At 39.9% G+C, this 288,358-nt stretch overlaps 2 protein-coding genes across 2 annotated transcripts; one reads left to right on the top strand and one right to left on the bottom strand.

The window, feature by feature from the left end:
• Positions 1-67,306: 67,306 nt before the first annotated feature.
• LOC126176082 (craniofacial development protein 2-like) lies at positions 67,307-67,840 on the bottom strand. The gene has a single exon (XM_049923218.1). It carries the CDS (start codon positions 67,838-67,840, stop codon positions 67,307-67,309), a length of 534 nt encoding a protein of 177 aa, XP_049779175.1.
• Positions 67,841-148,694: 80,854 nt separating this feature from the next.
• LOC126176081 (uncharacterized) lies at positions 148,695-275,120 on the top strand. Its single transcript, XM_049923217.1, has 4 exons — positions 148,695-148,945; positions 259,608-259,853; positions 270,662-270,790; positions 274,290-275,120. The coding sequence occupies exons 2-4, from the start codon at positions 259,772-259,774 to the stop codon at positions 274,550-274,552; spliced, it is 474 nt and encodes a 157-aa protein (XP_049779174.1). The 5' UTR covers positions 148,695-148,945; positions 259,608-259,771; the 3' UTR covers positions 274,553-275,120.
• The last annotated feature ends 13,238 nt before the right edge of the window (positions 275,121-288,358 follow it).

The raw sequence follows: 288,358 nt of genomic DNA, 5'->3' as shown, positions 1-288,358 counted from the left end.
CACTCTCTTCCCCCCCCCCCTTCCCCCCACCCCTCCCAATCTTTCTGTTAAACACATACACATTCATTTTATTACATATTTGGGAAATCTTCTATAGAGTATAAGGAGTTATTATGCAGATATTAGTTCAGTTTGTGTTTCAATCTAATTTTATTATCCATTAAATTCCATACATCACTAGGTAAATGGTCAAAGTTTTTTATGACTGGGTTCTTCACTATTTTCTGTGTCACACTAAGGTTGATTGATGGATGGTGTAAATCATTTCTGCTTTTAGTATAATTTTTGTGAATGTGGCCCTTGTTTTCAAACTTTCACTGACTGATGACCACAAAAGTCATATTGGAGTAAATGTACTACGAAGTTGTTGTCAGCAAGACTATCTGTTTAAAAAGCTACCTGCAAGAGGATCTGGTGTGGACATTATTGTACTACATTTCCCTTAAACCTCCTCCCTCCATATTGGTAATAAAGAGACACAGAAAGAACATGTGTTATGTCTGACATGATGCTTTTTACATTACAAACATGTAAATTCCCAGATGTGGGCAATAAACAGAAATGAACGCAGGTAACCAATCCACTAGACACTTCACTAGCTTTCATATGAGCTGAATGTTGAGATTGCATGCATGTGCATACCGACACATGCACTCTCTCTCTCTCTCTCTCTCTCTCTCTCTCTCTCTCACACACACACACACACACACACACATATAAACACATGGGGGAAGGGGTACGTTTGAGTCTATGTATTTATCTGTGCTTGCTGGAAGGTTGTGTAATTACCAATAATGTGATGTGTGTATACATTAGAGTTTTCATCTAGCCCAATTTTTAAAAAAACTCTCCTGTTGTTTCCAAAGATACGTTGGAAACAGTGAAATGTTCCAGATCTTCATCTTATAGAGAATACCTCCCCTTCTTTTCCATACTGAACCTGTAGCATAATTTCTTTCAATAAAATGGGTAAATTTTCCTGGTTTTATTTCAGTTATTCTTTGAGTTCAAGAAACGTTAGCATTACACTTCATTCAGTCTCAAAATTAAGCTGTAACTTGAGGGTGCAGTGGTCCCATCAACAATGGGATGTGTTTGGATTTCAGTATCCAATTGCAGCACTATCATTCTTTGTGTATATTATGCGATATGTTACAGTTTGATACATAGGTGGATCAAGTACTTACAGCTGAACTTTTTATAAATGGCAACAAATGAGAATCTTGATAGTACAGTTTCTGAACAGAACTTAGCTTTTGACATTGAGGATGGACCAACATTGGACCAACATTATAGCCCTTTTGAAACAAAACAGACATGAAGTTGCTGTTCATAATAAACTGTCAAGGCTTAAAATGGACAGCTACATATTGGTGACAACAGTCTCTTTTCATCGGTTTAGTACCTTTACATCTGTACAGCAACAGTTGAAACTGTTATTCTATATTAAAAAATGATGTCTGTGTACAGGTAGTGCTGAATTGTTTACTTGGTCTGGTAGATCACAGGCTGCTCTAGTTGACAAGAAGATGAGGACAAATAACTTGCAACACAAGAGATAAATCTCCTTTTCAGTTAGATTCTTTAATTGTTATTTATACTGATAAAAGCATCACAGATCTTGTCACAAATCTACTCCATCAAATACAGTTCAAACATAATGTCTTACCACATCAAACCTGTGTGTGAAGGAAGTGTTATTAAAGTTTAACATATAAAGAATGAAGAAAATAAGACTGTGAATAATATTGTCAGATTTCCACTTAACTGTGACTTAAGTATATGTAATATTAACATAAAAATATTTTTGACAGTATAGTACTTGCTAACTTAAGTCTCTTTATCTCTGTACAGCAACAGTTGAAACTGTTATTCTGTATTAACAAATGATGTCTGTGTACAGGTAGTGCTGAATGGTTTACATGGCCTGGTGGATCACAGGCTGCTCCAGTTGACAAGAAAGGGCCATTCACATGTCCAGTTTGTCTTCGAATTTACCGTCGCTCACGTTCTCTATGGCGCCATCAACGTTATGAGTGTAACATGCCAGCTCAGTTCCTATGTCCATTATGTCCATACAGAGCCAAACATAAGTGTAGTCTAAAGCTTCATCTTAACAAGAAACATCACATGCCTTCAGAAAATACCACTGATGTGAACTACTTGCAGAAGTAATCTGATAGCTATAAATTTTGAAAATTCTGTGCATTCTTTTTCCTGAGAGACATTTCTGAAATATGTTGTGGAGTTGTTATTTGAATTAAAATAATGCATTTTAACATAAATTTCATGAAGGCAGTAGTCCTGTAGTGGATAGGGTTTTATATGTGTATTTTTTTGCTGTTGTAGTAATATTAAATGGGCTTAAAATGATCATAAATAGATAATAACAAAATTATAAGTGCCAGTGGTGTCTTTACTTACCAGATGCTGGATAGAAATGATTGCAGCAGTGTGCACCGACCACCAGCATAAAACAAAATATACAAAGAGTTTTATTGAACGCCTGATTTTTTGAAATTTTAAATAATTCTTTTTCCCGAAGAAAAGAGAATCACATTAACAGGAAAACTAAGTATGGCATACATTAAAGGTCACCCCAAACTCTTCATTGTGTAATACAGCGTCCATTTAAAATCTGCTACTGTATAAAGGCCTCCTCTAGACTTTTCTGTGCTTTACGGTCTTCAGTGACATAAATCTGTGCTCTTACATGTATTCTAAATTTATGAATTTATAAAAATGTAACCCTGATGATACAGCTGATTGATGAATTGTACTTAGGATATTTTTGTGCAACAAGGGAATATATTGTTCTTGTTTTGATAGTGTGTGTTTCCTCTTATGCTTGTTGCCAGTAAGCTGAGAGACCTGCCTGCGCCAGTGTTGGTGATATATTGATTGGCAAAATATGCATTTAAACAGACCCTTTTATCATTAATCCAAAGGTTGTAAGAATGAGAATGATTAATGCTGAAGGCATTAAAATTGACAAAATAAAGGAATTCTGCTGTGAAATTCATGTAATCTCTCTCTAAATCTCATGCCCTTTTCCTTGATGTTGGTTATCACCAATTAATGTAAAGTCCATTAGTAATCAGAAAGAGGTTCACTTTAATTGTTGTCATGCTTTACTCATTACATATTCTATTTTGTACACTGGACTCTCACTAATCTGGCCCTCAGTAGGCCAGCCTCTCAGTAATCCGGCACACATACAAAAACACGTGCACAAGAATTATCAGCTTTCTTTACAGTTTCAGAAACATGTCTTATAAAAGGAAACATGTTACACTGCACCTCAAGCAGAAACTCGAAATTTTAGGTAAGTTAAATCGAGGTTCTTCACAGAAAGCCATTGCTGATGAGTTCAATGTTGGACAAGCAATTATTTATGGCATCAAAAAAGAAAGAAGATGTTATTCGACACTACTGAGCACAAATGGATAGTGAGTTGGGAAAATGGAAGTTTATGCAAAAGAGTGAGATTGATGAACTCAACATAGCTCTTTATAGATGGTTCATACAACAACGCAGTAAAGGAATTTCAGTCAGTGGCCAAATTATAAAGGAAAAAGCAGCTGCATCTATCAGACAACTTGGTAACAGTAACTTGTTTGCAGTGAGCAAAGTTTGGCTATCAAACTGGAAAAACAACATGGCATTTGGCAGCTGACAATCACCATGGAAAGTGGCTCAGCTAATAAGGATGCTGATGATTTTGTAAGCAAGACAGAAGATAAAAGAGGAAGAAGATTTACCTGCTGATGACTTGTATAATGCTGATGAAACAGGACTCTTTTGCAAGATACTTCCTTCAAAAACATTAGCTGCCAAGAACGAGAAGGAAGCTTGCAAGCAACAGAAACAGCGCGTAATATTAATGACGTATTGTAGTGCAAATGGGAGTCATAAACTACCGCTTATGGTGACTGGAAAGTCCCAAAATCCACATTGTTTTTAACACACAAACATAAATACTCTACCAGTGCAGTATTGCGATCAGAAGAAAGCGTGGTTGGACAGACAAATATTTTCTCGGTGGTTCCATGGAACATTTGTACCAGCTGTAAGAAAAGAGCTAAAGGAGAAAAAGTTTCCACTGAAAGCTATTGATATAATTGACAATGCTGGCAGTCATCCTTCAGATGTTTCTCTAAAGTCCGATGGTATACAAGCACTCTTTCTCCCATGCAATGTGACAGCCCTAATTCAGCCCATGGACCAGGGAATTTTGGAATCAATTAAACCTCATTATTGACATTCACCTCCTGTCTCCTTGCTGAACAAAAGTGAAAACGACTATCGAGACTATGCTGAAGACATGGAAAGCAATTAACATATGTGATGTTGTTTTTCAAGTAACTGAAGCATAGGATAAAGTGGAGAGTGCTACCATAATGAAGAGCTGGAGGAAATTGTGGCCATCCATTGATGCCGAGTTGGATCCAATAGTGAGTGACAATGATGAGCCAGTCAATTTGGAATTATCAATTACTTTTCTACACTGACATGTTCCATATCCTTCCAGGAGGAGAAGAAATTAATGATGAAGCTGTTACTAAGTTGCTGGATGAGGAAAATATAATATGGACCAAACTTTTAACAGATGAATAAATAATCAAAAGCATGCAAGAAAGTAATGATGAAAGTAATGAAGAAGAGGACACAGGAGGAAAGAGCATGAAGATTTCTCACACTTCTGGTGCTGAAGCTGCCGAGGTATTCATGGAGTACATTATGCAACAACCAGATACATGCAGTACCGATGTAATGTTTGTAAAGTGGTTGTGTGATAAAGTATGACATTGTCGTGTGTCACCACTGCGACAGTTAAAAATTAGGGACATGTTTCATAGTGAGTGACATGACTGTATAATTATGTACAGTATCTACTCAAAGATGAAGTTTTCTTTGAAAATTAGTTTATTTTTTGACTTAATAAAGTATAGCCTCTGCGTTTTAAAATTGAGTCCTTCTGTTTAATAAAGTATAGTACACTATATCCCCTACGTTTTCAAAATTAAAAAATATAAAACAAAATAAATGAATAAAAAAAATTTCAGACACTCAATAATCAAGCACTTCCACTAATCTGGCACACATATTAACCAGGAATGGCCAGATTAGAGAGAGTCTAGTGTACTCCCAGGACATGAGAAACTGGCTATCCTTTCTATTAGCACATGATCACATGATGATAAGCCGCCCTTCCCCCCCCCCCCCCCCCTCCCCCCTCCATGGGAAGCTAGTCGTCCTTCCTACTAGCAGAAGGGGAAAAGACAAATTTGCCAGAACTATAAATATTTTTGTTTGGGAAATGTGATCCTCTGCCAATATTTTTTTTAAAATTCCAGATTCCAAAAGCTACAGATTCAATTATGATTTCAAATTTCTCTATCTGTCAACCATGTTCCAGTTGTATGTTTGGATGCCTGGTGACTATAAACACCAATCAAGATGAGCAATTCTAATTGGCCTTGTTCAGTGAACTATGCAGTCTTTGCAGTACTCATCAGTACTGAATGTCTGCCTACCACCCACAGAGCAATGGCATCCTTGAAAACAGTATTCATACTTTGAAAACAGTATATACTTTGAAAACAGTATTCATGTGCTACGGAGGCCAATAGACTGAAGCCGTGAAGCCCTGCCATGGTTGTGGTTGCTGTCAGGTGTCTGCCTGGCATGCAACTGTGATTTAGGGGCTTCTCTGGCAGTGAACCTATATCACATAACACTCTTCTTACCAGCTGATTTTGTGCTTCTATAACTATCTGTCACAGCCACAGTTCTATCCAACCACATCACATGTGTGAAATGCCACATGTTAAAAAGTCATTTCTGAAAGTATGTATTTGGAATGTGGATGATCAACGTAACAGACAAGAAGAGAATGAAAATTATTGAAATGTGATCTTACAGCAGAGTGCTAAAGATTAGATGGCTAGATTGGGTATCCAGTGAAGAGGTAATGAATTGAGTTAGAAAGAAAATATCTTTATGATATAACTTGAGTAACAGATGGCATAGGTTGACAGTACACATCCTAAGGCATCAAGAAATATATGTTTGGTAATAGAAAGAGGTATGAGGGCAAACATTGCTGAGAGGACCAAGGCATAATGACAGTAAGCAAGTTTAAATGGATGCAGTTGCAATGGTTAAGCAGACATCAAAAGACTTGCATAGGATAGACTACTGCAGAGAGCTGCATCAAACCAGTCTTTAGACTGAAGACCACAACACCATCAACAACAAACTTTTTCTGTTTTGGTAGAATTAAAGGGATTTGTAAAATGAGTGATGGTTATTTGCCTATTGTGTGGATCATGACTGCGAACCCTTATCACAATATGGAATGATTCTGTTTTACAATTGTAGTACATCTTCTCAGCAAGTGGCAACATGCTGATCATTTTCATTACCTCATACGCTTATTTTTCTTTTTTTATGATTTATACTGAACTATGTTCAGTTTCTCTCTCTCTCTCTCTCTCTCTCTCTCTCTCTCTCTCTCTCTCTCTCTCTCTCTGTCCCTCTCCCTCTTCACACCTCTGCCCTCCCCCCCCCCCCCCCCCCCCTCTACCCCCTATCTTTCTGTTAAACGCATTCACACCCACACACACACATTCATTTTATCATGTATTTAGGAATTCTTCTATAGAGTATAAGGAGTTACTATGCAGATACTAGTACAGTTTGTGTTTCAAGTTCATATTATTTCCATTAAATTCCATACTTCACTAGGTACATGGTCCAAGTTTTTTTATGGCTGAATACTTCACTCTTTTCTGTGTCACGCTAAAGTTGACAGATGGATGGTGTAAATCATTTCTCCTTTTAGTATCATTTTTGTGAAAGTGTCCCTTGTTTTCAATCTGTGATTTACTGATGACCACAAAGGTCATGTTGGAGTAAATGTACTATGAAGTTGTCAGCATGCCTATCTGTTTAAAGAGCTACCTGCAAGAGGATCTGGTATGGACATCACTATACCAGTATTCTCTCAAACCACCTCCCTCCATATTGGTAATTTAAAGAGACACACAAAGAACAAGCGTTATGTCTGACATGATGCTATTTTTATATTACAAACATGTAAATTCTCAGATGTGGGCAATAAACATAAATAAACACAGGCAACCAATCACTAGACATTTCACTAGCTTTCATATGAGCTGCATGTTGAGTGGGCATGCATGTGCAAGCCAGCACGCGCACTCACTCTCACACACACACACACACACACACACACACACACACACACACACACATACACACACACACATTTGGAAAGGGTATGTTTGAGTCCATGTATGTATCTGTGCTTTCTGGAAGGTTGTGTAACTTCCAATAATGTAATAATGTAATGTGTGTATACATTAGGGTTGTCATATATCCCAATTTTTTCGAAACAGTCCTGTTGTTTCCAATCATATTTAGAAAACAGTGGAATGTTCCAGATCTTCATCTTATAGGGTACACCTCCCCTTTTTTCCATCCTGATCCTGTAGCATAATTTATTTCAGAAAACTGGGTGAATTTTCCTTGGTTCATTTCAGTTATTCCATGAGTTTAAGAAGCGTTAGCATTACTCTTAAGATGGAATGAAAATTAAGCTGTAACTTGAGGGTGCAGTGGTCCCATCAACAATGGGACGTGTTTGGATTTTAGTACCCAGTTGCAGCACTATCATTGTTTGTGTATATTATGTGACATGTTACAGTTTAATACACAGAGGGATCCAGTACTTGCAGCTATGCTTTTTATAAATGGTAATGAATTGTTTTGTATGTAAGAGCAATGTGAACAGTAAATTATTGCAAGATTTTTCATTTGTAAAGTATAGGGTGAGAATCTTGATAGTACAGTTTCTGGGCAATACTTAGCATTTGACATTCTGGAAGGACCAACGTTATAACCATTTTGAAACCAAACACACAGGAAGTTGCTGTTCAAAATAAACTATCAAGACTTAAAATGGACAGCTAAATATCAGTGAAAACAGTCCCTTTTCGCCTGTGCAGTCCCTTTACATCTTTACAGCAATTGTTATTCTATATTAAAAATGATATATGTGTACAGGTAGTGCTGAATGATTTACTTGGCCTGGTAGATCACAGGCTGCTGAAGTTAACAAGAAGATGAGGACAAACTACTTGCAACACAAGAGATACATCTGCATTTCAATTAGGTTCTTTAATTGTTATTTATACTGATAAAAGTATCACAGATCTAGTCACAATGCTACTCCATCAAATACAGTTCAAAACATAAAGTCTTGCCACATCAAACCTGTGTGTGAAGGATGTGTTATTAAAACTTCACATATAAAGATAAAGAATGAAGAAAATAAGACTTTTACAAATATTGTCATGTTTCCACTTAACAGGGACTTAAAAATATATGTAATATTAACATAAAAATATTTTTCACAGTATAATACATGCTAACTTAAGTCTCCTTATGTCTGTACAGCAACAGTTGAAACTGTTACTCTATATTAAAAAATGAAGTCTGTGTACAGGTAGTGCTGAATGGTTTACATGGCCTGGTAGATCACAGGCTGCTCCAGTTGACAGTCAAAGGGCCATTCACATGTCCAGTTTGTATTCAAATTTACCGTTGCTCATGATCTCTATGGCGCCATCAACGATATGAGTTTAATATGCCAGCTCATTTCCAATGTCCATTATGTTCATACAGAGCCAAACATAAGTGTAGTCTAAAGCTTCATCTTAACAAGAAACATCGCATGCCTTCAGAAAATACCATTGATGTGAACTACTTGCAGAAGTAATCTGATATCTATAATATTTTGAAAATTCTGTACTTTCTTTTTCCTGAGAGACTTTTCTGAAATACGTTGTGCAGTTGTTATTGGAATTAAAATAACGAATTTTACATAAATTTCATAAAGGCAGCAGTCATGCAGTGGATAGGTTTTTATATATGTACAGCAGGGTCCCGCTACTCCGAAGCCTGGTAATCCGATCGTTCAGTTAATTTAAACATGAAAAATGTTAGTCTAAGTGTGAAAAAGTGTGCAGTAAACTGCTGTAGATACACACTATTTTAATTTACACAGTACAGTAAACATGTATTAGAAAAATTGACAAGAAAACATTAGGTTTATACAAGGCATAACAATGAAATAAAAGCTGTCAAACTTACTAAAATAGGTAAGGTTCTCCACACATGCCCCCATCTGCTGCCATCCACTCATCTATGTTTCCTTCACTAACTTCTTCACATCCAGGGACTGTCTGTATCATTTGTAGCAGATTTACCTCTTCATTTTCAACTAAGTTTTCCTGAAATTCGACAGTTTTCTACACGATTTTCACAGAGTATTTTCTGAAATATTCTGCTATGCCTCAGCGGCCCAATAAACAACATCCTTCACATTGGTCATTTTTATTTTGTCCACAAAAGGAATGCTATTATCTTGGATCAGAATTCTTAGAAATTGTTTTCTGTAAATCAGTTTTAGTGTTTCCATGATGCCCTGGTCCACTGGCTGTAGAAGTGGTGTAACATTCGGTGACAAAAACTTTGCCGCAATTTCTCCATCACATAATTCCTCAGTGGTGGGGTGAGATGGTGCATTATCAATCAAAAAGATTGCACAGGGAAACAAATGATTTTCCTTAGAAAACCATGGAACAGAGGGAACAAACTGGCCATGAAACCATTCTTTGCTTTTTTCTGGTTGCGATAATATATGGGCAGGGACTTCATGTTGCAGCTTTTAAAAGCTCTGGGCCTAGCAGATTTGCTGATCAGCATTAGAGGCAGCTTGTGATTACCAGCAGCATTGCTGCACGCTAATGAAGTCACACAATCTTTGCACATTTTAAAACCATGGGCATGCTCTTCTGCTTTTGATGCCAGGGTTTTTGTTGGCAATGCCCTAAAATTAAAGCCAGTCTCATCAGTGTTATAAATTTGTTGGGGAGAATACTTCCCCTCTCTTATGATTTTTTCAAACTCACCCAAGTATTCCTTTGCTGCATCATGATCAGAAGAAAACTTCTCTTCAGTAACTGTTAGCTCATGGATTCCATGATGTTTTTTGAATCTGTCCAACCAACCCATACTCGCATTAAAAGACTCATCACCATTCATTAACTTGTTCAGATAAACAGCCTACTCCTGAGCCAGTGCTCCAATCAAGGGAGTTCCCCTTTCTCCTTCCTGCATAAACCAGAGGCAAAGAGCTTCATCCACTTTATCGTACTGGGACTGTTGCAAAGTCTGCTAAATTTCAATTGTTTTTTCCAAAGACATTGCCCAGGACTGTTCAAGTTTTACTCAGTTCTTCTTCCAATCACAAATGGTTGCTTTACCAAGACTCAGTTCCATTGCCCATTTAGATACATTCTCACCATTGTCTATCTGCTGTGAAGCATTCAGTTTTTCTTTGAGAGTTAATGTTAAATGTTTCCATTTCCTCGTGATGAAGATACATACACCACTACACCTGAACAAATACAATACAACTCTTACACTTGCCAGTGATCGATAACTAACATAACCAAGCACTTTGCAAGCCAACTGGTAGTGCACTGACCTCAGACACTTTAAAGGTCTCAACAATGCACAACAACAAGGAGTGAGAATGAGTCATTGTTCCCACACTTGTTCCCATTTGTTACCATGCTGTACCTACTTATCTACTTGGTATACATCATTCTAGAAACTCGTCACCATAATTCCAGCTAATTTGAACAAATCGGTAATCTGAACAAGGTTCGGTCCCAATTAGTTTGGATTAAGAGTATACTGTTTTTTTTTCTGTTGTAGTAATATTAAATGGACTTAAAATGAAAGTCATAAATGGATAATAACAAAATTAGAAGTACCAGAGGAGTCTTTACTTACCAGATGCAGGACAGAAATGATTGCAGCAGTGTGCAGCAACCACCAGTGTAAAACAAAATTTAAAACAGAATTTTATTGAATGTCTGATTTTTGGAATTTTTAAATAATTCCTTTGCCTGAAGAGAGGAAAATTACATTAACAGGAAAACAAAGTATGGCATACATTAAATGTCACTCCAAACACTTCATTATGTAATACAGCATCCATTTGAAATCTGCTGCTGTATAAAGGCCTCCTCTAGACTTTTCTGTGCTTTAAGGTCTTCAGTGACATAAATCTGTGCTCTTACATGTATTCTCAATTTATGAATTTATAAAAACATAGCCCTGACAATACAGCGGATTGATGAATTGCATATAGGATATTTTTGTGCAACAAGGGAATATTTTGTTCTTGTTTTGATAGTGTGTGTTTCCTCTTATGCTTGTTGCCAGTAACCTGAGAGTCCTGCCTGCTGCCAGTGTTGGTGGTATATTGATTGGCAAAATATGCATTTAAACAGATATTTTTATCATTAATCCTAAGGATGTAAGAATGAGAATGATTAATGCTGAAGGCATTACAGTTGACAAAATAAAGGAATTCTGCTCTGAAATTAATGTAACCTCTCTCTAAATCACATGCGCTTTCCCTTGATGTTGATTATCACCAATAATGTAAAGTCCATTAGTGATCAGAAAGGGGTTCACTTTAATTGCTCTCATGCTTTGCACATAATATATTCTTTTTTATACTACCAGGACATGAGCAACTGGTTATCCTTTCTGTTAGCACATGATGATATGCCATTTTTTAATGTGAGAAGCTAGTTGTCTTTCCTATAGACAATGAGGAAAAGACAACTTTGTTTAAACAAGTTTGCCAGAACTATAAATATTTGTGTTTGGGAAGTATGATCGTCCGCCAATAATTTTTCAATAATTTCAGATTCCAAAAGCTAGGGATTCAATTATGGTATCAAATTTCTGTATCTGTCAGCCATGTTCCAGTTGTATGTGTTACAGCAACAGATATGTAAACTCTCCTCTCCTGTATCTAATACTCTGAATATAAAATTGTGTATACTTGGTTATGATATTATATAAAGGAGCCATTGAACAGGACAAAGTCCTTCATCAGACGAAGAACCACAACACACACACATACTCAAACATGCACAACTTGTACACACAGAAATGTGTTGTCCCCACAGTTCTGTCTCTGTACCACCTGCTGATTGCCACTGTCAATGTTACCCCACCTATACAACATACTCAAGTCTATGGTCTTGCCACCACTGAACACATCTTTCTCAATGCGAGACTCACTCCAAACCCACAATCTGCTTCCTGACCACTATGACCAACTACTTCTTTATGTACAATTACTTCTCATTTGAAGGCATGACCTACAAACAAAGTCACTGTTCATGGGCACCTGAACAGCATCTTCTTATTCTTGAGCCACATAGGGAAATCCTTTCCAGCCACCCAGAAACCTAAACCCCTTACTTGGTTCAGATTCATTGATGACATCTTCATGATTCATACCAGGAGTGAGAACACACTATCCACACTCCTACAGAACGTCAATACCTTCTCCGCCAATCCATTTCAACTATCCTCCTCAGTCCAGCAACCCACCTCCCTTGATGTTGACTTCCACCTCGTAGATGGTTCCATCAGTACATCTGTCCACATCAAACCAACCAGCCCCCAACTATATCTCTGTTTTGACAGCTGACAGCATTTGCACATGAAGAAGCCTCTTCCATTCTGCATAGCCTCCCATGGTTGTAGCATTTACAGTGATGACCAGTCCCCTTCTAAATATGCTGATGACTCCACTGAGGCCTTTGCAGACCAAAATTATCCTCCCCATGTCTTGTCTCCACAGTCTCCTACCACCCTCACGTAGACACTGACGAGCTACAAAGAAGCATCCTCCTCATGACTCAGTATCAGACAGAACTGGTGCAGCTAATTCACATTCAGCTACCTGTGTTTGTGCCCTTAGTGAGAGATATCCTCCCCACCCCTCCCATAGTGGTATTCCACCAGCCACCCAATCTACACAATATCCTTGTCCATCCCTATTCTGCCCATGCTCCTAACTCCTTGCCTCATGGCGCATACCTCTGTAAAAGACCTAGTTGCAAGACATGCACCATATGTCCCACAACTACCGTCTACTCCATTCCTCTCAAAAGCATTTCCTACACTTTCTGAGTTAGGGCTACCTGTGAAAGCAGCCATGTAGTCTACTGACTTAGCGGCAACAACTGTGCAAAATTCGAAGAGGGCATGACCAGTAACTAGCTGTTTGTCCACATGAATGGCCACTTCCAAACTTCAGTCAAGAGACTGCTAGACCATCAAGTTCTGAGCATGTTGCATAATGGGTTATACTTGACTTCATTGGCTGTTTCATAGTCCATGCAATCTGGATCTTCCCTGCAACACCAGCTTTTCTGAACTGCACAAGTGGAAACTCTCCCTATAACATATTCTTTATTCTCATAGTACCCCTGGCCTCAACATATGCTAATTCGTGTCCTCGAACTGCCTGTACCTCCTTCCCTACTTCAACTCTAATCTCACATGTACCTTCTACCCTCTGACTCGTATGTGTATGTGTAGTCCTTACCTCTTTGCCCTTCTCACTTTCACCCTAAACACAGCTCTCCCGATGCTGTTACTAGCATTCCACCATCCTGTCCCTGCCTTGCCCCTACAAGTTCCCAGAGGCAGTGCCACAGCTTCTTCCCTCACCCCTACCCTGCTCCCTCCCCTTCCACAACTCACATCTCTGTATATCACTACTATCCATCATAGACAAGATTGCTACTTGCCCCAGTGATGGGTGCCACATCAACTGGAGATGACAATGCGTGTGAGTTGATTGTGTATAATTATGTATCTTTGTTTATCTGTCTGATGAAGGACTTTATCTGATAGCTAAACTCTAACAGTCTACTATTGAATATGCTTGTGTACTGTTCAACAGCTTCTCTGTATGGTAACAATCAATCCTAATATTCATATTGTTTGTTTATTTATTTTATTTATTTATTTATTTATTGTTCCATGAGACCAAATTAAGGAGAAGTCTCCATGGTCATGGAACGAGTCAATACATGAAATTATAACACGATATTAGAAACAGATAAAATGAAATATAAAAAAAAACATATTCAGGTGACAAGTCGTAAGTTTAAATGAAGGCAATCAACAATGTAACACTGGAATTTGCTTAATTTTTTAGCTCTTCCAGGAGCTCCTCGACAGAATAGAAGGAGTGAGCCATGAGGAAACTCTTCAGTTTAGACTTAAAAGAGTTTGGGCTACTGCTAAGATTTTTGAGTTCTTGTGGTAGCTTATTGAAAATGGATGCAGCAGAATACTGCACTCCTTTCTGCACAAGAGTCAAGGAAGTGAATTCTACATGCAGATTTGATTTCTGCCTAGTATTAACTGAGTGAAAGCTGCTAACTCTTGGGAATAGGCTAATATTGCTAACAACAAACGACATTAAAGAAAATATATACTGTGAGGGCAATGTCAGAATTCCCAGATTTTTGAATAGGGGTCATCAAGAGGTTCTCGAACTTACACCACATATAGCTCGAACAGTCCGTTTTTGAGCCAAAAATACCCTTTTCGAATCAGAAGAATTACCCCAAAAAATAATACCATACGACATAAGCGTATGAAAATATGCGAAGTAGACTACTTTTCGTGTTGAAGTGTCACTTATTTCAGATACTGTTCTAATGGTAAATAAAGCAGCATTTAGCTTCTGAACAAGATTCTGGACATGGGCTCTCCACAACAGCTTACTATCTATCCAAACACCTAGGAATTTGAACTGTTCCGTTTCGCTTATAATATGCCCATTCTGTCTGATCAAAATATCGGTTCTTGTTGAATTGTGAGTTAGAAACTGTAAAAACTGAGTCTTACTGTGATTTAGCATCAAATTATTTTCCACAAGCCACGAATTTATTTCATGAACTACATTATTTGTTACTGTTTCAATATTACACACAAGATCCTTCACTATCAAGCTGGTGTCATCAGCAAACAGATATATTTTTGAATCACCTGTAATACTAGAAGGCATATCATTTATATAAATAAGAAACAGCAGTGGCCCCAGCACTGACCATTGGGGAACGCCCCACTTAACAGTGCCCCATTGGGACTGAACATCACTACCACTCTCAATATTGCGGAGAATTACCCTCTGCTTTCTGTTCTTAAAGTAAGAGGCGAACCAATTGTAAGCTACTCCCCTTACTCCATAATGGTCCAACTTCTGCAGTAATATTTTGTGGCCAACACAGTCAAAAGCCTTCGTTAAATCAAAGAAAACACCTAACGTTCGCAACCTTTTATTTAATCCATCCAAAACCTCACAGAGAAAAGAGAACATAGCATTTTCAGTTGTTAAACCATTTCTAAAACCAAACTGAACATTTGACAGCAAATTATGTGAATTTAAATGCTCCAGTAACCTTGTATATACAACCTTCTCGATAACTTTAGCAAACACCGATGGCATAGAAATAGGTCTAAAATTGTCAACATTATCAATGTCTCCCTTTTTATAAAGTGGCTTCACTACCGAGTACTTTAACCGGTCAGGAAACCGACCACTCCTAAAGGAAAAGTTACAGATATGGCTGAGAACTGGGCTAACATACATAGAACAATACTTCAGTATTCTGCTATATACCCAATCATATCCATGAGAGTTCTTGGTCTTTAGTGATTTAATTATTAACTCAATCTCCCTTTTGTCAGTATCATGGAGGAGCATTTCAGGTAACAGTCTCGGAGCACTTTTTTCTAAGAGCGCTATATGATTCCCTGTTGGGACTAGGTTTCTATTTAGTTCACCTGCTATATTCAGAAAGTGATTATTAAATACTGTACATATATGCGACTTATCAGTAACACGGACATTCCCACTACGCACTGATTCTATATCCTCAACCTGTCTCTGCAGACCAGCAACTTCCTTTACGACTGACCATATGGCTTTAATTTTATCCTGAGACTTAGCTATTCTATCTGCATACCACATACTTTTTGCCTTCCTAATAACATTTTTAAGCACCTTACAATACTGTTTGTAATGGGCTGCTGCATTTAGATTTTGACTGTTTCTAACGTTTTGATATAATTGCCACTTTGTTCTACAAGATATTCTTATCCCTCTAGTCAGCCACCCAGGCTGCCTGTTGGTGCTAGTACCCTGTTTTAAACATTCTAACGGAAAGCAACTTTCAAAGAGCACGAGAAAAGTCTTGAGAAAAACATTATATTTATCGTCTACTGTATCAGCGCTATAAACATCTTGCCACTCTTGTTCCTTTATAAGGTTTACAAAGGTCTCTACAGCAACTGGATCAGCTTTCCTGAACAGCTGATGACTATATTTAACACGTGTTGCAGCATAAAAATCTTTTAAAGTTAAAATTTGCGCATCATGATCTGAAAGGCCATTCACCTTTTTGCTAACAGAATGCCCTTCTAGTAATGAGGAATGAACAAAAATGTTGTCTATGGTTGTTCTACTGTTCCCTTGCACTCTCGTTGGAAAGAATACGGTTTGCATAAGATTATATGAATGAAAGAGGTCTACCAGCATCCTCTTCCTTGCACAATCACTTATACAATTAATATTGAAGTCACCACATATAACTAACTTTTTGTATTTCCTATAAAGTGAACCAAGAACCTCCTCTAGCTTTAGCAAAAATGTTGTGAAATCGGAGTCTGAGGATCTATAAATAACAACAGTTACAAGTTTAGCTCCGTTAAATTTAACCACACCTGCACAACATTCAAACACCTTTTCAGTGCAGTACTTTGAAACATCAATTGACTCAAATGCGATGCCGTTTTTCACATACATGGCTACTCCCCCACACCGCAAAGAGCTCCTCGAAAAGCAGCCAGCCAACCTGTATCCTGGTAAAGGAAGCCTCTGAATTATCTCCTTATTTAAGAAGTGTTCAGATATACCAATAATTTCAGAGTCAACATCTATAAGCAGTTCACTAACTTTATCTCTAATACCTTGTATATTTTGATGAAATATACTAATTCCCTCATTACTCGGATACCTAAGCTTTGTCAAAAGTGATTCCCCTGTTAGAGAGACTTCCCTTAAGCAGAAATACCTATCAGCTGACTTCAATCTAAAAAAGGTGCAGCTCTAACACCCACTACTGCAGGAATTTTCCCATGAGTGATCCCACCAACCCCACCTATGCTGTCACCTATAAGCTTTGCCAACCTCCCCTTCCCATACCTGTTGAGGTGCAGGCCGTGTCTAATGAAACCCGTCCTGTTGATAGACTCCACCGACACCACTGAAATGTGACCCATGCTTTCTGTCATCAGTGCACCCCCAAGTCTCATGTTATTACGCCTGACGGCTGTATTAAGATGAGGCCGATCGTGACGCTGAAACAGTTCCACGAAATGCACATCCGTGTTGCCAGTCCGAGTGGCTATCTTTTCCAGGTCACCATCTATGTTATACTCCCCATCCCTATCAATACTATTACCAGCCCCACCCACAATCACTACCTGATCCTCTTTAGTAAAATCCCTACATAACCCCCCTATGTTAACAGTCACCTGAGTCAACCCTGCATTAGGCTTCACAATGCTGGTGACCTGGTACTCACTCCCCAGCACTTCCTGCAACTGCTGGCCTACACCTCTGCCATGAGAACTACCTAACAGCAGAACCTTCTTCTTCCTCTTTGACTTTGCAACTGTTCTAGGCACAGTAACTACTGAGGTCTGCTGCATACTTCCTACATCTACAGCTACTAGAGATTCCTCTCCACTAGACTCTGACAGTTGGTCATATCTATTGTAAACACCAATAGTAAAACTATCTGAAAATCTTCTTCTCCTAGCAGATCTCTTGCCAACAGCCAGCTCCCATTCCCCAACCCCCTTCTCCCTCCTCATCCTATATAGCTCCTCCTGTGCGTTTTTCAACTGCACCTGAAGGGCACAGATCTTACGCTCCTGCTCCTTTATCAATTTACTCTTGCTACATAACCTGCAGTTCCAGGAGAGAATCTCACCAGAATGCCCACTGGCTTCCCCACTGCATTCTCCCCAGTGAAAATACTTCGAACAAGTCTCACACCGAAATCCCCTACTCACGAACCTACGGCAAAGCCCACACTTCTCACTCATGGTAAAATTTTACTTTTTCTAAGTTCCGCTACTACAATAAGAAAATGTTAAAAACCTGACTACAATAATCACAAACTTACTCTACAAGGGAAGTAACTACAATTATTAACAGTATTAATAAACAACAAATGTGAATATAACAAAAGACTAATACAGAAAGAGAATCAAACGTCTAATGACACAGTAATGAAGCTGTAAATAGTTCCCAAAAGGTTCTTCTGAAATTGTTTCACCAGAAAACACCAAGAACACCGGTTGAAGACTACTAAAGTTCCTAAATAAACCACTATACACAAACAATTAATTAGTACTTAGCTTTCGATGCGCCGCTACAGCTGCAACTCTACACATTACATTGATTGACTGATTACATTGATTGACTGTGCCATCAGTTCTTGGTAAACTATTTTATACATTGTGAATGTAAACACTCACAGCACTTTAATGTAATTTTCTACAGTATTTTTTACCTCCTTTTTCAAAAAGGTTTTTGGTTGCCAGGGCCTCAAAAGCTATGAAGATAAATATGTGTAACTGTGAAGTTTTTGTTGGATCAAAGCTTTTAAATCAGTGCATCTACGGGATATCTCATTTCATCTGTTGGAATTGTGTGAACAATATATTTTGAGTGCATCATGTGGAATATAACAGACCTCTCTGGTGCTATTGTACACTTTGTGTTTTATGTGAGTAATATAATATTCTTTGGTTGTTGTGTTCAATGTATTTTACCTGGAAGTGCAAATATAGTTACTGGCACAAAATGTCTTTTACTCACTATTATTTATTCAACTGTCTCGACTCTAATAGTTTATGGGCCCAGTGATGTATATGGAATAAGTATATACGTAATACACTCCTGGAAATGGAAAAAAGAACACATTGACACCGGTGTGTCAGACCCACCATACTTGCTCCGGACACTGCGAGAGGGCTGTACAAGCAATGATCACATGCACGGCACAGCGGACACACCAGGAACCGCGGTGTTGGCCGTCGAATGGCGCTAGCTGCGCAGCATTTGTGCACCACCGCCGTCAGTGTCAGCCAGTTTGCCGTGGCATACAGAGCTCCATCGCAGTCTTTAACACTGGTAGCATGCCGCGACAGCGTGGACGTGAACCGTATGTGCAGTTGACGGACTTTGAGCGAGGGCGTATAGTGGGCATGCGGGAGGCCGGGTGGACGTACCGCCGAATTGCTCAACACGTGGGGCATGAGGTCTCCACAGTACATCGATGTCGCCTGTGGTCAGCGGAAGGTGCACGTGCCCGTCGACCTGGGACCGGACCGCAGCGATGCACGGATGCACGCCAAGACCGTAGGATCCTACGCAGTGCCGTAGGGGACCGCACCACCACTTCCCAGCAAATTACGGACACTGTTGCTCCTGGGGTATCGGCAAGGACCATTCGCAACCGTCTCCATGAAGCTGGGCTACGGTCCCACACACCGTTAGGCCGTCTTCCGCTCACGCTCCAACATCGTGCAGCCCGCCTCCAGTGGTGTCGCGACAGGCGTGAATGGAGGGACGAATGGAGACGTGTCGTCTTCAGCGATGAGAGTCGCTTCTGCCTTGGTGCCAATGATGGTCGTATGCGTGTTTGGCGCCGTGCAGGTGAGCGCCACAATCAGGACTGCATACGACCGAGGCACACAGGGCCAACACGCGGCATCATGGTGTGGGGAGCGATCTCCTACACTGGCCGTACACCACTGGTGATCGTTGAGGGGACACTGAATAGTGCACGGTACATCCAAACCGTCATCGAACCCATCGTTCTACCATTCCTAGACCAGCAAGGGAACTTGCTGTTCCAACAGGACAATGCACGTCCGCATGTATCCCGTGCCACCCAACGTGCTCTAGAAGGTGTAAGTCAACTACCCTGGCCAGCAAGATCTCTGGATCTGTCCCCCATTGAGCATGTTTGGGACTGGATGAAGCGTCGTCTCACGCGGTCTGCACGTCCAGCACGAACGCTGGTCCAACTGAGGCGCCAGGTGGAAATGGCATGGCAAGCCGTTCCACAGGACTACATCCAGCATCTCTACGATCGTCTCCATGGGAGAATAGCAGCCTGCATTGCTGCGAAAGGTGGATATACACTGTACTAGTGCCGACATTGTGCATGCTCTGTTGCCTGTGTCTATGTGCCTGTGGTTCTGTCAGTGTGATCATGTGATGTATCTGACCCCAGGAATGTGTCAATAAAGTTTCCCCTTCCTGGGACAATGAATTCATGGTGTTCTTATTTCAATTTCCAGGAGTGTATAATAGTGAGAAAATATTGGGAAAGTTCCAATTAGTGCACTTGCTTGAAGTATGAGTTATCCAAACAAGATGAACACAACTCTTTCGTATAATTTTTGGTATTATTCTTTACATCAAGAAAGATCAATGTTACTGTTAAAATGAGCACGATACAAATTTTGCGGATTTAAAGACTTACGGGTCGTGAAAATTATGCAACGTGGAAATTTGCAATAGAAGCATATTTACATTTGCACAATCTATAGGATGTGGTGCATGGGACAATAAAATCCACAGATCATAATTATTCAAGTAAGGATAGGAAAGCAAAATCAACATTTATATTACTTGTTGACCCAGTGAAATATGTTCACGTTGAAAAAGCAGCGAGAACAAAAGAAATCTGGAACAAATTACGAAGTGCATTTGAGGATGGAGTTCTTACGAGGAAAGTAGGATTATTATGTGAGTTAATTACCACTCAGCTGGATAAATGCAATAGTGTAGACAAATACATCAACAAAATAGTAGCCACGTTAAACCGACTGAGAAACATTGGAAATGAGATCACTGATGAATGGATAGGGACACTACTGTTGGCAGGACTGCCTGAAAGGTATGCACCTATGATTATGGGGAGAGAAAGCTCAGGTATACCAATCACAGGTGACAGTGCTTAAGTGAAAATCCTACAGGATGTAAAGTGTTCTTCAAGCTATCATGTACTGGAGAAGGAAACTGCATCTGCTTTTTATTCAAAAGACAAAAGCATGAGATCAGTGAGGTGCTATAGATGTCAGAAGAAGGGGCATATTGCATCTCAGTGCAGAGACAAAGTAAATCCAAAGTCAGACACGCAGCAAAAGAGGTATGTTGCTGATAGCCCAGAGAGAGGGACCAATAATAAAGGCAAGGTACTCTCATGTTTCTATTCTAATTGGAGACGTGGGGAATCGCCAACTGGAATGGATTTCAGACTCAGATGCATCAATGCATATTGTTAAAGACAAATCTCTTCCTTGTGATGTTAAAGATAAGACATGTGGAAACATCTACTGTTGATGGCAGCAAGCTCCAGTGTCATTTCACTGGGAAACTAGCCCTACATGGAAGTGTAAATGGTGAACCCGATATGGTTACAGCAAACGATGTTCATTATGTGAAAAATGTTGTGACTAACCTACTGTCTGTAGGGGAAATTGTCAAGAAGGGAAATACAGTCATTTTTGACATTCAAGGAGCAAGAGTAATCAACGAAAATTGTGAAGTTAAAACTACAGCAAGTAACGAAAGGGGTATATTTAAGTTGGATACCACAGGCAGTAAATGTAGAAATGTTAGTCATTCAGTATACTCAGTGGAACGTTTTTTATGGCACCACAGACTTGGACACTGAAATACAAAGAGTATGTCTCTAATAAGGGATATGGTAAAGGGAAATCAGAATTATAGTGTATCCAAGGACCGTTGTGAGATATGCACAAAAGGAAAACAAGCGAGGCTATCTTTTACAGCCAGTAAAAGTAAATCTGCAGAGTTCTTACAGTTGATCCATAAAGATGTATGTGGCCTGATGGAGAGTGAATCCATGGTTATGAGTTATTACTTTCTTTCCAAAGACCAAGTGAGTGACATTTTTGAGGAATATTGTAATATTGTCGAAAGGTGGATGGGAAAGAATATCATCAGGTCTGTTAACAGGAGAGAATATATTAACCAGAAACTGAAGACACCTCTAGCAAAAATGGGAATCAGCCATCAAACTACCATCTCACACTGGGGTTGCTGAGAGGGCTGATAGGACCATTGTCGAAATAGCAAGGAGCGTGATAACTGATGCTGGATTACCAAAAGATTTTTTGGCAGAGGCAGTATCAATGGCCATGTATACAAAGGACTCTGAAGAGGGCAAGACTACTAAGTTAACTGCACCTAGTTCCGAGAGTGAAACCTTATGTGAAGAAAGATAAAGTAAAGAACAGGAAGAGGATAGTCAAAGGCAAATGAAAATATTTATGATGACATTGAGATTGAGGATGAACAAAATGAAGAGAAATATGTAAAGCATTCTTCTCGTGTACCAAAACTGAAAGAATATCCAGATTTTGAGATGTATGGAGCCCAGTCTTTGAAAGATGAGTCAGCAACAGCACAAGAAGGAATGAGCAGCCCAAACTCTCAAGAATGGAAAGAAGCTGTGGAGAGTGAATTGGAATATTTATCTCAGAATGAAATCTTTTTCAATTCAATTCAATTCAATTTTTATTATCAAGTAACATGCCTTATACAATCAAAGATTGTGACATAGGTGACTTGTCAGTTTTACACTATATATAACAATACTAAAAATAGACAATAAACTAATAATATATATGGTGTAACATCTTCAAAGAGGTATTTTAATTACAATTATAATGCATTGTTGCCATTCATGAAATCTTCTACACTATAGTAACATTTATCTTTCAGATATTTTTCCAGGTCTCTTTTGGTACCTTTTACATTTGGGTCAACCATATCTTTCCACATTTTATTTACAAATTTCATACCCATATAGTATGGGGTTTTTTCATATGATTTTAAATGGTGGGTGGGTAACATGTAGCTCGTTCTATGTCTAGTATCATATTGATGCAAGAAGAAGTTGCCCTCAAAAAGTTGTGGGTTTCTTTTCATGAAAGTGAGAGTTTCATAGATGTATATGCTTGGAATGCTCATTAGACCCAGTTTTACAAATAAAGGTTTGCAGTGTTGCTTTCGTTTTGTTCCCACCATTGCTCAGTTGATTCTTTTTTGTAGTCTAAAAGCTCTAGGTAAATTTGTTTTTTCAGACCCCCAGAAAATTATACTATACTTAATGACTGAAACAAAATATGCATTATATACAGTTTTTCTTACAGCTAAATCAGTAATACTATACAAGATATTCATAATATATCTTTGAACGGCCAGCAGGTAAGAAACCATCACAGGCAAGATGGGTATTCACTTTGAAGAGCACTGAAAATTCATCACCAAGATATAAAGCACAACTTGTAATAAGAGGATATTCACAAAAAGAAGGGGTAGATTACAAAGAAACTTTTTCACCTGTAGTCAAATATGGCTGATTGAGATACCTTTTAGCCTTGGCAGCAAAACAAAATTCAACAGTTCTTCTTATGGATGTAAAAACAGCGTATTTTAATGGGAAATTGGAGGACGAGATATATGTCATTCCACCAAGAGAAGCCATGAAAACCAGATCAGAAAAGGAAAAATTTGCTGTTTGCGAAAAAGTATCTATGGACTTAAACAGAATGGACATTGCTGAAATTGATTTCTACATAAAACTCTAGTAAAGAAGAAGTTAAACATTATTTAGGTATGCAGATCACTAAGGATGAGGACAGACAAGAATTGAGAATAAATCAGTCATCATACACAGAAAAAATCTTTAAGAAATTTGGCATGAGTGACTCTAAACCCCTAACTACTCCAATGGAAGTAGGAATAAAGTTAAATATAAATGAGACATATGTGGAACGTGATAAGAATGTTTCATATTTAGAAGCAGTAGGGAGTCTGTTATATTTGTCTCAAACGTCATGACCCGACATTGCATTTGCCACCAATGCAGTGAGCAGAAATTGCAGAGATCCAAAGAAAAAGCACTGGAAAGCTGTGAAAAGGATATTCCAATATCTAAGAGGAACTTCAAACCATGAATTAAGATACCATAGAGAAGGTAATGCAAAACTAGAAGGCTACAGTTATGCGGACGGGGAGAGTGAATTGGGAGATAGGCACTCCACTACTGGCTGCTGCTTTAAATTAATGGGGGACTTCATTTCATGGTCATGTCAAAAGCAAAAACCTGTTGCATTGAGTACCATAGAGGCTGAGTATATGGCGAAATCTTACACCACACAGGAAGCACTGTGGCTAAGAACATTAATATGCGAAATAGAAACCAATTTAATGGTGGGACCTATTATGATCTTCTGTGACAATAAAGGAGCTTTTAACCTAGCTAATAATGATGTCACTATTGCTAGGACAAAATGTATTAATATAAGGCACCATTTTATTCGAGACCACATAGAGCGACAAAACATTGCGGTGGATTACCTCCGCACAGAAGACATGTTGGCTGACCTTCTGGCAAAACCGTAGGACAAAGAGAAGCACGGAAAGAATCTTCAGTGTGTAAGCAATAAGAGCATGGATCTTAAAATATGTTACCTTAACGTTCAAGGACTGAAAGATAAAGAACTTATCATAAATGAGTTTGGTCTTGATAACCAGTTTGATATTTTTTGTCTGAGTGAACACTGGGCTAATGAGAATGAACTTGCAGTTGCCAAATTTGACAATTTTAGTATAGTAAATAGCTACTGTAGGAAAGAGCACATTAGAGGTGGTGTGGCAATTTATTCCAAGCAGTCACTCAATTGTACAATAACCAAACTAGACCTAAATTCCTTGTGTGATGAACAGCACTTTGAAGTTATGGGTATAATCATTAATAGTCATAAGCTAATAGTAGTATCCATGTACAGATCACCAAAGGGAAGCATTAACATATTTTTAGAAAAAATGGACATGCTATTGAGTGAATTAAGTAATATTAAATGGCTACACTATGATATTGCAATAGGAGGTGATTTGAATGCTGATTTTGATGTTACTAAATGTAAGGGTAGTGTTGCAGATCAGGAAGACTTACTAAGACAATACAATTTACATCATGTTAATAACAAGCCCACAACAAACAAAGCATGTTTAGATAACATCTTTGTAAACTTCAAGACCACTGAAAACACATGCGAAATTGTAGTGTTCCCATTCTGTGACCATGACTCTGTATCTCTAAATTATGCAAGTAAAATTCTCCTCAATAGGAGCAATGCAAACAGACATGTCAAAACAATTGTGATTACCAGACCCGGAACTGAGGATAAAATTAACACATTTTGTAATTCCCTTGCTGACAGAGACTGGTTTGGCCATTGTAGTGTCGATGGACATTACACATCAAGTAATGACCTGCCAGCCAAAATAATATTTGATAGATTTTTAATGCATTCTTGACCCTATTTAACCATGTTGTTGTTGTTGTGGTCTTCAGTCCTGAGACTGGTTTGATGCAGCTCTCCATGCTACTCTATCCTGTGCAAGCTTCTTCGTCTCCCAGTACCTATTGCAACCTACATCCTTCTGAATCTGCTTAGTGTATTCATCTCTTGGTCTCCCCCTACGATTTTTACCCTCCACACTGCCCTCCAATATTAAATTGGTGATCCCTTGATGCCTCAGAACATGTCCTACCAACCAATCCCTTCTTCTGGTCAAGTTGTGCCACAAACTTCTCTTCTCCCCAATCCTATTCAATACTTCCTCATTAGTTATGTGATCTACCCATCTAATCTTCAGCATTCTTCTGTAGCACCACATTTTGAAAGCTTCTATTCTCTTCTTGTCCAAACTATTTACCATCCATGTTTCACTTCCATACATGGCTACACTCCATACAAATACTTTCAGAAATGACTTCCTGACACTTAAATCTATACTCGATGTTAACAAATTTCTCTTCTTCAGAAACGCTTTCCTTGCCATTGCCAGTCTACATTTTATATCCTCTCTACTTCGACCATCATCAGTTATTTTGCTCCCCAAATAGCAAAACTCCTTTACTACTTTAAGTGTCTCATTTCCTAATCTTATTCCCTCAGCATCACCCGACTTAATTTGACTACATTCCATTATCCTCGTTTTGCTTTTGTTGATGTTCATCTTATATCCTCCTTTCAAGACACTGTCCATTCCGTTCAACTGCTCTTCCAGGTCCTTTGCTGTCTCTGACAGAATTACAATATCATCGGCAAACCTCAAGGTTTTTATTTCTTCTCCATGGATTTTAATACCTACTCCGAATTTTCCCTTTTGTTTCCTTTACTGCTTGCTCAATATACAGATTGAATAACATCGGGGAGAGGCTACAACCCTGTCTCACTCCCTTCCCAACCATTGCTTCCCTTTCATGTCCCTCGACTCTTATAACTGCCATCTGGTTTCTGTACAAATTGTAAATAGCCTTTCGCTCCCTGTATTTTACCCCTGCCACCTTTAGAATTTGAAAGAGAGTATTCCAGTCAACATTGTCAAAAGCTTTCTCTAAGTCTACAAATGCTAGAAACGTAGGTTTGCCTTTCCTTAATCTTTCTTCTAAGATAAGTCGTAAGGTCAGTATTGCCTCACGTGTTCCAGTATTTCTACGGATTCCAAACTGATCTTCCCCAAGGTCGGCTTCTACTAGTTTTTCCATTCGTCTGTAAAGAATTCGTGTTAGTATTTTGCAGCTGTGGCTTATTAAACTGATTGTTCGGTAATTTTCACATCTGTCAACACCTGCTTTCTTTGGGATTGGAATTATTATATTCTTCTTGAAGTCTGAGGGTATTTCGCCTGTTTCATACATCTTGCTCACCAGATGGTAGAATTTTGTCAGGACTGGCTCTCCCAAGGCCATCAGAAGTTCCAATGGAATGTTGTCTACTCCGGGGGCCTTGTTTCGACTCAGGTCTTTCAGTGCTCTGTCAAACTCTTCACGCAGTATCGTATCTCCCATTTCATCTTCATCTACATCCTCTTCCATTTCCATAATATTGTCCTCAAGTACATCGCCCTTGTATAGACCCTCTATATACTCCTTCCATCTTTCTGCTTTCCCTTCTTTGCTTAGAACTGGGTTTCCATCTGAGCTCTTGATGCTCATACAAGTGGTTCTCTTATCTCCAAAGGTCTCTTTAATTTTCCTGTAGGCAGTATCTATCTTACCCCTAGTGAGGTAAGCCTCTACATCCTTACATTTGCCCTCTATTGTTTGTATTCCTTTTTGCCTGCTTCATTTATTGCATTTTTATGCTTTCTCCTTTCATCAATTAAATTCAGTATTTCTTCTGTCACCCAAGGATTTCTACTAGCCCTTGTCTTTTTACCTACTTGATCCTCTGCTGCCTTCACCACTTCATCCCTCAAAGCTATCCATTCTTCTTCTACTGTATTCCTTTCCCCCATTATTGTCAATTGTTCCTTTATACTCTTCCTGAAACTCTCTACAACCTCTGGTTCTTTCAGTTTATCCAGGTCCCATCTCCTCAAATTCCCACCTTTTTGCAGTTTCTTCAATTTTAATCTACAGTTCGTAACCAATAGATTGTGGTCAGAGTCCACATCTGCCCCTGGAAATGTCTTACAATTTAAAACCTGGTTCCTAAATCTCTGTCCTACCATTATATAATCTATCTGATATCTTCTAGTATCTCCAGGGTTCTTCCATGTATATAACCTTCTTTTATGATTCTTGAACCAAGTGTTAGCTATCATTAAGTTATGCTCTGTGCAAAATTCTACCAGGCGGCATCCTCTTTCATTTCTTAGCCCCAATCCATATTCACCTACTATGTTTCCTTCTCTCCATTTTCCTACTCTCGAATTCCAATCACCCATGACTATTAAATTTTCTTCTCCCTTCACTATCTGAATAATTTCTTTTATCTCGTCATACATTTCATCAATTTCTTCGTCATCTGATGAAGCAAAACAAGGATAATGGAATGTAGTCGAATTAAGTTGGACGATGCTGAGGGAATTAGATTAGGAAATGAGACACTTAAAGTAGTAAATGAGTTTTGCTATTTGGGGAGCAAAGTAACTGATGATGGTCGAAGTAGAGAGGATATAAAATGTAGACTGGCAACGGCAAGGAAAGCGTTTCTGAAGAAGAGAAATTTGTTAACATCGAGTATAGATTTAAATGTCAGGAAGTCTTTTCTGAAAGTATTTGTATGGAGTGTAGCCATGTATGGAAGTGAAACATGGACGATAAATAGTTTGGACAAGAAGAGAATAGAAGCCTTTGAAATGTGGTGCTACAGAAGAATGCTGAAGATTAGATGGGTAGACCATGTAACTAATGAGGAAGTATTGAATAGGATTGGGGAGAAGAGGAGTTTGTGGCACAACTTGACAAGAAGAAGGGATCGGTTGGTAGGACATGTTCTGAGGCATCAAGGGATCACCAATTTAGTATTGGAGGGCAGCATGGAGGGTAAAAATCATAGAGGGAGACCAAGAGATGAGTACACTAAACAGATTCAGAAGGATGTAGGCTGCAGTACATATTGGGAGATGAAGAAGCTTGCACAGGATAGAGTAGCATGGAGAGCTGCATCAAACCAGTCTCAGGACTGAAGACCACAACAACAACATATACAATGTCTTAATCTTTACGAAGAAGAACCTACAAGATGTGAAACGTAGAGAAAATGTACATTGTTACAACGCAAGAAGCATCAAACACATATACACGCCTTACCACAGACTATCAAAATAAATAAATAGCTATGAAGTTACAGGGCACAACCTATTTAATAAGCTGCTATATGCTATACAGGATCTTCCTGAACATACATTCAAAGAAAGACTGCATGAATGGTTTATTGCCCATCCGTTCTATGATATTCTCCAACTGTAAAATGCAGTAATCCAACAGATGACCCACTGTACATTTATTGTAATATAAGCTAAAATATTTCAGTACTCAATACCTTATCATACTGTATTATAAATTGTAACTTCATTTGATGTTGTCAATTGCTGTAATGGCCTAAAGACAATAAAATCTTTATTATTATTATTTATTATTTATTATTATTATTATTTCTCTTGTGAAGGCAAATGTCAATATATATGTTCAAAGATGGGTGTTGGAATTGTGTGAACAATATATTTCATGTGAGATGGTGCAAAGTGCATCATGTGGAATATATTAGATCTCTCTGGTGTTACACTCTGAGTTTTATCTGTGTAATATAATGTCCCTTGATTGTTGTGTTCAATTTATTTAACCTGGAAATGCAAATATAGTTACTGTCACTAAATGTCTTTTACTCACTGTTATTTATTCAACTGTGTCGACTCTAATAATTTCAAAAGATGGCAGTTGTTAATGTTTGATTATGGACTAACAATACAAATTACATCAGTGGAAAAGCCATGAGAAACTATTGAACTTAGATAAAATATGTGACGCATTAAGTAATGAACTATATAACAAGTTACAGTGATTGTTCTGAGAAGAAAATAAATTGGACTATAAACTTTGGTAACATGTTCTAAGTGAGTGGTTGAACAAAATAATTTTGTCTTTTAACAGGTCTAGTATTACAAGCAGGTGAGATACATAAGTGACATTAAGCAGGTAAGTGAAGCAGTTGTGATTATATTACACAAAAAGGTTTAGCATGGCAAGTGAAGCTACATGAGCTGAAATATAGGAAAAATGGAGCATTTCAATAGGAGGAGTTATTTACAACATAGTCTGGCTGGGATTATCAATAGTATCTGCAGCTAGAATGTCTTAGAAGTGGCGAATAAGGACTATTAATTTCCATTATTTCAAGATACTTCATCTTTCTCCCTTTATTAATGTGATGTAGTACTTCATGTTATATCTTGTAACTGTAGCCTTCCTTAAGTAGGCAGTCTGCAAAACTAGAGTCTCCTTTTCTAAGTTCCCAACTTCTATGGTGTTACTTCAATTAATGTGAATATTGCTCTACCAGACTGACCTATACAGAATTTGCCACAACTACAAGTAATCTTGTGTGTTTCACTCTTTTCCGAAGCTGAAATGCTGTCTTTACAATTGGACAAAAAGTGACCAATAGTATTGAGCACATAAAATGGTGTTTTAAAGTTTCCATATTGAAGCTTTCTGGCCACATCCATGGAGACTTTTCCTAAAAATGGAATCATGTGCCATTTATTGAGATCTTGAGATAGTAGGTTGAGAAGAGAGTGAAGAATAGAAGGCCAATTATTTCTGTTTTTTATGCATTACAGAGTCCACCTTGACATGAGTGTAGCCATAGTTTGATGCTGTTTGTCTAGTTGTATTTAATTCAATTTGTAAGTTGTCACCACTCATGGGGATAGATATTATGCAATGTATCATGGAATGAAAGGCAGGATGTTTATTGGTCACTGGGTGTTGAGAATTGGTAGATATTACATCTGTGATGGTAGGTTTCCTATAAATCTTGAAATTATGAGAATGATCACTGGTATCTATGATTCGATTTCAATAATTTATCGGGTTACCCCTAAACTTCATTGTCAATTTGATACTATTGTATTTAGAATTTACCTGATTGAGAAATGTTTGAAGTTTTCTGGTAGTACCCACCCACACATCAACATACCTAAACCAGTATCCAACCTAGGAAGAGAGTAGGCTATTTTCTAAGAACTGTGTTTTACAGTTGCACATGAAGAACTCAGCAAGGGCTGAACTGAGAGAGGATACCATAGGTAGATCATCCAACTGTTTAATGTCTTGCCATTGAAAGGGAAATAATTTTGTGTTAGGTAGCTAACTGTGTGTCATCTATGACAACTGGTTTGTCTAGTCTGTTAGAATGTTTAGGACTGCACCTGTGTGAAAGAACATCATAAAAGTTGTAAAATTAGAAAAGGAGACTCTCCTTTTGGAGACCACTGTGTAACCTTTTGGAGACCACTGTGTAAAGAAGCCCATAGTTATAAGGTACAACATTTTCTGCTGTTTATCTGTGCTTACTCTTGTCCGCCTTTTTTGTCTTTCTCTCTAAAGTCACTGTGTACTTATCATGTTTCATGTGTGTAAAAATTATTTTATTATGGACTTTTGCATAAGATTCAGCAAGGATATTATTTTATTTTACCTACATGCAGAGCTGTGTAAAATTTTTTCACGTATATGTTTCATTTCAATTCTTTTTAGTTTTCGTCAAATAACCTAATCTTGAAGGCTATGTTCAAAGTTGGCAAGTATTAGTTGTAAGATTTTCTTGGTCAGTCATGAGCATAACTTGAATAGTTGAATGACCCATCTTAAATATGAGTGAAACTAAATAAAGCTACAAGTAGTTCTTAGCTATGGCTAAATATATATTCTGATGTTTGATTGAAAAAGTAAACAATTTTGGTGAGAACACAATAAGTGAGATCACTATGTCACTTTTTGCTAAGTTTGTTGCATGTGCAGCACCACAATCTCACTAACTTATTCTATTTGCATTTAGATGCTCAAGCAAAATTTTGGTGCAAGATTTCATGGAAAAATCCATTTCTGTACACAATATCAGATCTGATAGCATCATTGAAACCAGTTTGGCTGTCACCTTTTCACTGTTGTTACATAAAACTATAATCAACAGAAGAAAGTGGAAGCATGTTTCTTTTCTGTGACCCTTGAATAGGTATAGATGGAGGAATGGAAATTGATTAATAATTGTTTCAATAATTGGAAAAATTGATTGGAAATTGAAGCTAAATTATGAATCTGTACACAATCCTGGGTGAACTTTAACTGATACTAATATCAACAGACTTTCAATATCAATAAATTCAAGGTCAATATTCATAATTTGCATTATGTATGGCTTCACATTATTTCCATTGTGTTTAGTCTTGATTGTGACAGTGTCGATACTGGATTACTTCTCCGGATATCACGTAAATTCTTGTCTGCTCCAAACCTCTTGATGCAGGATCTCAGCGGCGCGGCAAATAATGAACAGATAGTAGTGGACGTCTTAAATAAATATGTGAATAAATTTTGCTTTTCTTATAACTTTTTATAACACTTTCAATGTATGGTTGAAATACACGTTTTTAACAATGCTGGTATGAAGGACCCTAGCATACGTCTGTACACTACCTCTTATCAAAACAAAAGGGTGAAGATACAGGAATTAATAAATTGAAGAGTGTAATTCTTATCTTGCTTCATACAGATATTTAATGATGTATCAAAAAATTATCCTTGTCACAAAACAACTCGTTAATTTATCTTTGTTGGTGTCTATAACCCATTCAGTTTACATACAGCTTATTAGAAAAGAAAAGAAGGAAATAATAATGTGATTCAGTACACCCTTTAGATTTTCTAGGTGAAATAGATGTATACAAACTGCAAACTTAAACATTGAAATAAATGTGTGGAAAATATTTATTTTGTTCTACATATGATATGATTATCAATGAATCAGTAGGTGTATTTGTTGCTTGTGCTGTATGAAATTTTGTGGTTCATTGTTAATTTTGCTAAAAAGAGAAGAAACTACTCCACAACTTTGGATAAATACAAAGACTTGGCCAATTAAATGTGGCCAGTGTGTTATATTTGTTAATATCAGAAGCTGCAGCAAAGAAAATTTCTTTTTCTCTATGAATATATCAGATCACACAATTTATTTACAATAAGAAATGCAGCACTTTTAATTTGTTTAGATTTCAAGCATATCAATATCACAAATTCCTAAAATCAAAAACGTATCCAACAAAGCAAACTTAGAGAGGGCTGGTAATTGGTATTGGTGTAAACATAATGATATCTACATGTTTCAAAACATAAAATACGCATACATAAAACACACACACACACACACACACACAGAGAGAGAGAGAGAGAGAGAGAGAGAGAGAGAGAGAGAGAGAGATTTTTTGGGGAGGGAGAAAGAGAACAGGTATTTGATGATTAGATGTATGAATGGTTAACGAATGTGTCCATAGCTATACCCACTGAGGCACTACAAGACATAGATACTCATATAAACAGGTACATTAATGGAACATAGGTGTCTATCAGTAAGAAATTTAGTTGTATACAAATTCCACTGGTTCATACAGTAGTAGAATTGCTGGAATACAGAATGAGGCAAGTTTTCAAAAAATGAAATTATATTAAAACCCATTAAATAAACATATTTATAGTTAAAACAGTTGGTTTGTATGAATTCACTATTATGAATCATTACTTGCAATGTCACCCTAAATAAAAACTGCATTACTCACAGATACAATGTCATTCCTGTCAGATATTGAGCTGAGTGATTTGTTCAAATCTAGGGTATGACAGGACTAATTTAAATGGTTCGCAATATGATGCCCAAGAAGTTAGATGTCTACTTATTGGACATGCCTTGTTAATAATTAAGAGAAATCAGTGTGTAGTTGTGTGGTTTGATATCTCTATTAATGAAGCAGCAGGCTAATAGTCCAAATGCCCAAAGATAATTCCTTAATTATTCCGAGTTTTCTGATCCTTGATTACTATTTGTACAAAATTTAATATTTGTGAAAAATAACAAAACAGTTCTATGTTGATTTATAATAATTCCCATAATGTGTTCAATATGGCTTAGTGGGTCACTGTTAAACTTCAAACAGAATGGTTCAGAATTTGATTCCTGGTTATTCATAGATCTTTTTTCCTGTCATTTACACATACTTTCACCTCTGAAAGTGCTTTACATATGTGTAAATAAAAAAAAAGTGCCAAACTGCATTACAGTTCAGATTCCATATCCATGCCACAAAGAAGTTGGCTGTGTAGGACAGGTTATAGGAAATGGAGAAGCAACAGTTTTCTGCTGAAAATAAGTTCATTCATGGTGAAGCAATGTTGTGCTTAAATCAGCATTCAAGTTTCTTTTGTGTTCATTCAATTTACCTGTTCTTACAACTGTATAATTTTAGAATTTATTAATCCATGTTTAACTGAAATTGTGCACAGCACCAGGATTCTGTACTGAATTTGCAGCAGAGTTAATCCTTCTTTTAACTTTAATGTACCAAAAATCCATCAAACAAAAAACTGCGCCCAATGCTTGGAGGAAAACACAAATTACACCATTCCACAAGGACAGCAGAACTGATCTACAAAATTACTGTCCAGTATCCTTGATATTCATTTGTTGTAGAATCCTAGAACATATTCTGAGTTGAAATGTAATGAGTTATGTCAAGCAGAAGGACCTCCTCCAAACCAATCAGCACACTTCCAAAAACATTGATTGTGTGAACCCAACTTGCACTTTTCCACATGACATCCTGAAAACCAGGGTTCAAAGTAGTCAGGTAGCTACAGTGTTTCTTGACTTCTAAAAGAAATTTGACTCTGTGTGACACATATGTTTATTATTGAAAGGGCAATAAAGATTCGTGGCTGGATTGAGGACTTCTTCGTGTGGAAGATACAGCATGTTTTCTTGGATGGAGAGTAATTGACAGATGTAAAAATAATATTAAGTGTGCACCAGGGAAGTGTATTGGGATGCTAGCTATTCATGTTGTATGGTAATGGCCAAGCAGATGATATTAAAAGTAAACTCGTATGTTTTGTAGATGATGCAATTACCTATAATGAAGTACTGCAATTACCTATAATGAAGTACTGTCTGGAAAAAACTGCACAAATATTCAGTCACATTATGATAATATTTAAAAGTGGTGCAAAGATTGGCAGCTTGCTTTAAATCTTGAGAAATATGCATATTTGTAAGTCAGAAAATGAAAAAAAACATAATATCCTATTATTACAATGTCAATGAGACACAGTTGAATCAGTCAACTTATGCATATATCTGGGGGTAATAATTTGTAGGGATGTGAAGTGGAATAACCACATAGGCTCAGTCATAGCTAAAGCAGGTGGAAGACAATGGTTCGGTGGTAGGATACTAGGGAAATGCCATCAGCCTACAAAGGAGATTGCATACAAAACATTTGTGCAGCCTTTCCTAAAATGTTGCTCAAGTGTGTGTGATCTGTACCAATGGGACTAATAGGGGAAATTAATGTAAACAAAAAAAAAGGTAGCACAAATGACTACATGTTTGTTTGATCATGGGAGAGTGTCACAGAGATGCTGAAAGAACTGCACTCGCATACCTGTGAAGACAGACATAAATCATCCTGCAAATAGTTAGTGCTTTAGGTGATTAGTCTAAGAATATACTACATCCCCCTGAATATTACTCACACGGGGACTGTGAAGACAAAATTAGACTAATTATAGTGTACCCAGAGGTATTTAAGCAATCATTCCATTCTTCCTGCACTGCATACGAGAATGGAACTGGGGAAAAGCCTTAATAATTGGTACAATGGAAAGATCCCTCTGCCATACACTTCATAGTGGTTTGCAGAGTAGACATAGATTTTGGAATAATAAATCTTATCCTCTGGCACAGTTTGGGAGGCCACAAATGTGCGTAACTCATAAGACCACAATAACCACAGGCTTGTTTCTGTGGCAGAATATGTCCCAAGTCATTGATTGATAACATGGATACCATAAGGACAGTCCTACCCATTGAACATAATATTTTACTGTTCTACAAGGAATACCATCACAGCCATCATAATTATTCCTTTTTATTGCCCTGATCAATTTTGTAGTATCTTAAAACTTTCAAAATTGTTTTCTATCTTCAGAAGTTTCTATCTAATGCATCTGTATTAAATTTTTTATTAGTGGTGACAGTGGGAAGTTATCACTGAATTTGTTACCTAAAAGTTTCAATGTGGCACAATTTTTGACAGAATTATTTTTCTGGGGGCTCAGTGTAATTTAGATCACTGTTTTCATTTGTTTAATAATGTTCTGGATTCATTTTGTCTTATTCTTGGGGTATTTATTTTAAAAGCAGAGTCCACCTGTTTCTCTTTTGTAATAAAAAGACTCAGTATTTTATAATACTGATGGTGATGGAGTTTCTGTTGTTGACTGTAGCTTACCTTGTGCGTTAGATAGATCTCTCTTCCTAACACAAGATACTGAAATACCAGGAGTTATCCATTCCTTACTCCTGCTTCTGTTCAATTTTCTCCTGCTTTGTTTTAGGGGAAAACAAGACTCAAAGTGCTGTAGAAATATGTTAAAGAAAGAGTTGAATAGATATAACAAATGTCAACTGAGCTTAATGCAGAATGAATTATTTGATACAAACCAGAAAATTAATTGAATTATCTTCTCCTTCATCTTACAGTCTTCCACAATATGCAATTAATTATCATTCATCATCCCTCCAGGACCACTCCTTGCTACATTCTGTTTTCTTTGTTCTATATAGCTATTAAAGAATAAATATGTACTTTCAAAACCTATTAGTTCTACGTATATCCAGTGGCTGTTCTATGAATGGCAATAGCTTCTCTTTTGTATTATAATAACTATCTGGTTTAAAGAACCTATTATATACATCTAACCTATTATATACATCAATCACATTTACATTTTTTTATAGTGACAAACCTTCAGTTGCAACAGTCTTACCTCTATAAACAAATGGTAATGACACATTTCCAGCTGTGGTTGCAGTTTACTTTTGTCCTCAATTTAAGAAGTTATCCCTGTTGATGAACAATGTCTGCACACAGGTAGTACTGAATGGCGTTCTTGGCCTGGGGCATCACTGTCTTCAGAACTTGACAAGGATGGACCATTCCCATGCCCAGCATGCCAAAGAATTTACCGCCGACGGAGGTCACTGTGGCGTCATCAACGTTATGAGTGTAACAAGCCAGCCCAGTTTCATTGCCCTTTCTGTTCTTATAGTGCTAAACAGAAATGTAGTGTAAAACTTCATGTTAGTAAGAAGCACAGCATACCTGATGAAAATGCTTTCCGTATAAATTACAAACAAGACTCTTTGGATGATATGTAATATTATAAAATAATTCTATTTTGTAACTTAAAAATCAAATCTTTAGAATATTCTATCTCATAATTGTAAAAATGCTACTAACTATGAATTTGTGTAAGAAAATTTGTTGGCCATGAGTTATTACTTTGAAATAAGGCGATGAAAAATTGTGTAACATCTTTTTGTATGCTACTAAATTTTCATATTTGTTTCATGAAGGTAAATATGTTTTTCTTCTTCCAGTGAAAGATGTTTATAGCTCTTAAAGATAAAACTGTTTGAAATAAACTGCTTGGTAGAGAAATAAAATACTTCATCATATTGTTCTTTTTTTTTAGCTTTATAATGTCGTTTAATAAAAATATTGTTCTACTACAACATAACTACCCATAACTAATATAATTATAGATGAGACAAAAATTAAATATTCCCACATTATTTCCTTAACTGGGTGATGAAAATAATTTTTTTCACATACTGTTGTATCATTCAATTATAACAATTCATATGGGACAAAATAGTTCACAGGTGAGCAGCACCTCTGCTGTTGCTCCACCTATCCCCAAAGTCAGTTCATTGTAGGATATCTTTTTCTTCTTCTTAAGTGACTAATTACAGTTTCCAGTCCTCACTAAGGATGTAGCTATTATCATAAATGCTCCGTGGTTCCCTTACTGGAATCTTGATAAAGTCTTTAATGACACGGTTCCAGAAGTTAGATGTCTGTTGAGATTAGAATAAGGGAACCACTGATCAGTTGTGTTACTGGCTACATCCTTAGTAAGGTATGGGAGCCTGCAATTAGTCTGATTACAAAGAGCAAGGAGATATACCACTGCTAACTGACTTTGGGGGCAGATGGATGAACAGGGAGATGCCACCAGCACACAACCTTTGTACCAACCTGGGCCGGAGCAGTGTGTCAGCGGAAGGAGTGGAGGAGAAGATGCTGGGCGCAGACAGTGGCTAGAGTGTCAGATTGGGAGAGGGGGGGGAAATAAAAGCACCACATCAGCCTCTAAATTGTCAGTTCATCAACGCTTCTGATGGTGGTAACGTGTTGCTTGCCGAATTATTGTGTCTGTTGGACACTGACATCCAGCCATTCACCCATTAACTATTTTGCAATGAAGTACACCAGAAAAAGCTAAATAATCACAGTGTATGAAGCAATGCAAAGCAAGTGAATGCGAAGAAAGCAAATGTGAGGCAAGCTGGCAGAACGTGTACACTCTGGACACAGCTTATGTCAATATGGATGTAACTAATCACAACTTTTGGTGTGGCAGCTCCTAATGGTGGTTGTATTAGCAAAATGTGAGCTTTTGTGAATGTAGAAGTTAATTTCTAAAGTAGAATAATTTGCTCACTCACAGTGAAAGACACAAATGTACTACCAGTCTAGTGTTCACGGTGGAATTATGTACTCTGCTGCAAAGGTATTCGACATGCTCCCATCAGACATAAAGCAAAAAATGTGGAATTCTGATCAATTCAAAGGAAAATTAAACTATACCTTGTTAGTTGCTTATTCTACAAATGAATAGGTATACTGAGAAACCCTACATGTCCATTTCTTGACAAAATTGAGTTATATATGGTTTTGCACTTTAAACATGTGGGCCGATTGTGACATAGAGAAACCCCAAACATTCTGGCATTTTCTCTGTTGTTATGCAGCCATTTTATAACATATACAAAAGATATGGGCTTCCTCAAAAATTATAAGTTGTCAGCATTGTTTTAAACTGCAGGAATAATTAATATTGCCTCTTACTCTTTGATTTAATCGATTTCTATTGTTATTTGTGGAAAAATGTCAGACAGTGCTGATGCTGGTGACAAATGTCAGGAAGTAATGAGAAAAGGAAGAAAGCAGTGGAGTTTCCAAAACATACAGCCATAAAATGAGCAAGAGTGAGAAATGAAGCATATATAAATTGGAAAGAGATTTCAACCAAAGCAACATGGTTATGACTGCAGGTGAGCTCTAACCTGAAACTTCATATTGCTTCAAAACTAAGGTTTAATTATCACACTAAATGTAATAATGTAGAATATTCAATTCAATTGACTATGTAATTATATTTCAAGTTGCCAGATGAAATGAATGATAACTAAGATAATGGAGGGCCACAAGATAGAATTATACACTAAATCTATTGGCTTCCAGACAAAAAATGAGATAATTTCCAAGAATGATTGCCTCTCGAATGTACGGACCACTAATGATATATATTGAATCATGCAACTCGATATTGGTCACACAATTCTGGTGGCATGAGCTACATGTACTGTTTACATCATTCACTAGAGCAATGACAAAAGATGAAATTTTACTAAGTTGCAATTAATTACAAAGGAAAGTACACTGAAGTGCCAAAGAAACTGGTATAGGCATGCATATTCAAATACAAAGATATGTAAACAGACAGAATACGGCGTTGTGGTTGGCAATGTCATTATAAGACAACAAGAGTCTGCACAGTCATTAGATTGGTTACTGCTGCGACAATAGCAAGTTACCAAGATTTAAGTCAGTTTGAACATGGTGTTATAGTCAGGGAAGGAGCAATGGGACACAGCATCTCCGAGGTTGCGACGACCATTTTGTGAGTATACTGTGAATAGCAGGAATCCAGTAAAACATCAAATCTCTAACATCGCTGCAGCCAGGAAAAGATCCTGCCAGAACGGAACCAACGATGACTGAAGAAACTCGTTCAGCATGACAGAACTGCAACCCTTCTGCAAATTGCTGCAGATTTCAATGCTGGGCCACCAACATGTGTCAGTGTGTGATAATTCATCAGGACAATGTGACACCCCACACATCTAGAATTGCTACAGAGTGGCTCCATGGACACTCTTATGAGTTTACACACTTCTGCTGGCCACCAAACTCCCCATATATGAACATTATTGAGCATATCTGGGATGCCTTGTAACGTGCTGGTCAGGAAAGATCTCCACCCTCTCATACTCTTATGGCTTTATGGACAGCCCTGCTGGATTCATGGTGTCAACTCTTTCCAGTACTGCTTCAAACATTAGTCGAGTCCATGCCATGTCATGTTGTGGCACTTATGCATGCTCACGGAGGCCCTACAAGATATTAGGCAGGTGCACCAGTTTATTTGGCTCTTCAGTGTAATAACTTTACTTGTCAACCATGTCTTCTTCATGCACTATTCCTCATTTTATATAAGCTGCCAGCAACAATCTTTTTTCCAATAACTCTGTTATGCTCTTGTTGTGCCAGTCAGAAATGTCAGAAGAGTATCAGGATAGACACTTTTTCCATGTACCAGTATGAGAACGGGATACGATTATCAATTGAATGCAATAACTGTCCCCATTAAATTTCACATAGAGATATATTTTGCAGTAAGTCATATATATGTACACAGCTTTTGACACAGAACAGAACTAAAAACTAACATGGAGAATTAGCAGAACAATAAGAGCCCAAAGATGGTGTTAATCATGGTCGATATGACCTATCAATGCCACACAACCACCCCATCCACCCCACCCCCCTCGCACAACCTACCCCCACCCTCCCCCCTCCCTCGCAGTATGGAGTACCACCTGTGAGGCTTTTAGTGGAGGTCATGTGGGCGTCGGCATCAGTAGTAGTCGTGTGAGGCGGCAGGCGCACGACCAGGCTTTCCATCTCAGTCGAGGCGGAGTGCAGAGGTGGAGTGATTGGCGGCAGGTCCACCTTGTAGTCAGTCAACCAGCGGTGACAGACAATGCATCAGCCGGCCCGAGAGCAGGCGCGTGGAATAGCCTATGTTGTGATGCAGGCATGTCCACCGCAGATCGAACCATCCAACGAGATGAACGCGCAGATTTCTGACAGGTTGCACTTGCGGGGGAGGGACGGGTTATGCACCACACTGACATTTAACTGCCCGTCGGATGGCGAGCCCGTGGTGTCTGTTAGGAGCACAAGCACACGATCATCGAAGGTGACGATCGACGTGTCGTCCACACGGTGTCGTGGCACGTTGCAGCACAGGTCGAATGTGGCAGAGCGAGTCTCCACAGACAGTGAAGTGGCGGTGGAACCCACTCGTGGGGTGGATGGCGATGTGCCTGGAAAGCCTGCAAATGGCAATGACGAATCGTGTGTTAGAGAAAACAGTGCCATGGGATAAGACAAAGCATTTTCAGGCTCCATGGTGGAAAAGTCGTCAGGAGGGCCCGATTGAGATGGCAGAGGCGTGTCAGAGTCCACAAAAGCAGGTTTGAGCCTGTGCAATGAAACAGTTTGAGGTGATGATTGCAGGGGTTGTCTAACGGAATCATCCCTGGGCATAACATGGGAGCAAGTGTTGAGTGCGGTTGGCATGTAAGTGTCCGGCAGGGAATGGCTGATAGACGGTTTCCCTGTAAATCAGGTTTAAAGGTCGAACGGAGACCCAGTAACACCGATGGAAATGCCTCAGATCAGAGGCAGTTGTGGCACCTGAGGGCAGTTTTGAGGGTGCGGTGCCACCATTCAACTAACCTGTTGCTTCGCAGGTGGTAGGCTGTTGTATGAATTTTTTTAATACTGCAGATGTTATATAAATGGTGAACAGGGCAGACTCAAACTGCCGAGCTTGGTCAGTGGTGATAGTGGTCGGGCAACTGAACCTGGCAATCCATGAGGAGACGAAACAGTTTGCCATGGTTTCAGCAGTGATGTTGGGTAAAGGAAAAGCTTCCACCCAGCGAGACATGCAGTCGAATGTAGAGAGAATATATCTGTGGCCCTCCGACGGTGGTAATGGAACAATAAGGTCGATATGTATATGACAAAGTCGTGTTTGTGGAATGTCAAACTTGCCTAGTCAAGGGGTGGTGTGGTGGCCAATTTTGTTGCGTTGACAGGGGATGCAGCTGCGTGCCTAGGTCTGACAGTCCCGTTTAATATTTTTCCAAATGAAACGCTCGTATATGAACCGTATAGTGGTGCATACGCCAGGGTGAGTGAGGTTACGCAAGGCATCGAAGGCTTGCCGGTCCAATGTGGGCAGGAGCAAGGGCCACAGGGTGCCGGTAGAAGAATCACACCACACATCATCCAAAATGCCGGGGAACTTGGCTTTGGTAAACACAAGAGATGTTTGAAGACCCATGAGGAGAGCTTGAGATTCCTCGTCGGAGGCCTGGAGAGTGGCCAGGTTGGATAAGTCGATGATGCGTGAGACAGTATTGATCCGTGAGAAAAAATCAGCAGGGATGTTTTCTGTGCCTTTGATGTAGCGAACGTCTGTCGTGAATTGAGAGACTAAACCAAAGTGGCAGAAACGCTGAGGGGGTGGGTCCTCAGGAGGGTTGCATAAAGCATCTGCTAGTAGTTTGTGATTGGTGAGGATGAAGAAAGAGTGGCCCTTGACATCGTGGTGAATGTGTTTGACGGCTTCATAGACCGCTAGAAGTTCCATATCAAAAGTGGAATATTTCTTCTGAGCTGTAGACAGTGTTTTAGAGAAGAAATGAAGGGGAGAAATCATGTTGACCTTACGTTGCTGTAGTACTGCCCCCACCGCGATGTCACTGGTGTCCATAGTGATGAACAACTCAGCCGATGGGTTGGGATGGGCGAGTGTCACGGCATGAGTTAAGGAAATTCTCAGAGCCTTGAAAGCCTTCAGCATAGGTTCAGTCCAACAAACTTGTTTAAGGCCTGAAGTCTGTTTGTGCAACAGTGAGTCAGTCAGTGGGGCCTGCACGGCAGCAGCAGAAGGCAGATGCTGACACTAGTAATTTATTGTACCCAAGAAACGTCGGAGTTCTTTGTAAGTAGCCAGAAGTGGCAGTGATGTGATGGCCTGCAAGCGGAATTTGGGAGGCTGTATTCCATATGTGGAGACGGTGTAACCCAATAATGTGACAGAGGACTGGCGCAATTGGTATATGTCCTTGTTCACCTTGACACTGTTGGAGTTCAAGGTATGGAGGACCTTGTATAATGATTTTTGTGTTCCCCAGCCGAGTTGCTGAAAATGAGTATGTCATTCAGATATGCAAAGCAAAACTCAAACTGTCACAAGATTGAGTCAATGAAACGTTGCCATGTGTGTGTCTCGTTTTTCAGGATGAACGACATGAAGTTGTATTGGAACAAACTGAGCAGTGTGATAATAGCTGTCTTTGGAATGTATTCCTGCGCTACGGGAATCTGGTGACAGGCACATTTACAGTCAATCACACTGTAGATTGTGGCACCTGATAAGATATGAGTGAAATCATTTATGTTCAGCATGGGGTAATTGTCCATGCCGGTATGAGCATTTAAGCATCTGTAATCATCACACATTCGAGAAGAATTATCATGTTTGGGGACGAGGTCAATTGGTGAAGACCAATTGCTGTCCGATGGTTGTCGAATACCTGCCTCCAAAAGTTTGTTAATTTGCTGCCTGACTGCGTGCAACTTAATGGGGTTGAAGCATCTAACCCTGGGCCTAATAGGAGAGCCAGCAGTGGTAATTATCTTGTGTGTCATTCCGTGAGTGACTGAAAAAACTGAGAACTACACATGAGACTGAGTAATGTCCTGACGTGAAGTTTCTGGATGAGTTGGGCACGATGAGGGGTAACCGTTGTGTGGGTGGGAAAAGGCAGCATGAAAGTCACATGCCTATTACATGAGCAAGGCGTGCGCTTGGTTGGAGAGGTCGGCTGTGCACACAGCATGGAGCGGGTCGGGACGCGTAGCGACTGTCTGTTGTCAGCCTTGCCTTGGGTATCCGGGCGGGCGAGAGAGGTGTTGGTATCACAAGGGGAACAGCGATGGCCGCTGAGTCACATGGTTGGCCCACGAGAGAGGGGTAATGTTCATCAACATGTGGGGCAGCTGCCTGCATGGTGGGTGTGGTCGTATCACATGTGCAACTGTCATTAGAAGCACTGTTTGAAGCATATGGCACTGAACATGGCGAGCGTGTCAGAGGTGTGGTGTCTACCGGATGCGAATCGTCACACGCAATTAATGTTTTTGGACTAACCTGTTGAGTCTGAGATGGTGCCTGCTGGAGTAACAAGGTTACGTGGCAGCACTGTGGACTGCAGTTTCAGCAGCGAGGTACAAGCCGCGATGAGCTCGTTGTTAAGTGTGTGCTATTCATTTTCCCTGAAGAGTTGTTCCATTGAGTCGTATTCTGACAGTAGGTCAGTGACATAGGTCACAATGTCACCTGTGAGGGCAGAGCACTCACGTACTAACTCACATTTTGTGAGAGAAATATAATGTGGAACATAAGTGCGGGAACACAGTATCAGAGTGTTAATGGGATGGTGTAGCACCGAGAGCTGAACCACATTCGGAGAGAGTTTGTAATGGGACAACAGATCTATACTGAGAATTGGTTCATCTGTGTCGGCAATGCAGAAAGTCCACAGAAAACACAGAGAAGGAGATAGGTGCACCATAACTTTGATGGAACCTGAGGTTTGTAACGTTCATGCGTTGACAGCTTGCAGAAGTGACTTTGTCAGTGAAAAGACATTGAGAGCCATCAATGTAGGTATGATAGATATGTCAGCACCAGTGTCGAATAGCAAAACGAGTCATGACGAAATGTCAGTCACGTATAAGCAACCGGTCAGCAGATGCTTGGACGGAGTGCATGTATGGGGATGCCTGTGATGTTCCCTGCAGGACTTGGCATCTTTTAGGTCCTGCTGTCAGCTTTGGTGTTGGCAAGGCAACTGACACTTCTTAGCATTATCGCCAAAAACCTTGTGGTACCAGCAGTACAGATGAGCCAGATGTGGTGCTGGTGGTGACTGCAGCAGCGGAGGAGGCTTGTCCTTGTTGATTTGTTCTGGCGTGTATACCGGCACATATGGTGCTCGGGTGATCCTGGAATGTTCGTACGGTGGACAGAATGAGTGGATACTGTGAGGCGGTGTAGGAAGCGCCGATGTGGAGCGAGCTCTGCCGCTGCCAGCAGACAGCCGGTAAACAGGAGCAGTTGTGCCGACCAGCGGTGAGTGGTGAGCTAGTTGGTGTTGTCTTAGCAATGCATACAGTTGGTCTGCAATGTGGAGATGAGAGCTGATTGATTGAAAGAGTGTGGTAGCAGGTGAATCTGTAGTTTGGTAGGCAATTTGGTGGACCATATCGCCCACAGAGTGACGTCCAGCATTGTATGCTCACTCACAAGCAACCATAGGCGGTGCCAGAGTTGTGATGGAGTTCAGTCCCCCAAGTGTTCCTTGTACAAGATCTTGGTGATTAATTCTTGTGGTGAGCAGGCGAGTTGGTCCATGATCGTATTCTTCACGAATTCGTTCTTCAGTGGAGGCTGTGGCGAGAGGAGTAGGTCACAAATTAAGTCTGAGTGATCATGAAGGTGCATGATGAAACACAGGATTTTAGGGTTGTCTTTGGACACATGATTCAACTCGAAAAGATGCTCAAGAAGCGCACACCATGATACAGAGTTGTCCTCATATAAAGGAGGCTGCTTTGGCAGCCAACTAGGGGGAGGGGATGAAGGCAGCTTCAGTGTCCCTTGGAAAACCAGCTGGTCCGTGGTAGCAGAGGCCGTACAGCAGACCGGCACAGTAAGCATAGGTGTGTTACTGGCAAGCACGTCCGTAGCAATGGCAGGTTGCATTGTCCTTGACATGTCCCGAAAACATGACGCGTGACGCAGCTGGCACGGTCGGTACCGGGGGAACGAGTGGTTGCGCAATACGTGCGGGGCTCCCGTAAACTGGACCAGGGATTGCAGGTGCTGAATTGAATTGACCCACCATGGACATAACGTGAAAAGCCGGCACAGCAGACACAGGCGGTGCGGGGGGAGGGGTCGGTAACTCGTATGACCAAAGTTTAAGTTCTTCTTGAGTGATCATGGAGAATTGTGCCCACTAAAAAGTTCTTGATTGGTTTGCCAATGAGGCAAAACTGGAACAGGTCACGGTTGATAGTGGCTGCGTGCATTTTGCAATAATGGCAGTGCTGCACACAGCACAACACTAACTGTTGTTGCGGTCCGTTCAAAGTCAAAGTATGTGTGCGAATGTAGATCACTTTGATCATTATATGATTGATCAGTAGGTACACAGTTCTTAATATTATTCACTTCACACTTCATATGTTGCTGACATGAAACCTGAGTCCTTTGTTTGTGTTAGCGGCATAGCACTCAACCTTTGCAGAGTGACAAAGCTTGAAGTTAATGTGGCTGGAGATCATGAATCACTGTGAATTAATGTAGAACCAGTCATTGGCGAAGGAATGAAGATGTCCAGCGATCGTTGTGCTTCCAAATCTTTGAACAAAACGTTGGATGAGGTAGCCATGGCATCGTGCACATAACCTGTTGATTTACAACACCCAGCATCGAAGTCGTGGAAGACGTAGAAACTTCAGAGTCCCCAGTATGAGAACAGGACATTATTGGTTGAACGCAATAAGTATCCTGATTAAATTCCACACAGAGATATGTTATGCAGTAAGTCATATATGTGAACACAGCTTGCGATACAGAACTAAAAACTAACATGGAGGCTCGGCAGAGCAATAAGAGTCCAAAGATGGTGTTAATCGTGGTCGATAAGACCTATCGATGCCACACATGCAACCTCAAGATGTGGAAATACAGATACTGGAGGAGGTAGAGTTTGTCCCTGTCTCCTAGATGCCCCCCTATTTCCTGGATGTCCCCCAATCTCCTGGATGCCACTCTCTTTTCATTGACAGTTTTATAGATTTTCACAAGTGATTGACGCTCTGTTTGTGGACAGATGGATCATCCAATGACATAAGTTCATGCTGATATTCTTCTCTCTTTAAGGTGTTATATGACAAAGCTGTCTGTTATCACTTTTGCGCCTGGCAATATGAACTGCTTTATCAGAGAGACTAAAGTTTTCTTCCCACTTGAATAAACTCAAACTATAAAGCACTTGTAGGATTTTCCTTCAATGTTGCCAAATAACCTAATATGTTCAACTTCATTTTTCAACAGTCATCCTCCCTGGTATTTTCTTGTAGCTATACGTGATACGTCTATTTTGACAACCTTGTTTTGTCTGTCAATGGGAACACTCTCATTCATGAACATGATGTAACAGACTTCTCAGCAGAAATCATAGTAGCTGCACATGCTGGTTATGGACAACTTTGTTTCAGAAAGTACCATTTGTAGATATAGTCTTTTATCAACCAAGAAACTTCTTTCTCACAGATGTTCTCTTGTGGCATAAGCATAGTACATTTGCAAACGAAAAATCAGATTCCACAACTTTCTTGTGAAGTTTAATCCATGACAATCTACAAAATTCCTGCTATCCTCATTTGGAAGCAATCGAAAGTTTCAACAAAATTTCATACAAAATTCCAGACTACATAAACAAGGAATTATATTTTGCCATATAAGACTATTGGCACTCAAAAGTGCAATGCTTCCCCTTATTGTTATTTACAACCAAAATCAATAAACTATGTTCCTCTGGTAAGGCACTAAACATTTACCTTAGTTCACATCACCAGAGCCAAGTGGCTAACAATGAGTTGCACATTTTATATATTTCATTATTCAATAGGCAATCATTCTTGGAAATTACCAGAAATGAACAGGAGGGATTCCCTCAAAGCCTCATAGAAGTAAAATAAGAGGCAAGAAAGGAGCCTAGTAATGATACTGAGGTTGGGATGAAGAAAAAGGACAGTCATATGCTTATTTCTTATCAGGGTCTGAATGTAAGATTCATATTTATAAAACTGCTTTCCAAAATGTTTATGGTGCCAGCAGTGATTGAATAAGGCACCGGTGCAGTTTGTTGAGAGAAGGTAAATCTCCATAAGATAAGAGGGGAAAAAGTCCAATTTGAAATGCAAAACCAAAGTTAATTGAAATAAAATTCAGTTCATTTCCAGTCAAGAAATCACATTATACCAGTGGTGATTATGTGGCTGTACTTCAAAAAATTAAACTGAACATTTGAGTTAACTATCAATTTAATTTGAAAAATTTCCATGAACATTTTAATTTAAAATTTGGGCAACCACAAGGGGACACATGTTGTACATGTGAGGAGCTCAGTGAAAAATAAAAAAATCTATCTCTGGATGATGATGATGCTAAAAGAGCAGCAACAGCTGAGTTAGTAGTGCACAAGCTAATAAATTCTTCAAGAAATTATATGCAGTTAAAGAGAAAGCTGAGACAGATTTTCCCATTACAGACCTCAAATTTGACTTTGGAAAAATCCAGTTGCTTCTGGTACCAATCTAAGAATGTTTTACTTTTGTCAGCTTCCAGTAAATGTTATTAATGTGCTTGGCTTATGGAGTGAAAGTGCCAGGTTTCACCTCTGTCATTGAGGAAAAGCACAAAAAAGCCCCAATTATGTCTGTTCATTTCCTTTTGATCACATAAATGAAATTGTTGGACATCATATTAAACACCTACACTTATTCTCTGACTATTGTGGAGGACAAAATAAAAACCATCTAATGGTGAGATTCCATTTAATGCTTGCGGCACATGGAAGATTTCAGTTTATCATCCATTACTTTCCCATAAGAGGCCACTGTTACCTTCCTTTAGACAGAGATTTTAGTATGGTAAAAGGAAAATTAGAAATGGGTATAGGATATATTTGCTGAAAGAATATTCAACATTAATAAAGTGAAAATACCAATAGCAGAAATCCCAAATTTTAAGAAGTTGTGGCCAAACGTCTGCTGAAAGAATCTTATTTTCATTGAAACTCAAGGAAGGGCTATACAAAGAAACAACAAACAGCACTTTCATGTAACACAATTCATGCAGTTCTGCTATTTCACATGGAAATCTCAGTGTTGCTAAAATGAGGCCATTCATGATGGATCAGATGAACACATATTCCAGCTGACTGACCCATCAGTAATTTCATAAAGCCCTGTAAGTCAGGCTTGTCATTATCATGTGCCTATAAATGAGAAAAAAATGCATGGCCTAAGGCAGTTTCTATCAATCCTACCAAAAGATGAAATCATCCAGAATTTCTATTCTGACATATACCATTGGCCAACATGTGTCAAAGAATGAACCACGTGTGGAGCATAATTCCAAAGAGAATGAAAAGCAGGCATAATTTGTTTCATTTTTAACCTATTAGCAATAAGGTATGAGTTAAGTAAAAATTTAACAATGGAAAATCCAGGATGGAATTAATAATATTATGAAAAGCAAAGTTGCTACTCACCATATAGTGGAGACACACACACACACACACACACACACACACACACACAAAATCACACAAATGCAACTCACACACACAACTGCAGTCTTAGGCCACTGAAACCACACTGTGAGCGGCAACACCAGTGCATGATGGGAGTTGGGACTGGGTGGGTGTAAGGAGGAGGCTGGGGTGGGGAGAGGCAGCGATAGTATGGTGGGTGTGGTGGGCAATGAAGTGCTGCAGGTTAGGTGGCGGACAAGGAAGAGAGGCAGGGGTAGGGGGGGGGAGGGGGGGAGTGAGTGGAAAAGGAGAGAAATAAAAAGACTGAGTGTGATGGTGGAATGACAGCTGTGTAGTGCTGGAATGGGAACAGGGAAGAGGCTGGATGCTCCTATGTGGCTGGATAGTGGGACTTTGCGAATTTGTGAGATTCTGGAGGAATATGGATAGGGTGTTCTCACCCTTGATCCATCAATGAATCTAAACCAGTTGAGGGGTTTAGGATTCTGGGTTTTTAGTAATGATTCCTCTAGATGGCCCATGAATAGACTGGCATATGATGGTGCCATCTAGAGTTTCCTTACCAAAAACCCAGAATCCTGAACCCATCAACTGGTTCAGATTAATTCATGACATATTTGTGATCTGGATTGAGGGTGAGAACACCCTATCCACCTGCAGTCGTCACATCTGCAGTGACGAGTGGTCTGTCTTGAAATATGCCGAGGGTCTCACTGAAGCCTTCACAGACTGTAATTATCCTCCTAAACTCATACAAAAACACATCTCCCATGCCATATCTTTCCAGTCTCCCACCACTTTCAAAAGCCTCACTGTCCATCCACAGAGGAACATTTCCCTTGTAACTCAGTGCTACCCAGGACTGGAGCAACTGCATTACATTCTCTAACAGGGTTTCAACTACCTCACTTTGTGCCCTGAAATGAGAAATGTCCTGCCCACTGTCCTTGCCTTCCCTGTTGGTCAACACACTGCCAAACATGACATCCTTCACTTCAATGACTGCTTCACAGCCTGCGCCATATCGATCGTTCTCACCAACACCATCTTTTCTGAACTGCACAGGAGGGGACTTTCCCTTCAATTCATCCTACATACCCACAAACCTCCTGGCCTCAACCTCTGTTAGTCACTGTCCTCACCCATCCGGCCCCTTCCCTGTTCTCATTCCAGCACTACACAGCTGTCATTTCACCATCACCCCGTCATTTTACTTCTCTCCTTTTCCACTACTTCCCCCCTCCCCCACCTCCCCATCTCTCCCCTGTGCACCATCAACCCACAGCACTTCACTGTCTGCCACCCCCACCATACTGTCTCTCCCCTCCCTGCTCCCGCCTCCCCTTTACACCCACCCAGTTACCACTCCAATCATGCACTGACGCTGCTGCTCGCAGTGTAGTTTCAGTTGCCTGAGACTGCAGTCGTGCATGTGAGTTGCCTTTACGTGAGTATGTGTGTGTGTGTGTGTGTGTGTGTGTCTTATGTATTGTTGACAAAGACCTTAATGGCCAAAATCTTTATTTGTGACAGTCTGTTTGTTGTGTCTATCAGCAGCTCAGCATCTCCACTTTTTGGTGAGTAGCAACTTTCCTTTTCATAATATTGTTAAGTAATAATTTATGTTTATTCATTACAAAATATTTAGAAAGCCCATAATACACTAAATAAAATTTAACTTAATGTAAACAACTCTATCAAGATTTTGTACAAGGCATTGGCATTCTTCCTTCTACATTCATTTTAAAGGAAAATGAAAATAAAACAGAATTTCAGCATAATTTTATGACCTTGAATGATTTTTGTATCTCCTGAAAAGTTTAGTTTATTTCTACATGTGGGGTTTCTTAATATTCCCATTCAAATTATCTGATTATGTGGATTCAAAGATTGAAAAGTTCTGTTAACTACTCAAGAAGAAGCAGTATTCACTGTAAAGCTATGTCACAAGGGGCAGTCTATTGTAAATGAGACTTTGTATTTACTGCTGTAAATAATTATTTTCTATTAGGGTTATTTCATATATAGGGTTATTGAAAATTTTGATGCTAACCATATCTTTAGATTAGCTTACTATGCCTACTTTCATTCAATGCTTTCATATGGCATTTATTTAGGGGTAATTCATCATTAACAGAAAAAGTATTCACTGCGAAAAAGCATGTAATCAGAATAATAGCCGGAGCCCACCAAAGATCACCTTGCAGACATTTATTAAAGGAACTCGGGATATTCACAGTACCTTCACAATACATATATTCACTTATGAAATTTGTTAGTAATAATCCATCTCAATTCAAAAATAACAGGGAAGTGCACAGCCACAACACTAGAAGAAAGGATGATCTTCACTATTCTGGGCTAAATCTGACTTTGGCACAGAAATGAGCGAATTATGCTGCCACAAAAATTCTTTGGTCATTTGCCAAACTTATAAACTTGAAGTCAATTCATGAGGCAGATAGCATTAGTGGTATCACACTGCTTGTGAAAGAATCTCAATCTTTCATAAATCCCATCATAAAGTTTAATCCTTAGGAATGTGGTGTGAGTCAAATTATACATTCTTTGGCAGAAACAGTCACTGCAGGCTACTTGTGCAAAATAACTACTAGCTAATGACAGCTAATGCTAAACATACTGCTAATGCTAAACATACTAACATTGTTAATTATGGCATTTACTTCCAAAGTACATTAGTAGCAACACTGAAAAAAGTCACTGCTCTTCCTTTTCTGCTACTCAGCTATTATGTTTATTTAATAATTTAAACTGAGGATTTATGCACATGGAACATTTCCATCTGTCTATATATTGGTAAAGTTGAAGTTGGTTTCATGTGCATGATAGTGTTAACTGGAATTTACATCCGTGAGCTCAAAAATTCTGATTAGTTATAGAACAAATGGTTAACTACTCCTTTACTCTAATTTTGAATATCTGGAGACTTCCGATTTCCTGCTCAGTGTCTGCCAGCAACCTGTTAAAGACTTTTGCAACAGATTACAAAACTCTGTTCTGAGCCCTAGATAGAGATATGTAGCCTAAATGGAAATTATTTTTACTTCTAGCATTGCACAAATTACCACAAATTCACTGTTGTTATTAACCACAAATGTGCATGTAAAAATTCCAGGATCCCTGAGGAGACTTCTTTAATATGTTTGCTTATTAGCTTTAGATAATAATCTCACTGCACACTTTTGCAAAATAAATACTTTTTTGATCTTATGTGCATTATTCCAGAATGCTATGCCACAGGACAGTACTGGGTGAAAACTTGTAAAATATAATAACAATTCCATCCACAAGTCAACAATGTGAGTTTTCAAAATACAAAGCACGCAAAACCAACTTATCCATGTACTGGTGTTAACTCAGATATGTTATGCATCTGGGTGCCTAGAAATTTAGTGTGTGCCCATTGCTCTCTGTAACTGGTGCCTGTCAGTTGTTTTAATTTGTTTGGAATTACATTATATAAGTTTAGCAGAGTGAGGTCTGGGAATAAGGGGCCTCGTTAAATGATCTTGTGGTCCTGAAAAGTCTGCATCAGATGCTCATGCAAACTGTTGGAAAAAAGTGCTGTTACACCATCAGGCCTGATTATATAAGTTTTTGTAAGACTGAGTTTTATACTGCTTACTGTGAACCAGTTATAAATCTCATGAACTTAGTGTGATCATTAAGAGCTGGTACTGACTGTACAGTATTCAACAGTGGAGATGGACATAATATGTTTACTATTAACAGTAGCTCCCACAAAAGGCAACCACTCATCTACAGATTACTGATGCATTGTATATAGACATCTGTAGCAAATCATCAAAGTGCTCCAGCTTTTGAGCTTTCACTCATTCAACGGTTATCTACACACCGACTTATACATTTTAAGAGGGAGTAGTATTCATCAAAATAAATCCAATAAACATAGCTCTAGAAACACATACTTTCTGAGATCTGAATATTTGTTCATAGGAGGAGCTCAGCATGATATCTGTTCATTACACTTATTCATAAGAGGTGCTCAACATGGCAATGCATACCTCTGCCCCTCAGCTTAAGGAAATACCTCTGCCCCTCAGCTTAAGGAAATACCTCTGCCCCTCAGCTTAAGGGATTGCATACTCCTTGAAGTGGACCCAGTAGTTTTTGTACACGCAGGCCTGCTCTGAAAACATGATCATGTACTTTGTGCACAGTACTGAATGGAGAGGCCTAGACCATTTCTTTCAAGTGTCATAATCAAAAGTCTGGTGGTGTGAGGGCTGGGAATAAGGGCCTCATTGTTTCATCTTGTGGTCCTGAAAAGCTTGCATCAGACATTCATGCAAACTGTTGCAAAAATGTGCTGGTGCACCATCTGGCATGATTTAATATCTTCACCAATAGCTGATAGCTTAAGCATTTTTGACTTGGTGTCCCATTGCAGATTGTTAATAAAGGTACAAGCATATGGAATAAGTTCAAAGAAATATGAGTGCCTCAAAGACTTCTTAAATAATAGAATCCAGTATGTTGTCCTTAATGGCAAATGTTCTTTAGAGTCAAGGGGATCATCAGGAGTGTCCCAGGAAACTGTGATAGGGCCACTATTGTTCTCTGTACATGCAAATGATTTGGCAGCGATATGTGGTTGTTTGCTGATGATGCCATAGTGTACAGTAAGGCATCGAAGTTGATTGACCATAGGAATATACAAGATGATATAGACAAAATTTCCAGTTGGTTTGATGAATGGCAGCTAGCCCTAAATGTGGAAAAATATATGTTAATGTGGATGAGTAAGAAGATAAAACCTGTAATGTTTGGATACAGTATTACTAGTGTACTGCTTGACACAGTCAACTCATTTAAATATCTGGGCATAACATTGCAAAGTGTTATGAAGTGGAATGAACATGTGAAAACTGTGGTAGGGAATACAAAAGGTTGACTTCAGTTTGTTGAGAGAATTTTAAGAAAGAGTGGTTCATCCGTAAAGGAGGCCACATATAGGACACTGGTGTGACATATTCTTGAGTACTGTTTGAGTGTTGCATTTGAAGCTGACTGCCAAATGATTTTACTGCTGCCAACATACATTGTGTGTAAGGACTATGAAGATAAGATTCGAGAAATTAGGGGTCATTTGGAGGCATACAGATAGTCATTTTCCCGTCACTGTGTTTGTGAGGGGAACAGGAGGGGAAATGACAAGTAGTCAGTACAGGGTACCTCTGCCACTCACAGTATGGTGGCCTGCAGAATATCTATGTAGATGTAGATATCGATAGCAGTTCTGAGGCACTAAAGCTCAAAGTTGATGATCATGGAAATGGATGTGTGCAGCATGTCATGTGGGCCAAACGGATCATAGCAACACGGCCAGGCAGGTAGCTACGATTCAGTCTAGTATATTCCATCGCACCATTTTGATTATTGGATTTTGACCGTTCATCATTCTTGGACTTTCTTATTCTCTGCTATCAAGAAACTTGGTTTTGGTTATGGATTGCGCATTTGTATCAGGAGCTGACAAGAAACGTGAACCACATATATAGTGTTGGTAGACATGGCACATCCTCCAGCAAAGTAGGCAACATGTTAATGAGATTGTCCTGATTAAAGTCCTGATTTAATCTTTGTGGTAGCACACATGGCCCTATTAATGTACTGCCAAGAACTCCTGCCATACACTGATTCAGAAATTGTTCTTCTGAAATTTAAAGGGCATTTTCATGAATCCACACATGCTGATTATGCAAATTCACAACACCATCTCTTGTCAAAAATCTTTGCTGCTAACAGCAGATCTGCACAAAACTTTTGCAAGAGCCATTGACAAACTGCAGTCTGTCATGGTGATCTTGTGGTGTTTGGGCCTGGACACACTGAAGAGGATTTGGATATGTAGTAGTTCATGAAGTGTCACCCAGACAAGACAATCACTTATACTTTCTGTTGCTGCTAATTGTTTCATACTGCTTCCAGGATGTTCTTCTCTTTCTAAGGTGTATGCACTGAGCAAAGTCTTTCATTGTTAATATTTTGGGAAGCATCCCCATAACAGCTGCACAGTTTATCAGATGCTACTCTGTGATGATATTTTTAGTGTACAGGTCACAGGGTCATAGATTATTTCCATTTGCTAAACCATAAAAAAATCTTATCCTTCACCCCACTTGTGGAGCTCCCATTGCTAGCAAATAGTGTGAAAGAGAAAAGAAAATGTTCTGATCCATACATACATATAAATAGCACAATAATAGTAAACACAGAAATGATGTCATTTGCATAAGTAACTAAGGCACCACAGTATATACTTAGAGTTGTGAGTAATTTACTGGACAATAACACACAGTAACATGACCGAAACCAAATTAAAACATGCAAAAATAATGCAGACCATCTAATCTTCAGACTAATGCTTACCCAGGGTACTGTGAAGCAGAAAGAAATCAAAACACTCTCTGAGTTCAATGGCTGGTCTCTTTTCAACAACTTAACATCTTTTAGCCCCTCCTCTGAATGAGTATTCAGATTTCAGATAGTAGGTACTTCTTGCTCCATGTTCACTGGACTGGTTTCATTGTGTACAACACACTATATAGAGCCTAGAGAAAGGGTGAAACTTCACAAGCTAGCACAGTTTTCTGATGTGTAAGCAAACCCATTTACTGATTTTGCTTTTCAACAAAACAGTGAAGAATATGTGTATGCCAGAAGTGTGAGAAGGTATGTTAGGTAGTCAGCACTATATTGTTCTACAGTGAAAAACAACTCATTAATATTAATATGGACCCCATTTTATACGCTGTGCTCATGAAAACAAATTTGCTTCTTTAATTTTTGAAAAGATATCATTTATCTGGGAAGACATCGGTCCTGCTTTGTTTTCACACCATTTATGAAAAGGAGTTCATATTTACTGTACACTGCAATATAAATTGGCCAGAGAGAAACTTTTTGTTGTTACTATTTTACAAACACTGTCTGTCACATCTTAATTTTTTTTAAAACAAAAAAAAAAACATAATTTGTTTGAAAAAGATGAAGGCATTTATTTTATTTTTATTTAGACTAAAAACTTTTACAAACAATTTCCAAATGTAGTTTTTCTTTCAACAGTACGGCAAACAAATTCTCTCATGGCATCCATAAGATTAGTTTTTCCAGCCCTGTCTTGATGAACATGGAGGAGGAGTAGATGGGTGAGTCTCAACTGAGTCATTGTTGACCTGAGACAAGTTTTAAGTCATCTCAAGGTGCTGAATGACCTCTCAGAGGATTCTGATGATACCAGTACTGTCAGAATCAGACTGATGAGGTGAATAACTTCCTGAAATAGTTCTTTAACCCTATCAGGTTCAGCAGTAAGTTTTCTTTCAAGAGAGGATACATTATGTGGTTGTATCAATATTATGAAAAGGAAAGTTGGCATTCACCATATAGCGGAGATACTGAGTCACAGATAAGCACAACAAAAAGACACACACAATTGAAGCTTTCAGCCATTAAGGCCTTCATCAACAAAAGATGACAGACACACATACACACCCACATGCACATTCACACAAATGCAACTCACACATATAACCAAATGTGTGAGTTGCATTTGCGTGAGTGCATGTGGGTGTGTATGTGTGTGTGTCATCTTTTGTTGAGGAAGTCCTTAATGGCCGAAAGCTTTTTGTGAGAGTCTTTTTGTTGTGCCTATCTGTGACTCACCATCTCTGTTATATGGCAACTTTCCTTCTCATAAAATTGTTATGTGGCTACATACCAGTCATAATGGTACACAGCATTTCAAGCTGTGCATGAAACCTGTCCAGGTTAAAGTCTGTTGTATGTACTCCAAGCAATTCTTCCAAATATAGTGTAGATGGAGGATGTCTTTGGGAGGATGTAATAAGTATCTCTTCAAGATGGGGTAGTCAATTTAGACCCTCTTGGTCAAACCTTTGATCAATCTTATTCAGAAGGAGATCAAGAATTTCAAACAAATCTTTCCTAAATTTTCCTTCTTGAGAAAATTCTTTGGGAACAGACAGTATTTCTGTGCATTGCAATTTCACTGGTATTTTTCTTGGCTGTGAGATGTTTGGGTCTACTTACCACTGATATGGATAGCCAGGTGAGTTCTGAATGTTCCAGTGTAGATCCAGGAACCGTTTTGTCACTCTTGCATTGAGATTTGGTGCCCCCTTTAACTCAAAAGCATTTCTACTGTATCAGAAATAACTCACATCTTTCTGCAAATACTTTTGGGTATGCTGTAGCTCCCCCCGCCCCCTTTCCCATAAAAGAGAAGTGAGAAATATAATTACATTTACGTCTTCAATCAACTACTGAGAACAATCAGTACTGAGGTAGGAGATAAATGACATAAAATAATTATGTACCTTTCACCATAAAGGTTCACTCATTTCACTTCAAAAATGCAAATCAAATGTGTTTGTCTTTACCTCTTTATAGAAAACTGTGGAGAAATCACTAGCTACATGGTACATGTTTCATATTTGTTACCAGAGCAACAATGGATAGTGATGTAGCTACCGCATGAAGGCATAGTGGTCATGAAAGGAGGAAAAAGGAGGGGGGGGGGGTGTTAGAATACTGTCTTTCCTCAGATTTAGGTTATCACATTGTTTTTATTTTCTTAAATGTTGGATTGTTGATAGAGTCTGGTGGGCATTGTTGTAGTGGTGAGCCAGGTCAGGTGTACCGACTGCTGTTTGGGCACTGTTGGCCTGTGTTTGTCATTTTCAATAGGACCACATGTGGCTTGTGCCTGCATGACCACAAGACTAAACTGATCAAAAAAACTTTGTACCACCTGCATATCTCTGAACATGTGTGGACTTAGATTCAAGGGGAATTGAACGTTAAGTAATGTGGTTGGTGGCAGTACTTGTTTTGAACAGTTTGTTATTACACAGATGCAGAGGATAAGTGTTAAAAATGTAAAAGGAGAGCAAAACCAAATTTTTCCAGTCAAGATTTCTGCCGTAAGTCTGGCACTCCTCCCCAGCTTCAGTGCACTGGCCACTCTGTAGTTGCCTGAATGACATAGCAAGTCCTGAGGGCCCAATCAGTCTCAACTAATGTTCAAAAGTGCTATGCAGAATTTGTTAAATATGCATGCAGAGACTGTCCCCCATTTGGTGTCACAGACTGTAAAGTGGAATGAAGGAAGAGGACAGAATATAGTAGGTGTTAGAAGATATTTTAGTTAGAAGCAAAAATCGCTGCCAGCAAAAATACTGATCCCATATTCCTTCACAGCAGCATAGTTTATTCACTGGCTCTGCCTATATATCAAATAAAAGTCCAAGTGAATTTGGGGAGGGGGGAGGGGGGGAGAAGGAGGACAGAAACCATATCTTGACTCCCCCCTCCATTGATACACCTTTGCTACTTGATCTTTGTTGGTTGTTTCCATCCAGAAATTGCCATTACTGTGAAGTTAATGATAGCTCAATTAATAGAAGAGACAGGGGAAATTCAAAGAGGGACAATGAAAAGTGTGATGAATTTATTCATTTAGGAAAAGAAAATCACATGATCAACAATCCCTGGAAGGGGTATTGCAGGAAATACACATTGTGTAGAGGGTTAACAACTTCAAGAGCATTCTCTTCAAGTTGGTTGGAGTGTCCCCCCTTAAAGTATTTACTAACAACCTAGCCAGTATATCCTTCCCTATTCTATTGAGATGCAGGCCATGAGAAGTAAAGCCCCACCTACCAATAGTGTCAACAGGAACCAAACCAATCCCTGACCCAGCACCAGCCCGAAGCAGTCGATCCAACTCCATACTGACCGTCTTCGCAGAGCTGTTCAACTGGGGTCGAAGAGACACTCTGAGCAACGCTCTTAGACTGTTTTCAGATGATGCTCCCATTTACCATCTAGTAAGATATTTGTATGGTGAAAAAGTTGCAAGTGACTCTAAATGAAGAAATGAGATTACCCACATTAGTCAAAAGAAATCCATTAAATTTCAAGTACATGGTAAATCACACAAATCTAAAAGATGTCAATGCAACTAAATACTTAGGGATTACAGTTATGAATAACTTAAATTGAAATGATCATGTAGATAATGTTGTGGGCAAGGTGAACCAAGACTGCCATTTATTGGCAGAATGCTTTGAAGATGTAACAAGTCTACTGAAGAAACACCCTACACTACATTTTTCCGGAGTACTGCTGTGAGGCATAGGATATGTATCAGACAGGTTTGACCAGAGGACATTGAAAAAGTTCAGGAAAAATGCAGTTCATTCTGTATTATCGAAAAATAGGGTGAGAGTGTCATGCGTATGGCACACAAGTTGGGCTGGCAATCATTAGAACAAAGACATTGCTCACTGCAGCTAGCTCTTTGCCTGAAATTTTGATTACCAACTTTCTCCTCCAAATACAAAATTATTTTGTTGGTTCCCACCAATACAAGGAGAAATGATCATTGTAATAAAATAAGAGAAACCACACAGAAAGATTTAACTGTTTGCTTTTCCCACATGGTGTTTGAGAGGGGAACAGCGCAGAAACAGTCCGAAAAATGAACCCTCTGCCAGCCACTTAAATGTGAACTCCAGACTAGTCACATAAATGCAGATGTAGAAACAGTCATGTCACAGATACCAGATCTTATTGACTAGTTGGTGTGGTAGCTCTTTGAATAATGTGTGGAAATAGTGGTCATGAAAAAACCTCATGTAGTTTTCAGGACACCATAAGCAAATGTTTTAAGTGTCATCAGATAATTAGGGAGCATTAATGACATTACATACAAGTAACTGGAGAGGTAGTGTTTGAAGCGACATTGTGACTTTTTGTCAGATGGTACCCATTGACCTACCAGTGTAGCTAAACTCACAAATATATATTTGTATGATAAAATGTTGTATCCAAAGTATTTGGCCAGTAAGTGGAGGAGATCTGGTGACAGAACACAATCAAGAGAATCAGTACCAATATCCAAAATGAAGCCAAAACCGACACCACAATGTATTTAGAAGAAAAACAATTGACACTGCTGATGATGACCCATGGTTTGGCTGTAGATGAAAAGCTCATTCATATAGCATGAATCATTTCAATCACCTTTTGCAGACTTCAGGTGAAGAATCACAATTATCTTTTGCTAATTTTCAGTAATAGTGTGTAATGTTTCACACTGTAATTATTATTAATTTCATTTTTCATGATAGAGATTTTCATAAATAATAAAGCTAATGATCAATAATCTTTGCCTTTATTGGCATTTATTCATTAACATGCATAATGGTAGATTATTATCCAAAACCTAATGCTCTAAAATAGTTATAGTTCATATAAAAATATTAATTTGCTGCTGCAAAGTTCTTTCACAGAATTCTAGCTGGAAACATCGTGCAGGCTTTCACTAAGCACTAACAAATTTCTCTTCACTGAATGGCTAGTTCTGTTCAGTCTAAAATTCTTAACATCTGTTGTGTACCAAGACTTACTTACTATGAACAAAAATACTGTATCACTACCTCATTCCCCTAATCAAGAATTTTTCAACTCTGTCTATGGCCCTACTCCCTCCATATGTCCTGGTTGTGCATGTATTCTATATTAGAGTGTAATTGTATCAATACACCAAAAATTATATACACAGCTTTATTTTGTATACAGGTGAACATTAGTAAAACTGACAAACTGCAGTGATGGATTCCTGACTCGATATGGAGATCAAAATGTCGTATGAACATGTATCAAGAAATTGACATTCTGCTTGCAATGACAACAAATTGTCCCAGAACATAGTACAGAGGTGCAGCACATTCACATCACAACAGATTTTCAAAGTGGCCTCCATGGGATTGTAGGTGATATATACAATCATGCTTTGGCTTACACCTTGTTGGTGAGCCAGGGCTTGGAGCTTGTACTAGGGTTCATCTCAGTAACCTGTGAAACCTGGTCCTCCAATTCTGGTGTACACACAGTCCACTGCCTGCCTGCATGTTTGTTAGTCTGACAGGACCCACAATCACAAAAATGGCCAAAAAGGGCTTGAAATGTTGTGTGATGTGGTTGGTGTCTGTGAGGGTTCTTGTTTTGGTATGGCCCTGCAACACTTGACAGTTTCCACCTGCTTGGTCATACACAAACACCATCTTGGCTTGTTCTCTACATAAATACCAGACCATTCTGATGATTACATTACACTGCATCATCACACAGCATGCAACACAAAAGGAACACACAGCACATGCTCAGAAGAACTGTCATTTGTCAGTACAATCTATCATGGCAACAATGCATTTCCAGACACATGTTCATAGGACCTTTCTTCCTCCATTTCCAGTGAGGAAACCATCCCTACAGTCTGTCAGTTTTATTAATGTTCACACTGTTGTTTATGCTAACATAATTTTAGTTAATAACATGGCTTAATTAACCCACTTTTGCTTGTGCCTCTTAGTAAAAAATATTTTTTAATTATTAAGTAACGAGGTACTACTTTGTGGAGCAGAGTGCAATGAGTATTAAAAATTACACTTTATATAAAGACAGAAATTTGTAGTTAAAAGTGACTTCCAAATTATTCTCCAAACAGGAATCATGGAACTGTAAACCAGTATAGGTCAATATCCAAGCAAAAGAGGACACGTAAGGCCAACATTTTTAGAATTTAAATGTCAAGCTCTTCTATAAAATAAAAATTCCTTGACAAAACTAAGAGTACCATAGGAATCAAAAGTAAATTGCCAAAAAGAAATGTGTATTTATTTATTCTAGAAGTGATACCAAAGCTAGTGGAGATGCTTCACTTTGCTATGTTTCAAGTTATTAGTAATAAAGTATTACTAGTATTAGTATTTTCATTTGTAAACTATTTTGTATAACAGTATTCAGTATGTTATTATGTTGATTTTGAACAGTGTTGCTGGATGTATTGAGACTCTGCCTTTCTTTATAGTACAAACTGTGATTATGTCTCATTTTGGACTTAATAAAAAAATACAAAATACTAATGTAAATCTAATTTTTCCTGTTAAACACTGCACTGCAAACATGTGGGCAGTTCTGCTAAACAGAAAATATATTGTAGCAAAGTGCAATGCATAATAATGACATTAACAAAAGAGGAAGTCAAATTCTTGATAAAATTTCAAACATTGTTAATAAATGTACCACTTTCATTGAAGTCAGGCACTTTGCATTTCTTAGTAAGTAATGGAGGAGTGGCTATCTACCTGAGAACAAATAACCTAGTAGAATCTTATGAAAATATCACTTCGGTGAAAGAGTATTCCATTGATTTGTACTGTAGCAATTAAGTTAAAATTCTTGTCTGTTGTATACTTATCTTAGCATTGTATAGATCACCAAATGGAAATTTTGAATTGTTTCTTAATTCCCTTGATACAGTATTATGTAAATTAATGTCCAAGCAAGAGCATATACATGTTATATTATTAGGGGATATTAATGTCAACACATTACAAGATTCCCAAGAAAGCAAACGCTTCAAAGACTGTATCTACTCTTATGGTGCAAAAGATCTGTTGGGAGACATACCCACTAGAATCACGCCATCTAGTATAAGCTCTACAGACCATGTGATAACTAATTGTGAAAATATTGCCGCAGCTGCTGTTGTAAATGGTCACATCTCTGACCATCTAGGCCAGTTATAAAGGGAGATCCTTGTATAAAACCAAAGAAAATTTATGAATACAAAAGGAATCTCTCTGTTATCAACATTGCCAAACTGAGAGAGAGCCTTGGTCATGAATCGTGGCATCTAGTTTTCCAAGCCGAAGGAGTGGGATGCCTTTCTAGATACATTATCCTACCATCTAAATAATACTATTCCCATCAGAAAGATAAATATTAACAAGAATAAATGTATATGATACAAAGAGAGACCAAAAACAATGAGCACAGGGATAAATACAAACAATACAAGTACCAGTTTCGCAAGCAAGTCAAAAGATTGAAGGCTGAAAAGATAAAGTCGAAAATACAAAATTCAGATTGTATCTCCAAGGCCTGCTGGTCAATAGTGAATGAAATTAGAGACAGTAAAACAAAACTAAAAGGTAATATCAACATACAGATACCTAATAACAATATTGATGTCACCAATCCTCAAGAGATCAGTAACATTTTAATAACTATTTCATAGATATCATATAATCTGACATTTGTACCACAGATAAAGTACCTGTTGGAAGTCTTGCTGAGGATAATTCTGAAGCTAATCGACTCCATGAACTTGAAATCAAGGATATTTTGCAGCTCATCAGAGAATGTAAAAACAAAAAATCCGCTGGATGGGATGAAATTTCTCCATTTTTAATTAAACAGTGCGAAAACAATCTAGCATATCCCATGGTGCATCTAATAAATAGTGTCTTAAAAGGAGGAGTGTTCCCTGACATTGTTAAACCTCTCTACTAGGTGATAAACAACTAGAAGAAAATTACAGACCACTCGCCTTAACTTCCGTTTTTAGCAAGTTAATTGAAAAAATAATTCTGAAATATATGTTAGAGCATTATAACAAGCACAACATCCTGGTAGATTTTCAGCATGGTTTCACAAGTGGTCGTAGCACCATGACTGCAACACTTCAATTTATGCTGAAAGCTCTTGACAAAATTGATGAAGGCATGCAAGTAGCTGGAGTTTTCCTAGACGTATCAAAGGCTTTTGATAGGGTTGATCATAAGGTACTTCCGTCAAAACTGGCCAGAGATGGCATAAGTGGAAAATTATTGCACCTCATCACATCATATTTAAAAAACAGAAGACAGTGTACCTCTATCTCACACAATAGTGGAGAAACTTTAAAAAGTTATACATCAAGGGTCAGGAGTATTAAATATGGTGTGCCTCAGGGATCGATAATTGGTCCCTTCCTCTTTATATGTTACGTCAATGACTTCCCAAAGATAGTAAAAAATGATACCTTCATTACAATGTATGCAGATGACACTTCAGGTCTTTGTTGGGGAAATGATATTCTTAATCTCAGCATAGAGGCAAAAAAATTTATAGATATTGCAAAGGAAAAGTTTGAAAATGACAATCTAAAAGTCAACTAACAAAAAACAAATATAATCCCCTGCAATGTTGGTGATCTGCAAACTTGTATTGATTCTCAAGATAGCAATATCATAGGGAAAATCTGCAGTGAGTGTAAATTCCTAGGTATATGCATAGATAGAAAACTACTATGGACACAACAAATTGACAACGTATGTGCAAGGCTATCATCTAGCATGTATGTTTTATGAAGAATAGCTCCATATGTCAATACCCAAACAATGAGGATGATGTATTTCTAGCATATGGTCTTGCACTGTGGAGTGGGGCTTCCAAAACTCATGTAGACCGAGTATTTAAACTCCAGAAAAGAGCTTTGAGAATATCAGGTAAAAAAGATGCTTGAACATCATGTAAGGAATTGTTTATAGAATTTAAAAATCTGACTATCTATTATTAATTAATTAAGTCCTCCTCGCCGTGTCCGGCGACAGCGACTCCATCAGTCTTCTCTGTCGTTGTTGTGGTAGGCTCGGATGTGGCTCGTGAATCCGAATTTCGCTTTGAATATCCTGTTGCATGAAGCACAGTGAAGTTGACCAGCAGAGTTGTAAGTATACGTGTAGACAGGCTTGAGCTGAGATTTTCGGAGCTCTCTTTTAGCATCCAGGTTCATTAGACGCTTTTGCTCGAATTGTTCGATGCTCTTATGTACAGTTGATCGCCACTCCGATTGGCGCAATGCTAGCTCCTCACAACGGTTGCTTGGAATGCCACAGGCTGCAAGGTGGCGTTTAATGGTGTCTTTATATCGCAGGTGTTGACCACCTTTCCTCCTCTTCCCGCACGAGAGCTGCGAGTAGAACACCGCTTTAGGTAGCCTACTGTCATCCATGCGTACTATGTGACCACTCCATCTCAGTTGATGTTTCATTATTAAAGCTTCAATACCAGCCAGTTTCATGCAGCGCAAAATCTCCGTGTTTGGGACACGGTCTTCCCATTTGATGCACAGAATTGATCTCAGACATCGAAGATGAAATTTATCTAGCTTCTTAATGTCAGCTTTGTAACAGCACCAGGTTTCCGAGGCATAGAGTAAGGTGGATAATACTACTGCTTAGTAGACTGCAATTTTTGTTTGTAGTTTGAGATCATGTGATTTCCATACTCGTTCATTAAGCTTACCGAAGGCTGAGGCTGCGCTGGCTATACGCGCTGCGATTTCCGTTGTCAGGCTGTTGTCACTTCTAATTTGGCTTCCCAGGTATTTGAAATTTGACACATTTTGCAAGGGTTTGTTATTTATCTCAATACTGGAGTCATCTGCATTAAGACCTCTAAGTGGCTGTTTGAGAACTTGCGTCTTAGTGATGCTAATGGCTAAGCCAAATCTTCTGCAGGAGGCATTTAGCAGATTTATGTAAGTCTGAAGAGTTTCGCAAGAATTAGCCATCATGCATACATCATCCGCGTAGAGAATCTCTAAGATGGATAGTTTGGTTACGCGACTTTTTGTTCTGAGGCGAGAGATGTTGAAGACACTTTTGTCTGTCCTTGTGTCGAGACTAATTTGATTACTACAGGCTTTGGTCACGTCTCTCATAACAACTGCGAAGTAAAGTGAGAAGAGTGTGGGAGCCAGAACACAGCCTTGTTTTACACCACATGTCACGGGAAACTGTTCTGAGAGCTTGTCCTCATGGCGGATTTTTGCCATCATGTTTTCATGAAACTGCCGAATCAAACTGACAATTTTGTCAGGGCACCCAGTTTTCTTTAGTATGATCCAGAGAGCTTCCCGTGGGACAAGATCAAAAGCTTTTTCCAGGTCTACAAAGCACATGAACAAAGACCGATGTTGCTCTAAGCTTTTCTCTTGCATTTGTTTGACAACAAATATGGCATCCACTGTGCCTCTGTTTGGGCGAAAGCCACACTGGGTCTCTGGTAGCAGTTTTTCTGCAAAGTGTGTTAACCGGGTGTTAATTATGTGGGCAAGGACTTTTCCCACTGCTGAGAGAAGAAAAATGCCCCTGTGGGAGCTGCAGTCTGATATGTCACCCTTGCCTTTATAGATCTTGGAAATACAAACATCTTTCCAGTCTTGTGGAATCATTTCATACTCCCAAATCCTTAAGATCAGAGCAAACAATGGTTTCTTGATGTTTGGCCCCCCATATTTATATAGCTCTTATGGCAAGTTATCTAATCCTGCTGTTTTGTCATGTTTCAGCTTAGCCAGTGCTGAAATGAATTCATCATAGGAAGGGGCATCCGCAAGTTGTTCCTCAACTGGCAGGTCTTCAAGTGCTTCTATGTATGGAATATCGGTTGTCTGATGGTCGGGATTAAGAATGTCACTAAAATGTTCCGCCCACCGAGACAGGATGTCACTCTGTTGCGTCAGCCGACAACTTTTATCTTTGTTATAGACTGGTGCTATCTTCCCAACTCTTGGACCAAAGATAGTTTTCAGGGACTCAAAGAATCTGCCCGTTTGGTGTGTGTCGGCATATAACTGTATTTCATTTGCTTTATTTGCCCACCAACTGTCTTTGAGAGCACACACCTTCACTTTCAGATTGTAATGTGCTGCTCTACGCTTGTTATGGTTCTGAAATCATTAATTAGCTTTCTGATCTCTGGATCTGAGTCGTCAAACCAGTCCTGGTGCTTCTTCTGAGGCTTTCCCAAGACTTCTGAAGCACAGCCACGCAGTCTGCTAGCGTATGCACTCCACTGTTCATCCACAGGGGCAGATTCAGATATCAAAAGGCCATCAACACCAAATTTTTCATCCAGTTTTGCTCTCATAGTCTGATTGTTGGCCAAGATTTTGCAGGACAATTTTGTTGGTATTTTGTGTGAAGTTCGGTGTGGTGCCTTCAAAGTTGTCTTTAATTTGGACCTCACGAGTCAATGGTCTGTCCATCCCTGAGCACCTCTCATTGCACGTGTGACCAGTACGTCACCAAGATCTTTTTTCCGTACTATCACATAATCCAGAAGGTGCCAGTGTTTAGATCGCGGATACATCCATGTCGTTTTATATTTTTCAGGCAGACGAAAATATGTATTTGTCAGACAGAGTTCAAACTCGGCACATAGAGTTAGAAGATCCAAACCATTCGAGTTGCATTTTCCAATCCCATGGCGACCGAGGACTCCATTCCAAGCACTGAAATCATTCCCAACACGAGCATTAAAATCACCAAGTAACAAGTTTATCTGCAGAAGGAATATCCCTAAGGACATGTCGGAGGTCTTGGTAGAACTTGTTCTTCTCTTCATCCGGAGATGGCAATGTAGGTGCGTATACATTGATCAAGTGAAGATATTTCTTGGATGCCAGGTGAAGTCTGAGTATTATTATTCTGTCACTGATACCTTTTGGGAGTTCTGTTAGTGAGCATGCCAATTTATTGCGTATGGCAAAGCCTACCCCACTTTCTGCCCTTTCAGTGGATGATCTTCCACTCCAGTAGTAGGTATAACCTCTGAGTGGTTCACATAACTGTCCAGAGTCACTAAGATGTGTTTCACTTATGGCGGTAATATTGATGTTATATCTAGCCAATTCCCTTGCGATAAGTCCTGTCTTTCTCTCTGGGCACTGATTATGGTCGTTATCCTGTAAAGTACGGACATTCCAGACTCCAATCATTAGATATTTAAGGTAACTGTTTATTTTATTATTTTTTTGACTGCATATGTTAGTGAACAAGTGACCGCAGTTTGCCATTTGTGCTGGGTTGAGACGGGCTATGTTTAGGCCACCTTTTGTAGGCCCAACCCTGGATTAGGGAAAGCTGAGCGATCCTAAATAGGGCTGCTTTGTCGTCTGACGAGCTGCCGAACCAGTCCTCCCGTCTCTCACGAGTACCAGAACGACCATCACCGTCTGACCGCCTAACGTGCAGAGCACCAACTAAGGTTCAGGTACACCAAACCCTTGCCTCACCATCAGTACTCCATCGCCGCAGGACTTTCAAAGCTCACAGTCCATTGAAACTTTGCCGGAGTCATCTGCGCGTGAAGGTATTTAAAGTGGACAAGCAGTTGCGCACATGCAGATCCACTCTCTCGTCCTCTGCCTCTGGTTGGCAGTGGATCGTAGGGCCGATACGACTGGCAAGAGGCAGGGGATGCAGTGAATGGCCATATGCCACTGGAAGTATCCTGACATACGCCCTTAAGGCACATCACAGGTGCCTTGCTTCGTCGGTACAGAAGCCGTATAATGTATACAATGTATATGTTTGAAACAATAGTATTGAAATATGTCTGCTTGTGTCTGTATATGTGTGGATGGATATGTGTGTGTGTGCGAGTGTATACCCGTCCTTTTTTCCCCTAAGGTAAGTCTTTCCGCTCCCGGGACTGGAATGACTCCTTACCCTCTCCCTTAAAACCCACATCCTTTCGTCTTTCCCTCTCTTTCCCTCTTTCCTGATGAGGCAACAGTTTGTTGCGAAAGCTTGAATTTTGTGTGTATGTTTGTGTTCGTTTGTGTGTCTGTCGACCTGCCAGCACTTTCATTTGGTAAGTCACATCATCTTTGTTTTTAGGTAAACAATAGTATTAACTGTAGAAGATAAGAAATATACCTTTCTTAATGCAGAAATTCATGATCACAATACTAGACGAGTACAAAATTACCATATGATACACAGAAGACTGAAATAACTGCAAACAGTCCATATATTAATGGAGCAAAATACTTCAATGCACTGCCAAATGAACTGAAGGTAATAACTGGAGAGACATTCAAAAAACATCTAAAATCGTGGCTCATTGAGAAGTGCTTCTATAGCCTACTGTAGAAACTAAAATCTAAAGTATTATTATGCAAATAATTTGGACTACATTCTTAAGTTCCTGTTATAAAGTAAAATTAGATTGTATACTGTTGTATTGTACTACCAATTGCTATGCATGTAATTACATGTTTCACGCAAATAAATTGCAAATTACAAATTACAAATTTGTTGGCCAATAACCTGTTCTTCTTTTGACTAAAGTAAATATAATGAAGAGCAATAGTAGGCAGTTTTCATTTTTGTGTAGTAGTTATGGATATTACTAATAATTTTATCAGCACTGTATCATCTACAAAAAATTTGTTTAGATGAGTTGTTAAAATGCCTAACTCTGTTATGTGCCATCAACAAAGGAGATCCATTTGTAAAGAGCATGTGCCCTTGTTAGCAGGTATGTTGAGGGTTTCAATGTAAAAAATTGTCACTAACTGGAAAAATCACTGAAACTGAATGAATGGGGTCAGTGGGGCTGAAATCAACAAAGGTACAATGACTTGAAATAATATAAATGAAAAACATTCAGAAATGCAATGTAATGAAAACAACCATGTTTTGAATCCATATATCATACTTGTTGTTAGCAGTTGACAGACTGAGAATTATCCCAAAACCATCAATGTCACTCTCACTTGCCATGACACATTCATGACACTGGTGATTGAGCATTTTTGAGTAGGATTTTAGTTGGCATGTTTGTCTTCTTTTGGAAAACAACCGGCAACAATTCTGTATGTCCGGGATCCAAAAAGTCCATGCTATGTTTCCAGAGACACAAGACATCAGATGCCTATGCACAGGAATTGCATTTCCCATAAAGTGCTTGCCAGGGGTATGTGGAAGCAGAGCGGGCACCTGATGACATCTCAGATGTGTTCCATGGGATTCAGTCAAGGTGAATCTGATGATGCAGATATCAAAATAAGTTCACTACCATGCTCCTCAAACCACTGCAGCAAGATCCCAGCTTTGTGACGTGGGCAGTTATCCTGCTGAAAGATGCTATCACTGCTCGGAAAAACATCAAGCATGAAGGGAAATTTGTAGTTGGGTACCTTTCAAAAGGTCATTACTAACAGCAGAACATGGAGCTCCACACCTACAAAGGGCCAAGCCACACAGAAACTTCACAGTAACTGTATGGAGGCATGTAGTGTGGTCCAGTGAGTTACAATTCTGCCACTTTTGAAATGTTGCAACGCATTGAGTGCATAAGCACCCAAATGAGGCATTTAACCTACTACCACAAGTCCTATGGAAGCTCAGATAAATGACCTACACAGCATAATACTGCCCCCACTAACCAACATTTGTGGCATGGTGCACATTTTGAACTGGCATTTCCCCAATGACAGCGTATCTTGACATGCCAATCAACCTGACATAACGAGAACATTGTTTATTGAACCAGAATATTTACAACAATTCACTGTCCAATGTTGGTAATTACAAGCTCCCTGCAGTTGTAAGTGATGATGTCATTGGGTCAGCATGGCAAAACATAGGGGTAATCTGCTATGGAGCCCCATTTTCAACAATGTGCACTGAACAGTGTGCTCCAAAACATTGGCGCATGTACCAACATGGTGCTCTTGTCATCAGTCTGCCACAGATCACCACCTATCTTGCTGTACAAAGTTGACAAGTCTCCAAAGTCCATGTTCTGGGATGAGGCACGGATGTTCAATACCTTCTTGCCTTCTCATGGTGTCAAAATGTTTAAGCCCTTTCCATAGATGGTCATAACAGTTGCACATTAACAGCTGAACCAGCTTCACTATTCCCTTTGTTAAAGTCATGTTTGTCACTGGATTTCTCCATTTGTATTCCATATCATCACTAGAATGATTTGCCATTTGTCTCTATTCCACTTGTATACTTTCCTTATTGCTTCACATGTCACCAACACCACCAGGGGCATTCAGTCTCGCAGTCGGCAGCGACTGTAGTCTTTAGCTCATCAGTGTATACTATAACAGACACAAAAAAAAAAAAAAAAAAAAAAAAAAAAAAAAAAAAAAAAAAAAAAAAAAAAAAAAAAAAAAACAGACATAAACTTCCATACTTCCGTCTTCAGAGACCTACTCAAACCTGCAAAACTTTGTGTGTGTTTCCTAGTTGTCTGAAGAAGCACTTTGTCTAAAATCATTGCTGCAACTGACTCTAAATGCTATTCAACATTTTTTGTATTTAACGAGTAGTAATCTGCTCTCATAAACTCATTTATATTCTTTTCTGCATTATGTAGCAGAAGCAATGCTTGGTGGAATAAAAGAGCTTATTAGCTCGAGTGCCAACCAGGAGGGAATACTGTTGTAAATCATTTGTAATGTTACACTTGGTTTTTTTTTTGACTGACGTAACACAAACTGACACAAATGTGTAAGCTCCTCAGCAAAAATTATGTCACCCCAGGGGACATAACAATAATACCATGCATCACCACCTCTAGCCATGATGACGGCCTCACTCTGTCTAGGAACAAAGTCCACACATTTCTTCGAATATTCCTTATTCAGTTAAAGTAACTCATTGATGATTAGGTCCTGTAGAGCTGTCAGACTACAGGGATGTTGGCTGCTATATTTCACTTGCTATTCCACTTATTCCCAAAGCTTTTGTTAGGATTAGGATTGAGTGATGTAGCAACCAGACAAGGTGCAAGAGGGTACCTGAGTGCCAAATCAGGACAGTATGTGTGCAATTGTGTGAAAACAGCTTCTGTCATCTCAGAAGACAAGAGTGTCCACGTACATCATGAAGATGTAGAAGAAAAGGCAACATTTGGTCATCAAGAATTTTGAAATCAGTGTCTGTGTTCATGTAATGTAATGAATAGGTCTACGTCATGGATGAAACATCACAAAACTACAGCCTTCACACACTGTAGGTGAAATGCCTTGTTGAACCATTGGCACATACAATGCATTGCTTCATTTAAAAAGAGCCAAAAATTGTAGCTCATCAGACCACACTACATGCCTCCACACAGCTAATGTGCATTTTCTGTGTTTTTTAGCCTATTGGAAATGTGCAGCTTCATGAACACTGGCCTTTTGTGAGGTAGCCGACTCTCAATGTCTATTGCATGTAGTACACTTGGCAACGTTCATTCAGAAAATGGTTGAAATGGGCCTGCATTCACTAGCAACAGCAATTCCTGTCAGGTTTTTAAACCAAAATTGACGAGTTGTGATATTCATGTCTGGTCCCCGTCAGTTAGAATATTTTTCTGTGAAACATAGCTACAAATGGTACATCATTTCTCACAGACAAATTGGACAGTCTGTTTTTATACATCAACAAATTGCAAACTTCATTTATGTTATGGTCATGGGTGCATCTAAATGCAGTATCTTCTTGTCAATCTGTTGTGTTTCCCCATTGACCTATCTCACTGCACTGTCTCCATACAACAGACTGGCACATACACAAGATTTGACTGCTACAGCTCATGTCAGCAGTGGAGTGTCACATGACCATGTGACACCAGTTCCGCTCTCCAAAGTGATCAGTGACCTCTTCTAAGGGGGAGGGTAATATTTTATCCGAAGAGATTTTCTTCTAAACTCTAAACCATGTTTCTCTATTGATCAGTTCACAGTAGCTGGATATTTTCCATTGAACATTCATAGATTCTGCTGTCAGGTACAGACGGAAGAAGTGACAGTTGTTATTTAAAGAAATCAAATATTGTGATGTTACCTACCAAATAAATTTACGATCAGGGACTGTTCATATTCATTACTGGTGTATCCTCCTATTACCCACTCTCACATTCTGTCTGATTATTAAAGAGTGACTGTGTGACATCAAAAACTTGTTTATTTCCATGCATGTTTGTGGCCACATTCCTCACCTCCCCCTTCCAGTGATTTCAGCTCCAATGTGCATTACTGGCAATGGTCGTATTGTAGGTTGTATACTATTGCCTTTCTCTAAACTGACTTACACAGGTAGTTATAGGGGACCTACAGTTTAGCAGATACTCTTTACTACAGTAAAACTAGGCATTTTTCACACAAACCAACACTGCCAGAAGTAAAGGAAATAACAAATGGCAGTTTAAAGTTCTGTGACAGTCCAGGGATTGAACCCAACACTTTTGGATATGTAGTGTGACACATAACCAATGAGTTATGTACCTGATATTAAAATCCCCATTTCATTGAATTACCATATTTGGATTTTTTGGAGAAATGCAAGATTTGAGTTGCAACAATTTTATCTTTCAGTAACAAATTTGATTGAAAACATACTTTCCCACTGTATTAATATCTGTAGTATGGAATTAGTTGTATTTTCAGTTAAAGATATTAAACTTGTTGATGAAAAATGTCTGCACACAGGTAATACTGACTGGCGCACTTGGCCTGATGAATCACTATCCTCTGAACTTGACAAGGAAGGACCATTCACTTGCCCAGCATGTCAACGAACATACCAACTGAGGAGGTCCCTGTGGCGACATCAGCGTTATGAGTGTAATAAGCCAGCCCAGTTCCATTGCCCTTTCTGTAGATACAGTGCTAAGCAAAAAAGTACAGTTAAAATTCACATAGCCAAAAAGCACCATTCAGGTGATGAATACTTGACAGGAATATTTTCCAGCATATAAAGATAAAACTTTTGAAAACAAACTGCTACATTATAATTACCCAAATTAATCAGTATATATTTTATTTACATATTTGGAAGTGAATGTAATAGTTTGTACTGCAACAACATAGTTATTTGTAAGCACTCAAATTCAGGATGAGACCAAAAATGGTATACTTCATCATAATTTTCTTAATCAACTCACATACATGTTATTATTATTATGGTTTATTGCTACATTTTTTAATGGTAACATAGATGAATTTCAAAAAATTCATAAATCATGAGAAGTTATTTGAGTATGCTACAATTCCTGTTCAAATCATCATGAAATGTTTCAGGAAGGTAGTGCATAACAGACTGATTTCTTTTGTTTGTTTTATTTAGTTTATTTTTTTATTTTATTCACTTTAATTTTGACACTTCCTGGCAGATTAAAACTATGTGCTGGACCAAGGCTCGAACTCAGGCGCATAGTTTTAATTTGCCAGGAAGTTTCACTCAGCACATACTCCGCTTCAGAGTAAAAATCTCCTTCTAGTTTAATTTTGCCTTTTATTTTATTATGCTTCCACATTCCTGGACATCCTTGGCAGAATCTGCAGATCATGATTCATTTAAATGCAGTTCAGCTCTTTATTCACCATTGACTACCTGCAGCAGAATAGGTTCAGATAAATATACAATTAATAGCAATATTTTAGAAATGTTCTTAAAAACTAATGTCAATAATATTTATTTAATACCTTGTAAAATGAGACTTTTCATAATCAATCATAAATGTTGTAGAGCATGGACCAAGGAGATACTGGAAGTTTATTAAAAAAATTTTAAGGATGTTATTTTATGTGAGTTTGTAGTCTTTGTTGGTCTACATTCTGATATATTGAAGTGCAATTTCCTTCGAATGTTATGAAGGTGTAGATTCTCTCTGGTATCAAACTCATTTAAGTTGCTTTTTAACATAAAGCAATGCTTTACAGATGTATATTTCTGCAATAGTCAGTATCTTGAGATTTATAAAGAGGAGTGGGCAGTATTACTTAGATTTCACTCTGTTTGTTATACTGATTACTTCTTTTTTAATTTTCAGAATTTCACTAACATAACAGCATGGCACAGGAAATATGTGACTGAAACAGACCCAGTATGCCACCTTCAGATACTCATTAGTAATTGCATCTGTCTGTTTCCACATGAGATCGTACACTATTGCTGTTCCCTTACAGACTTGGTTTATATGTTCCTCCCAGTTTGATTCGGAATCATTGTGAAAGCTTAACAATTTTTCTAATTACTTTTGCAACCTTATATAACCTCAGAATTATTTCCTAATCCTAATATTGCTCTGTTGTGTGATGCAATTCTGGGCTGCCATGGTGTGTACTGACAGTGTCATGACTTCTGCATAATACACTAATGAATTAACTCTTACATGGTAAGCAAATCATTAATTGCAATTGCTATGGAAATGCACCAAGAAACAAGCCCCAGTAGCACTTCAGTCTGAACCTCTGTCAGTGAAGAACACCTGTTCTGTAAGAACTGTCAGTTGTTGCTTAAATAGGGCTTGATTACAGCTAAAAATGGGTTGTTTTGCTAGTGGAGTGTTAAAGGGTATACATTCAAAAGGTCTGCTGGCATCACAAGGTACAACAGACACCAGATCCTTATTTTCAAACACAGTTACCATCTTTGTATATCCATAATTGAAACGGACGACTTGAGGTGTCAGCTAATATAATATATGTTAAAAAAAACTATGAAATTCCTCCAGCTGTATTAAGGTGTTGGTTTTATTGGAAACTAGTTTCGATGTTGTTACAGCATCATCTTCAGGCCCTAAACACAACATACCATACATAAACAACCTATGCAACAACAGTAATTTATGAGTTATTATGCAAAACAATTCTATTATAACCATATTACATAATGGATAATTTTAATGAAACTAATTATGTTTTTGGTCATTTCCATTAAAATGCCATCACTCTGGACATTAGCCGTTTATGTGGTATCGCTAAATACAAATGAAGCTGTATATGCACAATCATTTTATTATAGGTTAATATCAGGTATTAAAAAATGGGAGTATATGAAAGCTTAAGTGACAAGTCGTTATTCTAATGGATAATAATATAGGTGTGGAACATTGTAATTTTTTTTTAAATAATGAACTATAAAAAGGAGAACATACACATTGCCAATCAGACATACGTTAGGTAAAGAACATTGTTTGCTAGTAGTGAACGGTGGGCAAGGTAGACTAGAATTACGTTTGAAAAATTCTGTACTGTCACCATACTAAAGTAACAGTGGCATAATTTACTTAGACAACTTCGAGTAACTTGCCCTCCTTAGACAGATTTTATACTTGGTACATTATCAACTTCCGTTATTAGAGTCAGTTTATCTTAATTAGTAAATTGGTCTTATAGTCAAAATGATTGTGCTTCCAACTTTCATGCTCATTTCTCGTAAAGCAGTGGGAAGCCGATATACTTTAAATACCAATTCTATACAACAACTGAATTATAAAGATAAGTAAAATGAATGAGTCCCCATGTTGTAGTAGTGATTGGTCCAGTAGACTATTTGCCCATAGTAAATAGAGATTAAGCACATCATTGATCATAATTAACTCGAATTGACACTTGACAAGATCACATACTTAATACAAGAGTTACACATCATGTATTTTACTGAGTGGCTGTGTTTGTGTGTATTTATTAGAGGAATAACAAATAGATTACATATGTGACCGTTTATTTCAACTGGCATTACCTAGACTGCTTCTATTTAGAGAATTGCCATGTACCTGATTGTACTTTTGACCATGTAAACTTACTGGAATTGATTATTTTAGACCCTGGTCATAGCCTTCAATGAGACATCAACATAGAAATTATTTCAACAACGTGTTAACTTATACTTTTATTGGAATGAATAGTTTTTAAATTGATTAGCATGTATTTTACACTATTGACTGCCTTGTATCAACTGGGTTTCACACTATTTTTTTGGTCTCTTACCATTTCTTTCATGATTTTAGGAATGAAGTTGTCTAAGTAAATTACACCACTGTTACTTTAGTATGACGGCAGTACAGCATTTTGCATATGTAATTCTAGTCTACCTAACATATGTCTGATTGTCAATGCGTATGTTCTCCTTTTTATAGTTCATTATTTTAAAAAAAAATTACAATGTTCCATGCCTGTATTATTATCTACTAGAATAACAGCTTGTTGCTTAAGCTTTTATATACTCCCATTTTTTAATACCTGATATTAACCTATAATAAAATGATTGTGCATATACAGCTTCATTTGTTTTTGTGATACCACATAAATGGCTAATGTCCAGAGTGATGGAATTTTAACAGAAATGACTAAAACTATAATTAGTTTCATAAAATTATCCATTATGTAATATGGTTATAATAGAATTGTTTTGCATAATAACTCATAAATTACTGTTGTTGCATTGGTTGTTTATGTATGGTATGTTGTATTTAGGGCCTGAAGATGATGTTGTAACAACATCGAAACTAGTTGCCAATAAAACCCATACTTTAATATAGCTGGAGGCATTTCATCATTTTTTAACAGTTAGCATTTGGTTAACAGTTTCATTGACAGCAGTAGTAATATTTTTACAATATTGGGATCCAACCTGTCTGATTCATATGAGTTCATGGTTTTCAAAATGCACCGGTGTGCAAAACTCAAGGATGAAAGTAACTTTTGCTTGATATGTCACTGTCAAGTAACATACCTCGGTGAGACCTGGACCATGTATAGAAAGAACTGCTACAGTATAGTACAGAAGGTAGCCGAGAGAAATACACAATAATAATGACACTTTCATTCAATGACAATAATTATGCTGAAGGCATCATGATTTGTGGTGATTCCCTTCACATTACAAAAGGCAGGAAATTGTCATTAACAGAGTGTGTGATCACCACAGACAGCAATGCATACTCTATTATGTGGTCCTATGCTGTGTTGGCCCCAAGGTCAGTTCTTGTGGTAGGACATTCCATTATTCCTCCAGCACTGTTGACAGCTGTTGGATGGTCATTGGTGCAGGTGAGTGTGCTGCAATAGGTCTCCCCAATGCATCCCGTGTGTACTCAGAGGGATTTAAGTTGTAGGCCATCCATTCACCAAATATCCTTTCATTCCAAGAGCTGCTCCATGTATGCAGTTTGATGTGGTCCCATTTTGTCATCCATAAAAATGAAGTCAGGGCCCAATGTATCCCTGAAAAGATGCACATTTAGAAGGAGCACAGTGTCACAATAGTGTTGCCACTGAGTGTAGCATGTTCAGAGATCTGTGGATCAGTAAGCCGATGCAACATTATGCCTCCAAACACCGTAATACCTGGACCACTAAACCATTACATTTGACAATGTTCCTGGGTGCTTTATGCACTTTCATTTGGTGAGAAGTGTCAACATCTAATACACCCACAACCATTGGCATACATGATCTTTTTGATGGTCCAGATGCAATAGTGTGGGGAAGCACAATGTTGCATTGGCATACTAACCTCCAGATCTCTGAACATGGTATATTCACTGATCAGTCTTACTGTGACACTGTAATCTTTCTCCATGTGTGTCTTTTCAAGGGTGCATTCAGCCCTGATGTCAATTTTATGGATGACAATATGTGATTGCATTGAACTGAGCAGGTGGAGGAGCTATCAGAACGAAGGGTATTAGGTGAATGGACTGACCTGCCCATTCCCTGGATTTAAATCTCATCAAGCACATGTGGAATGCTTTGGGGAGACATATTGCAGCATATCCACATGCACAAATGACCATCTAGCAGTTGTCAACTGTGTTGGTGGAGAAATGGGATGCTCTACCACAAGAACTCCTTACCAACTGTGTAGTCAGCATTGGAACGCATTGGAAGGCAAGCATTGTCTCTAGGGGACCATCATGAATCATGGTGACTTCAGTGTAGTTACTGTCTTTTAATAAAGGTGCAATTTCTATTCATGTTATTGTGTACTTCTTTCAGTTACCTTCTGAACTATACTGCAGCAGTTACTTCTACATGTGATCCTCGTTTCTTCAAGATATGTTATTTGACAGTGATACATAATGAGAAAGTTACTTTTATCCTTATGTTTTTTGTATGCCAGTGTAGTTATTATAGATTCAAAAACTTTGGATAAAATTGGTACAATTGAAATTGTTCAGTAGTTTTGGGGAGGGGGGTGGGATCTCCATTTTTAATGATTGAGATCACTTTAGCAGTTTTGAGTGCACCAGGAAAAGTTACACTGTGTTGCATTCTATGTACGCATGACAACCAATAAGCTGTCTCTCCACATGAATGGCCACCAACAAACCGTGGCCAAGAAACAAGTGGACCACCCTGTTGTTGAGCACGCTGCCAAACATGGTATCCTTCATTTCAGTGACTGCTTCACAGCCTCTGCCTTATGGATCCTTCCCATCAGCACCAGCTTTTCTGAATTACACAGGTGGGAACTTTCCCTGCAAAACATCCTACATACCCATAATCCTCCTGGCCTCAACCTCTGTTAGTCACTGTCCTCACCCATCCAGCCCCTTCCCTGTTCCCATTCCAGCACTACATAGCCGTCATTCCACCATCACACCCAGTCTTTTTATTTCTCTCCTTTCCTACTACAACCCTCCAACCCCCCTGTGCACCTCTCCCTTGCCCTGCATCTAACCTGCAGCACTTCACTGTCTGCCACCCCCACCATACTGTCCCTCCCCTCCCTGCTCCAGCCTCTCCTTTACACCCACCCAGTTACCACTCCCATCATGCACTGGTGCTGCTGCTCAAGTGTGATTTCAGTTGCCTGAGACTACAGTCATGTGTGCGAGTTGCGTTTTCGTGAGTGTGTGTGTGTGTGTGTGTGTGTGTGTGTGTGTGTGTGTGTGTGTGTGTGTTGTCTATTGTTGATGAAAGCCTTAATGGCTGAAAGCTTTAATTATGAGAATCTTTTTGTTATGCCTAACTGTGACTCAGCATATCTGCTACATAGTGAGTAGCCACTTTCGTTTTCATACTTTTGTATGAAAATGAAATTGTCACATACCTGTCGAGAGGTGTCATCCAGGGCAAATGGGACACATCTCTTTGGAGAGGAAAGGTCTATGAGGGGAAGCGGAAAAGTGGCTAAGGGGTGAGGAAGGGGAACCTTTGCCATCAGGGCTCAGACTCAGGCAGGCTGGAGTTGGAGCTGGTGCCAAACAGCCATCACATGATGAGACATCTGTGTCGATGGAGACCTCATGCGGTAGTGTAGGCAGGTCAACAGAAGCAGGCTCATCCACAACATTGTCTGCATTGGTCCACGCTGGCTTTGGTCAGCGAACTGAAATGGTGGGGGGTCACTCATGTAGGAGGATGTCAAATGTGTTCGTTGCATGCGCTAACACTTTATGAGGGCTGGAAAGTGGGCATTGTAAAGGTGTGTGCACTGACTCATTGTGTAACATCACACAATTGCATTTGTTTAGTTCCATGTGGATAAACGTGGCCGGAGGGGAGTGAGAACGAGGAGGTGGCACATGCTGTCAAGAAATATGGGAGTGCACCTGCTCTACTATGGGAGGGAGTTCATTGTCTGTAAGCAGAGGCAAATCATCAATGAACCGGGCCAGAAGGACCTGTAGTTCGCCATACAATATTTCGGTCAGGGAGGCCTTGAGGTCCTCCTTGAAGGATTGTGGATACCCAGGAGAACCCAGGGTAATGCATCAGCCCATGAGGAGATGTGGCACTTGAGAGTGGCTTTTAAGGTCCAAGGCCACCGTTCCATGAAGCCGTTACTTTGGGAGTGGTAGGCAGTAGTATAGAATCATGCCATCCTGCCGAGTTCACATAATTTTAAAAAAAGAATAGATTCGAACTGTCAGCCTCAACCTGTTGTAACATAGGATGGATAGCCGAAGTGAGAAATCTAGGTGACTAAGAAACGATGAGCAACAGAATCTGAAACATCCACCATAGAGGTAGCATCCACCCAACAGGTCGCCCTATCGATAATTGGCAGGATGTATCTATAGGTTTGTGAGGAGGGCAGTGGACCAACGAATTCGAGGTGTACATGTCTGAAGCAACATGGGGGTACATGATGGGATACCAGTTCAATTTTACACAGAGTACGTGAAGGAACTTGCCCCCTTCTTGCAGCGGTGTACCGTAGGTCTCTAGAAGAGCGTAGCGTTCCAAAGGATTGGAAAAGGGCACAGGTCATCCCCGTTTTCAAGAAGGGACGTCGAACAGATGTGCAGAACTATAGACCTATATCTCTAACGTCGATCAGTTGTAGAATTTTGGAACACATATTGTGTTCGAGTATAATGACTTTTCTGGAGACTAGAAATCTACTCTGTAGGAATCAGCATGGGTTTCGAAAAAGACGGTCATGTGAAACCCACCTCGCGCTATTCGTCCACGAGACTCAGAGGGCCATAGACACGGGTTCACAGGTAGATGCCGTGTTTCTTGACTTCCGCAAGGCGTTCGATACAGTTCCCCACAGTCGTTTAATGAACAAAGTAAGAGCATATGGACTATCAGACCAATTGCGTGATTGGATTGAGGAGTTCCTAGATAACAGGACGCAGCATGTTATTCTCAATGGAGAGAAGTCTTCCGAAGTAAAAGTAATTTCAGGTGTGCCGCAGGGGAGTGTCATAGGACCGTTGCTATTCACAATATACATAAATGACCTGGTGGATGACATCGGAAGTTCACTGAGGCTTTTTGCAGATGATGCTGTGGTGTATCGAGAGGTTGTAACAATGGAAAATTGTACTGAAATGCAGGAGGATCTGCAGCGAATTGACGCATGGTGCAGGGAATGGCAACTGAATCTCAATGTAGACAAGTGTAATTTGCTGCGAATACACAGAAAGATAGATCCTTTATCATTTAGCTACAAAATAGCAGGTCAGCAACTGGAAGCAGTTAATACCATAAATTATCTGTGAGTACGCATTAGGAGTGATTTAAAATGGAATGATCATATAATGTTTATTGTCGGTAAAGCAGATGCCACACTGAGATTCGTTGGAAGAATCCTAAGGAAATGCAATCCGAAAACAAAGGAAGTAGGTTACAGTACGCTTGTTCGCCCACTGCTTGAATACTGCTCAGCAGTGTGGGATCCGTACCAGATAGGGTTGATACAAGACATAGAGAAGATCCAACGGAGAGCAGCGCGCTTCGTTACAGGATCATTTAGTAATCGCGAAAGCGTTACGGAGATGATAGAAAAACTCCAGTGGAAGACTCTGCAGGAGAGACGCTCAGTAGCTCGGTACGGGCTTTTGTCAAAGTTTCGAGAACATACCTTCACCGAAGAGTCAAGCAGTATATTGCTCCCTCCTACGTATATCTCGCGAAGAGACCATGAGGATAAAATCAGAGAGATTAGAGCCCACACAGAGGCATACCAACAATCCTTCTTTCCACGAACAATACGAGACTGGAATAGAAGGGAGAACCGATAGAGGTACTGAAGGTACCCTCCGCCACACACCGTCAGGTGGCTTGCGGAGTATGGATGTAGATGTAGATGTAGATACATCAAATCTGCCAGTCCAGGGTTGCACGTGCCTGCCAACCTTGAGCATTGGCATGCAATACATGATTGTGTCCAGTTGTGGCATTGAGCTTTAATTCCAGGCCACATGAAGTGTTCAGTGGTAAGCCTGGTCATAGCCTTGATGCCTGGGTAGGTAAGGTTGTGTATGGCACTGGAAATCTACCATCTCGCTGATGATGGGTTGAGTGGACGGGGTGAACCAGTTGAGACATAACACTGGACTGGTATGCTTGACCCATGGAGCATGTGAGGCTCAATCATAAGAGCCATGGAATTGTCCATTAGTAATCTTGTGATTTTTGCATCATGATGTTGCGCTCAAGCGAGTGCGTCATTATTCAATGACACTATCTATGGCAGAGACATGGTAGAGATAAGTCAATCGGTCATGACATTGTCTGCTCCCCGTATGTAGCACAAGTTGTTTGTTTATTGGGCAATAAGGTCCATGTGGTGATACTGGCAGGGATGGGGGTCTGGGGTTGTGTAAATCATGTGTGAGGAGGTAGCAATTAGTGAAGACCATAACATCTATATCCTCAATGTCTTCACAGAAATAACATCTAGCCTTGTACACAGTAAGTAGCTTCTGACAGGGCAATAACTTTTTTGAGAAGAAACAAAAGGGTTCTACTTCATCTCCAACATGCTGTTGCAGGATGGCCCCAATCGAAGAATCGCTGACATCCATGGTGATGGAGATTTTGGCATCCGTGACTGGATGAGCTAAAGTGACAGCTTACATGAGGGCCTGTTCCAGATGTGCAAATGCATGCTCCATTTTCTCAGTCCATGTTACTTTGTTGTGTCTGTTGTATGTGTGCCTGACAGAGAATCTGTCAATGGTGTTTGTAGTGATGCAGCCTTAGGGATGTGGTGACAGAAGAAGTTAATCATCCCCAAAACTTGTAGCAAGTAATAGTATGTTTCAGGTGAGGGTAGCTGACTAACTGGTGCTATTCTGTCTGAGGTGGGTCTAATACTCGCAGCTGACCAAAGTGCATCAGAGTTGCATTTTGTCTTTGTTGATTACCACACCATTATCAGATAGGATATGAAACACTGCTTTGAGATGATTTTTGTGTACTTCTGCGGATGATGAAAAAATTATAATACTGTTGAGATATGCATAGCAAAATTGAAGTGCAAGAAGGAGAGAGTCTAAGAAGCATTGCCATGTCTGCACTGGAGTCTTTAAACCATATGGCATGTAGTGATAATGGAAAAGGTCATAGGGCATGATGATAGCAGTTTTATGTATGTCATCAGGATGCACTGGGATTTGATGATATGCTTTCTTGCAACCTACCATGATGAAGATCTTAGAACTACTCAGTTGTTGTGCAAAGTCCTGTATATGGCAAACTTGGTAACTGTCCAAAATGGTTCTATCGTTTAATCTACGGTAATTCATTTAGTCTATGGTAATCTCCACAGAGCCTTAATGAACCATCTTTGTTTTGGAGCAAGTCGAATTGGTGATGACCAATCAATGGATGAGGGGTGAGCAATCGCTGCAGTTAAAAGTTCCTCAATGACAGACTTAGTGGTCTTTAGTTTATGAGGGGTCAATCTCTGAGCTTTATGTCTAACAGGGGGGCCTTTGATAGTGTTCAGTTTATGACGCGCACCATTGGTGACAGCCAAACACTTCACAAGTGTGGGTGGGAATCACACTGTACACTAGCTGAGGCAGGAACACTGACCTTAATATCATCCATTGCATGGTGGTCGGTGTCAGCAGCAGGTGGTGAGGCTGAACGGGTGGCGCCTCGAAGGCTGGAGATCTCGCATCTGGTGAGGTTGAGGGTGTGAGTAGTATCCTCGATGAGTCATTGTGATATGGTTTGAACTACAATGTCAAAAGTTGCACTCGTGAGTTTAGCTGTAAGCAGAACATGCTCGGCTCTCAAAGAGCTAAGAGAACCATTATGAGGAGGCAGGGGTTGCAATCGGGAGGCAGCTACAAGAGGAATAATCATATCAGTAGATATATGTTGCATGTATTGTCTGATGTATTGATAGAAAACGAGTTGTGGCATAGGAAATCAATGCCTCTCTGTGGGTAACTAACTTATGCTACTTGAAACGTCCATGTAAACTGCAGAGAGGTGGATAATTTTGATGTAAGTGGAGCTGTACAGAGCATGTTGTTGTTTGAATCATTTGCAGTCTGTAGTAATGTAGGCAAGGGTCACAGATTTGGAGGTGCAAGTGATGGAGAAATGACACTTGTGTCAGCCCCACTGTCATTCAAAAACCTTCGATTAGTGGTTGCATCATGAACATAGAGGCATCCGCCATTGGGTCGAGCGATGTGTGCTGACTGCTCATGAATGTGGCATCATGTATGTTTCGTGCGAGATGAGGTGCCTGATGCATCTCACGTTACATCTTTTCCACAGTTCATGGTAGGCAACAGTGGTGGGTGGCATCGCCAAATGTGGCATGAAACTAGCATAAGGGATAATGTGGATGCAGTTGAGTGGCTGTAATCGTGCCAGAGGTTGCTGCTACACTGCACTGCATATTATACTCACCCTCTTCTTGCTAAAAATCTGATTAACTGAGCTGCTAATTTTATAGCAGGAAATGGAATCACCACTCTCCCAGTAGACATGTACAGCAAACTACCAAATACCTGTGTTTATATTTTTCAACTCGCAGCTTATTTATAATTAAGTGAGTCTTTTTAAATATGAAGGAGAAGACCAAAAGCATCTGTGAGTGATTAAATGGTGTTGCCTATGAACTGTGATTTCAGCAGCTAAGTGATGTGGATATAGTCAACAAAGTGTTGAGGTGGAAGAAGAGTCTGAAGACAAGCCGACCAAGAAACCATTGTTACATATAGTGGAGGATTGAAATACATTGATCTCTTCTTAGAATATGCAGGACAAAATTCATTGCTCGCACTGATGTTTTGATTCTCCAGAAAATGAAAACCATCACCAGGAAAAAAATTTTAAAAATTGAATGATTATTTTTCTGAAAATGGACTGAAAGTAAGTGACACAAAATTCAGTGTCCACAAAGAGTAATTTTTTAAATAAGTCATCAGTTTTCAGCAAATGTCATGCACTGGACTTTCAAATGTGGCAAGTAGCATGTTTTGAAAGTACAGTAAATAACAGTTTCTGGTAATATACATCTGTCCTTTGAATTATTCACATTTTTCAGTTATCCATGCTGTATCAGGTCCATATTAACCCTGATAATAGGGATCACACTGTATATAATTTTGAAGCATTGTTCTAGGGATAGTACACTGTTCAGCAGATTTTCCAATGGACATTCTATTCATGTGAACCAGTGATACCCCTTCTTTTAAATTTTCTTCAGTAACTGTGGTTTTTTTAACCACGTCTTACTTTTTGGCATCTAAAATAAAATGAAAATATTATTGCAGACTTTTAATTTGGACATTTTAATGTGTTTTGGTTCAAAGAAATTGAATCAGAAAGCATAAAAACCATATCGTTGTCAATCATACCAATGTATAATGGATACTGATGTCCGATAGTACCAAAATATGTCACCAAAGACAGTATTCTAACAATGTAGCCAACTACACTCCATTACCAAACACAAAATTCCCTAATTACCAAACACAAAATTCCCTATAGTTAGTTATAACAATGAAAATAACCATTTATTGATAATATAATACAAAATGTTAGATAAAAAATCTACTCACCAAACAGTGGCAGGGGAACATACACACAAAAGGATTTAACTCTTACAAGCTTTCAGAGCAATTCCCAACAATCAGTCTTTCCTTCTTATCCCGTCCAGTAATTCTTCCCTGACCCAAGGTGCTGGGTGACATTTCTGAACTGTACCCTTTTACCTAAATCTCTCCAGTCTTTTTCTTTCACCCCTCTTCCTTCCCCTTGAACTCTTCTGCCAGAAAAAGAGGAGCCACTGGCTCCAAAAGCTTGTAAAAGTTAAATCTTTTTGTGTGTGTGTGTACCCCTGCCGTCTATAGTTAGTTATTTAGTTAATTTCATATTCCTTGGATCATTTGCATGATAAACCATAATAATTTTATTTTGAAACTCTTTCATTAGTCTTTGTTTGTATATAAAAACAACAACATTGGATTGTGGGTATGCCTTGATGCAAACACTTTTATTATTTATCTATTCCCCAAACTAGTTTCATTAACAAATATCACCATCATCAGTTGGTTTTATAATTGTTTTACAATATTTTAAAGGTATGCTATTTCTGCATGTTTTAGAATCAAAGAATCCATTGATGATGGCAATATTTGTCTATGAAATTGGTTTGCGGAATGAATAAATAAATAAATAGCAAATGTGTTTTGAATCAATGCAGACCCATAATCCCATGTTCTTGTTTTTATAAATCATAATGATCTTGAATGAATCATTTTATATTCATATAACAAATTTCTTATAAATCTATCTACAGGCTAATAGTTGACAATTTTTGACAATGAAAAAGAAGATATTCAGATGTGAATACCCACCACCTATTACACATTACAATAATAGAAACACTTTTATGGTATAGAAGGAGTTGTCAAGGGGAAACTTTTTGACTTTATTTTCAAATTTTACTTTGTTGTCTGTTAGCATTTTATATCACCGGACAAGTGCCCAAAAATTTTGATTACAGCAATGTGCACTTCATTTTCTGCTAAAGACAACCTTAAAGTGGTGTAATGAATGTCATTTTGCTACTGGATTTGTAATTATACCCATCATGTTCCTTTTGAGCAGTAGTGGATTATTCACAACTAACTTCGTGAGGGTATAAATATAATGTGAATCAGTAGTCAAAATGCATAACTCCTTAAACAGATGTCTGCAAGATAATAGTTGGTGAGCATCATACATTATTCTTACAGCATGGTTGTGAAATGAAGGCTGTCTTTCTTAAAGATGAATTACACTAGAACATTGTTCCATATGACATTACTGAATGAAAATATGCAAAATATTTCAATTTGCTGATTTGAATCTCCCCAAGATTTGCAATGGTTCTATGTGAAAATGTGGCTGAACTAAGTTGTTATTATTTCCTCAAACACGTTATACTTATCATTAATGTAGTACCCCTAAATGTGCAAACCCTAGATATGCAGAACCAGATATGGTGTGTCTTTTTAAAAATGAGGGTAAAGCTATTAACAGAAAATCAGTCAGTGAAAACTTTTAAAACAACTGTTTACCATTTCTTCAGTTGCTGTATGTATTCTTGGACTGATTACAATATTAGTGTCATCTACAAAAAGAACTAATTCTGCTCATTGTAGTTACATGGACGTCCATTTCCTTATCAGTTGCTGTATGTATGCTTGGACTGATTACAATATTAGTGTCATCTACAAAAAGAACTAATTCTGCTTATTGTATGTTGCTACATGGAAGTTCATTTCCATGTATGAGGAACAACTGCAGTGGTCCAAAGACTGAGCTTTGGGGAACCCAGTACATGACTTCTCCCCAGTCAGAATAATGTACCCAGACTATATTGGTTGAATTACTAACCATAAATGACTGCATCCTTTTAGTTAGATATGACATTATCCATTGGGTGGCTGTACCATTACTCCCATAAAACCTCAGTTTATTCAGAGGAATATTGTGACTGACACAGTCAGATGCCTTAGTCAAGTTACAAAAAATATCAGCCAGCACTGTTTTGTTACTTAGTGCTTGTAAAATTTGATGAGTGAATGTGTAAATGGCATTCTCGGTTGAGCAAATCTTCTCCCAAATTGCGATTTACTGAGGACATTATTGTTTCTCAGGTGAGATACTATTCTAGAAAGCCCCATGTTCTCAAAAATATTGGAAAGTGATGTCAAAGATTTAATAATTTTACTTTTTTCACGAGAGGTTGTTAGGTGAAATTTAATCTGACTAAATTTTTTCAAAACAGACTCTTCCATGTACTGCCTGGCTTTTTCTTTTGAACTGTTCTCACCAATTTTTTCCGCTACACTTAAGAAATGGTTGTTAAATACATTTGATACTTGTGTACTGTTGGTTAGGATGGTCTCATTCTCTTTAATAGTAATACTATTTACCCCAGTGGTTACTTTTCCTGTCTCCCTTCTAACAACATTCCATATTGATTTAATTTTATTGCCAGAGTTGTTAATTTCTCCTCTAACATACGTATTTCTTGATTTCCTTACAACTTTTCTCAGTATGTTCCAATAATTTTTATAGTGTAAAACAACTTCTGGATCTTTTCTAGTTCTTGCTGCCTCATACAGTTTTCTTTTTCCTTCTGAAGACACTTTAATATCTGTAGCAATTCAAGGTTTCTTTGAAAAGTGTGTGGTGTTACATTTAGTAATTTTCTTTGGAAAACAATGTTAAAAAGGGATATAAATTTATCAAGAAATATGTTGCATTTATCATTAGCATTTGGCTCATTATATACATCTCCCCAATTAACACGGCCATCCTGATTTAGGTTTTCCGTGATTTCCCTAAATCGAGCCAGGCAAATGCCGGGATGGTTCCTCTGAAAGGGCACGGCCGGATTCCTTCTCCATCCTTCCCTGATCCGACAAGACCGATGACCTCGAAGTTTGGTCTCTTCCCCTCAAACAACCCATCCCAACCCCAACTAACATTTCTTAAGCTTTCTCTGAAGTGCTCTACAGATACCGGGTTGAGTGACCTCACACTTTTATTTAATGGTTTCCAAACTGTACACCCTGTTAGCTTTTGTAAGTTAATCAGTTGTGCATCATGGTCTGACAATCCATTTATCAAAGGGAAAGAATGTGTTTGTTTTACATCCTCTTTCTCTACAAATACATTATCTATCCTGGAAACTGAAATAAGAACACCGTGAATTCATTGTCCCAGGAAAGGGGAAACTTTATTGACACATTCCTGGGGTCAGATACATCACATGATCACACTGACAGAACCACAGGCACATAGACACAGGCAACAGAGCATGCACAATGTCGGCACTAGTACAGTGTATATCCACCTTTCGCAGCAATGCAGGCTGCTATTCTCCCATGGAGACGATCGTAGAGATGCTGGATGTAGTCCTGTGGAACGGCTTGCCATGCCATTTCCACCTGGCGCCTCAGTTGGACCAGCGTTCGTGCTGGACGTGCAGACCGCGTGAGATGACGCTTCATCCAGTCCCAAACATGCTCAATGGGGGACAGATCCGGAGATCTTGCTGGCCAGGGTAGTTGACTTACACCTTCTAGAGCACGTTGAGTGGCACGGGATACATGCGGATGTGCATTGTCCTGTTGGAACAACAAGTTCCCTTGCCGGTCTAGGAATGGTAGAACGATGGGTTCGATGACGGTTTAGATGTACCGTGCACTATTCAGTGTCCCCTCGACGATCACCAGTGGTGTACGGCCAGTGTAGGAGATCGCTCCCCACACCATGATGCCGGGTGTTGGCCCTGTGTGCCTCGGTCGTATGCAGTCCTGATTGTGGCGCTCACCTGCACGGCGCCAAACACGCATACGACCATCATTGGCACCAAGGCAGAAGCGACTCTCATCGCTGAAGACGACACGTCTCCATTTGTCCCTCCATTCACGCCTGTCGCGACACCACTGGAGGCGGGCTGCACGATGTTGGGGCGTGAGCGGAAGACGGCCTAACGGTGTGCGGGACCGTAGCCCAGCTTCATGGATATGGTTGCGAATGGTCCTCGCCGATACCCCAGGAGCAACAGTGTCCCTAATTTGCTGGGAAGTGGCGGTACAGTCCCCTACGGCACTGCGTAGGATCCTACGGTCTTGGCGTGCATCCGTGCGTCGCTGCGGTCCGGTCCCAGGTCGACGGGCACGTGCATCTTCCGCCGACCACTGGCGACAACATCAATGTACTGTGGAGACCTCACACCCCACGTGTTGAGCAATTCGGCGGTACGTCCACCCGGCCTCCCGCATGCCCACTATACGCCCTCGCTCAAAGTCCGTCAACTGCACATACGGTTCACGTCCACGCTATCGCGGCATGCTACCAGTGTTAAAGACTACGATGGAGCTCCGTATGCCACGGCAAACTGGCTGACACTGACGGCGGTGGTGCACAAATGCTGCGCAGCTAGCGCCATTCGACGGCCAACACCGCGGTTCCTGGTGTGTCCGCTGTGCCGTGCGTGTGATTATTGCTTGTACAGCCCTCTCACAGTGTCCGGAGCAAGTATGGTGGGTCTGACACACCGGTGTCAATGTGTTCTTTTTTTCCATTTCCAGGAGTGTATTAGTGTGCTACTGTCTTGAGCTATATGTGTAGGAAAATTGATCACTGATTCTAAGTTATATGTTATTAATAACACTTCTAGTTCACTTTTCCTATCAGAATTACTTAGAATGTTTACATTGAAATCACCACAGATTAATAACTTCTTCTTTTTGTCTGACAGACAGCCTAATAGGGATTCAAACTTTTTTATGAACAGCTCCCAGTCTCCTAATGGGGACCTGTACACTGTTGCTAATATCAATACTACATTATCTAGCTGAAGTTCACATGCACAAACCTCAAAGTGCTGATCAACACAAAATTTGCTTACTTCTACAGATTTGCATATATACCCTTGTTTTATGAAAATGGCAACTCCTCCTTTATCCATCCTAGATCTACAAGTGTAAGATGCTAAATTATACCCATTTGTACTACACTTTCCATACCCACAGTTACATGGTATTCAGACAGACAGAGTATATCAATCTGATTCTTATTTTTGAGATCATCTAAACACACTAATACCTCATCTTCTTTATTTTTTATTCTCCTGATATTTTGATGAAGTAAGTTGATACTGCCCTTAGCTTTACCCCTATTTACTGTACATGAAGTTTCTCTTATTCTATTTGTCTTGATTGTCATCTGCCCGTACTTTGGATTTAACCTAAAAAAAAAAACCTGTCTGCCTGGACTCATTAACCACAAGGATCACCCCTTGTGTGACTGTGGACCCCCTTACAATTTCTGCTAATTGAGAAGCTAACTTATTTTTCCCCATCCAGTTCAGGTGCAGGCCATGTGTAGTGTATCCCCACCTACCAACAGCATTTACTGGAACAACACTTATGTAAGATTTTGCCAGTGTCTGGAGCATCCTGTTCAGCTCAGTGTTAACACTTCTTACAGCAATGTTTACCTAGGCTGATCATGGCACTGAAAGACCTCCACAAACCCCACATTTGTGTGCTCAGTTTCTGCTCCTATTTTCACTCCTAATACTGTATCTTGGATTCATAGCCAGGCTGTTTCCTGCTCCCCAAACTATAATTACCTGATCTTCCTCCTCAAAGTCCCTGCATAACTAACCTAAGTTTTCTGTCACCTGGATAAGGCTAGCACTTAGTTTCATAAAACTTGTCACCTGGAACCCTGCACCTAATTTCTCCTGAAGCTGCTGGCCTACACTCCTCCCATGACTGCTGCTTATAAGCAGAATTCTTCTTTTCCTATTCTGGTTTGATCCCAGCTTGTCTTTTTTCTTTAAGCTAATATTCTGCTTCAACCTACTTTCAACTAAATCTGGATGAAGCCCTTCCTCCACTTCAGATAGCAACATCATGTCATATTTCTATTAGAGATACAAACAATTTTTAGCTTGAAAACATATAAGTAGCTGTCTCTTGTTGACTAGAAATATCAGAATTTTAACTGTTATTTTCTCCATAATTACAATAGCAAATTTATTCCTACCATGTGCCTATAGTTTGTATTGTGTACAAATTGTGATGGTACATTAACATTTAATCCAACATGTTTCCTTCATTCTGCATACTGGTGAGGCCTAATGTAAACAATGTCAAAACAATAGCTTAAATTAGTGCAAATTACTAATTTGTTGCAAAAAAAGAAAGAAGCTTCAGTGTATTCAAATCCAGACAACCAGAAAAGACAAAATCAAAGCATCAGTTTAAATTGGTGTAAATTACTGATTTTACACATATGCCCATTTCTGGAGAGTAGGGATGAGACTGGAAGAGGATACAGGATCCCAAAAAGGGTTGTGGTATTGCATTACTGACATCTCTCCTATCACCTTTCTTAAATAGCTGTTTAACAACAGCATATTTCTGCCCCTCTGGAAAAATGCCTTGAGTCAGTGATGCATTACCTATTTCAGGTAAGGTAGTGCTGATTGTGTGGGAACATATCTTTAGTACTCTATGTGATACACCATCAAATCGAGATGAGTTTTGTTTTTGAGAGGATACATAATTTTCTTAATTTCAGAATGAGAAGTTGGTAATACAAAGGCTATCCACAAAGTACATTACATTTTGGATTTAAAAATAAATAAAGTATTGGAAATTTTTTTTATTATATACAGATGAAAGCCACACTTAAATACTACTTTTCTACACAGTTGCCATTTAAATTAAGGCACTTATCGTAGCGATGGATGAGCTTGGAAATTCCTATGACGTAACATTCGGCCGCCTGCGCCTTCAACCACGTGGTTACCTCTTCTTGAAGCTGTGCGTCATCATCAAAATGCTGCATAGCCAACCACTTCTTTATTGCTGGGAATAAGTGGAAGTCGCTTGGTGCCAGGTCGGGACTGTACGGCGGATGAGGAAACAACTCCCATTTAAAAGATTCGAGAACTTCACGAGTGGCATTTGCCGTGTGGGCTCGGGCATTGTTGTGAATCAGCAAGATCTTTGAGCCCAACTTTCCCCTGTGCTTGTTTTGTATTGCTCTTCTGAGGTTGTGCAGAGTTTGGCAATACCTTTGAGAGTTTATTGTAGTGCCTCTTTCCAGGAAATCCACAAAAATCGTGTTTCTACCGGGTTACTGATTAACCACGTGGTTGAAGGCGCAGGCGACCGAATTTTACGATGAAGGAATTTCCAAGCTCGTCCATCGCTACGATAAGTGCCTTAATTTAAATGGCAACTATGTAGAAAAGTAGTATTTAAGTGTGGCTTTCATCTGTATATAATTAAAAAAATCCAATACTTTATTTATTTTTAATTCCAAAACATAATGTACTTTGTGGATAGCCCTCGTACAATCATATGACTGAATTTTATGAAAGTTACATTTTCAACATACTACTGTGAGTTTGCTCTTGAACTGTTTGACACTATAGTTTCTACTATATTTAAAAAAAATGATTATTAAATGCAATTGCTGCCTGTGACTCATAATTTATAGCTCTTCCACTCATTTCAGTGGCGATGTTGTCTTGTTCTGTGGCTGGTTGTCCTGTCTCTTATGTCGCTACATTCCATACAAACCTTAAGCCTGTTGTCAGAATGACTGATTGCTGACATTATGTGCATGTTCCTTGACTTTTTAATAACCTTTTGTAATAATTTTGAGTAGTTTTTGTAGTGTGCAACTACTGAAGTATCTCTACTTGTTCTTTCCAAAAGATACATCTCTCTCTTCCTTTTACAAGATAATTTAATCCCTATAGTGATCAGTGGTTTGTTACATTGATTTTTAACACGGCTGTTTAACATCCTTTCTGATTAGCTTACATGGAAAGCTGTTTCCAATTAATTATATGAATTAATCATGGAATAGATTAAATTTTATGTTAGCATTTGGTTCATTATAAATTTCATCCCAGGTCATCTCTAGTAAACTACTTTTAAAAACATTTACTCTGGAGTTGTTCATTATTCTTATGATTTCTACTTAGAAGTATCAGTATCATAAGGCACTATCTTATTTATTATAGCTGTCTATGCATCATGTCAGAATGAGCATTTTTAGCAGCTATCCATTTATTTGACTGCTTTGAGGTATATCAAAGAAAACATTATTAATTAGGGTCTTATTGCCTTTATCCAGCTGTGTATGGATTCCATGTTAAACAATAGGTCCTTTTCCCAGTAGCATTACTAGGACAGGTAAAGACATGCTAATCTCTGTAGTAGTATCCAATCGAAAGACTTACAGGAGGCCATTGAGCACACAGCATTATTGTTACAATTATTATTATTATTATTATTATGGTACACAAGCTCAGTGCAAATGAAATAATTCAACATACAAATTGACAAACACATTAATACCACAAATATTTTCATCCACAGCAGCTTTATTGGATAAGAGCCTTTTAATCTTCTGTTTTCAATTCTTGCCTCATAAAAGAACTTTTAGTTGAAGCCACCTTATGTGGTGTTTCTGAATGCATTCAGTGACACACTCTTTCCTTGTGTTTATTTATTTCTTTAATAGTTAAATTTATCTGTAATAGAATAGCACTGAGTGCTAGAGATATTTAATAGGTCAAGTACATTGAAATTGTAGACTGCTTTTTACATGTAATTCCTTAAAGTGCTACGGGAATTAAACATCCATTATAATTCTATCTACTACTAGCATTTAGCTTATAAATTTAAAATAAAAATACATGAGCAGAAAACTGAACACATTACAGTATTTTTCAGTTCCACTGACTAAGTAAAAGCAACAGCACAGTGAACATGACTGTAAGAATTTCGAGAAGAGCTTTGTTCCTTGATGGTTTTTATGTTCTCAGAGTGTTTGCTAAAAAGCTTCAAACCCCTGTGAAATTTATTGGTCTGAGTTATGTGGAGGGATTTGTTGTGTCTTTAGTTTTTTTTAATGAGTATTACAGTTTTTTTAAAGTCTTCATGCCTTTGTAAGTCAAATGGGCTTTAAAGAATAGGAGTGCTTCTTGATATACAGAGTGATCCAGCGAAATGTTACAAGCTTTCAAAGAAGATGGAGAAGGATGAATGTATCAGTTTCAGTTAAAGGACCCTTGTTCGAAAATTACCAAGTCAAAAGTTGTAATTGTAGTATCTGCACTAGCAGAACAGAATTGTGGAAAACCCAAATCCGAAAACAATATATTGGACTCACCAAAATGAAACAATAATACAATCTCCAAAAGAACAACTGACTCAATCCTAACTGCGGATTGTCATGTGATGTTGTTGTGGTCTTCAGTCCAGCGACTGGTTTGATGCAGCTCTCCATGCTACTCTATCCTGTGCAAGCTTCTTCATCTTCCAGTACCTACTGCAACCTACATCCTTCTGAATCTGTTTAGTGTATTCATCTCTTGGTCTCCCTCTATGATTTTTACCCTCCACGATGCCCTCCAATACTAAATTGGTGATCCATTGATGCCTCAGAATATGCCCTGCCAACCAATCCCTTCTTCTAGTCAAGTTGTGCCACAAATTTCTCTTCTCTCCAATTCTCTTCAGTACCTCCTCATCAGTTATGTGATCTACCTATCTAATCTTCAGCATTCTTCTGTAGCACCACATTTCGAAAGCTTCTATTCTCTTCTTGTCTAAACTATTTATTGTCCACCTTTCACTTCCATACATGGCTACACTCCACACAAATACTTTCAGAAACGACTTGCTGACACTTAAATCTATACTTGATGTTAACAAATTTCTCTTCTTTAGAAATGCTTTCCTTGCCATTGCCAGTCTACATTTTATGTCCTCTCTACTTCAACCATCATCAGTTATTTTGCTCCCCAAATAGCAAAACTCCTTTACTACTTTAAGTGTCTCATTTCCTAATCTAATTCCCACAGCATCACCTGATTTAATTTGACTACATTCCATTATACGCATTTTACTTTTGTTGATGTTCATCTCATATCCTCCTTTCAAGACACTGTCCATTCTGTTCAGCTGCTCTTCCAGGTCCTTTGCTATCTCTGACAGAATTTCAGTGTCATAGGCAAACCTCAAAGTTTTTATTTCTTCTCCATGGATTTTAATTCCAGCTCCAAATTTTTATTTTGTTTCCTTTACTGCTTGCTCAATATACAGTTTGAATAACATCTTATAACTGCCATCTGGTTTCTGTACAAATTGTAAATAACTTTTCGCTCCCTGTATTTTACCCCTGCCACCTTCAGAATTTGAAAGAGAGTTCAACATTGTCAAAAGCGTTCTCTAAGTCTACAAATGTTAGAAATGTAGGTTTGCCTTTCCTTAATCTATTTTCTAAGATAAGTCGTAGGGTCAGTATTGCCTCATGTGTTCAAACATTTCTACGGAATCCAAACTGATCTTCCCTGAGGTCAGCTTCTACCAGTTTTTCCATTCATCTGTGAAGAATTCATGTTAGTATTTTGCAGCTGTGGCTTATTAAACTGTTAGTTCAGTAATTTTCACGTCTATCAACACCTGCTTTTTTGGGATTGGAATTTTTATATTCTTCTTCAAGTCTGAGGGTATTTTGCCTGACTCATACATCTTGCTCACTAGATGGTAGAGTTCTGTTAGGCCTGACTCGCCAAAGGCTGTCAGTAGTTCTAATGGAATGTTGTCTACTCCCGGGGCCTTGTTTTGACTTAGATCTTTCAGTGCTCTGTCAAACTCTTCATGCAGTATCATATCTCCTATTTCATCTTCATCAACGTTCTCTTCCATTTCTATAATATTGTCCTCAAGAACATTGCCCTTGTATAGACCTCTATGTACTCCTTTCACCTTTCTGCTTTCCCTTCTTTGCTTAGAACTGGGTATCCATCTGAGCTCTTGATATTCATACAAGTGGTTCTCTTCTCTCTGAAGGTATCTTTAATTTTCCTGTAGGCAGTATCTATCTTACCCCTAGTGATACATGCCTCTACATGCTTACATTTGTCCTCTAGCCATCCCTGCTTAGCCATTTTGCACTTCTTGTCAATCTCATTTTTGAGACGTTTGTGTTCCTTTTTGCCTGCCTCATTTACTGCATTTTTATTTTTACTGCTTTCATCAATTAAATTCAATATCTCTTCTGTTACCCAAGGATTTCTATTAGCCCTCATCTTTTTACCTACTTGATCCTCTGCTACCTTCATTATTTCATCTCTCAAAGCTACCCATTCTTCTTCTACTGTATTTCTTTCCCCCATTCTTGTCAATCATTCCCTAATGCTCTCCCTGAAGCTCCCTACAACCTCTGGTTCTTTCAGTTTATCCAGGTCCCATCTCCTAAAATTCCCACCTTTTTGCAGTTTCTTCAGTTTTGATCTAGAGTTCATAACCAATAGATTGTGGTCAGAGTCCACATCTGCCCCTGGAAATGTCTTACAATTTAAAACCTGGTTCCTGAATCTCTGTCTTACCATTATATAATCTATCTGAGACCTTCCAGTATCTCCAGGCTTCTTCCATGTATACAACCTCCTTTTATGATTCTTGAACCAAGTGTTAACTATGATTAAGTTATGCTCTGTGCAAAATTTTACTAGGCGGCTTCCTCTTTCATTCCTTAATCCCATTCCATATTCACCTACTACATTTCCTTCTCTTCTTTTTCCTACTATTTAGTTCCAGTCACCCATGACAATTAAATTTTCGTCTCTCTTCACTATCTGAATAATTTCTTTTGTCTCTTCGTACATTTCATCAATCTCTTCGTCATCTGCGGAGCTAGGCGGCATATAAACTTGTACCACTGTGGTAGGCATGGGTTTCGTATCTATCTTCGCCACAATAATGCATTCACTATGCTGTTTGTAGTAGCTTACCCGCATTCATATTTTCCTATTCATTATTAAACCTACTCCTTCATTACCGCTGTTTGATTTTGTGTTTATAACCCTGTATTCACCTGACCAGAAGTCTCGTTCTTCCAGTCACCGAACTTCACTAATTCCCACTATATCCAACTTTAACCTATCCATTTCCCTTTTTAAATTTTCTAACCTACCTGACCGATTAAGGGATCTGACATTCCACACTCCGACCCATAAAACGCCAGTTTTCTTTCTCCTGATAACAACGTCCTCCTTAGTAGTCCCCACCCGAAATCTGAATGGGGGACTATTTTACCTCCAGAATATTTTACCCAAGAGGACGCCATCATCATTTAACCATACAGTAAAGCTGCATGCCCTCGGGAAAAATTACGGCTGTAGTTTCCCCTTGCTTTCAGCCGTTCGCAGTACCAGCACAGCAAGGCCGTTTTGGTTAGTGTTACAAGGCCAGATCAGTCAATCGTCCAGGCTGTTTCCCCTGCAACTACTGAAAAGGCTGCTGCCCGTCTTCAGGAACCACACATTTGTCTGGCCTCTAAACATATATCCCTCTGTTGTGGTTGCACCTACAGTAGGGCTGTCTGTATCGCCGAGGCATGCTAGCCTCCCCACCAATGCCAAGGTCCATGGTTCATGGAGGGGGTCACCTATATATATAATAACAAATAGTAATGAAACAATTCTAGAATGTCAAGATGTTTATTGACTATACCATGTCCACCTGCAAGAGATCAGTCAGCTAGAAGAGGTGTCTGGTCATGGCTGTCCGGGTGGCAGCTCTGTGTACTTCCAAGCAGTGCATCGAACTGCCCTTTGCCAGCAGTGTGGCACACTATAAAGCCCATTTGGCAGCTGTATCCAGCAGAACTATTTGCAATCATATGCCTGGCATATCAAAGTAGTTCCTGGGCTAGTTGTGACCTCTAGTGAAGCTATTCTGCAGGGTCTGGAAATGGATAGTGGTCCCTGGTGGCCGTTGGTGGAGACCTGGTGTTGTGTTGTGTTGAGGCCACTGGGAAATATTTGTGTTGTCAACACTGACAACATAGGTTTTCCTGGTGAATGTACATACTTTGCTGCATGAAGTGGGCAGTCACAGCAGACCTCCACCACTCCCACACCCCCAGGGCTGAGAGGAGGGTTCATCTCGATATCAGTTCTTGGGGCCATCAAAGGTGCAGGATCCACCTCCATGGGCATAGGGACCTCTGCTGGAGGATCAGCCTGGGGTGTGACCAGTGGCAATTGTGGAGGTGGTGGTTGGGCAGGGAGAGGAGCACCATCATCCCCAAGGGCTGACAGCCATGGAGACAGCAGAGGAGCCAGCTCCAGACCGCACTGGGACAAAGCTCGTTGGTGTGCTTCTGGCCCACTGTGCCATTGTTGAAGGTGACTGCTGCCATAGCACAGCCGATGAGTGTTGAGACCCTGACAGTGACACACCAGGGATGATTCCGGGTGAACACCATTACCCAGACTGGATCCTGCAGAGAAAAACAAGAACGAGGCTGTGCTGAATGCAGAGGATCTGGGCTCGGAGAAGACAGAAACAGGAGAGACAAGGGGGACTTATGAGGGCAGCTGTGAAGATTTTCAGCTGGGAATGACCCATCCTGAATACTGGACTGGCAGGAGGAAAGAAAGATGATAAGGGCATCGTCCATAGAGTGTTGGGGACGCAATTTTGACATCTGGACTTTGAATGTGTGGACAAACTGTTCAGCTAACCCATTAGATGCAGAATGAAAGGGAGTATTAAGAATCAACTGGATGTCCAGGATGGTGCAGAAGGAGGTAAATTCAGCAGATGTAAATTGATGAACATTGTTGGTCACCAATGTCTCCTGAAGACCGTCAATGGAAAAGTTGTGGGAAAGATCTTGGATGGTATGGGTGGATGTCATGGAGAACATGCAGGAGACATAAGGAAACCCACTGATGCCATCCACAAGAATAAGCCAGGAGGATCTGGGGAATGGCCCCCGTAATCCAAGTGCAAATGGGACCAAGGATAGGGAGCAGGAGACCACAGTAACCAGCATGAAGGGGGTGCCAACTGGTGCCATTGACAATAGGAACAAGAGGCCACCATGCAGGTGATGGTACCGTCCATACCCCTCCAGTAGAAATGCTGGTGGGCCAGCCGTTTTGTCAGAACAATCCCCCAATAACCAATGAGCAGGAGCTCCAAGGCCCGCTGCTGGAGGGAGGACAGCAGCACAACCTGCCAATGATCATTAAATCGAAAGATGAGGAGGATCCCATCTCTGACAGACAGGTTCTGGTGGTGGTGCCAGTAGACCTGGACATCCAGCTGCAGCCGCTGATGACGGTCTGATGGCCACCCATGCTGAATGCGGTGCATCATTGACTGGAGGGTCGGGTTATCTGCTGTGCGACTAGCTTGGCATCCAGCAGCAATTCAGCTACTGCCTTGGCAGCTGCGTCATCTAGGCGGAAACATTCAACCGGTCAGCATCAAACTCAGTGTCAGCACCCACCGGGAGATGAGAGAGAAGATCCGTGTTGGCATGGAGAGCTGTGGCCTGAAAATGGATGTCGTAGGAATATTTTCCGAGGAACAATGCCCAGCACTGGAGGCAGCAAGCACTCCTCATGGGGATGTTGGACGTACCGCTGAACAATGAGATCAGAGGCTTGAGACTGGTGTATAAGGTGAAGCAATGGCCTTAGATGAAATCGTAGAATTTCTTAAATCCAAAGATGAGGCCCTTCTCAATTTGGCTGAAGTTACACTGTGCCGGATATAGCATTTTGGAGATAAAGGCCATCGGGTGCTTCACTCCATTGATGATGTGAGACAAGAGAGCCCCCACACTGTGATCTGACACATCAGCAGCCAAGGTGAGAGGCTTGGTGGGGTCATAAGGGACAAGGCAAACCAGTGTCAGGAGAGAAGACTTCAAACAGCAGAACACCAGAGCCGCAACATGTGCAATGAAAAAGTGCCAGTAATTGAGTTGGCCCAGGACTGACTTGAGTTGGGAGATGTCCTTTTGGGGGCAGCATCTGCTGAATAGCCTCGACATACTGGGGCATTGGTTGAATGCCATTAGTGCTCAAAACATGGCCAAGGTAGGTCACCTGAGGAACAAAAAAAAAGACATTTCTCCTTGTTGCAATGTAAGCTGGCATCCTGAAGAACATGGGAGAGGTGCTGGAGGTTCCTGGTCAAGTCCGTCCTGGAGACACCAGTGACTAAGATGTCATCAAGGTAGTTAGCCATCCCAGGAATGTCTCTAGTGAATGTTTCCAAATAGCACTGAAAGATGGCCAGAGCACTGGCGACCCCAAATGGGAGGTGATTGTAACAGAAGAGCCCACAAGGAGTATTGATTACCAAAATATTTTTAAATGACTTGTCCAAAGGCAACTGGAGGTAGGCATCCTGCAGGTCAATTTTGGTAAACACCTTGCTGCCAGCCAACCTGGACAGAATGTCATCAACCTTGGGTATGGGATAGGAGTCAATAACAGACTGAGCATTCACAGTGGCCTTAAAATCCCCACAAATGCAAAGAGATCCGTATGGCTTCTCAAGGACCAAGGTGGGTGTAGCACAAGGACTATGGGGAACCAGGGTCAGGATGCCCTCAATCTCTAGGCAATGAAGCTCCTGCTGTAGTCTGTCATGGAGTGCGAACATCATGAGTGAGATACTGGACCTAAGCCAAGAACTACCCCTGTTGTTGATGATGTCATTGCTATAGCTCCTCAGGGAAATATGGAATGGACAAAGTGGCGGTGGACCCAACTGACAGTGGGAATCCCCATCGATAATGGTGGTGCAGTCCCCATATCTACTTGAAAATGGAGAGGAGTGCTGTCCAACTGCACAGTCAGAGTGACTGCTGCTGTCATGGGCAGAAAAACCAACTGCATGAAGGAAATTGGCGGGAGTGGGTCCATCTCATCCACCACAGAGTCAGAGGTGTCCACAGTAGTGCAGTCCAAAGCCATAAACAATGACAACCAACAGACCTCGGTCACCATCTGGAAGTGGCAATCTTGCCCCTGATGGGTGACAAAGTGTTGATTACAGGAGGACAAGAGTTGTCGCTGTTGGCCCTGGAGGGTGGGCCCATGTATTGTAATAAAAAATAAATAAATAAATATTACTAAATATGCATATGAAAACATTCTTTAAACTGATACAACACAATTGTGCTAATAGAAATGTTCCGCATGACATCAGATTTCACTTCTTACTTTTAATTGTAGCTGCAGGCAGCGGACTCTGAGAACACTGGCACTTTCCGTAATCAAGAAAATCTTCTTCCTTATATGTTCCTTCACTTACTTCAATAAGTAAAAAATACTTGATACTTGTTTTCCATATAATATTATCCATGCACAAAAGTGATACATAGAGTTCGCAATACTTCATATCTAAAATTGCACATCTTCATCATCCTTCTCCAAGAGAGTGTAAGAGTAATCATGTACCCACCGCACCACCAACTCTTACATTCAATTGGTTTTGCACTTTCTTTTTTTTTTTAATAAAAACTAACTTCATGATATCCTGGGGGCTTTCATTATGGTTTTTTTTTTTTTTTTTTTTTTTTTTATTTTTTTTTTTTTTTTTTTTTTGCCGATGGGGGCAGTGCACTTTATGGTTGACTTCCTTTTTTATTTAATGGAATGGATATTCCAGCTTATGCTATTTATGTTGGAATTCTGCAAGAAATTAAAAGATACATAATATGACAGCCCATTATATATTTGAAATTCAGCGTGCTAACGATAATGTTCAGTTCACTTCATTCTCACTGGCAGCTTTTGTGCAGGCTCACTGGCCAATTTAGCAGCTAAGAGCTAGGCGCTGACAGTCGCATGCTAGATGCTACTGTCACAAATGTGTGCACTCACTTTCTTAGTGTTGATTTCACACTAAGTGTCACACTTTTACCTGAGTGTCACATATTGAAGAATTTCCAGGGCATTTGTCTTCATTCTGGGTGCTGTGGGTGTACGCTTATTGTTCAAAATCTGATGCTGTGGCAGAAGATCTCCATTTTTATAGCCTGAGCATCATTATTACCTGTCGTACTCTCATTTTCAGGGGAGAGAACCCTGACCAACAGCACCCATCAATGAGGTGAGTATTGGCTCAAACAACTATAGTTCACTTATTAATGTATCAAATGTTGTGAGCCACGATACTCAGATATTATTTTGTTGCACACACATGTTAATGTCACCACACTTGACTATCCACTCGTTGAAAGACACATATAACCACCCAAAACATTGTATAAAGTGCTTGTCTTTAAAGTTCATTTCTTCACCTGAAGTTTGGTTTCCAATGCAAATTCATACAAGTATTGAGTTACAACAATGTACAGTACATGTAGAGGCTTTTCACACTAGGGGTAAGATAGATACTACCTACAGGAAAATTAAAGAAACCTTTGGAGAAAAGAGAACCACTTGTATGAATATCAAGAGCTCAGATGGATACCCAGTTCTAAGCAAAGAAGGGAAAGCAAAAAGATGGAAGGAGTATATAGAGGGTCTATACAAGGGTGATGTACTTGAGGACAATATTATGGAAACGGAAGAGGATGTAGATGAAGATGAAATGAGGGATATGTTACTGCATGAAGAGTTTGACAGAGCACTGAAAGACCTGAGTCGAAACAAGGCCCCAGGAGTAGACAACATTCCATTAGAACTACTGACAGCCTTGGGAGAGCCAGTCCTGACAAAACTCTACCATCTGGTGAGCAAGATGTATGAGACAGGCGAAATTCCCTCCGACTTCAAGAAGAATATAAAAATTCCAATCCCAAAGAAAGCAGGTGTTGGCAGATGTGAAAATTGCTGAACTACCAGTTTAATAAGTCACAGCTGCAAAATACTAACTCAAATTCTTTACAGACAAATGGAAAAACTGGTAGAAGCTGACCTTGGGGAAGATCAGTTTGAATTCCATAGAAATGTTGGAACATGTGAGGCAATACTGACCCTACAACTTATCTTAGAAGAAAGATTAAGGAAAGGTAAACCTACGTTTCCAGCATTTGTAGACTTAGAGAAAGCATTTGACAATGTTGACTGGAATACTCTCTTTCAAATTCTAAAAGTGGCAGGGGTCAAATACAGGGAGCGAAAGGCTATTTACAATTTGTACAGAAAGCAGATGGCAGTTATAAGAGTTGAGGGACATGAAAGGTAAGCAGTTGTTGAGAAGGGAGTGAGACAGGGTTGTAGCCTCTCCCCAATGCTATTCAATTTGTATATTGAGCAAGCAGTAAAGGAAACAAAAGAAAAGTTCGGAGTAGGTATTAAAATCCATGGAGAAGAAATAAAAACTTTGAGGTTTGGCAATGACATTGTAATTCTGTCAGAGACAGCAAAGGACTTGGAAGAGCAGTCGAACAGAATGGACAGTGTCTTGAAAAAAGGGTATAAGATGAACATCAACAAAAGCAAAATGAGGATAATGTAATGTAGTTGAATTAAGTCAGGTGATGCTGAGGGAATTAGATTAGGAAATGAGACATTTAAAGTAGTAAAGGAGTTTTGCTATTTGCGGAGCAAAATAACTTATGATGTTCAAAGTAGAGAGGATATAAAATGGCGACTGGCAATGGCAAGGAAAGCATTTCTGAAGAAGAGAAATTTGTTAACATCGAGTATAGATTTAAGTGTCAGGAAGTCGTTTCTGAAAGTATTTGTATGGAGTGTAGCCATGTATGGAAATGAAACATGGATGATAAATAGTTTAGACAAGAAGAGAATAGAAGCTTTCGAAATGTGGTGCTACAGAAGAATGCTGAAGATTAGATGGGTAGAGCACATAACTAATGAGGAGGTATTGAATAGAATTAGGGAGAAGAGGAGTTTGTGACACAACTTGACTAGAAGAAGGGATCTGTTGGTAGGACATGTTCTGAGACATCAAGGGATCACCAATTTAGTATTGGAGGGCAGCGTGGAGGCTAAAAATCGTAGAGGGAGACCAAGAGATGAATACACTAAGCAGATTCATAAGGATGTAGGCTGCAGTAGGTACTGGGAGATGAAGTAGCTTGCACAGGATAGAGTAGCATGGAGAGCTGCAACTAACCAGTCTCAGGACTGAAGACCACAACACTACAACAACAACAACATAACATGATAGATTATACCTATGGCTTACATTCCTCCATTGCTTATACTATGAAAATAAATTTCTTAAGTTTCAAAGTCATAAAACTTTCATTAACTGGGTTCTGTTACTACAGTTGGTTTATTAGTTTCAACATCTCTTCATTCCCACCACATGTACAAGTAATTTACATATCACATTATTATGACACAGTACAAGCATATGATACATTTATGTTTCATTTTATAGATGAGCTTTTATCACTTATGTGGAGCCCATTTCCTCCTTAAGTAGAAGAGAGAGAAAAACATTGGAAATAGGACTAAAACATTACACATTGCTTGGCACCACCTCTTTTGTTTGGGAGGGAAAATGGGAAACACTCATCTACTGGTTCATCGATTTATGAGGAAATGTTACGCATACAATGATGCACTAGTTACCAAGGAATTTTTGCTTCATTGAAATAATGTGTACCCGTTTCTTCATGTTTTAGTGCTGTCTACTTCAATCCACATGTAGATAAGTGTGAAACCTGATGTTTTAACCATCACAGACTTATCTTTCTCAAATACCTGGAAATGTCATTATTCAAGCTTTCATGTGACACAATGAAAATTAACTGGTTTTTGTAAAATCTCATGCTTAAATGTTTATGTGTACTCTGCAGTGAATAGGTACTGATAATTGTCATGGAGACACACTGCGACGATACACATTTCATTTTTCATTTGCCTTGTGATCCTTGTATAAATATCCTTATAACTAAATTGTTTACTTGAGGTGTTGCCTGTTTCATCATTAGGTACCTACTCTCAACATAATATTCTTATTCTGCACCATGATGATGCACTGGTTGTTGAAATAAAAAAACTTAAAACCAACTTAAAACTAATTGCATTTCATAGCCTGGTGGCCTCTGATACGTACATTTGGTCGTTGCATATGTCCGCAGATATTTCCATACTTTGTGTGAATTCATAGACATTCATTTGTTCTGTTACCAATTATGATCATTTACTCTGCAAAGAAAACTATCTGACATCTCACACAGTATTTTGTCATTAGTCCTTAGCTTACACGTCTCGGATAGTTTTTCATAATGCTTCCTTTTGGTTGTAAATATGTTGTATATAGCTTAGTATTTAATTATATCTAAAAAGAAAGATGATGAGACTTACCAAACAAAAACGCTGGCAGGTCGATAGACACACAAACAAACACAAACATACACACAAAATTCAAGCTTTCGCAACAAACGGTTGCTTCGTCAGGAAAGAGGGAAGGAGAGGGAAAGACGAAAGAATGTGGGTTTTAAGAGAGAGGGTAAGGAGTCATTCCAATCCCAGGAATGGAAAGACTTATCTTAGGGGGAAAAAAGGACAGGTATACACTCGCACACACACACATATCCATCCGCATATACACAGACACAAGCAGACATTTGTAAAGGCCTTTAATTAAGCCTATTTAATTAAATCTCTGTGTACATATATCAATAGGTTCCCTAGTTCCTAGATGTATTTGCATAGTATTTCTGTTTACATTGTATTTCAGTTAGGTACATATTGCATTCCTATTTTGGTTTTCCCTTCTTACAGTCTGCTACGCATGCACACAGATCAGTGTCTCCTCTGCTCCTACTGATGTCAGTGTGTATTGTTGAGCATGCAACAGCTGAGCCATAAGCTAATTTTGTTTATTCTTTCGCTTCATATGAAGTGGTGTGTTATTTCTCATTGTTGTTAATATTTATGCCTATGTGTACAAATAAAAAGAATTAATTATGTCTATACACATAACTTTATCTTAAAATACACTCCAGTAGAAAAATTACACTTAGAATTATGTACACTATGTACAATTATCTAGTGGAAAAAAAAATGTTATCACCCTTCGTCATTCTAGAAAGACTTTTGTATCTTTGTGGTGGTGGAGACGATTGTCTCTTCCTATTTTCTGATAAACTAACCTGTACATCCCAGGATATGGTACTTTTGAGGTTACATATGATCCTGAATAGAGTAATTGCATTTTCTTATTCAGTTTGCCAAATTTTGTCGATATAGGGTGCGTCCGTAAGAGGTCTCATTGCCCTTCAAAAAATTATGTAACATATGTCAGTTTCTTGTTATAAATTTTCCTTTCATACTCAGTCCTGTTTTCTAGTGTAACTATGGCTTGTTTGATTTAGGCTTGTAGTGTCATTTCTTTAGTGGGTAACTTTGGTATGGGTGATTCCCACTCATTTATTTTTTTGTCCAGAACATCAATTCATTAGCTGTGAAACCTATTGAAGAATGTGGAAGGTTATTGACCACTTGCATGAAAAGAGTCTCATATTCTACCCATCGGGTGTGTTTGAGAGCTGTGTATGTCTAACAAACCAGTTAAATTCTTTAAGGACTCATCCTACTGGGCTTGCTGCTGGGTGAAAAAGGCTTACTAATATGTGCTTTATGCCCTGTGAAGTCATAAATTGTTTCCACTGTTTTTACTTTTTAAAATATGAAGCATTGCCGATTAGTAGTGCCTCTGGTTTACCTACTCTTATCAGACAGTCTCCCTCATTTCTCTTTCTGTTATTTGTGGCTGTTGCATTTTTAATGGCATACATTTAGTGTTGGTTGTAGCTCAGTATATTTTGACACACTGAACTGTTTTGAGTTTTGACATATTGCACACTTTCTTAATATCTGTGGGACTCATCTTCTCAAATTTGGACAGAAACAGAGTGTTGCAATTTTTTTAGTGCATTTACCTACTCCATAATGTCCCCATACTTCATGTGTGTGTCTTATAAATTCATTGATATAATCTTCAGGAATACACACACACACACACACCACTGATCAGATTTTTCATGTTTTGTGCAAAAGAAATTGCCCTTGTACTCCTGATACCTTCAACTTACCTTTCCACCTTCATCTTGCTTAAGGTTTTGCATGACTTTACTCAATCTGTGATCTTGCTGTTGTATAATTTTCATTTGCTTACAGAGCTTATGGTAATCAGACTGTTGTGCTGTACATTACATTAATAACATTCTGATTTCTGCATCCTGCTCTGTTAATTTGCCAAATTCCTTTAAACCTTGTGATAACCTGGACAAGGCATATGCAGTAACTTTATGACTTCCTTTAATATAAATGATCTCAAATTTGAATTCTTGTAAATACAGGTACCACGTAAGTAATCAATGGTGTAATAATTTACATGTTAAAAGAAATGACAGTGACTGATGGTCACAGTAATCTTTGGTATTCTTGCCCCACAAAAAATATTCAAACTTTTTAAAAGCCCGTATTACAGCTTAACTTTCCAATTCTGACACAGAATAAGATCTTTCTGCTTCTGATAATGTGCAACTAGCAAAACTGATGACCTTGGGTACTTCCTTACCTTCTTCATCTCACAGCCCTTGAGATGAGGCATCAGTGCATAGACAAAAATTCTTGGACATGTCTGGTTGGCTAAGAATGTTTGCAATGACTAATGTCTGCTTCATGTTATTGAAGTCCTCTTGACACTTATCATCTCATAACCAAAGGCTATTTTTTTGTAACAAGTTGAACAATGCATCACTGTTCAACAGTTGCTGTGGTACAAATTTACGTAAAAAGGAGGCTAGCCCTAAAAATGCTTTTAGATGTATTTTGTTCCTTGGAGCTGGACAATTGCATATGGCATCAAGTTTTTTTGGATCAGGTGATATACCTTGTTCTGACACAACATGTCCTAAAAACTTGACTTGCTCCCTACCAAAACTAGACCTTTTTTTAATTGGCTGTTACTCCATAATCTGCAAATCATTGAAGCACCTGTTATGTTCTAACCAAGTGGGTGTAGCTATTAGCATATCGTCTATATAAACAGTGACTTTGCTAAGCAATTCTGGTTCCAAAACCTTGTCCAATGCAGATATAAACACTCATGTGCTAACGTTCAGTCCAAAAGGTAGAACACAGAATCAATAACTTCTGCCACCTCAAACAAATGCATTATATTTCCAACTTTCTTCATGGAGATTTATTTGCCAGTAGGACATCTTGAGATCGAGTATACTGAAATATTTTGTATTGTAAAACTTCAGAAGTTGTTCATCCAAGTTGCCTGGTCTTACATATACTGACACTATAATCTTGTTGCTGCCTCTAACATCGAGAACTAATCTTACAGAACCTTCTGGTTTTGTTACTAGTAATATAGGATTACAATAGGGTGAAAATTAAGGTTGTATAATTCCCCATTTAATCATATGATTGATCTCTTCCCTTACTGCCTCTCGGTTTGTCCACGACATTACACAAAATGTCTCATGTGGATAGTCTTCAAATTTATATTCATAGTCTTTGATTACTCCTGGCTCCTTACTGAAAACATTTGCATACTTACATAACAAGTTAGGAAGTTCTTGTCATTGCATATCATTTAGTACCTGTGATTCACTTGGTCTCTGCTCTACCATTTCATAAGTAATGTCAGTGTTTGCTTCTTGTTCACTATCAGATTTGTCTGTGAAATATACAGCTGGAATGTAATATTGTACTACTACTTTTGACTCTGGTTTGTTTTTGTTACTTTCATCAGGTGTTTTGACTAAATCCATAGAAAAGATCTTATCTTTTACAAAAAAGTGGCATTTCCATTATTGCAATTTTGGACAGGAACTGTTGGGAAATAACTGCTCTTCTTCAATTCACAAAAAAATGCATTTGACAGGTTGGTAGTTGAACCTGTATCTAAAATTAACTGTGTGTCAATATTAAATATTTTCACCTTAATGATTACTCATATTTGTTCTTGCTTGACTTTATCTATATATGTAAATCGTGCTGATACAAACCATCCTTGATGTCACCTTGTTTGTCAAACGTTATGAAACATGTTTGTAGTTTTGCTTTGCCCCACTCCCTGAGAGGTCAAAAGCCTGGGGCTAAACTATGACTGGTTGCTGTTTTCCAACGGTGTAGTGTGACTTAATTCATTACCTGGAGAAATTTCAGTTAATTTTACTGCGTGGGTACTTTGCCAATTGTTGTCATTTGCTGCTGTGCAGTTATTTTGCTGCCCAAAGGTCAGCTGAGGTAGAGCGTAAGGCATGGCATTGTTGCCATGTATTGTCCACTGCTGTGGCTGACTGTTTCTATTCATACTCAGCATAGGGCCTTGTGATGGTGAATTGTAATTCGTTTGTGCATTGAAATTACCCCTGTTGTTTTGGAAATTTCTTTTAAATTGATGGTTTTTTTCCGTTCCTCTTATCATACTCATTACCTCTGGGTATGTAATTTTACTGTTGTGTGTACCAACCATACTGTGTGTTTAAATGACATTTTACTGACTGATTTACATAACTATATTGTTGTTGTTCCTGATTTTCTGTTGCCCTATTGGGTACAGGTCCTTCCTCATAGATTTAGTCGATAGAATCTCATATTGACAGAAAATATTCAGTGTCATGCTCTGCATTGACACTAATTTCTCTCTAATGTGCGATAGTAAATGACTTTTCATAATTTTAACATGTGTACCTGTGATATTGGGTTCGTCCATTAGCTTGTCTTGATCAGGTATTTTTCAGAGTGTCCATGTAGACTACTGCATTTGCCATTGAGTGGTGCAGGGTTGAAAACCTCGCGTCTGAGTCTTTCTTGCACTGCCTCAGACCAGTATCTGTTGAGGAAAGCTCATTAAAATTGGATATAAGTGCTGCAACGTTTGGCCATCTCAGTTGCTCATGAAAGCACATCACCTTGTGCATATCCCATGACAAACCTGATTTTCTGTGCTTCCATCCAGTTGCTGTCACTGGTACCTGCTGTGGGACTCATGACAATTTGTGTATAAATACCATCAGGGTTGTGTACTATCTACATGCATATTGCGAGATCCGCGGCTTGTAGGTTAATGTTTACCTTGTACACGATTTCATTTTCTTTTTTCTGAATAGCCTTTTCTACTACATCTGTATATAACTTACGATCTGTTACTAGCTTCTCTGCAATGGTATTACCCTTATCTAGCACACCTGCTTCGGCTTGACTAATCGTATCACTCTGATTTGCATTGATCCTGTCTCTCTCCTTCTTAGCATATGCTGAGTCAACTTCTAATGTTGCTACTCTTAAAGTAAACTCTTCTACACCTTAATAGTCTTTATTTAGTTTCTTAATGACAATGGTTACTTTTTTTTACAATCGAAACCAACTTGTTTTGTGTGGCTTCAATATTTGTGTTTGCGTCTGTGATTTTCTTTATTTGTTGCTCTACTAGATTGTGATGATCGTTAAAAGAATCTACCTTCTATTTTAACTCCATAATGTTACTGTTAACTGCAGAAAGTACTTCATGCTTTACCTATGTTTTCATATCGTTCAATTTTTTGTCAATTTCAGTGCAAAAATTTTTGGCTAAGTCATCGATTTTCTGTGGGACCGTGTCTCATAAATCCTTGAATACTTGTTTTTGTTCTTGCTTCATTGTATTTAGATCTTGTGTAAGAGTGTTTTGTTGCTGTTTTACGGTGTTCATATCTTGTGTGATGGTGTTCAGATTCTGTGTCAAATTATGAATTTTGGTATTCATATCACTGAAATTGGTGGTCATATTGTGTTACATATCATCAAATTTCACGTTATATTAGATAATAAGTGCCATAGTAGTTCTTCAGTTGTACTACTGTGATTGCCGTTAGCTGTACTTTCTAAGTTAATGTTTGTGTCGTGCACAAGTGGTGCTTGTATGTTGTTGTTGTGGTCTTCAGTCCTGAGACTGGTTTGATGCAGCTCTCCATGCTACTCTATCCTGTGCAAGCTTCTTCATCTCCCAGTACCTACTGCAACCTACATCCTTCTGAATCTGCTTAGTGTATTCATCTCTTGGTCTCCCTCTACGATTTTTACCCTCCACACTGCCCTCCAATGCTAAATTTGTGATCCCTTGATGCCTCAAAACATGTCCTACCAACCGATCCCTTCTTCTAGTCAAGTTGTGTCACAAACTTCTCTTCTCCCCAATCCTATTCAATACCTCCTCATTAGTTACGTGATCTACCCACCTTATCTTCAGCATTCTTCTGTAGCACCACATTTCGAAAGCTTCTATTCTCTTCTTGTCCAAACTAGTTATCGTCCATGTTTCACTTCCATACATGGCTACACTCCATACAAATACTTTCAGAAACGACTTCCTGACACTTAAATCTATACTTGATGTTAACAAATTTCTCTTCTTCAGAAACGCTTTCCTTGCCATTGCTAGTCTACATTTTATATCCTCTCTACTTCGACCATCATCGGTTATTTTACTCCCTAAATAGCAAAACTCCTTTACTACTTTAAGTGTCTCATTTCCTAATCTAATTCCCTCAGCATCACCCGACTTAATTTGACTACATTCCATTATCCTCGTTTTGCTTTTGTTGATGTTCATCTTATATCCTCCTTTCAAAACACTGTCCATTCCGTTCAACTGCTCTTCCAAGTCCTTTGCTGTCTCTGACAGAATTACAATGTCATCGGCGAACCTCAAAGTTTTTACTTCTTCTCCATGAATTTTAATACCTACTCCGAATTTTTCTTTTGTTTCCTTTACTGCTTGCTCAATATACAGATTGAATAACATCTGGGAGAGGCTACAACCCTGTCTTACTCCTTTCCCAACCACTGCTTCCCTTTCATGCCCCTCAACTCTTATAACTGCCATCTGGTTTCTGTACAAACTGTAAATAGCCTTTCGTTCCCTGTATTTTACCCCTGCCACCTTCAGAATTTGAAAGAGAGTATTCCAGTTAACATTGTCAAAAGCTTTCTCTAAGTCTACAAATGCTAGAAACGTAGGTTTGCCTTTTCTTAATCTTTCTTCTAAGATAAGTCGTAAGGTAAGTATTGCCTCACGTGTTCCAACATTTCTACGGAATCCAAACTGATCTTCCCCGAGGTCGGCTTCTACCAGTTTTTCCATTCGTCTGTAAAGAATTCGCGTTAGTATTTTGCAGCTGTGACTTATTAAACTGATAGTTCGGTAATTTTCACATCTGTCAACACCTGCTTTCTTTGGGATTTGAATTATTATATTCTTCTTGAAGTCTGAGGGTATTTCGCCTGTCTCATACATCGTGCTCACCAGATGGTAGAGTTTTGTCATGACTGGCTCTCCCGAGGCCATCAGTAGTTCAAATGGAATGTTGTCTACTCCCGGGGCCTTGTTTCGACTCAGGTCTTTCAGTGCTCTGTCAAACTCTTCACGCAGTATCTTATCTCCCATTTCATCTTCATCTACATCCTCTTCCATTTCCATAATATTGTCCTCAAGTACATCGCCCTTGTATAAACCCTCTATATACTCCTTCCACCTTTCTGCCTTCCCTTCTTTGCTTAGAACTGGGTTGCCATCTGAGCTCTTGATATTCATACAAGTGGTTCTCTTCTCTCCGAAGGTCTCTTTAATTTTCCTGTAGGCACTATCTATCTTACCCCTAGTGAGACAAGCCTCTACATCCTTACATTTGTCCTCTAGCCATCCCTGCTTAGCCATTTTGCACTTCCTGTCGATATCATTTTTGAGACGTCTGTATTCCTTTTTGCCTGCTTCATTTACTGCATTTTTGTATTTTCTCCTTTCATCAATTAAATTCAATATTTCTTCTGTTACCCAAGGATTTCTATTAGCCCTCGTCTTTTTACCTACTTGATCCTCTGCTGCCTTCACTACTTCATCCCTCAGAGCTACCCATTCTTCTTCTACTGTATTTCTTTCCCCCATTCCTGTCAATTGTTCCCTTATGCTCTCCCTGAAACTCTCTACAACCTCTGGTTCTTTCAGTTTATCCAGGTCCCATCTCCTTAAATTCCCACCTTTTTGCAGTTTCTTCAGTTTCAATCTGCAGTTCATAACCAATAGATTGTGGTCAGAATCCACATCTGCCCCAGGAAATGTCTTACAATTTAAAACCTGGTTCCTAAATCTCTGTCTTACCATTATATAATCTATCTGATACCTACTAGTATCTCCAGGATTCTTCCAGGTATACAACCTTCTTTTATGATTCTTGAACCAAGTGTTGGCTATGATTAAGTTATGCTCTGTGCAAAATTCTACAAGGCGGCTTCCTCTTTCATTCCTTCCCCCCAATCCATATTCACCTACTATGTTTCCTTCTCTCCCTTTTCCTACTGACGAATTCCAGTCACCCATGACTATTAAATTTTCGTCTCCTTTCACTACCTGAATAATTTCTTTTATCTCGTCATACATTTCATCTATTTCTTCATCATCTGCAGAGGTAGTTGGCATATAAACTTGTACTACTGTAGTAGGCGTGGGCTTTGTGTCTATCTTGGCCACAATAATGTGTTCACTATGCTGTTTGTAGTAGCTAACCCGCACTCCTATTTTTTTATTCATTATTAAACCTACTCCTGCATTACCCCTATTTGATTTTGTATTTATAACCCTGTAATCACCCGACCAAAAGTCTTGTTCCTCCTGCCACGGAACTTCACTAATTCCCACTATATCTAACTTTAACCTATCCATTTCCCTTTTTAAATTTTCTAACCTACCTGCCCGATTAAGGAATCTGACATTCCACGCTCCGATCCGTAGAACGCCAGTTTTCTTTCTCCTGATAACGACGTCCTCCTGAGTAGTCCCCGCCCGGAGATCCGAATGGGGGACTATTTTACCTCCGGAATATTTTACCCAAGAGGACGCCATCATCATTTAATCATACAGTAGAGCTGCATGTCCTCGGGAAAAATTACGGCTGTAGTTTCCCCTTGCTTTCAGCCGTTCGCAGTACCAGCACAGCAAGGCCGTTTTGGTTAATGTTACAAGGCCAGATCAGTCAATCATCCAGACTGCTGCTCCTGCAACTACTGAAAAGGCTGCTGCCCCTCTTCAGGAACCACATGTTTGTCTGGCCTCTCAACAGATACCCCTCCGTTGTGGTTGCACCTACGGTACGGCCATCTGTATCGCTGAGGCACGCAAGCCTCCCCACCAGCGGCAAGGTCCATGGTTCATGGGGGGAGGTGGTGCTTGTAACGTGTTGTCAAAATTCATTTTAGAATCACTCTTGAATGTTTCATTCATGAGCAGTATGTTGCTCTGGGAGGTGCATAATATTGTCTCATCAGTTGTAAACATTGTATCATCAAAGTTATTCTGCTGTGGAGCGTCACTATCATTTTTCACACCTATGACACTCATCTCTGATCTATTTAAACTTCCTACAGTAGGCATGCATGATGCCTGAATTTCAAGTGTTCAGTCACGCAATTCTATGCCATCTTGGCTGATTGTGTTTTTGCTATTGCTATCAACAATGGGCATATATTTTTTGTCCATGTTATATGAAAAAAAAGTTAAAATTTCATATGTTAATTATTATACTTAATAATTGTAATTTACATAATGTCAAAGCCTGTTTTATGTCTGTTACAATGTGCACACTATTGTACTGCAATTCTTTATGTTTTTCTGACAACATGTATCACATTTAAAAATTTCCATAAATTTTTTTGCAAATAAAATTCAAGAAAGGGAATAATGAGGAAAAGGTTTCTATCTACCTGAAAAGAGGCATTCTCAAGCATAACCATGTTTGTATAGCTATCCTATCTTTGCTCTGTCAAACAAAACAGCTTACTATGGAAAATTTTACGTGACCTTTGTTCAATTATTATTCCTTTCCAAATTTTCTACTCAGTTTTTGCCTTTTTGCAATGCTTGCTCCTTGTCATGATTCATGCAAACAGAAAATACAGACAATTAGTTTTTATGACCAATAACGATGTCACAGAAATTTCTTACAATAACAATAATTAACAAACCCTACTCATAACTGGTGCCCTGAAGTCCTGGCACACAGGTCAGCAATTGTGATGTAATAAAAAAAATTAATAAATAAATATTACTGAATACACACATGAAAACACTCTTTAAACTGATACAACATGATTGTGCTATTAGAAATGTTCTGCAGGATGTCAGATTTGGTTTCTTACTTCTTTAACTGTAGCTGCAGGCGGTGGACTCCGGGAACACCGGCCCTTGTTGTAATCAAGAAAATCTTCCTTATAGGTTCCTTCACTTACTTCAATAAATAAAAAATACTTGATACTGTTTTCCATATAATATTATTCAGGCACACATGTGATACATAGAGCTCACAATTCTTCATATCTAAAATCATACATCTTCATCTTCCTTCCACCTATGAGAGAGTGTAAGAGTAAAAAACAAAATCACGTACAAATAATTGAATGAAGTCCCTTCATTCATCTGCACCCCATCACACATTCACAATTAATGTCTCTGCCAACTCATATGTTCAATCGGTGTTTCTTCTTTTTTTTAAAAAAATAAATACCAACTTAACAATGTCCTAGGGGCTTTCATCATGTATCTACACATGCAGCCTCTAATGGGGGCCCTCAGTGCCACTGCAGTGATGTGAAGCAGTGTCACGGGGGGGGGGGGGGGGGGGGGGGGGGGCAGCTGGCAAACATCTGCACCAGGGATGGCACCATGGAAGCAGAACAAAAGGATTGCTCATGAGTGTGGGTAAAGGATAAATATGTGTCTAAGGAGGGATCTTTCAGCTTCAGAAGATCAGCCTGTAAGGTATCATCTGGGTCATGGACAAGAATCATATCATGAGTGAGTGCCGAACCACAAGACTGCTTGCAATGGGGGCTGACACAGAAAAAATGACAGTCTCAGGAGAGAGCTTGCAGCATAGCAATCCATTACCTGTATGACTTCGTGGGAAGCTTCTAACAACAGAAGAACTTGTGATATGCCACCACCACATGGACCTAAGAGGCAAAATAATCCAAGAGGCTAGAAGTCAACACCTGGTAGGAGAGAGCATGAGGTTCTGCAGCGGGATACAACAGTTGCAGAAGGTGATAAACTTCCAGTCCAACATAGGCAAGAAAAAATGCACACACTGAACGTCACCAGTGACATCATGAGCAGTTAAGTGTTGTTCCAGATGAGCCACATAGTTGCCTCAAGGCTCAATGGCTCAATGGATTTTTCGAACTTGGAAAATGCAGGGCATGGCACGGAGCCCTAGAATTGGGGAACGGGAGTGGGACCCCTGCATCGGCACTCCGAAAGCAGGGAGGGGGGGACTTTGCCTGTAAATGCTGATCATCACTACATATATATTAACATACAATAATAAAACAATTCTACAATGTCAAGATGTTTGTCAACTGTAACAAGTCCATCTGCAAGAGATCGGTCAGCTAGAAGAGGCATCTGACCGTGGCTGCCGGCATGGCAGCTCTGTATTCTTCCAAGTGGTGCATTGAACTGCCCTTTGCTCGCAGTGCACTGCCCCCTATAAAGCCCATTTGGCAGATGTATTTGCCAGAACTATTTGCGATCACATGCCTGGCATATCAAAGTAGTTCCTGGGCTAGCTGTGACCTCTGCTGAAGCTGTTCTCCAGGCTCCATGAACGGGTAGTGGACCATGGTGGCCTTTGATGGAGACCTGGTGTTGTGTTGGGGCCACTGGTAATTATCTGTTCTGACAACACAGATGACATAGGTTTTCTTGGTGAATATGCACCTTGTGATGCAGGCATCCCTTGTTAGTTGGGTGTGAAGTGGGAGGCCGATGCAGTAGGCACTATGATATATGCAGTGGGCGGCCACAACAATAGTTGAAAACAATTCTGATACCTCTGATGATGGAATATGTGTACCGGTACTGTTGTCGCTAAGATTTAATGGTAGCAACTTTCAGAGGTGGTAGTATGGAACAAAACAGGAAAAAAATGTCCAGAAAACATGGGTTCTTAAATGCATACCTGCTATGAGCACTTGTTCATCATTGATACTGTGAAACACGTATCGCCATTTGAACAATTGCCCAGAGCTCTTTTGGTCCATACTACTTCCTCCAAAAATATGGAAATCAAAGTGCTTGCAGTAGAAGAGATGTATTTCACAGTATTGATGAACTAGCACTCATATCTCTTAAGATATCGGTATCCATTTTAGTGCTCATATTTATTCGACTTTTTTGCTTGTTTTGGTCCATACTACCATCACTTGAAGTTGCCTACCCTATAATCTTAGCAGCAGCACTGGTACATGAATTCCACTGTCAGAGGTATCAGAACATCTTAGCAACAGTACTGGTACATTAATTCCACTATCAGAGGTATCAAAACAAGTTTTGCTTATAACTTGGGACTCAGTCTTTTCCAGACCAGGAGGCCTTACCTCAAACTGATACGTTTGCCATACTCATCATCCCTGAAAGTTTGCAACAACATCATGGAATCACCCACTATATCTACCTCTTACATTCAAGTCCTACAGCTTACATCACAAATTTCAATTACCTCCTCTGTAATAATACTGCTGTCCTGCATTCCCATTTCATATCTCCATTTTTCCACATTTCTTTCTTTATTTTTCCACATTTTACATCCTTTTTTAGATTTTTTTTCCATATTTTATGTGCAAATGTACAAGAATATTTGTGCTCTTATTTATTACCCTACTAAGGTACTGTAGCCACTGAACATTGATTCAGATTCGCCCCATTAAGCCAGAGAAAAACAATGAATTGTCTGCAAGGTCATGTATTTCTTTCCTTTTTCCAGATGTGAATCCAGAAAAAAAACTTCAGTCAACACACAATGCTAACTGGTAACTCTAACCATTACATACACACTAAAATACATGCATGGATTGTGGTGGAGGCCAGAATGATAACATTAATGTCTTAAATACTGCTTTACATTAACTGATTTTTATTTTTTTATTTTTACAAAATCTACCTCCATGACCACCTAGCAATGATTACACACATTTGTACTTTCTCGTATGTTGGTGACACAGAATACGGTCAAGCTATGGCTGTTAAAGTTTCATATATATTCTAAAGATACAAGATATATGTAACAGATGCAATCAATCTTCAGAATACAGATCAACTGCAGCGTCACCTCCACAGAGGTTTTTGCTACTGATATAGGCAACTGGCATCAAGATAAAGCATATGCTCATGATAGGCATTCTGATCATTTTGCTACACTAAATGCATTCCAAGCATGAGACACTGCATTGATGAAAGGTGACCTATCTGAAATCTACTTTTGCGAAGCATGGATTACGTTTTTCTGAGCAACCATGGGAATCCTTTACCTGTTAGCCAATCATTCTGGTGTGGGGTCGCAATTGTTGCAAGCATTGCAGATAGATTTGAGTTTTGCAGTATGTGTTGCTTTACTGCACAGAGAAGCAATATAACTGCCAACCTACAATATAAGCATCACTTTAGTACATTATAAATGTCTAAATTTCCTTCATAGGTGATGGCTGTTGCATTAGAGGCATTGTGTGTAGTGGAGAAGTTTTTTGTTGCAAAAATCAGAGGGATTATGCTGCAGGCAGTATATTACTTCATCCCACATCTGTCTTGCGAAATGACCACAACAGGGAATTTCGGATGTTCATCAGCCATTCTTTTCATGTGAGTGCAGCTGGATTGGTGTTAATGTACTCTCCACCACACACCAGAAGGTGACATGAGGGTATTACAAATCTGATTTATTTGTACAGTCCCCATAAAGACACTAGGATTGCCTCAGGAAATTTTTGTATTTTAAATGCCATTTAAGTTCCTAAAAAAAACATGTATCATGCAGTGCATTGTCAGGCAACTAAGAATGATGAGTTTGTGCACTGTCCATATGGGGGTTGGGATCTACTCAACTCTATCTGATATCATACAGACACCACAATAAAGACAGTAGAATTAAAGGCACAGTAGCAAGGTTTTCTGAGATCATTGGTCTGTAGAACTACACATCTGCCTCCATCTATATTCGCACCACCAAACAACTATTGTCTTCAAGATTTACAGCAGATTTCATTTTCTTGATATTGAGAAGCAATTATCTTAGTGTCATCAGCAGTTCTATTTCTTTAATTTTTGTATTACACAGGAGGGCGGAGGGTACTTGGCATAGATTTTCTGTCCATAATAATATGAAATACCTATTTAGATATGTTTAAAGTGGATAGTACCTAAATGTGCATCTTGTTATTCCCTAGGTGTTAAAAATATGTGGTGATATAATGAATAGACATAGGTAGATCACCATTCAAGAAATTACTTTGAGGTTACTGCAGCAGATGTAAGAGATGCCACTCTACAATAAATCCTATGTCAGAATCATTTCACTCTGGAATAGCATGTTGGAAAAATGAAAAATGCTTCAACTTTTTACATGTCTCACTGCTTTGCATGTAATATTATTAGGTGATACAGATATCAAATTATTAGCTCTACTTTTCATTCCAACTATCTCTCTTATCTCATTCATATGGCCTCTACGCAAGACTTACAATGGCTGGAGTGTAATTATCGTGCAGCCTATCTCAAACGCACATTCCCTAAAATCATCCTGCAGAGTTCTGTGATAATTGTTATCACTCTTCCAATGAATCCTATTTTACTGCTGATATGAGAAACAAACCCAGGGATTGCACTTGCATATGTCCAGACAGCTATCATACTGAAATGTGAAACAGACAAATGCTTGTAACACATGTTCCAGTCTTGTCAGTCATATTTTTTTTTTTCTTTTTTAAATATGGTTGGCATTTCAAGTGGAAAACACTCCCTGAAAATCATAGGAAACTGCCAGTTTCGAAGTTGTGGGATGAGTTTTAAGAAATAATGATGAATGATATTCCACTTGTGTTGTGATTATTTTAATGACGACACATTACTGAAAATATTCTCAGGATTTAGAGAGTTACATAATTAAATATTTAATATTGTTTTTTTAAGACTGGTTGCATTCTCCTTCACTGCTGGCTATTTCTGAGAGCGTGTCCCTCTAGCCACTCTAATCTGAACCATTGCCTTTCTCTGGTATATAGGCACTGCTGGTGGGTGGGGGTCCTTTAGAAACAAAATAGTGCTAGAGTGCGTAAGTTCCGTGATCTGCACCAGTCTTACCTCTACCATGTGGAATACCTGACCATTGGTGGCTGGTGCCATGTAGAGCTGCCAAGACCATATCGGCTAGCATTACCTATCATGCATGGGGCTGCTTTGACTTTTGCTGGTGGTCAAGGTGGGTTATGTCTTCCTATCTCTCTCTCTCTCTCTCTCTCTCTCTCTCTCTAACAAAGTGGGATCCTCTAACAAGAAGCTGTTATGATATAAATACACAAAGTAAGGAGGTGTTGGCTGCCTCAGATAAAAATGGCTTTGGCTGAGAGTGAGCAGCCATGACAGTACAACCCTTGGGCAGCAGTGGTGACACTATAGTTGAGACGGCGTAAGACGATCTCTGACAGCTCACAGCACTGTTGCCATTTTTCAGCTGCAGGCTAAAATAGTAGCTGTCTATAGAGCTGTGACATCACTGAGGTGTTGCCTTAGAGATGTTTACAAAATTGCATAACGTTATCGGTTATGGTAGGCGCATGAAGCTGTCACACTCAGCCCAATGCAGCTGTCATGGATCAACTTACTCTGACTCAACTATAGGCTGGTTATTGGGAAGAGGCTTGTGTGACTTTAGTTCCTTGTAAGCTCAGTATGTAACAGGAGTTTATTTGTTGCACTCTGATAAATGTTCAGCATCATTTTTATGTGCATCTTTGGAATACTGGAGAAGAAAGTCAGTCAAAATTTAAACAACAATAGTAAAGTGTCATGCACCGGAGTGCTTACAGAAAATACATTTGTTTTTTAATGCATATTAATACTTCAGGAGCAAGTTTTACGTAGACTTGTGACAGTTCACCATCTCTATTTCTTCGTTAATTGTCCTCAGTGTCATACTGGCTGAAAAATAGGGAGTGGAAGTGCGGTACTGTTTACTGTACATGATGTAACCGATAGGTGCACATTTGCATTTCATGTCATTTACTTTCACTTTTCACAACCCACCACATACACATTTAATATGGCCAGCGCACAATTGTTTAACTTTCAATAAGCCTCATTGATAGTTTCCAGGTGATCCTCCACATACTACTACAATAATTTACTACTGAACATTTACGAGCAGTAAAAAACATGACCTTAAAGTTCACAGTTCTTGAATAATAGAAAGGTGCCTATGGAGCAGATACAGTCATTATTTTAACACATGGCCCAATTTTGTAACACTTATTTCACTGATGCATTGTTGTTGTTCTAACCAACACAGATTTCTCATCTGAAACTCGGCCGTGACATAGTCTCGTGACCAAAAATTGGGCCCTTATATATCATCATAATAATAGGCCCTGAAACTACACATTGTTCAATGTTTAATTTACAGGAATTACAATTAAAACTTAACTCATTAAATTAACTGAATACATTGAAGAATTGGTTCTTTTTAACAGTTTCTTCTGCTACAAGAGTCAGGTCGAATTATTTATTTAAAAGACGAAATTAACAAATATAAGTAGAGCTGCGAAGGCATGCAGTCATCGAGATGCTCGTCATTGATGATGTGTTGGATGGCCTCGGTCAGAGGGAGAGAAAGGTGTTCAATAAGCAAACTTTTCGCCGTCGCATACTTGGGTGAGGCTTGCGTCAAGAACCTGTTCCAACTGCAGGCCCAGAGGCAGGCGCGGCGAGGTCATAACGGCCAGTGCTGGTATAATGATGGGCAGAAGGTGGTCATGAAACAACATAGGGGGGGCTGATCCCAAAACCGGTGCAGAAGAAACGACCAGTGCCATTAAGGAGCGTGTGGAAAGCGATCTCGATGCAACTACGGAGAGATGGTCGTAGCAACCGGCAAGCATAAGAATGTGCAACCCCACGCATATGAGCTTTCAGAGTACAGTTCTTGAACTGCATCTGCACATCAAACCAACCAGAAGGCGCCTGCTTAACTGGAGGAGTGAAACACAGTGTCCTTCACACGATTATCATTCACTATGTCGGTGAGCAAAGTGCGCTGTCCGGGTGGCAGGCCCTGCTGCGTAGTAGCATTTCACGGTAGCCCTGTTGGGCCGGCAATGGTTAAGTGGCCGCTGGCATGGCCGGGGCCAGAAAATTGTTTACGATTAACCAACTGAACTTTAGAAACACTATTAAAAGTGCAATTGATAGGGTGTGGTGCACTCGCACAAAACGACACTGATAGATCCATTGTTTTCAAGACAATGTGGGCTGACACATGGAGTCTGTTACTGGTGAAAGCAAGCACAAAGCGATGTTGAAGACAGGGTATTATGTGGTGTAGAACCATAATACCACACTTGTAGAGCCAAAACGAAAATTTATTTTGGCATTGAACAGAGCGAATACAGAAGTGGACATTGAACATTGTGCGAGAGAACAAAGACAGAAAGTAAAGCCAAAGAGAATATTCAAAGAAGTGTCACTTCACGTCAGAGATGCCACAGGTTTTTAAAAACCAGTTGATTGTTTTTTTCCCTTTATTGTTATTTCAATACCTTTACAATAAAGGTAGGCCAGCAGTGGCCTATCTACGCCGCTCTTTGGCCACAGTGAACACATACAGGAAACAGAAAGACAGAAAAACAAACAAACATGGTGGACAAAAATGGAAGACAGACATAGTAAAAATAAATGAAGCCATTCATGGGCATACTGATTGGATAAAAAATGTTCTTCACTGTACCCAACGGGGAAGAAGGAGTTTACACACCTGAATTGAGGAGCACAAACAGAGACACTGAAACACTGACACGAAGACACACACAAGCACTGGCGACGACCTCTGGCACACGAAGATGCACTGTTCACGAACAAAGCTGGGGACCTGCCAAAGGGAAGAGGTGTGGGTAGGAGGGAGAGGGGGAAGGTGTTGATGCCAGTGCGAGAGGAGAAGGGACGGGGATGGGAGAGGCTAGGGGGGGGTGTGGAAGCCCAGAGGGGCAAGGGAAGGAGATAGGAAGAGAGGAGGGAGAGAAGGGAAAAAGGGTGCCCAGGAGGAAAAATACAGGGAGAGGAAGGCAAGGATCGAAGTTGGTAGGAGGGGTAGATGGAGGGGATGAGGGCATCATCAGGGAGGGGGAGTTGGCGGGATCCACCTTGGGCAAGGGTATGAAGTTTGGAGAGATGGAGAGCAGGTGGGATGTGGGAGTACAGGCGCAGCAGCGGATAGGGGTGGGAAGGGATGGGAGAGACAAGCGTGTGAGGGGGATCAAGTTTGTGGGAGGTGTAACAGATCCGTATCCGTTCGAGGAAAAGGAGGAGGTGTGGGAACGGAATTAAGTTGTAGAGGACTGGCGTGGGGGAGGGGAGGTGGATGCGACAGGTGAGGTGGAGCACATGGCATTCCTGGATTTGAAGGGATTTGTACAAGATAGGAGGGGTGGCGATCCAGGTGAGATGGGCTTTGCAGAGGATAGGGCAGATGAGGGATTTATAGCTGTGGAGGACAGTGGAGGGGTCCAGACCCCATGTGCGGCCAGAAAGGAGCTTGAGGAGGCGGAGTCGGGTGCATGCCTTGGCTTGGATCCTCTGGAGATGGGGGGTACAGGAGAGGCGATGGTCATGGGTGATGCCAAGGTACTTGAGGGTGGGGGTGAGGTTGATAGGATGGCCATAGATAGTGAGATAGAAATCAAAGAGATGGAAGGAATGGGTGGTTTTGCCTACAATCATTGCCCGGGTCGTGGACGGATTGACCTTAAGCAGCCCCTGGTTACACCAAGTGGTGAACCGGTCAAGATGGGATTGGAGAAGGTGCTGAGAGCATTGCAGGGTGGGGGCAAGGGCAAGGAAGCGATGTCATCGGCATACTGGAGAAGGTGTAAAGGAGGTGCAGGTGGCGGCATGTCCGCCATGTAAAGAAGGTAGAGAAGGGGGAAGAGGACGGAACCTTGGGGCAGACCGTTGGAGGCGTAGAAGGTGTAGGAATCTATGTTATGGGTAGTGACATAGGAAGGACGGTGTGAAAGAAAGGAGGTGATCAGACAGACGTAGTTTATAGGAAGGGCAGAGGTTTGGAGCTTGAAGAGGACGCCAGAATGCCATACACGGTCATAGGCACATTCAAGGTCAAGAGAGAGGAAGATGGCGGAGAAACGGGAGTTGAGTCGTTCGGAGAGGAGGTGAGTGAAGTGCAGGAGAAGATCATCAGCAGAGAAGGACAGCCGAAAGCCACATTGGTAGCGGGAAGGAGACGGTGCTGGTGGAGATGCTGGTGGATGCGTCGGGTGAGGATGGATTTCAGGACCTTGCTGAAGACCAAGGTAAGGCTGATGGGGTGGTAGGAGGAGACAGCAGATGGCAGTTTATCGGGTTTCAAGAACATCTGGATCCGGGAGGTTTTCCACAGGTCAGTGTAGAAGACGGTCGACAAGACCACATTATATAGTCTGGCCAGGGTGGAGAGGAAGGAGGCAGGAGCTTCAAGGAGGTGACAATAGCTAACACGGTCATGACCGGGAGCGGTGTTGTGTTTCGTGTGGAGTGTAGAAATGATATCTTGAGTAGTGATCAGGGCATTGAGTTCGGTGCATGTAATGTTGTCCAAGTATAGGAAGCCAGGAGCAAGTGAAGGGGCAGAGGTGTCAGTTCGATTGTGGACATCAGGGAAGAGGGAGTAATCAAACTGGGGATCGTCAGGGAGGATAAACATATCAAAGAGGTAAGAAGCAAAATGGTTGGCCTTACTGAGGTTATCAGGAAAGGGATGGTCATCATGAAGGAGAGGGGTGCGGTTTAGATCCAGTAAGGCAGTGGAAGGCTGACCAGTATGTAGATTAGTTTATAGGTAGGGTAGCATTAAGATGGGTGCATGTCTGTCACCAGTCCCCACATTCCTTGGCCATGAGCAAGTTTTGGACATGTCGTTGGAGTTTCCGGCGGCATCATAGTGTGTCCCGGTCATGCGTGTGATGGAAGGCACGGTATAGACGGCGGGATTCATGGAGGAGGAGGATGACCTGTAGGGTTAAAGTGGGACAGTGTGGGTGGATGGCTACGGTAGGGATGTGGGCCTCCACGGCCTCAGACAAGGTCTACTGGAGAAAGGAGTCAGCACAGGTAACGTCATCAGGGTGGTGGTAGGCAAGGGGGTGGCTATCGAGCCGGGTGATGAGGTTATCCCGGTAGGTATTCTAGTTGGCACGGGAGTAGTCATGGACATATTTCAAGGGAAGGTCGATGCGAGGTTCAGGATGGGGGTGATTACCATCTGACACGGTGAGGTGGATAGAGAGATGGTCACTGCCAATAGGATCGAGGACGTCCACCGCTATACGACCAACGAGGTTAGGGGAGGCCAGGACGACATTGGGAATGGTATTGGAGTCAGGGCAGGTGTGTTGGGGAATGGGAACGAGGTCACCCTGGAGGGTGGAGAGGAACCAATGCCACCACTGTAGCTGGGCGGTGGAATGACTATGGATGGTGAGGTCGGTGGCAATCATGTAGGAGGAGAACGTACAGTCGATGCGTGAAAGGAAGTCGAAAGGAATAGGGGCTGAGGGACGGACATAGATGGTGGCGCAGGTAATGGTAAGACCGGGGAAGAAGAGACTGAGGATCAGGTGTTCCATAGGGTCAGGAAGGAGGGGTTGGAGCCGAACAGGGATCTGGCGGCGGTGGCCAATGGCGATCCCGCCACGCACTATTGGGAGGGGATTATCGGAGCAGTGAAGGAGGTAGGGTGATGTGTGGACAGGATGTTGAGGGTGGAGAAAGGTTTTGTTCAGGAGGAAGGCATCCACGTGGTGGGTTGTGAGGGTATGCATGAGGTGGTTCTTGTTAAGGGGAAGGGAGCGGATGTTGTTGAACAGGATATGCTGCTGTCACGCCATGACAGCAACTTAGATGAGGGTGTCGAGATGGGAGAAGGTGAAGTGGGCTTGGTTATGGGAGTAGGTGGCATAGGTATTTAGGTGGAAAATGGAGCGGGTGGTGAGGGATATCTGCTGGAGGCTGTGAGGACATTGGAAAGGATGGACGTTTTGGAGGATAATGGTAATGAGCCTGATGATGTCCTCGGCAGTGGGGGGGAGGGGGGACGAAGGGAGTTGCCAGGAGGGGTGGGGGCATTCAGAGGACAGACGGGGATGGTGAGTTCAGGAGTGGAGGGTGGAGGTCGGGCCTTGAACTTCTGGGAGTAGGTGGGTTGATGAAGGTTGCAGGTGTTACAGGAAGGAGGGAACTGGGGGTTGGGACACTGCTGGAGAAAGTGTGCCTGTTTGCAGTGCGGGCAGCCTGGGGCCTCATGGCACTCAGGTGTTAGGCGTGCATTGTAGCACAAACACCTCTCACCTCTGGCAGCGGATGGATTTGGTGGTGGGGGGGGGGGGGGGGGGGGGAGGACAGGAGAGGTCAATCTTGTAGCGGTGAGGAAACAGGAGGTCATCCTCCTTTAGGAGAAGGTCTGTAGAGGGAGCTTGCTAGGAGAACACCTGCATAAGGCAGGTGGGGCCAGTAGGATTGTAGATACGGCAGACAGCACGCCCGTCTAAGTAGGGGAGTGCCTTAAGCTACGCCAACACCTCCTCTGTGATCGTCAGACTAAGCTGAGTGATCACGGTGGTGAGTGTCAGCAGGAGGTGAAGTGGTTGGGGCTGGTGGGAGGAGGAAGTGGGCTGGGAAGAAGTGAGGGTGGCCTTGGGACCAAAGTGGATAATTGGGATATGGGCAAGGATATCAGTGTGAAGGGTAGGGCGAGTGGATTTGATGAGGATGGAGTCACGTTGTGGGACAAGGATGGAGACGGGGACAGTAGGATAGTACTTACAGTGTAGGAGAGTGAGGTTGCAGGCTTCCAGGAGGTGGGTGTCGGAGTGGGAGAGGATGTAGGTGTGGGTAGGTTGAGAAGAAGTGGTAGAAGAAGCTTGAGGGGGAGGGGTGAGATCCATGAGATCTTCAGGTGAGGGTGAGGGAGGGAGCGCAGGGGTTTTCTTGGAGCTTGTGGATTGGGTGGGGATGGCGTTGGGTCATTTCTTGGGAGCAGGGTGGGAGGTGGATTGGGGACAGGAGTTACAGGCAGCTGGTGGGAGATGGAAGGCCCCGTTGCTGTAGGTGGTGGTTGTGGTGGTGTCGGTGACAGAGAAGCTGCAGCATGTACTGTGGCCCCACGTGCCACAACCCGCACTGGGGTTGCGGATGCAAGAATGGCAGGGGAAGGAGGAAGGGGAGGGAAGGGATCAGTCGTGTAAAGGGAGTAGGTATGGCTGCAGGGGTGGAAGGGAGAGTGAACGGAGTGGAGGTAGGGATGGACATGAGGGGTGGGATGGACACACGAAGGTTAGCCTGTGTACACCACGTAACGGTGGTAGCTGAAGCAGAGGAAGAAGTGTAAAAGACAGAGGTGGTGGGATTGGACATGGTAGAAGAGACTGAAATGACAAAAGATGAAGAGGAAGACTAACACGAAGACACAAACGGTGACAGTGTCCAGGAGGAGACGAGAGCAGCAGTCCATGTAAAGGGAGTAGGTATGGCTGCAGAGGTGGAAGGGAGAGTGAACGGAGTGGGGGTAGGGATGGACATGAGGGGTGGGATGGACACACGAAGGTTAGCCTGTGTACACCACGTAATAGTGGTAGATGAAGCAGAGGGAGAAGTGTAAATGACAGAGGTGGTGGGATTGGACATGGTAGAAGAGACTGAAATGACAAAAGATGAAGAGGAAGACTAACACGAAGACACAAATGATGACAGTGTCCAGGAGGAGATGACAGCAGAAGCGGAGGCAGCAGCAGAAGTGAGCACCAGGAGATGGCTACACGGCGATCAGGCAGTGGCAGCGAGCACCGGGAGGCGGCGGCAGCAGCAGCGAGCACAGACCAGGCGGCGGCGACAGCAGCCTACACTGAGAGGTGGCGACCAGGCGGCGGCAACAGCAGCGAGCACCAGGAGGCGACGATCAGGCGGTGGGCTCCGGTAGGCGGTGGCGATGGCAGCGAGCACTGGGAGGCAGCGACCAGGCCGCGGCGGCGAACTCCGGGCGGCGAGAACTGGGTGGTGGGCAACAGGCAGCAGTGACGGCATGCAGACGGACGGAAAGACGACAGCACTCGCTGGGGCCCTTCCAAATCAACGGTACACCCTGAGTGTAGCCCAGACAATGTAATTCCTCGACTCAGAACTGAGGGAATCCAACCAGTTGATTGTCCCATCCCTAGTTTATAGCCTTCTGCATTGGGAGGTGGAACGTTAGGCAGAGAAATATGCCCTAGGCCACAGCCTAATGCCCTGAAAACAAAAATCACGAAGGACTCAAATACAGGCAATGCATTGCATAATCTTGTCTAATTATTCAATTGGAACTACCAAGGAAACCTTGTTTTAACAGAGTCAGAGTGAGTAAACCTCACCAGAGCTCCATAACAACAACACAATTAGGTTATGGATATCGCTCACAGTGAACTTTATAAAATTAAAGTTATCGATTTGCCAATATGCAGCCATGACAGTGAAGAAGAAGCTGAGTTAAATCATGCAGTATTTATCATGCACCAAATACTGGACACAGCAAATGAAATTACCTCATAAACTGAACTGGCTGAGGACTGAGCTGCTGAGATCCATAACTGTGCTATTATGTGCGAATGATATAACGTTTTATCACATTACAGAAACGAATTTGAAGACACAGACATCAATATTTATTTACATTTTTATTTACATTTGTCTTGAATGGTTAGGGGAAGTTCGGGTTAACTGGACATGTATTTTTTTTTTCTCATCCTGCAGTAGGTTGTAGCTCTTATTGTAACAATGATGTTAGTCTGTTGTGCAGATACATAAGAAAAAGCCCCAACACGCTGTGACAAAAGTTAAATCCAATGATAATAAACACTAGCGCGACCGCTGTAAGCGTCGGAAAAGATGTATTTTGCTACGCCGGAAGGCGAATGACAAATGATGGAAATTTCAATTTTTTTTTTTTTTTTTTTTTTTTTTTTTTTTTTTTTTTTTTTTTTTTTTTTTTTTGTCAAATATTTAATAGACTCTGTCTTTAGTTCTCGTAGGGAGAAGACGTATTCTTGTGAGAAGTTTATAGTAAACATTGTATTATCTGAATAATAATTTTTACGAAAATATGAAGTGTGATGATTCTTATCAGTGCAAATCATGAAAGTTTTCATTTCCTTCCGCCCATAATGCTAACGTCATATCACTGCAGCTCGCTGCATCTGAAGAGGAAGTCCAATAAAAATCAGCATTGCAATCACGGTCAAAAATGAGAAGTACTTATGGCGGAAGAAGAAATATATATATAACCAATTTACAGAAATCTCAACGGCGTAGAGAACGCAAAAATCGACGTAAGTTCACACTACTACTGACTTACAGTTTAGAAGAGTTGTAAATTAAGACCGAAAGATAAACCATTCGATTCAACTCATTCACTTCAAAATTTATAAAAATCTTTTATACATATTTGCACACTGTTCCAGAGAGACGTTTTTATCAAATTTAGTTGGCTAAAGGCCCTTTCTACCTCTGCATTAGACCATGGTATAACCAAAAGCATAACAGCTAGATCTGAGAGTTCTCGGAAAGGATTTAAGTTGTTGGCATCTCTGTATAACCTAATTTCATTCCAGAACGCCACAGTATTGCTGATTTGTTTCCATTGGGCAGTAGTGAGCTTGGACCACTTAAAATCAATTTTTGTTACTGTACTGCCTGACAAGCCCATTTTTTTAAGCCAGCGATACTATTAGTTCTTTTATCACTCTCAAGCATTCTCTTGGAGCAATTAAGGATACTTTTTGCAACACTTTTACATTTTGGAGCACGTGGCATTGCAGCTCAGAAGCAAGGGAAACAAGAAAATGTACACATCTTTTCCTTATGGCATTCTCAACATCAGATGAAATTTTGTTCCAAGCAGTCATATCCTGCAGTAATATTTCGACTTCATAACCTAAGTATACTCTTGCTGACTTATATTTGGGAACATCTGCTGTTAAAAGATGGCCTCTATACCCTGGTACAACAATTCGCCTTACGAACCCACTGATTAGTATAACAACATCGTTTAGGAGCCGTGATTGGCTTGCAGAATATGTCTGAAATTCCTTATTTTCTAGGTTTCTGAAAAGAAAGATCAATTTTATTTGCATCATCACTGTACATATTATGGAGGACTTGGGAAGTATAGCACTTCTCATGAAGCAGTGCTATCTCAAAGTGGGTTTTCAGTTCAAGCCACTGAGACAAAGCACGAGAAACAGCCTCTAAAATAGACATCCAACATGCATTGCACTTCTGAAGTATTTTCAATGGATTAGCTCCGTCATTTATTGCACTGAATAACTTTCTATGAGCAATATGACGAGATGAAGACTTTAAAAACCAAGAATACCTCTCTGACAACAAAAATTCCACATTCCGGGGCAAAGTTTCAGCTGCAGCAGAAGATACTTCCAGCTGCACGGAATGGCATACACAAGGAATTAAGAGATGATGAGTAACTTCTCTTTTCAAATTCTGATACATACCTTTATTGATGCCTACCATAACTGCTGCATTGTTGGTGCACAAACCACGCATTAAATGAATGTCCAAGCCATACTCATTAAGCAAAGATTTCAAACCATTGGTTACTGCCACTGCATTGCCTTCCCCTAACTCTAACATTCCCAAGAATGTGGAAACAATGTGAGCTAGGGCCTGAGAAAAGTACATCACAAACGCCACTAACAATTTATTAGCACTAATGTCTGTAGATTCATCCAGAAGTACACTGAAATATCTATCTCTTATGTCTTTTTTCAGACTGGCCTTCAAATTTGGGTAAAGAATGTTTTTAATCACACCACTACACTTGCTTCTATGCAAACACATCTGAGAGACATGGTCAGCACCTATAAAACTCCTTTTTGAAAGGCTGCAAACGTGAACCACAGATCTTATTGCATAATGGTCACCAAAAATAAAAATAATGCAGCTTCTGCAACAGAAACTTCACTGGCCTGCCGACCTACATGTACATCTAGTTTCAACAGCCCCTGTGAAGAAAAAGGTGCTGCAGCATTTACATGCTTTTTGCTTTCTGAATGCTTCAATAAATCTGATAAATGTGAATTTAATTTGCTATGGCAAACTTGGCATCACACACTAGAAGGATTGGCGGTGATCTCAAGAAGCCAGTCTTTCAATTGTTTGTTGCTAAGCCACTCTTTTCTAAACTTTTGGGTGTATTTTTTGTCCTTTTGCTTCGACATTTTGATGAGACAACTAATAAAAAAAAGTAAAGAAAATCACTGATTACAATCTGATTAACTGCACCATAGACATTAACAACTCAACACTATGCACTGTACCGACTTCGGTCCACAGTAACTTGTAACTGCAATGCTAAAAGCAAATAACTAAGACTGGAAAGGATTATTCTGTTGTGTCAAGGCAGGGGAAACGCTATATCAAAATCTGGTACGTAACAGTTAGCTGGAGACAGTTTTGGATTTGTCACACTAAATATAATTTCAAATTGTATATTGGAAAGACTGAATTAAATGGAAAAATACTGTAGCAGACATCAATCCACAAATACGTTAAAAAATACGTTGGTCACTACATGCAAAATGATAGTGTGTAAAATCCATCAAATTTAGCGAAAATTCCGCGAACTTGGCAACCCTGCTTGCTCGGAGTCTCAACACTGAACCCTCTGGCTCACTGGACGGACGCTCGACTATCAATAGTACCTAATGCGATCTGTGTGAGGCAAAGATACATTGCTCTCCATGGATAAGAGGCGGCTGACCACTTGCGTCTAGGGGACGCCAAAGAATTGGCTTTGCTGATTGGCCACGCCGTGCCATGACGTCGTCTCCCACACCAGCCAATCCAGATCGTTGCTACTTTCTGAAACGCGCTGTTCTTTAAACGAGGCCATTCATCTGTCGATACATTGTGTGGCTAACTCGTTATATTACTTCACTGTTGTGTGTTCTAGGCCTATGTTTATAATGGCAGATTCCAACATGTGTTTTGTGTGCGGTAAAGCATTTCAGCTTCAAATAACTTTATACCCGCACATCAGGAAAATGTATGATGTAGAGCCAAATACAGAAGGTAAGAATAAGTGCCCACAAGACGACTGCAGCTATTCCTTCAATACATTGGCTAGCTTGAGAGCACATGTGGAGGAAAAAGCACATGGTTCGAACTGCGGATGAAAAGATTGTATTCCAGTCAATGGACCGTAAGAAACACTGCATAATAATAAGTTTTTACTATTCAATAGTAGGATCGTTTCTGGTAAAACTATAGAATTTTGTTCTTTGTGCATTCAGTAATCTGGTGCAATGTTGTACTGCAAAGTTTCTTTCAGCTCACATGAAAGGATTATTTGTATTAACGGACTAGTCTTAGAAGACATTTAAGTCACAATCATTGTAATCCACAATGGGTAATTAACAAACCTTATTTTTACTGTCCATAAATTTTGAAGAAACTGTTTTTTTTTTTTCGTATCGCTCAACACATGGAACCCAGATTGGAATGCAGTTTCATGTGTAACGGATTTCTCTTAGCAAAAGGAACAATTTAGATATACCGGGAGACAGTGAGCAAATTCTGAAGCTGTGGGAAGAAATTGCTGTCACTTGTTAACCCTCGCTCCAAGAAAGAAGGTCAACACTGTGCCAGCAATGAGAAGATGCCAGTTCAACGAACATCTAACAAACAGAACTTCAGTCCAAAAAGTGTCTTTGGTAAACCAACCCTGGCTGAAACGCCAAATGTTGCTAGTGCTTTGGTGCAACCTGACAGTAAAGTGTTGAGTGTACATGTTGGCTTTGATCACACATACTCTAAGAATTAAATTTATCTGTCCTACAGTTGTGTGTGCATGTTTGGGTATCATGGTTTATAGGCCTACTGGGGAAACTCGCCATGTAAAAAAATGAGTAACGCATCATACTCGGTACCTCAGGGTGATTTGGAAATCCAAGTGTACTTAATAAATAAAATGTCACTGTTTGTGTGTTTCTTTTGACTCATTTATCCTATTGCATATAGTTAACAAAATGTAACTGAAATATCTACTAAACTGTAACATTAATTGGACTATGTAGGCAGTCATTTCAAATGGTTTTGCTATTTTTCACAGGTAAAGTATGAGTATTCACCAGAATCCTACAGTATGAATGTTTTCCAGTTGACAACTGAATGAAGTCAAAAAGCAAAATTTGCTTGGACAAGTTGAAAATTGTTTATTCAGTCCCAGTTATTATTTTTTTATATTAACAGTTCCCAAGAATCTATTTTGCTGACTTTCTTGGTCTAATTTTCTATATTTAACATGTCGGTTATGACATGCTTGGTGATGGATGTTTTGTCACCAGGCATATGGCATCAGGTGTGTGGCTTTTAGTGACAATATTGCAGTCGATGTGTTAACAGCTTTTTGGTACCTTGAGCATGAAGTATATGCATCTAGAAGTCTTGCTTAAAAAGTGCAGCCAAAATTCTAATGTCTGTCTGAGGAATTTTCCTTTAATGGAATGTTTTTGCCCAATAATTCAGTTAATGTCTAGTAATTACTTAACATGGTAAGTGCTATGAGGCCAACACCAGCCACAGCAGAGTGTCTGCCATGGCTGCTGGCAACTTTGTGACATTTAAGGGATAATATACAAAAGTGGGCTGTGCAAGAAGTTCAAACTAGTTTTCTTTGGTTAAAGCAATTAAAATCAAACTTGTGAAGCATGTTGAAAATCACATACTCCTCACCATAATTTAAATGTTTACATTGAAATGGTTCTGACATGTGCATAATATATGGAAATGTTATATTTTCTTGAAACCTTAAGAATCAAACCTGTTGGTTGAATCAACATATGAGTAAACCCATCACAATAGCACTATGTTATGCATCAATTAGCTGTAGTTACAGGATAAGTAAACATGTAGAGTAAACTTTTCATACAAATTTTATTATAAAGATTGCAAAGGTTATAAAAAAGATGGACAACAAGATAAACTTGTGTAGGCATCATTGTAAATACATTTTTACTTCAGAAAGCTGAATCGGATAATAATAATCTCAAGATGCCTTAAATTGCATGACACATATCACCAATCAGGTATTTTCTGTTGGAGAAATAGTCTGGTTTTTCAGAATTTTTTCATTTGTTCTCGTGAAAAACCTTGTATCAAACAGCTGTTTTTCTACAATCAATCCATTATTACATGCATGTAGTTTTGGTGACCCAATGGCAGCCATCTTAATGCTGTATGCAAACCACCACATAAACATGTCTACATAGTTGGTCGGCATTGTGCAGGTCCCAGCAGTTTTTTATTAGATTCTGTGCATGTCTCCTTCAGTTCCATGAGGATGCCTCTGACATAAAAGTATTTTGATAATTTTATTAAATGCTTTCTTGCTGTGTTGACCTATATCAATGTTGACACAAGAATATTTGTACTGGATCAGGATCTGAACCCGTCACTCCTGCTGTCAAGGCAGTTGTACTGACTACTTCACTACCCAGGCACAGTGCCCATCACGACTATGTGGATTACCTCAGCAAGTCTCCCATCTGACCCAAAATTCCATATGTCACTACTACTGCAGTAGTACCATCACTACGGCAGTCCATCTCACTCGCCGTCTCCACGAGATATTCCTGCAAATGGCTCTGAGTGTATGAGTGCATCTGAACTGAAGAAAGTTCCCCAATGCCAAGCTAGGCTAGGTATAGATAAAATTGTATGCATGGTGACTGTTCTTTTGGCTGTCTGAAAGAATGGATACCATGCATATAATTGCAGAAATATAACTATTTGTCTTATGACTGAGGTGTCCACGTCAGTCTGAAGAAGTCTGTGGAATCTAGTAAAAAACCTGGTGGCACCTGCATAATGCAGACCAACTATGTGATATATTTATCTGGTGGTTTATGTATAGCCTTAAGATTAATGGGCTGCCGAAACTAGTTGCATATAGTAAAGAATTTATAAAAAGTAGAACAGCTGTTTGGTACAAGGTTTTTCACAAGAATTTGAAGCCAGCTGCAGTCCTATATCCTACCTCTGATGGATTCACAAAAAGAAGAAAAAATCATTCATTGCCCTAAGAATTTCTCCAAAAATATTACCCATTACATGGAATGACTAGATGCTGCATTCAGAACAAGAATTTTGAAGACCTATGCAGGACCAATGTCTGGTAAGTGATAGATAAAAATATGACCTCTCCCAACACCTCTTCATTTTCTACCTCGTTTCCATTTAATTCTTCTTCACCTAACTCTGAATTACTGTCATGGCTGCTATATAATCCGGATAAAGGCCCAACTCAGCATTGTAGCTGGTTACTTTCTGTAGAAGAGGGCAAAAGGAGGACAGAAGTCCTAAATTTTGCATTTAAGAACTTGTTCACACAGGGTGATCATACAGACACACTTGATTTTGCCCTTCACACAGACTGGCATGTGATTGAACTTGAATGTGGCATCAGAGCTCACTCCCCAGAATCTACAAGAATTAGGGGACTTGTGTGCACAGATGTGGTGCCAACTCCCTCCAGCGACATATCAAGGCTTCACTGTTTCTGTGCAAAAACGCATTGTCACTGTTATCCGTGCCAAAGATAGACATACCGGCTATTAGGTAGATGGTCAAAAGGTTCTGGTTAATCAGTGTGTGTAGCTGTACTTAGTCAAGAATAGACTGTAGCCATTCATCGAGTTGATCACTTATTTTCATTTCTTTACGAGAATATAACATTGTTTGAATCTATGAGAACAGGAAACAGTTCGCTAGAGAAATCCCACAAGCAGTATGGTGGGGTCAGTCTGGTCCCAAACTTACCTGCTCTGAACACAACCCCTTGATTTTACAGTTCAGAGTGCAAAGTATGCACACCTAAAGCACTACAATTTTACAAGCATTCAATCTAAACATAAACAAAATTCCCTGGCATCCGTATTAACCCACCACACTGGTTATCGGTTAGATAGGCTACACCAGACGACTTGGCAGACATTTGTAAAAGAAAGAAATGAAGGTAGTTAACTGAGGTGATGGAAAAGAAAAAGGGAAAAGTGAAAGTAAAGAGTAAGTATCATTGAAGTAAAGATGCACTTGATAATGTCATAAAGGAATTAAATTTTGTGAATTCATTGGAAAATATTTCAAAATCTTGCAGCATACAGAAACAACTAACTTTCAGTTTATTTAAATATTACTATTTGCCTGAATACACACTTGCATAATATTGCACATACATTTTCAATAAAAAAAGTTTTGGTTGCCAGCAGCTTTTCAAGAAGTATGTATATTATACAAATTCATCCCACCAAATACAGTAATAAATTGTAAAGTGAAAGAGTTAAAATGACTGTTTCGATAGTTTTCTGTAAAGTGATCGGAACAATGGTGTTAACCCATTCTATAGAAATTCTGGAAGTGCTTCTTAGTATTTCAGCAGGTTATATGGTTTAATGTTTTATGTACTTTTAAATTATTCATAATTTAAGTGAACACAATGAAAACAAAAAATTCTAATAATTATATTAAAAATAAATACAAGCTGAAACACTAGCAGGACCATGAAACAAAAAATAAAGATTGAATTTCCATGTACAATGTACCATTATATCTGTATAGGAAGTTACTTTTATTTTTAAAATAAATGCAAAAGGAAATAGTGTGCAAGGATTAAATAATTATGGGTAAATCACCAGAAAATGTTAAGCAAACAACAGTATACGTTTTAGCCACTTTTGATGACTAATTAGTAATGCATTTCAGACATTGCCCATCATCAGAATATCTGTCCAGAAACATCACAAAATATGTATGACACATTAAGCGTGCTTAGATTCATAGGCAAATAAGTTAACATACCAGAGAAAAAAACTTTACTTCAGAGTATCGTGCCAAGTGTTATCTATCATAACTTCGAAGCTCTCAACTCACAGCATTCTGCCATGACATAATTAGCTGTTATAACATACCACTAATTGACTTGGTTGTAGAAGTGCTGAGTTCATTTGTCATATTTTGACAGTTAATTAACAAAAATCAACTGAAAAACCATAAAAACAGTACATCATGCTAAATGATTTTTTATTCCTTTAGGAAAACTAATAATCACAACTGAGAGTGCAAAGATCACATTGGAACAAAAGTACAGTATTAATGCAGGTGGTATGGGCAAGAGACAGAGGGAAGGGAGGCTTCCAAATTAATCTCAGCTTATGTAAATGTGAACCAGCAATCTCTGGTATTAATAAACTTAAAATAGGGAATAGAGGCTTACTGTAAGTCTATTAGGTATTGCGCATACACATAATAAGTTGAAGGTGAAATTTCTTTATAGTGCATAAACAGGTTATTAAATTATTCCAGCACTTAGATAAGAACACACAATATATTCAATATAATGTTATTCGAGTGGGGAGAAGCCATTTGCCTCTGTCAAACAGTAGTAAGTCACATATTTAGCTTTTTTTTTTGTTTGTTTTCATAGTTTAAATCTTAAGTTAGAAATGGTAGGATGGATAGGGTGTGTGTTGGACACAATATGTGCTGGCTGCAGTTCATGATTGGCTGAAGGTGCTTTTAACTATGGTCAGCTGTCTTCAGGCTGCTGCATTCAGGTGTAATGGTGGCGGACAAACTGGTGCATTGCTTGGAACAGCTCAGGTATCATTTGTTTCACCATAGGCTCTGCTGTTGAGGCACCTTCTAGTGTATCTGATGTGGTGGATCTGCCCTGACCATAGGGTGAGTTGCAGTTGGTAATACATTTGCATCACTTGAGGCAAAGGGTCAACATTGAGACAGGTCATTGGGACAGGGGGAGTGGACTGCACATGGTAAAGTGAGCATTCATGATCAAGGAAAGATGTAAGCAGAACACGGATTAAAGGGTCAGTGGAAGGAGGGTTTGGGCATGGAGGTGTACAAAATAAGAGCAGAAGAGAGGAATATCGTTTGATTGTGGAACTTCACTCCAGAAAATACCCTCTATGTTTTGATGGCTATCAATGTCAACACTAATAGGTAAATTTGGATATCATCTTATAACGATTGATATTGGCAGTCATTAGGTGTAGTATGATGGTCTTTGTGATACTAGTCTGTTCTGTGATTTTGGAATCAGCTGAAGACATTTTTCCTTCTACACTTGTTTTGATATATATATACAAACAATGTTTTTTATCCTCGTGAATATTATTGAATTGTTGTGTGTGTTTGCATATTGAGCAAAGCATGATATTGTTTATAATGTTTGAATTCTTTGCAGTATTAGGCATGTAATATATGTATTGGCTATCTATGCAAATTCCCAGTTGGGAGTAAGTTTGCTATTAATTAAGATAGAACACTACTGTATAGATTGGGATCATGCCTATGACATGTAGTCCGTAGTCTTGTCATAATGCTGTGACATAATCTCTTCTGGATTTGTATTTATTACGACTCACAACCACCCCCCCTGCCACCACCATTTAGTCACTATTTATTTTACTTATACCCTTGACCAAACCTCCTCATCTTCCCACTGCTCTTTCACAATCCCCCCCCCCCCCTCCCTCCATCCAAACAAACATTCTGTATATGAAATTAGGTCAATTCTGTTGAAGAAATCATCAGCCAAGTCATGAGGACAAAGACACAGCATGGCTTCCAATCTGTGGTGCAATGGGTAAGTTAGAGTGTAAACAGGCAAGGAATCAGATGAGTCTTTCTGTCACCAAGGAAAATTAAAGAAAGGTTGTGAGCTGACAAACATACTCTCAGGCTCAGTGTACCAGGGATTTATAATATTCCTTGTGAGTATGGTATCAGCTATGTGGGACAGCCTATACAAACTACTGCTAATTGCTGTGTTGATCATCATCTCAAGCACGAAAAAATGAAAATCAGCAGTTTCCGAAAACAGTTTAGTGAGTAAATGCAAGAAAGCCTTTAAGCAGATGAGGATCTAGCCCATATTTCTAGCTGTTGGGTCTCTGTAATTACGGAAGTAGCTGAAATTAGACTGTATGAGCACAACAATATACACACTGGCTATGTAATTATCAGTTTATTTATTTGGTATCTTCTAATACAAGAACAGACCACATGAGGCAGTATATATGAATATAACACAATAGTTTCACACAATTTCAAATTAATTAGTATAATTAAGCAATGCATGGAAGCATGCACGTCAGAAAGAAAATTAATCTAATTCCTCAGTCAGCATTGTTTATCACAATGCCATATGAACATAACCCGGATTCTGAAAAACTAGACACTGTGTAGGAAGACGCAGTTCGAGCATAACAATGACATGTAGTTCCTTGTTTACATAACAACGACCAAAATTGAAGCATAACACATACTTTGCAGGAGCACAATATTGGGACACCCCCCTGGAAATCTATTCTACGGACTTCTCTCTAATGTTGTCCGAGGCCTAGGTTAGTTGAAGGGTGATAATTTCGTTAGTTGTGGAACTCGTAAAGATTGGGTGCGGGATAATTGTTATGGTGACAAACGGACATATGGCATTGCCTAATATTTATGTTTGCGTTATATTTGAAGGTACCATATTTATAGAACTTCTCGCAATAAAACCTAAAAGAACAAGGTAAAATCGGAAAATATAGTTAATGAATAAGCATTCAAAGAATATTTTGATACATATGATGAACAATATCATACATAAACTGCAGAAAATGCAGGGAATATGTATGTAACTTTTACATATATTTGGTCCGCTTTTCCGCATTTGCCACAGCTGCAACCGGGTTAGTCTGTCACCGCATTATCGATTATTCGCATTCGAACCAGGTTTTTACATTTAATTCCCATAAGTTAAGCTCCATTGAATAATCTGGACTTCTTTGACGTTCCAAAATGACAGCTGTGGGCAATCTACATTTAATTTTTAAACAACAGGTGAGCGACGTCGCTAATGTCAATAGAGCTCATTATACTTCTTGTCACCAGGCAGCACTGCTACATACGTTCTGTCTCCCTGATGACGTCATGAGCCTCAACCAATCAGCAGATCCAATTCCCTGGCGTCCCCTAGACGTCCCCCCCCTTATGTATCGGAGGAATCAGCCTACCAGAGATCTTCGGCGGTAATCCGGTAGGATACCGCCCTTCGATTGACCATTCGGTTTAATCGAAGCGTTACGTATTGCAGGTGCCAGCCAGCCAGCCAGCAGTCCAGCCAGCCAGCAGTCCAGCCAGCAGCAGCCAGCAGCCAGCAGCAGCAGCGGTCCCGGTCCCGGTCTGCAGCAGCGGTCCAGCCGGCAGCAGCCCACCAGTCCTCCTGCAGCAGCAGCAGCAGCAGCAGCAGCGGTCCAGCCAGCAGCAGCAGCAGCAGCCGCCCCGTCCGCGGCAGCAGCAGCAGCAGCTGCTGCAGCGTTCCTGCCCCCCGCCGTCGCCGTCGCCGTCCGACCCTGGTCTTCGGTCGTCTTCGTCTTTCTTTGTCTGCGTCTGTCCCCAGTTTGTGTCCTTTCCTTTTCGTTCTGTGCATTGTTGTTTCTCCCTGTCGTCATGTCCGCCCCCACCACCACCGTCACTACTACCACCACCGCCATAGTTTACACTTCCCCTTCCGCCGCCTCCACCACTATAACGTGGTGTGCCCAGTCCCACCCCCCTCCTTCCATACCACCTATTCTCACTCTCCCTTCGCCCTCGCTCTTTGTCGCCCCCTCTCCAGCTTCTTCCTCCTGCTCCTGTCCCTCTGATCCTTTCCCCCCACTCTCACAGCCTATCACTGCAGCTCCAGCTAGGGTGGTGGCCCGTCGGGCCACTGTCCATGCCCAACTCTCCCCACCGCCTTCGCCATCACCGTCGCTGCCGTCACCGTCACCGTCGCCTTCACCGTCACCATCTCCGGCGCTGACTGCTGCGTCCACGCCGGGACCTGTCCCTTCCCACCACCTCCCTGTAGCTCCTGTCCCTCATATCACCACCCGCCCTTCTGCCGCCGTTAAACGACCTAGTGGCACCACCACCTCCTCCGCTCCCAAAAAGGCCCCGCCCCGTCCTCCTTCCCCCACCCAGGGTGCCAAGGATGTCTCCCCACCTAGTCCTGCTCCCTCCGCCTCTTCCTCCTCCACCTCCTCCCTCCCCTCTTTCTACAAATACCTCCTCTCCCATCCCGATCCTTCCCTTCTTGAGGCCCGGAATCTCTCCCTCCGTCTCCGCCAAAACTTTCCTGGTGCACCCATCTCCCTCCTCACTCCCGGACGGGATTCAGTTCTCATCTCCTCCCCCAGCCCCATACTGACATCCTCTCCCACCTCCCCATCACCCGTTTTGGCCCCAATGCCCCCCTCACCCCTGCTCCTTCCCCATCTCCTACCCGCCAACCCCAAACCCCGCGTCACCCACCGACCCTCACCGCCGTGATCACTCGGCTCGGTCCGTCGATCACGGAGGAGGAGGTGTTGGCGGAGCTCAAGGCGCATCCCACGCTGGAGGTGCGGGCGGTCCGCCGCATTTTCAACTCGGCCGGCCCCACCCGCCTTATGCGGGTTTTCTCCGAGGACGCCCCCTCCATTGATCGTCTCCTGAAGGAGGGTGCCCTCCTCTTCAACCAGCGCTACAAGTTCGACCCCTCCCGTTCCCCTCCTCAATCCCTGCGCTGCCAGAGGTGTCTGCGCTATAACGCGCACCCCACAGCTGAGTGCCGCGAGGCCCCCACCTGCCCGCATTGTAGGCAAGTGCACTTCCTCAGGCAGTGCCCTAACCTCCAATCCCCTCCTTCCTGCAATACCTGCAATCTCCCCCATCCCACCTACTTCCAAAAGTGTAAAGCCCGACCCCCTCCGACCACTCCTGAACTCACCGTCCCTGTCCGTCCTCTGGACACCCCCCCCCCCCCCACCGCTGAGGACATCATCAGGTTCCTCACCATCGTCCTCCAAAATGTTCATCCCTTTCAGCGCCCCCACACCCTCCAGCAGATCTCCCTCGCCGCCAGTTCCATATTCCAACTCAAGATGTACGCCACCTACTCCAACAACCAGGCCCATTTCACCTTCTCCCGCCTTGATACCCTCGTCTAAATCCCTGTCATGGCGCGACAGCAACGTATCCTTTTCAACAATATCCGCTCTCTCTCCGCCAACAAGAACCTCTTCCTGCACACCCTTGCCACCCACAGCGTGGATGCCTTCCTCCTCAATGAAACCTTCCTCCAACCCCACCACTCCATCCACACCTCACCCTATCTCCTCCACCGCTCCGATAATCCCCTCCCAATTGCGCGTGGCGGAGTTGCCATTGGTCACCACCGCCAGATCCCCGTTAGGCTCCAACCTCTCCTTCCCGACCCCACCGAACACCTGATCCTTAATCTCTTCTTCCCCGGCCTTACCGTTACCTGCGCCACCATCTATGTCCGCCCTAACGCCCCTATTCCCTTCGACTTCCTCTCCCACATTGACCATACCTTCTCCTCCTACGTGATCGCCGCCGACCTCAACATCCATAGTCGTTCCGCCGCCCAGTTACGGCGGTGGCATCGGTTCCTCTCCTCCATTCAAGGCGACCTCATCCCCATCCCCCAGCACACCTGTCCCAAATCCAATTCCACTCCTGATGTTATCCTCTCCTCCCCCAACCTCCTTGGCCGCATAACGGTGGCTGTCCTGGAGCCTATTGGTAGCGGCCATCTCCCTGTCCTCCTCACCGTTTCAGACGGTCGTCGCCCCCGCCCCGACCCTCGTAATGACCCTCCCCCTTAGTATGTCCATGACTATTCCCGTGCCGACTGGAATGCCTACCGGGTTACCCTTTCCACCCAGGTCGATAGCCACCCTTTCAACTACCACCACCCTGACAATGTCACCCAAGCCGCCTCCTTTCTCCAGCAGACCTCGTCTGAGGCCGTGGAGGCCCACATCCCTACTGTCGCCATCCACCCCCACCGTCCTACCTTACCCCCACAGGCCGTCCTCCTCCTCCGTGAATCCTGTCGTCTCTACCGTGCCTTCCTCCGCACGCGTGACCCGGACACACTACGACGCCACCGACAACTCCAGCGACACATTCGTAATTTGCTCGCGGCTAAGAAACACCGGGACTGGCGACAGACATGCACCCGTTTAAATGCTACCCTACCAATCAACTCGCCCAAGTACTGGTCGGCCTTCCATCGCCTTACCGGAACTAAATCCTCCCCCTATTATCCTCTTCTCCACGATGATCACCCTTTCCCTGACACCCTTAGTAAGGCCAATCACTTTGCCTCCTACCTCTCCGATGTATTTTCCATCCCCGATGATCCCCAGTTCGATTACTCCCTCTTCCCGGATATCCGCGATCGGACTGACACCTCTGTCCCTCCCCTTGCTCCTGGTTTCCAGTACTTGGACCACATTGCACACATGGAACTCAATACCCCTATCACTACACAGGATCTCACTGATACACTCCGCACAAAACGCAACACCGCTCCTGGTCACGATCGTGTCACGTACCGTCACCTTCGTGAAGCTCCTGTCTCTTTCCTCTCCACCCTGGCCAGGCTCTACAATGTAATCCTGTCCACCGGTTACTACCCCGACCTGTGGAAAACCTCCCGTATCCTCATGTTCCTTAAACCTGGCAAACCACCGTCCGCCATCTCCTCCTACTGTCCCATCAGCCTTACCTCGGTCTTCAGCAAGGTCCTGGAATCTATCCTCACCCGACGCATCCACCAGCATCTCCGCCAGCACCGCCTCCTTCCCGTTATCCAGTGTGGCTTTCGGCCGTCCTTCTCTTCCGACGACCTTCTCCTTCACCTCACTCATCTCCTTTCCGAACAGCTTAATTCCCGTCGTTCCGCAATCTTCCTCTCCCTGGACCTCGAACGTGCATATGACCACGGCTGGCATTCCGGTCTCCTCTTCAAGCTCCAAACCTTCGCCCTTTCCATTAACTACGTCCGTCTGATCGGCTCCTTTCTCTCCCGCCGTCCTTCCTATGTCACCATCCATAACACCGATTCCTACACCTTTTCCCCTCAGCCGGTGTGCCCCAAGGTTCCGTCCTCTCCCCCCTTCTGTACCTTTTGTACACAGCAGACATGCCGCCGCCGTCAGCGTCCGTCCGCCTTCTCCAGTTTGCCGATGACACCGCCTTCCTTGCCCTTGCCCCTACCCTACAGCGCTCCCAACACCTTCTCCAATCCCATCTTGACCGGTTCACCGCTTGGTGCAACCAGTGGTTGCTCAAGGTCAATCCCTCCAAAACCCAGGCGATCATTGTAGGCAAAACCACCCCTTCCTTCCGCCTCCTTGATTTCTATCTCACTGTCTATGGCTGTCCTATCGCCCTCACTCCCACCCTTAAGTACCTTGGCGTCACCCTCGACTGTCGCCTCTCCTGGACTCCCCATCTCCGGACAATCCAAGCCAAGGCACGTCCCGCCTCCGTCTCCTCAAGCTCCTTTCCGGCCGTACGTGGGGTCTGGACCCCTCCACAATCCTCCACACCTATAAATCCCTCATCCCCCCTATCCTTTGTTACGCCCATGCAGCCTGGATCTCCGCCCCCCCCCCCCTCTACCTTTTATAAATCCCTCCAAATCCTTGAACGCCATGCTCTCCGCCTTGCCTATCGCATCCGTCTCCCCTCCCCCACGCGGATCCTGTATGATCTCATCACCTTCCCCCACCTCCTCCTTTTCCTTGAAAGGATACGGATCCTGTACACCTCCCGTAAACTTGATCCTCCTCACCCGCTCGTCTCCCCGATCCTCTCCCACCCCCGCCCGTTGCCGCGCCTGTATTCGCACGTCCCACCCGGTCTCCATCTCTCCCAAGGTGGCTTCCGCCAGATCCCCCTCCCTGATGATGCCCTCCTCCCCTCCATCTACCCCTCCTACCAACTTTGATCCTCCCGCCCTCCTCCTGTGCTTGCTCCTCTGGGCACCCTCCCTCCCTTTTCCCTCCCTCCTCCTTTTCTCCCCCCTCCTCCCCCGTGCTTCCCCTTCCCTGTCCCTCTCCTCCTGCCCCCGTCTCCTCGGCCATTGGCATCCTCTTTCTCCCCTCTCCCCCACCTCACCCCTGTTCCCCTCTTGGCAGGTCCCCGGACTCGCACACGCTAAGTGGACCTTCGCGTGCCGGAGATCACCGCCATCAGTGTTTCGTGTGTGCCGTCGTGTTTAGTGCTTAGTGTTCACTGTCACACTCCATCGTTCACCAGAGCCATCGTCATCTTCAGTGTTTGTGTGTCATCTCATCAGTTAGCAGTGTGGATTATCGACGAGTGTGAACGGCTCCGTGTTTGTCTCTATGTGTCTCCTGTTTTATTGCCCACCGTTCTGTCACTTATGTGTCTTCTCACTGTTTTTGCTCCTTGTATATTCTATGGCTGAAGAGCAGCGTAGTGTGCTGCTGACAGCCTGCCTGTTGTACAGGTTTAAAATAACAATAAAGTAAAAAAAAAAAAACAGTGTACCAAACATCTTCAGAGTTTCTTCTGCTCTGTTCCAATGTCTGGCATTTGACTGAAGGCTTTCCTATGTTGAATTTATGTTTTTTGAAACTTTTTTGATCTTCTGTCTTTCGCTGCTGCACCTGTCTGTTGTTTAACTGGTGTACTGTGAATAACAGTCTGTTAAGGGCAGTCGATTTTTTGTTTCTTTCTACCTGTTTCTGTTTTCCTTGCACCAGTCTCAGAATATGGCCAGAATTGCTCAAGATGTTTAACTTCTGTTTGCTGATATTATCTGACGTCCAATATTCTCTGCATTGTCATTTGAAGGTTTGCTAGCACCTTCTTCCTGTGAATCACTGGCTGTTTCTCGCTAACTTGGTAGTTGTGTGTCCATTGCATTTGATAGCAAAAAAATCTAGTAAGTATGTCTGAATTGAAAGGCTCAATATCACTGACATTAAAGTCTTTCAAGATGTTGAAGACAGTTAAAAAGCCAAAGGATATGCTCCCCCTATGAGGCTGCAGCGATTTTGGGGGCACTTGCTCATGTTCTTGTGAAGTTACTCATTATATTCATTTAATAGCAAATTTCTGTTGTTAACTGAACCAGTCCACCTAACCCCAGTTTTTATTGGTCCACTTCACTTAATCGAAAATCTTCCAAATAGTGAGGATATGACTCTATGCACGGCTTGTATGTCATAAAGTAATAACCATTGAATTTGACTCAAAGAAACAAAATTTGTCCTATTGGTAATTAAAATATTAGGAGAATTACTTAGATGAGAGAAAAAATTACTTTTACCTCTGGATTTCACATTTTTAAGCAAATCTGCAAAATTAGCTAACGTACACTGATAAGCCAAAACATTATGACCACTGCGCACTGCGTCATTGGACTGCATCTGGTGGCGTTGAGGGCAGGAGACATGGTGGCAAATGTAAGTAAATGGAACATACACAGAAGGAAGATCACCCTAGCGAAGATATGGGTTGCAAATGGGAAATGCATTGAGATAAGCGACTTTGACAAAGGCTAGATTATTATTACTCAGAGCCTGTGACAAGTATCTCAAAAACTGGGAAGCTGGTCGAATTTTCATCTGCTGGTCACATGCTACTGTTATGAGTACCTATGGAAACAGATAGAAGGACAATGAAACTGCCACTATGCCTTAAATGGTCCGACGTCTATAACTCTTCGCAGAACGTGGGGTTGAGGGTCTTGTCTGCTCGGTAAAGTAGGATAGATGGTGATCTGTGGCGTCTCTGCCGAAAGAGCATAATGCTGGTGCACACAAAAGTGTTCTGGAGCACACTGTTCACCGTTCATTGTTGAACACAGATTTCCGCAGCAGACCGGCCCTACATGTTTACATTTTGACTCAACGACATCGTCAATTACGATTGCAATGGGCAAGGGACCATCGGTATTCGACTGTCGATCAATGGACCTTGTTGGCTCTTTGGATGAATCACGTTTTTCTTCACTATGTCAGTGGTCATCTCTGGAAAAGCTGTCACTGAGGTGAATGGGGGCTCGTAACTTACAGCTCGCCACAGACGCCTGCTGGTAGAAACAATATTATGTTATGGGAGACATTCTCCTAACCTTGTATGGGACCTATGGTAGTAACCGAAGACACGCGACAGCTGCAAACCACCTGCATCACTTCTTGCTTGATGTCTTCCCCGACGCCGATGTTTTCTTTCAGCAGTATAATTATCCATGTCTCGGAGCCAGAACTATGCTACAGTGGTTTGAGGACCTTTATAGTAAACTCACGTGGATGTCTGGGTGACCAAATTCACCGGATGTAAATCCTATGGAACCCACTTGAATCGGTAATGGACGTCATCACCACGTACGCGAATCAGTGCTCTTTATTTGCGCGAATTACATGACCTATAAGTAGACATCTAATGCCACATATTCCAAAAATCTACCAGAGAAATGTCTGATCCCTGATACGCAGAACCAGTAACCCGTTTCGTTCCAAAGAAGGACTAACAAGCTAATAAGGAGGGTGTTCACAATGTTTTGGCTTGTCAGTGTACAGCTGTCATATACCTTCAGATAACACCGCTAACTAACAACTTTATGATAAAAAAATTATTTTCCCTCTTTAATCGTTAATTAATGTGATGGGCCGATTAACCTCGAGGTTCAGTTAACACCAACCTCTCCTATATATGTCTGTCACATTATTATTTAATTTCACTTTTGTATCAGAACGTAAAACCAGTAAATCTTGAAAGTGTACTTTATGTAGAAACAAAGCAGCTGTTTAATAGGTGGATATAATCTAACACCAAATAAATAAATATATATTTCCTAAGTGGTGAATTCTTCCGTCTCATGTTGTCAATAATTATACCGCTTTACCTATAAGCAAAACAGAGTCCACTTTTTGAAGTATTAGATTCGACGCCAGTCGATAATCATACAATGTATATTTCTATTCTGTGCGAAATATTTGGATGAATCATGTATGAAGTTCTGCGTTGACCCACAGCCACCTTTAGAAATAGAGGGGACCGTGGTTGACATTCCACTGTATTCGTAGCTATCTTTGGCTTTTATTCATTTGTTTAATTGTGCCTTGTCGTGACATTGTGTTTGTAAACAGGATGAATGAGGATGCGCTGGACAGAACAGTGGAAAAAGTCGATTTTGTTCGTTTGTATTCCTGATATGCCGGAATATGCATAGAATCGTTTGATTTTAGTAATGTGAAACGCAACAAAATCAAAAACGTTTTATTTAGCGGACCCGTGTTCTTGTGTGAACTCTATTGAATTTACAGGTTTTGAAACCGACCAACGACGCCAGTAAGCCGTCGTAAGTTTGATAACCGTAAGTTGGTACGATAAGCAACTGTCAGTATTGAAAATTTAAATCCTTCTTTCTTTCATGTTATTCTTCTTATTTGGTATCAAAGTTTCCATATAAAAATCTATTGGCATGATTTATGTAAGTAATGAGAACACTATGGGTATGCACACAGAAATTTAAACTATTCATTATTTTAAGAGAACTCGCGTTCCTACCTTGTAATACCTAACATAAGTGTCATGCCATCCCAGCCTTTGATTGAGCTTAATGCTTCGTATTCTTGAGGGGAATATTTTGTTTTTACAGCTAAACGGATTATTAGTTACAAGCATTCCATGACGCTTGTGATACACAGTTTTTAGGAAAGCATTGGAATAGAAGGAATAGGGAAAAAAACAAATATAGTGGCGGGATAACTGACTATATAGCCATTTGAGACAGTTTCAGGGCAAATAAAAGAAACAATGTAAGATTTTTAGTACCAGTGTGTATGCATCCATGTGTGCATAGAGATGAAAGCTGCAGTACCAATACATTTATAGTGCTGATGTTAGAAGTACAAATATACAGACCTCAGCAGTTTGGTCTCGTAGGAACTTACCACAGATTTCCAAAGCAAGGGGCCTTCACACCATTTTCTGTATGTTAAATTTGTACACTAGTTTGTGGCATATTAATGTAGTTTCAGCTGATGTGCCTTCACACCACTTAGTTGTTTATGTATAAGTCCAATACAGTTCGCACATTTCATATCTCCTGTGTTTTCTTTTATTCATGTCAGTAGCGTAGCTGTCATATTGAGCTCACTTTGATATTTGTTCTAGTCATAATATTTGAGATAGCTACATACACTATGTACACAGTCATGATGTAAATTTATTATAGTTTCCATAATATATAAACACTTTGATTGTGTCATATGTTGCTGTGGGAAGGACTGCAGCACTCAGTCAGTATTTATGTTATCAAATTTATTTTATCATTATTAATCTATTTTGGATGTTTCCATATTCATCTACTATAAGTGCGCACTTGGGTTGTTCACTAGGCCCAAACAGTTTTTGTATTTGTTCACAATGCTCCCATTTTCTTACTTCTTGCGTCATAGTAACTAACAAAATACGAGCACAGTGCAAATCACAGTGTATGGACAGTTGATCTGTGAACAGTATGAAGAGACTCTAAATTGGTAATAGAGAATGAAATTTTCAAGATAAACAGTTATTGATTGATGAATACTCTTCTACAGTACTACAGTAAATCATGTAAATTGTCAGCTATATCTTGTTTATCACTTTCATAACTTATCTTAAATGTAGTATAAGACTTTATTTGAATGTTTTGTTTCTTGTGTAGTGGATTTGTTTACGTGTCAGAAAAAAAAAAGAAAGGTAGCTACTGTGTGTGTGTGTGTGTGTGTGTGTGTGTGTGTGTGTGTGTGTGTTTGCGATGAGAGTGAATGTGAGAACGTAAGTAAAAATCTTTTCTATACTTTGCACTATACACTGAAATCTGTGTAAGGATAGTATTATGCCGTGAGTAAATTTATCTTCTTGTTTATTGTCCTATATTGTGTTAATGTTGGTGTATACAATGTTATTTTGAATTACCCGTGTCAGAGAGGTTGTTCCCTTCATGTTTTCCCAGAACACTTGCGACAGTCCTTGCATGTTATTGAAAAAGGTGAAGATTTTTCATTAATTTGTTTATAAATATGCTAGATACATGAAAACTTAGATTGGCACCTATTGTAGTGTGTAATCGATGTTCTGAATAACTGTGTGTTACCATTTTGAGAAATAGATGAACATGTTACATTGCTAGATGGAATATTTATACACAAAGTTTATATGACTTCTGACTTATCTGTCCTTTTTCTTAATTTAGAAGACTTTCTTTCACTGCTGATAAAACAAAGTTAATGGTACAATCAGAAATGCTTATGAGTATTAGTTACCGTGTATTAATTGTCAAGAGTGGTGTATGAGGTGTGTTATCCAAGACACAATCATACTTGTACTAATGTAATATTGTGAAAACATGGCAAAATAGAACGTGTGGTGGAAAAAGCATACACACTATGTATAGCTTTTGGCAGATGCATATGAAGCCACTAATCCTTAATACCAAATGCAGAGCTCTTCTCTTATTATGTTGTCAGTATTTCGATTATTAGGCCTAAAAGAATTATTTTATTTCTTTTTTTCCCCTTACAGTCACGTATTATGCTTTAAAGTGAAATTTAATCCTTGTAGATATTTTTATGCAGAATTAGAAAATTAATTTGTTAAATTAGTGCCGTTTGTGATTTTATTTTGATTAATATTCTTACTTGAGTAATTTTGTATACAACTTTTACAAACTGATGGAAGTTTTTCTATTTATTTGATGCATTTTACTTCTAATGAGCTTGTTTGTTTTGTCATACTTGAAAATTGTAGAAGGCAACATGAAAATTTTATGGAAGCACTGGCTTCCAAAAATTGCAGCTGAAATTTAGTCAAAAGAGTAGTTCAGAACAAATATGTTTTACAAATGGTCAGATGCAAACAATAAGGAAATGCTTGTGGTGGCACAAATTATTTTTAGCTTCTTTTTTTGTTTAGGTATTTCATAGTTTGATGGTATTTTTCATTATTTTTGAAGCACCCGACAGTTCTATCGCTATATGCATGACTTAATGAGTTGTTGATGTGTGTTACTAGTATCAAAAATTGTTTTTATTCTGTCCTTCATATTTGCTGATGTATTATTTTGCAGTTTTCTGCCAAGTCAGTTGTTTCACTTTCATATCGGCTCTTTAACTTTAACAATGCATGGGAGATCAGTTTCTGTACAATGTTGGAATGTTGGTTTCGATCTGTGAAGGCTTCAGTCAGACACTTGGTATATTTGCAGAGGGACTTCTCATCACTACTGATATGATGACCATGGGTGGCTATGCTATATGGAAGGGAATTCTTGGCGTGGAATGGGTGGCAGATGTTGAAGTGGAAATATTGATGGTGGTATGTAGGTTTGATGTGGATGAAAGGTCTGATGTCGCCGTCCTTGAGGTGGAGGTAAACATCAAGGAAGGTGGATTGCTGAGTTGCGAAGAACAAGGTGAAGCGAATGGGGGAGAAATTGTTGAGGTTATGGAGGACTATGGATAGGGTGTCCTTACCCTTGGTCCAAATCATGAAGACATCACCAGTGAATCTGAATCAGGTCATGGCTTTGGGATTCTGGATGGTTAGGAGTGATTCATATAGATGGCCCAGGAATAGGTTGGCGTACGATGGCACCATGCGGGTGCCCATTGCTGTACCACTGATTTGTTTGTAGGCGATGTCTTTAAATGAGAAAAAATTGTGGGTGAGGATATAGTTGGTATGTTGACCATGAAGGTGGTTGTAGGTTTGGAATTAGTCAGGCATTGGGAAAAGTAATATTCCATGGAAGCCAGGCCACAGACATTTTGGATGTTAGTGTAGTGTAGAGGGAGGTTCATTAACGGTGATGAGCAGGGTGCTGTGGCTAAAGGAACAGGAACTGGGGAGATTTGGTGGAAAATATGGTTGACTTTTTTTTGTACAGGCAGGTAGGTTACATGTGATAGGCTGAAGGTCTTGGTCCACAAGAGCAGATATTCTCAAAGTGGGAGCACAGTAACTGGTCACAATGAGGCATCCTGGGAGGTTGGAGAGAGAGAGAGAGAGAGAGAGAGAGACTCACCGGACAGGCCAGCTGATTTGAGGAAGGACTGGAGATCTTGGAGTTCTGGAATGTGGTCATTGTGGCAGGGTTTGTAGGTGGACGAATCTGAAAATGGGTGGAGTCCTTCTGCCAGGTAGCCTCTGCAGTTCAAACTACAGTGTGGAGTCTTTGTTGGTGAACAGGATTATAAAGTTGGGATCAGTTTTTACGTGGTGGATTTCAGTCCTTTCTGCAGATGTAATGTGAGTTTCTGTGTTGAGGGATTTGGGAAACGATGGTAAGGCAAGATTCGGGGTTAAGTAATGCTGGAAAGCTAATGGGCTGATTTAAGGGCAGTGGGGGTGGATCACAGTTGGATGGAGGAGTGAATTGAGCCAGACGGGGTTTGATATTAGTTTTGGATTGAGTCTAATTGAGAGGGTTGGTGGTGAAAAGGGGGAGAAGAGAAGCTGTTTAACAAGTCCAGCATGACTGAATTAGGGAGTGGGGCAAAAGGTAAGGCCTTTGTAAAGGACTGATACTTCTGTGCATGTGAGGCCTTTGGAGGAAAGATCCCAGCCTGGGTTTTGAGTTTGTTTAGGTTCTGGATTCTATGAGGTGCTGAGAGTGAGTTTCTGAGGGTGTAGTAAATGAAGTAGGTCTGCGAGGCGGGGTTTGTTGGCTGTGAGGGATGCAGGAGAGGTTGGAGCCTCTCATAAAAGTGTTGTAGTCTGTGGTGGGAGCAGGAATGAACAATGCGGAGAGTCTTTTGAGGTGGCATTGTGCATGCTGCTCCAGTTACTTTAAGGAATTTAATGTGAGAGATTGAATGCAGAAATTTGGACTTGCAATGCAGGAGAGTTTTACAGGTGGAGCTGCTGCAAGAGGTATGGGTCTGTTTTACATGGGTTTGCTGGACTGGGTTGGTGAGTGCTATGCACTTAATGAATTTGATCAGGTAGAGGTCAGGAGAAGGAGGGTTTGCAGCCAGAGGTGGGTAATTTGCTGGTCACACAATTGTGGGGATTCTGTGAGCTAGGCAACAACACAGGAACATTATGTAGGACTTGGTTATGGCTAGGAATAGGGAAATTTCTGTTTTGGTATAGCTGGAAGGAAAAAGGAACCATAGTGGAGGTAAAAACATGTAAAACACACGGAAAAAAACTCACAAAAAGGATGGCATGAGTGAAATACATGGAAAAAATGGAACCTGGGGGATAGGCTCAATTATGAAGGGCGGAAAAAAACAAAAATCAAAGTGAAAACACAATGAGACCGAAGTGAAAAATAATTTAAAAGACAGTAATGGTGGAATGCAGGTTGGAGTGTAGATATGTGTGTAAATGGGTAAGGTGAGGTTATTATATGTGTGCTGTAATAAGAGAGAGAGGGGGGACGGGGGGTTGGTAAAAACGGGGTTCAACAAGTTCTTGTGGCACAGGAAGGTGTGGAAAAAAACATGCAAAAATAAGTGAGAGTGAGGGAAGAAGTGTGATCAGTTTGAAGTTTTAGGAATAATTATATTGGTGGGAAGAATGTGGGACACGAAATGTCACACCAACAATCCATGCAGTCGTGTAGCCATGTATTGTATGCGGACGAGAGCATTGATACATTGTGGCTCATAAGACAGCATGTGTGCAGTTTGCAAGGCAACAGTTAAAAACACACAAGATAAAGAAAAGGATGGACACTGAGTAAAGTTATATGATGGAGAAAACTAACAAATGCAAACAGTGCTCGGTTGTGGGATGGAAGAAAAGCAATTAGGAAAAATCAATCAATGGGAAGTCCAGGATGGAATTACAACAATATTATGAAAATGTTAGATAACTGCTCACCATATAAAGAAGACATTGGGTCGCAGACTGGCATGTTGAAAGGCTGCTGTAAATTAAAGCTTGCAGCCAAATGCCTTATTCCAGAATAGTAAATGCGCACACATAATCACTGGCTCTGGCCACTATGTCTGAACTGCTGACAGCAGCTGCAAGTGATGGGAGCAACAATCTGGTGTGGGTGAGGGGGGGGGGGGGGGGAGTGGCAGGGGGGAGGGATTTTAGGGTAGGGGTGGGAGAAGGTGTAAAGTTGCCTGTGTGAGTATGTAGGAATGTGGTGAGGACAGGGTAGAGTTGTTAGGTGCAGTTGGAAAGACTGTGAGGAGGGTGTGGGGGAAAGCAGAAAAGAGAAGGGGAAAAGACTACTGGGTGCTTGTGACTCAGTACCGCCCAGGACTGGAACAACGGAATCACATTCTCCACCAGGGTTTTGCTACCATGAGATGAGAAACCTTCTACTCAGTATCCTTCCCACCACTCCCAAGTGGTATCCTCCTCCACCCCCCCCCCCCCCCCCCAACCCCTCACCTCAGAATCTACGCAAAACCTGGTCCCTCTTTACTCCACTCGTGCTGTCAAATCCTTGCCTCTTGGCTCATAGCTCATATTCCTGCATTAGACCTAGATGCGAGACCTGTCCCATATGTCTCCCTACCACCACCTTCTCTAGTCCAGTCACAGGTATCTCCTATCCCATCAAAGGCAAGGCATCCATGTGAAGCAGCCATGTGATTTCCTAACGAAGCTGCAACCACTGCGCTGCATTCTACGTGTGCATGACAAACATAAGGTTGTCTATCTGCACGAATGTCCATTGACAATCTGTGGTCAAGAGACAGCTGGACCACTCTGTTGCTGAACATACTGTCCAACACACTGTGCTTCACTTCAGTGACAGCTTCACAGCCTGCGCCATCTGGATCCTTCCTATCCCCACCAGCTTTTCTAAATTGCACAGGTTGGAATTCTCCCTGCAATATAACGTCTGTTTCTTTAACCCATGTGGCCTCAATCTTTGCTGGTCCTGTTGTCCACCTACTCTCTTCCCTGCTCTCACTTCTTCACTACATGTCCTTCAGTTCTGCCAATGCACCCGCTAGTGTTTTCCACTTTCTCCACCGAGTGAGGTGGTGCAGTGGTTAGACACTGGACTCGCATTCGGGAGGACGACGGTTCAATCCTGCGTCCGGCCATCCTGATTTAGGTTTTCCGTGATTTCCCTAAATCATTCCAGGCAAATGCCGGGATGGTTCCTTTCAAAGGGCACGGCCGACTTCCTTCCCCGTACTTCCCTAATCCGATGAGACCAATGACCTCACTGTCTGGTCTCCTTCCCCAAACAACCCAACCCACTTTCTCCACTTCTCTGCCCCCCCCCCCCCCTTCCCTGTGCCTGCTCTTAGCAGCCCTATCCTGCCCCCACACAGTCCCTGCATGCTCACACAAGCAGCACTATGTCTTCCCTCACCCATACTCTCCTATCCCTCCCATTCCCTGTCCTATGCCTTGTCCTTATACCCACCACCTTCACCAGATTGCTGCTCCTGTCAGTTGCAGCTACTAGCCACAGTGGCCGTATGTGTGCAAGTTTTGTGAATGTGTGTGAACGCTGAAATTCATAGCAGTCTTTTCTTTGTGCCTGTCTATATAGTGAGTAGCAATCTACTCTTTTTATAATATTGTGGTTAGACCTTAATGCATGATTCTAATTGGATCAATTCTACAGGCCTAAAAGTAACTATTTTAGTTCTCCAACCTTGAGGCTGTTTGCAAACAAAGCTGCTGTTTATTAGAAGGTGACAGTATCAAACAACTGTTGAAAAATGCTTTTAAGACCTGCTGAGGTATGGTGCAAGGACTGCTAATGGACCATGAATGTAAATAAATGTAACATATTGGATGTAAATAGGTAGTGGGATCCACAACTTTTCGATTGCGCTATTGACAATAAAACAGTGGAAACCAGAAGAACCTGTTAGTAATTGTCCTAAGCAACCTAAAGTGGAATGACTGCATGAAAGCTGTACGAGAAGCAAGTACTAGACTGGGATTCAGTTGGAGTTCTTAAGGAAATGTAATTCAACCATGAAAGAAGTCTTACAAAATACTCATTTTAAAATTTCTTAAGTGTTGTTCATCAGTCTGTGACCCTTACCACATAGAATTAATGCAAGAGATTAAGAAAGCCAAACAGAAAGTTACGTTTTTTTCTCCAGGGTAATTTAGTAAGCATTATGGAGATGCTAATCAAACTCAATTTGCAGACACTAAAGGTAAAGTGTTGTTCATGATGGAGAAGTTTACCGTTAAAACCTGAGACTGTACATTCCAAGAAGAGTCAGGTAACATATTACTTTCTCTGCCATATGTCTCATTAAATGATCACAATAATCAAATCAGGCAAATTGGAGCTCATTTGGAGGCTTTACCTGTAGTCATTCTTCCCACACATCATACATAAATCGGACAGGAAATGGGTAAAATGATAGTCTTGCCATAAGTACCCTTCCAATGAGGAAGCTTGTGGAGTAAGATGTAGGCACAAAAATACTGTGTGTGATTGACAACTAAGATCTTCCATAGGGATGGTTAGGGATGGTCACATATTTTGCAATTTTCTCAGTTACTATCCAGAATGTTTAGCCTTACTCTTGGTAATCTATGCAAATAATGAAAATCAGTTTCAGTTGATAGAAGTGCATTTCAGAAAGAGTTGTGTTAAAACGTAATTTGCCTCTACAAGAGTAGTTTTCTTTGCTATCTATGTGGGGCCTGGTCTGGCAAGGACTGAGGCCAAAATAATTTGTGGGAGTGTGGTTGTGTTGTGAGAATACCCATTCACTTTATTCAGAGAACCTGGATCCGTAAGACATATGTTGTGAATATTTATTGAAGTCAAGCAAATTGTGCTCAGCAATGTGTTTTGACTTTGGACAGTCAACTCTCCTTTAACTCCAGTTGGGAGACGATCATTCATTCGGGTGGACACACAGTTGACCATCATGTGCGCACAATCGGCTCTACAGGCACGAGTGCTTTCACAGGTGGCCATGCCTGTGACATTATTATCCGAAAGTTAAGTGACAAATTCAGTATTACTTATATACCTAATGTTCTTCTCACTGCCTCAACTATAAGGTGAAAGATTGTTTAATTTCTTCGGTTATTTGTAGTCAAGAAATGTGATAGTTTTGAAACTGTTTAACAGAACATATATTTATTAAGTGTCCATTGTTGAATCCAATATTTTCCTTTTGTTAAAAGAAGAAAGACAACTTGTGACTGTATGAGGGCAGTTTAAAAAGTAACAGGAAAGTGTCAGTATTGAATGCAATTAACACATCAAGCATTTGAAGCTCCTGGGATGTGAAGATACATGCTTTGAGAAAGTTCCGGCATATGCTGGTAGATGATATGACAAACTGAATAGGAAAAGTAGCTGTAACAAAATGGCCATATACCTAGCCCACCGTAGAAGAACAGTGAGCAGTAATATGGTTTTTTTTGGTTGGAGGGTGTAAAATCTTAGCAGATCCATAGAAGGATGTTGGAAAGGTATGGAAGTAGTTGCATTAGTGACAGAAGTGTGTGTGAATGGGTAGATGCCTTTAAAAGTGGACATACATCTGTCACAGATGAGCAACAATTTGGTCATCCCAGCATGGCCATTATTGACAAAAATGTAGGACGTGCTGACACCGTTAGTTGTGAGAACTGGTGTATTTCTGTAGTAGCTTCAGCCAGGCAAATGAGTGTCAGTGTCACATCCACTCATTCCATTATTAGTGAGGTTCTTAAGTACAGTTTTTTGTGCACACGATGGGTGGCTAGGATGCTCATTGGTGAACACTAGATGATGTGTGTTCAGGCTTCCACATCATTCGTTGCACTATATAATGTTGAAGGGCACGACTTCCTGACATGTATCATCAGAGGAGATTAAACATGAGTGCATCACCGTGAACTGGAAAGCAAAAGACAGTCTTGGTGACATACATCTTCTACAGCCGTCAGGAAGGTCCTTTTCACCCTCTTCTGGGATATGGCTGGGCTGATTCTCTAGCACTCTCATCAAAGGGGTGAAAAGTGCACAGTGCCCAGTATAGTGCCATGTTGGAGAATGAGAGAAAGCCACCATTATGGAGCCATCACAGAGGACATTGTATAGACACGTTCTTACCGTTCATGACAATGTGCGCCCACTCACCGCCACTGCAACTCTTGCCGTCATTCGGAGATTGATATTTCATGTCATACTGCATCACCGTCAGCCCTGATCTTGCTTCTTCAGATTACCACACATTTGGATGCCTGAAGGCCACCATCAGAGGACAGTGATTTGAAAGTGATGACGAGGTTAAAGAAGTGGTGAACTCTTGGTTGCAGGCACAACCAAAAACTTTTTATTTGAACTAAATAGAAAATTTGGTGCAACGGTATGAGAAGTGTATTGAAAAGGAGGGTAATTATGTTGAAAAATGACATCTTGAATGAGATTTTCACTCTGCAGCGGAGTGTGCGCTGATATGAAACTTCCTGACAGATTAAAACTATGTGCCAGGCTGAGACTCGAACTCGGGACCTTGCCTTTCGCGGGCAAATGCTCTACCGACTGAGCTACCCAAGCACGACTCACGCCCCGTCCCCACAGCTTTTACTTCTGCCAGTACCTTGTCTCCTACCTTCCAAACTTTACAGAAGCTCTCCTGCGAGCCTTGCAGAACTAGCACTCCTGAAAGAAAGGATTATGTGGAGACATGGCTTAGCCACAGCCTGGGGGATGTTTCCAGAATGAGATTTTCACTCTGCAGCAGAGTGGGCGCTGATATGAAACTTCCTGAAAGGCAAGGTCCCAAGTTAGAGTCTCGGCCTGGCACACAGTTTTAATCTGTCAGGAAGTTTCAAATGACATCTTGTTTGTACCTGTAGGTGAAATATGTGCTTTGCAGGAAATATATTGCTGTTATTTTTTGAATCACCCTCTTAATACTAAGAGCAAACATAACCTCTAAAAATCTTCAAAGGTTTATCATTAGCATGGAAAGGGGATGTATATATGTGTGTGTGTGTGTGTGTGTGTGTGTGTGTGTGTGTGTGTGTGTGTATTCAATATCCTATCAGAGCATATTTAGAGTCTCTTATTTCATATATAGAGGTTAAGAGTGAATTGAAGAATGTTCAGTTATGAAACAATTATTTCATAAATTTACAGTAAAGTCACAGTCCTTAAAACATTTCATGTAACAAGGATAAATTTAAGTAAAACAGCACCTATGTCACTGAAAAGCATCTTCACATGGACTCGCAAATTTAAAGATGGTAGATTGTTGTATCAGCAATTGAAAATTGTAATACTATACTATTTTTTAAAATTTAGCAGGTCTGTTCTGTCGTACTTAAATAAAATGCACGCAGTTTACTTCCATTCATGTCTCAGAGCCCTCTCATGATGCGATCCATGGGATATGCCACATACAACGTAAAAAAGAGTGTCTCTGTATTTGGTCAACATCTTCAACAATCTCTCACCTGATATCAAGCAAGAAAGTAGGAATACTAATAAATGCAATTCAAAATATTAACCACCACTACCACCGCCATTGACGCTGCTGCTGCTGCTACTCCTCCTCCTCCTCCTCCTCCTACTACTACTACTACTACTACTACTACTACTACAAGTTCTTAGAGAGTATAGATTCAAGAATTTAAAGCATAATAAAGAAGCAGTGTTCATTGTAAAGAGGCCTAATGCATGTTTCTAAAGCGTGTGTGACTGCTGTTCTATGATAAATATCCAGTTGACCAACGTAAATTTTACGGGGAATGAAAACCTGTGGAACAATGTTCACTCAGACTTGTGTTTATCCTACACTGGAAGCTATCAATCAGTTTCAACTGTAATACATATAAAAAACTGATTGTGTTCTTTGGCACTGCTGATGTTCATGAATTCCTTACCAGTTTGGTTAGAAAAGTAATTAGATTTCAGGTAGACATTATTATAAATTTCATTCAGAAGTGGGTCCAGATGCTCCATTATATTGAATTTTGTTGCTTTTAAGATAGTTAAATAATAAACCTCAGCAGGCTCTTTTTGATTGTGAACTAACTTTTTGTCTCTGGCTTTGCCACTGTGGACATGTGTCACATATATTGCACACCTGTGTGTCTGAATCTCTGCTGTTTTACACCATACTGCTCCAGAGAGGATGTTACATTTTTCTGTGGTATTCAGCTGTGTTACCTGAGCTTTGATCCCAAAACACATTGAGAGAAATATTGGTCTTCTGCATTTCTCATTCTCGCAGCCTGATTGAGACACTGAGCAGAGAGCAATTGCACTTCATGCTTTTAAGGTGTTCAGAGTCAACTAAATACAGGAAACAAGTACCAGTAGATGGTTTTAAATCATTTTAGACAATTTTTATGTGCCAATCCCTTTTCATCCCCATTCCCCTCCCTAGGTATAGTAGGGATAGGTTACTTCCACACTACTTCACACAAAAAAATGAGTCAGATATGTACCAAATTCTGTTGTAATAGTTTCATCAAAATCACCAGGAAAAATTAAAATCTTTCTCCTACTCTACTTTCATTCTTCTATTTATCTCTCCCTTCTTCCACCAGCTTCATAACAACCTATTCCTCTTCTATTTCCTCCTCAAACTGTCCCTCTCCCAACTGCCTCCTCCTGTCTCCATTCCATCTGTCTCCTCGCACTTTCCCCCTCTTCAGTCTCACACACTCTCTCAAATCCACCTAATTCCTTATACCCTTTCTAATTCCAACTGCTCACTATCAGCCCCATCTTCCACCTGCCACCCACATTTCTCCCTCCTACCTCATTTTTTATATCCATCTCTCCCTCTCTCAGTCCATCTCTCCCTTGTCCCTCTGCCAATCTCCTCCTGTCTCCCCCCCCCCCTCTGCCTATCTCCTATTCCCTCATCTCTCTATCTCGTGTTCCCCCCCCATCTCTCTACGTATCTCCTGTTCCCCCCATCTCTCTACGTATCTCCTGTTCCCCCCATCTCTCTACCTATCCCCTGATCCCCCATCTCTCTACCTATATCCTGTTGCCCCCCTCTATCTCTTGTCCCCCCTCTGTCTATCTCATGTCCCCCTCCCCCCCCTCTGCTGTCTCCCTCCTGCTACTTCCTGTCCCCCTGTCTCTGTCATGTCCTCCCCTGTCTATCTCCTGCCCCCTGTCTATCTCCTGCCCCCTGTCTATCTCCTGCCCCCTGTCTATCTCCTGCCCCCTGTCTATCTCCTGCCCCCTGTCTATCTCCTGCCCCCTGTCTATCTCCTGCCCCCTGTCTATCTCCTGCCCCCTGTCTATCTCCTGCCCCCTGTCTATCTCCTGCCCCCTGTCTATCTCCTGCCCCCTGTCTATCTCCTGCCCCCTGTCTATCTCCTGCCCCCTGTCTATCTCCTGCCCCCTGTCTATCTCCTGCCCCCTGTCTATCTCCTGCCCCCTGTCTATCTCCTGCCCCCTGTCTATCTCCTGCCCCCTGTCTATCTCCTGCCCCCTGTCTATCTCCTGCCCCCTGTCTGTCTCATACCCCCCTCTCTCTGTCCATCTCCTGCCCCCCCCTCTCTCTGTCCATCTGCTGTTTTCCCCCGCTCAGTCCATTGCTTATTTTCCCCCCTCCCTGTCCAGTGCTTATTTTTCCCCCTCACTGTCCAGCGCTTATTTCCCTTTCCCTCTCACTGTCCAGCGCTTATTTCCCTTTCCCTCTCCCTGTCCAGCACTTATTTCCCTTTCCCTCTCCCTGTCCAGCACTTATTTCCCTTTCCCTCTCCCTGTCCAGCACTTATTTCCCTTTCCCTCTCCCTGTCCAGCGCTTATTTCCCTTTCCCTCTCCCTGTCCAGCGCTTATTTCCCTTTCCTTCTCCCTGTCCAGCGCTTATTTCCCTTTCCCTCTCCCTGTCCAGTGCTTATTTCCCTTTCCCTCTCCCTGTCCAGCACTTATTTCCCTTCCCCTCTCCCTGTCCAGTGCTTATTTCCCTTCCCCTCTCCCTGGCCAGCACTTATTTCCTTTCCCTTTCCCTGTACGTCTCTTATTCCCCCCTCGCCCTGAGCATCTCCTTTTTTCCCCCCCTCTCCCTGTGCATCTCCTCTTTCCCCCCTCTCCCTGTGCATCTCCTCTTTCCCCCCTCTCCATGTGCATCTCCTCTTTTCCCCTCTCTCCCTGCATCTCCTCTTTTCCCCTCTCTCCCTGCATCTCCTCTTTTCCCCCTCCTCCCCGTGCATCTCTTCTTTTCCCCCTCTCCCTGTGCATCTCCTCTTTTCCCCCCTCTCCCCGTGCATCTCCTCTTTTCCCCCTCCTCCCCGTGCATCTCCTCTTTTCCCCCTCCTCCCCGTGCATCTCCTCTTTTCCCCCTCCTCCCCGTGCATCTCCTCTTTTCCCCATCCTCCCCGTGCATCTCCTCTTTTCCTCCCCTCTCCCCGTGCATCTCTTCTTTTCCCCCCTCTCTCCCTCTGCATCTCCTCTTTTCCCCCCTCTCCCTGTGCATCTCCTCTTTTCCCCCCTCTCCCTGTGCATCTCCTCTTTTCTCCCCCTCTCCCTGTGCATCTCCTCTTTTCTCCCCCTCTCCCTGTGCATCTCCTCTTTTCTCCCCCTCTCCCTGTGCATCTCCTCTTTTCTCCCCCTCTCCCTGTGCATCTCCTCTTTTCTTCCCCTCTCCCTGTGCATCTCCTCTTTTCTCCCCCTCTCCCTGTGCATCTCCTCTTTTCTCCCCCTCTCCCTGTGCATGTCCTCTTTTCTCCCCCTCTCCCTGTGCATGTCCTCTTTTCTCCCCCTCTCCCTGTGCATGTCCTCTTTTCTCCCCCTCTCTCTGTGCATGTCCTCTTTTCTCCCCCTCCTCCCTGTGCATGTCCTCTTTTCTCCCCCTCCTCGTGCATCTCCCCTTTTCCCCCTCCTCCCCGTGCATCTCCCCTTTTCCCCCTCCTCCCCGTGCATCTCCCCTTTTCCCCCTCCTCCCCTTGCATCCCCTCTTTCCCCCTCCTCCCCTTGCATCCCCTCTTTCCCCCCTCCTCCCCGTGAATCTCCTCATTTTTCCCCCTCTCCATGTCCATCTCCTCTCCCACCCACCTCCATCCATCCTCTCCTTTCGTCTGACCTCAGTCCAACTACATCTCTCCTGCCCCCTGTCCTCCCCCAAGGGCCATTACATCTTTTGTGAATATGAGCTACACCACCATGTTTCACTCCCCTCCGTATAATTAACCCTTCACGGAATGGGAACTACTTCAGGCCCTTGCCTGTGCACATGGGCTCATCCCTAGGTTGTGATTCAGTTCACATCCAGGTGTTCCTATACCTGAATTTTCCACAAAGATCTCATCAGTGTCTTCAACCACCTTGGTTCCAAGATGCCTTCCCCTCACAGTGGTGAGATAGCATAGTTCATTAAGCCAGGCTAGAACCCAATGTCTCTCAATAGTTACTGGCTGATTAGCCTGCCTAATATACTCTGCAAGCTACTTGAAAACATGATTCCGACAGATTATGGTGTGTTCTCATATCATGGGGCCTCGTGTCTCCCTGTCAGTGTGGTGCCGGGAGGGATGATCTGCAACTGACAATCTGCTTAGGTTGGAAACAGTAATCTGACAGGTGTTTCCTAACTCCCAATACTTTGTCACAGTCTTTTTTGACCTGCATGAAGTGCATGACACTACTTGGTATCATCTCATTTTACTCACCCTCCATGACTGGGGTTTTTGAGGCACTGTGCCGGTTTTTATCCATCATTTTATATCCCACTGGTTGTTCTGTGTTAGAGACAGTACTTCATGCAGCTCTCCATGCTTTCTAGAGAATGGCATCCCTTATGGCTTGTGTTGAGTATAACTCTTTTCCCAATCACCATTAATCAGTTAGTGACCTCTGTTGGGCCAAGGGTCGCGTCTGTGATATACATCAAGGATTTTTGCGTTTTGTACAGCTCCCACTTGGTAACCTCTGCTGAGTTCCATTACCAAAGTGCCATCTGGCAGGCTCCTGCATGGGCTCTTTTCCATGGTTTCCAGTTCTCTCCTACAGTAACGTGGGTCATGTATTCCTGCCATCATACCACTTTTCTTCTTCACCCGGAATTCTGCTTAGGTACTCATCACATAGGTGATGTATCACAGTTCTGTTTCTTGGGCCTCCTTTTTGGTAAAAAGCTGACCTGGCTCCCCCATATTCGTCACATGAAGGCTAGTTGTATGCGGGAGCTTAACCCTCTCAGCTTTTGGACCTACACATCTTGGGGTGCGGAACATGCTACTATTGAGTGATGAAATCTTCTCAGGTTATCAGCCGAGTGGCAGCGTCATCTTGCCAGAACGTTTCATATCGATCATCTTCAGTACTTCTCTTGTTTGTATTTACCGGCTCTGGTTTCTTCCTGCCTGGACTATGAATGCAAGGTTTATAATGTGGCAGCTCCTTCAGCTGTAAAACTGCTATACTCAGTCCATCATCATGACATGCATTTGGCCACTGGTGCCTCTTGGACTAATCTAGCAGACAGTCTTCTTGCTAAAGAGGAGATTTTCCCCCTTCAGATTAGATGGTACCAACTCTTGGAATCCTATGCAATTGCCATTCAATAATTCCTTGATCATCCCACATACCCCATTCTCTCTCGTACAGTTGGTGTCATCATCCTGATACCCATCCTTGGGTAGGGCTACCAACTGGAATACACATCTCTTTCCTTTGCCCAGATGTACATTTCCCTCCCTGGATTGTGCTACCTGTGTTTTCTCATGCATTCCCCCTTGGATGATGCCCAGGCCACAAATTAGGACTGATCTCTTCCAAGATCCTAAAGTATCCAGCAGCTGTTACGTCCAGTTCTTAAAGACTTCCAAGGTGCTACCATCTTTTTCGATGACAGCTCTAAGACTGTGGATCAGACAAGATATGGTTTTATATCTCCTGCTGGTAAGGAACGCCATTCACTGTTGGGAACACATAGTGTGTTTACAGCAGAGCTGACAGCTGTTAGCAGAGCCCTCCATTTTATTAAATGGGCATCTCTTGACTGTGTTCTCTTGACTGTGTTTTAATATGCACTGTCTCAATGAGCAGCTTCCAGGTTTTTGACCAAACTATTATTGTCGACCTTTAGTCTCTTTTCTTCTTCTTTTCCTCTAGCCAAAACCACTTCATTCTTTGACTGTATTGGTGTTTCCTGTGTTCTGTCCATATTTTCCCCAGTCTCTTCCTTTCTTTTACTTCAAATTTCGTGTTCATAATTTTGTTTCTGAATTTGTATCATTTCTTTATTGACTTCTGCTTGTTTCAGGTCTTTTTCTATTTCATGAAACCAGTTTATTATTATTATTATTATTATTATTATTAATGAGCTGTTGACTACATCACAAATCCTCTTTGTGAGTCTGGTGATGTTCATTCTGTGTGCGTGCCCAAAAAATGTTAACCTACATTTTCTGATTATGTCTGTGAGTCTGTCTGTATGTTTGTACAGTTCTTTGGTTGGCCTCTTAATTCATACACCATCTCTGTGTACTGCTCCAAAATTTTTTCAACAGATTTTACGGTCTATCTTTTCTCTCTGTGATGCCTGATGCCCCAATTGTGGTCATTTCTGTTACACAGAGGACTTCTGGTAGTACAACTGTAGTGTAGTGCCTGAGTTTCACCTGTCTTGAGATGCTTCTTTTGTTGTAGTGCGTCCATATAAGTTTGTACACTTTCTGAAGTTTTTCTGTTTGTTCAGTATTGGATGCCTTGTTTGAGCCTCCTATTTGTACGTACTCTCCAAGGTACTTGAATTTTTCCACTCTGTTAACCAATCCGTATTTTGTGTGCTTGGCTTGTGTATTGTTATCCTTTCTTTTCACATATCAAGTTTTCTCATCTATCTGTGACCCCGTTTTTTCAGAGACTTCATGCAAATATTCCAGGGCTTCTTGCGCTGCTTCACTGTTGTTGCTGAGTATTGCCAAGTCATCTGCGCAAGCTAGGCATTTTATCATTGTCTTGTTTGCACATTTTCTTCCTAACTGAATTACTTTTACTTTTTCTTCCCACTGCTGGATAATTTTGTCCAGGACTATGTTGAATAGAAATGGTAAGAGACCATCTCCTTGTCTGACCCCTGTATGTATCTCAAATAGCTCTGAAATTTCTCCCATAAATTTTATTTTGGATGTGGTGCCTGTGAGCATCTGTTCTATCAGTGCCCTAGTTTTTCTGTCTAATCCATATTCTTTGAGTGTGTTAAAGAGAGTCTGCCTGACAATGGAGTCATAGGCCTTCCTAAAGTGCACAAATGTAACTACAGTGTTGTCCACAGGTTCCTAATTTGTTCAATACAGGATCTTCCCTTTCTGAACCCTGCCTGGTATTCACCTATCTTTGTATACCCTTGTGGTTCCAGTCTGTTCAGTAACACCTTGGACAGAAATTGATAATGACATACCTCTGTAATTAGTAGGGTCTGTCCTGTCTCCCTTTTTGTGGAGTGGGTGGATCAGTGAGCATTTCCATTCCATGGAATTTTTTTCTGAACTCCATATTTCCAAGAGAATTCTATGAATTTTCTTTGTAATATTTTGGTCTGCAAGTTTCCAGATCTCAGTGATAATGCCATCTTCCCCTGGGGCTCTTTTGGTCTTCAGTTGTTTTATAACCACCTCTACCTCTGCGATTGTAGACAGCTTTGAGTCTAGGTTTGGTCATTTTCCTGTGAAGTGTAATTTTTCTTTGGGCTTCTCACATTTGAGGAGTGTATCAAAGTATCCTTTAGGGTCATTCCATGTCAATTCAACCAGTTTGAGAAAATGTTCCAGCTGATAGTCTCAGATCGCACAAGGATCACACAAGTCTTGAAACAGAGCAAAGTACAGTGGAAGATTTTGTTGAAATGTGTTGTCAAAAAATGGACAACCTGACCACACACAGCTTCACAGCAACAGCACAATCGGCTTCTCTCCAGTTTTGTAAGGATAATTTGAAACAAGATGAAATTATAGTAATACTAGCCTTTTCTCAAAATTATGCATTTATAGTTCAAGATGCCATTCAAGCATATCATTGGGACAACAGTCAAGCAACTCTCCAGCCATTTGCGATTTACTATAGAGGGGAATCAGGTGATGTGTCTGTCATGAACCTGTGCATTTTTAGTGACTGTTTAATTCTTGATGCCATTGCAGTTGATGCCCACTTTCGCACTGTCATGGCATATGTGAAAAACAAGCTGCCTCGCATACATTTTGCGAAATACTTCAGTGATGGGGCACCTAGTCAGTACAAAAACTGTAAAAATCTCAAAAATTTATGCATGCATTACCATGATTTTCAGATTCACGTAGAATGGAATTGTTTCGCAACTAGTCATGGTAAAAATGTATGTGATGGTATTGGTGCTACCATTAAGCGCATGGCATCATGAGCTAGTCTGCAGCATCCTACAGAAGGTCACCTCTTCAATTATTTACCTGTGTACAGAAAAATATCTCTGGCATACAATCATTCTATGTTTCGAAAGTTGAGTTGAAATCAGTCGAAGAGTTGCTAAAAAGCAGATTAGAACACATTAAAACTGTTGCAGGCACAAGGAGCCATCATCACTTCTCTCCAGCGGACTCTGACAATGTGCAGATGAGCAGACTGTCCGGTTATAACTATAGGTTCATGCACAACATGTGTCTTCACAGTGTTTCTGACTCAGGATTCTGAAACAAAAGCAGCAACATACAACCATGTTGCTATGTTATTGCTGTTTATGATGACAAATGGTACTTAGGATGAGTCGCTGAGTGCTGTGAAGGAGACGGTGATGTATTTATGAACTTCATGGCACCAGCAGGACCAGCAAGATCATTTCATTGGCCACGTGTGGCAGACAGGTGTTGGATTCCTTTTGAACATATTCTTACGACAGTTCCAGTACCTACATCAGTGTCAGGAAGAAGTACAATTTGCCACTTAATGTACAGAGTACAGTAGCTAAAGTGTGGGAGAACTTCTGTTCGAAGCATAATTGACTGGTTTTTAGCAGTTAACGTGCAGTGAACGTTAATGATAGGGTGTGTTAATCTGTCTATATGTTGTTGCTTGGTGATTAAACAGTTGTGGGAGAGGATAAGAGGAGGCAGAACAGTTTACGATATGTTTTTACAAAATTGTGTTGTGGAACAATGGCCACATAACCAAATACACCTTTCAACTTCAATTGTACACAAATGTCTTGCAATAACATGCTGAAATTTTGAGATATATATATCATTATGGTCTACTTATACAGTGTTTGAAATTTGGCTTGGATACCACTTGTCCCTTTTGTGCCACCACACTTTGAAAATCAATGTTTTTCAGGTAAATTTTCAAATTTTTTTATTTTCGTGTGCATGTAACTCAGTTTTTGTGACTGATATGGGCATGAGGAGTTTTCTGTGTGTATTTAGGCCACATTAAGCTTACCACAAAAAAATTTATACCATTTTTGAGTGAATTATATTTGACATAGAGGGCACCTCCAATATGTACCTTTTAATGTATTAAGATTTTTTAATCACATTTTGGAATTTTTTATTTTCCCTCAGAAAATGTTGTTGGTGTTTTGATTCATGGGGTGTGTTCTCTAAATGGATGTTACTGGGTTGTAAAAATTTCACTGGACTGTGTGGAATAGTTCCAAAGTTATTAAGACCTGAAGTTGGATCTGAAGATAGATTGCCAGATGCGGGTTGCAATTTCCGGGTCACGCCACCTTATTTCACAAGCCATAATTCTGGAACTAATTGGCAGAGTAAACTAATACTTTGTACATGAGTGTTCCACACATGGTAGAATTAGTGTACTGAATTTCAGTCAAATCTGAGACTATGAGCTGGAGCCCCTGGTTGAACTGACATGGAATGACCCTTTAAGAATATTGCAATTTTCTTTAGTGTTTGTTTCTAGAAGTCTATTTGTTCTTCTGAAGAAGATATTTGGAGGATGGTAACCCATTGTATTTTCCCAGAATGTTCTGTAGAAATTTCTCATATTATTTTTCTTTAAGTCTTCCTCGATTTCACCGAGCGAGGTGGCGCAGTGGTTAGCACACTGGACTCGCATTCGGGAGGACGACGGTTCAATCCCACGTCCGGCCATCCTGATTTAGGTTTTCCGTGATTTCCCTAAATCGCTTCAGGCAAATGCCGGGATGGTTCCTTAGAAAGGGCATGGCCGATTTCCTTCCCCATCCTTACCTAATCCGAGCTTGTGCTCTGTCTCTAATGACCTTGTTGTCGATGGGACGTTAAACAGTTATCTCCTCCTCCTCCTCCTCCTCCTCTTCCTCGATTTCATTCAGTATATTTTTGTCGTATGCCCCTTTCACTGCTCTAATATCTTTCGAGGATTGTTTTTGGACTTGTGAAATCCTGCCATGTCCGAGGACATACGACAATGTCCTCGGACATGGCAAGACTATCAACAAAGAAATAAAACAGGTGAACGTCACAGAGTGGTTACAGGTTTATTCGGCCCAGTGGAGAGAGTTACAGTGATGCTGAAAAAATGAAATGGCAGACTTTTGAAGGTGGACATAAACTATCCCAATAAAGTACTAACAAAGGTTAAAAGAACCTGCTTTAAATGATGACTCTAGGAATATACTACAACCCCTACATGTCACTCACATAGATATAATGAGGGCAAGATTTGAATATTTATAGCACGCGCAGAGGTGTTCATCCAGTCATTCTTCCTGCACTACATACGTAAATGTAACCCTGATGACTGGTACAATGCGATGTGCCCTCTGCCACGCAGTTTGTGGTGGTTTGCAAAGTATGGATGTAAATGTAGGTGTAGGTGATCCAGAATCAGGATATATTTAACACGTTGAAGGAAATTAATGCTCTCCACATGTAACTTTTAAATTTTGGTTTCACCGTGTTTTAGATAATTGCCTTGATTTTATTTTAGTATGCACTAAAGGTTCAAAGTAAGGAGCACATTAGTTGTTAAAGTGTTTTCCTTTACCACCTTTTCAGGGTTTTGCTTACAAATTTAATGTGCTTCAAGATATATTTGATTTATGTTGCACACAACTGTATGCTATCATGAATTAGTTGTAAAAGATGAGGCATCATGGACCTTCAGAGAAAAAATACAAAATACTCTTACGTTGCTGCAGTAGGAGGGGAAACGTCTCTCATTCTGTTGGGTATCAGGGCATGTGGGAAAATGAGCAAGCTCCAGGTAACATAATGTGACAGTCTGTGCCGTTCTCCTGTAACCTGTCGTATTAGTGTTGAGTCAAAGAAGTATTTAACTGTACAGAGTTGAAGAAAGTATCGGTCTTTGAGTAGATTACCAAGTCCGCTTACCAAGTCTGAGGTCATACATGAGCATACACTTCAACAAACAATGGAAAATCTAGGATGGAATATAACAATATTATGAAAAGGATGGATGCTACTCACCGCACTGCGGAGATGCTGAGTCGCCGATAGACAAGAAGACCGTTGGAAAGTGAGCTTTTGGCCAACAAGGCTTTCATTGAAAATAGACAAAACACACACACACACACACACACACACACACACACACACCTGCTAAAGCCAGTTTGCGACCAGCAGCTCATGATGGGAGAGGCAACTGGGTAGTGGGGGTAAGGAGGTGGGTGGGGTGGGGGACTGATGGCAAGTAGGGGTGGAGGATGCTAACATGCTGCTTGTGGGAGCATACAGGGACGAGGTGGAGAGAGGGTAGGGCAGCTAGGTGCTGTAGGGAAGTTAGGAGGAGGGCAAGGGAGGGGGGGGGGGGTTAGCAGGAAAGGAGAGAAGTAAAAAGACTGAGGGTGCCTTGGTGGAATAGATGGCTGTGTAGTGTTGGAATGGGAAGGGACAGGACTAGAAGGGTAGGACAATGACTAATGGAGGTTGAGGCCAGGAGGGTTATGAGAATGTAGGATACTCCTTGCGAGTTCCCACCTGTGCAGTTCAGAAAAGATAGTTTTGATGGGAAGGATCCAAATGGCACACACTGTGAAGCAGTCACTGAAATGAAGAATGTCATATTGGATGGCATGCTCAGCAACGGGGTGCTCCAGCTGTTTCTTGGCCACAGTTTGTTGCTGGCCATTCATGTGGACAGGCAGCATGCCCATGAACAGTGCAGCACAGTGGCTGCTGCAGCTTTGGTTGTAGACCACATGACATGTTTCACAGGTAGCCCTTTGTTTGATGGGATAGGTGATATTTGTGACCAGATTGCGGTTGGTGATGGTGGCAGGATGTAGGGGACGGGTCTTGCATCTAGGTCTATTACAGGAATACGAGAGATGAGGTGAGAGGTTAGGAGCAGGGGTTGTGTAGGGATGGATGAGGATATTTTGTAGGTTCGGTGGGTGGCGGAATACCACTATGGGAGGGGTGGGAAGGATTTTATTTGGTTTTCGTCTTTCACTATTGGCCTGCTCCCTCAGATTTAACCTTGTTACCCCTTATTGCTTCCGTTTCTTACTTTTCGTGATTTTAACCGACTATTTTTTTTTTTTTTTTGCTGTACTTTTCCAAATTTCTTCAGCTGTAATTCTTTGTTATTTGCATATGTTTTTATCCACCACAATGGATCGTTGCTCCTTACATCTGCGTCAATACAGAAAAGTTTCCTTATCACAGCCAGAACCCAGTCCGACATACTGTTCCTGTCTTGTTACTTGGCTCATTGAATACCCACATATGGCCTTACTATCAAATTACCCATCTCTGGCTGCCACCTGTCCTTCCACAATGACCTCCATCTGTTCAGATTCCATCAATCCTTAACCCTCACCAACAAAGTCCTGCAAAACCATATCATCCGAGCCCAAAGCTGCTTGCAGTACCTTCTCTCCATCCGCAATATTCTCCTACTGTGCAATCCCAAATTCCTGGAATCCATAATACAAATTGGAACTCTTGCCCTCCAGGAACTAAAGCAACATGAACGACGACACCTCAGAAAGCTCTCTTCCCTGCTCACTTCCTACGCCCACCTTGGAGTACCAACATACACCACCTCTACAACCACCTCCAGCCTCCCTCACATCCCCTCATAGCTGACAAACATTGTCTCACAGACCTACTACTTTTACCCCACCCTCCAAAACTCCCTCCAACCACTACGCAGAATCCAGAACCAAAACAGACCTGTAACACAGTTATGAACCTTTCCTTCAGAAGCCTTAGTCCCACAGAAATACCAGTCCTTTCCAAAGGCCTCACCTTTTGCCCCACTCCCAAATTCAGTCATGCAGGACTTGTTAAAGACCTTCTCTCCTCCTCCCAGTCCCTACAATGGAAACACACTTTCGCTATCAACTCTACCAATCAGACTGCCAGACTCGGTTCACTTCTCCTTCCAACCGTGATCCACACCCACTACCCCCAAATCACCCCCTGTTAACTTTGCAGAATTTCTTAACCTTGAACCTTGCTGCACCATCATTCCTCAAATCCTTCAACATGCAAACTAACCTTACATCCACAGAAATAACCAGTCAACCATCTAAAAATTGAGACCGACATTATAATCCTACAAGGATTACCTGGCAGAAGGACTCTGCCAGCTGTCAGATACATCCACTTACAAACCATGCCACAATGACCCCATTCCAGAAATCCAGCAGTGTCTCCAGTTACTCGTCAAATCCTTTGGCCCATCCCAGAACCTCTCCCCGGAGTCCATCTCTCTGCTCACCCCTTCCACTCACCACACTCCTACCACTCGCCACACTCTTACCTTCTACATACTTTCTAATGTCCATAATCACAACCAGGATGCCTCGTTGTGGCATGTTACTGTGCTCGCACTGTTCTCGTAGACCAACACCTTCAATCTATTACCCGTAACCTACCCTCCTACATAAAAGATACCAACCACTTCATTCACCAACTCTCTGCAGTTCCTGTCCCTTTACCACACAGTGCCCTGCTCGTCACTTCAACCCAACAAGCCACCTTCCTCGACGTTGACCACCATGTCAAAGATGGCTACATCAGTACCTCTGTCCATATCAAATCTACTGACCATCAGCAATACCTCCACTTTGACAAGTGCCACCCATTCCATACCAAGAGGTCCCTTGGCCATTGCATCTATAGTGATTAGCAGTCCCCGAGGGTCTCACTGAGGCCTTCACAGACCAATTACCCTCCCAACCTTGTACAGAAACAGATCTCCTGTGCCTTACCTTTCCCGTCACCCACCACCTCCTAAAGTGCCACCGTCCGCTGACAGAGGACCATTCCCCTCACGACTCAGTACCACCCAGGACTGGAGCAACTGAGTTATATTGCCCACCAGGGTTTTGCTACCTCTCATCGTGCCCTGAAATGAGAAATGTTCTCCCACTATTCGTCCCACCTCTCTCAAAGTGGTATTCTGCCACCCACTGATCCTACACAATATACTTATACATCCCTAGACAGCCCCAGCTCCCAACCTCTTGCCTCATGACTCATTTCCCTGTAGTAGACCTAGATGCAAGACATGTCCCGTACATCCTCCCAGCTCCACCTACTGCAATCTGGTCACAAATATCACCTATTTCATCAAACACAGGGTTACCTGTGATACCAGTCATGTGATCTACAAAGTAAGCTGTAACCAATGTGCTGTATTCTACGTAGGCTTGACAACCAACAAGCTGTGTGTCTGCATGAGTGGCCACTGACAAACTGTGGCCTAGAAACAGCTGAGTCACCCATTTGCTGAGCGTGTTGTCAAGAATGATGTTCTTCATTTCAATGATTGCTTCATAGCGTGTGCCATATGGATCCTTCCCACCAACACCAGCTTTTCTGAATTGCGCCGGTAATAACTCTTCTTGCAATAAATCCTATGTTCCCCTAATCCTCCTGGCCTCAACCTTCGTTAGTCATTATCCTTACCCATCTAACCTCTTCCTTGTTCCCATTCCACCACTACACATCCATCTATTCCACCAATGCACTCTCAGTCCTTTTATGTCTCTCCTTTTCCAATACCCCCCTGCCCTCCGCCTAACCTCCAGACTGCACCTAGGTGCCCTACCCTGTTTCCACCTCGTTCCTGTATGTTCCCACAAGCAATACTTTACCGTCTCTTACTCCTACCATCCATCCCTTCCCTCCCTGCCCCAGCCTCCTCCTTATCCCCACCACCTTTTGGTTGCCTCTCCCATTATGTGCTCCTGCTCACTTTGTCTTTAGTTGCCAGAGAAATCAGACATGCCCGCTCTGTCGTATGCGGTATAACAAAACCTGCTGCACTGTGGAAAAAGCTGCGCAGTTTCGGTATAGGGAAGCGAAGATCTGACGCTGTTTATCAAGCGTCTGCAGAAGAATTCAATGATTTCTTCTCAACAGCTATAAACTGCCACGCAGCGACAAATTACCAGCCCCAAGATATCAATCTCTCGAGAGACAAGTTTTACCTAAAACATGTAACTACTGGCACAGTACACAAGGCAATTATGAGAATCTCTTCCGAGGCAGTAGGAAATGATGGAGTGAGCATTGGCATGATTAAGAACGTCGTAGACACTATTACTCCAGTTATCACAGACATCTTCAACCTGTCTCTTGTCAGTAGTACATATCCTACTGAGTGGAAGCAAAGTTTAATTCAACCTATACCCAAGACTGACAACCCTAAGTCGCCAGGTGATTACAGGCCGATCAGCATACTACCTGCTATATCTAAAGCCCTAGAATACATCGTCCATGAACAACTGACGGATTACCTCAAAACTCATAACATCCACAACAAATATCAGTCAGGCTTTCGAAAGCACCATAGTACAGCAACTGCATTAATCAAAGTAACTGATGACATTAAACATGCTATGGACAGACGTGAAGCTACCATCCTAACACTGCTTGACTTTAGCAAGGCTTTTGATACAGTTGACTTTGATATATTACTAATTAAAATGAAACAGCTGAATTTCTCAAACAGCGCTATACACTGGTTCGACAGCTACCTCAAAAACAGAAGTCAACAAGTCATTTGTGGGTCGGAAAAGTCATCATGGAAAAACGTGCGCTCTGGAGTTCCCCAAGGCTCCGTCCTTGGTCCATTGCTCTTCTCACTGTACATTAATGATATTTCTTCAGTGATTCACTCCTGCAACTACCATCTATATGCCGACGACATCCAACTGTACATAAGTGCAAGCCCCAAGAACATTGCTGACGCAGTAGCGAGTATGAACGCAGATCTTTGCTCTGTTTCTCGATGGGCACAGAACCTAGGTCTGAAACTAAACCCCAAGAAATCCCAGGTCATACTTATATCTCATCCAAAGTTAATCAGTCGGTACTTTCGCGAAACAGTCCCTCAAATACTCCTCAATGGTACCCAACTACCATACCAAAAAACAGTAAAAGACCTTGGAATAATCTTGGATGAACACCTAAACTGGGAAGAACAAACAGTCACAGCTTGCCGGAAATCGTTCTCCTCCCTACATGCAATTCAAAAATTTAGAAAAATATTTCCAACCCATGTTAAACAAAAATTAGTCCAAACACTAGTCTTGCCTAATCTTTACTACTGTGATGTAGTTCAACACGGCACAAATAGTGAAAATTCGAGATGCCTCGAGCTAGTGATGAATGCTTGCGTTAGATACGTATGCAATATACGGTTGTATGATCATATCAGTTCTTCATACTCCCAGCTAGGTTGGATACGCCCACATAAGGCACGCGATCTCCACACGATGTGCTTACTTCAACGATTTCTTAGCCACTGGTGCCCCCAATACTTATCTTCTCACATTAAACACCTATCATCATTCCACAACCGCAATACTAGATCGGATACATCTAGCATCTTGGCTGTACCTTTACATAACACAAAATCTTTCTCTGTGTCATTCTCCATCTCAGCCATACGACTATGGAACGCGCTCCCCTGTGATCTGCGTCTTATCCAGAACCACTTAACATTCAAGAGGGAACTCAAGACTTACATATTAGGGACGGTATAGCCACCATTGTCGTGCCCCTCTCATCTTTTTCTTTCTCCTCTCCATCATAGCTTCGAATTTTACCATTATATTTCTCCTCCTCTAACTTATCTACCTTTTCTATATCTCTTTCACCCCATTCTATCGTCTTATGTCTCTGCTTGATGAGAATAACTCACAAGCTGCAAGAATATAACGAGAAAATTCCCAACTAGCAATAGGACTGACATTCATAAAAGAAAAAATATGTTCACTTTCCTATACATAGTCATTACTATTATTATTATTCTTGATTATTATAATTACTTTTTGATTGTTATAATTATCATTGTAGTACTTTTATAATCTCTAATTTTTTCTGTAACATTAATACTGTATAACATGTTATATGTCCTTAATGTTCTGTAGAAACTGAAATTTGTTGAATCTGAGTATGCCTGGTTAGGTGTAAGAGAGGGCCTGAAGGCCCTAATCTTGCCAGGTAAAATAAATGCATAAATAAATAAATAAATAAATAAATATGGTCATGTGCCTTTGTGGTCATGTGCCTGTGTGTGTGTGTGTGTGTGTGTGTGTGTGTGTGTGTGTGTGTGTGTGTATTTTCGAAGAAAGCTGAGTCTTCTTTTTGTACCTATCGGCGACGCAGCGTATCTGTTATATGGTGAGTAGCATACACGTGGAATAGTTGAATTCATCAACATTTACCTAGTAGTGTGCAACACCCCCATTTGTTGTGATGACAGTGGTAATGTGTTGTCACATAGACTCAGTGAGACTGATGAAAGCATTTGAGAGCTATCCTGATGATGACCCATCAAAAGGCTCCCACAGCTTGTTTAGATTAGGCTGAACTGTGTCCATGGCAGGCACTTCTAGCTTGGTGGCATCCCAGATGTGTTCTGTGAGATTGAGATCATTCTTGCACCCAACAAAGACAAAAATCGAGTCATCATGGTTCTTGCCAAATGATAAAAAGTGTCTTGGAGCAGGAAGATTCACATAAATAATTAGTGACTTATCTTGTTGAACTGGAAGGGAAGACAATTGTTGGTCATAACACACAGAGTTCAGACTGACAGACTACATGACACTTTGCTTCTGGCCCTATGACTGAACACTGGTTTTTGCAGTTGCAGCTGTGATCACTTTTATAATTTCTTGACAATCAATAAAAAGTTTTCTTCTTCTTTAAGACTTATGATGTAATTCATTGTCATAATCCAAATTATTTTTCTGAATATTCACATTAAAATTTATGAGGCATTTTAAATTAATATGGTTACCATGATTATTTACTGTCATTATTTTCCTTTTTTCATGAAATTACCAGACTTTTCGCATAAGACTTTTCACATAAGATGTTTTTCTTATATCTTTTATTATTTGTTTATGTAATTAGAATATAAATTAGTGTGAACATTCTTTTCAAAATTCTTTTCAAAATTAATGTCTCTTCTGCTTACATTAATCGTGTAATGTTAACAATTCTGTTTTACATATCCTTATTATTGTTTCATCTGGTTAATTATTTGTTTATGGAATACTGAATCTGAACAAGAGAAAATTACAGAAAAATAGGAGCAATTGAATATACTGGGAAGCAATATACGAACTGTAAGATTAGGTACGTAAAATGAAATACACAAGTAAATCGTATTGTTCCGTTCATGAATCTCTCTCCTTTACTTTTACATCAGGCAGTAAGCTCCTACATCATTTGCTAGTGAGAGATGATGGCAGACATATCTGGAACTCATTTCTATCTCATGTAACCATCTAACACACACACAAGAATGTCCTCATCATTGTACCATGTTATCCTGCAAATCATTGCTTCATATGTTCTTTGAGGAAATCATGTTCAGCCAATGGTGGCATATATTGTACTGTGACCCTCCATTCCAGTCTTTTTCCCATTGGTGGTATATAGTGTACTGTGACCATGCATTCCAAACAGTCTTTTCCCATACTCTGATCATCTAATGGAGGCTTCCTTGTATCCATGCCAATTTGTGTACCCTGTGAAGGTAAATGCAGTCCGCAGAGTTGCATGTGAATTGATGTATTCAGTAGTCTGTAGTGAGGCTGTGGTTCTGGATGGCATGGCTGTTGTTTTATTGTTATTGTGCAGCATTGAATTGGTGATTGATTTACAGCACTGTGGTGTGCCATGAACTATTGCAATCCACAAAAACTGACTGATGGTGCTGGTTTTTCTCAAATCTGTTGATACAGTGTCATGTGAAATATCAAGTGCCTGCTTGACTTCAAAGATGGTTTTGATATATGAAATTGCCCTCTGCCCCCAAAATCCTATTCTGTATCCCATAACTGTCCTGCTTCTAAACACTTCGTTTTTCCCCTCTAACATTATGCAACTACAGTTTCCTGGGTATTTTCCTTGTTGTAGCTATCTATTTGTGTTCATCTTTCCATTTTCCTTGTCATGATCTGTTCTTGCCTCACGTTAACTTTTTTCTTCCAATCTCTCTCTTTCCTGTCAAGTGAGTTGGCACAGTGTTTAAGACACAGGACTCACATTTAGGTCATCATTTCCTGCCTGGCCATCCAATTTGGGTTTGCTGTGATTTCCCTTAATCACTTGAGGCAAATGCCAATGTCATCCCTCATGTAGCAAGGTGGTAGTGCTTGCGTAATACTCAGAATGAGCACATAGTACCATGACATGAGATGCCCATGAACAAACCCAGAGTGTCAACCTAACTGGCAAGCAGAAAATCCAAAAGTGAGGTCAGGGACAAATACAGGAGTAAAAGAGTATTACAGTTCAAGTTAATAACAACAGGAAGTGCAAGCGACCGTATACTGAGTAAAGAAGAATCAGACTAATACTAGCGTGTGGCCAACTCTGAACTTTGCACGACGGAACCAGAGTATGAGAGACTCGTGGTGCTTATAGTGGAGACACAGATCAGTCCGACTCTCAACTGCGAACAACTCATCATCTGACATGTCTGAGTCTGGCGGCGGTACCAAATTCCCCGCCCCCTCCCCTTCCCTTTTAAGACACACTTAGAGCCAAAAATGACCAGGCCTGCTGAGTCAGGAGTGAGATGTGATGGTGATGTGTGCCAGGAGTTCCACCTGGGCACTTTCTGCTGGGACATCATGGGTGATGATACACTGATAGTCCGTCCAAGGCTGATGGTTTGATGGTTGAGGATCGATAAGAACTGGAAGGCCGTCCTCTGCTGGTGAATGCTTGCTGACGTCGTGACGCTGCCCTCGAACCAGGGGAACATGGCACCGGGAGTAATATGTAGAAGAGATTGCGAGGCTGACCATTCTGCACCTCAGCCAGACTGCAGTGTTTGATTGGAATCACTCAGTAAGATGTTGAAAAACTGGACAGGGCATCCTCTCTAGGAGCCTCAGAAACTCCCCCCCCCCCCCCCCCCCCCTCCCCCCTGTAATGAATTGAAGATCCTGGCCAACGTCTTGACCACTGTGTTGGATGCTGGTGCTGAATACCATTTTGGTGACAGAATTATTCAAATTCCTTTGATACAAACTGGTGAGCATTGTTTGAGAAAAGGATGTGTGGAACACCCTAGATAGCGTAAAGGGTGGCTAAGGCCCGAATTATAGCTTGCAGTGTTGTGGAAGACAACCTAGCAATGTATGGCAAATTTTGGACAGGGTTCTACCACTAACAGCCACATGGACCCCAAGAAGGGACCAGTGAAATCCATGTGCACCTCACCCCATGCTCTTTGGCAGGGGTCGTGAAGATAATTTTTGCTGATGGGCTGCCTGGTTGTCGGCACAAGCTTGAACAGGCTGCGGGCTTTCAAAATAATGATGAAATCATGTGGTGTGATGGCCCTCAACTACGTACCCTTTGACTCAAAGTTGAAATATTGAAAGTTTTGGCTGGTTTTGTTGTCTAGGGGCTGGGGTACGTAGTTGCCACATTACAAGCCAAATACTGCTGAATCTACAGTAAACAATATGAATATACACAAGAATCGAATGGCCGAAGGTTCCTATCACTTGGCAATTGCGAATTTTGAACGTAACTATAAATTTATACATGAAAGATTGCAATTAAATAAATTCTGCGGGTACTATTTTAATGACTTTAAATGACAAAGTGCAATAGCATAAGTACCTTTAAGAATGCCCTTTATTACGGTAAAACACTTATTGGTGTCAATGGTCCAACAATAAAAAAAAAATAAAGGTTGAATAACAGAGAAACAGTAGATTCCTACTTCACATAATTAGTTACGAGCAACAACATAGCTTGCGAGATATTCACTTCTAAATGCATACTATGTTTTCAATGTAGAAGCCACAGCAATCTCACAAGTGCACAGGTCGGCACTACAAAACATTTCTATCTCTCGCGACCACGCACAAACTGCCCCACATTCTTCAAGTCTTTCCTGCGACCGTGTGTCCATCGCGCCGTACCATCCAGGGCTCTCCCCGTGTCCTGTGCGACTGTCCCTCACGCCGCACTGTTGAGGACACTCTATGCAATTTGCTTTCACAAAATTCATCTCCTTTTTAACTTTTTTTTAAATCTTGAATCTTTCCATTCATCACCATTCACACACTCATTCATTACACATCCATACCTTACATATTCCCCTCAAATTTATTCCCATTACTTTTACTTAGATCTCTCTCAAATCTATGCTTCCGCCGTTTGCACCTGCTTTTATTGAGAGAGCCACTTATATAGCCTTCTTCCTTAACATACTCCCTATTACATATTTGTTGCCTTTCTCCAAACCTATCAACATTTCTACCATTACCATTATCTCCAGTCCTTTTCATCACCTGTTCATATCACCATCCCTGGACCTGAGATGTGGCGAACATCAGTTTCCCCGACCGGTTGTTACGCGATTGTACTTCGCGCGAATTTCCCCTGTCAAATCTGCGTCCTTTACTTGGGTCCCATTCACAGAAGTTATCACTCATGTTTGTTTTCCGATGATTCTGCTCATTCCAACTACTATTTCCCTGAGAATTCCTTTGATTCCTCTCACAATTATTATTTTGGCGATGTTTATCTGGATTCCCATTTTGACCCAGTTTGCTCTGAGTTTTGAACTTCAAAGCTCTCTCTAATTTTTTTTACAAATTCTAAAAATTCGTCCACGGAATCTCATGGACTATTGACAAGGCCCCAATGCAAGTTTTTGGGTAGTCGCCTTTTTAACATGGTGATTTGCATTAAAACCTCCAACATATATTTCACATGCATGAACTTGCCAAGCTGGCACTTGCAAAAATCTCTCATCGTCCCATTACCATACCTGTAACTCGGCCTGTTTAAAAAATTCATTTTGGATCCACGTCTGTTTTGGCTTGCTCCAAAATTTATTCAAAATACACTTTTCAAACTCTTCGTACGATTTGCACGAACTACATTTAACATTTGCCCAAGACTGTGGGTCTCCCTCCAGATGCCGTTTAATGTATTTTATTTTCGCTTCGTCCGACATGTCATGAACAAAAGCGCCCCTACACGTAGTCAAGAAATTTACTGGGTGATATCTTCCGTCATCTGTGTAACATTTCACATATCCGGTATTTGCCCACGGGATATTTATAACCAGTGTGGCCTGTTGGGAGGCTAACGAATTTAAATCACTTTTTATCTGTTGCATTTGTTTTTTAAATTTATTTTTGCTAGTGATACTGGACTCTCTTATCTTTAATTTTGCCCACTTCTTTCTCCCCCTCACCTACACGATTTGCAATGTCACTAATTGCTTAACTTATATCGCTTTTATGAGTATCTTTCGCTTTTATACAGTCGCTTACCTTGCCCCCAAGTTCCATCTATATCTTATCCATTTTTCCCCAAGATCTTTTTCCACTGATTCGATTTTAGATTTTACTATTACAACTTCATCTGTAATTTTCCTCATAGCCACTCGGACACATTTTAATTTATCATCAGTTGCTTTTTCAAGGTTACCCATAATTTTTTCAACTTCCTCTTTCGTAGCGGACCCTATTTCAGTACACATTATACCCATATCTGTTCAATTTGTACTGATATTATTTGCCATTCCCTGGATCATTTGCATTAGCTCAGACATCATATCTCCCTCACATTCATTCCCCTTGCCTGATTTCCTTACACTTTTGCACTCTGATTTTGGACTAACTGCCTCTCTTCCATTTCCAGAATTACACATACTAGGTGACTGTTTTATGTTTGCGAGATCTATAAGTGGAGCTTGAACTTCAGAGTTGAACACTATCTCACTATTTGCACAGACACTTGTCTGATCTGAGGTGGTTCCCTCTGCCATGGTGATGCCGTCAGTCGTAGTGGAAATCGACATTGCTCGGGAGTACTCGAAGACTCAACTTATTTAGACTCTGAGCCTCCAGGCAAATTGCCTTTAACGTGATAGATTAGGACCTCTATCGATAGCTTGTGTTAGTTTTGAAAATTACTGCGTAATTTCACTATTTCTAGAAACCTAATTGTGATGGGGGGGGGGGAGGGGGGGGGAGCCGATCTCACACTGTGTTTAGTGAGAGGTTCACTCTACAGAAATCTCTGCTGGTTTTGCAAAGGTTTTTACATTTCGCATAGTACGTGAATAAGAGGGAACAAAGGAATTACCACTTTGCAGGACACAAATCCTAGACGAGAAACTTCCAATTGCGGGATTTCAAATAGAAAATGATGTGATGAGTGTTGTGGCCCTCAATTACGTACCCTCAGACTCAGAGTTGAAATATTAAAAGTTTTGGCTGGTTTTGTTGTCTAGGGGCTGGGATACGTAGTTGCTGCATTACAAGCCACATACTGCTGAGTCTACAGTATACAATATGAATATACACATGAATCGAATCGTTGAAGGTTTGTATCACTCAGCAATTGTGAATTTTGAATGTAACATTTATAAATGAAAGATTGCAATTAAATAAAATCTGCAGGTACTGTTCTTAACGACTTTAAATGATGAGTACGATAGCAGAAGTACCTTTAAGAATGCCCTTTATTACTGTAAAACATTTATTGGTGTTGATGGCCCAGCAATTAAATAAAATATAAGTTGAATAACAGGGAAACAACAAATGCCTACTTCACGTAGTTAGTTATGAACAACAACATAGCTTGCGAGATATTCACTTCTAAACACAGACTACGTCTTCACTGCAGTAGCCACGGAAATCTCACAAGTGCACAAGTTGGCAAAAATATTTCTATCTCCCACAGCCACGTGCAAAACTGCACTCTCCAACATAGTTCCTGCAACTGCTGTCACGCCTTCCCGTCCAGCACTCCCTCGTGTCCTCTCCAGAACTCCCCTGTCCTCTGTCAAAACGAAGCTCCTCCCCCACTCCCATACAATCTCTTCATGTTTCCTTTTTGGAACAATCGCTGTGATTGGCTAGAGTGCTGCCGCCCTGTCTCCAAGCCAATGCACACTCACAAACATAATGAAACACATTCTAAATTCTGGATTTACAATTATATAACTTGAAATTAAATAAATATTCCTATGGTTGTACCATAAACACTCTCTAACACACATTATTAAATACATAAACAAATTAACTAAACGTATATCACAGGAATAGAACTGAAGTAAGCCAGTGGCCTAATGTCTATGTGCTTTCTAAAACACAGTAAATAATTGATCAATTTCTCCATGAATATATAAACAAAGACATAGATGAATAAATATATTTGTAAGCGTGTTGCTACCGTTTTTTCGTGTAACTGTGGAGTACTTATGGCCTGATGCGATCAATAGTAATCGGCCACTTTGACCTACAGTAACCCATGTACTATTCAAATTACATGCCTGTAATTTATACCAATTTAGGTTTACACTGATAGCTTTCTAAAGACACATCGATCGACCAAATCAGATGAACCGTTTAGATTTTGGAAATTCGTTGCTGGGTGTTACTTGTATAATTTATCATCAGATACTAAACTTTAAACTAGTAAACATATTGAAAATCTCATTACACCATCAGAATAATCATGCAAATAATGGTAATGTACATGTTTCTTTTTGAGTTGTTATGATTCCTCTGGCTACTATTAATTTCTATATGAATTGTGAAATTTCAGCCATTATGGTTTCACGAAGTCCGCCATCTTTGGCACTCTATGGCATACATATCTCCTTCATCGACTCAAAGCCCATTCCACGACAGAGATGGCTCACGTGCTGGGGCTACCCCTCTTGGTACGGCTAACGTATGGCATCACAAGGTTGCTGACGAGCCCCGACTTGCCGAGCGGCCTGTGCGGCCACACCAACTCAGGGCCCCACAACTCGCCCGTTACATCACAAGGCATACACTGTGTGTTTGATGGTGGAGTTAATTGCAGGCCATTAGGTGCATTGCCAGGTGACCACTTTCATTTATGAGTCCCGTGCTTTCATTCACGACATCAGTCAATGATGTGGCTGCAACTTCTACATAATGTGTTGACACAAGGATTGTGGAATAACATTTCTGATCTTCCGCAGCTCACAGTGAGACACTGTCGACAATGTGAAGCCCATCTGGAGTGTTGTGGCTGACCCTGCATACGACCCAATAGAATTGGGGAGAAGAGAAATATGTGTCACAAGAAGGGATCGGTTGGTAGGACATATTCTGAGGCATCACGGGATCATCAATTTAGTATTGGAGGGCAGCGTGGAGGGTAAAAATCATAGAGGGAGACCAAGAGATGAATGCACTAAGCAGATTCAGATGGATGTAGGTTGCAGTAGGTACTGGGAGATGAAGAAGCTTGCACAGGATAGAGTAGCATGGAGAGCTGCATCAAACCAGTCTCAGGACTGAAGATCACCACCAAAACAACAACAACTTCTCAGGGAGCCGGTAACCCAAATGTCATCCAAACAGTTGATGTAACACGGGCCATGTTTAATTAAGTTGCTTAAGAAGAAACTGGAATATTTGTGAAGCTGAAGTTAACCCCCAAGCGCAAATAATTAAACTGGTACACCTGAAAGAAGTATTTAATGCTAAAATCCACTGGGACTCAACATCCAGTGCCAAATGCAGCTATACATCTCTGAGCTCAATTTTGAAACAATACTGACTGCTGGCCAACTTAGTCATAACTGCACAGAATGCGGTATATTACAAACATCTTTTCACATTGTGCATCGATTCTGTGCTTAAAATTGCAGCAAAGGTGAACATTGCCATGGGTTTTTGGACGATGAATATGGGGGTGGCTCATTGGCTTGATGGAATCAGTGACTCCACACAGAGATTCATTCCGTCTGTTGAGTTCCATCTACGCATTATCTCGCATAGCGAATGGCATGGGGCAGGCTAGACAGAGCCTGGGAACTGCCAATGGTTTCATTGTAATGTGGGTCTCAGAAGTCGTGGCTTTACCTAGATTCTTACCAATAAGTTGATCGTATGACTGCAGCAATGTCGCCAAGTTTTGAAATGGCTTTATGTGCAGAAAAGGTTAACTTCATCAGCTACATCAAAACCAAATGTAGTGGAAGCATCAGGTTCTGCCAACTGTGAATTTACAATAAAAAACATGTTGGTGTCCAACATTTTCATATTTGGCCACAACCAGTAGTTGTTCCTGCAAGAGAGTCTGCTGCTTCTAAAATATACCACTTGGCACTGAGTGCGCTGTAAAGGGGGAGACCCTGTCCGTATCTAAATTGACCAGACTGACTGAGGCACGTGTGTTTAAATGAAAATTCACACAATCTCCAACTATCTTGTTTTCCACCATAATATTGTGCTGCACGGCTGCCAATGTGCATGTGGAGTCAATTGCGAACACGTAGATGTTGCCCAGCAGCACGGATCGCCAACGTTTTGCACACAAAACTGTTGAATGTCCTGGCGTATGGCAGATTTGACAGGTTGCAAAGAAAAGTGGGCATTGTCTCCTCTCATGTAAGGACCAAAAATCTGGGGAAGATTGCTGTGCCTGTAGGGGTGCGTCCGGCTCTGTGAAAGTACGGTACTCTGTGCGTGATGTGAACTTAGTGGAAAACTCCTGCGGAAGAGGCTGACAATGGTTCCATGTGGTCCCTATATTTTTAGCAGACCTACACCGGGGCGCCGAATTACCCATTCCAGTACTATGCCCATCTCAACGATGTGGTTGCTGAAGCCTGAATAACTTCTGATGGGCACCTGTCCCACTAGTGTCACTTGTCAAGTTTTGCCTCCTGCCAATCTTCTGAAAACACATTTTGCGATGCTGCAGTCAACTCCTCAGACTCTGAAATATGTGGTACTTTGTCCAATGTTTGATCTGAATGCATTAAGGATTTAGTGTATGCAGCCCTTGTTGGCACCAGCCACACCACTATTTAATGAATTAGGGAGTCGGCTTAGCAGGTGCTACAGTGTTTACACTGAGAGCTACATCTACATGCTAACACCTGTAAGTTGCCTGTTCACACCGCCAAAGATTGCCCAGGACATTTATCATATTGACTACACTGCAAGTAGTCACTTATCATGTGTACTTGTTGACTGTCTTAGTGCATTAACAATTGACACAATTCTGCAAGTTCTACCTTTTCAGAGCAGGTTGTTGTTGTTGTGGTGATCTTCAGTCCTGAGACTGGTTTGATGCAGCTCTCCATGCTACTCTATCCTGTGCAAGCTTCTTCATCTCCCAGTACCTACTGCAACCTACATCCTTCTGAATCTGTTTAGTGTATTCATCTCTTGGTCTCCCTCTACGATTTTTACCCTCCACGCTGCCCTTCAATACTAAATTGATGATCCCTTGATGCCTCAGAACATGTCCTACCAACCGAGCCCGTCTTCTAGTCAAGTTGTGCCACAAACTCCTCTTCTCGGAATCCTATTCAACACTTCCTTATTAGTTATGTGATCTACCCATCTAATCGTCAGCATTCTTCTGTAGCACCACATTTCGAAAGCTTCTATTCTCTTCTTGTCTAAACTATTTATCGTCCATGTTTCATTTCCATACATGGCTACACTCCATACAAATACTTTCAGAAACGACTTCCTGACACTTAAATCTATACTCGATGTTAACAAATTTCTCTTCTTCAGAAACACTTTCCGTGCCATTGCCAGTCTACATTTTATATCCTCTCTAGTTCAACCATCATCAGTTATTTTGCTCCCCAAATAGCAAAACTCCTTTACTTCTTTAAGTGTCTCATTTCCTAATCTAATTCCCTCAGCATCACCCGACTTAATTCGACTACATTCCATTATCCTCGTTTTGCTTTTGTTGATGTTCATCTTATATCCTTTCAAGACACTGTCCATTCCGTTCAACTGCTCTTCCATGTCCTTTGCTGTCTGTGACAGAATTACAATGTCATCGGCGAACCTCAAAGTTTTTATTTCTTCTCCATGGATTTTAATTCCTAATCCGAATTTTTCTTTTGTTTCCTTCACTGCATGCTCAATATAGATATTGAATAACATCGGGGAGAGGCTAAAACCCTGTCTCACTCCCTTCCCAACCACTGCTTCCCTTTCATGTTCCTCGACTCTTATAACTGCCATCTGGTTTCTGTAGAAATTGTAAATAGCTTTTCGCTCCGTGTATTTTACCCCTGCCACCTTTAGAATTTGAAAGAGAGTATTCCAGTCAATGTTGTCAAAAGCTTTCTCTAAGTCTACAAATGCTAGAAACGTAGGTTTGCCTTTCCTTAACCTAGCTTCTAAGATAAGTTGTAGGGTCAGTATTGCCTCATGTGTTCTGGTATTTCTACGGAATCCAAACTGATCTTCCCCGAGGTCGGCTTCTACTAGTTTTTCCATTCGTCTGTAAAGAATTCGCGTTAGTATTTTGCAGCCGTGACTTATTAAACTGATAGTTCGGTAATTTTAACATCTGTCAACACCTGCTTTCTTTATGGTTGGAATTATTATATTCTTCTTGAAATCTGAGGGTATTTTGCCTGTCTCATACATCTTGCTCACCAGATGGTAGAGTTTTGTCAGGACTGGCTCTCCCAAGGCTGTCAGTAGTTCTAATGGAATATTGTCTACTCCCGGGGCCTTGTTTCGACTCGGGTCTTTCAGTGCTCTATCAAACTCTTCACGCAGTATCATATCTCCCATTTCATGTTCATCTACATCCTCTTCCATTTCTATAATATTGTCTTCAAGAACATCTCCCTTGTATAGACCCTCTATATACTCCTTCCACCTTTCTGCTTTCCCTTCTTTGCTTAGAACTGGGTTTCCATCTGAGCTCTTGATATTCTTTCATACAAGTGATTCTCTTTTCTCCAAAGGTCTCTTTAATTTTCCTGTAGGCAGTATCTATCTTACTCCTAGTGAGATAATCCTCTACAACATTACATTTGTCCTCTAGCCATCTCTGCTTAGCCATTTTACACTTCCTGTCGATCTCATTTTTGAGACGTTTGTATTCCTTTTTGCCTGCTTCATTTACTGCATTTTTAGATTTTCTCCTTTCATCAATTAAATTCAATATTTCTTCTGTTACCCAAGGGTTTCTACTAGCCCTCGTCTTTTTACCTACTTGATCTTCTGCTGCCTTCACTACTTCATCCCTCAAAGCTATCCATTCTTCTTCTACTGTATTTATTTCCCCCATTCCTTTCAATTGTTCCCTTATGCTTTCCCTGAAACTCTGTACAAACTCTGGTGTAGTCAGTTTATCCAGGTTCCATCTCCTTAAATTCCCACCTTTTTGCAGCTTCTTCAGTTTTAATCTACAGTTCATGACCAGTAGATTGTGGTCAGAGTCCACATCTGCCCCTGGAAATGTCTTACAATTTAAAACCTGATTCCTAAATCTTTGTCTTACCATAATATAATCTATCTGAAACCTGTCAGTATCTCCAGGCTTCTTCCATGTATACAACCTTCTTTTATGATTCTTGAACCAAGTGTTCGCTATGATTAAGTTATGCTCTGTGCAAAATTCTATCAGGCGGCTTCCTCTTTCATTTCTTACCCCCAATCTTTTCAGAGCAGGTAAGGGGTTGCAATTTTTATATCATCTGATACAAAGTACTACTACTACTACTACTACTACAACTGGATAGCAATGAAATGCTCTGATCATTCGGCAGAAAACATCTTAAATAATTTTCCCACCTTTCTGTGATCTCCTCAAACCCTACTACAAATAGGGCCAGTGACGGAGACTGTACTGCCTGTGCTTTCGTTGCTGGCTGCACAACCAGCAAATAGGTGAGCTCCTGCATTTGCAATTGTTGTTGCTGCTGTTCCAACTGTTTTTGTCATTGCTGTTGTTTCAGCTGCTTGCCCTGCAGCTGCATTTGTTGTCCCCAGCCCTCCAAAAATGCCGTGTCCATGATGACCACAATATATGACTCTGAATATAAAAACTAATATACACGCAATAGCAAGTTCTTTTTGCCAAATGTTATGTCTCTCGTAGCGAGATGGTAGCATTCGCATAAAGCTTGGAATGGAGCATATTACCACAACATGTGGCTCCGTAAACAAAAAGGGGATATTAACCTAACAAGTGAACAGAGTGTCTGAATGTGCAGCCAGGTACAAAATTGGAACTAAGAGAGTGCGATAGTGTGGAGTAATAACAACATGAGATGCAAGCAAATGTAGATCAAGTAAACAAGAATTGTACTAGTCATCTTTCCGCTGTCCAAATGATCTCTGATAGATGATGGATAATCAGCGTGTAATCTTATGGGGATACCGTCTGGGCCAGATGCCTTCCTGGCATATAAGGATCTTAACTGTTTTACATTCCCAGATAAACTATGTCAGCCATCCTTGCATTTGTTCGATAATTGAAAGGGGAATGGTGCTGCAGCCCTCTGTCATAAATGAGTTTTTGAAATCTAGGTTTAGAATTTCGGCCATCTGTTTATCATCATCCGTTACATTACCCATACTGTCAGCAAGAGAAGATATTGAATTCTTTGTAACGTTCATAGATTTTATGTACGCCCAAAATTTTTTTGGGTTATTTTTAGAATCTGCAGATAAAATATTGCTTTCAAATTTGTTAAAAGAATCTCTCATTGACCTTTTGACAGCTGCTTTCATTTTGTATAATTTCTGTTTGTCAGCGGGGCAGTGACTATGTTTAAAAGGACAGTGCAAAATTCTCTGCTTTCTCAGCAACTTCCTAATATGTTTGTTGTACCAAGGTGGATCCTTTTCCTCCCCTATATCTTTTCTAGGCACATACTTCTCTAGCACGTGGTGGACGATACCTTTACATTCTGACCAAAGATGCTCAATATGTTTGTCCCCCATGGTAGTCTATATTATTTGTTAAACAGATTGTAGAATGTCATCTGCACATGAGAGTGTGGTCACGTACACACACACACACACACACACACACACACACACTCTCTCTCTCTCTCTCTCTCTCTCTCTCTCTCTCTCTCTCTCTCTCTCTCTCTACATTTAACACCAAAATATTATTTTAACAGTGCAATAAATTAATCCTATTAGCTCTTGCTTTAGGAGCAGTAGCAGTTTTTGTACATTCTTGCTTCGTGTGCACTTTAAGTAGTTTAAAAATTCTGCCATTGAATAGTAGCAATGGTATAATAAGAATCCCTTAGGGATTTATAAGTCAATAAAATGAGGAAATGTGGTAGATCATTGGGAATTTGTGTAGCCCCATTTATAGTGGAGATTTCAAAGACTGATGTCCTTACTGACTGCACATCTAGTTTTTCTTTTCACCTCGTATCATGTCCATTTATATTAAAGTTTTTAGTTACCTCTTTTAAAGGTTTTTTTACATGTTTGTAGAATTATTATGCTGGGGAGTGGGGGGATCGAATATTTTGAAAGAGGGGTGTGCAGGAATGTGTTTGTCGTGCATTGCACATTGATCTTGTAGTTCTTTTTTGGATCAAGATGATGACTGAGCTAGCAGTTGTGCTACCTCAGAATATAATCCCATACTGTAGAATGTTGTAGAACTGAGCAAATTGTGCAACTCAAACAAGGTGGAAGCTTGCTTTGTATGCAAGGAAGCATAACCTGCAGCATGCTTTCTTCACCATCACATTTGGATTTGTTGTGTGTGTCTAACATTTAAATTCATGTTGAAGCCAAATGCCTAAAATTTTTTTTGTTTCCAGTTAGCGTGTGATTCTGCTGGAGTTCTTAGTCACAGAGACTTTTCCCTTATGAATGGAAGTTTAGAAAAGTTGTATTATATGTATTCATTAGTAGCTTATTTCCTTCAAACTAGTCATTTAGCTGTTCTGTAGCTGTATTTATGTTTGCTTGTAATTATCTTGGGGTTTCCCCCATAAGAAGGATTCTAATGTCATCTGCATACAAGACTTTTTTTTTGCGATTCAGTTCTTAAATCCAAGTGTTTTATCCACATAAGGAAAAGGATAGGCCCAAGAATGAATCTTTGAGGGACACCACACTGTGTTTTTCCTGCCTATGAAAAATACGTTCTGGTGCTGTCATTTAGCTCATGTGATATTACTACTTTCTCTTTCTGATTTCTTAAGTATGAGGAGAATCATTTTAAAGCAGGGACTCTAATTAATTAGTTTAAGAGCTTTTCCAATAGGATTTTATGGCCCAAGATTTAAAGATCTTCATTTAGATCTAAGAAAATGCCAGCAGCATTTTTTTTTGTCCATTGCTTCTAGAATCTTCTGTAAAAATTACAGATAGCACTAATAGATTTATTTTTCCAGAAACCATGCTGGGCATTAGTGAGGATTTTGTACTTGTCCAGGAATTCATTAATCAGTTATAGTTTCCTAAATGTGCTTTGTCTCCTTTTTATGAACAGGGATCACTTTGGCAATTTTAATAGCCAGGAAATGCTCCTGTCGAAAAGGACAAGTTGATTATATTTGCAAGGGGTGTTGCAATATTATAATACTTCCTTTGTGATGGAGTCAAGAATACCATCAATTTCAGAGGACTTTTTAAGGTTTTTGCTATATGAATGATTTCATTCGGGGTTGTTTCATAGAAACTGTCTGAGGGGAGGCAAGAATTTGCTTTGTTCTGTTCATTGTTGTTTGGGCTATCTCTCATATTAGTGATTATTATTATTATTATTATTATTTTATTTTTTATTTTATTTTATTTTATTTTTTTTTTTTTTGTATTGGCTGCATAGTACTGTCTGAAGAGATTTGCCATCTGTTGGGGGTCAGTAACTCTTATTTTCATAGTTCAGGATGACTTTTTCCCTTTTACTATTTCCTTTCTGTTTTATTACTTTCCGGATAGTTGTCTTTTGTTTTCTGACTCTGATATAAACTTATAGTTTGGCATTTTTTTTGCCTGACATGTGGCTTTTCTATGTACCTGAATGTATTTTGTAATATAACTGTTAAGGATAGGGGTACGTTGTGGCTTTTTCTGTGATTGCACAATTCTCTTTCTGTGTTGCTTGAAATTTTTTTGCCTCTTGTTATCAGTGTATTTGTTTTTAGATCTGTGTTCCTTACCACCTATGTTTTGAGTGGAAATGATGTTTCAAAATAATACTTGAAAATGTCAGAGGACTTTTCAAATTTTTGTTGGTATCGTACAACTGAGTAATTTCTTCCCACCTTTCTATTGACAATAAGTGAGTGAATGTTTCTGAGCTCTATGTGTTGAATATTCGTGCAGTCATAGATAGGTCTTTTATGGTTTCAGCTGCACAGTAAGTAGCCTAAGAGGATTACCATTTGTGCTTCATGATCGTAAAATCTGCATTTATGCATTTTGCAGTATAGGTTGTGTTTACAAGTGTTAGATCCAGAGTTGTAGGAGTAGTTTTTGTAATTCTTGTTGGGGGCTTTAATTGTTTTAAATCAAAAGTATTTGTTAGGTTGAGTAATATTTCTTTTATCCTGCTTGTTCAAAAAAAAAGGAATTTTGAAATATCCACATTGTGCTATTGATTCTTTGACATGTATCCTGTTTAGTAATGTTTAAAGTTTAATGAGAAGTGACTGGAAGTTACCACTCGGAGAGTTGTGGACACACATGACAACTGTATTTTCACCACTTATTTCTACGACTGTTGCTTTAAAGCCTCTTTCTGCATACTTTTAGTTAAAATAGCAGTACCTCCATTATTTCTGATTTATTCTACAGAAGCAGTTTGCAAGTGTGAAGCCTGGTGTCAAAAATGAAGCTATTGGTTCTGCCTTTAACCAGTTTTCCGAGAGATGTAGAACACTGATAAATCGAAGTTCACTATTTAGTAAAACCTCAGAGTAAGTTTTCTAATGGCATTTTATTACATCATTCACCTCAGCTTTGGAGAGATTCTGTCCATAAAAAATCAACTGTGCAGATGCTTGGAGTCGCCTTTTATTTCATTGACTTCAAAGTGCTTTATGCCTCCAGGATATCCATCCATGTGGCTGCCACATTTGTTCTCTTGTTTTGGTTTCTTGTGTTAGGCCTACTATCATAAACAGCTTCCAAAGGCTACCGTAGCAATTAACTACTGTTAATTATTGTCATCTATAGTATGTTTGTGCTCAAGAGGATGAAAAAATGAAAATCTGCTACTTCAGGGAGTGGAACATGGGGGGGAGATAAACTTTGCTGATTTTTTTTCCAGTTGTTCTATTTAATTAGTTACTACTTAAAATGTAAATGGTTACACTGGTAGTTGTTAAATACTCATATTTTCAAAACAGTTAAAACATACCTACAGTGAATTTTACTACCAATCTGATAATTTACAGAAAGGATGCGTAATGTGTTGTGCTTTCAGCAGATTAGTTTTTAATATGGAAGTCCCAATTAATTGCCTTATGCCTGAAGCCAACTCATTACAGTTTTTGCATCAGAAAATAGAACTCCACTTTTGAACCACTATAGCTTGTCTGGAGATGTACGTAGAATGAATATGTGTAAACTTTTCGATTGTGAGGTTTTGTAAAGTTACTTCCTGTTTTTAATTTTCTGAATTTCGACTGTGTAATGCCATTTATATTATAATTTGGATTTGGCAAGTTTACTGGGTCTCACTTTTTTAACTAGAAGTTTACTTTGCTGGTCTGAGGGGGTTGAAGGAAAGATTCCAGCAAGCTCTGAACATTTTGAAGTATATTGCCCATTGAACTTGGAAAATAGACAAATGTGTCTACTTTGGTGTTACAGGGCTTTTGTATCATGGAAGTTAGAATACTCATGCACAGTTTATACATTGCTTATTCATCATATTTAAAAATTAGGTTTAATGGGCCTTGAGGCAGTTACAATGGCTATAGAATTAGCATTCGTAATCAAAAGCATGCTGTTCAATACAGTAGTCGAGATGCTGACCTCATATTCAGGAGGATGGAACTTGCTCTCTTTGGCCATTCAGATTTAGGCTTTCTGTGGGTTTTCTATATCATTTGAGGTAGATGTCAGGACAGGATAGTTCCTCCAGCAAGGCCTCAGCCAACCACCTGTCTAGTCCTCATAAGAACATACATACATATTCTACATCTACATTTATACTCTGCAAGCCACCCAATGGTGTATATTTGAGCAATTTATTTTCATTGTATTATGACAGCATAGCCTATATCATTGTGAAATGAGCCATGTATGAATGAATGAGTAAATAAAATAAATTGGTTCCTTAACAGCCTGTGGTAGGTTGGTTGTTTGGGGAAGGAGACCAGACAGCGTGGTCATCGGTCTCATCGGATTAAGGAAGGATGGGGAAGGAAGTCGGCCGTGCCCTTTCAGAGGAACCATCCCGGCATTTGCCTGGAGTGATTTAGGGAAATCACAGAAAACCTAAATCAGGATGGCCGGACGCGGGATTGAACTGTCGTCCTCCCGAATGCGAGTCCAGTGTCTAACCACTGCGCCACCTCACTCGGTAACAGCCTGTGCACAGAGGCCTTTTAAGCATAATGTTAAATCAGAAGGCAGCTCCTGCTCATTCAGTGAGCATACAAAATATATTGTCTCGCTTATGAGGAAGTAGTTGAGTTGCCTTTCCTTAAAGTGCCGGATTTATTCTGCAACTATTGATTACATGTTTATTGAAATCAAACTCTCCAGTTGCCAGTTACACTGCAATTTTGATCATACCTTTAATTTTGTGACCATACTGTCTTTGGCTTAGCCATTTGAGAATGACTTGTAATTGAGTTGAAACTGATTGTGTGAGTAAAACTACAATATAACTGGCAACTAATTCCAATAATCACATAAAATATATTTTGTACAACAATCATTTGTTTACCATACTGTTAACTGCCAGTTTGAGCAATGAAGTACTTGTCCAAGAAGAACAGATTGATTGGAATTCATGTGAGCAATAAGCTGCATGCATCTCCTTCATAAATTGTAATAGCATTTACCCACAGTCTGTTAGGTTCTTTTCTTGATCTTTTGTTATTTCTTGGAATCTACCAGAGAATTTCTGTGATCCATTGGCCTTATATTGTCTGCCAGTGGGATTGTTGTTATTTAACCTGACCCAAACATGAACTGTGTGTTAAAAAAAAATTAAAAAATACAGAAAAACTAACAAAACCTAAATATAATTATGAAAATTTAATCAACATACAAAATGTTACAGAGTTAGCCTTGCGCAAACTAAAGAGCAATCATATTTATTGAAGGCAAGTATTAACTGTCACAAGAATTTATTTTTCTTAATATTGTGTTTTAACTTTTCTTGCAATAAAACAAACACTTAAAAACACACAAAAAGAAACTTTGCCTTGATGTAGAATCATAATGACTGTAAAGTACAATTTAGTTTAAATGCATAAACTTATTTCTCTTCATCTATTTCTTGGGTCTTTTCTCTCCTAAATTATCTCCCAATTTTTATCAGACAAGCCTATAGACAGAGAAGATTCTATCAAAGCATGCAGTGCTGACAGAGCAAGAAATGAGATATTAATAAAGTAGTTGCAAGAATGTCTTACTGTTTTGAATAAATTAATTGTAGGAATTTAAATTGAACTATTTGATTGACAATACAAAGAAACTAATAAAAACCTTGAGAACTTAATTTACCAACTGGATTGATTGCAATTTTTTTTACATCTGGGTGGTCCTAAAGCCTGCTGCCAACATTGTCCAATTTTCAATGCAGTTATCATTGTGTTTTTCATGCTGTTCCTTGCTCCATTTGTTTGTTATCCTGTCTCGCCCAGTAATTAGAACAACTGTATCTTTAAGTAACCCTTGATTTTTGTATAGATTTCACACTAAAATACCATGTTTCACTACCTTACATCAGATCAGGTGTTGTGTGATTATTACAAATTTTCCATTTGAGACAAATCAAAGCTTAACTTTCAATACCAAATTTAATTTACTAATGAATTTTTACGCTTTTGTGTATTTCTTTTGTTGTGCCTCCAGATATTATCTTCATAAACATATGAGGTATCTTGTAATATTGATCCTACAGATAATGGACATCTTCAGGCTGCAGTTAAATTGAAGTGATGCACGTTAAAGGGACACTGGTCCATTGAGGCCAATTTTCAGTAAAACAAACAAAACTGTCTCGTTCTGAAAATATTGGCAAATTGATCATTTGGATGGTAATTTTCTGTAGAACCAGCATTCAGAGAAATGCTTGATGAGAAAACTTAATTTTAGTTCAAGTTCTCTATTTTATAGACCTTTTAGAAGCTCAAGGACTACTGCCTTATTAACATGCCACAAAGAAATAAAGTCAATTTTCTTTGGTTTTTCTGGTTAATTATGGGAAAGCAAAGGTTTTATGAGAAACCAACATTGTTCAAGGAAAACAGAATGTTTTTTATGTGAACAGACAATTGAAAGTATGAGAGAGAGACCTCAAGACAAACGAAAAACGTTCAAGAAGGAGTGTCGTCGTTTAATCACTGTATTCAGGTGCTTGGATATCTCGAGTGGGCCATCATGTGGTGATTTCCTGAAATATTTCTATTGCTTTATCTGAGACTTGTTTTTTAAATTTTCAAGTTTTCTTGAAAAGAAAGTTGCTACTCACCATATAGTGGAGATGCTGACCGTCACAAATTACCTTTCAGCCAGTATGGCCATTGTCAAAAATAGATCACACACACACACACACACACACACACACACACACACACACACACACACACACTATTGCAGTCTCTGGCAACTGAAGCCACACAGTGGGCAGCAGCACCAGTGCGAGTATATTGTGTAGGTTTGGTGGATGGCGGAATACCACTGTGGGAGGGGTGGGAAGGATAGTGGGCAGGACATTTCTCATTTCAGGGCATGACGAGAGAGAGTCAAAACCTTGGTGGAGAACGTAATTCAGTTGCTCCAGTCCTGGGTGGTACTGATTTATGAGGAGAATGCTCCCCTGTGGGCAGACGGTGAGACTTTGGGAGCTGGTGGGAGACTGGAAAGATAAGGCACAGGAGATTTTTTTTTACAAGGTTGGGAGGACAATTACATTCTGTGAAGTCTTCAGTAAGGTTTAGAATTCTGGGTTTTTAGGAAGGATTCCTCCTGATGGCCACGAATAGGTTGGCGTAGGATGGTGCCATGCGGGTGCCCATAAATTTGGGATTGCGTAGCAGGAGGTTTTTGCGGATGGAGATAAGGTATTGTAAGGAGAGCTGCCACCCCTCCTTCCACAGTGACCTCAATCTTTTCAGATTCCGCCTATCTGTAGCCCTCGCCAACATAGTTCTGCAAAACCATATCAACTAAGCCCAAACCTCCTTGCAGTACCTTCTCTCCATCCGCAAAATTCTGTGATAGACCTAGATGCAAGGACATGTCCCATACATCCTCCCAGCACCACCTACTGCAATCTGGTCACAAACATCACCTATTCCATCAAACACATGGCTGCCTGTGATACCAGTCATGTGAGCTACAAGCTAAGCTGTAACCAATGTGCTGCATTCTACGTAGGCTTGACAACCAACAAGCTGTCTGTCTGCATGAGTGGTCACCGACAAACTGTGACCTAGAAACAGTCGGGCCATCCTGTTGCTGAGCATGCTGCCCAAAATGATGTTCTTCATTTCAGTGATTGCTTCATAGCCTGTGCCATATGAATCCTCTCCACCAACACCAGCTTTTGTGAATTGTGCAGGTGGGAACTTTCCCTGCAATATATCCTACATTCCCATAATCCTGGCCTCAGCCTTCGTTAGTCATTGCCCTCACCCACCCAGCCCCTTACCTGCTCCCATTCCAGCACTACACAGTGCTCATTCCACCATCGGACCCAGTCTTTTTTTACTTCTCTCCTTTTCCGCTCCCCCACCTCTCCACTGCCCTTAGTCTAACCTCCCGACTGCATATAGCTGCCCTACCCTCTCTCCACCTTGTCCCTGTGCACTCCCCAGCAGCACTTCAGTATTCCCCACACCCATCCTACTATCCCTCCCCCTCCCCACTCCAACCTTCTCCTTACACCCACCCAGTCGCCCCTCCCATCATGCACTGATAGTGCTGCTCACAGTGTGGCTTCAGTTGCCAGAGACTGCAGTCATGTGTGTGTGAGTTGCATTTGCAAGAGAGAGAGAGAGAGAGAGTGAGTGTGTGTGTGTGTGTGTGTGTGTGTGTGTGTGTGTTTTCTATTTTTGACGAAGGCCATGCTGGCTGAAAGCTAATTTGTTACAATCTTTCTGTTGTGTCTATCTGCGAACAAGCATCTCCGTAACTTGGTGATTAGTAACTTTCCTTTTCATAATATTGTCACATTCCAATCTGGATTTTCCATTGTTTGATTCAAGTTTTCTTGGGCTTATAGTGACTTTTTCACTGGTGTAGCTGCACAGGTAGGCAGGCAAATGATGATGTCACTGGATGCCTTCTTGTTGAGGAAGAAGCTGTGTTTTTCCTCTGACTTATTGGATTTACGAGCTTCAACCATTTCTTTTGAGTCATATCTGTATGTGAAAATCATTAGACCAAAGATTTCCCCTGCACAGATTTTGACTATTACTGTCTTTCCACAGAAAAACTGTTTTTTGTAGTAGTCTCAAATTCAATTCAGTCACCTTGCAGAATGAAAAAATTCTGTCCACCTTCCTCATTTTTCTCTTTGCCATGGAGAAATCAGGATCACAGGAGAGAAAACTGGATGTCAGACGGGAAACAAGTGACTGATTCTTTGGAATCAATTTGTATCCGATGAAGCAGGAAGTAGATGAACCAAATCATTATTTTAGTTTTGGATGAAACAGTTGTCTGAAAGCATGTGAAGTGCAGTGAATTTTTGGATATCTGATGAATAAAATCCATCAAGAAGGAACATTCTTCATTTGGGGATTTTTTTATTTGTTTCCTCGTATTATACGAAAAAATAACCATGCTTAGAACTGTGGCTAGTTTTTATATTATGGATGTTGAAGACACTGGCAGTTAGTTGCCTTGGGTATAAAAGCTCCTGTACTGGTATTTTCGGCATTTGGATATTGTCCATGAAAAAAGAACATGAAGCTGAGACATATGCATCTTTTTTGTCTTTGGCATTTTATGCTTTAGCCACTAACACATTGTAAAATTTCTGCAGCAGCTGTCCTTACATTTCCAGAAAGATGCAGGGATTTTATTTTCACTTCAAGTTTTTCACAAGTGCATCTTATAGTTGCCCAAACATAGAGCTGAAATTTTCGGGAAAATGTGTCGTATAAGATCTGTTACACACTCCTTCCACTTCTAGATGAAGTATTTTGAACAAGCCAAACATTGTTTTTATGTGTAGCTCAGCATTCAAAAATACTGACATGTTCCCGCTCTAGTGTGTCTATTTTGTGGGAAAACTTAGCAATGTGCTGATGAATCACTCTTCTCGTTTCAGCAGCTCAAGTGAAACTGATATGTTTGACTTGTTTGACTATGGGAGTTTTTCCTTTCAAGTAGAGAGCCCTCAGACGTCAAACTTTTTGTTGGAGATGACGAAAATGGATAAAAATGCCTTCAAAGATACCTTTACTCAGGAGACATCTTGCAATATGTGGTACTTCCACTGATGAGTTTTTTTGAAAGATCTTTCATCTTTTGTGCTCCAACTTTGTACAATCGGGTGTGGATCCCTGAGGCCTTGTAGATAGACATCGTGTTTGTTCTTGATTGCAAAGTTTGTATGAAAAGCATTCAAAATGCTGTTTCGTTCATCCCCTTTAAGTTCTAAAAAACGTTCTTGCACCTTAAAAATGAAAGCTTGATTAAAATCATTCCAAATGATTTTTCAATATTGGGTAGCATGAGAATGAACAACATTGTTGTGATTGCATTTTTACTTAAGAATGAGGAGGTCCAACTTTTTGCTGGTACAAGGTCATTTTTGTGAATGACGCACCCTTCACCATGCAGTGTGACCACCTTTATTATTTCCCTGGCATAAGCAGTTGGGTCAGCTTTTTTTCATCCACAACACAGGCTACATAATAAATCACTATCACATGTAGCTGTATCCATCATGTACTCGATGTGAAACACAGTGCGTGCAAACATTAGTACTTCTGTGGTGACAGACTTGATCGAACTGAAAGTCAAATAACTATGATGGTGGAGGGGGGAGGATGAGATATGTGCTAACATGCAACAATCTCTAGAACAGGGCTTCACAACATGTGGTCTGCGGACCCCTTAGGGTTCTGCCGACTCTTTCTAGGGGGTCCGCAGCCACCTTTAGCCAAATCGTGTAAAATAATGAGTAAAATTATTGAATAAAAATGTGAAAATCAAATTCATCACTATTTTTTTTTTTTTGTGTGTGAAAAACGTGTACTTTTACTTCAGGTCGTATCCCCAAGCAGCCTTTGCAGTTTCTAAGTGAGAATGTATACACAGTTTAGTGCTGGAGAATGCGGCTTCTTTGAGAGAAAGCGGCTTCTCTGATCGACTGTTTCGCAACAATACGGGGGTCGATTGTGCACTGGCTCACGGCGCTAGATGCACTGAAACCTTTTACGCATGCATGGAGCGAGCTTTGTCGACCAGTCACAGCGCTCGCTGGCACGTATGCGGCCACAGGCATAATTAAATGCTAAACTTGCTTTGTCAGTGCACTTCCTATTTCACAAGTTGATTTTTAATCAGTTTATTACTTCTAACATGGATCGGTGGCTGAAGTCGGGATCATTGAAGAATGGTGCAGTTTCTGCATCGCCTTCACAACAAGGGAAGTTTCCAGTTGAAATGAATGAGGAGGGAGGACGACCAAAGGAAGACTTTACACACATTTGAACATTTTTCTTTGGATTTCACGAAAAACCGCACACACACACACACACACACACACACACACACACACACGACTGTTACGAAATAGCTCCTTACACAACAGTAGCCTAATAGTGGAAGTGAACAGACCATAAGCGGCAGCTTGTCAACAGCGAACAGTTTAGACATGACGTTGATTGCTCTTGGAGGAAGACAACTCCATCGTGTGAAATTTCAGTTACCAAGTAATTTTAATCAGGCTATAGTGTGTTGCACAAAGGGAGTAAATCCACTAGTAAGTGTCTGGATACAGTGGGAATTCAAATTGGATTGTTAATTTCAAGTTATTTTCATTCATCTGTAAACCAAAGACTATTGATTCTACAGGGAGGGGGGGAAGGGAGGGTCATTGAGACCATGGCACTTGCATTAAGAAGCTTTCAGTTCCCATGGGTTTCGCTCTGAAATTTAAAGTTACTGTGCTCTTGACTGACTAGGTGTCCGCCATGGATTTTCGATTGAAGAAGGGGTCCGCCAGCTGTAAAGGTTGGGAAGCCCTGCTCTAGAATATCATGAGGTAACATGCCAGGTGACCGCGCCATCGCTTGCATGTTAAAGGGGACAGTGTCTGGACTACTGCCCTTTTAATTTATTAACTTTGGAAACTCATGCTTATCAGCCACCACTATGCCTCTAAAAGTGATGGACAATGGTCCTTTCAGCATGAAACAATGAAGCTGCCCATGCCGAACCCGAAAATGCGAACAAATAATAACGAAAATCGAAGAAACATGGACTAATGCCCTTCATTCACTAATTCACTTATTTTTTGTAATTTTTAATCAAATAGGTTATATAGTTTGTAAATTGTCTCTCTTAGTTTATTTTCTGCCCCTGTTCACCATAAAATACTAATGATAATATGTGTCCAAAATATGTTAGAGCAACCATGGACATTTTATAGCACTGAATGGGAAGTGTACGAAAATGTTCTGAGGTGCCATATCTGAATATGTCTATCAAAATTATTAAAGTCCTGAATCTAAGTGAAAGTACAAACTCAAACATCCACCACCCATGGTAAGGTTTTAAGACTCTCCACGCCAAGCCCATAAAATTTACAGGCCACTGGACTTCCGAAAATCGCCAAGCCCATAGAATTTACGGGGTACAGTGTTTTCGTTGAGTATCAGCTCTGTCATGCTATTCTGATGGCTTTGGATGGTGATATGGGCTTCCTAGGATCTTAGTTCAGGCTTGTGTTCAGAGATGGCACGAGAAGTATCTTTCTCTCAGTGCTCAGTGATGTTTGAGGAATAATATATCTTCACACCAACGTTGGCGCGCAGCGCTTTATTCACGCCAACGCCAGCACATGGCCAATTGTAGGTTGTGAACGGAGAGTACTATCCAATTGGGAAATAAGTGACTTACTCATGATGGAAGAGGTTTTATATGATACAAAGAGTGCAGAAGAGGATGAGGAAGAGAATGGCATTTTTGAAGATACATGAATTACTACTTATACATTAGGTGGTGATGTTACTTTTGATACAAAACTTATGCCGTTTTATGCATTTTGTTAGTCTTTGCTGCAACCACACTATCACAGGCTATATTATTCTTTTCAGTTGATGATCCGAACAAAAGGAGCTCGTCAGAAGGGGCTAGAAGCGATGATGAATTTCAGTACACACAACTTGATGTTTCTGTCACTGAAGCTGATATCTGGAGTACAGCTGATTTTTTTACCATCTTTGCCTATCAACACAGCGCCAAGAAAAATACTTGCAGACATCAATTCTGCAAGTTCGGTATTCAACTGTGCTAAAGTGTTTCTAACAGATGGAGATATCAGGGACTTGAAAGCACAAACAAATCCATATGCAGCGCAAACAATTATAAAGAAATGTAGTAAAAATCAACTGAAACCTCATTCATTATTGTATTCATGGAAGCCAGTTACATTGACTGAAATGAGTTTCTTGGGCCTCATTTTCCATATGTGCATTTCCAGAAGGCCAAGAATGGCAGTTCACTGGTGCTCTAATCCAATTGTAAGTTGCAATTTCTGTCCGCATATAATGAGTCGTTTGCGGTATATTGAGATACATTCTTCCCTACAGCAATCATAAGGGAAAAAAAAGCAAGGAGAAGAAGGATTTCATCCAGTCTTCAGAATCCTTCCTTACTACAACAGGCTGAGGGAATGTTGTATTCAAGCATATTGTCCATCAGAAAAGCTTACAATGGATGAAGGTATATGCCCATTAAGAGCTCATGTAAGTTTTCGAGTGTACATACAGAACAAACCTCACAAATACAGCTTGAAGCCACACGCTGTTGCAGAGGCAAGCAGTGTTATGTCCTCAATTTTGGAGTGTATGCTGGAAAGCAGGTGCTCAGCAACGCGTCATCAGCAGTTGTCTTGAGGCTCCTGTCTGAAGGCAATCTGTTGCATAAAGGCCACACTGTGCACTTAGACAGATTGTATTCGAGTCCAGATTTGTTTCAGCATTTGGCTCAAGCAGGAACTGCTGCTGTAGTCATTGTGAGCAAGTCTTGGAGATCGATGCCCCAAGATTTAGTTGCAACTAAACTACAGAAGGGAGAAATGACATACAGACGTAGAGGTAATGTGTTGGCAATGAAATGGAAGGACAAGAGGGATGTGTATTCATTATCAACTAGACATATGGCATCATTTGGTACACACATAAAAAAGAATGGTACATTTGTACTGAAGCCACTTCTAGTTCTAGATTACAATTGCAACAAAGTTGGGGGTCGATCTTGCAGAACAATGCTTACAGTAAAATGTATTTCGACACAGGACAGTAAAATGTTGGAGGAAACTATTTTCACCTGCTGCTTATTGGAGTGTCAGATTTATTCTTGTTGTACAATTCGGTGCACCAGAAGAAAATGACAATCACTGACTTTTTTTTTATAACCCTTGCAGCTGAGTTCACTCAGGAGGAAGTGCAACAAGTCACTGGTACAAATATACAAAGTGGAACTGTGGGCAGATTATTACAAAGGCATTTTCTGCAGTACATACCATAAACATCCAAGAAGTGTGCTGCATGTGTGTGCCATGTATGCAGCTCTAGGAGCAAGAAAGGAACTGGAAAAGCTTCCCGCAAAATAACGCGGTATCAATGTGAGCAGTGAGGTGTCACATTGTGTGTGGGACCTCGTTAGAAAATATTCCACACAAAGAAACATTATGATTCGGTGTGAGAATTGAGTTGAGGAATATAAAGAGTGGATATAAATAAAATATTTTCACTTTATAAATTTTTTGCTGTATTTTATTTGAATATATGACATTTTTATATTTACAAAAACATGGCAGTTAATTATGTGATTACCTTCAAAACCCTATTAAATACAACATAAACATCTCAACATAATTTAAAAGTAGAACGAAGTAGAATTTAAATGATGAGCTATTTGTCAAAGTATATTAACAAAATCCACCACAGCAGGTCTCTAAATGTTTATAAAGTTGTCTGGTTTCTGGAGCTGGGTACACAGAATAGGGCTGGAACTGAGAGTGCTAAGTTTAGTAGCATAGATTACACAGTAAAATTTCTGAATGTCTGCGCGGTGTTACTCTCCAAAAGCAAAGTTTGGAAATGTGTTGTAAATGTCTGTTTCTTTCTCTGCTTGTCACTGTTATCCAAAAATATTCCAAGTACACAGTTTTGTCACTGTAATCAGATCAGAAACGACTAACGTGAATTTGGTATAACTGTAGTTCTACCGCAGACTATCTCCTCGACTATAGGAAAGGTGATTATTGCTGAAACACCTGTTATATTGGATTTTCTCCACACCAGCTTAATCTCATGCTTAAAACTGCTCATATTACATCCTATAATGAACATAGAAATCGAACAAAGATTGAAAAATTTTGACCCAGTTCCAAGAGATTTGGAATCAAAATATTAAATTAGATAGCCAAGTAAAAGAAAACTTAGGCCACCCACCATATGCTGCTTTTCTCTAAAAGTGGGAAGTGGTTGGATTCTACACGAAATCACCAGTAATCTCCAATTGATTCTAATTTTTTGAAACTCTGCTCGAAAATCGTGTTGTAACTGGGGATCACACCATTATTTGGGTATTACAAATAGTCAGTGTTACACCCCTCAAGGGGCTCACCATTCTTTGATAAGTACTTGCTTAGTTACTAAGGGGCCCCAGGCTTTGCAGCACTACTCTTCTTTCTGTGCTACAAACTTACATTTTGACTACCTCATACCTCTTGGACTTTCCGCCAGATGGTCATTTTTGCGCAGACCCTGCCTGGACTTCGTTAACAATTTCAGTCTTGATTTTTAGTTTCACTCCTGGCACTTTCTTTACTTTCCATTAACAATTACATCGTCCCTGTTACTGGGTTTGACCTGCCATCTTTTCCAAGTTTTACAGAAGTGTGTGTCATGCAGGGAAGGTCACCCAGTGCGGTGTGTGCTCTGCCTCTGCTGCACCTTCCACCTGGACACCTTTCCTTGCTGTTGTTATAGTATGCCCAACACCCAGCACAGTATCTATCCCATTGTTGGGCGTCATCAGGTACCTGCACAATGGTAGCCCCCGACCACACAGGTATCGCACTGTTGCTGCGTACGCTGCACACTCCCCATGTATGCCATGGAGTACGTGCCTGTCATGACTGGGACATGGGGCCTCCCGACAATGAATTACTGGCCAGGTAGCCATTGCTGCAACTGGGTGGCACCCATCGGAAGAGCCCCCATTCAGAGTGGGTGGCACTAAGGTGGATGGATAGCTCGCACATGAAGCGACTTAAACTTTCTCTTGCTGGTGGTCACGTGGCTCCAGCAATCTCTTTAAACGGAAAGACCACATATGATGCAACAAAGTGTGATCCCAACACGTTCCCTTCACTGGCCATGCCATAGGAGGAATGCAAGACTAAAATACAATACCTAGTCTGTATCAGCCCCAGTGGGGAACCTTTCTGACCACAGAGCCTTTATTTTTCATGGAACACATTGAAGACAAATATGGGGAGTTGCAACCATCTCGAAGATGAAGAGACGTCCCCTCTTGATTAAAACGTCATCTTAGCCCAGTCATAGGCTCTGCTCTCATGTGAAAGTTGGGTGACATTCTCGTGACGGTCACTTCCCACAAGAGTCTCAAAATGGTCCAGGGCATCATAATTCACCGTGATCTTCGTTTGCAATCTGATGATGAGCTGTGGGTCAGCTTACAGCGATGGGGTGTGCACTTCATCCATCACGTCCTTAGGGGACCAAGGGAAAACAGAGTTGCTACCACGGCCTTCATCTTGGCTTTTGGGGGTGATATGTTGCATAAGGAGGCCAAGGTGATGTTCTACCGATGTGATGTGAAACCCTATGCTCTTCCTCCTATGAGGTGCTTCAGGTGTACGAAGTTCAGATATATGTTTTTCCAGTGCACCACTACACGTGTCTATATGAATTGTATCCGCTGCACGCGAATGTTCCTTATAGCCCTCGCTGCATCTGTGTAAACTGCAGTGAGCTACACTCTCCCTACTCGCCAAATTGCTCCATTTTTAAGTGTGAGAAGGAAATCCAGGAGTAAAAGACCTTGGACAAGCTCGTATTTCGAGAGGCCAGAAAATAGTAGCTAGTATCTTAATCCCATACAAATGACACAATCTTACTGTACATCTGCAATGTCGTCACCTTCTTTGTTGTCAGTGCCTTCCTCTATTGTGCTTCTTACAGTGGACACTGAGCTGCCCACTGATACCTGCATCCCAGGCAGTCAAGGGCCATTCTGGTGCCTATACCTGCATCCCAGGCAGTCAAGGGCCATTCTGGTGCCTCCACTGCACCTACTTCGAGAACATTGGCTTCCCTCCCGCCGGGGACACCAATCCCCATCCTCAGCTGGAAATGCCTCATCCTCCTCCAGCTTTTCTAGCTGATCTAGCTAGGAAGGGATCCCTTGGGGCTTCATTCCATGGTCCCTGCTGGTCCACAGCAGGACGCCAGCTGTTGGCTGGAGGTTGAAGGAACCATAAGCTGCTGCCATTGGACTTCTCATTCTTCCACTGTACCTGAAACCAGTTCTGGGACACCTTTTCAGTTCTTGTCTTCTAAGGTGAAGGACAACAAGAAGTCCTCTGAGATGAAGGAAACCCCAGTGGTCCCCATGCCACTGGACTCTCCATGTACTTCTTCTGTGCCCAAGGTGGAGACCCTGGTTGCCTCTGAGGCACACGATCTCCACAGATGTGCCGCAGAATGTAGGTCAGTGGATCCCCTGACATCTCAGCTGATTGCAGCACTTGACCCTGGGTCATAACCTGCTCCCCACCCCTCCTGGTCACTTCATGCCCCCACAGTATTCACTCAGTCTGATCTTCCAATGGAATTGTAAGAGGTTTTTTTCCACCACCTGGCTGAACTATGGAAGCTTGTAAGTGGTTACACAGCATTCTGTATCAACATCCAGGAAATGCGGTTTCCAGCAACTGGAAACCCTGCCCTTCATGCCTACCGAGGTTATTTTAAGAATCATACTGGCTGTGAGAGGGTGTTGGGTGGAGTTTGTATGTATGTGCTGGACACTGTATACAGTGACCTTGTGCCTCTTGGTACACCTTTGGAGGTTGTGGCTGTTCATTTAAGGACACATCAGAATTTTACCACCTGTAATGTTTATCTTCCTCTCGATGATGCCGTGTCCCAGGATGTACTGTCTGCATTACTTAATTAGTCCCCCCCCCCCCCCCCTGCCCCTACCCTTTCTTAGTTTTTGGCAACTACAGTGCCCATAACCTTTTGTGGGATGGTACAATGATCACTGGCCAATGTAAAGACGCAGAAAATTTACTGGTACAGCTCAATCTTTCCCTCATGAAATCTAGTGCCCCTGCACGCTTCAGTAAGACACACGGAACTTATTCAGCCATTGATCTCTCCTTCTGCAGTCCTGTTCTTGTACCATCTATCCGCTGGAGGATCCATGATGATTATGTGGTAGTGACCACGTCGTCATTTTTGTGTCCCTCCCCAGTATTACTCCCCTGGACACGCACCCAGGTGGGTTCTCTGTAATGCTGACTGGGATGGGTTCCATCGCAAGACAGTATCAGTGGGGCTGTCCAGCATATAGTGGTAGCCATTCTTTTGGCAGCCAATCAAGCCATCCCCTATTCCTCAGGATCCCTACATTGGAAGCCAGTACCCTCATGGACCCCAGAGATTGCTGCAGCCATTAGAGATTGTAGGCAGGCTTTCCAATGCCATAAGTGGCACCCTTCATTGGAGCACATCATTGTATTTCCTTTAAATGGCTCTGTGCCTGCATCTGCTACCTCATAAAGTGACAAAAACAAGAACCCTGGAACGGTAAGTTTCCACTATTGTATCATGTACCTCTCCAGCACCAGTATTAACTAAGATCAGACAAGTCTATAGCTTCCTGTCCCCTAAGGTGTACCAAGTATTTCCTTAGATGGTTCCATTTATACTGATCCAGATGTTGCCGTTGAACATTTTGCTGAACATTATGCTTGTGCATCTGTCTCTGAGAACTACTGTCCCACCATTTGGCTCATTAAACAGCAGGTGGAATGGAGGCACTGATCTTGTACTACCCACTATGTGGAGCCATTCAGTGAATGGGAACTCTCCAGGGCCATAGCCCACTGCCCAGATATGGCCCCAGGGCCAGACTGTATCACCTACCAAATGCTGAAACATCTCTCATTGGATTGTCAGCATCACATCCTTGCCCTCTTCAATCAGATCTGGAACGAGCATGAGTTCCCATCTCAATGGTGAGAAAGCGCTGTAGTGCCGGTACTGAAACTGGGTGAGACACCTCTGGAGATGGACAGTTATCACCCAGTTAGCCTTACTGATGTTCCCTGTAAGTTGCTCGAATGCATGGTGAGCAAGTGGCTGTGTTGGCTCCTTGAGTCCAGGGCCTTTTGGCTGCATCTCAAGATGGTTTTTGTAAAGGCAGCTCCACTGCTGATACTTTTCTGGTTCAAATGTGTGCTTCATTCAGTACCTTCAGTAACCCCCCCCCCCCCCCCCCCCCCAATATCCAAGAGACTGGGGTCTCGCAGGGCTCTGTACTGGTGTCCCCCTCTTTTCTGCTACCCATCAGTAGTCTAGTGGTGGCTGTGGGGTCTTTGGTGTCCCCCTCCTTACATGCCAATGATTTTTGCTTTTATTATTGCTCCTCTAGTATGGGTGTTGCTGAGTGTCGCCTACAGGGTGCCGTACAAAAGGCGCAGTCATGGGCCCTCACCCATGGCTTTTGGTTTTCAGCCACCAAGACTTGTGACATGCACTTCTGTCACCATTGTAATTCCCACCAACACCCAGAGCTTTACATAGACGATCAGTTACTTTTTGTTGTTGAGACACACCACTGTTTGAGACCGGTCTTAGGTTCCTGGCTGACAAGGCTTCCCCACTTTTGCCAATTTACGGAAAGTACTGGCTACACCTCAGTACACTTAACTGGCTTGTGCCCTGACCTCGGATTTGTCTCAAAGTAGCCTTTGGTCCAAAAATTTCTGCTGACCCCCACGGTTTTTCAGTCCCTGTTCTTGGCTGTCCTTGAGACATATCCAGGGTCAGAAGTGGTATTCACAGATATCTCAACAGTTGACAGATGAACAGGCTTGCATACGCACAAGATGATGCAGTGAACTCCACTTTCTGCCAGACGGCTGCAATGTCTTCACTGCTGAATTGATGGTCATTCACGCCCTTGGCCATGTTCGTTCTTGCACTAGCAAGCATGGTTACTGCTATCCAGGATCTTGTTTCTGACCTCCATCTAGCTCTACAGCCAGTTGTTTTTATTTGGACTCTTGGTCATATTGGGATTTCAGGAAATGAACAAGCTGACCGGTGGGCCAAACTGGCCACCAGGATGCCACTCCTGGATATGGGCGTCCCAGAACTGGACCCAAGCCATGCCATTGATTACTGGAAGTCTGGCGCTCAGAATGGTCTGCCCTGATCTCCCCAAGCAAAGTGAGGACAGCTAAGGAGATCACGCCCACATGGCAGTCTTCCCTGCGTGCTTCTCGCTGGGAATCCACCATCCTCTGTTGACTCTGCATTGGCCACACTTGGCTGATCGTGGTCGCATTCTCCGGCGATGCGGGGCCCGCCTAACAGTGGTCCACTTAGTTATGGACTGCCCCAAATGTGGTTGCTTTGAGGGAGCATTTTAATCTTCCTGACATGCTGTATCTGGTGCCAGCAGACGACACCAAAGCGAGTGATCTGCTGTTATATATTGCACATGAAGATGGCTCTTTTGGCCTCATAGACCACCTGATGTGTTTGCAACCACTTGTCTCATTGTATAGCATCCTATGTCCCTCTGTAAGACAGTGCTCAGGCCCTGCAGATTTGTCAGGTTGTAACAACCACTTATGGCGATGATGTTCAACACACCTGTAATTGACAGTAAGAATAGTTTGGCCAGTGTATATTTTACTGCACTCACGTGGTATTTTGTAAATTCCAGGCTCTCTCAAACCTAAATCATCCTTACCAGAGCCAAGAAGTGCTCTGATCTCAGGTGATGGACAGAATACACATCTGATTTCAAGTTTCATCAAAACCCTACCTATCTTGGCAGACAAGTTCCCAGCATATGGAACGAAAGCCACATAACTAAAAGCGTCTACGGGTGACTTAGGTAGTGGTTCAAACTGTAAAGGACGTTGAATCTGTCTGCCTGTATAGCTGCTATGATTAAGGACATCTTTAAGATGCTACAGCTCTTGTCGTAAATTCCAGTATCCGAGATAGCACATGCTCTTTTGACGGAGGTCCGTGGGACTCCTGTATGTTGAAACAGTGGATGACAGCTGGTAGCTTGTAAATACCTATCACTATATGTCGGTTTTCAATAAACTCTGTGTCCAATAGTTCCGTCATCTTTTTTATAAACCAGTACATGCAAAAAGGATAACTTCTCACCTTTTCAGTTTCCATTGTGAACTTAATTTTAGGGCGAAGACAATTAAATGTTCAAATAACTGGTGCAAAGAATCTATTCCGCGTGACCAATCAAGAAACATATTGTCAACATAAAAAAAGTGAAAAAAAGAGAGCTTCAAAAATATGTTTTCAGAGCCATACCCTCCATAAAAAAAATTAGTGACTATGGGGAATAAAGGATTGCCCATTATCACACCGGCAGTCTGTTCAAAATATTTGTCATGAAATAACAAATAGAAGGATGTCAGTACATCACATCAGAGATTCATCATTTCCGTATCTAGATTTTAGTAATGAAAATCAATGACTCTTCAAGAGGGGCCCGAGTAAAAAGATACCACATTGAATCTGACGAACTAATTTATTTGAAATGGAAAATAATCACAAAATATATTGCATCCAAAACGAAATATCAAAGTAATCTAATATGAAACAAGACAAATTAATCAATTAGTCTGTCAACTAAAATACACTCAAATCAACTTAAAACTAAAATACACTTTATACAACTATAGATTACGTCCACGAAACTGTTACACAAGTTGCTTCTCGTATACACTAGTAATTTTGAAGTTAACCATACAAAGTAACTTCATCACATGTGATGAATTTAATGCATGTTAGTTTTTGAAATCTTTACATGGTTAATGTTTCACCTATATACTATCTACATACACTTCCAGCATTATAGTGAATGTCCAGTTGATATTATAGCTCTTCGCAAAATCTGCAATACATTTCTGTCCTCGTGAGTTCATTAACAAAAACAGTACCACAACATCCAAACATTGTAACATTTAGGATAAGTCCAATACTAATACTCATCATACATACCCAAGTTTCTTCTGCTTTTTGTTTACACAATAACAGCCACCATTTAACATGCAGCAAGACCTCGTGACTTCTGTGGCTCATATTTCACACAATGGCAAAATTTCCATAAGTAACAGACACTCAACACATCTCTCTCTCTCTCTCTCTCTCTCTCTCTCTCTCTCTCTCTCTCTCTCTCTCTTTTTCTCTCCCGACACTGTGCTTGTTCGTCCTTCAACTACACCCGCAGATTTGCTCTCTGTGGAGCAAATATTACCATGAGACTGCTTCCGGCATAATTCCACACAAACAGTACTACACAGTCTTTGGTGTTCTTTTGCCAGTACTTGCTAATCTACACGCACACTGTCTCAGTGGCAACCTACTTTTAGTTCCAAGTCTGCACTGAATAGGAAACTACTTCTAAACAAACAACTGGTACTATGACAGGTGCCCACAGCACAAAAGTATCATCGTATTACACTACATAACACTGATGTTCACCAAATTAAATATGCTATGTGATTACTATCATCAATGCACATACCTATAACCACCTGGCTACTACGATAGCATTCAAGATTTATGTTTTCCCATTATGTATAATCAAACAAGGTAACTTTGTATTCACAGCTCCCACATAACGTGAACAAAAATAAATAATTCAAAAAAGTTTTAGTTGTCCACCACAAAGAACCAAAGCATCACATCAAATCACATGTGTGTGTATTAAAGTATGACCTACACTATCTGATCAAAAGTAACTGAATATATGTTAGTAGCCATTCATATGGTGTATGCCACCTTTTGCTTTATGACAGTTTGAAGTCTGCTGGGGACACTCAATAAGGTGCCTGAATCTCTGTGAAGGAATGACAGTTCATTCCACATCAAGAGCCGGAACAAGAGAAGTTAGTGATTTTGGATACTGAGATCTGGAGCAAAATCAGCATTTTAACTTGTTCGAGAGGTGTCCCATTGGGTTCAGATCGGGGCTGTGGCAGGTTAGTTCATTTCAGGCATGTTATTGTCCATAAACCATTGCCTCACAGGTGCTCCTCTATGACGGAGTGCATTGTCATACCGATACAATGACTCATCATCTCTACCATTTTTTAACATTTTTTTTAAACACTACCATGAAATGCAATCCCATACCATAACACTACTCTTCCTCTGTACTTCACTATTGACATAACACTTGAGGGGAGGTATCATTCTCCAGACAGTCGCCAAACTGAAACATCAGATTGCAACAGGGTATAGCATGATTCATCACTCCAAATCGCATTCTTCTAGTCATTCACTGTCCTTTGGTGTTGCTCTTTACACAACCTCGAGTGTCACTTAGTACCAACTGCAGAAATATGCTGCTAATGAGGAGCTGCTTGATGATTGTACCCCATTATTTTTAACAACCTACACACAGCCATTGTCTTAGCTGGACTGCTGGTAGGACTTTTGAACGCTTGAGTAATTTGTTCTGCTGATTTCATGTAATTTTTTTTTACAAGCCCCCTCCATTAGGCTCAGTGGTTCATATGTCAGTATGAGGGATCTGCCTGGTCTTGGTTTAGCTGTTGTTGTTCCTTCGTATTTTCACTTCATTGTCATCACCAACAGATGACTTTTGCAGCTTTAGAAGGGTTGAAATGTCCTAGAGGGATTTGTTGCTCAGGTGACAGCCAGTGTACAGTCCACATTCGAAGTCAGTGAGCTCTCCTGACTGAACAATTTTGCTGTTATTGCTTCTCTAATAACAACACGGTACACTCCACCTCCTTTTGTACTGGTAGATCGTATCGTGAGCCCTCTCTACTATGCTGCAAAAGTTACCTCCATAAGGACACCGTTAAAGTGTGGCTAATGGCTGTAATTTACTTTGTAGAGCTGGCCATGACATCTCCTTTGTTGATACTGCTGAGTACCTATTGATGTGGTCTCATTGTCTAGGTGATGATTCCTTAGCTGCTCTGGGTGTAAGAAAAGGTGCAGGTTTTTGATTATCACTGGAGTAACGAAATCATGACACAGGATTCCACGGTTAAAAAAAAAAAAAATAATAAACCACATATTTATTGCCAGAACTTTGATACTACTACACTGCAGCCAAAACTCAAGTGGCCGAAAACCCGTTGGTGTCAAAAGATCACAGTCATAGCTACAAAGAACATACTATTTCAATATCGATTATTGATTGAAACACGTATCCTAATATCATATTAAGCAAATGCTTTTTAACCCAACTTTAATTAGTGTATAATATAACAAAATGAGGTCTATATGTCAGTTCCATTACAATCTGCCTCTCATGACATATAGTGGTCAGTTCCATCTTACATAGGGGCATCTATATACTTGTTATTAGATAGTGGTTATCTAACTAATCGAAATAGCAAAAACCATCAAATCATTCCAGGTACAACATTTGATGTCGTTTGGATTACCACAGGTAAAGTATGCAAAACTCATGTCAAAAATAGTGAAAAAGAAGTATGAAAGAAATAGCAATAATGTCAAAAAGGCAAACATTTTGTCTCATTGTGAAGGTTTTCATCAACCAATACACACACACACATTGAGCCTTCCAATTGCACTTAAACACTTCATAGTAAACATCAAAATCGGGGACATCACTAATCGGTATGGTTTGTGGTGCAGAAGAATATGATTGTATAGTTCAAGATTTGTTAGCTGTAGGAAGATGAAACTTAGAAGAAAGAAAGAAAAAGTTTCACCAACCAAGAGTGCATGGCTACCAGCAAATCATGTAGTAGCAAAACTACTACTAGCACACTGTGCACTGCTTCGGTAATAGAACTTTATGTGACAAAGATAGAAAAAGATGAAACCTGAAATGAAATTTCACAAGCTCCTGTGTACTTGAATCACTGTTCTATTTCTTTAAATCAATCACATGACACAAACCATATGGTTTGTAGAATATTTTAAGCAGTAGATGTTTTCATGTGGTTTTACTACTATTCTAGAGGATCCATGATGCAACTGCATAAATTTACTACTAGGAGTTTTGTACTCAGCTGTTCGGTCTCCATCATCTAATAGGTTTTACATTGTCCGGTGCTAAAAATTCTTCTACTTGTTCTGTGTGTGTATTCATATTATTTGCTGACAATAAAACAGCCACCTCACAAGTGCCAGCTATCTCTTGGACAAGTTACAGTTTTCCAGTAGCAGTGTAGAAGCGCTATTTACTTCTTGCACTGGCAGATAGTGTGCTTCCTTGCCACCCTTAATTGACTGCAAATTTCAGTTCCATTGTTCCTTATTCTGCTCCATCGTGGCAGTGTTGTAAAAGAACCCCCATGGCCTCTCATACCCAATTCTGTCTCTTTTTTGGAAAAGCAGGCACCTCACATTTATGTTTTCACTATACTCAATGTTTTGCATTTCCTCTTCCTCAGCTGTTCTTTTTGCCTAGTCCAAGTACTGAGTGAACTTGTCAGTACTATTGCAAGGTGCTGAAATTAATCTTTCACACCAGTAAATAGGTAACTTGATCTCCAACCCAGACACTACAACCTTGGGTTCCTATTTGTCTGGCTAATGAATTCACACCAAACTTTGTTCTCTTTGTCTCATGACCAGTCTCTTTAATGAAGGTAATCTTGTATTTGGCCAAAGCTTTGAATTTTAGCATTAGTTATCCTTACCAACGTACAGACTATCCTTACAAGTGATCCCTTACATAGGAAATTTTCTGTGTATCAGTCAATCATCTAGACAATACATCTTTAATCTTACAGAGGATGATGCATAAAAGATCAGGATCAAAATGCCAAAACTGCCTGCTTGCAATGAACGCAATAATATATTGTCCTGGCCACTTGTTACTTAATGTTTTATTTCTTGGAGGCAGGTTTTGTGCCTCCTTTATACCTCTTGTCAGATTACTATTTAACACTGTAGCATTAAGCTCTGCAGTTACCACTTATACATTGTTCAATTTGTATCGTATTTCATTTTGGACTGCGAAGCTATTTCATTATATATCTGTGCATGCTGATTATTACATTCCCTGCTTACAGCACTTAAATTTGGCAAAGCTCTCCAGTTTTGGATACTGTGTTGGTATGTTTGTTGATGCTGATTTTTGGACATCCGATCTACTTTTCTGCCACATACTTTTCTAAACTTCCAGATCTTCTGTACTCGATCTCTGTCAGCTTTTAAGTAACTTTTTTTTTTACAGTGTTAAGTTCTAATCAAGAAAACAGTGCATGTGCTGTTTGAATTTTTCGTCTGTACTTTTACTAATAGCCACTTGATTTGTCTCCAGTTTAGAAAAAAAAATCATTTCTCAATTTAGCATTGGTTGAACTTATTTCCTCCTTGTGGATCAGCAAGGACTCATTATTACTAGCAATACTGGAATTAGTTAAATCTGTTTTAGAATTTAAATTTGAGTCTAAATTGGATATACTAGAATTAGTTAAAAAAATTGTGTCATTCATTTCCTGCAAGAGGTTTAGTATTTCAGCTGTAGTTGTCCCTGCTTCCTGTACTTAATAAGTTTGTCCTCATATTCAGCTTTCGGTAGCTCCATAGTTGCTTAATGATTGCAGTTTTCCAGGTGGTGAAGGATTGATGAACATATGTCAAATAATGTACATCACATAGCAGTAATTTATTTTTCCTCTGTTTTATTTAAAATAAATGCACCAGGCAGACAAACTACATTCATAGGGAACATGTCGTAAAGTTCTCTATTGGTATACTAACAAAATAGGGTCCACAGCTTCTTATAGGCCAAGTGGATTCACATTTTACCCAGTTCGGCACTGACTGGCATAACACCTGACTATTACATTTTGATATTTCACTACGAAATCATCAAAGTAAAAATACATTTTAACCTAGTGCGTGATATTTATGATGAAAATTATTCTCTGACTTACTGGTAGTGACACATTGATGTTGTCAATTTGATTGACTTACTACATGTTGTTTATGCACTGGTAACCAAACTGGGACTAACTGTGGTGGTGTACTCCATGTCTGTTGATAGACTAGTGTAATGTGAAAAATCATAAAATGTTGAATTGCAACACTTATATATTTTGAATAATTAACTTAAAATGTAGCAAAATTGAGCAACACAAAGATGTAATAGGCAAGGAAACAAGTCTATTTAATTATTAGCTGTGTTACTAGAAAATAGCAAAAAAATAGGTACTACTTTATAAGGATGATTTCTATTTTTGGACAGATTCCCATAGCCCACTGAAAAGTTTCAGGAAAGTAAAAAAAATATCCAAATTGAATAATTAACAAACTAACAACTTATTATGTGAAAGTTATTATGTGAAAGTTTGGAAATAGAAAAGTCTGGGCTACAGAACTGTTGTACTGACTTCTGAAAAGAATCACTGTTTAAGATGGTACATTATGAAATATGAACATTTTGATTATAAATAAATTCATGACACATGAAGTTATTGAAAAAATTAAGACATTTGTTGAAAATAGGGGAATGAGGGCTTTTAACTGAGCTGTGTTACTTTATAAACAAATACCTATTTGCAGACTGAAAATTTCATCTTCCTATGGTTTGTTTTTATAGTAAATCCTAAATATTTAGTTAAAGAAAATATTTCTGTCACAACCAAAAGTATTACTACACTCCTGGAAATTGAAATAAGAACACCGTGAATTCATTGTCCCAGGAAGGGGAAACTTTATTGACACATTCCTGGGGTCAGATACATCACATGATCACACTGACAGAACCACAGGCACATAGACACAGGCAACAGAGCATGCACAATGTCGGCACTAGTACAGTGTATATCCACCTTTCGCAGCAATGCAGGCTGCTATTCTCCCATGGAGACGATCGTAGAGATGCTGGATGTAGTCCTGTGGAACGGCTTGCCATGCCATTTCCACCTGGCGCCTCAGTTGGACCAGCGTTCGTGCTGGACGTGCAGACCGCGTGAGACGACGCTTCATCCAGTCCCAAACATGCTCAATGGGGGACAGATCCGGAGATCTTGCTGGCCAGGGTAGTTGACTTACACCTTCTAGAGCACGTTGGGTGGCACAGGATACATGCGGACGTGCATTGTCCTGTTGGAACAGCAAGTTCCCTTGCCGGTCTAGGAATGGTAGAACGATGGGTTCGATGACGGTTTGGATGTACCGTGCACTATTCAGTGTCCCCTCGACGATCACCAGTGGTGTACGGCCAGTGTAGGAGATCGCTCCCCACACCATGATGCCAGGTGTTGGCCCTGTGTGCCTCGGTCGTATGCAGTCCTGATTATGGCGCTCACCTGCACGGCGCCAAACACGCATACGACCATCATTGGCACCAAGGCAGAAGCGACTCTCATCGCTGAAGACGACACGTCTCCATTCGTCCCTCCATTCACGCCTGTCGCGACACCACTGGAGGCGGGCTGCACGATGTTGGGGCGTGAGGGGAAGACGGCCTAACGGTGTGCGGGACCATAGCCCAGCTTCATGGAGACGGTTGCGAATGGTCCTCGCCGATACCCCAGGAGCAACAGTGTCCCTAATTTGCTGGGAAGTGGCGGTGCGGTCCCCTACGGCACTGCGTAGGATCCTACGGTCTTGGCGTGCATCCGTGCGTCGCTGCGGTCCGGTCCCAGGTCGACGGGCACGTGCACCTTCCGCCGACCACTGGCGACAACATCGATGTACTGTGGAGACCTCACGCCCCACGTGTTGAGCAATTCGGCGGTACGTCCACCCGGCCTCCCGCATGCCCACTATACGCCCTCGCTCAAAGTCCGTCAACTGCACATACGGTTCACGCCCACACTGTCGCGGCATGCTACCAGTGTTAAAGACTGCGATGGAGCTCCGTATGCCACGGCAAACTGGCTGACACTGACGGCGGCGGTGCACAAATGCTGCGCAGCTAGCGCCATTCGACGGCCAACACCACGGTTCCTGGTGTGTCCGCTGTGCCGTGCGTGTGATCATTGCTTGTACAGCCCTCTCGCAGTGTCCGGAGCAAGTATGGTGGGTCTGACACACCGGTGTCAATGTGTTCTTTTTTCCATTTCCAGGAGTGTATTATCAGTGGTATCAAAACTGTTCAGTGAATAACAAATGTCAGTGAAATATAGCACGAATAAGAAATTAGCTATTTTTTCTTAACAAAACAAAATCAAATAAAACAAAAAAAATTTGTAATGTTGTCAGAGGTGATATAAGAATTACATCACCCCTGTTAACAGGATAATCCAATGGAAAAAAATTATGTACATAAGTGCATAGTACAGTCAGTGCATATCAAATTGCAACAATTTATTATATTAAAATTTTGTAATGAGCAATAACAATTATATCATATAAAAGTTGTAGGAAAGTTCTTGTAGAATGTAAATACTTTTGGATTAAAGGAGACCAGTCACTGAAAAGCAGAAAAATTGAATTGACAATGGGCACCCACAAAAGAAATATAACTTGCTAGCTTTTGGAGTTATCCTTTGACAACGTAGAATAAAACACATGCACAAGCAGGTGGGGGTGGGTGCCCAAACACACACACACACACACACACACACATACACACACACAAATGTCTCCACATGGTGCCAGCTGAATCCTCGCTGGCAACATATAGGTGTGTGTGTGTGTGTGTGCGTGTGTGTTTTTTATACTGATGTTACACTGATAATTTTAAATTTTCAGTAAATTTTAATAATTTGGCAAATTCCTGTAATATTAAAATGTTTTCTTTTTTCATTTCGAAAATAGAAAATTTTTTTTTCTAGTTTGTATATTTTGTGGGGAAAAAAACCTGCACTTTCATCGTATTTATGTTCTCATTACACAGTTGAGTACATTTCTACAGGAGTCCATTCCATAACTTGATCCCCAGCATCTACTAGCCCTTGCAAAAAGTGCTTTTTAGTCCTTTTTGGCACTGCCATTACATTATTCAGTTTCGATTTTTTTCAGTTACATGAAAAACAAACAAAAAAGACTTACATTAGCAATCAGTGTTATAAATCTGCAACATACCTGTAGAAAATTCAAATCATTACAACAAATGGCGAATATTTACTATATTTTTCAACTCAACATGATGACTTTAAGATTTAGCAGATGGAGGCTATACTGAAGACCCAAACAAGTTAGGTAATATTCAAAAATTCAGCTACTTTTAGTATTACTGAAATATGTTGTTAATTTCTGTCAGTTTTTTTCCTAGTTACTCAGATTAATTATCCATATAACTAGTTTTTCATAACACATTATTATCTGAAATCATTAGTACAAAACAAAACAGAAGGATGACAAATTTACATAACACAGTAGCTAAACATTTCAGCATTTTGAAAACATATTCACAGGAGTATACACCTTATGAACTATTAAACATTTAAGCTTTCAGTCGGCATTTGAAAATAATTTTATGGGACACTTTAAACATTACCATTACTTTTCTGAATTAACTTATTTTATTTTGCGTTAATACATGTGATGATGGTCGAAGTAGAGAGGATATAAAATGTAGACTGGCAATGGCAAGGAAAGCGTTTCCGAAGAAGAGAAATTTGTTAACATCGAGTATAGATTTAAGTGTCAGGAAGTCGTTTCTGAAAGTATTTGTATGGAGTGTAGCCATGTATGGAAGTGAAACATGGACAATAAATGGTCTGGACAAGAAGAGAATAGAAGCTTTTGAAATGTGGTGCTTCAGAAGAATGTTGAAGATTAGGTGGGTAGATCACGTAACTAATGAGGAGGTATTGAATAGGATTGGAGAGAAGAGAAGTTTGTGGCACAACTTGATTAGAAGAAGGGATCGGTTGGTAGGACATGTCCTGAGGCGTCAAGGGATCACAAATTTAGCATTGGAGGGCGGTGTGGAGGGTAAAAATCGTAGAGGGAGACCAGGAGATGAATACACTAAGCAGATTCAGAAGGATGTAGGTTGCAGTAGGTACTGGGAAATGAAGGAGCTTGCACAGGATAGGTTAGCATGGAGAGCTGCATCAAACCAGTCTCAGGACTGAAGACCACAACAACAACAACAACAACAACAACAATACATGTGGCAAAGCCTTTATCGTTCGTATGCCTGTGCTATGAGCCTCTTCCTTTCCTTTCTGTTGAGTGCACCATTTGTCCATCTGGTGCTGATGTTGTCATCCTGAATGTTCCATTTGTTGTTCTGCAGAATGCTATTGTAGGTTGTGTATTATCTGTTATTCCTGCTATATGGTCTGCTCAGTTTAACCTTCTCGTCTTTAGCACATCAAAGATATTACAGTGTTCGCACAGCTCTCTGAATTCCTCATTTTCTTCTTTTAGTCTATTCCATATTATTTTAAACATGTTCAAATCCAAGAATAGTCCTTCGCATTTTTCTTTTGAATATTATTAGTTTTATTCTTCTTCTTTTTTAAATATAAATGCTTGGTGCCCTCATTATGTTACCATTTAATAGTCAATTGATACAAGCAGATTTTGAAGTTAGCTCTTTTCTTTAAGATTTTGCTAAAACCAAAAATGTGTTTCGTTTGCTGCTACTAGATGGGCATCTGTTCCATTATTGTTAATAAAAGGACTCCCTAAGTACTTGAAGAAATCAACTGTCTTGAAAGGTGCATCACTTCATATTTTCTTACTTATGACCAGATATTTTGTCTTCTCTTCATTAACAAGTACAATAAACTCGCAGTTATCCGCTGGCAGATTATATGCTTCGCAGAATATCCATGCCCTTTTTCTTCTACTTTTTTTCCTGCTGAATATTTTTCTTTAACCGAGGAGTGGTCGCAGGTGAGCGATACTCTCATATTAGAACGCAAGTGTGGTAAACAGTGTGTGGTTTAAACACTGCAAGTGCTGGAGTGTAATTGTTGCAGAAGATAGTCAGTGTTTTATGTTAGTACTGCACAATGTCTGAAAAGTGAAAATGTGTCATGTTAAAAATACAACAGAAATTGGAAATAATACACAAACTCTAAGAAGGTAGTATTGGTATGCATAATCTGGCATTGATAGACTATTTTGTTGTTCGAGACTATTTTGTTTCAAAAATATGAAATTGGCTTGACTCTATTCTTTGTACATACTGTATTCTCGCATGTACTATGATGAATAAAGTAGTATTTATTATAAACATTACTAAAGCAATTTTAATTGTGATTACAGTGTACTTTAACTGTGGGTTATCTGTGGAATTTGATTAGCTTTGGATTTCAAGTTCCTGTTTACTGCAGATAATCGAGAGCTCACTGTAATCTTTTTTTCTCAGTAATTTTATATTAATTTTGCATCGTTTTGACTAATTCGTCTTATTAATGCTACATCATATGCATAGGCAACCCTGCAGTTGGATCCCTTGTGGATTAGTTTTAGTAAATTATCTATTGATTTTCTCCAAGACAGGGTTAAATAAAACAGGTGAAATGACATCCCCTTGTCTTAGTTCAGTGTACACCTCAGAATTTTCTGTTGTCACTACAGATGCCTTTATATGACATAAAGTTTCGTCTACACGCATTTTAACTAATCCAATTAACTTCGAAGGTATTTCCGATTCCCTCATTCTATTTAAGAGTGTCTGTCGGTATATTTATCATAAGTGTTTTTGAAATTTAGAAATATGATGCTGCCTTAGGTTGTAGCTGTGGCAGAAAATCTGACGCATTATGTGGGACACCTCAGATGTTGCTTGTTCGCCCACATACTGTGCTGGCGTGTTTGCATACATCAAGGCAGAGGGACAATGTGAACCCTTGTACACTTATAGTCTATCCTCACCCATTCACCGTGTGAGTGGACAGGTGACCACTCCTTCTGCAGGATCCAAACAGGCAGGCATATCGGGTGGAGGGGGGGGGGGGAGGAGGGGGGGAAGTGGTTTGCTAGTTATCAGGAATTCCAGTGTTAGTCACATTATGGACCCCTTAGGGAAATAATGTTCGGGGCCACAAAGAAATGCTGTCCATATATCTGCTGGGGAGCCTCATCCAAGGGTGGAGGAGACCCTGCTGCTATGAGGGGTGGCTGAGGAGGAACAATGTGGGTATGATAGGGGTTGGATAGTGGTGGCCCGAGCAGCAGTAGGATGTCAGCAGGTTGGATAATTTGTGGAGATGGTGTCTGGAATGCACCACTATGATGAACTTTACTAAAACACACACTTAAATATAAACAAATGAAATTAATATCACTTTAACTTGACACGTGGCTTTAACATAACTCTCAAATACTTACACTAATGGCACTAAATTTATTTGAAACCTTCTCTCTACTGCTGCTGTATAAATTTGTCATTCTTTTGCATACTTACTGTTCTGTTCAGTTCTGCAATAATGCTAGGTGCTGCAATCTGCAAGCTGGGGCTCATGCTGGCATCAATGATGTCTGTTGCTTGGGTTCTAAGGTCATTCTCAGCTCATACGGGGAGCTGGCAGAAGTGGTGAAGACTGCTGCCCTTACATGTGAGAACAAGTAGAGCTCACAATTTGCAGCATTGTTCCCAAATCGATCAGGGTCCTTTGGTTTGGAGCCGATTGGAGCATCTCAGCTAAAGGCTCTGTCAGTTCTGTAATGGTAATGGCTGCAGATTTCTGGATCTGCTTTAGGGAGTGGAGAGTTCTAAGACTCACCATGGTAGGCCACGGAAGCAGCTACTCTGGTAACAGAGTGCTTACGGAGTACATAAGAGGATTTTTTAGTCTAGACAGTAGTTTAAGGTCCTCTGATGAATGCTCACCCATCAGTATGCAGGGAGCAAATTAGTTTGACTGTCAAAACACTAAGGGCAAATTTTCAAAGAATTTGTAACAAAATTCCTTAATTTACTGCCCTCTAAGAAAGTAGCTATAAAGCATACTACAGTGTGTACATTATACAACAGATAGTGTGGAAATATGGATTAAACACACTGAAGATTATATAAGCATTGTATCCATAACTTTGATATGTATCACGTAGCACAGATCAACCTATAAAAGCACTTTTGCAAATATGATAAAGATCAAAATTCAGAGAGTAAATAGTTTTCATAGAGTAAAAATTTTTCTGTAATTCATGTAATATCCTTCAGATCAATAAGTACCTTGTACTACACACTTTATAAAGCAGCCTATGTCATTCCTCGTGGTTCAGGCAACCTCCATACTAAATTTTATAGAAACTGGTTAAGGATACAGGGTACTTTTCTGGCTCAGTATTATGTAAAAATCAACACCTATTTCTTTCAGGCACTGTATATAATGTATATGTTTTACAGATTTTTTGTAGATATCAGGTAATAGAGCACACTTTTTAAACAAATTGGAAGTATTTTGAATATTTTTGAACCTGCTAAGGGTTATTAAAAAAAATTATGCATTTTTTTCCCAAAATGCTTCCTGAAATTGAGGTACCATTTAATCCAATGTTACACATTTGAAGGAGACCAAATTTTTACCAGTGTGTATGACATGATGGCCAAAGTACTAGATCTATTTAATTCCACCTATTATGTATATTACAGGGATAGAAAAAACAACACAGCTTACATTTCAATTTTTTTATTTTTTTCCTAGTAAAAATGTTATTTTTTCTATAATTTAGTTGATTCTGCAATAAAGCTTAGGCCTACTACATAAGTATGGACTATTGCAAGTTACAGAGAAAATTTTGAGCTATGCTTTATAAGCTTTAGGAAATATTTGTACCTGAATTCTGAAAAATACAATTTGCAGGAAACTGCGAATGGAGATATGAGTCCAATTAAACTGTGCCTCAGCACATTCCTGAAGCATAGTCTTCATCTTCAAGCTTCGTCTTGGCATCCCTTTTAGCACTTTGTTGGTAACTTAAAAAGCTAATCTTTCAGCTTCATGCACCCATTGTCTGTCACAAGCAAGCAATTGACCATCCATATTAGAGCCACATTTTATGACTAAATTTCTCAGGACTTCCAGCCTACCTATCACTCCGTCATTGAAACATATCACTGCATCTAGTGCACCAACTTTTAATATATTTAGTCCTACAGAAACATTCCCATATGCAATGGTTGAAACTTTCATTTGTATTCTGAGTGCCCCCATGAAGACATGTACTAAGCAAAACTGGGTCAGTCAGGTCTAAAAATTGGTTTTATTTCATTCATAACAGGCTCAGGAAGAGAATGCTTATGATGGTATATTTGACCACTTTTTGGTAACCACACCAAGAATCTGCTTCTTTAGGGCGAACAGGGTGATCATCTGTGGACAACTTATTAAAAGTACAAGGCCCATACAGCTTTTCTCATTGCTGTAACATCATTCAGAGGCACAGTTTGTCTAATGGCCAGTCCATAATAACTCTGAAGGAGGTCTGTTTCAGTTTCTGTCAATCTGCCTTGGCCAGACAGACATTTTCCATCAGACAGCAACTTTCCTTTCATTTCTCTTCGTAGTGTCCTCAATGTGGCACCCATCCTCCTTTGCACATGTTCACAACACTCCAGTTTTGTTACCAAGGTATCACCATAAACATTAAACTCATTGATTTTATTGTAAGCTTTAGAGTTAGGTACTTTGTATATTTAACGTTATAAACAGGCACCGACCTCTGAAATATTTTTAGAGCTCCATCACACTCACATACCTCCTCTGTAACCATCATAATTCTTAGAACACTGATGTTCAATATGTCCTTCTGTGTTACCATGGCAGGTGTGGCAGTACTTAGATAAGCACTCAATCTCAACAACTTTTCCATTCTCCAGAGAAGTAGCACTTAAAATACCATTCAAGGAACGATGTCCTCAATGTTGCCATGTCCCATCAAGTGCAACAGTAATGTCCCTGGTTCCACTAATATTTACAGTTTCTTCTACTGCATGATTCATAGATTCTTTAGACACAACTGTCAAGGCACCTAAAAGTATTTTTGTGTGCTTGCTGAACCTACTGGGAGGAGGAGGAGGAAGGCCCATCAAACCACAAAACGTTTGAGCAGCCTTTTTCATTTTCCTATTGCATGCATTGCATACACTAACTTCAAATTCACATCATATGAATTAAGCACAGTGTTTGAAGTCATTTTCGAGATAGATTTATTGTAGGATCTACACAGAACAACTAATTTTGACACTAAACCCTTCCTGCTACTTCGTTGTTCAGTTATTTCCAGACAACCTACACCATCACATTGTTTACATTTCGCCACTTCCTTTATCAAAGAAGATAAGATGCCGACACCACCAACAACAAATCCACTACAAACAGCATCATTGTTAACACAAAAATTTGAATCACCAGGAGACATGCCATGTGGGAGTTTCTTCCCTGAAGAACTGATACATAAGTTACTTTCAACAGTGTGGCTTGCTTTGTTTGTGAACTGGTTGGAATTTCCTTCTATTGAATTTCATGATGCATGGCATAGTTTGTATTTATTGCACACTAAAGAGTATGTACTTCCACAAATATATGTAGCACTTGGGCAATAAACATTCAGTAATGTGTGAACAAACTGCTTCAACGTAACAAAACTAAATACTAGCAAAGATAATCATTTCCAGGCAATAGAAACCTGCACTGTTACCAACATATACAATGTATCATACATATAATTGCTGGAAACAGAAAGTTCAGTTATTTTCAAAATAATACTGGTTTCTGTAACAGAAATAAAGGGGGCGTGGCGGCATACATGACCGTAAATTTAAAATTTGGTATATAAAGGTCATTTTTCATTTGAAACACTTTAATGTATATATCAATGTAATGAGGGAAGTCTATAGAATTTAATAAAGTCATAAAAAAATTTCGATTTTTCCACCATTTATAAGTACCCTCTATCCTTAAGCTGGTTGGTTAGTTTTAAAAACTTAACGAACGAAGTTGCTTTTGCATTTGCATTTATTATATTAGTAAGGATAAAAATGATCAGATTCTGGTTTAATGAAGCCTATATGGTGCCCCAAACTGTGCACAAATTACCTGCAAAAACTCCATGAAAATTCATCTAGTAGTTTTCAAGAAGTGTGTTCAGTCAGACAGACACATGACAGTTTCACAGGTTTCTTAGCAGTATAGACATACAAAAATTATCTGACGGACATGAGCGACAATTTGTGGCTGTTTGCTGATGATGCTGTGGTGTACAGGGAAGTGTTATCATTGAGTGACTGTAGGAAGATACAAGATGGCTTAGGCAAAATTTCTTGTTGGCATGATGAATGGCAGCTTGTTCTAAAATCTAGAAAAATATGAGTTAATGCAGATAAGTAGGGGAAAAAATCCTATAATATTCAAATACAGTGTAGTAATGTGCTTCACGACACAGTCACATCAGTTAAACATCTAGGAGTATAATGTTGTGAAGTGATATGAAATGGAATGATCACATGACAGTAGTAGGGAAAGTGACTAGTCTACTTCAATAACCTTGGAGAATTTAACTTGGTGGGACTAAAATAAGACATCAAAGCAATTCAGAGGCGAGCTACTAGACATGTTACCAGTGCGTCTGACCAACACACAGATATTACGGAGATACTTAATGATCTCAAAGGAGAATCCCTAGAGGGAAGACAGCATTGGTTTTGTGGAGCACTTTTGAGGAAATTTGCTGAACCAACATTTGAAACTGACTGCAGAATGATTCTATTGCTGCCAACATAAAAATATGGAGGCATATCGGCAGTAGGTTTCCCCTCACTCTGTTTGCTAGTGGAACAGCAAAAGAAATGCCTAGTAATGGTACAAGTTATCATCTGCCACGCACCATATGGTGGCTTGTGAAGTATGCATGTAGATGTAGATGTAGATTGTTCTTAAATACCTGCCGTAGAAGTGTGGCTTTCCAGTTTGCAGGTATGGATTCTGTCTTCCATATTCGGATCACATAGACGTTCTTTCACAGTAAATACTTTCGTTTTTACACTGTCATATTTTAACCCTTATCAATATCTGTTCTGTAATTCTTTATTTCTGTACTTACCACCTGCTAGTTAATGAAGCCTGTTCACAACAATTAACTACCAGAAAGTCAGGGTTCATAAGCAGTACCTATAACAATTCCTATATCACATAATACCTCTCACATTCTTCTTTATTAACTTCATTATTCTTCATATACTTCACTAAAACATATACTTCATGTATTCCTTATAACTTTACTAATACCTTGTCACTTAATATACCCCATACTCAATTAAGTACATCTTTTACATCATTAAGCTTCAAATCCATGCTTTGGCTTATTCACAAAAAGACTTCATAGCAACAAACAAGGATAACCATTACTGACAATAACCATGAGTCATCTTTATGCAGCAGAGAGTATGTGAGCTAGTCAAATTTACTTTGAGTTACATATTTTTCTTTTCTCTGGCCCGAATAGATCCACTATGATGAACTTTACTAAAACACACACTTAAATATAAACAAATGAAATTAATATCACTTTAACTTGACATGTGGCTTTAACATAACTCTCAAATACTTACACTAATGGCACTAAATTTATTTGAAACCTTCTCTCTACTGCTGCTGTATAAATTTGTCATTCTTTTGCATACTTACTGTTCTGTTCAGTTTTGCAATAGTATTTTCAGGTAAATTCTACATTATTTCATACTTGAGTTTACCTCTGATTTTTAATATTTTTAGTTGAAAGAGATTTCTCATTTTGTGCAAACTTTCACCCTTGCTATATTTCCAGGAATAAAATTAACCATTTTTACATGAATGTAACTAACATTCAAATATTCTTAGCTTTCAACCTCCTAAGGATACTGTTACTATTCGACTCACAAAATGTCCATTTACATTGTACCACTAATTCTGATTGAAAATAGTAGAAGACAATTACTTTATAAGAATCCTCAGAGAGAGAGAGTAGGAGAACAAGAGTGTGAACCGAGAAATAGAGAGTAGTTGCACCCAGCTGGGGAGACAGTACTTGTTATGTAGTGTACTCACTAAAGAACATTGAACTGCCTGTCTACTTTCATATTTTAAATCTATTTCTACTGTTTTATCCTAAAAAGATGTGAATATCCCCAATCTTGTATTAATATTCCCAATCTTGTATGGTATAAGTCTTAAATGTCAGATGGGTCCACATTTTACAGAGTCATCGCTGTTTAGCAGAACATAAACACCATGCTATAAATCAGTTGTCAAAATTGCCAACATCTATGTGTCATTATTAGACAGTCATTTTGTAAATGAGAGTACTATGTAGGATACGTTACTTATTCTCTTGTCCCTGTGAAATCATTTGGATTGCCATGGCTGTTCTTCTTCCATGGCTAACATCACATCTCGAAGGTGGGACCTGATGCCACAGAATAAACCATCCAACTAGAAGGTGCCACAAACATGATAAGAGTTCTGTTGTCATCGTGGCTTGCAGATACACTGTGTCCATTCATTCCAGAATACATGCACATAAATAAAACACACATCCAGACAGCACACTATACAAATTCACTACTTATATAAACTTTTTATGGTGGCAGCTATCATCTGTTGGTTTGGTAAATGTACTTGTGTCACACATAACTTCACCATTGGTATGTTACACTACAGATGCCTCACCTTAGGTGAATGATGTCATTCACTATTCTAAAACCCAAATAAGCAACAATCATTTAAATTTCAAAACTAGTTTTAACCTTCTTAACTAAAATTATCAACAGCTTGTGTCCATTTGATGCTTGATCACAGCTGTAATTGTATCTCATTTGCAATAAATGTACTTATCCATGTTTATTACTTGTGAAGTGCCTCACAATGAATTATAAACCTTTAATCATAGGCATGTATTTGTTATCCCCTCACATTAAGTCTCTTTACACCTCCACAAGGCAATCATTCTCTTACTATGAATATGAAATTTCAGGCAACAAATATTTACAACAGTATGGATCATTACATAGCTTTACAATATCTCCTTATTTTATAGTCTTGTAATAATGACAACACACACACACACACACACACACACACACACACACACACACACCTAATGGTCCATAATAATAATAATGATAATGATAATGATAATTGGCACACGATTTTCAGTACACAAATCTGTCATAGACATCATAAATTTCAATTCAGTATCAGAAAGAATTGCCACAATAATCAGGAAATAAACAATACACAATATCAATGACCTCCAAATGATCACAACAAGAAGAGACCACAAGAAGTTGAAGACTTTTGGGAAGACATGGAAGAAATGACAAACAAAATACCAGAAAGACACGTCAAAATTGTACTAGGAGATTTCAATGAACAACTAGTGAAATAGTAGTAGTAGTACAAGTAAATCACAGGCCTACATACATCACACAAGTGCACAAACAAGAATGGAGAGCAATTCATAAAGTACTGTCAAGATTTTAACTTAAAAGTTGTGTTTACACAATTTCAGAAACCAAGACGAAAACTCGCAATGTGGAAAATGCCCAAAAACATGTGGGGAGAATTCCAAATAGACACATAGCCATAACAAGTAAAAATACAAGTGAAATTTTAAATGTGAGAAATTGCAAAAGATTCTTCGAGTCTGACCATCATTTGCTACAAGTAAAGATTAGACCAATTCCAAGGAATAGAAAGACAACACAGAACAAAATTATGAGCCAGATCCAGAATACATTAAGATAAACAAAGACAAAATTATTGAAGATATTAATCAGAATACAACAGAAAATTGGACAGACCTGGCAAAGGCAAGTCAGAAGACAATGCGTTGGGGTCAGTCTCCCAGGAAACGCAAACATAGATGGCGGAATGCAACTTGTGATCAGGCAGTTGAACGAAAAGTTAAGGCATGGAGGAAGTTTAACAGCATCAGAACAACAGAAACATGGCAGGATTTCCACAAAGTCCAAAAGCAATCCTTGAAAGATATTAGAGCAGTGAAAAGGGCATATGACAAACATATACTAAATGAAATCGAGGGAGACTTAAAGAAAAATAATATCAGGAATTTCTACAGAACATTCTGGGAAAATATAATGGGTTATCATCCTCCAAATATCTAATTCAGAAGAACAAATAGATCTCTAGAAACAAACACCAAAGAAAATTGCAATATTCTTAAAGGATACTTTGATACATTCCTCAACTGTGAGAAGCCCAAAGAAAAATTACACTTCACGGAAACATGACCAAACCCAGGCTCAAAGCCGCCTACAATCACAGAGGTAGAGGTGGTTATAAAACAACTAAAGAACAACAGAGCCCCAGGGGAAGATGGCATTATCACTGAGATCTGGAAACTTGCAGACCAAAATATTACAAAGAAAATTCATGAAATTCTCTTGGAAATATGGAGTACAGAAAAAATTCCATGGAAGGGAAATGTGCACTGATTCACCCACTCCACAAAAAGGGAGGCAGGACAGACCCTATTAATTACAGAGGTATCTCATTACAAATTTCTATCCAATGTGTTACTGAACAGACTGGAACCACAACGGTATACAAAGATAGGTGAATACCAGGCAGGGTTCAGAAAGGGAAGATCCTGTATTGAACAAATTTGGAACCTGCAGACAACACTGTAGTTACATTTGTGCACTTTAGGAAGGCCTATGACTCCATTAACACACTAAAAGAATATGGTCTAGACAAAAAACCTAGGGCACTGATAGAACAGATGCTCACAGGCACCACATCCAAAATAAAATTTAAGGGATAAATTTCAGAGTCATTTGAGATACATGCAGGGGTCAGACAAGGAGATGATATCTCGCCATTTCTATTCAACATAGTCCTGGACAAAATTATCTAGCAGTGGGAAGAAAAAGTAAAAGTAATTCAGTTAGGAAGAACACGTGCAAACAAGACAATGATAAAATGCCTAGCTTGTGCAGATGGCTTGGCAATACTCAGCAACAACAGTGAAGCAGTGCAAGAAGCCCTGGAATATTTGCATGAAGTCTGTGCCAAAACGGGGTCACAGATATATGAGAAAACTTAATATGTGGAAAGAAAGGATAACAATACACAAGCCATGCACACAAAATACGGATTGGTTAACAGAGTGGAAAAATTCAAGTATCTTGGAGAATAGGTACAAATAGGAGGCCTAAACAAGGCATCCAATACGGAACAAACAGAAAAACTTCAGAAAGTGTACAAACTTATATGGATGCGCTACAATATGCTTATTCAAAGTCCAAGCCTCTAATACCAAACAAATGGCCATGTCCCGTTTTCCCACTACTAATGCACTCAGACTTAATTCTATAGTACCACTGTCAATAATTTTCTGTATTTGTTCTTGTACTGCAATGCAAAGACTCATACACTGAAGAGACAAATAAACTGGAACACCTGCCTAATATCGTGTAGGGCCCCTGCGAGCATGCAGAAGTGCCGCAACATGATGTGGCATGGACTCAACTAATTTATGAAGTAGTGCTGGAGGGAATTGACACCATGAATCCTGCAGGGCAGTCCATAAATCCATAAGTGTACAAGGGTATGAAGATCTCTTCTGAACAGCATGATGCAAGGCATCCCAGATATGCTCAGTAATGTACGTGTCTGGGGAGTTTGGTGGCCAGCAGAAGAGTTTAAACTCAGAAGTGTGTTCCAGGAGCGACTTTGTAGCAATTCTAGATGTGTGGAGTGTCACATTTTCCTGCTGGATTTGCCCAAGTCCATTTGAATACACAATGGACATGAATGGATGCAGGTGAGCAGACAGGATGCTTACATATGTGTCACCTCTTGGAGTCATATCTAGATACATCAGGGATCCCATATCACTCTAACTGCATATGCTCTACACCTTTACAGAGCCTCCACCAGCATGAACAGTCCCCTACTGATATGCAGGGTCCACTGATTCATGAGGTTATCTCCATAACCATACATGTCCATCCACTTGATGCAGTTTGGAATGAGATTCGTCTGTCCAGGCAACATGTTTCCAGTCATCAATAGTCCAGTGTCGGTGTTGATGGGCCCAGTTGAGGTGTAAAGCTTTGTGTCGTGCACTTATCAAGGGTACATGAGTGGGCTTTTGGCTCTGAAAGCCCATATTTATGATGTTTTGTTGAATGATTCACATGCTTACACTTGTTGATGACCCAGCATTGAATTCTGCAGCAGTTTGCAGATGGGTTGCACTTCCGTTGAACGATTCTCTTTGATCATTGATGGTCCTGTTATTGCAAGATCTTATACCAGTCACAGTGATGTTAGAGATTTGATGTCTTACTGGATTCCTGATATTCACGATACACCCATGAAATGGTCAAATGGGAAAATCCTTGCTTCATCGCTACCTTGGAGATGCTGTGTCCCATCACTCATGTGCCGACTATAACACCAGGTTCAAACTTGTTTAAATCTTGATAGCCTGCCATTGTAGCAGCAGTAACCGATCTAACAACTGCGCCAGACACTTGTTGTCTTATATAGGAATTGCCGTCTGCAGTGCTGTTTTCTACCTGTTTACATATCTCTGTATTTGAATACACATGTCTATACCAGTCTCTTTGTCACTTCAGTGTAACAACAACAATAAAAAAAAAAAAAAAAAAAAAAAAAAAAAAAAAAAAAAAAAAAGAGAGGGAGAGGGGGAGAGAGACAGAAGGAAAAAAACTGTTACCATCTTTTATCTGAAACATAAAATCTCTCCCGCTTTATCCAAAAATATTCATTGATACTTCAGTAATATTTCCTGTAGTTCACCTTTGTGTACCTGGGTTAATACGCTAGATTCCTACGACTCAACTAATGTGTTTTCCAATAGTGCATCCTGTGATGTGAATTATCTATTGTGAGTGGTCTATCCATTGCTACTGTATTTTGGGTGAAGTTACCGAGCTTGAAGCACATTTGCCGTTTATCTTCTTGGCATATTACTCAGTTCATGTTAAAAACATGTGAGGCCTTATTTTCTATTGGTCATTCTAAACTATACACTACCTCTAAATTAAGATTTGATACAACTAGTAAAATGATTAGTGGTTGATGGTAACCTGGTTTCTTCTTTAATTTTCTTTTCATAGCTCTTGGTTATTTCAACCACTTAAACTGTGGTTACAGATAGTGTTGGACAGCTATATTTGTGACATATATTTAACATTAACTCTTGCAACGTCAAAGAAACCAAGAGTCTAAATGAATATCTACTTCCCCATCAAAAATTTTTCCCAGTATAATAGGTTTTATCTGCTCCTCTTCCTCTTGATTTCCTCCTTCCAGCAATCACTCACGCATCTACTTAAAGCTGGTTAAGGCTACTAACTTTTTTACGTGAGGGCCTATTGTTCCATTGTCATGTCCTGGTTCCGGCTCTAGAATGTTCTTGGTTTACAGATGACCAGTTCAAACTCAAATGGTCTGATGGTATGTAAGTACATGTTATGTTTATATTATTTGTAGAAAGCATTGGTGATGGGTTACTGCTTGGATTGCGCAACTATTGTTGTTATGTTTACTTATTTTACAGTATTTACTTTTGTTGGAATTGGGGTGGATGACAGTTTCCTTCATTGTTATCTGCATGATGATTACCTCCAAATATATAATCCCCACATTCTTTAACATATCCAAACCTTCAACGAATGTCAACAAGTCATTAACTGTTGACCATCCTCAGTAGCAAATCTCTTTCGTTGCATGAAAGGTAATCTATGCATTAAAACCTTAATGAAGTAACTTTCTTCTGTCAAATCATCAAAGTATTTATACCTTGTTAGGTGCCACTCAGTGTAAATATATTGCAAGTTTCGCACCTATTATTATAATACCATGGGTCAAGAAGCTCAAGTGTCAGTTTTTCTTGAGTGCTGAAAGACCAGTACTTCTTTTTAAACTTTGTCTGATAATTGATCATCAGAGTAAATTCTTCCAAATGATCAGTTTGCCACTCAGCTGTGTTACCCTCTTAATAACTTGGGCAAAATCTACCATCTTCAAATCATCCCACTGCTTTGGTGAAAATTTAGGAAATACTTTTTAAATGTATGTGGGCTAAACTTCCCCATCCAGTTTAAATTTAGGAAATTGTTTGGACAGATTAATCCCATTTCCCAACTGAAACTCCTCTATCAGCTCTGCTGACAGCACCAATAATCCCACTAAACATTTTTGTTTAATTCCTCCTTGGTCTTACTTAATTTGTTCCAAATTTTCTGCAGTTAACTCAGTGTTCTATCTGCTTCTGCATTAGAATGAGGTGTACCTACAGATGACTCAGTATTTTCATATACTTTATTCTTGATTATTTTCCTATACTTTATACTTGATTAAATGTACTACATGCTCCTCCAAGCTGGCAAGTGTAGAGTCTGAAATAGCCACCACATTTGAATGTTTGCTTTGTTTTAATACTCTTAACCTTAATTGTGCTACTGATGACATTTGTTTGTGTGCTACATTAAACTCCTGTACAGTTAAATCTTTTAATTGTTTTAAGTCCTTGCCCACATCCCTAAATTGCTCATTCTATTCATTATGAACCAAATATCACTGTGATTTTATTATTTCAGAATTTAACTGCTCTGTTAAGGTGAGAAGTGCTGTCAGCAGTTGCAAAATTTTATTTTGAATTTGTAGTTTTTCCTTATATGACTCATCGATTTGCTGCTTGAGTGAGGTGTTTGTTTATTTGAGTGTGGTGTTTGTTGCTTTTATTTCGTTTTTTAATTCTAATTTGCTAATCCCTATACTAGCATTTAACTTCTCTGTCTCAGTACTTAATTGGGTACTAAGTATAACTTATCTGTGTCAGTACTTAATTGGGCACTAAATATCTTAAACCATTGAAGTATTTCTGTGTCTTTACGTCTTGTCATCACCGGCATAGCCACAATGGTACATGTTTATTTAAACTTAGTTTAATACTTTAACAACACCAGCCATGATACTGTAGTATATCCATAAACTCTCATTATAAAACCACTTGCTGCTTACACCACAACACAGACAACACCACCAAAGGAAAACAAAAAAATTCAAAATTAATCAACTCAGATATTATACAGTTCACCAGCTCACCGGAATATCACTGCGATGAGATGCCAGTGAGAAGCTGGATCAGTGTGTTGGTGGAACTGCATTATCGAAAGTGAGTTCACTGCTGATGCAGCCATTGTGGTAGGTTGATTAGCCGTAGTTGCAATCTGTGATGGCTGCTATAAACTCATAGCAGGAGTAATAAAATTGAAGCCCTCCATAATCATAGTCAAAATTCTTGTGACTCATGGACTGATTAGTTTCTTCTCTGTTGCATTTGTAGTCAAAGGATTTAATAATTGTTCATTGACTACTCAAGTGTCTTCAAAATTTTTGTCACTGTGCTATCAATTGCTTCTACACTGCAGCACGACCTTGGTTGTTAACCTCTGTTGCTAAGGACAACAGCTATCAGTTCCAGCAAATCTTCATACAGAAACTACCAGTCTTCTTCACCCATTCAGATTTCCGGTTACTGTACTTATTCTTCATCAGTTTCAAGTACTCTCAGCTGTAATTGTTCTGGGTCGCTGTCACCAGTTGCCACATGCGGTGTTCTGTTGCTTCTTTTTAGTGCTATTGACTGGCAAAAGAAGACTATGATTTACAGTTTTGCTCATTTTGTTAGCCTCACATCCAATCTCCCAAGGCAGCACCCAGTGCCTCAGAATACACTGCTGAATTAGCAAGTACTGCGAATGTAATAAGGTTTCTGTCATCGTCCCCGCATGCATTAATGCTGCATCCATCCATCCATTCCAGAATATGCTCACCTAAATTAAACACTCATCCAAACAGCAGGCTATACTAGTTCATTACTTAAATAAACTTCTTGTGGTGCTGATCATCATTCATTGTTTCAGTGAATGTTTGTGTGACACATCATGTCACTAGAGTGATATGCTACACTACAGAATAGAGACCTGTTTACACTTCACTAGTATGTCTCGCAATGCTTTACAGGGAATGTTGCTCCTTATTATGTGGCCAGCAGTAATTTTCTATGCTTGTAGCCAAACAGTCAGGTAATTTGTAAAAGGCGTGGCTAATGAGGTGTGTGTTTTAATTTTGTTTTGAATTGATAAGGATCCCCAATGCCTTGCTTTATATTAGATCAGAGATTTTTGGATACCTACAGAGTATAAACTCCACTTTGAACCCTATACAGTGAGTCAACATGTACACAAAAATGTTTTTGTCTGTTGTGATTGTGCAATCCACTTTCTGTTGAAACTGGTTTTTACTATCAGAAACAAAACATTAAGGAGTAAATATACTTGAAAGTATGTACAAGAATTCAGTGGCTCTTTTAAAATGCCTCTGGAAAATGTGAAGCCATCTTTTTTACACAGTATCCTTGCAACATGTTTCTGCTGAATGAATGTTTGCTTTCAGTGCACTGCCCCAGAAGGTAATTCTACAAGATAACAAGAAGTGAAAATATGTACAATAACCCAAGACTGTTAGGTCAACATAATGAGAGACAATTCCAAGAGCAAAATATGCTGAACTGAACCTCTTGATTAGTTTAACGGTGTGTTATGCCATTCTAGCTTGTTATCCAGTTGAACCTTGAATTTGCCAAACTTTATTTCATGTCGTGTAAGATCTTTAATGTGTACTTCTGGTGCTAGCAGGCGTTTATTTCTTGTTTAAAGTGGCATGCTATGTGTCTTTACGAGCTTAAGACATAAACTGTTTGCTGTGAACCAGTTATAACCCAGCTCACACATCTTACGAGCTGTATTCAGTAAGAATGCTTTATGTACTAACATTGAAGAAAACAAATCCATTTGCTGTAGGTCTAGAAATTTTGCCGCTGGTAAGTTTTTGGGTATGCAACTGGATTATTATTATTATTGTTGTTATAAATTCCATTTTCAACATGAATCGCCTTATTTCACCTTTGATATGATCACAGTAGTGCTGTACATTTCATCTTTGATACAATGTATTGTTCAGTTACCTGGTTTATGTAAGAGACTGGTGACTTGAAATCACAATAGGTCACCTGTCAAGCATTTAAACTCTTCTCTTAAGAAGGGATTGGGGACCCGTAATAGATTCAAATGTTAGTCCTCAGCTGTTCTTGGAGATGACTGCTGTTTGTAGCAGCTGTAGGGTTTGTCATCATCATCATCATTTAAGACTGATTATGCCTTTCAGCATTCAGTCTGGAGCATAGCCCCCCTTATAAAATTCCTCCATGATCCCCTATTCAGTGCTAACATTGGTGCCTCTTCTGATGTTAGACCTATTACTTCAAAATCATTCTTAACCGAATCCAGGTACCTTCTCCTTGGTCTGCCCCGACTCCTCCTACCCTCTACTGCTGAACCCATGAGTCTCTTGGGTAACCTTGCTTCTCCCATTGTGTAACATGGCCCCACCATCTAAGCCTGTTCGCCCTGACTGCTACATCTATAGAGTTCATTCCCAGTTTTTCTTTGATTTCCTCATTGTGGACACCCTCCTGCCATTGTTCCCATCTCCTAGTACCTGCAATCATCCTAGCTACTTTCATATCCGTAACCTCAACCTTGTTGATAAGGTAACCTGAATCCACCCAGCTTTCGCTCCCATACAACAAAGTTGGTCGAAAGATTGAACGGTGCACAGATAACTTAGTCTTGGTACTGACTTCCTTCTTGCAGAAGAGAGTAGATCGCAGCTGAGCGCACACTGCATTAGCTTTGCTACACCTCGCTTCCAGTTCTTTCACTATGTTGCCATCCTGTGAGAATATGCATCCTAAGTACTTGAAACCGTCCACCTGTTCTAACTTTGTTCCTCCTATTTGGCACTCAATCTGTTTATATTTCTTCCCCACTGACATTACTTTCGTTTTGGAGATGCTAATCTTCATACCATAGTCCTTACATTTCTGATCTAGCTCTGAAATATTACTTTGCAAACTTTCAATCGAATCTGCCATCACAACTAAGTCATCCGCATATGCAAGACTGCTTATTTTGTGTTCACAAATCTTAATCTCACCCAGCCAGTCTATTGTTTTCAACGTATGACCCATAAATTATATGAACAACAGTGGAGACAGGTTGCAGCCTTGTCTTACCCCTGAAACTACTCTGAACCATGAACTCTGACTATCCCTGTAAAGACCTTTAATTGCTTGCAAAAGTTTGCCTCCTATTCCATAATCTTGTAGAACAGACAATAACTTCCTCCTAGGAACCCGGTCATATGCCTTTTCTAGATCTATAAAGCATAGATACAATTCCCTGTTCCACTCATAACACTTCTCCATTATTTGCCGTAAGCTAAAGATCTGGTCCTGACAACCTCTAAGAGGCCTAAACCCACACTGATTTTCATCCAATTGGTCCTCAACTAATACTCGCACTTTCCTTTCAACAATACTTGAGAAGATTTTACCCAAAATGCTGATTAAAGAGATACCTCTGTAGTTGTTACAATCTTTTCTGTTTCCATGTTTAAAGATTGGTGTGATTACTGCTTTTGTCCAGTCTGATGGAACCTGTCCCGACTCCCAGGCCATTTCAATTATCCTGTGTAGCCATTTAAGACCTGACATTCCACTGTATTTAATGAGTTCCGACTTAACTTCATCCACCCCAGCCGCTTTATTGCACTGCAATCTATTGACCATTTTTTCCACTTCCTCAAATGTGATCCTATTTCCATCATCATTCCTATCCCATTCTACCTCGAAATCTGAAACATTACTGATCGCATTTTCACCTACATTGAGCAACTCTTCAAAATATTCCCTCCGTCTGCCCGAGGCATCCACAGGATTCACCAGCAGTTTTCCTGACCTGTCCAAAATACTTGTCATTTCCTTCTTACCTCCCTTTCGAAGACTGCTAATTACACTCTAGAATGGTTTTCCAGCAGCTTGACCCATAGTCTCCAACCTGTTTCCAAAGTCTTCCCAAGATTTCTTCTTGGATGCTGCAATTATCTGTTCGGCTTTGTTTCTTTCTTCAACATCTTTCTCTGTCTACCTGAGTTCTAGTATGTAGTCATTTTTGATACGCCTTCTTTTTCCTTTTACAGGCTGCCTTGACTGTGTCATTCCACCAAGCTGTTTGCTTCATCCTACTTTTATACACTACTGTTCCAAGACATTCTTTAGCCACTTCTAGTACTGTGTCCCTGTACCTTGTCCATTCCTTTTCCAATGACTGTAATTGACTACATTCATCTAACTGGTACCTTTCTGAGATCGCTGTTATGTACTTGTGCCTGATTTTCTTATCATGAAGTTTCTCCCCTCTTATCCTCCTACATATGAACCTGACCTTCTGCACTTTTGGCCTCACAATCCCAATTTCACTGCAGATTAAATAATGATCAGTGCCATCAAAGAATCCCCTGAATACACGTGTGTCCCTCACAGCCTTCCTGAATTCCTGATCTGTTATTATATAGTCAATGACAGATCTGGTTCCCCTGCCTTCCCAAGTATACCAGTGAATGTTCTTATGTTTAAAAAAGGAGTTTGTGATTACTAAGCCATACTGGCACAGAAATCCAAGAGTTGTTTCCTGTTCCTGTTGGCCTCCATATCCTCTCCAAATTTACCCATAACCTTTTCATACCCTTCTGTTCGATTTCCAATCCTGGCGTTAAAATCACCCATGGTTGTCCTTTACTCTAACAACTACATCACTGAGTGCCTCATAAAAACTATCCATCTTATCTTGATCTGTCCCTTCACAATGCGAATATACTGTCACAATCCTAATTTTCTTGCTAGACCCTGTCAAATCTATCCACATCAGTCATTCGTTTACATACCTTATTGCAACTACACTGGGTTCCATTTCTTTCCTGATGTAAAGCCCTACACCCCATTGTGCTATTCCTGCTTTGACTCCTGACAGGTAGACCTTGTATTCTCCCACTTCCTCTTCTTTCTCACCCCTTACCCGAATGTCACTAACAGCTAAAACGTCCAGCCCCATCTTACTTGCAGCCTCTGCCAGCTCTACCTTCTTCCCAGAGTAGCCCCCATTGATATTAATAGCTCCCCATCTCATTACCATTTGTTTGTCAAGTCGTATCTTAGGAGTCCGTGGTTTGTCAGTTAGAGGTGGGACTCCGTCACCTCCAAAGGTCCGAGGCATTTTGCTCTGATTGTTGCCAGCATCATATTTAAAGTACCAGGGAAGCAGGTTGCTAGCCTTACTTGCCCCAAGTCCCATTGGGTTTTACCCCTAACGGCTGAGGGACTAACAGGTGGATTTGGTAGTCTTTGCCGTATGAGCACAAAGGTGACCACGACTCAGAATATGTCCGAGATGCCCAGCCTTATTCCAAAGTAACTGGTATCCCAACTGTACTTGGCCACTCATACGTTGCCCGTGGTTCACGAACTAAGACATGACTACAGGAACCCACACCATGAATAAATAAATAAAATAATTTTCTGACAGTGTTTTCCCAAATATTAATCCAGTTACTTTTCTGTTGGACATGTGCATTTAGAATGGAGAGTGTGAACATAGAATTTTGTGGTGCTGTACAAAACATATTTTCCGAAAATTAATTATAAAAAACAGTGGACAGTCTACCTGAAACAGAAACTTACTGGGCCCAAATTTTTTTTTGATTGCTAAGTTTAGAGATAGGAATCTTCAGTCAATTATATCTAATGAAAACACTGAGATCTGAAGAGAATGAGGTGGACATGTGCCAGAAATTCGGAAATAGTTTGGACTTATGAAAAATCAGGCAATAAAACAAAATCATTGTGTTCTGTCTTCCATAACTGCTTCACTGAAGATCTCAGTGCATTTAATGTGTTCAACCATTGAAACGAGAGAAAAGTAATAAATATAAAATGATCACGGAATTTAAACATGCATTTGCAGGACCTGATGGTGTAGCCATCAGATTCTATATTGAATATACAGAAGAAATTACTTTTCTGGTAGCAACATTTTACCATAGGTCACTGAAACATTGGAGTATGCCATGAAATTGGGCAAAAATGTGGTAGAACAACTCTTATGTTGGAATCAACATGATTTCTGCAAGCACAAGATTGTCTGAAACAGTTTGCTCTGCTCATTTATGATATCCATAAGGCAGCAGATAACAAAGTACAGGTTGATGCCCCGCTCTTGAGTTTCAGAAAGCCTTTGATAGTTCTCACTGTTTCCTTGTAAACAAAATACTTGCATTTGGAATATCGAAAAGATGTGTGATAATATTTAAATGTACTTGTGAAGAGAACACAATATGTTCTTATTGAAAAGGTGCGTAATCACAAGCATCTATCACTACAGATCCTACAGAGAATGTTAAGAAAGGTAGGAAGATATATCTGCTCAGCAAGGGTGATAGGATACAAATTTCGGAATATCTCAACAGTCAGCATCAAATATTTGATGGTGAGGACAATGATGTGGAGAACAAATGGAAAAAAATTCAAAGGCATCGTTCAATATGCCCGAGAGAAGTATGTTCTGAGTAAGGTTTTAAGGCATGGGGAAGATCCTCCATGGTTTAATAGCCTTGTTAGGAAAGCGCTGCGTAAACAAAGAGCACTTCATCTCAGATTCAAGAGAAATAAAAACCTAGCTGACAAACAAAAGCTGAATGAAGCAAAAAAGAGCGTAAAGAGAGCAATGAGAGAAGCGTTCAATGATTTTGAAAGTAAGACATTGTCAACTGACCTGAGTGAAAACCCTAATAGATTTTGGTCGTATGTAAAATCAGTAAGTGGGTCAAAATCATCTATTCATTCTCTCAGTGACTACACCAGCACCGAAATGGAAGATAACAGAGAGAAGGCCGAAATACTAAATTCAGTCTTCTGAAGCTGTTTCACTGCGGAAGATCATAACACTGTCCCTCCTTTCAATCATCGTACAAATATTGAAATGGCAGATATTGAGATACTCGATCTTGGATTTGAATAACAGCTACAATTTCGTAGTAGTGGAAAGGCTTCAGGACCAGATGAGATACCTATAAGATTCTATAAAAGTTATGCAAAAGAACTTGCTCCCCTTCTAGCAGTAATTTATCGTAGATCGCTTGAGCAACTAAAGGTACCTAATGACTCGAAAAAAGCACAGGTCATTCCTGTTTTTAAGAAAGGCCATAAGACAGATCCACACAGTTATAGGCCTATATCGTTGACGTCAATCTGTTATAGAATTATGGGACATTTTTTTATGCTCAAGTTTAAGACGTTCTTGAAAAATGAACATCTCCTCTATAAAAATCAACATGGATTCCGCAAACAGAGATCCTGCAAAACTCAGCTCACTCTGTTTCTTCATGAAAGCCACAGTGCAGTGGACAATGATGCTCAAGTTGATGCCATGTTCCTCGATTTCTGTAAGGCATGTGACACCATCCCGCATTGCCATTTAATGAAAAAAATATGAGCTTACAGAGTATCAGAGTGGACCAGTGATTGGATTCAAGACTTTCTTGCAGGTAGAACTTAGTATGTCGCTCTTAATGGAAGTAAATTGTCAGATGTAAGGGTAATATCCGAAATACCACAGGGAAGTGTGATAGGACCGTTGCCGTTCACAATCCATATAAATGATCCAGTAGAAAGTATCGGATGCTCTTTAAGGTTATTCGCAGATGATGCAGTTATTTATACAAAGTAGCAACACCAGAAGATAGTAAGAATTTGTAGAATGACCTGCAGAGATTTGATGAATGTTGCAGACTTGGCAGTTGAACTTGAGCATAAATAAATGTAAAATATTGTCCATACATAGGAAAAGAAATCCTTTACTGTACAGCTACACTATTGATGACAAACAGCTGGAGACAGTATCTGCCGTAAAATATCTAGGTGTAACTATCCAAAGCGACCTTAAATGGAATGACCATATAAAACAGGTAGTGGGAAAAGCAGACGCCAGATTCAGATTCATTGGAAGAATCTTAAGGAAATGTAACTCATTCACAGAAGAAGTGGCCTTTAAAGCACTTGTTCACCCGATTCTTGAATATTGTTCATCTATCTGGGATCCCTATCAGGTAGGACTGATTGGGCGCATTTCATCACGGAATTGTTAGCTGGCAAGAGAGCGTTACAGATATGCGAAACAAGAGAGGCGTTGTGCATCACATAGAGATTTACCATTGAAATTTCGGGACAGCACTTTTCAGGAAGAGTCGACAACTTATTACATCTCGCATAGTGACCATGAGGAGAAAATTCGAGAAATTAGAGCCAATACAGAGACTTACTGACAATACTTCCCATGCACTATTCGCAAGTGGAACGGGGTTAGAGGGATCAGATAGTGGTTCCGAAAATACCCTCTGCCACACACCACTACCGGTAGGTGGCTTGCAGAGTATGATGTAGATGAAGCAAAGGCAGCATTTAGTCTACCTCAAGGTAATGTGAGGTCTGGTGACCTGGGAGGCCAAAAACAATGAAAAAGATCTTGTTGTCCACCTTTTGCCAATCCTACATTGTGGGATTGTTTTGTTAAAGTAACGCTGCACCTAAGGGTGAAAGTGAGACAGATACTGTCAGCATAAAAATGAAGTAATTGGAATCTTTGTGAAGTTGAGGAAACTGCCAATTTTGCAGCATGTCCAGATGTGACATTGCTGCCACAGAAAGGAAGGTCCAGGAGCTTTGTGAACAGAAAAGGCACAAAACACATTCATTTTCAGTGAGTTTCTTTTATGTTTGACGATGACGCCAGGATTTTGTGACCCCCAAATTCATTCATGATGGCAATTTACTTTGCTCAATAGATGAAATGTTGATTCATCCGAAAAGATGAGTCATTTGGAAACAGTGTCTTCTGCCACATCCTGGAGAACTGAAATGCAAAATTCATACTTTCTGTTATGGTCACCGGGAAGTCATTTTTGCAGTACCTGCAGTTTTTAAGGCTTCATATGCGGACATTGTTTCACAAAATGCCACACTATTGTTTGATGGAGGTGAAGTTCCTAGCCTGCCTGTTTTGTGGGCTTCTGGGGCTCCATGTGAACGCATCTTGGACATGCTTGACATTTTCATCAGAAGTGCCTGACTGACCACTGCTCTTCCTTTTGCATATGCAACCACCTTCCAAGAATTTTGTATTTCAGCTATAAACCTGCTTGTGCAGAGGTGCCTTCTTGCTGAATCAACAGCAGAATGCATGTTGCACTTGTACAGTGGGTTGACTGTGCCCACATGCCAACATACAAAATGATTTCTCGTGTTGTGTAACTGCTATGTTGCTACAAATAAACAGCGCAACTCTGTCAAAACTTTGAACCTTCCTTTATCCAGTCAGCTGGAAAAGGCTGAGATGAGGGTAACAAATCCACTAGTATTAAGTCACATATAGTAAATAATAGAAAAATAGAAACAGTGAAACAATTTAAATACTTAGAAGAAATTATAACATGCAGCTTAATAAACAACCAGCTTAGCAAGAAAGACTAATAAAATGCTCAAGGCTCAAAAACTAACATGTTCTACATACAATAAAATGTATTCATCAGTCAAAACAAAATTAAAGCACTACAAAACAATGGTTCAGCTAGAGGTAAGCTGTGCAAGTGAAACTCTTATTAAAGTCACTTGGAAAGATAGAATTGACAAAATCCTATCAGCAGACAGAAGAATAGCTAGAGTATAGAGAAATAAAAAATAAATAAAAAATAGAAAAGTACAATGGAAGATAGTGGTGTACAGGAAAGTGGAGCCTATTACGGCTACTATATGTAAGAAGAGTATTTCTTTATTTGCCCATGTCATGATGACACCAAAAACCAGATTAATGTGAAGAATTATAGAGAAACTCTGGAATCTGAAACAAGGAAGGTGGATCAAGGAAATAGGAGAGGATATTGAAGAATCATGGACCCTCCTGCTGGTGGGGAGACTTGCGTGCCTTATCAATACAGATAGCTCTACCACAGGTGCAAGCACTACGGATGGGGTATCTGTTGAAAGGCCAGACAAACATGTGGTTCCTGAAGAGGGGCAGCAGCCTTTTCAGTAGTTTCAGGGACAACTTTCTGGATGATTGACTGATCTGGCCATGTAATATTAACCAAAACAGCCTTGTTGTGCTGGTACTGCAAATGGCTGAAAGCAAGGGGAAACTACAGCCATAATTTTTCCCGAGGGCATGCAGCTTTACTGTATGGTTAAATGATGATGGCGTCCTCTTGGGTAAAATATTTTGGGTGTAAAATAGTCCCCCATTTGGCTCTCTGAGCTAGTAGATATCCTTGGGCAACAGAAGAGATATTGAACTTAATTGATGAAAGGAGAAAATATAAAAATGCAGTAAATGAAGTAGGCAAAAAGGAATACAAACATTTCAAAAATGAGATTGACAGGAGGTGGGAAATGGCTAAGCGGCGTTTAGTGTATCTGGGATTGTAAAACAGTTAAGATCCTTAGACGCCAGGAAGGCATCTGGCCCAGATGGTATCCCATAAGATTACATGGTGACTATGCTACAAATGTAGCACCGTTCTTATCCATCATATATCAGAGATCATTGGAACAATGGAATGTTCCACGGGACTGGAAGAAGGCCCAGGCCATAGCAATGTATTAAAAGGGGTAGAAAATCGGATGCACATAATTACCGGCCAATTTCACTGACATTGATTTGTTGTAGAATCATGGAACATATTTTGCGTTCAGACATAATGCCCTTTCTAGACTCTGAGAAGCTCATCTGCAGAAACCAGCACAGTTTTAGGAAACAGCGGTCATTCGAGACACAGCTAGCCCTCTTTGTGCATGATATACAACAGGCTCTAGATACCGGCTCCCAGATTGATGCCATATTTCTCGACTTTTGAAAGGTGTTCGACTCAGTTCCACACTGTTGCTGGCTCCAAAAAGTGCACGCTTATAGTCTATCTGATAACATATGCAGGTGGATAGAAAGTTTTCTAACAGACAGAGAGCAGTATGTCGTCCTGAATGGGGTGACTTCAACAGAAACAAGCATAACTTCACTTGAAACAAGCGTAACTTCAGGTGTGCCCCAGGCCAGCGTAATAGGCCTGCTGCTTTTTACGATTTACATAAATGATCTGGTTGATGGTATTGACAGCGGAATTAGACTGTTTGCCGATGATGCTGTAGTCTACAGGAAAGCAGTATTACATGAAAGTTGTGAACAAATCAATGAGGATTTGCAGAAAATAAATGTGTGGTGTGATGACTGGCAGTTATCTCTCAATATTAGTAAGTGTAACCTAATGCGTATAACAAGGCAAAAATCTCCTTTAATGTACAAGTACAAAATAAATGACCAGTCTGTGGATGCGGTAACATCCGTCAAGTATCTGGGTGTGACTGTTAGAAATGATCTCAAATGGAATGATCAGATTACACAAGTAACGGGCAAGGAGAACTCTAGATGCAATTTATTGGTAGAATCCTGAAGCGATGCAGTCTTTCAACAAAGGAAATTGCTTATAATACATTAGTTCGTCCAGTCTTAGAGTATTGTTCATCTGTCTGGGACCCTTACCAGTTGGATCTGATTCAAGAGATTGAGAAGGTCCAAAGAAGGACGGCAAGATTCGTGACTTGTACATTTAGTCTTCATGAGAGTGTTACAAATCTCATAGAAAGTTTGAAGTGGGACACACTTGCAGATAGACGACACGCTAAATGGAAGGGGCTGCTCACTAAATTCCGAAATCTGATCTTTGCTGAGGATGTAGAGCATATATTGTTACCACCAACTTTCAAATCACACAATGATCACCATTCAGAGATAAGGGAAATTAGAGCTCGTACTGAGGAGTTCAGACAGTCGTTTTACCTTTGCACAACCCGCGAGCGGAACAGAGGGGGGGAAATATGACTTCGACATGAATTGTGCCCTCCACCACACACCACTTGGTGGCTAGCGGAGTATATATGTAGATGTAGATGGTTAGAGGACAAATGTAAGGATGTAGAGGCATATATCACTAGCGGTAAAATAGATACTGCCTAGAGGAAAATCAAAGAGACCATTTTTGAAAAGAGAACAGCTGGTATGAATATCAAGAGCTCAGATGGAAAACCAGTTCTAAGCAGAGAAGGGAAGGCAGAAAGTTGGAAGGAATATACAGAGGGTCTATACAAGCGTGAGGGCAATATTATAGAAATGGAAGAGCACGTAGATGAAGATGAAATGGGAGATATGATACTGTGTGAAGAATTTGACAGAGCACTGAAAGACCTAAGTTGAAACAAGACCCTGGTAGTAGACAACATTCCACTAGAACTACTGATAGTCTTGGGAGAATCAGCCCTGACAAAACTCTAGCATCCGGTGAGCAAGACATATGAGACAGGCGAAATACCCTCAGACTTCAAGAAGAACACAATAATTCCAGTCCCAAAGAAAGCAGGTGTGAAAATTACTGAACTATCAGTTTAATAAGTGATGGATGCAAAATACTAACACAAATTCTTTACAGATGAATAGAAAAACTGGTAGAAACCGACCTCGGGGAGGATCAGTTTAGCTTCCGTAGAAATGTTATAACTTGTGAGGCAATACTGACCCTACGACTTATCTCAGAAGATAGATTAAGGAAAGGCAAACCTACGTTTCTAGCATTTGTAGACTTAGAGAAAGCTTTTGACAATGTTGACTGGACTACTCTCATTCAAATTCTGAAGGTAGCAGGGGTTAAATACAGGGAACGAAAGACTATTTACAATTTGAACGGAAACCTGATGTCAGTTATAAGAGTCGAGGGGCATGAAAGGTAAGCAGTGGTTGGGAAGGGAGTGAGACAGGCTTGTAGCCCATCCCCAATGTTATTCAATCTGTATATTGAGCAAGCAGTAAAGGAAACAAAAGAAAAATTCAGACTAGGAATTAAAATCCATGAAGAAGAAATAAAAACTTTGAGGTTTGTCGATGACATTGTAATTCTGTCAGAGACAGCAAATGTCCTGGAAGAGCAGTTGAATGGAATGGACATTGTGTTGAAAGGAGGATATAAGATTAATATCAACAAAAGCACAAAAAAAGATAATGGAATGTAGTCGAATTAAATCAGGTGGTGCTGAGGGAATTAGATTAGGAAATGAGACACTTAAAGTAGTAGATGAGTTTTGCTATTTGGGGGGCAAAATAAGTGATGACAGTTGAAGTAGAGAGGATACAAAATGTAGACTGGCAATGGCAAGGGAAGCATTTCCGAAGAAGAGAAATTTGTTAACTTCTAGATAAGCTTAAGTATTGTGGCACAAGTGGGACAGTGTACAAATGATATAGTTCATACTTAACTGGAAGAATGCAGAAGGTTGGAATTAACAGTGTAGATAGTATATAAAATCCAGCAGAGTCCTCTAACTGGGGAGGTAACAAGAATGAGGTCCCACAGGATTGTCTTGGTTCCCTTCTTGTTCTTAGTATATATATTAACGACTTGCCACTCTATATTCATGAAGATGCAAAGCTAGTTCTTTTTGCTGTTTATACAAGTATAGTAATCACACCCAACAAGCAAGAATCAGCCGAGGAAATTGCAAATAATGTCTTTCACAGAATTATTAAGTGGTTCTCTGAAAATGGACTCTCACTAAATTTTGAGAAAACACAGTTTATACAATTCTGTACAGTAAATTGCATAATACCATTGATAATAGATTATGAGCAGAAGTCTGTTGCTAAGGCAGAATACTAAAAATTTCTGGGTGTGTGCATTGATGAGAAATTGAACTGGAAGAAACACATCGTTTCAGCTACTTATGCTTTTAGGGCTATTGGAAACACACCGTTTCCACTACTTATGCTTTTAGGGCTGTTGGAGAATTTGGTAATAAATGTATCAGTAAATTAGCCTACTATGCCTATTTTCATTCGCTGCCTTCATATGGCATTATATTTTGGGGCAATTCGTTATTAAGAGAGAAAGTATTTATTGCACAAAAGTGTGTAATCAGAATAATAGCTGGAGCCCACCCAAGATCACCTTGCAGACATTTATTTAAGGAACTTGGGATATTCACAGTACCTTCGCAATACATGTATTCACTTATGAAATTTGTTTTTTAATAACCCATTCCAGTTCAAAAATAACAGCGAAGTGCATAGCTACAATACTTGAAGAAAGAATGATCTTCACTATTCTGGATTAAATCTCACTTTGGCACAGAAAGGGGTGAATTATACTGCCACAAATATCTTTAGTCATTTGCCAAATAGTATTAGTAGTCCGACAGATAGCCAAGCAACATATAAAAGCAATTTAAAAGAATTTCTGAATGACAACTCCTTCTACTCAATAGATGAATTCTTAAATATGAGGTCGTAACTTAAGAAAAAGGTAAAGAAAACTTACGTTTAAGTGACACATTCCACATTATTACAAAATGTCGTATTCATAATCTGTGGAACAAGGATTAATGTATGTATGTCTCGAGTATAGATTTAAGTGTCGGAAAGTCTTTTCAGAAAGTACGAGTATAGATTTAAGTGTCAGAAAGTCTTTTCAGAAAGTATATGTATGGAGTTTAGCCATGTTTTAAGTGAAACATGGATGATTAACAGTGTAGACAAGAAGAGAATATAAGCTTTCAAAATGTGGTGCTACAGAAGAATGCTGAAGATAAGGTGGGTAGATCACGTAACTAATGAGGAGGAGGTACTGAATAGAACTGGGGAGAAGAGAAATTTGTGGCACAACTTGACTAGAAGAAGGGATCGGTTGGTAGGACATGTTCTGAGGCATCAAGGGATCACCAATTTAGTATTGGAGGTCAGTGGGGAGGGTAAAAATCATAGAGGGAGACCAAGAGATGAATACACAAAGCAGATTAAGAAGGATGAAGTTGCAGTAGGTACTTGGAGATGAAGAAGTTTGCACAGGATGGAGTAGCGTGGAAGGCTGCATCAAATCATTCTGTGGACTTGAAGACAACAACAAAAACAACAGCAACACTGAAGAACTAGAAAGTTTGCAAAACAAAGCAGAAAATTTCAAAAAACTGAAAAACAAAAAAAAATAGGATTTAAACCAAAAATAGACAAACCGCACAGTGAAAAAGATATTTACAGATGAAGAAAGATGGAAAAAATCAGAATTCATTAAAAAAATATTGGGCAATTTGAAAGCAGAGAAACAAGTGCTTATCGATGAACATGAGCAATAAATGATTGACCTACAGTAGTCCAGTGAGTCCATAAAAGTAAATAATAATAATAATAATAATAATAATTGGTTCAGGACAGAACTAAAGAGGCCTTGGACAAGCGCTGTCATGGTTGGGGACGACGTTTGAACCCTATGCCCGCCCACAATAGTAACGACACTGCTAGCCAACTGGAAAATGATTTAAATCCAAATAGAGGTGTTTTGCAGGATATGCTTCCTGCAACCACCCTAGAAGGAAAACAAAGTCAGAGGATGAGATGGTCAGATGAAGTTAATCAACACCTCATGTTCTGTTATTACCAAGCAACAAACCTAGGAACCAACACAACTGGATACAGATCACAAGTATACACAACATTTATTATCAGATACCCAGAATTAAAATTTTTAACAGAACGACGACTAGCTGATCAGATCCGTGTAATAATCAAAAACAACAGGATACCCCAGTCAGAATTAGAAAACATCAAACAACAAGTACAACAAATACTGGAACAAAATAATGTGCAATCAGAAGAAGAAGAAAATACAATAATGGACTCAAGCATCCCAGAGCAAACAAACAAAGAACAACACACATCAATTAAACAATCAGAGGAAAACGAAATCTTAAGACAGCCACCAGAACAAGCACAAATAGAACTTGAAGTAACACACATGTTAGATATAGAAGAAAAATTTCAGCTGACATATATAGAATACAAAGTCACAAATACAGACATTAGACCATTCTTGCATAGACCGCCAAATAACCCACAAGTCAAAACAACAATAAAAACTATCAACACAATCATACACAACAAAATAAATGAAAACACAACTATGGAAGAGTTACGACTACTGGTTTATATAGGGGCACTCGCTACACTAAATTTACACACTAGGCAGAGATCAGAACCAACCAACACACAGAAGAAACCCACAAAACCAGCATGGCAACACAGGCTACAGATCAGAATAAAAAAACTGAGAAATGACATCAGACAGCTAACACAATTTATAGGAAATGAAATGTCAGAAAAAAAAGAAAAAGGTTAGGTAAAATCTCACAACAAGAAGCGATAGAGCAATTAGATGAAAAGAAGCAGAAATTACAAGCATTGGCCAAACGACTTAGAAGATACAAAAAAAGGAAAATAGAAGGAAACAAAACCAAACATTCAACACAAACCCAAAGCAATTTTACCAGACAATAGATAACACACACATTAAAATAGACAATCCACCAAACATAACAGACATGGAACACTTCTGGAGCAGCATATGGTCAAACCCGGTACAACATAACAGGCATGCACGGTGGATACAAGCAGAAACAGATACATACAAGATGATACCACAAATGCCTGAAGTGATAATTTTGCAACATGAAGTCACCCGAGCAATTAATTCTACACACAATTGGAAAGCCCCTGGAAAAGATAAAATAGCAAATTTCTGGCTAAAGAAGTTCACCTCAACACATTCACATCTAACTAAATTATTTAACAATTACATTGCAGACCCATACACATTGGTTACACAAGGAATAACATATCTGAAACCTAAAGATCAAGCAGACACAGCAAACCCAGCAAAATATTGCCCCATAACATGCCTACCAACAATATACAAAATATTAACTTCAGTCATTACACAGAAATTAATGACACATACAACACAGAACAAAATTATAAATGAAGAACAAAAAGGCTGTTGCAAAGGAGCACGAGGATGTAAAGAGCAACTGATAATAGATGCAGAGGTGACATATCAAGCTAAAACTAAACAAAGGTCGCTACACTACGCACACATTGATTACCAAAAAGCTTTTGATAGTGTACCCCACTCATGGTTACTACAAATATTGGAAATATACAAAGTAGATTCTAAATTGATACAGTTCCTAAACATAGTAATGAAAAATTGGAAAACCACACTTAATATCCAAACAAATTCAAATAATATCACATCACAGCCAATACAGATTAAGTGTGGAATATACCAAGGAGACTCATTAAGTCCTTTCTGGTTCTGCTTTGCTCTGAACCCACTATCCAACATGCTAAATAATACAAATTATGGATACAATATTACTGGAACATACCCACACAAAATCACACATTTGCTATACATGGATGATCTAAAACTACTGGCAGCAACAAATCAACAACTCAACCAATTACTAAAGATAACAGAAGTATTCAGCAATGATATAAATATGGCTTTTGGAACAGACAAATGTAAGAAAAATAGCATAGTCAAGGGAAAACACACTAAACAAGAAGATTACATTTTGGATAACCACAGCGACTGCATAGAAGCGATGGAAAAACAGATGCCTATAAATATCTAGGATACAGACAAAAAAATAGCAATAGATAATACAAATATTAAAGAAGAACTAAAAGAAAAAAATAGACAAAGACTAACAAAAATACTGAAAACAGAATTGACAGCAAGAAACAAGACAAAAGCTATAAATACTTATGCTATACCAATATTGACCTACTCATTTGGAGTAGTGAAATGGAGTGACATAGACCTAGAAGCACTCAATACACTTACACGATCACAATGCTACAAATATAGAATACATCACATACATTCAGCAACTGAAAGATTCACATTGAGCAGAAAGGGAGGAGGAAGGGGATTTATCGACATAAAAAACCTTCATTATGGACAGGTAGACAATTTAAGAAAATTCTTTCTAGAACGAGCAGAAACTAGCAAAATACACAAAGCAATCACTCATATAAATACATCGGCTACACCATTGCAATTTCATAACTGCTTCTACAACCCTTTAGATCACATAACATCAACAGATACAAAGAAAGTAAATTGGAAAAAGAAAACACTACATGGCAAGCACCCGTCTCATCTAACACAGCCACACATCGATCAAGACGCATCCAACACATGGCTAAGAAAAGGCAATATATACAGTGAGACGGAAGGATTCATGATTGCAGTACAGGATCAAACAATAAACACCAGATATTACAGTAAGCATATTATTAAAGATCCCAATACCACAACAGATAAATGCAGACTTTGCAAACAACAAATAGAAACAGTAGATCACATCACAAGCGGGTGTACAATACTAGCAAATACAGAAAACATCAGAAGACATGACAATGTAGCAAATATAATACATCAACAGCTTGCCTTACAACATAAACTTATAAAACAACATGTTCCCACATACAACAAGTATGCACCACAAAATGTACTGGAGAATGATGAATACAAATTATAACGGAACAGAACCATTATAACAGATAAAACAACACCACATAACAAACCTGACATCATACTCACCAATAAAAAGAAGAAATTAACACAACTAATCGAAATATCCATACCCAATACAACAAATATACAAAAGAAAACAGGAGAAAAAATTGAAAAATACATCCAATTGGCTGAGGAAGTCAAGGACATGTGGCATCAGGATAAAGTTGACATTATACCAATTATACTATCAATTACAGGAGTCATACCACACAATATCCACCAGTACATCAACGCAATACAACTACATCCAAACGTATATATACAACTACAGAAATCTATAATTATTGATACATATTCAATTACCCAAAAGTTCCTAAATGCAATGTAACATATACCGTACAGTTAAAAGGAAATCACGCTTGATCAAGGTCCGCGTCACTTTCCATTTTTAACCAGACATAACGTCTGAGAAAGGAAAGAAATAATAATAATAATAATATCTCTTGTAATGACAACAGTGCTGAAATTGAGAGAAATTTGGGCGCTTGACAGAGGAGTACCGAAAGACTTCCTTCTTGTGTACCATCCAGAAATGGAATGTGAGGGGATACTAGTACACTGCATACTCTGTCAAACGCAGTATGGTGGCTTTTGGTGGAGTATATGGTAGATAGAGGTGTATAGATAATGATTGAATTATTCTTGCTGATACAAAATAAACTAGTGCTATATTCTGAGAAAATTCTCTTTGAATTTATAATTTTTCTCAAGTGTAATTTTTTATTTTAGTTCTTTGGGATAATTCCTGTGTAACTTCTCTTTCAGGATATGTTACCATGGTTTTCTTGTTGTTTATACAGGTGGATCACAGCAAGCGAATGCTCTTGGTTGCTCAACTGTTTTCCTTGGTAGGGTTTTCAAAGTGCACCTTTCAGAAAAAGTTGCTAATTATGATGATGCAGTATTAAATGGCATTGTGACTGCACTGGAGAGGATTCACAAGCATCGCAATACAAGGTTTCTCATCTGCTCTGTCCTGCGCAGTGTTCTACAAGTGGTCCACCAAATGTATTCCGTAGACCAGTTAATTCCGGTTGCCCTTGACTCCTTCCAGCTGCTGCTACTACACTGTGGCAAGGAGATGATCTTTCACTAGGTTCATGGACAAATTTGGATACAGGGAAACAACATAGCTGACAAAGCAGCCAAAGAAGCATATCAGGATGGTGTTGTATGTCAATGTGCTGTTCCCTTGCTTGCCTTCGTCTCATGTCTGACATATGAATTGTGTATAAGAGGGAAACTGAATGGTTGGAGGTAGCAGAAAACAAACTGTAGTGACTCAGGTCGACCACACATGCATGGCGGACTTCATACCAACCACACTAATGGAAAAAAAGTGCTGCTCACCAGACTGTGTGTAGGACATAGCTCTTTAACACAGTTTCTTCCTTTGGCAGGAGGCTCCACCACTCTGTGATGTTTGTTGTGTGCCACTGTTGGTTCAGCATGTTATGACTATGTATGTCTTGCATACTGACATCAGAGCAGCCTTCGGTTAATCTGAAGATCAGCCCACCACACTCGGCAACACTAAAATTTTGTAAACTGTTGGGCCCCATCCCCAAATTGCTGGGGAGGGGAGGCAGTCTTTTATATGGTCTCATAAACTAAGCTATTACCCATCATCCAAATGAGAACTAATCACATATGGTGTTCCACAATGTCTTGTCTTTGGGCCCTCACTTTTTATAGTGCGCATTAATGACATTTGAACATTCACATTACCAGAATCCCATATATTTTTAGACAATGCAAATATTGCTATCAACAGTGAATCAAATGTGGTTTTGGAAAAGGCTGATAATGAAATGGTTGAGTACATTAATAAATGGTTTATAGTCAGTTCAGTTTTATTAAACATTAGGACACAAACCTTCACTATGTACACTCATGCTCATAAATTAAGGATAATTGCATAATGTGGTGCCACACAATGTGGCACTACACAAAACTGGCGCTAATAGCATAGGCACATAGGAAACACACACAACACAGATCTGTAAGTCCATGGTATTGGTGATAAGTCGAGAAAACCATCCCGAAACACATGTGCTACAAAGCGTCACTGTTTCCTGTGCATGTACCCCAACGTCAATATGGGAAATCATCACCATGCACACACACATAGGCCACACAATGGGTTGGCATACTCTGGATCAGATGGTCAAGCAGCTGCTGGGGTATAGCCTCTCATTCTTGTACCCGTGCCTGTCAGAGCTCCTGAAGTGTCCTAGGGGTTTGAAGACGTGCAGCAATATGTCAACCGAGAGCATCCCAGACGTGCTCGATGGGATTTAGGTCTGGAGAACAGGCAGCCCACTTCATTCACCTGATATCTTCTCTTTTAAGATACTCCTCCACGATGGCAGCTCGGTGGGGCTGTGTGTTATCATCCATCAGGAGGAAGATGGGACGCACTGCACCCCTGAAAACGCAGACATACTGGTGCAAAATGACGTCTCGATACACCTTACTTGTTACAGTTCCTCTGCCAAAGACATGCAGGAGTGTACGTGCACCAATCATAATCCCACACCACATCATCAAACCACGACTTCCATACAGGTCCCTTTCAAGGACATTAAGGGGTTGGTATCTGGTCCTGGTTCACGCCAGATGAAAAGCCGCCGAGAATCACTGTTCAGACTATACCTGGACTCATCCGTGAATATAACCTGGGACCACTGTTCCAATGACCATGTACTGTTTTCTTGACACCAGGCTTTACAGGCTCTCCCGTGACCAAGGGTGAGTGGAATGCACCTTGGAAGTCTCCAGGCAAATAAACCATGTTTGTTGAGTTGTCTGTAGATTGTGTGTCTCGAAACAATTGTTCCAGTGGCTGCGGTAAGGTCCCAAGCAAGGCTACCTGCAGTACTTTGTGGCTGTCTGTGGGCACTGATGGTGAGATATTGGTCATCTTGTGGTGATTTACACCGTGGACGTCCTGTACTGCAGTGCCTGGACACATTTTCTGTCTGCTGGAATTGTTGCCATAATCTTGAGATCACACTTTGTGGCACACGGAAGGTCCGTGTTACGACCTGCTGTGTTTGACCAGCCTCCAGTTGCCCAAGTATTCTACCCCTCATAACGTCATCAATTTGTATTCTTTGAGCCATTTTCAACACGCAGTCACCATTAGCATGTCTAAAAACGTCTGCATACTTACTCGCTGTACCGTACTCTGACATGCACCTCTGCGTCTGTGGACTGCTGCCAGCACCACCGTGCGATGACATCAGGTAAGATGCACTGCATGGTCATACCTGCAGGTGATTTAAACCTGCAAATTGCCCAATAGAGCGTTGTTTAACCATGTATCAGCATTATCCTGAATTTATGAGCATGAGTGTAGATTTCAGGACCCGCAAAAATTTTCCACGTAAATTGATGTAAGATATGAGGAATTGCTGATAGAAGTGGTTGACAGTGTTAAATTTTTGGGATTAAAATTTGATGATAAATTTATTTGGAAATAACATAAAAATAATTGCTGCAATCTGGAAACGCATTTTTATTTGCAATGCAGTGTTTTAAGACATAGGCAGTGTGTAAAAATCTGGCATACTTTGCTTACTTTCATTCCATAATGTCATATGGTACCATATTTTGGGGTAATTCATCAATCCAAACTGGAGTTCAAAGATCCAGAAGTGTTCTGTGAATCCAAGAACATCTTGGAGAAGCTTGTTCAAGGAACTGGGAATCCTAACTACTCTCTTTCAGAATATTTGTTCCTTAACGAGATTTGTCATAAGTAGTATATCTCTATTTCAAACCAACAACTCAGTTCACAGAATCCATAGTAGGCCAGGAATAATATTTTCTTGGTAAGGCCTTAAAAACCTTTGCTTTAGACCAGAAAAGTGTCGATTATTCTGGAGTGCACAGTTTCAAACGTTGTACAGCAACCATAAAATGTATAGCTATTTAAAAAGTTCAGTTTAAGAACAGTCTAAATTTTTTATTGGTAACCAATTGCTTATACTCTATTGATTTACATCTTAACAGAACCAGCTGATGTACTTATTATTAACTTCATCTGGTGACATGAATATTGTATTATACATGATTTCAGCATAGCTTCAGTCCAGTAATGTGATCTGTGTAAGTAAGCCTTTAAACAGTTTTTTTTTTTTATAACTGTGCTTATCTGCAATAGCCTGGAAATTATCTCATGCATTTTACATCTGTATGTTTAACTGCCTGTCATACACTTCTAAGCTACTGTGCAAATGAAAAAAAGCGCACAATTTTTGTGTAGTTCCGTATCCTTGAGAACCTTTTCTTTGAATTGTCTCTGAAAGGAACATTAGTATATCAGTTCTTTGTGAATATGTGTTACATAGTTTTGTTTTTCTGACACATTTCACAATCTTGAGTTTCTTCCTTCTGTGGATCTACAAAATGAACAGTGTTTCTAATCTAATCAGTTTTCTATTTTATATCCTATACCTTGGCATCATGTTGTATTATGAATTAGTAAAAACACATCCGTCTTAATTGGTCATGTAACATGTTCTTTACAGCTCGAAGTTATGAGACTGTGTGGATGGTGTGCCAGAACGCTACAGTTAGTGGCACAGTGACAAAAAAGGCCAAAGATCTGCATTTTAGTCTCAATCTGGCATGCTTTATTATCTTGATGCAAATGTTGGTTGCAGCATGTACTCCACTAAAGAGTAAAACAATTGTCTTCCAAGCATTTATTTTATTTGTTGAAGGTTCATATGTACCGTACTGAATTCATGTAAAATGATAGTGATAGATGCCATACCAAAGTTAATTAAGTTCATTTTTTGAAAATATGTTGATATTATCACAAGACTGCTTTTTCAAATTGCGTGTTACTATAATACTATAATGTTTGTGCTCAGAAGTGCATTAAACGATTTTTAATTAGCACAAGTTGCTTTCTGTCTTTCAGGGATATTTGCAGTGCACAGGATATCATCCTTGGGTATAAATCTCACGGCAAATATTCTAGGATCATCTGCAGCGTTATTCAGATGCAATGTCTGTGGTAGAGCATATCGACACCGTGAAAATCTGACAAGACATCAGCGAGTGGAGTGTGGCAAAGAAGCACATATGCATTGTAGGCACTGCCAATACAAAACAAAACACAAACATGACTTACTTAGACACCAAAGGAATAGGCATGCTGATTTCCGTCCCTTGCAATCATGAAATGAAATGTGATTATGATTGCAAATAATGGTGCTTTTTTTCCTCTCTCGAATGGTCAATCATTTGAGGAGATCATAAGAGAATATTTTTATCTTTTGTTTATGATACTGTTTTTCAACTATATGTGTAAAGTTTTAATTTATTCCATCACTGCTGATGGTTCATGATCTCACATTTTGGAAAAGTGTTGTACAGTTGTTTTTGAATGTACACAAGGAACAGTTTCTCACTTGAATGTTTTGGTATGAAAATGATGTATATGAAGTTGTTGAAATTTTATAAGAAAATGTTATTTAATTATTTAAATATTTATTTTGTGTTAAGTTGTAATCCTGCAGTTACATAAAATAGCAGGCAGATTACGTGTATGAGGAGGTGTCTTGTTATCGTGCCTACCGAATCTTTGTCATACCATTCTAATTATGTGACACTAAATATTTGTACAATTTATGATTTGTGACCTGGGCATGTATGTGGTTCTTCAGTTGATCTTGAATCTGCTTGTGTAGAGGCTCCGTAATTCTTATGAGGAGGAGGAGGAGGAGGAGGAGGAGAATGAGATGTGGTATTAGAACTCTGTGTGAAGTATGTTTGATCCACAATCAGTATCAGGATAGACAAGAAAATATTCATGAAATGAAATGTATAATTTGTTCTGCATTACTTTTGTGTAAAATCCAATATTGTTTCTTTTTATGCTGTAGTTTTTGTAAACAGAAAATCTGTGCAGGTGGACAGAAAAGACATAGCAACTTAGGACCTTACTGAGTAAAACATTGTGCTGTTCAAGCCACATTTCTAGCTGATGATTGGGTTGAAGACACATGCTACTATATTTATATTAATTTTTCTATATTTTTTGATAGAAATCTTCATTTTGTAGTCTGTTTCTGTCCTTCGAATGTTTGTTACGTTCAATCTATTTTTAACATTTTGTTTTGACTACTCTTGTGGTGACAATCTATAGCAGTCATATTTCTTGCAGCTGACACATACTTTGATTTTGGAACTTCATATTTTGTGATTCATTGTGTTCAATATGAGAGTGTGTACTGCACTGGAGTCAGAAATAAATAATTAAGTTAAAAAGGTAAAATTACTAAGTAAGTTGGAGAAATCAAGATTTGCTGTTCATAGTGGTGTTAAAAGCAATGATTTGTGTACTAATTAAATAACTAACTAACTAACTCACTGATCATACTGGACTTGAGAGTCCATTACCGCAGCAATGATTTGTGTACTAGATACCTTAATCTGTACCATTTTTATGTGGGCCTCCATTTGAAAACCAGTTGTGTGAAGAATTTTTAAAATAGGTTATATAATCCTAAAATGAATTTAAAAGGCACTTGCATGTTTTAAACACTCCTTTGTTTTAGAGTGCAGTAAATTCCATTAATTCCTGATAGGCTGCTGCTGTTGTACTTTGTGCACTGAACGAAATTTGAAATGCTGTAGTATTTAATTTGTTGGTCATATTTTTGCATTTTTGTGGAGAAATTCAAATTGAATATGTTAAAATCGAAGTGTAATGTGTTCTCCTCAGTTCCAAACTGCAACTCTTGTAAATAATTTTCCTGGTTGTAAGATTACAGTGTGTGAGCTTTTGATGGGTTGTTTTACGAGGTCATGGAATATTTAGAAGGAAACTAGAAGAATCCATACATCATAAATGAGGTTTCTTCACTTTAGTTAAGACGAGCTGACTGCATCCGAAATTTATGTGTAAGATTCAAATTAGGTGTAAGTATTGTGCTGGAAGAAATTGAAGCACATCAGATAAAATGATGAAATCAAGTTGAAAGAATGGCTGCTAATAGATATCCAAAGGTAATATGTAATTACAAATCCGTAGGGAAATGTAGCAAAGGAAGACCACAGAAAAGTGGAACAGTCGTAAGAAGATGAATTCCCAATGATGATGATGATGATGATGATGATGATGATGATGAGCTTTAATAATGGCATGTGACATATACTGTTCACATGGTAATATGTTGTCCCTCTCTTTAACTTTCAACTGCTGACACAAAACTTTTCGTTATAAACAATGGTAAATTATATCAAAGTTTTTCAAGTGTGTTTTATTTTGTTTTCAAGCTGAAGATGAATTAAACATGACATTAAATTTCTTCGTTATTCACTGATGTGCAGTAATTTATTTTATTTGTGCATGGAATATTTTGGGGTAAACCTGGTGATAATAATAGCAACAGGCTACAAGTAATATAAGGTGTGGTGGTGTTTTCCTTTTGTATTGTGGGAAGTAATTTTTATAGTGGCATCGAAAGTGTGACTGAGGCCACCACATGATACCAGAGCTTTTGTAGGAAGTTATAGAAAATTTTGACTCGGAACATTTGAGTATTAAGACATGTTCAAAAATTATGAAATACTTATCAGAGTGTTATCACTGAGAGCTCTGCATTATCATTGTTTGATAAATTATTATTCAGGGACATTTGAGGTAAATGTTTACTTAATGTATGTAAACTGTGCAGCTTTTATTGTAGGGCACTCTGTAAAAACCTCATGTCACGATGGTTGGTTTCTCTTTGCCTGCAGTGCATTGCTTACTTTTCTTTCCATCAAAATGTGTTTTGTTCTCTGTGACAGAAATATATGGCCACGGCAAATCACATTAGTGGTGGACAGCAGAGCAGTATTAGGCCTACTTGTAATATTTATATCTTCTTGACCATTTTGTGCAGAAACCTAACATGCACCACACTTTACAGAAATATCTTGAACGAAAATACAAAAATAATTGAGAGCAACTTTGTAAACTGTATAGATATCCACACTTGCATCAAGATGTTTGCCACTATTACAATAATGCTAATTCCCAGGTGGAAATAATAAATAAAAATGAGGAAAGGCAACCTTTCATCTGCACATGATTGATGTGCGACGCACAGGCAAACATAACATTGCATAAATATTGCTTTTCTTGTTTCATTTTTTGCTACATTTATTGACTTTGTTCTGAGAGCTGTTGTTTGCTGTTTACATGGTTGTCCATGAATATGTGTTGTCTAGTTTTAACTATATATTCAGTGTGCTGTTGTTTGGCTGTTGCTACTCTTCTGCTCTTTCTCAGTGTTAGTCACCATCAACAGAGTGAGGTAACTTGCTCATTGCAATTATAATTATGTGTTGGAAATAATGAAAAGCAGAACAAAACTCACTCTTCATTTACATAATTACCTGTTATTCCCTTTTTATAGTAGAGCTGTTTGTGTATTGTTAACGACTGTAGGAGTCAGCTAAATGAAGCTCTGAAGAACTGATACCCTTCTTCACAGTTTGCCCACATTCTGTTTTTGTAGTTGTTGCAGGGAGTGATTACATTATCAGACTTATAATAAAGTTTCACTGCCAGATAGCAAAAGAGGCTTTCAATGTCAAGCAGGCAGTGTCATTATAGAAATTTTTATTTCTTATTTTATTGTATTTAAAGCTTTCATTTGAAGGAGATCATATAAGCCCACACCATTCTTAACTGTTGCAGTATGGCTCAGCCTCACGCGGCCACCTGGAAATTATTTCTGTGAAAGATGTGGTCGCAGATACACTTGCGAGTATACCCTTCGGAGGCATTTACGTGTGGAGTGTGGGAAAGAAGCTGCACAGCAGTGCCCCCTTTGCCCTACACGGACAAAACATCGCCACAGTTTAATGCGACATCTTTTCAGATGTCATCCTGGTGATTTTGTGTAATGCTGTGTAGGGATGGAGTTTTTATTAAAGATCAGACTTGTTTTAGATTTTTGTATTGATTCATCACAAATACACATATTCTAGAGTGATGTGTACTTAAGAAGGTGGCTGCTACGGTGATGCTTAATAGTAAGTGGCAGTGTACTAAATGGCGCAGGGGCCTATTCTGTTGCAACTGTCTGGAGTTTGCGCTTCAGGAAATAAGTAGAATTTTGGCATTGGCTTTTGTTTTATTGTAGTAAAAGGTATTAGTAAGGTATTCAGCCATTGCAGTGTTCATTGTGAGTGATGTAAACATGTGAAATATTTTCTCAACAAGCACTAGCCATAGTTTTTTGATGATTTAAATTGTTTAAGAGAGAATCAGAAGTAGTTGTTCTCTTGTGGAGAACTGCAAGTTGCCAACGGAGAGAACAGCTGAACACCTTGAGTGTGTGGAGTGTGACAAAGACACAGAGTACACTGGTGACATGACAAAGTACTCCTCTCTCTCTCTCTCTCTCTCTCTCTCTCTCTCTCTCTCTCTCTCTCTGCACAGAAGGTATCACATGGCCACCTTCTAACTTGCACACCACAATAATGCTGCCTGAGAACAGAAACTTCAGAGTAACATAGGAATTTTTCTCGCTGCAATTGCAATTCTTGAAAAAGACAGTGATGATAAATTATTACTGATAAAAATATTTTTATACTTAGTTTGCAGGACATTAAGAAGTACAGCAAATTAAAATCTTCATTTATACTCCATAAACCTGGAATATAGCTCATAATCTGAAATACTAGCAAGTGAGAGAAAAATTCTATAAGATGTAAGTGTGAAACTAAATTGTAGGTGCTCATCACTCATAAATTCAGTGTGTTCCATTTTAAAAGTTGTAGGCTAGGTGTTACATATATATCCATACATACAGCAATAATGTTAGTAACAAGTTGAGTGTTAACATGTAATATTTATCTTGGTTGATGTGATATAAAAAACCAGTGGTGTGTAACACAAGTTTATTTTTAATTAAAACAAATGCAAAAGTTACTTTGTTTCTGAGTTATATTGATGCGACTTCCAGTGTCGGACATATTTTACTTGATATTTTAATTTCGTACATCAAATTCCAAATTTTTATCTGTGCTATTTTTCATTCATTCATTCATTGTGTTTCATAAATCTCATCGTAAAGGGAAACTTCAGGGTTTCTGTATGGGTCCAGGTGTATATAAAAAAGGTGATTCGGCTTTCAGAAAGTGCAGTAATGTTTAACTGTCATTACACTGTCATAAACTATTTGTGTTTACTCAACTTTGCAGAAAGCTGCTGTGGTCTCTGTATTCAATATATGCGTTTTGTTTCCTACTGCTATTCTAACACCTGCGTGGCCATGCAGGTAGTTATTGTGGAACAACAAGTATCTACATGACATAAGAATAAAGGCTTGTTTACAGTGAAGAGTTCTGTTCATCTAACAACAGTGGTTAAGTCTAGAACAAAGATAATCAGATAATTTGTAGCACAGCCAATAAGTTATGCTTTTGATTGCCTTCTGAATTAATGTGAGATCCGAATTTCGTACATTGTATTGGATTGGAACATAGTGATGACTTTGGCATCAGAATTCAGACCCACACTCTCTGTCCACAGGCATGTCAGATTTTCGATTGTGTGACGTTTAATCTTTATCGTAAGGTTATTGGTTCAAAAACTACAGCTTGCACATGAAAATCCATAAATTTCTGTGTACTAGTTTTCGGAGAGATAGTGTAGTGATTAGGGATGGGGGTTTTGGGTGGAGGGCGGTGGGAGGGGGGAGGTGTACTCAGAAGGGGGACAAATATAAAATCTGTCATAAGTAAGAAGACAATATGAAGTGAATTGCTTGCATTTAAATTGATATGTAAAGGCATATGAAATATTAAATAAAAATACGTGTTACAACTAGGGAATTGTTTAAAGAAACATGAATGTTGTATGATGGAGTAATTTTTACCTCTATAATAGGAATGAAGAAAGTAGTCTGTACCATAGCTAAAGGCTTTATAACTGAATGTACAGCAATGGTGCAGATCTGTGTTAATGGCAGGTCAACATAATCTATATTAAAAATGTTATAGGTATTAGATGTAAGTTTCCCGCAGCTATCACCTTACCTGATGTTTAAAAAATACACGCAAGGAATTATAGACAATGTAATAGCTGGAAACAGGGAATAATAGTATGTCCTAGTAATTGACAACAAATGCAGCTCTTACGTTATTGAGGTGTGGAAAAACTTTAAGAATAGTATAAATACACTAATTTGTTGTGAAACAAAATTATCACAAAATTTATGGTTATATAATGGAAACTTCTAAGGTTTACATGTTGTGGAGTTGTTGTTTGTATACCCAGTTGCGTAAACAGTTCTTGTAGCAGGTTTAACGATGTATGGCAAATATTACATTCTGTGCAACAAGTTTGTGTTTCCCAATGAATGTTCTTCCAAAAACATAATAACTTATGAATGAATAAAGATATGGAAAGTAAGCCAACTTTCTGACCGCTTCATTGATGCAGTTTGGTCTAGAACAACAGTTGCTGATGTTACGTTTAACACAATACTTGCAGAATTCCAAAATACTTGTTGTGACAGGTCTTTGCCTTAAGAGTGACAAAATTTGTATCAAATCTATAGTGACTTTTACAGGTGATGTGCTATGGCAGCCTCTAGTGAGTGTTACTATTCTGTTACACATTATGTATAGTTCCAAAAAATATACACAAATGTTTAGAGCAACTACACACCTTTTATCTCGCCATTGCCTGCAGGAATACATCACTTGCACATGTCATAAATGCAGTACAAGGAGTAAATGGGGAAATGACCTGTGAAACCCATTAGTGATTTAAATAAAAGAGTGACTGAATGAGAACTTAATGTTATTTATGTATAATAAATATGAGATTTATAGATAATCAACATGCCTAAATTCAAAGCTTTGAGCAGTGTATTGCACATATTGACTTTCTCCCACCTTTGTATGAAATTGCATACTTTCATGTACAGATCTATACTTGCTGTATTTTTCTAAGGTAAGGGGTAGTTGATTTCTCGCCTGTTACTTAAATATTAGGGAATGAGCTGTTAATTGTATACTTCATGACATATCACAAAACTCTCCAAAAGTGTTTTGTGATTTGCATACAGAAAATACTAGTTTGTGAAATTTTGCTGGATAAATATTTTTATGCTGTTGGTCATTTGATTGATGGACTGTATAGCAGGAAGAGAGGAACAAAGAAAAATTGGGGTTTAATGTCCCATCGGTGACAAGCTTAACAGAGATGAGGCACAAGCTCGGACTGGGTAAGTAGTGGGAAGAAATTTGGCAGTGTCAACTTCAAAAGAACCAGCACAGCAGTAATCTGAAATTATTGAGGAAAACGATGGAAAACCAGAATCTGAATGGCTGAGCGGGAATTTGAACTGCTGTCCTTCGGAATGCTGGTCCATTATTTTACCACTGAGCCACCTTGCTCAGTGTTCGTTAGGAAGTCCTTTGTAGAATCTGGGTTATGACTTGTGCCAAGTTTTGTTGGAGGAGGTTCTAACTTTTCTTGAATATAATTGTTCCATTATAAGGAGATGCGTGACAGGCCAGTAGCTACATTCATGACACAAAATGCGAAGTACTGCAGATAGTCATACATAAAAGAGGGAAAAAACTTTTATCTACGTTTTGGAGATGTGTGTCCTGTTCTCAGGTAGGAAACAATCCTAGTTTGAGAAGTTCTCATCTGTTGTGAAGACAAGGGGTAATTAAGATGGAGGAAGATGACCTAGCGAATATAGAATATTTTGTACCATTTTGGAATCTTTGAACACGTGAGTTAGCAGTGAAGCTAGCCTAATTACTAATATACGAATTTACACATTCCTTATCATAGGACTTAAAAAATAGGATAATAACACTTTTCTTGTGGAGAAACTTCATGGAAATGACATGTTACCTTTATGATTGACTACAATAGCTGTGTGAGTAGAATGCGTTTTTTGTACTTTTCTTGAAATATTTAACCAACTGCACGAGAGTTCTTGCTTTTTGTAAGGTTATTATATATCTTAATTTTGGTAGAACACATGAAACCTTGAAAATATTATGTATTAATGGTACTATTTCTTACATGTATTGTACTGCGCTTTTCATGTAAACTACCATTCTTAGCATGTGATTGTGAAATTTGATGTATGTGTACTATCAAGCATTATTTACTCATTTTCTTTAATAATGTCACTAATCTTGATCTTTGATTGCCTCCCCTGTTCTAAATCATTTTGATTTTGGTATTAATAATTTTGTATATAATGTGCAAGGATTTTAAATTTTTTGCAGGTGTTCTCAAAATGTGCAGTACTTCTTTCGAAGTTAACATCAGTTGCTCATCCCTGTGTGTTGTGACTATTTGTTGCAGTTCTCCCTTCGTGGCATTTTAATTTCATTTGTCATCTACTGTTTCTTTTATGATCTCTTGTTTCTTTTTTGTTGTATTCATTCACACTTTACACATCTGTTGTTTCTTTTTTTTTTTTTTTTTTGTATTCATTCACACTTTACACTTACACTTTGGAAATAGATTTTTTCATGGAGACAAATATAGATTTTTTCATGGAGACAAACATATGTAGAGTTACATTAAACAACTCTGCTCTCCCCCTCCTCTCCTCTCCCACCATCCGTATGCCTTAACATTAAAAACTGTTCACTTAAGGTGTCACTGTGCTACCTACGTCTATGTTGAAAGTCTACCGCTGTCATAACCCTGTAAGTTTTAAGTAATGTACATGTCACTTACTTGTCTCTGCAAATATTATCATTGTAGTCAGGGTAAATTATTACTGGTCTTTTTTGGTTGACAAGTAACACGCTTGTGTTTTAAAGTTTTCCCAATAGTATCTGAAACATAGGCATGTGGCTTTCACTGGGGCTTTATAAATACTTATTTGAAACATGTTTATGTTATACCAGTATAAAAGATAGTGCTTCATTGTGTGGTCTTACTTTGAATTATTTGTAGCTTTTTTAACATATATGACAAGTCATTTTCACTCTTTGATTCTCCAATAAATGGCTACTTATTTATAATTCCCTGCACTACACAACTGTTTTCCTGTTTTTAAATGGTGTTCAATTGAGGGTCAGTACATCAGATTTGGGTTGTTATTTCTGGCGAATTTTATCCAGTATTAAGGTTTTTGAATAAAGTCTTGTTGGGTTTTTATCTGTGTCAAGTGGTTGTATGTCCATGAGCTTTCAGCCAAGTCTTCCTCTGCTATTGGAAAGTGGTACCTGATGGCTGGTCAGTTGCTGCTCTTATCCATGACCATATATAAGCATGATGCTGCCTGTAACATCAGCAGTACGCAGTCCATCATGATAGAAGGCATGTGGCATTACAACCGGTACCATAGCTATGAACAAATGAGGACAGTATTCACACGACAGTTAGTTCCTGCCTGACAATGGCTGAGAAGCTCTCCACCCGAAGCTCGGGGATGTATAACCACTAAATGTGGGTGGAAGGCCAAGATGATTTTATTCAGACATAATGTCGTGAGATCATGCATTTGTATATGAAAGTTATTTGTTTCATTTTTAACCACCTAATTGTTAAGAGTATTACACTACATTTGTCGATCAATTTGTCTTTATTCATCGTGTTTGAGTTATCACAGTCTTTCTCTGTGCTATCAATTTTAATAAAATTGTTGAACTGAAAAGGATACTTCTCTGATACCAGTAACTGCAGGCATTTAGCAGCTGTTTTTGTGGTTTTCTCACCTTCTGTTTTAGCAGGTTTGGTTACTGAAAAGAAAGTAGGTTGATAACTGTAGGTATGGATGCTTGAAGAAACATTTCTTTCCTGAAGGAATGCTCTGTGAATATGGGAGTGTCTGCAGATGTCATGAAGAGCAGCAGTCATATTGTTTCTTGTGAGGACAAAACACTAGATTGAAGAGCTGTTACATTTTCTGTAACTAGGTTTTTCAGCCCCTTGTTGTAGTATAGTGATTGACTAGACTAAGAATGAATTGTGGTGCAGAACTGTTAACAAAGGCAAGATAAAATATTTTTGTCCATTTTGTAATGGATCAAATAATGGTTTAGGTAAGTGCAAAGTAAAAATAATTTTCATATAACAACATTTTGCCCCATGTGCAGTTCTAGACATGTGACTTAGTAATTCTGGATACTAGAAAGAAAGCAGCAAGGCTGGTGAACTGAGTCGAAAATGGTGGACTCCACAGTAACGCTGTAGTAAAAAAAAAATGGACAAGACTAAGTGGAACTTTGGATTTTGAAGTCCGTTGGAATGGAAGAAAGTATAGTTAACTGTAAATACATATTGTGGTGCTATATATTTATGTTATATTTGGTACAGGAAGGGCACTACCAAATCAGTAGTACCTTTCACTATAACAGAGAACTGGTTGCTGTTGTTTTATAAATTAATGAAGCAGAATTGAAACTAGTTGAGAGCAACAGTGAAGTGGAGAATATCCCACAAGAAAACAGCTGTAATTGTGGTAAAATATTGGGAGAAAGAGTTTTGAACTAAACAAGATGTTATAATCATAGCTAAGCCTTTAACATACAGCACAGATTTGCCTTCAAAATTGAGAGAACTTCTGCAAAACGACACTAACATAACTAAGTGGTAGATCAAGAATATGTAGTGCTTTGTTTATAATGATCTCATCACTTCTGAGTCTGTGAGATGAATAATTGGTCTTAAGTTTTTACTTGTGAGAAAATGAAATCTCTTCCTGTCATGAAAATGAAAGCTCTCCCTGTCATGACTAACTTTGTTAAATGTAAGTGGCCATTGCTGTAGAGTTTCTCAAAGCAGAATATTTTATTATTGAGTGCTAATAAATAATTTTAATTAGCATAGATTGCATTCTGTCTTTCAGGGATATTTTCGCTTCACAAGATTCCCTCTCTGGGTGTAAATATTGCTGCAAATATTCTAGGACCAACAGCAGTTCTGTTCGAATGCAACGTCTGTGGCCGAGCATACCGTCACCGTGAGACTTTGACAAGACACCAGCGTGTGGAATGTGGCAAAGAGGCACACCTGCATTGTAGTCAGTGCCATTACAAAACTAAACACAAACATGATTTGGTTAGGCATCAGAGAGCCAGGCATGGTGTCTTTCACCATTACCAGTTGTGAGCGTTATTTGGAGCTATTTGAATAAAAAAAAATAACAAAATGTCAGAGAAGTATAAAAGATTGCTTTTGTTTACTTGAATATGTATTAAAACTGGAAGTGCAATGTATTCTTTCATTGAAATATTGTTTTTATTTGATCATCTCACTTTTCAGCATTCAGTTTTATTTCATAAAATGCAGTATTTGAAGTTAAAAGTTGTACATGAAGCTAACTGTTAGTTAGCTGCTTGTCGAGTGGGATGGAAACAAGGATGCATCAAGCAAAATACAGTCAGTGGCATTAAACACCATGTTGTTCAGCGATTCATCTAGTTGTTTATTATCAGTACATAATGCTATTAACAAAAATAATCAATTTTTGAAAATATATGTACAAGATAAATAAAAAATCTACCCACCAAGAGACGGAAGGAGGACACACAAATAAAAGGTGTTACAGTTTACTAAGTTTTGGAGCCAGTGGCTCCTTGTTCTGGCAGAAGGGTTGGAGGGGAAAGAAGAGGGGTTTAGGGAAAGGATGGGTGAGGTTTAGGAAAAAAGGGTAGAGTTTGGAAAAGCCACCCAGAACCTGGGTCAAGTGGGATTTGCCATACAGGATAAGAAGGAAATTCTTTCCTTCTCATCAAAAGTCCATTAACTCTCTCACTGGCAGTTACTAGAGCAGAATATCATTTATTATCTCTACCAGTCTTGTACCCCAACCCACATACTGCACCATACCCTTTTACTCAGTTTTGAATGGTTTCTCTGAGTCTTGCCCCTGCTGTATTGTTCTTCTCTTAGGCTAAAGTCCATATCCAATGTAAATTGTTGGTACTTGTATGGTTGCATTATAGGATGAAGCACATGTGGTGGTGTGTACTTCTAAAATTAAAAGTATCGTATAGAAGCATCTGAATCTTTTCTCGAGAATGTATCCTCCTGATATAATCATCAGTTACAGAGCTACATATTACTGGTTGAGAGGGTGCGGCAGATAACTCAGGACAAAATTAGAAACAAATTTCAATTAAAGTGTTGGAGTGCTGCATAAAATCTGTAAAAGTCAGATGAGGTGCTGAGGCAATCGGATCATGTTGTTCTCAGTGTCCTGTAAGCTGTGGTATTAAGGGGAGTAACTCTTCATTTGTGGATGGACGCTATGCATAAAAAAACCTAGATTTCATGGCATCCAGAAGTAATATTGTCAAACAACCCAGCAGAGAACTGCTAAAGTTCATAATTCAAACATCTAGCATATTTCAGGTTACTTCAGTTACATTTTCAGATATTGTTGAATCCAGTTATTTTTGCCTCATGTGCATAACACTTTTTCCATTTTCTTTTACATCCTGTATTACTGTGTATGGTTGGAATTGATATAACATTCATTGTTAACACAGACTGACTTAGTTTGGTATGAAATAAGTTTCGTGTGCCACGTAATTTTTGTCAATGCTAAAAATGTGTATAATAAAACTAAACAACTGATAACCCATGTGGGATGTAGTGACTCCAGTTTGCCCAAGTTCTCAAAACCATTGCACTGTCCAGAAAATCGAAATCCCAAACCTGTATTACAGATGGCACTCCGACTTGGCAAAGTCTGTTGTATGACCAGTGAGTAGCAGAGGTTATGATGATAATTTATTTTAGAACTGGTGAGGACTTGTATATACAGTACATTACACTTGATTCATAATTACAGCATTTTATCTTGTATTTTACTTTTAATATTCTTTTCATTCAGTACTGCTTAAATGACATGACAGGTGCAGTAATGGAAATATGGGTACACATATTTAAGGAGATGAAAAAAAAAAACTTCTTACTTGGTGATACTGTATTTAGTCATGATGTGGAAGTATCTGTGAATGCAATGCACTAGAGCAACAGCTCCATCTTTTCAAGTATGCAGAACTATTCAATTTTATCCGTCTTTGTCTTCAGCCTTATGTTGTGGTACGACTGTTAGTCTACAGGTCTTGCATTCAAATCGCACTACTTCAGATTTGAACTGAACTAAATATGGATTGCAGTGTTGAAGTCTTAACAAAACAAATGTATATTTCCCCTGTTCATAATGGAACGAACAACAGTTGTGTAAATTAAAATACGTAGAATACATTTTTCCCCAGCTGCAGTCTAGGGATGTAAATTAGTAACAGTAGTTACAGTGAAAAAATCTGCAAGGCAAAGGATGTAAGTTACAAATGTTTAACTCCACAGTAATGCTGTAGGACAAAAACAGGAAGAGTAAATTAATTTGGTATTCTGAAATCATTTCCAAATCATGATGATAAGGTAAATTGTAAATACTTATGGTACTATCATATATTTGCACAACTTTGGTGCTTTTACACAGACAGCTAGCAGAAAAGTATGAGGACATGTGTTTACATCAAAAGATGCCAATTGCTGCCCTTCTGGGAGAATGTAAGACATCACACCATTCACATACAGGAGGTAACAATGAATAACAGATATAATTACTACAAGGAATGAGACACTCTTGTTTTATAAGTAGGGGAAACAGACTCTAAACCAGTACAAGAATAATAGTTAAGTAGGGAATGCTCCACAAGAAGACAATTACAATGGTGGTAAAAAGTTGGTGAAAAGAATTTAAATAAATAAGGTGCTATAATCATATAAAGCTTAAACCAACAGCATAGATTTACCTTTAAAATGCAGAGAACATACGAAAAAAAGGCCTTTGGTAACTACATGGTAGTGTAAGAAAAATAAACGCTTTATTTATTTTGCTCTCAAAATTTGTGTGTGCCATGATGAAACTGATTTTAAATTGTCACTTGTAGTTTAGTGTGAAAGTGCCTGCTCATTACATTATATAATCCATACTGCTGTGTCAGATAAGAGAGATGATGTGCATCTTCATGTTTTCGTGGCGTAAAGACTGTTCCATAAAATTTCGGGTGTGCAGCCGCATAAATTCAATTTCTTCTTTTAATATTTCGGTTGAATACCGTCCAGCCATCTTCATAGTGAGCCGAGGTGACTAACGCTCCAGCACTTGCTCTACCTTTTTAATCTCGAGGACCGAACCACTGCGTGTGCAGCCCGGAGCGTTAGTCACCTCAGCTCACTCTGAAGACGGCTGGACGGTATTCAGCCGAAATATTAGAAAAAGAAGCAGACTTTTTGTGGCTGCATGCCCGAAAATGGAGCAAGAAAGATGATGACATGTGCCGTAATTATTACAACTTACTATAATCTTTAACGGAATGATAATATTAATTTTTAAAACTTCTTGAACAATGCTCAATGGAGTAATTTAATAATAGTGAGTTTTGTGTCACACTTTTTTGATGATGTCTTTCTGTTGTTTCATAACATCAGATATTTTATTAAAAGTAAGTAGACATTGCTATGAGATTGTGTTGAGTTTTTCAAGGTAGGCAGCTTTTGAAAAGAATTCCTTCTTTACCGTAAAATATTTTTGTTGAATGTTTTGTAAGTATTTTTAATTGGCATAGACTGCGTTCTGTCTTTCAGGGATATTTTCACTTCACCAGATTCCACCTGTGGATATAAACATCGCTGCAAATATTCTAGGATCTACAGCAGTTCTATTCAGATGTGATGCCTGTGGCCGTGTGTACCGTCACCGCGACACTCTGACAAGGCATCAGCGTGTGGAGTGTGGCAAAGAGGCTCACCTCCACTGTAGCCACTGTCATTACAAAACTAAATACAAACATAACTTGGTTAGGCACCAAGGAAATAGACATGCTGACATCCATCCTTGCCACTTATGAAACTTGATTTTGAGTATTGTAACTTTTTTATTTTTGGTCAGTAAGTTAGTAAAATATCAGATAGTGGTTGAAATATAGCCTTTCCTTTCTTCTGATATTAAATGTGGAAGTATAATGTTTTATTTCACTGCACCAGTGTTTCTATCTAATGATATTGCCCATTGCAGACTTTTGGTTCACAGGTTGCAGAAATTGAAGTGAAAAAGCTAACTTATAGCAATCTGGTTTACATGAAAGCCAAAAAGAAGGATAGATAAAGTAAAACACTATAAACCCAGAAAAATATCACACTTTTCAGCTAGCCTTCCAGTATATTATTACCAGTACTTAGTACTGTTATTATTAATTTCTATCTGAGATTTAAAAAAATTGCTGATATTGTTGTATAATTAAACATAGCTTTGAAATGTATGACACTGACAGCGATTGACCATCATTAAATGATATGACAACTACATTCTCCATTTGCTGTTGATGGTTTGACTTACTGAAATATATTACTACTGTAAATCAACATTTATTATTTCTATCCTCTTTCCACCTCTTCTCAAACAATGTGTATTGTACCCTTCTACACTCCAATGAATGATATCACTGTAATGTACCCCTCTGTATTGTGCATTTCATAAAATAAATGCATATCCAGTACACATTCTTTCTACTTGCATGATTACATTTCAAAGAAATACATCTTCATGTCAAAATGTTTTGAAAGAAACCTAAAATTTTAGTTATCGCACATAGTAACAAGAATTTCAAAGAAATACATCTTATGTTGAAATGTTTTGAAAGAAACCTAAAATTTTAGTTATCGCACATAGTAACAAGCATCACAGATTGAGTTTCTTCCAAACTATAACTCCTGATACAATTTTCATTATATTCATTCTCATACTGAGTATGAAGTTGTCAATTTTATGATGTATGATAACAAAAACAATTCTTCCTAAGTTTTAGGGGTACAATACAATGCCAGAAAGGGGTCAGAGATACAGGTGTATATCTATTCAGCAATCTTTCAGAGTGTAGTGAATGTGTTGTGTGTTATTTGATGAAATTAAGACTGATGGAGAGAATTCTCTGTTGGGTAACTCTTATTCCACGGAAGAGATCCTTCGCAGGGACTCTTCTGTGAAATGTAGTTCTAATTGACATTTCAGTATTATAGTATTGAATCTCTTTACTTATTATTGTATTGTATTTGACTTGAATGAAATGTGTGAGGGATTACGGTGTCTTTAAGTATGCGTTCACCTTGTTGTTGTTCTTGTTGTGGTCCTCAGTCCAGGGACTGTTTTGATGCAGCTCTCCATGCTACTGTATCATGTGCAAGCTTCTTCATCTCCCAGTACCTGCTGCAACCTACATCCTTCTGAATCTGCTTAGTGTATTCATCTCTTGGTCTCCCTCTATGATTTTTACCCTCCACACTGACCTCCAATACTGAATTGGTGATCCCTTGATGCCTCAGAACATGTCCTACCAACCAATCCCTTCTTCTAGTCAAATTCTGCCACAAATTCCTCTTCTCACCAATTCTATTCAGTACCTCCTCCTCATTAGTCATGTGATCTACCCATCTAATCTTCAGCATTCTTCTGTTGCACCACATTTCGAAAACTTCTATTCTCTTCTAATCTAAACAATTTATCGTCCATGTTTCACTTCCTTACAAGGCTAAACTCTATGGAAATATTTTCAAAAACGACTTCCTGACACTTAAATCTATACTCGATGTTAACAAGTTTCTCTTCCTCAGACATGCTTTCCTTGCCATTGCCACTCTGCATTTTATATCCTCTCTACTTCGACCATCATCAGTTATTATGCTCCCAAAATAGCAAATTTCCTCTACTACTTTAAGTGTCTCATTTCCTAATCTAATTCCCTCAGCATCACCCGACTTAATTCAACTACATTCCATTATCCTTGTTTTGCTTTTGTTGTTGTTCGTCTTACATCCTCCTTTCAAGACACTGTCCATTCAGTTCAACTGCTCTTCCAAGTCATTTTCTGTCTCTGACAGAATTACAATGTCATCGGCGAACCTCAAACTTTTTATTTCTTCTCCATGGTATTTCAGCATACTTGGAAGTGTCAAATTTCAAGTAACAGCTACATATCTCTTGTTTTCTTGTTAAAATTTACTTTCTTTGCCAAAACAAAGTGGAGTTTGCACAATGTCATCTCGCTAACATCGTGATACACTTGCAGTTGTGACAGAATCATGAAACAGTGTTTTAGTGGAGGAAGTGCAGTCAAGTCAGGTCAAAAGTTTATGAAACATTACATTTTCAGTAGAAAAACAAATGTGTAATTTCTTAACTTATCTCATTGCAAAGTCACACTAATTCTCATTTCAGTCTCATTGACAAAGGCTATGGCTTAAAATTTAGTTGTGAAAGTGTGATAATCTTTCCTTTGTGTCTGCCTGTGGCTCAGTGGTCGTCTTTACAGGGAGTTGCTACCTATCCTCATTATTGTTGATTCTCAGAGTATTCGCACAAGTTATCTGTTGCATAGATTGATCACCGCAGTCTCATTTCATCAACATGCTGTCTGTGACTCGTGAATAGCAGAGCAGATTTCTGCGACAGGCCAAAACCGCAGGCCATTTCTGCGGGTATCTCTAATGGATTGGGCCTGCGATGTGAAGTCTGTCATTTCCCACAAATGTGCAGGCCCTGTTTGTTGGATCTAGTCTCACTGCCTGCAGGCCGGATCTGTTTATGTGTGGCGTAATGCAGTAGATTTTCATGGTTTATCCATGGACCCAGGACTGCGGTGCTCCTCAGCAGGACAGAGACCACAGGCAATGGATTTCAGAAATTGCGACTCGCACCATAGTTATACTGTACAGTGCAGCAGTTTATAGACATTTTATTTATTCTAATACATTTTGGCACTTCGAAAGTACTTTATTTATTAGAAGGTAAGGGCTATAAGGAGAAGAGAGTTGTGGGAGTCACTGCCAGTTTGTATGCTATGTACTCATATACTGTATTTCTCAAAAGAAAAATCACACAATAGGTGTAAAGTAATAGACACACTGGGTAATAACCAACAATAATAAACATAGTAGAACCTACATTTTATAGGAGTCATCTGTAATGTTAGTTAACATTGCATTTGTACCAAGTAAAACTTGCTGTCTCTTGAAAACCAATCACTCAGAAGTATCAAGTTTCAAGTAACAGCTACGTATCTCTTGTTTTATTGTTAAAATTTACTTTCTTTGGCAAAACAAAGTGGAGTTTGCACAATTTCATCTCGCTAACATCCTGACACCCTTGCATTTGTGACAGAATCTTGAAACAGTGGTTTATTAAATGAGGAAGTGCAGTCAAGTCAGGTCAAAAGTTTATGAAACATCACATTTTCAGTAGAAAAACAAATGTGTGATTTCTTAACTTATCTCATTGCAAAGCCACACTAATTATCATTTGCCAAAATCTCATTTAAGTAACGTGGACCATTTATGAGGCATGAGGGATGCTGTGAATATTTTATTATCGCATTCGGTTGGTACAGTCTCAAGGTTGGGCCTCGACAAACATGCAGACAGGGGCTGCAGCCATCAAAGAATCAACTGGGAATATCCATGACCCATCAGGTAAATCCTTTTTTTGTGTGGCATCTCGCCTTTGAAGATGCAACAACTTTTGATTGTTGCAGAAATGTTGCCAACAAACAACTTTCCGTCTTCAGCCATGTTTCAACTCTTGCAGTGATCTGGTTGTATATAATGGTGAAACCAAGCAAGGTGAAATTCAATGCTGAATGGCTGAATGACGGAGGTTTGAGGCCATTAAGGCCCATAACACATCAGAATTCCAAGCGTACTGCACAGTATGCTGCAAGTCTTTTGCTCTCAGCAACTTGGGAAGATGACTTAATCGGCCATGTGGAAGGAGCTAAGCACTTCAAGGCAGTCGTGGCAGTCAAGAAGACAGTGGACATTTGTATTTTTCGTCATTACTTGGTAAGTTATGTTCTATGACTGTTAAGTGATGCATAGACTCTTAAAGGCTGCCCAGCATCTCACTGATCTTAATGTGATTTTATTTTCAATGACTGCATTGTTTTTGACCCTGCTATTTTGATAATGTAATAGGCCTTTAAAAGGGTGCTCCAATAATGCTTTAAAACATAGCATGGAGAACAGGAACATCGGGCAAGCTGGAAAACCTAGCCAACAGAGGGGCACACAAAAGAAACCAACATACTTTGGCATTTTCAACATACCCTTGTGCAGCTTAAGGTAACCTATCCTTTTCTAATGTCAAGTTTTGACATCATTATGGAAACTTGCCTGTGATTTTTCAGTGAACTTTCCCGATGTTTATGTTCTTCTTGCTTCCTTTTTAGATGAGGTAATTTCATTAATCTCTTCTTCATCGTGCTTGCGTTCTGAAACCAGACATACCCATCTACTGACAACTACTGTTCTTCCCCTGATAGTACATAACTGTGAACTCTCCTGTTTGAGGTTGGAGAATCCCAATTTTCAGGTTTTGCTCCCACCTCCCAATTATTCCATTATTTCTCCTGATTTTTAGCTAATGGTCGTCAAGCTCAAAATGGTTGTTTTGAAAACCAATCTTTCAGTTTTTGGCCAGTTGTGGAAAGTCCTTTGCTTATTAGTCTCTTTAATCGATGTACTTCTCAGAGTTTGTAGAAATCAGGAAGTCATGTGCGATGTGTTATAGATTGTACTTCCTCCTCTTTCCTGGCGCATATTGTTAAATGTATACTCATATTGCACAGATTCGTGCTCTGTCTGGACTTGGGGTTTGTGTATTGTCACTGTGTCAGTACTGCCAAGTAAGTGGTTTTCCCAATAAATCTGGTGGTTTTGAGTGACTGTGTAATGGTTAGTGGGAATCATGGTAGATTTCAAACATATTGGGGTGATTTTACAGTAAAATTGCTTTTAAAAATCACTTGGTCCATTCAACATACAGAAAATAGCATTATTTAATTTATTAACATTTACTATCTCTTGAATTTATATCATTAAAACATTTATAATACACTGTATTCTGTCTTTGTACCTGTATTGTTGTGTGTTCCAGTAGTAATAAATCTGCAGCTGAATGCATTGTGCATACCTACAGTGCCAGTGTTAATGTGGTGTTTTATACATCACTGGATATCGTTTTAGTGCTAAACATAGGGAAAGTAAAGGCATAGTATGATGTGTTGAATACATAGGCGATAGTAAACTTGCAAACTGGTTAGAAGGAAATTTGGTGATGACACAAGAGCATCTTGCAATTTTGTTTTAGTACAATGATAGCACCTTATGCTCACATATAAGCCATAGTGGCAGATAACACAAGACAGCTGCCACACCCTAGACAATGATACCTTTCAAAACCATGAAAGAATCTTTAGAAATGAATCAAGCTGAGGCTTCCCTTGCATTGTTTGCCATTGTGCAATCATATCATGTGGTCACATGAGTGAGTTGTACATGACTAAATTCAGACAATGATGTTGCCAGAAAACTTCAAATACGTAGGACAAAGTATAGTGCAGTTATAAATATGATTTTGTGAAAAACTTGCAAGATATTGGTGACAGCATGTATAACACTGTAATTGATGAATCAACAGACATTAGTGTGTCCAAACGTTTAGGAATAACAATGATAATTACAGTGTTGCAACCAAAGCAATCATTTCAACATTTTTGAAATCAGCTGACATCAAACATTTTCATTCTGTTTTCTTGGAGCAATTTTGCAACAATTTCCATGCACTATTACGTCAAGGAAAGATCTATTGATTGCATTTTATAATCTTTGTCTATGTGACTGGCCTGCAATTCATATGTAAGTGTGTGGTAGAGGGTTCGTCATACCATTTTCAAATTATTTCTTTACCGACTGTCTCAAATAGTATGCAGAAGAAATGAACACCTAAATCTTTCTGTTCACACTCTGTTTTATTTTATTATGATGACTCTTTCTCCATATATAGATGGGAGTCAACAAAATATTTCCACATTCAGAGGAGAAAGTTGGTGATTGAAATTTTTTAAACAGCTCTCGTCACAACAAAAAACGCCTTTGTTTTAATGATTACCACCCCAATTCATGTATCATTTCTGTGACACTCTCTCCTGTATCACAATAGTTCAAAACAAACTTCCCGTCTTTGGACTTTCCTCTGTCAATCCTGTCTGATAACGATCCCATACCGTGCAGCAGTACTCTAGTAGAGGGCAGACAAGTGTAGTGTAGGCAGTCACTTTAATGGATTTGCTGCATCTTCTAAGTGTCTGCCACCAAAGCGCAGTCTTTGCTTCACATTCCCCATACATTACGTATATGGTCTTTCCAATTAAAGTTGTTCGTAATTGTAATTACTAGGTACTTAATTGAATTTACAGCCTTGAGATTCGTGTGATTTATTACACTTTATCACACTTTTCTTTATTTACAGTAAATTTCCGCATTTTGCACAATACAGATATCTTGTCTTTGCTGATGTGACATTTGTATATCACATGGTGGGAAAAGTGATGTTTCAAACCACCAAGAAAATGTTAAGTTTGTAGAGGAAAAAAATGGAATTTGATGTCAGAATTACTTACATCATTTACAATTTGCCAATTAATTGCAGTGACAATTCAAGTGAACATTTTCAAAAAAGTGTTGTCAGATAGCAATATAATGAAAAAATACAGCTCTGCAAGAACAAAACTGTCACAATCACAGGAGAAGTGGTAAAAAAACATCCCAGCCTAATTCTGCAATTGAACTACGCTACAGACAACAGGTGTGGAATTGATACTTTGGTTAGTTCCAGTATTTTTATATCCATTACAGAACTTTTTGACGTCACAGGAAAAGACTCACATCATTTGTCTTGAGACTGTACTGAAAATGACCAGCAGTTTTTGATCATTTGTACCTCCTGATGTTTTTAAACTGCATCTCCCGATGTTTAGTTGTAGAGGTTGGCAGGTATGTACTGTCGCAAGGATCATGTCATTGTCTTATTTCGATATTGGATTATTTTAAGGGTGCTGTTACTTCTGGATCAAACACCCTGTCACCTGGCAATATAATTGGGGATAATGAAAATGCTCGCTTTATACATGGTAAGAATGTGGTGACTTGTGAATCAGGAAGCTTGCAGTTGAAGTCAGCTTGTCGACCTCCCAGCTATTGCAGCCTGGCTTTACCTCCACCGCTGCCACTAACGCTACATCAATTTAACAGTTGTATTGTCACCTCCACCACTGCCGCTAACACTGCATTGGCTAACAGTTGTACTTCACAGTGTCTGATTCAGGATGATGTCACAAGGGCAGAAGTATTATGGACTTAGCAGGCCCTCAAAAATCATGTGTTCTTTTCTACTACAGGAAGGTGGACTGCTTTGTTTCTGGTCATGTTCCCTAACAATAATGTAGCTAGTAAGATGCAGCTTGGGTAGCCCAAGATATCATACAGTATTGTTCATGGTTTAGCTCTGCACTTTAGGAAAAATATTTTTGAAGATCTTGAAGGAGACATTCCTTTGTAATCTTATTTAATGAGAGCCTTAACAAGGCATATGCAGCAAATGGTTATTGCTCTCATACATTGGCACAAAGTTAACAAACAAGCTGAAATGCACTGTTTTTCATCTGTATGTTAGGTCATATCACTGCTGCTGATATATTGGATGGTTCTAAGATAGAAATTCCTGATTTGAATCTTACCAACATGCTTCAGGTATCAGTGGATGGTCCTAATGTCAATTGAGCATTCTTGAAGAATGTGTGTCTTGATCTGAAGAGTATTCATGGGGACAGTGCATCAACTTTTGGGACAGTGCATCAACTTTTGGGACAGTGCATCAACTTTTGGGACAGTGCATCAACTTTTGGGACAGTGCATCAACTTTTGGGACAGTGCATCAACTTTTGGGACAGTGCATCAACTTTTGGGACAGTGCATCAACTTTTGGGACAGTGAATCAACTTTTATTGATATGAGATCTTGTGGTCTTCATACAATTCATCCCAGTTTCAAGACTGCAGCCTTAAAGACTAACTAGGATGTTGTACCTTTTCTGAGATTGATGTATAATGTAAGTGCAAGAAGAGCTGACTATAAAAGATTTAATAAACCCAAGAATTCGACCTTTCCTAAACATTTTCCTCCAGTAAAATATTTTTCTCCATGCGCTGGCTGAAAAATGAGGATGCATTGACTGGGGTGTAAAAATTATCCTCTTTCTGAATATTTATGCAGACAAAGTAAAGGAGCACAAGATTAATAGAGATAGAGCCGGCGAGCGATGTTGAAGTACCTTGAAGATCCTCTGCTGCTGGCTAAAACATCTTCTTTTAGCTTCATTTTGGGGCAGGTCATGCCCGTTTTGAGGGAATTCCAATGTGTGGCCCCCATGGCACCTTTCAAGTACAGTGCTTTGTCATTTCTATTTGCTGATATGAAGTCCTTAGTTATTAAGGTTGAAGTATTATCTGCTGCAAAATCAGTGTGTTATATGAAACTTGATAATAAAGCTAATCTTATCTCTGCAATAGACATGAACTTGGGTCATACTGTGCAGTCTTTGAGCTCAGAAAAGTAAAAGTGCCTGCCAAAGATATTTTAACTTTCAGGACTGGGTGCAGCAACTTTCTAATCATCCTAAAGTCATCTTTGAAGTACAGTAATTGTAGATACATAAGCTTTTGTGATAAATAGTGGCCCAAGAACCAGCAAGACTTGGATCTTGAATGCCTTGCAGAAATTCTCTTCACAGAATTGAATAAGTGCTAAGGACTGAGATGAAATTGAGAAAGAATTTGTGCAACTTCTTGGTAAGGAGGTATTTTTAGATCTCTGTGCAAACTGCAAGAGGGCTGAGATGGGAACTGATCACATGTGGAGGGACTTAATTGATGGTGATACCACCTGTCAGCATCCTTAAAGCTTTCTTCAAAAGATTCTCTTTCTGAGCCATGTTCAAGTCTTTGTAGAGCAAGGTTTTTCCATTAATAAAGAGTGTATGAGAGTCAGCCAAGAAGCCAAGTCATTGATAGCCATATGTCAAGTGTATGATGACCTGAAATCAGCTAGCGATGTCTTCAAGATTGTTGTTAACAAGAGAATAATTCTGAACTATCGCAGTGCTCGAGATCAGTGTGGTGAGGCTTTAAAGCAGAAACAACATGAAGAAATTAAAGGACAGGAGGCCAAAAAGTCACAGATACTGGCCAAAAGGGCCACTGTACTAAGTGGAATTGATGAAGAGATTTGAACTGGTTGTTTGAAAAAATACAGAATATTATTATTTGGTAGAGAAAAGTCACTAAATTTACCCCAGTGCTGTTCTTATTTTTTAAACTTTATTGTTATGTTATATTACATTTTTTTAATGTTTGTCTGGTCTGATGCATTATCTTGCCACGAAAGTTCATAAATCCTATATGATAAGATGAAGGTGTTACCAAAGTATGAAACCTAATGGGAAAGGTGACTGAAAAGACCTCTGTCTACATGTTGATGATGGTCAGTTTGCCCGGAGTATCAGGATATAAATATGTTTTTTATACACTGTAATTTATGTCCATTTTTTCCAAACCTCCTTGTTATATTTAGTGCCAGAAACTTGACCGCAGCAGACAGCCCATAACAATCTATTGCGATTTAGGGAAATAATGGCCAAGCAGCTTATGTGCCAGATTTTTACTGCTAACAAGGAAAAGAAAATTCATAAATAAATTAGTTAAAAAACATGTTACAATCTGTTGCCAAAAAGTATTTCAAGCCATGTGTCTAAAAACATTTGTTACTCCAGTTCTATCAGTTGTGAAGGAACCTCTCAACCATTTTGTGGAGGAACCTCTTACTTTCCAGCCTTTTCAGGCACGTGTCGTTACCCACAACACTGCTTCATTCTGTCAGTATCTATCTCAACTTTCCAATTCAACTGGAGCTCAATGCAAGAGTGTAGATTTGTGTCCTAATGCAGCACACACTTCTAATGTGTCAGGAGGGTGCGTGACAACTGATAATCCTCTGTGGAAAGAAAGATGTATTCTGAAGAATAGTTTTTAATGTCATCTCTGCTGCAATATTTGCCCTCAGCCCATCATTTGAAAACTGACTTATACGGTTTGAGACAAAACTTAAAAACAGGATAGCAGTAAATCAATAATTTTAATACACAGGTGAATTGCCATTTCCAGGCAACATGTTACAAAGATCTGTACTAAAGTTATCGTTTGAATTGTTGTTAAAATTCTTCTTTTCTTTCTTAACAACTTTCCAGATGCATTTGGAAACATACGTATTTGATGGAAGGTAATTTCAGGTACAAATTTAAAATTTCCTAACTCTCTATCATTTAAGACTAATTATAATGCCCAAATCATTTGATTGCTCATTTTAGACATGCAGTGTATTTTCTCACAACTTAAAATTTGTTTGAATTTTACCTGAAAGGACTGAAAGTGGCACCTGATTTGCTGAAAATTTCTGAATTTCCACATATTGTAACACCTAATGAAAAGGCAAAACTTATGTTTTGTTTTCACTTAATCATAAGATTGTCATCATTTTAGGTATACAAGCAGCTTTGACAGACTCCAAATTTGTTATTGATTTTAATCTGATGAACAGTTTTCTGTTCATATTAAATTCTTGCACTGTGATTTAAACAATTTGTGTGATGATATGATGCCATCACATACATTTAAAAGGTTTGATTCCATAGAAAATGTGTTTTGTCTTTAAAAGCATTGATGGGCTTAATATAAACATCTTAAAATCAAAGTATTTGACACAATGTAGGATATTTTGGAGTGATAAATTGTAATTAAATGTTGGGTTCTGCCATAAAAGTTTCTTTTAAATTATGATTTCATAATATGTCACTGTCATAGCTACTAGACGAAAAACAGTTTTAGCCAAGTAGAATTTTCTGTACACACTTTAATTCTTTGCTGTGGTACATTTGTGTTTTTAAGGGCACATCATAGACTTTATAGTGCTTCGAGAATTTCGGGGTAAATTCTAGAAACACTTGGCTTCCTCCATCTCGAACACCTGATATTTTAATGATCAGGTTGAGAGAGCCTTTTTACTGTTTCACACATATCTGTGTGTGCAGGAGGGACAGCTGTCACAAGAAGCTGGGAGCTGCGTCAAATGATTGGCCCCGACAAGTGGTTACCAGCAGCGCTTTGGAATTTATATCAAAAAGTCAAAGAGTGTTCATATAATGTTCCGTGGTTTGTGGTGTCATGAGGATTGTTACAGAGACAGATGAAGCATGTATTTTATAGAGACCCTTACTTCATGTCTTGGCTTTGCATGAGGCACCACGTATGTAATTGTATGGGTGTTTTGTCGATTCTGACATTTATCTTGGAACCAGATGGCTTGCTGGAGCTTTTACAGAATAATTGTTACTTTAGGGATGAGAGTTGAAAATATATTGTTGTTGAACTGAAAAGGTTCTATGAGTACATGATTTATTTCAAGAATAGAGAGATGGTTAGTATTATTCCCTTTAACGTGATACAGTCTTCGGAGAAGAATTAAACAGGGAGAGCGACGTAGCTGATGACCCAAAAGAGAGGGTCAGCTGCACGCACAATGTATGAGTCAACTGGAAGAGACATGCGAGTCATGCAACCCAACGCAGCACTGTCTCTTGTTGTCCAAGAAACCCTCCCCTTAGCTCAAACAAACGATATTTTACGCATATTCATCATGTACATTAATATCTATCATGACACTAATTTATATTTCAATCAATATACAATATATCTCTTTTAGGCCTTGTTTACTAAATACCTAGATTTTCTTTTTCTTGTTTTTGTTCGTTTCAACAAAAACTATCTGAGCATTTCACCCGATGTTGGAGTTAGTACTTTTATGTCAGTAATCATGCGGACAACATTTTTGATTTCCAGTCAAAAACTCCAGGTTGCATAGACTTTTAATTGCCCTCATTATTTAGTATAATTCTCTAAACTATCTTTTCTTTAGTACTTAGCAGTCTCATTTCATACAGTAACTTGTATTCTGGAGGAAACTCTGGAGAAAAAAAATGAACATGTTGTTTCCAACACTCGTAACTCCTAATAACGCTGTCGATGTAAAGAATCCAAACTTACCAGAATAATCCCTATAAAATTGTGTGACTTCTGTCATGATAATGTCCTTCCCTTTAGGCACAGTACCTATACTTTACCTCCGGGTTGATCCTATGGATGCACTACCTCCTTCCAGTTTGGTAGGTACGTCCGTTTCTTATTCCTGTATTCTATGGTACAGGTCAATTCCCTTCTTGGTGCCCCTGCCCGCACATTATACGTTAGCCTCTCTTTGGTCTGCCTATCTTCCCTTTTCTCCATTCAATAAAAGCTGGGTGTACCCCCCTTATCCTTTGTGAGCAGCCCCATGATTCATTGCCCTAGTATACATCTTTACGTATTCTGTCGCTAAATATTACCTGGCAAAATTCAATTCTACTTCACACTTCACTCTTACCTCTGGGTACCTTATTTGATCCCCTATAGTCCTCCACTACTTTTCAACTTCTACATTTTCAGCAGACCTCATATTTACATATAACTCACTATATCATACCTTTCTTTATTCTAGACTTGTCCCACTATCCTACAAATCAGCAGAACAGATATTCGACTGATATTTCTAAATAATCATCACCATTAGTTCCTCCCTGGCTTATGCTCATTAGTTCTTCATTTCTCACATTTCCTTGTGCAATATAGAACCATCTCTGTTCTTATACCTATGTATAAATATATAAGAAGTGATAAAAGAAAAAAAAAGGGACAATGAAGAATCGTCATATATCAACCATACAATATGTGCATCTACCCAGACGTACATATGTCTTTATTCCCCTTTAACCCTTGGTGGTTCTGACATCGCTTTAGCTTTCTAGCCTGTAATTTTCATGTTTGTGTCTAAGTGTAATCTTGTGTGTATGTTGATGTGTGTTCGTACAGCCTGATTATTCGGCCTACTTATTTGAAATAAGTTGAAGGTTATAGGAAACCACGGAGAATAAGGAGGACTTCAGTGATAGAAGTATATGCATATGGAAAGAGGGACAGACAGAACGGTACTCAGATGAAAAGTAAGAAAGGAAAAAGTTGAGATTCTTGCTAAGATCAAAGGAGAGAAAGACAGGAAACCCCCCTTCCCCAGGATCCCTACTTCGCTAGTACCTGAGTGATAAGCCGGAGGAGATAGGATGTTAAACATCTCCTGCAGAATGGACATTCTCACCTTCACCTTTGAAGCCTCCGAAGAAAAATCTTAGCAACACCTGTGGAACAGCAAATGGTGAAGAATCAGTCACACTTGTTTGCGAGAGTTGTCTGAAAGGTGTGTGTGTGTGTGTGTGTGTGTGTGTGTGTGTGTGTGTGTGTGTGTGTGTGTGTGTGTGTGTGTGTAGTGTTTACCTACACTATTCACCCCTTTCAAGATCAATACAAGCCCTCCCATTCACATCACATCTCATAAAAGGTATAAATGTACTATAAAAATAGAAAATTATACACTATGATAAGATAGTTATTTCATTAATTACCTCGTATTATATTATTCTTAAATATAATATTCTATTCTGTTCATTCTCTCTCAAAGTCACTCTGTTTACATAATACCATCATATTATACGTTCTACGAGAAGATTATTCTGTTCGTTCCATTTTATGTTTAGAGATCACTGTTCATTTGTGATTCTCTTAAATTAGTAACAATCTTGTAGTCATATTCGGTCACTTAAATACTAACACGGTAGGATAGTTTAAGTG

This window comes from Schistocerca cancellata, chromosome 3 (assembly GCF_023864275.1).
Source record: "Schistocerca cancellata isolate TAMUIC-IGC-003103 chromosome 3, iqSchCanc2.1, whole genome shotgun sequence".
NCBI classification, from domain to species: Eukaryota; Metazoa; Arthropoda; class Insecta; order Orthoptera; family Acrididae; genus Schistocerca; species Schistocerca cancellata.
Note: the sequence above shows the minus strand (reverse complement) of the source record. Positions and strands in the feature narration are given on the sequence as shown.

Excerpts from the sequence above, each read along its gene's own strand:
- LOC126176082 (XM_049923218.1), bottom strand. The coding sequence starts at position 67,840 with ATGGCAAACTGCGGTCACTTGTTCACTAACATATGCAGTCAAAAAAAT.
- LOC126176081 (XM_049923217.1), top strand. The coding sequence starts at position 259,772 with ATGCATTGTAGGCACTGCCAATACAAAACAAAACACAAACATGACTTA. Across the intron at positions 259,854-270,661 it reads GAATAGGCATGCTGATTTCC|ACACCAGCGTGTGGAATGTG; the intron begins GTCCCTTGCAAT and ends GACTTTGACAAG. Across the intron at positions 270,791-274,289 it reads GTCTTTCACCATTACCAGTT|GGATATTTTCACTTCACCAG; the intron begins GTGAGCGTTATT and ends TCTGTCTTTCAG.